Source organism: Lissotriton helveticus, chromosome 12 (genome assembly GCF_964261635.1).
Source record: "Lissotriton helveticus chromosome 12, aLisHel1.1, whole genome shotgun sequence".
NCBI classification, from domain to species: domain Eukaryota; kingdom Metazoa; phylum Chordata; class Amphibia; order Caudata; family Salamandridae; genus Lissotriton; species Lissotriton helveticus.
This window is the reverse complement of record NC_136073.1, coordinates 866,875,566-867,145,404: the sequence shown is the minus strand read 5'-3', so window position 1 is coordinate 867,145,404 and position 269,839 is coordinate 866,875,566. Positions and strand designations below refer to the sequence as shown.

The 269,839-nt window shown below is 44.2% G+C and overlaps 2 protein-coding genes across 11 annotated transcripts in view; one reads left to right on the top strand and one right to left on the bottom strand.

The window, feature by feature from the left end:
• The first annotated feature begins 26,254 nt into the window (after positions 1–26,254).
• RAB3A (RAB3A, member RAS oncogene family) lies at positions 26,255–186,953 on the top strand. 2 transcript variants are annotated; one of them, XM_078670576.1, is made up of 5 exons: positions 26,255–26,344; positions 105,345–105,572; positions 140,088–140,206; positions 174,837–174,961; positions 177,623–186,953. In XM_078670576.1, the coding sequence occupies exons 1-5, from the start codon at positions 26,264–26,266 to the stop codon at positions 177,811–177,813; spliced, it is 744 nt and encodes a 247-aa protein (XP_078526702.1). In that variant the 5' UTR covers positions 26,255–26,263; the 3' UTR covers positions 177,814–186,953. The 2 variants fall into 2 exon arrangements, with proteins under 2 accessions (XP_078526702.1, XP_078526703.1); XM_078670577.1 differs by lacking the exon at positions 26,255–26,344 and adding an exon at positions 50,410–50,489.
• Positions 186,954–209,769: 22,816 nt separating this feature from the next.
• The window catches only part of PDE4C (phosphodiesterase 4C), a 1,009,779-nt gene continuing 949,709 nt past the window's right edge, over positions 209,770–269,839 (bottom strand). For all 9 annotated transcript variants that reach the window (XM_078670885.1, XM_078670887.1, XM_078670886.1 and 6 more), the window contains 9 exons: positions 240,474–240,567; positions 224,443–224,612; positions 222,883–222,981; positions 221,024–221,188; positions 219,687–219,786; positions 217,765–217,919; positions 215,111–215,233; positions 213,169–213,351; positions 209,770–210,523 (listed from right to left, as the gene is read on the bottom strand). In XM_078670885.1, coding sequence (XP_078527011.1) covers positions 209,900–210,523; positions 213,169–213,351; positions 215,111–215,233; positions 217,765–217,919; positions 219,687–219,786; positions 221,024–221,188; positions 222,883–222,981; positions 224,443–224,612; positions 240,474–240,567 — 1,713 coding nt within the window. In that variant the 3' untranslated portion in view covers positions 209,770–209,899. The remainder of the gene's footprint in view (positions 210,524–213,168; positions 213,352–215,110; positions 215,234–217,764; positions 217,920–219,686; positions 219,787–221,023; positions 221,189–222,882; positions 222,982–224,442; positions 224,613–240,473; positions 240,568–269,839) is intronic.

Sequence of the window (269,839 nt, the reverse complement as noted above, 5' to 3'; positions counted from 1 at the left end):
CACCGCGGTGTGGGTCCAGCTGACCTAAGCTTTGTCCTGGACACCATGTTCTGCCACTTCCACCAAATGCATCACCTCCAGGACTACAACCATGTGTCAGTCCACCTTCCACCTCCTCTGCTGCTCTGTATGTACATCTTAGGTCAAGCTCTGTGCCTCACACAGATGTCTCTGCAGTCTTATTGGTCTGAAGCAAGGGTCTGGCACCTTTCACGCTTCTCTCTTCTGCCATCCATTGTCGAGGTACCTGTAATGAAGGTAGTGTTTCTATCCCCTGACAGATCTCTCCTCAGTGTCCTGATGCCAGTACCTCTGTGCCACGACATCTCTCCTCTGCTTTAGTGTCCTGATGCCTTGCACAAATCTCTCCTCTGCCATCCAGATGCCAGGGTCTTTGACCCCCTAACACATCTCTACTAAGTTTATTTGATGAGTTTTATATAGCGCGGGCTAGACCTGGAGGTATCAGTGCGCTTTACATAAGGTTCCACAAAATTACATCAGTTGCTAGAAAAAAATTGCAAGAAGATAAGATAAGGGTAGAGGGTAAGAGGGTATGGGTAAAGGGGTAGGAGGGAGATACGGCAGAGAGACGAAGGAAAGTCTGCCCAAAGTCTAGCTGGGTAGGTGACGGTCAAGGGGGAAGTCCAAAACCCATCTCCTCTAGAGCTATCAGGTAGCTCCCCCGGGCATCGGCCAAATAGCTAGGTCTCAACGGGAAAACATTTAAAGAACAAAGAGGACAAAATAAATGGAGTGTAGAGGCGTATGGGGTATCATATACCCTTGTACCAGGGCCTCTGCACCCTCACACCGCTTCTCAGCCTTCTTCTGCCTTGATGACTGTGGATCAACACCTTCTGACACACCTCTCCTCCACCATCATGATACGAGGGTTGCTGAAATGCTCGAAATGGGAAATTTCCCCTTAATCCTCTTGAAGTTTTACACTGGGTGCCTAAGGCATCATCCTCGCCCTGTACTTCTCAGTAGGCGATGCTCTTACAAAACAGGAAATCTGCGTTCTACGTTACGCAAATTATTCCCAACTATTTATTGGGACTGCTCAAACGGCCTCAAGGCCTTTACCTCCTCCGTTAAAGAATTTAATAACGGGATGACCAATAGGAAACCAAACAACACAATGCTACAAGCAGGAATAAAAATTAAACAAAAAAAATAATCAGATGACAAAATGGTGGTGTGTTGGACAGCCTTGTATATATGAAACTAAAACTGGATGCTCAGAAGGTATACTTCTCCTGTTCTCCCTTTAACAAATGTCAGGATCTAGCCACTGTCCTGCCACCTAAGATGATCACCGCGGTAAAATCCCTTGATTTTAAACTTGACGAACTCTCAAGCCTTAATTTTTCACATCAAAGAGATAGCCACAAGCACCAGATTCCAACTAAAACATCTCTACATCCCCCACTCCTTCCGGCTGAACAAGACCATAAGTACCGCAAATGTGGACAGACAATATTTTATTTCCAACTGTATTTTCTATCAATGTTACCATGGTTATAAAGTGCATTGCCACTCTGTCTTGTGTAAAACTGCCTTTACCATAAATCCCTTCAACTCGCTGCCAGTGGTGTTTCTTTATCTGGACTTTAGGCAGTGAAAGAGAAGAGAATGAGCTTTTTTTTGTCTGCGTTATCCAAGACCTTTAGCACACAACAGCTTCAGCATTCAACCATCGCACACAACGACCGCAGCAACGCCGCCCACCACCACCCTCCGCGCCTGGACTCCGATCAGCACCGATGACACCGTCCGCATGATGAACTCCATCCACTCCGGATCTCCGACCGACCCCTGCCCTCACCACGTCTTCAACAAGGCCGACGCTGTCATCGCACCCCACATGCGGGACATCGTCAACACCTCCTTCGACACCGCCACCTTCCCGGAGAGCTGGAAGCACGCCGAAATCAGCGCTCTACTAAAGAAACCGATAGCGGACCCCACCGAACTCAAGAACTACCGCCCCATCTCGCTCCTCCCGTTTCCAGCCAAAGTCATCGAGAAGACCGTCAACAAACAGCTGGCTGCCTTCCTCGAGACGAATGGATCCCTCGACCCCTCACAGTCTGGCTTCCGAGCCAACCACAGCACCGAGACCGCCCTCATCGCTGCCACCGATGACATCCGAGCCCTGATGGACAACGGAGAAACAGCGGCCCTCATCCTCCTAGACCTCTCCGCCGCATTCGACACTGTCTGCCACCGCACCCTAGTGCAGCGCCTCAGCAACGTCGGAATTCAGGAGAAGGCACTGGAATGGATCGTCTCCTTCCTCGACGGAAGAACACAGAGAGTCCGTCTACCACCGTACAAGTCAGAGGCCACCGAAGTCATCTACGGCGTCCCTCAAGGATCCTCGCTGAGCCCCACCCTCTTCAACGTCTACATGAGCCCCCTCGCGCCCATCGCACGCCAACACAACCTGAACATCATCTCCTACGCCGATGACACCCAGCTGATCCTCTCACTGACCAACGACCCCGCCGCTTCCAGAGCCAACCTTCACGAAGGGATGAAAGATGTAGCCGAGTGGATGACGACCAGCCGCCTGAAACTGAACTCAGACAAGACGGAAGTCCTCATCCTGGGCTCCTCGCCCTCCGCCTGGGACGACTCCTGGTGGCCCCCCGCCCTGGGCACCGCACCCACACCGACAGACCACGCACGCAACCTGGGCTTCATCCTGGACTCCTCCCTCTCCATGACCAGACAAGTCAACGCCGTCTCCTCGTCATGCTTCAACATCCTGCGCATGCTACGGAAGATCTTCCGGTGGATCCCCACCGAGACCAGGAAGACGGTCACACAGGCCCTCGTCACCAGCCGACTGGACTACGGCAACGCCCTCTACGCCGGAACCACCGCCAAGCTCCAGAAGAGACTCCAGCGGATCCAGAACGCCTCAGCCAGACTCATCCTCGACATCCCCCGACACAGCCACATCTCCGGACATCTGAGAGACCTGCACTGGCTCCCCGTCAACAAGAGAATCACCTTCCGTCTCCTCACCCACGCACACAAAGCCCTACACGATCAAGGCCCGAGCTACCTCAACAACCGCATCAACTTCTACGCTCCCAAACGCCTCCTCCGATCAGCCAGTCACGCCCTCGCCGCCGTCCCCCGCATCCGAAGAACGACAACAGGAGGAAGGTCCTTCTCCCACCTGGCCGCCAAGACCTGGAACTCCCTCCCGACCGACCTGCGCCTGACCCAAGACCACCTCTCCTTCAGGAAGAAGCTCAAGACCTGGCTGTTCGAGCAGTAGCAGCACCCCCCCCCCCCCCCCAAGCGCCTTGAGACCCTCCGGGTAAGTAGTGCGCTCTATAAATGTCCTTGATTGATTGATTGATTTAGATTTTACTCAAATGATATGTATAATGTATGTACTTATAAGGTTTCACCCTGCCCTCTTCATCCATTGGTCTGTTATTGTATCTTCACATTTTCATCAAACACTACAGCAGCGGTTCTTGACCTTTCAACTTCTGTGGACCCCCACTTAATTATTACTGTAACCCGGGGACCCCCCTGTTGAATCATTCCTAGAATCCAGGAAAGGCCCGCTGAGTCATTTTTGGAAGACGGGAGCTCCAGCTAAGCATTTTTGATGATTTGAACCACAAAAAATACACACAAATTACAGAAACAAGCATTCATCAAACAAAATACACAATTGATGAAATCCTTTATTTAATTCACAAACAAAAAAGAATCAACATTTTAATTTTAATGGGAAGGTTTGAGCATTTCTATATTCAATTGAGACCACTCATCACCCATACTATATTCTGTTTGAAGCATTTTCGCTGCTCCCACTAATCACTTTGAAATTGGAGGCTAAAAATGAAGTTAGTGTCCACAAATTCCTTCAAATTAACAAAACATGTAAAAAATGTTAATTTTACATTGTACTTCTTTATCTATATACTCTTTTTTTAATATTATTTAATTTTCTAAGCAATCACTGACCCTGTGACAAGGCTTCGCGACCTCCTGGACCACAGGTTAAGAACCACAGCACTACAGCATACGCCACGGGGTAGTGGGTCAGCCCACTTTAGCCATTGGCTAACATCACAGTGAATTACAGCATTCTGTCCTTTCACAGGGAGCACACCCACACGCAAAGTAGTTCCCTTATGTTCCGGGGATTACAATGGCAATGTGTGCTTTATGATACCCCCCAAAAATATTTTTGCTTAAAGTAGTGTTTTTGGGGATTGACGATGGCTTGGTAGCTCCCCTGACAATCAAATCTTGCAAAAAACAAGTCAAAACAAGTATTGACAATACAAATGGCTAGTGATCTATGCAAGAACTATCAGCTTTGCCAGTGTTTCTTAAACATGTACCTAGAAGTTGGGTAATTTCACTTTACATACTAATAATAATGTTATTGCTCTTGGTGGTGGCCCATTGCAATGCATGAATACACGTTGTTCAAGATAGGAATTTTACTAACTCATGCGCGTATGGCTCCAAAAGTCTTGGTCCGAACTTTTGTTGGATTACAGACTCGCCAATGCGTCTGCCTGCTCCAATACCATGCACGCAGAAGGCACTATATTAGTGCAGATACAGTCGCTTAATTGATTCCACCTAATTAGGAATTAGCGGAAAAGCCTTTCGTTTTTCCAATTAGGCGATGGAGTGTATAGTTATGTGTGTGTGGGGATGTATTGCAGCTGAGGTCAGCATCTCCACTGCAGCCATTGATTTCATGGTGCTTTGGGCTGTGGTGATTTATAGACCTGGCGGCAGAGCTTTACTTGTATACTCAGGGCTTCACTTGCCTCTGGTGCTGACGCGGTGAAGGGCGGTGGGGGTTCTGCAGTAGGCTATATGTCTTTGTTAATTTATTTTAATATTTTAAATCTAAATTTTTGAAAAAAATGTTATTTCACTGCACCATTATGTTCAACTTTTGGTGGGTTGATGAAAGGGTTCTTCCAATTTTCATTAACTTTTTTGCACAATGCTACCTTTTTATGTTACCAAAGAGGGTATAAAACCTTAAACCAGTAGTTCTTAACCTTTTGATTTCTGGGGAAGCCCAGCTTAAGCAAGTTCTAAGATTTGAACTTCGAAACGAAACACTAAAATACGTAAAAATGGAACAAATACACAAATTATGAAATATTTTATGTCCAAGCAATTTTTTATACAAAAATCGAAATTGTATTATTAATAGAAACGTTTTTTACTCCTATTAATGCTCTATTTTTGTCTCCACATACCAGTGCTTCAATTGAGGACACTAATTGTCAATACTAGATTCTGTTTACTGTACTTTCGCTGCTTCCACAAATTAAGCCCAAGGATACTAAATGTTTAGCTTCCAGTTTCAAATGCTTTTACCTTTACAGAGCTTTTTAAATTTTATATTTTGCTTTGAAAACAAAGAGCATGCAGGACACAGAACCGGGGGTCTCTCACAGCTGAGCAATATTTGACCTGAAAGCTTCAAATGCTAAAAATCAGGCATGTTGCACCAAAGATTACAGAAACTGTGTAATAACACAGACATGGCGGATGCTGCCATTGGAACCAAGATCAGGGACAATACACCGCCCTCGAGAAACAGAAGATCCATTAACCCTACTGGAAAGGCTCTGAATCTAGGGCAATTGATGGGCTTTAAAAATGGAGGACACATTCTTTGGGTTGTCCCAAGGTGGGACCTCTATTAAGGTTATGCCCTTCCATGTGTGTGGTTATTTGGAACACCTATTCCACTGGCCCTGGTGACAGGTGTCTGAACTTCTTGGGCCACAGCGAATATATGATAATACAACGCTAACGTTTTCCACGCATGGCATTACCACGCGACTTTTACTTCGCATGTGTCTTTACCACGCAGCATTTGAGCACGCACGATTATACACCGCCATATTTACGTTACGATACTTCTAACGTAACCAGCGTCAAAACCCGTCTTTCAAAATAGAGATAGGACTTCTATGTTGACGTACACGCCACGTCGTTGTTGAGGCTCTTTCCTTTCTCTCCTTTGGCACTGAATAGCGTTTTTTTTTTTTTAAGTTTTCTTCTTTTTTTTTTATTCCGCTTGTTTTTTAGGGGAGGAAACCCCCCCAGCCCCCCCTAGCCCCCTTTTTTTATTGTCCCTTTCTCCTAATGATATACACGCAGGACGAAGGAACGAAGACTGGAAGGAATGAAGCTTGCGTTGCGTGGTAAAGACGTTCGTGGAATGCACCCGCGGTGAAAAGACGTTTGCGTGGTAAGTGACCCGTTGTAAACGTAACGCGTGGTAATGCATTCGTAGTAAATGGTGTTTCCCGGCCACAGCAGGCTGGCGGCATCAACACAGGCTATAGCCAAGAAACTCGCAACATTCATGTGTTTGGTTGATGTTGGGTGCACCACAGAAGAATGTAGGGGTTGTGGGAATTCCTATAGTGTCATTTCACGTTTGGTAACACTATCTGTTCTCCCAAAAGAGAAGAACACCCACTCAATACGCTCAAATAAATGTTGACAGTCAATGTCTGGCTGCATTTGAAAGCTTCTCTGCGCTTTGTTCAGATTTGAACCCTGGAGAGTGATCAGGAAAAGTTGTGTGCGGATTTCAGTGACTGAGTGATGCAGAAGTAGGGCACTTGTTAAAGAGTGTGGGGTTGGGACGCAAGGCTTCCACTAACAGCGGGCCTGTGTTCGACCTCATTTATTTATTTTTATTTTAGGTTCTTGTAAAGCGCTAACAATCATCCCGGGTAGGATATCACGGCGCTATGCTAGCTAATGTGAAAGTAGCATGGATGGAAGCCTAGTAGGAATTTATTCGGGAAGAGGAAAGAGGAAAGTTTTTAGCTGTTTCCTAAATGTCAGGTAGTCTTCTGTGAGTCGGAGAGCTGTAGGTAGTTCATTCCATTTGGCGGCTGCAATATGGGAGAAAGCGCGCTCGCCCATCCTGGCTCTCTTTACCCTGCAGGTTTTTGCGCGAGCCAAGAATTGAGAGCGGAGGTTCCACGTGGGAGCATAGAACTGAATCCTATTTCTCAGGATGAGGGGACCAGTTTTGTGAAGTGCTCTATGAGTGATGCACATCATTTTAAAAGATGCTCTTTGCCTCATTGGTAGCCAGTGGAGGTGGCGCAGACAGCTCTTGGCCGAGTCGTATTTCCTTTTCATACAAATGGCCTTGGCTGCTGCGTTCTGTACCATTTGGAGCTTGTTAAAAAGGTACTCGGCCATGCCTACGAACAAAGAGTTGCCATAGTCCAGCCTACTCATCAAGAGTGACTGGACCAGGATCTTTCTGCACTCCAGTGGGATCCAGGGGAAGACTCTTAAGCATTTTTAGGATTCCGAAGCCTTTGCCACAAATGGCAGCTACATGAGTCTTCATGGATAGTGCAGTATCCACGGTTATTCCAAGGTTTTTCGCAGTTTGCGACGGGGTTGGTGGAGTGCCCAGCGCTTTTGGCCACCAGCTGTCATTCCACAGCTCGGTGTGGCTACCGAACAGAAGAATCTCGGATTTGTCTGCATTGAGTTTTAAGCAATGCTGATGCATCCATTCGGCCAGCTCAGTAAGACAGTTAAGGAGCCTTTCTTTGGGGTTGTTTTTTTCATCCAGGATGACCGTAAGCTGGGAAGAACGCCAAAATATTGAGATAGCGGTTGGCACCCTTCGGCACAGGACTCAGCGGTGATTAACTCCCGCCCTGACACCGCCACACGAGTTAACTGGACTACACATCGCGTAACGTTTCCCTCCATGGAAACAACGCCTGGCTTAAGGAAATAACACGGCCACGATGACCTTCTGGAGACGGAGACTTCACATGTAAACAGTATTAGTCTCTCCAATTTCTGACGTCTATTGTACAGACACCGTAAAGTGTGATTCATCATACCGGCAGAATTAATTTCTCCACCGCTTTTGAATTACTGTTGAGAAACTTCCTTAAGGAAGCTCACGTCCTGATGATGATCTAAAATACTCTAGATCGAAACGCCGTCGACAAACTCAAGGAAAACTCCCCTATTTTTCATTGTATATATTTTTTGTGGGAATAACCTTGTGGTGACATCTTTGTATATAAATGTATATAACTGTTTTTTAATATATTTGTTCACTAAAGTCACTTTGAGCACTTTTTGTCACATATGTGAGCACCTGGAAAAGGAAGTAATTATCGTTATTTTTGGTATAATACTGTAATAAAATTTACCTATATGGTACCTTGCCAAGACTATCTCCCTGAATTAATTTTATGAATTAATTTCATAATCAAAAGTATCCTCCTCAGGACCCCTTGGGGCCACTAAAAACCATTGTAATTTTTGCAAAGTCTTTCCCTGATCGACATGCATCCTGATGTTATCCAGCACTGCTAGGAGAGTAGTTTCTGTGCTGTTATTGGCCCTGAAGCCCGTCTGTGTGATGTCCAGCAGATTGTTTGCTTCGAGAAAACTGGCCAGTTGTCTGTTGACCAGTTTCTCTAGGACTTTCGATAGATAGGGAAGTTGGGATATGGGCCTATAGTTGGCCGGGTTGTTAATATCCAATCCAGCTTTTTTATCAGGGGGGTGACTGTGGCGATCTTCCAGCAGGATGGGAACTCTACAGCCTCTAGTGAATGATTTAGTACCTGAGTTACAGCGGGACAGATCAGGGGAATGAGCTGCCGGAAGATATGATGAGGGCAGGGGTCAAGGGGGGAGCCAGATTTGATTTCGAGCATAGCTTTGCCTACTTCCTCTTCGGAGTAAGGGCCAAAGCTAGCACAGCAGGTTTGGGGGGAGGAGAACTCGGGTTCCAGCAGGCTGATGGTGTTGAGATTAGGGAAGGATGAATAGATCTTGTCAATTTTTTCGCAAAAGAAGGTGTTCATTTTGTCGCAGCCTGTTTGAGAGGGAGTCAAGTTGGCCGACAGGTTGGGAGGACTGCAGAGCTCTTTTACAATTTTAAAAAGCTCTTTCGAGGAGTCCTTGTTATCTAAGATTCTACTTCAAAAGTAATCTTTTTTCGCCTTTCTGATGGCTTTGGTGTATTGTGATAGTTCGTTTTTGTAAGTAGCCCTCATCTCTTGAGTTTTTGTTAATCTCCACTTGTGTTCGAGCAAGGTACATTTCCTTTTTTGTGCCTTCAGATCTGGCCCGTACCAATTTTCGGACACAGTGCGCCTAGGTTTGACATTGCAACGGAGTTTTGAGCAGTACTCCAAGGCTGAAGCTATGTGGCTCTGAAGTCTGTCTGTTGCTTCCTCAACACCTGACTCGCCGCTTGGGGGGTGGACAAAGTGTTTCTGAAAGGTTTCAACTTTGAAGTTGGCATAACTTCTCCTATGGGTTGTTATTTGGTTGGAGGACCTGGTTTTTTTTGTGGGTAGGTGAAAGTTGAACTCGACCAGAGAATGGTCCGTCCACAATAGCGGTTTAATAGCAGAGATAGAAATGGAGTTGATATTGGAGAACAGCAGGTCAAGGGTGTGTCCTGCCCTGTGCGTTGGCTGATTAATTTTTTGGTACAGCTGCAGGATCTCCATATTCTCAGTCAGTTGTCTGGTGAGGGGGTTGTTACTATCGTCGTAGTGGATGTTGAAGTCTCCTATGAGCAGTATATTTTTGTTCTGAAGGCATATAGGCATGACTTGTGACAGGAGTTGGGTATTAAAATCAGAGGCGCAGCCTGGGGGATTATAGATAATAACACCGCCAAGTATGATGGTGGTGTTGATGGATACCGAGAAAGCCATCGCTTCATGGCTGCTGGCCTGAGTAATTACTTCCTGTCTGCAGGTAAGGGAGTCCTTGAACAATAAAGCAACTCCACCTCCCTTCTTTCTTTCCCTGTTCAGGTTGAGTATTTTATAGTTATCAGGCAGGGCCGTAGCGATGTCCGGGGTATTGTGGTTGTCCAGCCATGTCTCCGTAAAGAAGGCTAGATCTGGTTGGACACTTTCGAGGATGTCCCAGATTTCAATGGCATGTTTGGGGAGGGACCTTACATTTAGCAGAATACATTTTAAGGTCACGTTAGGGGTAGTGGGATTACTGGGACCGTGCCAGGGGTCACTCAGCCAGTGGCAATTCCGACAACTAACTGGTCCCATGGTGTTCAAAGGGCCCAGTTGTGCACACATGGCATAGTGTGGTGTGCCAGTGGTGTTTAGTTGCCTTAGTTCACTGCCTGAGTATGTCGTGACGCCAATCCTATGTGGGTCAGGATAACCAGAGGAAGGGCCAGGGGTTTTGGCCCCGTGCCCCAGACTGTCACGGACTGTCACGGACGGGCACAGACGGGCTTGCCTTTGGCGCGCCTTCGGCGCGCCCGCTGCGCCCGTCCGTTGCGCTTCCGGGGCAGTGGCTCCATTTGTAATGGAAATGGTGGGAGGGTGGGAGGGGCCGAGCAGTCGTCTGCTCGCCCTTCTCGTGCCCTCACCTAAGATGGCGGGGGCCCCAGCAGCGATTACTCGGCTGTGGGGGGGAGAGCGGGGGAGCCTCGAGACACCGGCACACCTGAGGTTCTGAGAGGCGGTGGCAGCGGGTCAAAACACAGGTAAATTATCACACTGTAAAATTTGCTAACTCTTAAAATCAGTCAGCAAAAATATACGGAGGTAAAAACATTAATAATACACAGTTTTAAAAATGCGCTCCAGAATAGCGTTTTTGATTAAAATAAAGTGGTCCCGGCTTTCCGCCTCAGGACGATTCTTACCACACCCAAACACACTAGTAGTCGCTCATGGTCACAGGTTCAAATCTTGTGGGGTCCACTCGGCCTTTCATCCTTCAGAGGTCGATAAAAGGAGTACCATTGAGTTGGGTAACAATAAACATCTTATTCAGCTCTAAAATATCCTTAGGTGAACGTGACCTTTACAAATACACATATTAAGTTATATTCTTGATATTAAATATTTGTACTGTGATGTTTTATGAACTTTGATGGCAGATTGCCTAACTAAGGTTGTTTCGAATCGATATTATGCTATTTAGCAGTCCCTTTTCATAGTCATTCGTGGCATTTAAGTAATGGTTGCCATTCGCCCTTAAAGCAGCTAATTAGCGCATTGTTTCTGGCTTCTGATTCACCAGCTGGTACAGAAGGCTGAGTTCTGTGCTTAATCACACACTGTCTTCATCTCTTCAAGCTGGGATGCTTAGCCAAGCACTGATGAAGGAGGCAACATTTGCTACAGATATTTCAGAGCTATTTTACTGAACAATTATCACTGTAGATTTCCAGTTGCAGTCATCATTTGTTTTTTAAGGTTATTGTATCTGAATGTTTCTTCAGGGCAGGTATGCTGGCTGTGCAAGGGGTTTACTTTCCGTTCTGTTTCAATTATGTGAAGGATGTGGCCTAACAGCTAGAGTGGTTGGCCTCGAACTGGGGAGACGGGTTGAGGTTCGCAGGGACGCTCATCATCCTGTGATTCTGGGCAAATCACTTATTCTCCCTGTGCCTAACAAAATGTATGTGTCCCTCTCTAATGTAACTGGTGCTCACGTAGAGCGCTCTGATTCCTTTGGGTCTCAATTTTGATTTAATAATGAATAAGTGTGGAAGCGGTCTAGTGTTCCGTCCCCGGAACAGGAAGTGCGGGGACGGGAAGCGGAAGGCGGCCATTTTGTATATCGGCGCCGACCGCTGGGTATGAAGGCAGCTCCCGGCGCTCCTGTAATAAATAACTAGTTTACATAATTGGTTCTCTTTACAATGGCGACGGAGGATGGGATTTAGACCCACAAGCACACACACGACGACGCCGAACTACGCATCTGGCGTGAGAAACGCTGAGATACACCGGAGCGCGGCAGAGGAGCCGTCTAGCAGCCGAGAAAAGAGCGCGAAAACGTGCCAGCGCCCCAGAAGGTACAAGACTGTGCCCCATCAAAGAATTAAGGCTGGGAACAACCTAGAGGCACCACCTGAGTAGCCACGACCTGGGGGAGCGCACACGAGCACTGTGCCACACGGGGCACATTAAAGGGGCAAGAAGGCACTGGGAGTAACTACCCATCCCTGGCCACCGTGCAGTGCCCGGCAACCTGGCGGAACAGCGGGTGTTGGCAGACGCACCTGGTTCGTCGCGCCAGTTAGAAGAGGACAGCCAACCATTGCAACCTGGTCCAGCAAGGACGTTACAAGGGGAAGAGGACGACGGGGAGCGCAGCGAAGAAGACACAGCGGAGCAGCACACGCCGGGGAGCCCGCCCAGTCGGACGAACCACACGGCAAGGAACAGGAGAGGTGCTCCCAAGATGGCGGCCCAATCATCATCCCTCACGCAATTGGTACCGTTCCTGACGAAATGCGGAGAACCAGATATGAAATGGGAAGACTGGAAAAGGTATTTCCTCAACTATCTAGAGGCCCTGGAAGAAGAAGGTGACGCACCGTTTTCGAGCAAGAGGAGAAAGAAAATCTTGTTACATAATTTGGGTCCGGAAGGGATCAGAGTGTACGACACCATAGTCAAAGGCGAGAGGGTCGCCACAGATACCGATGTTTTCAGTCACGCCATTGCGGACTTAGATGCACACTACAGGCCGGTTGTGTGCGTTGCAATTGACAGATACAACTTCTTTCAGAGGAAGCAGAAGAGTGGGGAGACAGTGGACGAGTACGTCGTGGCCTTGCGGAAATTGGCCCTCACATGCAAATTTGACGCGTTGCACGATGACCTAATCAGGGACCAGATTATCATGCACACGTCCAGCTCCCACATACAGGAGAAATTATGGGTGAATGGTGACGCCCCACTCAAAGAAATATGGGCGATGGTCAAGAAAGCAGAACTATCGCGACGTTGCGCCCAGGCAGCGAGAAAAGAAGCTGGGGAGTCGCAAACCGTGTGCAGGATAATGACGCCAAACGAGAGGTGATCGACCGAGGCAGAGAGACACGCAAAGAAACAGAGAAGGCGGCAAATCGAACAACTCTACTTACCATACGGACAACAGAACAACTAAAGGTGGTAGGCCCAGCTGCTACAGGTGTGGCAGTACTGCACATCTCGGAAATGACAAAGCATGCCCGCATTCAGGGCTCAATGTTCATATTGCAGTGTTTTCGGGCATTATGAAAAGGTGTGCCGCCGGAAGCCCAGAGGTGCCACTGTACGGTATGTGGACCAAGAACGTAGAGATGACGCAAGCGACCAAGAAGGAGCGGAGGACCAGGAGGAGTTCCTTTACATAGATGTCCAGGTGTTGGAAATGGATGGATCAGGGTCAGATAAGCCACGGCTAAGCATGCACATCGGCGGAATACCAATAGAAATTATTGCAGACAGCGGAGCACCCATATCAATCATACAAAGGCAGGTATGGGAGGACAAATTCACAACCAGGATCAAAGAGCAGTTGCTACCGATGGATTTGAGGCCAGTCACGTATACCGGACAAAGGATTCCCATGTTGGGATACTGCCCCCTCCTGTTCGAATTCAGGGGGCGCCACGCAAGTTGCAAGCTATACGTGGCGGAGAAGGGCCCCTCTGTCCTGAGCTGGAAGGACCAAGGAGCACTGGGGATTCAACTCAACCCGGGGGGCATCGAAAAGATCCTGCTAATGGACATGGATGAAAAGGAGGATGTGGAACTGTGGCAGAAAGCCTACCCCAAGGTGTTCAATGGTCAAATTGGGGAGCTGGGAAAGTACAAGCATCTCATTAAGCTGAAAGAGGGAGCAAAACCCGTGGTGCACAAAGTGAGGAACATCCCGCTCCGCAGTAGGGACGCTGTGCAGTCGGAACTGGAAAGACTTGAGAGAGAGGGAGTGATCAGAGCCATTGAGAGTGCGGAATGGCTTTCGCCTTTAGTGGTAGCCCAGAAGCCTAATGGCAAAGTAAGACTATGTGTCGATCTCAGGGAATTGAACAAAAATATAGTCATCGACAAATTCCCCCTGCCCAGGATCAGTGAGATGCTAGCGAAAACCAAGGATGTTACATGGTTCTCCACGGTGGATTTGTCATCTGCTTACCATCAAGTGAAACTTCATCCGACATGCAGCCATCTCACGCCCTTTATCACACCTTTTGGATGCTACGAATTTGTGAGGATGCCGTTCGGGTTGGCATCAGCTGCGGCGGTCTTCCAAAAGCTCATGCACAGATTACTTAAGGGCATAAAAGACGTACTGTTCTTTCAAGACGATATCCTGGTAATGGGTAGATCGAAACAGGACCACAATGAGAAACTCCACAAAGTGTTGCAAACGCTACAAGACAACGGCCTGACGGCAGAATGGTCGAAATGCAAGTTGGGAGTGCAATCTGTCACGTACTTGGGTCACGAAGTGAGCGGAAGTGGGATAACACCGAAAAGGACCAACATGAAAGCCATCCTGGAAGCCCCTACTCCCAGCAAGAAAGAAGATGTTCGGTCATTCCTGGGAATGGCCGAGCATTACAGTAAGTTTATTCCACACTTCGCCACGAAAACTCATTTCATTCGACAACTACTCAAGGAACGGAACAGATTTCAGTGGGGACGTGACGAGCAGACGGAATTTGACACCCTCAAACAGGAGATGAGTGTCGCCATTCCCCTCAAGGGATTTGACCCGAGGGCAGAGTCCATCCTCACCATGGATGCCAGTGACCGTGGCCTTGGGGCGATCCTCATGCAGAAATCGGAAAACGGAGACATCTCAACCATCAGCTTCGCCTCTAGATCGCTAGCTTCCAATGAGGAGAAGTTCAGCGTTATCGAGAAGGAAATGCTGGCGGTGGTCTGGGCGATGGAGAAATTTAGGCAGTACTTGTGGGGAGCCAAATTCCTAGTGAGAACGGACCACAAACCCTTGGTCCGAGTGTTGACTTCCAGTGGACATGACCACGCGACACCTAGGATTGCCAAGATGACGCTCAGGTTGTTGGATTTTGTGTACGAAGTAGAACACATTCCGGGACCGCAGAACAAAGTGGCGGACTTCCTGAGCAGGGCGGCAGCCATGGATGAAGCAGAGAGCGGTGGAAAACAGGACTGGGAAGGATATGTGGTAGCCACTATTCAAGACACGGAAGGAGTGATAAGCGCCCAAGAATGGGAAGAAGCTTACAGAGAGGACGTGGATATGGAAGCCGTAAAGGGGTATGTGGTCCATGGATGGCCAGAAAAGAGACACCTCAAAGAAGAACTGAGAAAGTACTGGGAGGTACGCGATGAGCTATCGCTGGCGGAGAACCCCATATTCCTACTCAGAGGCGATAAAGTGGTCCCACCACAAGGAATATTGAGTCATCTGATGAGTTTACTACATGAAGGACACCAGGGCATCACGAAGACCAAAGCCCTTGCCAGACAAGCGTACTGGTGGCCTGCAATTGATGCACAGGTTGAACGTCACGTACGACAGTGCGAGTCTTGTGCGAAGGTGGACAAATCACAAAGCATGCTAAGACCACCCCTGGGGAGATTCCCAGTACCCGAAGGGCCATGGGAAGCGATATCAGTGGACATCATGGGTCCCGTCCTCAACAAAACAGGAACGCAGAAGTACGCAGTAGTCATCACTGACAAGTATTCCAAATGGCCCGAGGTAGAGGTCATGGAGCACGCAGACACGGATGCAGTGGTGAGCTTCTTACGCGCCACGTTTGTCAGGGAAGGAATCCCAAAAGTGATCACGTGTGATAATGGGCCCCAATTCACTTCAACAAAGTGGATTGCCTTCACAGAAAGAAATGGCATTGAAGTGAAACATACACCCATCTATCATCCCGCGGGTAATGGTCAAGTAGAACGTTTCAATCGAGTGATCATGGGCACCATTCAAGCGGCGATAGATGATGGCCTGGACTGGGAAAAGGAATTGGAGAAAATGATATGGGCCTATCGGATCACCCCGGGGAGCACGGGATACAGCCCGTTTAAAGTGTTGAGAGGAAGGGAGGCCTTCACAAAAGACAACATGGCATGGAGGAAACTAGTGGTGCAGAGTAAGTGGTCACCAGCGGTGGTCAGAAGAAATCTGGAGAAAGCACAAGAGGTTTATACCACTCACTACAACAAGAGACGAAACACTCAAGAAACAGAATTGGAGAAAGGTGATTGGGTAAGAGTAAAACTGGCCATTTTGAAGAGAAAGGGAGAAAGTAAGTTTTCACCACCCTTGAAAGTGGTGGAACCCTATGCTCGATCAGCCCTACTCAGTGACGGGAAAGTATGGTCACTGGACAGAATGGCAAAATGCAGCAAGATCTTGAAGTGGGAAGAAGAGACTATGGAAGGAGCAGAGTACGTAGGCGATGAAGGCGGAAACGAAGGTAGTGGCAGGTACGAAGAGGAGGTAGAAGAAGGTGCGCAGCAAGTGGCAGACAGAGAAGGGGAAAAAGGAACCCGGGAAAGGGAGAGGAGCGTAAGCAAGGTAGAAGGAGAGATGGACAGCGACAGAGGCAACTCAGGAAAAGAGACGGCGGTGAAGGAACCGGAAGAAGAGGGAAACTGTGAGGTGGTGAGAACCAGAGTAGGAAGGAGAGTAAAGGTACCAGAGAAGTTCAAGGACTATGACATGAACTGGAAGTAAGGACTTAGTTATATGTTGTTGGTTGTTGCATAAAGGGGGGAGATATGTGGAAGCGGTCTAGTGTTCCGTCCCCGGAACAGGAAGTGCGGGGACGGGAAGCGGAAGGCGGCCATTTTGTATATCGGCGCCGACCGCTGGGTATGAAGGCAGCTCCCGGCGCTCCTGTAATAAATAACTAGTTTACATAATTGGTTCTCTTGTGTGGTGCTTCAGAACTTTACAATAAGCAAGTAAGAAAACTACCTCTACCCTGAGAGGGGCATAAATGAGCGTAATTGCTGAAATTTGAATTAATGCATAATGAACTGTGATTAATTATGCTTGAACTGTATGAAATTTTAATACTGGACTATACGTTTTTAATGTCCTATAAGCGCTCACAAAACTTGTTTCTTTAAAAAGTAATTTACAATATTCATTTGATTAAGTGCATACCTAACCATAAAATAGAAGGTAAAACTCGAAGTCAGTACACTTCAAAAGGGCGCTTACTTTGTAAATATTCATTTGGGTGATAGTCCTCTGTTTATGTCACTGATTCTAACGTGCAGGGAATACTGCTGGCGTTCATTTAAAATGGCGATGTTTTACATGCAATTTTGTCACCGCGGAAGAAGGTGTGCAACGCCGAAACACGTCCTGTGTTAACTTTGATGCAAGCAATAAATCTTTGATGAAAGATACTCTTCTGAGTGCGGCCCATTCTTTACCCGTCGCTGGGGATCGAATTTGGAGCAGTATATATATATATATATATATATATATATATATATATATATATATATATATATATATTACTATATACCATAGATCACACAGTGAAAGAACCGGTGTTAACCATTATTTGAGGTTCGGCCACCAAAAATGCGTCATCAGATTAATTGTTAGTACCGAACATCACTCGGCTGTCCACCGAAGAGGAGAACCGCCACAGGCCGCTGCCAACGAAAATGCCAATTTATTTTCCTTTTCCTAAGTTTCTACTGTACATCTAAACATCATTTGTGGGTCCATGTGGACAGGGATTAGGAGGGTGGACCACCCAGGGTTAACAATGTTCTCTTCCACAAGTCTACTATGTTAACTAGTACTCAATATACGCTCTAGCCCTTTTTGTCGACTAGCTCAGTGACCAACAGCATCTGGCCTTGTAATACCCACAAAGGAACCAAACCTGCTGCAGGGCTGGTCTTTAATCCATCCAATAGGGTCTGGCATCCTCAGTTTGCGTGAGAAGATATACCTGAAAGTAGTGATTCACTTCTAAATTAGCTGGATCTTTATACCGAGAAGTTCCTTGCAGACCTCCAATGACACCTTTTGTTCTCAGTTTCAGGACTTAGAACACTAGTCTCTATATGTCAAGTCTTGTATATTTATCACCCACTCTTCTGGACAACAATCTTGCATCTCCAGCTTTTTGATTTCCACCATAGTTGCACCTTCAGCCTCCGGCTACCATCTCTTGAGGACACCAGATTAAGTTGATATGTCTTGCTTAGTCTAATGTTTCTCAGGTCATTTGGTGCATTCTACGGCTGCGCAGATCCAAGGACTCCCACATGATTCGCTGGCTGAACATTCCCAAAGATCTTTAAATTTAATAGCATGTTTGGCTGAACATTCTCAAAGATCTTTAAATTTAATAGCATGTTTGGCTGAACATTCTCAAAGATCTTTAAACTGAATAGCATGTTTGGCTGAACATTCTCAAAGATCTTTAAATTTAATAGCATGTTTGCGACTCCTTGATGGAATGCATTCAGATCTTGTAAATCAATGTTAGGCCGCTGTAATCCTGTTCATTTTTGTATCCAGTGCTGCAACTTTAGCTTCTGTTCGTCTGACTTTGAGACATGTTTTCAGGTCATAGAGTGCAATCACTGACATTGCTTTTTCTACGTTCATCCGTTTCTTCGGACTGATATGCGATGAGACCCACTTCTCTTTTACCCCCTTTCCAAGCTATCCATGACCATATCCATTCTCTTATGTTCCCGGGCACTTTTTGTTATGTTGAGTTTGTGGTCTTCAAAACATTTTTGCTTCTCCGTTCTGCAATTTTTTGCCTCTATCTTTACCCGCAATCCCCAACACATCCCTTGTGTGGCTGCCTTGTGACAGTCACCAACCACACAACCTTCAATAGGTAGTAAGAGGTCTTCTAAAGGTCTAGTCTGCTCCTAATGATTCTCCACGTCTGCCAGAGATCCCGCTCAAACTTCTGCTCCTGATTCTCATGAACCTCAGGACGCTTTCCTCTCACAGTCAGCACCATGACAGCGGGCCTCCTCTACACACACCCCGGCATCTTGTTTCTTTGTCCTTTTATGTGAGAAACCAGGTGTACATTGTTGATTCTGCAAATTTTCTTACATCATTTGTTAATCTAGAAAAATCTGTTTATAGTTTTTACCCTCTAGACCTTTCTGAGGAAGGAATTAATGAACACAGCTTGTAGAGGGCCCGAAGACCTCAAAAAGGCATCTTGGCGCTAGAAAAATAGTTTTGCTAAGCGCTTGCATAATGAAGAGAGAAAGAGGGGGGCCTTGAGATCTTTACTAATAGATTTGGGAAGATTGGGACTACCCAACAGAAAAGGGAGCAAACGTCACATCTTTGCTGTGATGTAGGAGAAAGACCTGCCACGTAAGCATCCTCGTCTAATCCGAGGTACCACTGGGAAGGAAGTGGTGGAAGACCCCTAAGCGTGAGCGGGTACATAAGGAATATAATGGGAACATAAAAATCAGGTTATCTACCACAGGTACGGGAAGATCACCCAACGAAGCGCTTCTGGTCTCCTGGTATACATCAGTCCTTTGAATGTTAAATTAGAATTCACAACCACAGACTTTTCCTTATGTTCTATGGAGTAAAAGTTAGGCCCATATTTTGCCTCCAGGAAGTTAGATTTCAAGGTCATCCCGGCAGCAACCGATCCAGCTCTGAAGCGAGTAATTTTAAGACGCTATGAAGTCGGGGGAGATGTTAATGAAATGCATCCAATTTGCAATGTGTCCTCACTAAGTGTATTGCATTATGCATGTGCCAGGCTACATTTGACTATATTGAACAAGGGGGTTAATTTAACCTGCACGGTGACCTCTAAACCTGGAGAGCAGGTATGGCGGCCATCTTGTCCTGATGTCCGCTGCCTCTATGGGCCACTGACAAGAACCTCTGGTTATTCCCTTCATCTCCTCCATCTTACCCTTCAACCTCCTCCTTGGACCCCCCTCCAATACATATGTATGCAATGGCTGTGAAAATAAATGTGGTGCAATATTGCAGTATCACATTTATCACTACAGTGCAAGGGGAAAATTCATGTTTACCACAGTACAGCAAATTGTTTACTGACTCACAGTTTGCTAAGTGCAATGAATGTTATACAGGAAAACAACTCTCCTAATGGTCAAAAGGTCTCTTTAATGTGATTTTATGTTAATGTACATTTTATTCTATTTCCAATTAAATATCCTTTAAAAAAAAGATATATACATAAATATACCATGAATAAACCCTATATGCAGATGCGCAGAATGTAATAATAAACGTTACCGGCATGGTATTTTTATAATACATATTTATTTTGGGGTTGCTAGCTAGAAGTATTTTATTCAAAGTGCAGCTAACAACAGCATCTACCTCAAATTTTGTTCCATTATCAATAGAGAATGGTGCGGGCAATGTTTTTTTGCGAATCAGTGGCTTCAGTTTTTATTTTAATTACTTTGGATTTACTGCATCTGCCACATAGTTTGCAGATTTTACAAAAATGCTGTTACTAATGTAGATGGATAAAAATATTCTAGAATTGGGGAGGAGCCAAGCTCGCGACCGTGATGGCCGCGTTGTAGCTCGGCTCCGTCAAACCTTCCTGCCTGAACTGTCTATCCTGCACCTTATCCTGCCCCGAGAAGTCTTATTTGCTGGAATATGGACTTATGACGTTTTGCTGGCACTCACCGTCTGCTCCGGATGTTCTTAAGTGCCGCGGATCCTGAGCTGCGCCCTTGTTCGCTTCGTGGCCTCCGGGGCGGGCAGGCCTGGTGCTCGTCTGCGGCGCCCAGGCGGGGCGGAGCGCCGGGGCCGACCCCTTGGTGGAGGAGCGGGGTCGGCCGGAGCGGCCATTGTGCGGTTGGACCGGTGGCGACTGACCGGGCCTGGTCTGGCTGTCTGGGGACCTGGTGGTGGAGTGCTGCCTTCCACGGACGGGGGTTGACCGAATGGGCGACTCGTCTCCCCTTTGTTCTCCTGTCCGGCCATCTTGAAACCCTCCGCCCGGTCTCGGCGGGCGGCGCCTGTGGCGCCAGCTGCCTCAATATTCTGGTGGCCTGCCTTTTTGCCCTGAGGGTTCCATTGTTTGTCGCCGGCTGGTTCCCATCGAGCTCTGTTGGTGGCCGGATTGGGGTCGGAGATTGCCGCGGCCGCGCCGGGCTGCAAAGATGGTGGCCCGCACCCTGCATCTACGCCCATTTGGGGACGGCGACATTGGCTCGTTGCACGGCACGTTTGCTGAATACCGTAAAGGTGAGCCTACAGTTGGCGACGTTTTCGCCGCCTTGTGTTCCTGGCGTGCTTCCATGACTGTGCCTGTCGATGGGCTGGATGGTAGCCTTTGTTCCCGGCTCGTTGGGCCGTCCCCTGAGTGTATGGCTTCGCCGCTTCAGGGTGCTGCGGTGCCTTTCCTGGAAATTGAAAATACTAAGGCCACCGCTTGTTTGGACGTTCAGATGCCTGCTGCCTGGTATTGTCAAGAGTTCTTCCCTGTGGTGGATGCCTTGGAGAGCCTCCAGCCGAGATCCGTCCGGATCGGTCTCGCCGGGTCCCCCGGTGATTTTTTGCCTCGGCCTGCCGAGCGGAGATCCTGTAACTGTTTCACCGGGGCAATTTTTTCCCCTTGGTCTGCGGAGCTGTGCTTGAGTTGCCTGCTGCTGTTGCTGTCCTTCTTTACTCCTCCGGTCCGAAGCCGTTATAACTTGTGTAGTAGCTCGACGTTTGGAATCCCTGTTTTTCACCTCTGCCCCCTCATGTTCTGGTTCTTTGTGCACTCTGTGCCTATGGCACTGGACAGACGAGGACAGGGTTGAGATGACCTTGCACCGCCGGACTATTACTTTGTGGCGTGACCGGATGACCGCCTTGCGGCTCTACATGTATGATTGCTTCCTCTTCATATTCCTGGTACCTGTTTATTGTTTTGCAATGACTTTATCTTCTCGTGGGCTTTGAATGTGCTCGGACGGGGGAGTTGGGGGCTGATAGTTTTGATTATGTGTCTCCTCTCCCGATAGTTTTTTCCTTCCTTTCCCCTTCCTCTCTTTTTGCCTATATGGTTTCTTCCTTACTTTTTGACACTTCTATATTTCGGGTTTCCGGTTAGGGCGACAGGCACGCTGCTGGGGGGGTAGGCCGTAGCCTTCCGCAGGGGTGCAGGGTGGGGTGGGTGGGGGGGGGGGGTCTGTCTTTTTGTTTTTCTTTTTGTTCTTGGTTCTATGGCTCTTGTGTATTCTTTTTCTGGGCGCTGCGTCTGCATGTAGGCCTCCTGGGGTGTTTTTTGCTAGCGTGGGCACACGGCCTCCCTGCTACCGATGTTCATTGCGCGTCCATTACTCCTGTTTCCTTTGGCTCCGTGGGCTGCCCCTTTTTCGTGTGCTTTATTTGCCATGGGGCATATACTGTGGGGCCGCGTCCTCTTTTCCCTGTTTTTTCAACCCTTTTTTCTGATGCTCTTTTCCCCTTTTTCCCCTTCCTTCTCTCTTTCCCTGGGTCGATGTAGCGGATGGCTTCGTATTGCAATCCTGACTTCCTTTCTATGTATTGATGCGTATTCTTGTGGTAACGGGTGGGCGTTGGGCAGTGGATGGTATTGTTTGCTGATGTGGGACTCATGTTTTGCCCTTGCTATGATGTAGCTGTTCCTTTTTTTGAAACTCGCTGTGTTTTGTTCCACTGCCTGTTGACGACCCGCCACGGACTTTTGGACTTTAATAACTGCAATGTTCCTGCTCCTCACCCTATTATATTATAAAATTAACCTTCACTTTTCCTTCTCACTGTGGTTTCCTTGTGGCTATTTGCTTTGCTTTGTTGCATCTGTTATATCGGAGACCTGCTGGAGTTTCTTTCCTGGCCTATGTGCTAATACAGTGTGGTGGCCGGCCCGATGGGTTGTAGGCCCGTATTTGTCAGCTATATCTGCACAATAAAGGTTTAAAAAAAAAAAAAATATTCTAGAATTTAGTTTTTTGGGAGTGAATACTTTAGATAGCCATGCCACATAATTTGGGCATCTATGGCCCATAATTCCAGTACCCCTGACAATAGTAGTGTTGTTATGCAGATGCTAAAAGCCATAGTTCATAGATAACTATGGCATATTTTCTGTATTTCACGTTGTCCTGTGAAATGTGTTTTTTTTTAATACCATGGTATTATGTCCAATAAAAGCACCCAAAAGAATGTGTGTGCGCGCTTTTTTCAGTGTTTCGTTTTCCTTCCCTCTCTCCCTCTCGCTCCAGCGGGCAGTCACTTCCAGCCACAAGGTGACCGCCTGTAGTCAAGAATGAGGGATGTGTCTCTCCTCCTGAGAGGGCCCTGCCTCTGGTGTAGTGAAACTGAGGCCAGCAGCAGTCTGTATTTTATCGTATAATTGCCAGGGCGAGGAACAGTCATTTCCCACAATGTTCACACAATTACTCACCCTTTCGGTGGGTTTGAAGGACATCTCGGTATTGACAGGGGGTGATGTCGGGTGAACTCTTAATAAAACAGAAAATGAGTCACGCCGTTAAAAGCTTGCCATTATGGAAATGGAGTGGGCATTTTTCTCAAGAATATAAAATCCTCTTGCGAAAAAAAAAAGAAACGATTTTACATGATTTACAGACTATAGACAGAGAAGAGTTCCTAAGGATGCGATTAAGAAACAATTCACAATAGGCGCCCGTGTTCCACTCACCCAACTCAATAATGCTCGGTTTATCGACCCCAGAAGGATGGAGGGTCCAGTCGACCCCCCCCCCCAATAATGTCTTCAGTTACACCCAAGTGTCTGCAGCAGATGCTTTAACATATCTATCTAGTGACCTAATTTCATGACGGTGACTGTCAGGACAGAGTTTACAACCCATGCTTACGGCTGTAAAAGGAGGAATGCCTGAGAATAACGATTGAAGAGATGGGGGTCAGTTCATAGCTTTATGTTAACTCACTGAGATATCCTACGATAGCAAATATCTAATGTATTATATAGCTCCTGAGTTTCCAAGGTCCATGCGTGATGTGCTAGTCCACTTTCAATGTTTTCTTTGGATTGTGGGACTTGTAGTCCTGTTTCAGAGTAGAATACACAAGACTACAAGTTTCAGAATTTAAAAAAAACTTGGACTGGAGCCGCACATCACACATGGGTCTGGGAAACTTGGTAAGCAGAAGTCTCAGGCTACTCAGTGCACAGCTTGTATAGTAAAAGTCTTTTACTTTGCATTATGGGATTTGTATTCTGTTTATCAGGGCAACTCACAGAAAGCAAATAAAAAGCCTTTGAAATGCAATAGGTCTCGCATGTGTTAAAGTTAGAGCTGTTGGCGTTGAAAATAAAGTTTTTAATTTTTTTTATTTGCAGTTGAGTTATTATATTTGCATAGCACTATTGCCAATGGTATAAAAACGCAAAAGTAAAAAAAACATTGACCTATTGCATTGGAAAGGCAATCAGTCTTGCATTTGTTGGAGTTGGACTTATTGGCAGTATAAATGCCAATGCTTGTTTACCTAGCCATGTTGCAGGGTGCAGTACCATATGTGGCCAAAAGAGGTCCCATGGCGCTGCCTAGGCGAGACCTAAAAATAAGCCATGGATGTGCTGCTCACGTGGGCACAGTGAGTGCTCAGTAAAAGTGACCTCTGGTGCAGAGGGCATTATTTTAGCATTTTTGCCCGAACACTGCTTTCTGTTTGAAGAAAAGTTGTCCTGATTTCCACTGGGAATCTCGACGCTCGTCTCCGTTTTCGCCCTCATCAGGCCAGCGAGGATGTTTAGTGTGAGGCAAACTCGCTCATTAAAAAGCTCCCACGGTCGAGTAATGATCCGCAGCGCTATTTGTGGTTAATTGTGACACAGGGGAGCAGCGGTGTGCTTAGCAGGCGGCGGAAGGCCTGCTGCGCTTCACGATGTGGTTTCAGAAATGAGACTTGAAGGAAATTCTGAAATGAGACTGGCTGTAGGTCTGCAACACCAAGGAGACCTAAGTTTCCTAATATTAATATTGTGACCGGGTGTTGGGATGTGTCAGGGTTCATTAGGGATGTATGACATCACAACGCATGCTTTTACTGCGCATGCCATTACAACGCAGTTTTTAAAACGCATGTCGTTACAACGACTTGCGTTGGGGGGCGCTGGATAGTGGAATAGTTTAATTTTCTATTCCAACTCCAGTCCCCGTGGATAGTAGGGAAGGTGTTGGATAGAAAATTAAACTATTCTCTATCCTACAGCGCCCTCCAGCGCAAGTCGTTGTAACGACTTGCGTTGTAATAGCTGCGTCGTAATGGTAGTGCGGAGTGAAAGTTGCATTGTAAAGGATGTTCCCCTTCATTAGGGTTACCATCAGGCTGTTTTTTTTGTGTTTGTATTTTTTTACCACGATGCCAGTATTTTCATGTCAGGGCTGGCAAATACATTTAGGAAAATTCAAGTTTGCACCGACAGAAATGTGTAACTTAAAACAAAAGAGTTTACATAAAGTCTGATTTAAGTAACACGTGCCATGCTTACAGAATAATAAAATGTAAACAAAAGGCCAGTATTTAACCCTTTAAGTGCTCCCGTCGGCCATCGCGAGCATTACCTGGCTGGTGCTGCGAACGGCCAACGGCTAACGCGGCCCCGTCCATTTCTTCGAACGTTCCGCACTGGCACGGAACGTTCAAAGCAGCTATGGTGTTAATCTGAGAATGGTGGCAATCTTAGGGTACAGTCATGGCCTTCACAATCCGAGCTGGGGCTACGTGTGTGCTCACTCTGAAGTATTTATGCACTTATGCATTTTTATATAGCAGTGACATTACCTAAAGGTGTTGCAACACTTTACAATAGACAAAGATCATTACATAAGGTCAAAAATTACAAAGTAGTACTTAAATAAGAAACTGAATTACAAGTGTACGCTTTACAACTGTTCCCTTAACAATAAACAAAGATTATTTGAGGGTCCAAAATTAAAATGGCCGATCATTACATAAGAGACAGAATTGCTAATGTTCAAAGAAGTTGATACGTCAAGTTCCAGGCAGGGTCTAATGTGACGGAGCAGGGCAGAAAATCACATGGTCAGAGGCTCCGCCTAATAGGAGAAAGAGCAGTTGCCCTAGCAGGGGGAGGGGAGGATGTCCTAAGCTAAAATGTCTTTGACTGAGAAGGGCTTTCTTCTTTGTTATGAAGATCACGAGCACCGGCTCAAATTAAGCTCTGCAAGCAAGGTGGTGGCGCGTAGTTTAGTGGGGTAAGGAGTTCCATATTCTGGTCGCATAACCCGCGAAGGATTGTGCCATGATTCGTTGCTTTTTTTATCAAAGGTCAGGGATACAAACTTTAGCGCTTTGGCATTTCGCGATGATCCTACCTCGCTGCCAAGACCTGGAACACCCTGCCCTTGCACCTCAGGCAATCCCCGTTGCTGACCCAATTCAGGAAGGACCTCAAGACATGGCTCTTCGACTGAACGGTCCACGCCCAGACGGATCAGCAGCCCCCCTCCCACCCCTCAGTGCCTTGAGACCCTCACGGGTGAGTAGTCACGTTATACAAACTCCTGATGGATTGATCGATCAAGTGCTTCCGGAGAGTTTGTTTGTCTGCCAGGTAACGAGGAGTGGGTGTGTATAGCGCCTTGCGAGTGATACAAGCAGTCTTGTATATGGACCTGGCTTCAATGGGCAACCAGCGGAGCGCGACCAGCGTTGGTGAGATGTGGTTGTTCCTCAGCGGCCTCGATGCACCTCTTACTCAAAGCGAGTGTGAAGCTATCTCGGCAGGGGCGCGTGGCAGAAAGGGACGGGTTGGCATGGGTCCCTTGAACAGTTACGCGTCTCTTGCCAGCAGAAGCGGGCGTATTCTGTGAAATGTTATACTCATCCGCGTGAGTCACCCAGCTGGGCACACACTCTGCATGTGGTTGCTTAACGCAACACACGCCTCGTTTGTGAGCTGGTCACAGAGATGACTCGTTTGGAGAGTGGTGTATAAAAACTACGCAGAAATGGTGTTATAATGTGTACCCTGACGAGTTCACCAGATGCCCTCATTCCTCACTCCTGTGTCCCTATACTCCACCTATTTCTCTCACTTTCCTCCTGCTTCACCCGTGGTAGTCACCCCCAATTCTAAAGTCACATGATACATGTGAGGTACCACCTCATCCTTTCAGCGGTCAAACTATTAACCCCAGCTCTTTCTGCCAAAAGTACTTCTCTGCCCACCATCCCTTGTCAGTCTCTCTCTCCTACATGGCTTGGGATCTGTTGACAATTGTTTTCAGAATGGATCTTAGCACTTATTTACACTACTTCACCCCTTCACCCAGTACATAAAAAAATATATAAATATATATGGGAACAGTGATGCTGCGCTCAGTGGGGGTGGGGTAAGTGAGGGTGGGGTCAAAGGTGTGGCTAAAAACCTAAATATTCTGTTTCTTTTTTCAGTCTTTCACCTTCATTTAACTATGTATCAAATAGCGCTGAGCTTAAATGAATAAGAAATACAAGTTATGTGTATCAGTGGTAAATGCATTATTGTATATTATGAAACCTCTATTAGTTAATGCACTGCACCAGAGAGCTGCAGAATTGAATCCTGTTTGGTGCAGTGGAGAATAGTGGCTTGTGTACGTTTAGTGCTACATGGTCCCAGTCTGTGACCGAAAGCACTGTGAATATGTAAGTCATTATTTTAAACTTTCATTACACACAGTATAAGATAGATTGCTACAAAATGCCCAAAAAGGTTTAAGTTAAAAAGTGCTTCCAAAATATAGATTTTAGTGAATACCCAGATTGCACAAAATGCAAATGCTTTTTTATAACTGTCCTTTAACCCCTTGTGTGCTGGTGACTGAACCACTCTGTCACCAGCCACGGACGTGCTGTGCTGGTGACGGAGTGGTTCCGTCACGGCGCGCCGCCCCGCCCACGCTGCCGCGATTCTGCCCCTGCGCGGCGCGTTCTATTGAGCAGGTGGGGCCGTGACGGAACCACTCCGTCACAAGCACAGCGCGCCTGTGGCTCGTGATGGAGTGGTTCCGTCACGAGCATGGCAGCGCCGCACGGCCCCCCTCCCCCCCAGCGCCGCGGCGGAATTACTGCCATGGCCAAGGGGTTAAAAGAACACACTACTCAGCTCAGCTGGTAGCTCCCCTTGAAATAGGACTCAAAAAGAATAAATGTGTGTCATCAAGAAGCCTCAAGTGATTCCATCAATTAAAGCCAGTACCAGTGTCCAAGCACCCTTTACATTTGCAGGATGACCAGCTGCGCACATTTACATTTCTTTCAGGCTGCAGGCACCCTGGCAGGAAGGCTTGTCTAGCTGTCTGCGCCTGCCTCGGTTTCACCGCACAGGAGACTCCCTGCCTTACACTTCACCTGAACGCCTTAAACTGTTGGAATTAACTGTCCTGGCACAGTTGTCTTTTCACAAAAAAGTAGGGGAATTGTTTTTGGAAAATTAAAAAAGATCTCCCCTCCCCCCCACTCCAATCACTAGCTTCACCCACACTGTCACCAGCTTCAGGCCTACAGACGTTTGCGCTTAGCTGCCAAGTTTTCCAGGTCCATGCGTAATGTACTGCACCAGCACAGGTGTGTTTCTTTGAAATCTGGGACTTGTAGTCCTGTTTTATAATGGAATAACGACGACTACAAGTCCCAGAATCTAAAGAAAAAACCTGGAATGGAGCATTACATCAGGCACAGGCCAGAGACATGGCAGGGCTATCTGTGAATCGTAGGCCACAACCTAGTGGTCACACCAAACCACCCTTGGATGGCGTCAAGATTCTGACAGCAGCGTTTCCTATCCCTGAAACTCCCTGCCCCCATATCCGAGCCTGTCGACTAACAACAAGTTGTAAACCAGCTCGATTATAGCATGAGACTACAACTCCCAGAATGCTTTAATGATGGTTGAGAGGAGCCTGGTACTAGACATTTGGCGTCCTCACCGCCCCCTCTCCCGGAATAGAGGACATTACCACGCGGTCAGAGCGCATCATTCACTGTTCATTCATTTAAAAGGGAATGGTACCCGAATATCTGAGGGATGCGGTTGACAATGGCCAACCGCAGTGCCTCTTAATGGGCAGGTTTTGCGCGGGCGCGCATCCTGGTCGCCATGGTAACCCATCCTTTTGGCAGGCGACCCCTCGCTGAATGAGGCATCATTAAGCCGCAGCTGCGCCGCTGGAGACGCTCCCACGTGCCGTCCGGGGTAAGGGGGCCCCACATATGTGCAGATCACAGGAGACCCGGCAGCCGCGTGGAGAAGACAGGAAGCGAGTCGAGGGCGATGGGATAGACAGGAACAGGCTTTTGATGAGCGTTTTTCGGTCTCTGCCCCGCTGCTAAAGTTTTGTACAATCTCTGCAAGCAGAGAATGGACATAAAAGCCAACCCAGGGCTGAGTTTCCACGGCAGACTTCATTGATTTAAAAAAAAATATATATATATTCTGTTTATTTGACCCAGATACGGCATGTTTTTTAAAGTCTCCCAAGGTTCCAATAGCGTTCTAAAGGGCTTTATCGTGTGTTAATTGCCCTATGTTCTTGCTAGGTGCTGCGGCCCAGGAAACCTAATTTGGATGAAAGACACATTTCTCATAAAAAGGCCTTCTGCAATGCTCACCAGTGCTCAAAATCATAATATTTGGAGCTTGATTGAAGACAATGGCAGCGTGCCTAGTGGAGATAGGACAGGCCTCAAACATTTCACGGATTGTCCTCTCTGCTGGCTTTATTTAGAACACCCTGTCCTCAAAGGATCGCATGTGGCATTTGACATACCACTAAGAGTAGGGCCACTGGAATCAGGCCATTTTGCAGCTGCTGCATTTTCCACATAATTATGGATTTGCCACATATGCCATATAACACAAGTCACCATCTGCACAACCTGCAGATTTTAACAAAAAATATTTCTAGCTGAAACTGATCAGAAGTAGCTACTAAAAACATGGTGACGTGTCCCTGCACAGTGGAAGGCCCTTTGGAAAGGTTAACTGGTCATATTTCAGGTGCTTTATGCTCAGTCACCCATGCTCTGGTCACGAGCCGACTGGACTACGGAAACACCCTCTACGCAGGTACTACCGCTAAACTCCAGAAGAAACTCCAACGAATCCAAAACGCCTCAGTCAGGATCATATTAGACATCCCGCGCAACGAACACAACTCTGGTCACCTGAAAGACCTCCACTGGCTACCCGTCAATAAGAGAATCACTTTCCGACTGCTAACCCACGCACACAAATCACTCTACGACATCGGACCGGAATGCCTCAACTCACGATTGTCCTTCTACACCCCCTCCCGCCAACTACGTTCTTCCAACCAAGCCCTCGCCACTGTACCCCGCATCAACAAGACCACCATGGGAGGCAGATCCTTCTCATACCTGGCTGCTAAAACATGGAACTCACTCCCTACTCACCTTCGCCTTACCCAGAACCACCTAGCATTCAGAAAGCAACTTAAAACGTGGATATTTGACAAGTAATCCTCCTCCCCTTCCTAAGCGCCTTGAGACCCTCTGGGTATGTAGTGCGCTATATAAATTCTCTGACTTGACTTGACTTGACTTATGGCTGTGTTTGGTAGTTAAACGAGTACTAATGAGGTGAAATCTTTGCCCAGTGTTACCATGTGTAAACAATACAAAATAATGAAGTAATACTATCACAAAATCTGCTGCATTATCCACATAATTTGGCTTTACTTGCCGCATAATTTAGCCAATCCTGTCGTATAATTTGGTCCTCCCCTGCCTCATATTTCCAGTGGCCTTAGCTAAGAGGTATGTGGTTGGGTGTGAGATTAACGCCCACAGGATGAAACTGTGAGACTCACACAGGCCCGGACTGGCCGTTGCGGGCACCGGGCAACCCCCCGGTCGGCCGCATGGGTGGGGGCCGGTTTTGGGCCCCAGGGGGCCGATTTTGTTACAGGGCCGTTTTTTGCAGCATAGCTGCAAAAACGGGCCTGTAACAAAATCGGCCGAAAACCGGCCCTCGCAAAGAGTGCGGTCGCACCCCCAGGGGAGAGGGGGAGCCGGCTGAGCACTTTGCCAGGGCCGATTTCGGTCCCCAGTCCGGCCCTGGACTCACACCAAAGGAGTGAGGCCGTGCACCAACGCATAAAGCCTACAACCACTGAGTGTGGTTGTATTGCTGCTCCCTTGAACCCACAGTCCTGTGAGCTCTTCTCCTGTGCTTGCTGATTTCCAGGACTCGAGTCGGGGTACCACGGGGTGGGCGGCGTCCCCCCACTTATTTTACCGGGTTTTTACCCGGTGGACGCCGTCCCCCTGCCCAAAAGCAAATGGAGCCACACATTCACTCTTTGGCCTCTCTGGGGCGAGATCGGAGGTCATTAGTGGAGTAGTGTGGCTCACTGGTTAGAGGCGGCAGGCCTGAGAGCAGAAGTCAGCCTGGGACCAGGGTTCAATTCCCGACGCGGCAGCGTCATGAACCTTGGTCAGCGGACTTGATAATTCTCGCTTCGGTGCTTACTCTAATCAGGGGTTCCACTCGGCGACTCTGGGCATTAGCTTGCCTAATCTCCACAACGGCCCCACCAATTCCGGGGATGCCTGGCTCCACCTTGGGGACTCCCAGCAGGGACCATCCCACAGGGAAAGCCAGGACAGGTTCCCCAGAGTTATACAGCGCCGGGACGCCCCGTTGCTGGGGCAGCTGTGCGCTTTACAAGTATACTACATTTACATTTACATTCAGAACGCTGCTCACGCGCTGGCTTCTCTGATGCAATTGCATCTAAGGGGTGAGCGAGGGGAGGCAATGAGTATGATGGTGCAAGCCGCTTTTCGTGACGTCATTTCCTGTCGTGACGTCACTTTCGGTGACACCACCTAACTTGGAGAGTCCCCCCACTTCTTTATTTAGGATGGTGCCCTGCTGATTTCTCTCTCTCAGTTGAGATTTGCAGGTAATGGCCTTCTTTTATCACAGTTTACACAGGTGCTTGTGCGACACGACGCAGTTTGGAGCTGCGCACATGGCCTTTACAGTGGTAAGCAAACAGATACTATCATTTGCATCAGACGTCCCAGTATTTTTCTTCCTCACACTTCCTGCAGGGACCCTGCAAACACATCAATCCTGAGTTGTTGCAGGGTTCACAGTGCAGAAACACTTGATGCTACTCAACACACACAATACCAGTCCTCTATCTAACAATAGACACCCACTTTTAGCAGGACAGGACACAGTATTTTGATGTTTCAGCATGTCTGGTCAAGTAAAAAGGGCCTCATTTGGGGATGGCCTGTAATAGAACTTTCTCCGAAAAGGCACCACAACTCTTCCACCAAACCTTCAGTCCACCCACCTAATTTAAAAGCTGACCCCCCCCCCCCACCCTCTATGCCTTCGGAAACACCCTCTGTGCTGCTAGACTGGTGGTTCTATTTACAGGTGGACCTTCCTGTGCCTTACCAGCCCTTTTTCCGCCTGAGCATAAGGCAGAAAAAATGAACGATGTCCCCCCCATACACTGGGAAAAATGCGCAGTGCCCCAGGGACATTGCCTCTCCTATATTCCAAAAACAAAATCCCACTTTGAGGTCTTGTGTTTGTAAGACAAAGATTTTAAAAATGGCCGACCAGCCCGCAATTGTGAACGGCGGTCCTTGCTAAAATGGCTGCCCAAATAGCCTTTGAGCAGTTTCGGTGAAAAAAAGGCTGCTGACGTGGAGGACAGCTCTCGATCTGGTGCACAAAGTGCAAGGCAAGTGGGTCACTGGAGGAGAGCCGAAGCCTCTCCTGCTGCTAGGTGGCTGCCCACCAGTCTTTAAATAAAGTCCAAAGACTTGTTTGCATTTACTACTATGATCTTGTTATTTATTACTTGGCTCATTTTACTTGCATTAGTTGCAAAATGCTTACATTGTAGGGTGGCTTGGTACACAATTTTAAGGTTAAAAAAAATCCAGCTTAATTGTGACTAGGTTTTCCTCATGATTTTAAATGGTCTTCATCAAAGTTGTTTTGGCACCCAAGTCCCATGGACCTTGAAAACAGAGAGAACCTGGGTCAGGCTGTTGCTGAAATTCGTCTGGAGTTTGATCTCCATAGACAGTCTACGGTGGCGCAAGGGTCATTTTTTAAACGTATGTTTTCCCTGTTTCTATCTGATCCTGACTCTTTAGCAAACAAATGCTGGTGTGAAATAATTTGTTCTGTTCATACAGATGCCTGGAGATCTCATATTTCACCATCTTTTCAGAGTTTTGATCTGCAGTTAGGATTTCCAGAAATGACAGAGCTGAGCTTTAAACAGTTTGTTAAACCTGGCACCATTGGCATGGGTCTCCCTTCCATTTTTTGCTGTTGTCTCCTCTGTTTCTGCTGGTATTAGATGCTCTGGGCGCTGTGCCACTGCCATTCATTGCCACAGCGCAAATGCTCCCTGTGTAAATATGACTTGAATTGGTATATCCCTAATTGGTTTATTTGGGTTACCTGTTAGTCCCTAGTAGTGTGGCCTGTGTGTGCCCAGGGCTGGTAACCCATATACTGCCGGTGGGCTTGCAGCGCTGGTTTGTGCCACCCACAGAAACTGCTTGTAAAGTATACCTCAGACCTGCCACTGCAGTGTCTGTGTGCAGTCTAGGACTGCCAGCTTGGCTGTGAAGTGCCCACACTTCCCAGCCCCTGAACCTTCCCTTTGCATCATGTCAGTCACCCCTATGGTAGGTGCATTGTGTGTGTAAAGCAGGACATGGCTTGATATGTGTAGCATGTCCTGGTAGTGAATTACCCTCCATTTTGTTTTTCACTGCTGCAAGGCGATCTGTTCTCCATAGGCTAGAATGGGCAGACTGGCTATTACATCTTATAGTCCTAACTGTCCCAGGGAACATGGTAGAAATTCGAGTTTGGTATGCCTGAGCTCAGGATAATAAAATACATCTTTTAGAAAAGCTGATTTTAATATTCTGTGTTTGAAAATACCACTTTTAGAAAGTAGGTATCTTCTTGCCTAAGCCTTCCAGTGTGCTCTGCTGTTATGTGTATTGACTGTCTGGGTTTAGAGGGGCAAGGCAGGCTGAGTCAGACCTGGATTGAATAGAGAAATCTGCATTGAGTACAGGGAAGGGGTAGCTCCTTGACCTGAATAGGGCTGTGCCTGGCAAGGTGAATGCTGGCTCCACCTCCTACTGTGCGTGTGATGGCAGACCCCCTCTTTCTGAAAGGAAGGATGCAGCCTGGTAAACAAAGTGCTCCAGGCCTGAGCAGAACTGGTTCTGGCTGGGTTCAGTGACTAGAGACTTTTGAGAACAAAGACTTTTGGGGTGTAAATATCTGTGCCCAAACCCCTGATTTTTGTATTGCTTCTGGATGTCAAGAAGAACCTCTGTCCGTGTTACTGAAATAATCTGCAGGAGAGTACTGTCCTTGTGCTCTATTTCTTGGATTGGCCTGCAGTAATTCCCCTTGGACTTGGAAGAAGAGGGAAAAGGACTTTTGTTTTGCTAGAATCACCCAAGGGCTAGAAGAGAGCTAGACTCCTGCTGGAGTCACAGGCACATCTGACTCCCCCACCAGCATCCTGATTCCTCCCAGAGAGGATTTCTATCTGCAGGGGAGGTCCCTGTGAATTCCAGGGCCTCTAGTTATACTACAGAGAAAAGAGAGCTGAAAATCGCCGCTAATGCCGTTTGCGAGCCGCCGCAGCTGAAGAGCGTAAAAAAAATCCACGCGATGCTGCCGCCGAGCGCTCGCAAACCAAAAATCATTGTATCGCACGCTTGCGGGCCACAAAGTGCTCGCTATCCCCGAAGATCATTGCATCGCACGTTTGCGGGCTTTTCGAAGGCTCGCTAACCCCGGATCATCACATCGAGAATATCGCATCACGACATCGCAGAGCGGGCACCGTGCGTCCGCCATTTTCCTCGCATTGCAACCGGATCGACGCTCCCTCGCGGGGCACCATTTTCTTTCACCACAACATTATCGCACACGCAACAGACTCAGCGCATCATCTCCCCTTGTGGCAAGGAATCAACACATCACCGGCCTTGCGGGAGGAAAATCACCGCTACAGCTCCTTTGCGACATTTTGTTGTTTTTTCTACGAAATCCAGGTACTTTGTAAGTAAAAGGGTCGCAGAGACCACTGCTTTGAACTGAACCCCTATTTAAACTCTTTTTCCAGCTTTTCCAGAGTACCCCCCTTTTTCAGTATTGTGGCTTTTTACAGTTATTGGTCTTGTGTTAAGTCTATATATAAAGATACTTATTTTTTATAACTATTTGTGTGGTGTCCCTTTGTAGTGTTCTTCACTGTGTATGATCATAAATGCTTTACACACCGCCTCTGAGATAAGCCTAGCTGCTCGTGTTACGTTACCACAGGGTTGAGCAGGGGTTATTAAAGGGTGTAGCCCCCTTACTCAGACTTAGGAAGAAGGGTCCCTACCTGGACTGTGGCCAGTCACTGCCAACCAAAGACCCCCATTTCTAACATAGTTCTTAAATAAAAATATTAAAATTAATTCACTCATTGCGAATTAAGGGAAATGAAAAAGGTCCTGGTTAATTAACATATAATTTTTTTTTAGATGACTGAGGAACTGTTTTTTTATATGATACCAATGTTTTAAACTGTAATGATTTTTTTAAATCATACAATAAAGAACTATTTACCCTCTGTTGCATGACATGCAAAGAATCGCAGACGTGATCATGGTCACCTTTCTGCAATATGTGTAATGGATCACTTTCTGGAATAATTTGGATATGGGCAACGGTATGGATTTGATGGCCCCTAGAGCATTGAGTCCTAAGAGCAAGGTTGGTGTTTTACTAGAGCAACTGTACATGTGCAGGTGTCTGTAAGTGATCAGATCGAATTCAGCATTACTCGAGTGCATCAGAGTCCATTGTTATCAAGTAGTTGTTTATTAATCGACTCCATGGCCGCGAAAGGGAAGTCTGCACAACTCTTTCTCGTGTTAGCATCGGTAGCTTCCCTCTTAAACAGTTCCATGGCCTTTACTTTTTAGGTCTGGTTTCACAGCATAGGTGTCTACAAGACCTATTTTTACCAATTATTTCAAATATACATGGAATGGGCTTAGGCTCCACCCTGAGAACTTTTCTCTCTTACCTCTTGCTGTTGGATGTTTAAGATATTATTCCACCTTCTAGGAAGTGTTTCCATTGGAGTACATGATGGACTGTATTTACATCTGAAAAGTACTCTCCATTATCATCACACTGTTCTCCACATTCCATTCTTGATCACACATTTGCATAATATATTGTAAACAAATATTTTTTATAATCTCCTCTAGCACTAGCAAAGTCAATATCTCTGGATTTAGACACTAAGCAGCATTTGTTTATGCCGTCGTCTGCATGCATTATCACATTAAAGCGGGACCTATTGTCTTTGCTCGTTATGGACGTTTAAAAAAGGGGAGAAAAGGATCCAAGACGTTACAAGATTCTCATAAGCATCCATGACGTCTTGACTTTTCCAAGAAAAATACAGGGCTTGAAATAGGAGCAGGTATACCTAGACAAGATGAAGGCCCAGGGGTCCACCTTCGTACAAGGCTTTATCTTGGCCTAGCCCGATCATTCCCATGCCACACACATCTCCACAGGCTTCGGAAGATTCCAATTATATGATGGCGACAGAGGTATGCAATCTATGCGTTGAAAGTGTGGGAAAACATACAAGGTCTCTTATTAGTTCTTCTGCAGCACATCTCTCCTCTTCCTCCCTGACACTGGTTGTTAGCACTTACTAGCAGGAGGAGGCGAGTCCTGCAACAACAATCTCCAAACCATGCCGCAACTGGAGGCAAGACAGCCCAAACTTGGAGATGGTATCCCGCCATCATCTTCCTGTGTGAAAGGCGGCCCTTATGGATTCTTATCTTTACTACTCAAGTAAATTGATAGATGTTGGTCTGACTTTAGAGCACAGCTGTCCTGTTCGACCAATTTTTTTTTTTATATTTCTTTTTATTGAAAATGAAATAAAACAAACAAGGCAATAAACACGATACAGTAGGATATCTGTACGAATGAGGAGGGAAAAAGCAATACAGTAAAGTATACAAACAATATTAGGGGAGGGAGGCAGGGGAGAGACGAGGTCAAACAACAGATGCATAATATAATACAAGGAATGGCAGGTCAGGGGGAAAACGGACCTTCAGGAATATTCACAAAAGGAGGAGTGCAAATGTCGCCACGATAATTGTTCCAACGTCCCTGTTCCACCAATTTTGACTAATTATTTAAAATTTAGATGGAGTGGGCTTTTACTCAAGCCAGAGTAGATTCACTCGTTCAGCTCATGCTATTGGCTGTTTGGTGTATCATTCACCCCCCACCTTGGAGCCCTTGCATTGCTACACATGAGGGACTATTGTACATCTGAAAGGGAATCATCACACATCGAATTCTTTTTCTCAAAAAAAACATTGTATACAAAAAAAAAATGTTTTGGCCAGGACTCAAAATACAAACCAGCTCTATGAGATTATCTGATGCTTGTTTGAGAATTATAATATTTTTTGTGAACTTTCCATAGAAATAGCCAAATCTTTGGCTGGATTTCGACACTACCTTCCATGATTTGTTCCAGGTCATTGTGAAGCTGGTCTGTTCTGTTCCTATTCCCTCTTTTAATTGATTAAGTCATTCTAGGGCAGCCATCCAAGAGAGGCTATAGTTCTGCCGGGGGTGGCCCAAGGCCAGAGACTGCAGCTCGCCTGAGGCAGGCGCAAGCCCCTCATAAGTGGATCATTTGTCATGTTATATTTCTTAAATCATACAGAGAGTGCACCCCACCTCTGCATGGAATTCAATTATTGCATTGACTGTAAAGAAAACTGCAGCCTGGGCTTCCAGCCATGTTTCAATCTTGCAAACATTCCGGCAGGAGCCTGGGAATCAGTTTCTTGATATTTGCTCAGAGACATCTATACACTTGCATCTCTTGTTCATTCAATTTGATAGTGAACACCAGTGAAAGGGTCAGCTCTGTTTAAAGTAAACACAGCAAACTTTTTGCACTTATTATTTTGTCTTTAATATACAGCATTTGAGCAAATGAGTCTGCATCTTTGTTCCAAGGCATACGCTTTGTCGTTTTTAGGTCGAGCCCCCAGACAGCTCATGGGACGTCTGTTGCGAGGCATATTGTGGCTTACCATGTACATAGAAGATCTTAGAGCCCGCCCACTGCTTACCTTTGGTTGGGTTTTCTTGTTGCTCTGATTTGCCTGCTTGCTTCTTATTCATATCCCAGCTTTTCAGTATTGTGTTTCTCCTTCTATTGGAGCATGGCCTCTTTACCATACTGTGATTGGCTGGCATTGCTCTTCCAGTGCACGCCTTTCAGGCTCTACTTGTTTCTTTAACCGGAAGCACTCCATGAGAGTGCATCTGTTTTCGAATTGTCTTTTCCTGAGTGATTCTCCCCGTTGCCTGTCTGCACATGGGAGAATTCCCCTTGTAGGTTTCTGGCCCGTCCCGCGTGTTGCGTAGGCTTTTCAGTCCCTGCCCGTGTTGCTTAGGCTTTCCCAGCACCCCTGCTCTCCCCGTGTTACTTAGTGTCTCCCAACATCCTCCAGCCCTTCCCCGTGTAGCCTTGGTCTCCACCCTCCTAACTTCTGTTCTTATTCAACCACGCCCTGCCCGCTCACTTTAAAAAAACAACACACTTTGCGCATATTCTTTTCTTGATTCAACTAAAAAGAAATAACAGACACACCCAAGTCATTTTGTAGGCATGTGCAAGCGTGGTGCGCATGGCAAAAAGTGATGTGGCTTTTGTGTCAAAGGCTTTTTTTTTTACTTTAGCCATGCTGCACACACAGCAACAGGGATGATGTGCCGCGTGGCTATAACCCATTGACAAAGCAAATATACAACCTTTTGGATTTGCCAATGCTTGTTTGCAAAGTGATGTTGTGCTTGTCTTGCCTCTTGATATTTTTTCATAGAGCGGTTCCCTTACTCTCAAGTCTTCATCATACACTACGTAACAAGCTATATTGTTTTGATAACATCATGTTCGACTTGTTAATGTACGGCGCAGGGGTGGCGAGCTTCCATTTGGTATAGACACCTATTGTATGAAGGACTTCCTAATGCACCTTCATCCTGTAGGTTCCTGCTCAAACATCTGGATGCTAATTTCCCTAAAATCTGGACCCATCCGCAGAAGTCGCTGTTTCTCGCCGTGTTTTCTGCTCCACTCCGGCTGCTATCAATCTCAGAGTTCCCGCTGCCCTTCGCCGTCTCCTTGATTTGTGTCATGAAACCTATCCTGTGATTATTTTAGTCCCTGTCCATAAATTGCCTCCTCTGTAAGGTGAACCTGTGTTTCCAGAAGAGGCTGCTATAGATGTTTCAACGTAGGGGTCATGCAGCTTCCTGTAATCTCAAAATGTCACCGTACTGCTTGGCAAAGACGTATCAATTCCCTAAAGGAAAGCGGAAAGGGTAGCTGGATATATGGAAATTGCCCAAATAGCTGAAGGGCTTCCTGCCCTTCCTTGTCTTTGCGGCACTCGGTTTTTGCTAGTGATCTGGGAACCTTCAACCCTACTGGATGTGCCCCTTGTTTTCTTTATTGCTTTTCTAAGTTCCAAGGTGCCGAAAATATTTCCCCGTCCATAGTGGAGGGAGGCCACCACCTCTTCGCCGTGCCATGGGGGCGCAGATAGTTGTGGCTGTGTACTGTTGGATGTCCAAGAAAATGTATCCAGGCACCAGAACTGCAGTTCTTTTTTTTAACCTTGATTTTGTGCTGTGTTATGTGTGGTGCTATGTGTTTTTTTTATTTTACAGAGTTTTAAATAGCGCCAACTTGACCCGAATAGGGTATCTGAGCGCTTTACATAGCACCAGTTGCGTTACAAGAGGACTCATTCATTTTTGTTAGGCACGGGGAGATTAACTGATTTGCCCAGAATCACAGGATGTTCAGCGTCGTTGCCGAGACTCGAACCCGGTTCCCCAGAGTCGAGGTCGACCGCCCTAGCCGTTAGCCCAACTCCTCTCCCCTAGGTTCAAATGCTTTGTGAATGGTGTCCACCAGTGTAACACGATAACTGCAGCACAAGATGGTGGTTCTCTACATAAAGCAGAAAACACTTGTAGAGAAGTTAAGACAAACTAGAAGATCCAATGTTTATTGAATAAAAAAGATGGAAGTTTACACCCTCAGCAAACAGCCTGGCAGTTGAGCAGCATTTACAGCCCCAACGTTGGTTATGTCCGCTTGAAGTCAAACATGTCATATTCTTCCTGCCACAGCCTCTGTACGATTCAGAAGTCTGGCTTTGACCTCCACGGTCCACATCCCACTGTAGAGCCCCTGCTCCTTCTTTTAAGTTTAGGAATCCTGGGACGATGCCGAGAAGATGCTCCAAGCCCAGGTTGACTCCTTCCTAACGGGACATCACTCCTGCCAGCAGGCCTACTTTACGCAGCGGGACCGGTACTTTGTGTTTGTTTTGGACTTGGCTAAAGAGCTCTACAGCATCAGCGGAGAGAAGATGAAGGACCACAAACAGGACACTGTCGCTGGTTCCCTAATGGCTGTGACTGACCATGGACCACGGCATAGAGCGGAGGATACTCTGAAGACAAGGTTGAAACTTCTCTTAGGGGAAGGGAGAGAATAATACCAATGGGAAGCCTGATCCTGCCCAAAAACCATGGGCATCCGTGCTGTTCGGATGAGCGTATTACCTGGACGTTAAATCAAAATCCAAGTTATTATCCATACAACTAAATTCTTTACTAAATGAACGTGAATTATCAAGGAGCTGATGCTGAAATCACCAACAGAGAAATAAAGTGAGTATTAAAACATATAAGAAGGAAATCTAATAAATGTTTCTAACTTCTCTCGCTCCTCTTATAAATGGCAACGCTCTCTAAAAGAACATTTTTATAACAAGGTTTAGGCATTCCTGAACGATTTAAAGCAGGGGCTTCCAAGTCCTCTGCCACTGACTTTAAAAGGGCTTCCAATGAAGGATGTGACAGTAGGCCAGGAAACCCAAGCACAAATCATCAAAGGACTATTCCAAAATGCATATTGTTGGTGCTTGTTAGGGATGGAGAACTTGGTATAAAAAAAACACTCTACACAAGATGGCCTCTTTATAAAAGTTAGCAATACTTCACCGTCTAACCACCAAGAAAAACAGAGAAACTGAGGACAGAGACAACCATGTTTCTGTAAAAAGCAATCATAGGTGAAGTTCGGGATTAAATCATTAAGATGATCGGTGTTGCCATGGGTAAGATCTGATCTTACACTTGGAACTATGCAATAGAGAAGACCAGTGCTTAATTTGAGCCAGCGGTTTCCGGTGCTCAGTACCAGCACTCAATTATCAACACCATCCCTTTTCATGAGCACCAGTTAAGAACTCATTCATTTACAGGGAGATTAAGTGATTTGCCCAGAATCACAGGATGTTGAGCCGAGACTCAAATCTGGTTCTCCAGCTCCGAAGTCGGTAGCTATGGCCATTGTCGCTTCACACTCATGGCTGCACTAACAGGAGAAATGGGCTGGTGCTAGTTGCCTCCTGACGAGAGCCCTGGCACTTATGTTTTTTTTACAAATTAACCACTGGTGGGGACGACCTCTGAGAATTTACCAATCTTTTTCTTCAGCAGTGAATTTCGCTAGCTGGAATCTAAGATATTAACTAGATTCTTCAAAAGAGTCGAAAGTTCTGCAAACACCTGAATAAAGTTGGACGGTTCAGCTAGGAAGTGGTCCTATCAACTCGCCACTAGAACCCCACAGAGGTTCCACTAGATTATTTTATTTACAAAGTTGTATATAGCGCGAACATAACCCAAGAGGGTACCAGAGTGCTTTACAATACACAGTTTTTAAACATTAGATGCACCTGTGTGCTGATGAAATGATATGTGCAGAACACATGAACGAAATCTAGCCAATAAGAGGTCTTCAAGCAGTTGTGGCGCTCATAAGGGGGCCTCAAGGGCCATGCCTCCACCCAACCAGCTTGCTTTGTTGTTCCTGACGCACCCCTTTCCTGGTGCACGGTCATATCAGGATAATGATAGGTACTTGCATTTCACTTTTGAAATGCAAGCATTCCATTTGCTAAATCAGACACACAAGTTGTGACATGGGACATCAGGTGACTAATTTTGCGAATAAATTACTTGCGTTCGAAAAGCAGCTGCATCGCAATCTTGTTTAATCAGAAGTGTATTTATGAAGGGCAGAGAAAAACCTAAACATTCTAATTCCAATCAGTGGCCACTGTTAGCTATATTGTGGAAAAAAACATTTTCAAGCTAACATCCCTAAAACAGTCATGTAATATAAAAAAAATAGCCAATGACATATGTGATATGTCATTTTCTCCTTTATCGTCATCTTTAGGGTCTGATATTTGCAAACCATCACCAGAACCTCTCAGAGGGAGTATTGTACCATATTTAACTGTTACTCATTAATTCCATATATGTACACATGTCCTCAAGAGGACTCTTCCCTCGTTGGGCACCAAAACTCTCCTCCGCCATTGATTTCAAGATGGCGGAAATGGGCATAATGTATACAATGTTCTGTAAGATTATATGTTTTCACAGTTATGGGTAGGGAGGGACGTATCTATCCCCCACCTCCTTGAGTATGAAAATCTTTGTCTTTGAGTATGTTTCTAGCTATACGTCCATATATAAACTTCTGTCTGATGAGAACTCAGTTACAGTCATTACAAGCACTCAACACCATCTGGTCTTGTTCTTGCTCACATCCACAATAAGCATATATTCTCACGTTTGCATGACAGCCAGCAATCTTTAAGATGACAGAAGATGTACACACGTAGGAGGCAACTTCAAAGATATTTTGAAATGAAAACAACTACAACCTGACTGTTTAAATAAATCACATAATTAGGGGTATCTCTGCATATAAATCTACATTTATTGGCATCGAATTGCCACTTGTCTTTGTAAGTAGGCTTTTGAAAAATTGAGGAACAGTTTTAGATGTGATAGCGCAAGACACTGGGTAAAGCCGCCTAATTTATGCATCTTGCTAGAGAGAATAATCGCCCACTACGTTCGTGGGAGATTGGAGTAATATCAAGACACAGTGAGTCAATCGAGTAAACGAAGGCTGGTGGGGCCTTGTGAGAGCAAACGAATGGTTCTTCGCTTTTTAACCACAGGGGATATTGCATTTTTTTGGTTTCCAGCCCTTTTTGAATTATAAGGCCTGTCCTATTTGAATAATGACATTTTGTGGATCACCTTTGGTTGTTTCGCTTGCGTTCAATCTGAAATCCACCCCGATCTGGCCTTTTAGTAAAATACTTAAAACATGACTGAAACAACGTGAGGCAAAGGTAACAGATAATACCATTAAATAGTAGATTGTTCCTTGGCCCACCGCTCTAGCTTCGCTAGCTTGGCGGGTTTCTTGGCAGGGAATAAGGATCCCAAGTCAATGACAGTGGGGAGCCCCCGTTGAGGTGGAATGCCCGCAACCATCCTTGTCCCATACTCCACCCAGCTCTCAGAGGTGCGCATAACCAAAGTGACTGAGTGGCAAGCTCCAGTTCCCGATCTTGTGTTCTTTGCCCACACACTAACATGCCTCTGAGGGTCCCGAAAATGGGCTTTTGGGACATCTATAGTTTCTATGAACACCTGCAGCGCCTCATCTGAAAGATCCAGAGGTGGGCATTACTCTTTGTATTGGTGCTGGCTTTCGTTTGACAGGTGGAGAGGTGTGGTGCAGCGAGCAGGGCAGCTGCCTTCGGAGCACAGGGTTCACGGTTCGATCTCGGCTCCGGCGGCAGCTCAGCACCATGTGACTCTGGGCAATAGCTCACTTAATTTCCACGACGGCCCCCAGCAGCCTGGCGACCCATAAGGGTGAGTAGTTCGTGCTTTACAAATACGGATTTACATTTACTTGAATGCTGACCTGATGATGCAGACCACTCAACTGCTTGACCCGACCGCTCTGCAACCAAAAGGCGCCTCTTGTAAATGGCAGGGCTAGGCAACATGGACACTGCTGCCAGATGACCACACTCAATGGTTGCCTATCTCAAACTGGGATATTGCTGCATGCTCTCCATGTAAAACACTCCCACTAGAGACAAGCATGGCCTCTGTGACTGAACTACATGAACAGGACACTCTAGGGGCCGAACTGAAGCACACAAGACTCAGGAGCATTAGGCATTGTCTGGTGAACTGTTGGATTCTGTGTTTCTGATCGCATACAATCTCTCTGCGTAAGCCTTGGACTACTTTTCTCGGTACTCTGAGGCATGAGCTGCAGGGGCGTTCTTGTAGCTTAGTTTTCTGGGACTTCGGCAGTAAACAGACTAAGCCACCAAGACAGAGGCTCAGTAGCCATCTCATGCCTAGTACCCAAATCTGGGTCTGAAAATCCATATCTTGGCTGTTTCCAAATGTTGGCATATATGGGAATGGCACTCTTGCTGGGAGATCCCGCTTGCTGTTGTTATGACACAGAGACCACAGAAAACAGCCCAGTGGGGAGCAGCGGTACCAGGGAAAATGGGTAGTTACCGGAGTAGCATGAGTTTATGCTTTTCAGGTGAAGCTGCTCTGAGCTTCGAATTATGATATATTTTTTAATATATTTCTGTATTTATTCATATTTATTTTGTGTGCGTTTTTTTTCAGTGTTAATGCACATTTTATTGTGATTTTATGAAAAAATGAAGCTGCAACAATTATATTTTTCCACATTTGTTTAACTGAAATAAATAAATATACACACATACCAAGATGCCACATTGTTTCTTATCTGTAAGAATCAATAAAAATTGAAAACTGCGAGCCATAGCTGCAATACGTTTAAAAGGTTTCTCTCTCAAGCACGTCGTAGTGTGACACGATGAGCCTGGCAATTGCCATTAAAATGTTGCAGATCCCACACAGATCAGATACTTCTGATCAACAATTATGAAATTCTGCATGGGGTGACCCCATTAAACCCATGGTTCTCTTTCTATTCACTCGATGGGTATCATTGCTTGTACGGGGGAAATAGATGTTCCACCACCAATCTGTGTAGCTTCTTGACCTTATCTGTCTAACTTTGTTGCTTTTCTCGTTTGTACATTTCCTTGTAGTCCACCTGCTTCTGTGATTATTTGTCATTTCTCATCCCTGCCTATTTACCTGCTGTGTGTGCTGTGCTGTTTTTTTGTCAGCCGATCCTTATTGTGCCTCTTTTATACCAGTCCTAATATGTTGTGCCTGAGCATCAGACTGCAACAGAGGCCAAAATGGATACAGCTTTGTCAGACACAAAGGAATGATTGATGGATACATTCACCAGAAAGGACATTAACCCACCAACATGCCAGGGGCAGTATAAGTGACATCAGGAACCCTTTAAACATCCCCAGTGACATCTCAGGGTTAACACCATCTTCAACCCCTAACCCCACAACAGCATCTTCAATTTGGTGCATATGGGAAGGGCTTGAAGTGGAAAATGCAAGGAGGGCTTAGAGCCCAGTTTCCTTTCTACTCCTGCCATACTGTCATCAAATCAACAGCAGTTAGGGGAGTGGCAGCGATAAGAGGGGCAAGCCAGCCACTGCCTCTGGCTATTTCCAATTGATGACTATGTCGTCAGAGTGGTCAGCAGTTTTGTCACTTCAATTAGAACATAAGCAGTGTAAAAACAGATCAGGTTTTCTTAACCGCATGTGCGCTAGCGGTTTTCCCGCTGTGCGCTGCGTTTTTTTAAAAGCCGCGTTACATGACGAGCTCAGCTCGTCATGAGCGTAGTCACTCATGACGAGCTGAGCTCGTCATAAGCGCCGAAGTGGTTAAGAATGAAGTAACTTTTTATTATATAGCACCCCGCCAGTGCTTTAATTGAAAAATAATAATTGAATAAAAGCAGGAGCCAAAAGATTTTCTTAGAAGATTGCTACCAGCACCGCCAAATGCCAAGGCTGCTGAATACTAAGAGCGCGAAATCTTCCCTTCACATCATGCCCCTTTCTTCTACCACCCTACGTTCCCTGTGCCCTCACCTGACTGTTTTAGGTTTCATTACAGCCTCCTCCCTTTTTTCTGTTTTTAAATCCCTAATGCCCTTATTCTGATAACTAAAATAGAATTCCTAGTTCCCTAATATGTGCACCAGTGCCCACCACCTTCAACCATGGGCACAGCATAAGCAATGAAAACTAAACACACAGTGAACCTTTATTTTGCTACAATATATTTATCAATGTCACAAATCCATTTGGAGGCCCTGCTGAGAGAAAGCAAGGGTTGTTAGATGCCTGTTTAAGGATGACTGAATCATCTCGTGCACACAGGCGGAAAGGCTCCTTTGAAGGTCTACCAAAGTGAACTAATGACTGTAAAATTACAGAGTGACTGAAGGGTTCAAACGATAGTGAAACGAGCTCTTGTGCCCTAAGGTCAGTGTGCCAAAGTAGCCTAGTTCGGTTTTGACAAAGAAGCTCTCTGTTGTATCCAACAACACCTGCAGTTTATGTTGAAGTAGCACAAAAAAAGCCACGCTGCATTAAACCAACTGACTGGCACGGGTGAGTACCAAAGGGTTACCCCTCTCACATTTTGAATCTCCACAGAGCGATAATGATCAGTTTTAGAGGTGAACCCATTAAAATAAATGGAGATTATTTTATTTTTTATGGTGAACCATGTTTTCAGGAGGTGCAATTCCATCAAGGGAGTTGGTGCATTAGTTTAAAATGTGCTATAGAGTTCAAAAGGGTAATATCTTCTTCATAAGGCATGAGTTTACTTTACCAAAAAAAAGTTAACACATTACTTTAACCACTTGGCTGCTAAGGGGTGTGCGAGGGGTTCCATTGACTTTCCATTGAAATCAATGGAAAGTCCATGACGAGTTACCCTTGTCATTAGCGCTGAAGGGGTTAAATGGAACTGCTCAGGGCAGCTGAACAGGCTGACAAAATACTCATTTTTAAAATAAAAGCGAGTGACTGAACACATAAATACATATCTTTTTTATGTCCAAGGGTTTATTTATTTATTTTTTAAATACCACAATCTTTTTAGGGGTATTACTGCATAACTTTAGCCTTCTTCTCTCGTGTCATAGAAACGACTTTTGAACAGTTTCTTTTTCCCACAGCCCTGATGCATGCTAGAATTTGTAGTTTTAAAGTGTGATACAGATCTCAGCATCATTTCTGCACCCAGCTGCAAGCCTCACCCCTGAAACGACCTACTGTGCAAACTACCCCCCTGAGGGTATTATCATCAAGTCGATGGGAGTTATTGCATTCGAAAAGGTGCTGAAGAGTTCAAAAGGGTAACATCTTCACAAGGCATGAGTTTATTTCACCAAAGAAAGTTAACACATTTCTTTAAATTGAACTGCTCAGGGCAGCTGAACTATGACAAGGCTGAGAATGTACTCATTTTTAAAATAAAAGCTAGTGACTGAGACCGTCATCAGAGCCATATAGCTATGTTTAAACAAATTGTTAGGTCTCGCCTGTCGATGCGCATGCGCATCGAGCAAGCGAGACTATGGGGGCTTATCCACTCTTGATCCACTGCAAGGAATCGTGGCGATTCCTTGCAGTGCCCGTGACTTTTAAGCTCAATGCGCATGCGCATTGAGCTTAAAAGCGCGTGCACGTCCGTCTTGTTTTACCCGCTCCGCCCCCTCCCCTTCCCGCTGTGTACCATTTCTCCTCCCCCCTCCCCTCTCCTCCGTCCGTCTTGTTTGTTTAATTTAACCAGCTCCGCCCCCTCCCCTTCCCGCCGTGTCGCATTTCTCCTCCCCCCTCCCCTCTCTTCCCTCAGTCTCGTTTGTTTAATTTAACCCGCTCCGCCCCCTCCCCTTCCCGCCGTGTCGCATTTCTCCTCCCCCCTCCCCTCTCTTCCCTCCGTCTCGTTTGTTTATTTTACCCGCTCCGCCCCCTCCCGAGTTAGCCCACTGCTCTCTTCCCAGCTCTGAAGATCATCCTCGGCAAAAGAGCCGCCGACCCGCAGCCAGCATCAATGCGGTACAGACCTAGGACTATGCTGGTAAGTACTGGCCTCCGGTGCAAATGCTTGTTTCCTTTGTTGAAGGATGGGACATGTAATTTCCTGCCTGACTTTAACGTGGCCGCTGGATCAGTGAGCGAATTGTGTATTTTGTCTGCCTTTCTGGCCTCTTACCAAGCCCGGTCATGTGGTTCTAGAGCGCAGATGCGTGCGAGGGCTGCAAAGAAGTAAACAAACGAGTGGGCGCTGTGGTGTGTCACCGACGAGTTGAATAAACAATTTCCCACGGCAAAAATCGTGAAATAAAGCTCTTATCTTTGATTTATGGTAGTTGCGCTGTTGAAATGAGATATACTTCTATCAGCCCCACCTCTTGACAGAATGTACACACATCATGACACCGTCCCAACTTTATTTCTTGGCAAGCAAGCGCAAATAATACAGAAATCTACCTGTTTAGCATGTACTGCAGTGCATTTCCTTAATTAGGATCCACACCACAGGGTATCCGGGTGACCCGAATGTGTAGGGACTGTCCCGGGTTTCAACATCATTCTAGCCAGTACATTTAGCAAGTAGACAAACGAGTGAACAAAGGTGATTTGTCATGCGCTCCAGTGCAGAATGAGTTAGAAGCCCTCTACGGAAAATAATTAACTGAGAAGATCTGATGTGTAAAAGTTTGCATTTATTTACTCCTTATGTTTGTTTTCTACATTGGTGTTCTGTGGCCCTCAATTGATGCAAACTTGTGGTCTTGCTTCTGTGTTTCAGCAATGTCTCGGTGTTTGGTTTTCAAAGTCTGATCGCCATGCCTTAAAAATAATGCATTTTGCAAGCTGCATGTGAACTTACACTACAGCTCGTTACAAATAAATGCATCTCTGTTGACACCACTCATTCCTTTGGACGTACCTCTTAGGCAATTGTGGGGAAGAATGACTTGTGTATTTTTAGTGTTTTGAGGGCCCAGAATGTGACAGAAAGCATTGTGAAAATGAAGTTGTTTTAAACTCACATTATACCAGAATACGGTAGGCTGTCACAAAATGTGTAAAAAAAAAAATAGGTTTAAGAAAAAAGCGCTTTCAAATTATAGATTTTTTGTAATACACCATCAGACTGTAACTCGTGCAAACATTTTTATACGTGTCCATTACAATCACGCACTCCACAGCTCAGCAGCTGACACCCTTACAGTGCCTCTCAAGTAGCATAGATCTATGTCATCACAAGGTTTCAAAGGGCTCCATCAATTAAAGCCTCACCCTCACCAACCCTCACCCTCACTCACCCTCAACCCCTCACCCTCACTCACCCTCAACCCCTCACCCACCCTCACTCACCCTCAACCCCTCACCCTCACTCACCCTCAACCCCTCCCTCACCCTCACCCTCACTCACCCTCACTCAGCGCAACCACAGCATCTTCACTAAATATATTTAATAAACTTTAAGCTATTGGCAATATAAAATAAAATCCATTTTATTTACGTATTAATTATTAATTGTTTTTTTAAGCCATTGATTTTTTTTATATCAATACATATAAGTCACATATAAGTCCCGTTAATACAAAACATGTTGCTTTACAAATGCTAGAGGTGTCACATTTACAAAAATTATAACTATTGGCTTTGTAAAGAAGAAAGCTATTAATTTAGCTATTTAGAAAAAACAACACATAAATAAAAAAAAAAAATAAATAACACCTATAGCTCAAACTTTACTACTGCGAGACCTATTGCATTTCCAATGCTTGTTTTTATGGCAAACGTTTTTTTTCTCCATTCTTTTGGGGGGTATTACTGCAGAACTTCAGCCTTTTGACCAGTCTCTTTTTCCCACAGCCCTGATGCATGCTAGCATTTGTAGTTTTTTGTTTTTTAATTTGTAGTTTTAAAGTCTGATACATATCTCAACATCTTTTCTGCACTCAGCTGCAAGCCTCATCCCTGACACGTCCTACTGTGCAAACTACCCCTCTGAGCAACACTGACATTACTGAGACACAACTGGGGGCCCTGCTGAGGGCTCACTCTGGATGCTGCCACTGAAGAAAATGGCGCCCAGGGCCAGACAACAAGCGGCTCCCCCCTCGCCTGCCTCGGGCGCGCGGCCCCGCCGCCAGCAACCCGTTCCTGTCACCAGGCCGGAGTCGCATTACCGACTCCCATCATTCATTATTCACCCATTAACGACCATGGGCAGGAGGGTTCAATAATACATCAGGCTCCGCCATCAGCAACTGACTCTCTGAGGCGAAGGGAGGCAACAAGCCCTGCCTATAAAGGGGCGGAAGTGCCCGGCCACCAAGCGTCGCCTGCCCATTGGTCAGAGCCACGCCAATCACGCCGCGCGCTCGGCTCTGATTGAGGAAAAGCAGCAGAGGGGCGGGGTTAAAGGAACGCCGGCTTGATTGACAGCTACGGAGTAGAAGGCGTCCTCTCCGCTTGCTAGCGAGGAGGGCGTGGCCACGCCCTTCGCCTCGCAGCCGTCAATCAGGCTGACGTCAGAAGCGGTCACTGCAGGTGCAGGAGCATAGGCTGCGTTTGGTGCAATAGGAGCGGAGCAATAAAAAGCAAGGGCGAGAGAGGTAAGAGGCTTACGCCGTGTTTCTTCTGCAATGCACACAAATATTGTGTTATTATATATTTTATTAAAACAATACCTTTGTGCAGTAATGCAATACACGGAAAGAGAGGAGGTTGCTGCAGCATCCCAGGTCCTTGCTGGCTAAGAGGGGAAGATGCTGCATAACCTTCATTTGACACCGCAGGGATGCTGGAACCAAAGGATTTGCATTAAATGTGTCGGGGACGGAATGTGCCTCTCTGTAGTCGATGAGAAAGGAGGGCTGGCAGCGGATGCTCCATAATTTATAAGCATAGATAGCCCTGGTGCAGATGGCTCGAGCCTGCAGAGGGCTATGGGGGTTTCAGCATCCGTGTTTGTATTCAGATCTGCACATATTTAGTGGGGTTGTAAATTAAATGTGTATATTCAAAGGTGCGGATTATTTTTGTATAGCACAAAGTGAAAATTGGATCGCCTCTAAGCGCTTTAAATTGACGTTGTCCTGGGCATATACATTGTTCAGATAGGTACGAACTATTCCAGTGTTTGTGCACGCACGTATGACTATCATTGTGCATTAGGGCATGTGCATTCGCTTGATGAGGTGGTTTTCCCTTTGCTTCTACATTTTCTACAATTATTTATTTATTTCTGTGTATCAGCTGCATGGTTCATGGACTGGGAGCTCATCTTTTTAAAACACTACTATTTTATTTCATCTAAATCTTTGCATGAAATAATTATGTAATAATTTACAGAACATTTCCACTATTCTGGTTCTGAGCTAAAAAAAAATCCTTTTTTTTTTTACATTTTGTTGTACATTTTACATGCTGACTAAGCAGTCCTGTGAAAAAGAATGACCCAGGCTCTAAACCGCCTTGAAAAATGATCATATTTCGTGACAGCACAGCCATGTTTTTAATTCTTAAGTGGAAGAGACAGTGTTGGTGCTTGAGCAGAGTGGGGGAGGTGAGTGGGGTGCAAGGGAAGGGGGGAGGATGGGGGCTTTAGTCTGCCCCCTCCAGGGATGTTCATTTTTGCTTGCATGGTGGGGGAGGGGACACTGGGCATAAGGGTTGCTTCGCTGGCTCGCGCTGCATCCATTTCGGAGCCTTCCTCAAGGGAGATAAATATGATGTCCCCACCCCCCTGCAGATGGTGCAAGGGAGGCTTATGTTCCCAGCTCCAGCAAAATTCGGTCTTTCATTATTAATTCTGTTTGTTTGTTGACAGTATTGATTTCAACATGTATTATAGGCGTCCCCATCCGGTTTATAAGTGGAGTTGCTGAGTAAGCACATTTGAAAAGGAAAAAAACTGCAATATTTCTTGAGAAGTAACCATTCTGTGGATTAGTCTCTGTGTTTGCATTTGTCAGGTTTGTGAATTAACTTACGTTTAAAATGCATATGTTAATTCAACATCTGTGCGTACCCTATTTTTTTATTCTTAAACCCGCATAGCTTTTGCTATTTGACCCTGTGTTGCAAATTCTCTGTGGATTTAAGTACATTGAGAAGATCTTGTTTTATTAGTGGATTAAGACAGAAAAAAATGCAGAACATAGATCGATACATTGTTTAAGACTTACTTGTATTAGCTTTAAAGGAATGTTTTTCAAACCTGGGGGTTTAATTATAGAAACAGGCAGTACCTGTATTTTATTCTCCATACCCGTTTCTGAATAAAGTAGGGTGAATCAAGGAATCACTTTGTTTGACCTGTATATTGCCATGATGAAATGACCTCGAAGAGGGAGCAGGCGTGGACGGTCGTGTGATTGCCTGTTCTCAAAATATCTGTCTTGGAATTGACTGGCGGACACTGATATCTGTTTCTGGCACTCTTGGGACGACTTTATGGGCGCCACACACAAGCTGACCTCAAAATATTATTTCCCACTGTGTTTTTAAATGTAAAGCGAAGACCATTTAATTATGCCGAGAGGTAAAGCCTGTGCATTAAAAATTAGAATAAAAGACGGACAATCATTGTACTGCTTCCTACAACCAAAAACACAGATAGCGAAATAAGATATAAGAATAGATTCTTGCATGTTTGCCACCTATTCTTGATTTTTTCACCATGCATCGTTATTCGGCATACCAGACAGTCTGTAATGCAGACGGGTGAATGTCGTACATCGGTCTTATCCACTGGCCCGTAAGCTGCTGACATTGTCATTGCTAAACACGGCAAGTCAAGCATGCAGTTGAATGCTTCTCGGCTTTACGATACTGTCTTTGATATCTGGTTGTTACACTGCTTTTTTGAGATAGGGGTGTCATTATGTAATTCCTAAGCCAATCTCTAGGGACTTGTCCTGTGGTGACTTGTGTAATCCTGTGTGCTTGGTAAAGAACACAAAAAAACCTTAGGTGCCTCGTTAATTATATTAATCGTCTTACGAACATTTAGCCTTTTATCCTTGTACAAATAGTTTGCATTGGATAACTGCTGCCTGATGGGGGGTACATTTACCGCGTTATGAAATTTGATTCACAGGAACTATAAATGAACCCTACACATATGCAAGGTTATCACCATGAAACTGAGGTGAAAGCACATCCTTGATATAACAAGGCCGCAGCATCTTTCATGAGCATGCACAGGTATGTTGCTGCGCGAAATGAATATGCGTGTGTTAGTGTCCTTCAATCGATAAATCCCTGCATTTCATTTGAAGCGTCCATCCCATCCTTCTTGTGTGAAATCAATCATTGCAGACATTACTGGTTCAGTACTAAAGAAACCAGTGTCATTAAAAGTACATGTTGATATGGTCAGGTGCTTGCATCCTGCCTATCCTGTAGGACCCCACTTGACAATCCTCGGATAAGTGGGGGACCCTGGATCTTGTGAGGAGCACATACTTGATAAAATATACTAGATAAAAGGCTTACACTAACTAGTTGCTTGGATCAAGCAAGGAAAACCTCTTTACTGTCATAAAATCCAAGTTAGGGCACAGAAAATAGCAGTGGTGGGACTAGAGTTGTGAAAGGACTTCTAAGCTGGACTTTTTTGTTGGAACCATCTTTCAGAAAGTAGCACCTACCTGGCCCTACTTCACTCGGTCTTCCTGTCTGAATTTCCACATAGAACCAGCGTGCTGTGAGGAAGACACCTGGTTTCATGTAGTGCTCCATACAACATTCTTACTTACATTCATGTCATGCATACTTATATTCCTGTCCAGGGATGTAAAGTCAACCACCTGGTGTTCCCTGGGTATGAGTTTCCTCCTCTTCCATAGTCACGCCTGAATGTCGATGTAGCATCCGTTGTAACACAAAGCACATTTTGTGGGCCCTCTCATATGCCTTAAGATTGGATTGTCCTGAAGGGGGCGCATCTTTACCACCATTATTCTCAGAGGGATCCTTTTTTATGCACACTATAACCACCTGCCCTTTTCTGCTAGTCTGAATCAAGGGAAAGACACAAAGTGCATTTAACTTCTGTGTCCCTACTCAGACCATCTTGTCCATGTGCAGAGGGTCCAGATTCTACGTCTGACTCACAACTTGCAGGGAACTTTTTCTGACTCCTAGTATACTCACCTAGGGTGCCCAGCGTTTCTCTGTGTCCTCAGGTCCCTGTAATCCTGAGGATGGCATTGTTTGCTAAGTATAGAATCCACAAGAGGGAGCATCTCCTTTAAACCCAAATACCACTTCCTACCTTATTATCTTGAGTCTTTCTCCCAGCAAATAATCCATGTGGGACGGGAGGCTATTCTAGGTTTGCAATATGTAATGCTCCCGACTCTCCGTACCTGACACATTGTATGGAATGCTTTGGTAAAGTCCACTTTGGACAATTCTTGGGCACCGTAATTTTCAAATTGGTAAAACCAAAACATGATGCTGTGAATTCAAGACTTACAGTGTTTGATATCATTTTTTGTTATTTATCCTCCAAGTTTTACCTTTGTTTCCAGCACTTTTTTTGGTCTCAAACAGGAAGTGGACTCTCCCTAACATTCCTCCATGCTACTTTTCAGTGGCCAAAGATCTTTAATCCGAAAATGTTGGATCAATCTGCATCAACATTAACACACACATATTACAAACTTTCAGGCTCACAATGAATTTTATTAGACCAGATGATTTCCTATGTAATAAGATGTTATGCAGCCTCGTAAAGCGCACTATGACTCAGGAGGGTATCCTGGCGCTGGCCAGGTGTGAGCCTAGCCAAACCGACTACTTGAAAAGCCAGGTCCTCAGCTTCTTGCAGAATTCAAGAGGTGAGGAGGAGGCTCTCATGTGTAGCACCAGGTCGTTCCACACTTTAGGAGCGCTGTAGGAGAAGGCTCAACCTCTGAATCTGGTTTTTCGTATGTTTGGGATGTGTGCAAGTAGGAGTCCGGATGAGCGGAGGTGTTCTTTAGTGAAACCAATGGCAATGACCCATTCACACACCCTAATCATCTGGATAGCTGGTGCATCATACAATTTTTACAACTTCAGTTTAATTCATTTCATCATTGTTGCATGATTCTACTGCACCTTCCTAAAAAATGGCACATATTTGGTATAGACTCCAGTGTGACACACAAACTCTTCTCCCAGGAGCAGTTACCACAACACCAAATGTTATCTTCCTTACTCTGAGTGGCGTTCCAGAAGCCATTAAAGTGCAGCTGAATCTTGATTTCTCTCTTTTGTTAAGGGGTTGAGTGCGCTACTGGAGTGTAAACGCATCCCTGCGATGGGCACACTTGTGGGGAACTGTGTGTGGTGAGACAACACAGTGAAATTTCCAAAAGTTCATTCAAAATAAAGTTCAACTGGTAGAAGGTATCAACGTTTTTTAATTAAAGTCTTTCATTTTCATGTTTCATATTCGATTCATATGAATTGGCAAACCATCAGTTAAATCCATTTTTTAGTGAATGGCTCCGATGCATTTCGGACAAAAGTGTCCTTTCTCAAGGAGCACTAGACCAAAGAGAGTATATAATACCAATCAATATATGCAGTATGGAAAAACAGTAAAGTATGTACATCATTATATCAGTGATTTAATGTATGAAGCCTCATGCGCCCAGTAACGTGATGGTGAAAAATACGGAAAATTGGTGTCACTGATGGAATGTTCGGTGATCCATCAGCGGCGCACGTAAGCCTTACATCATGCTCGGTTGAGCCGATGTCTTCACTCCCCACCCGTTTCACTCACCAACTGACTACCTGTTTGATTCCGTCACCTTCCAAACTTTCTCACAATTACCTCGCATGTACTGTTTGCTCGCACAACCCGGTTTAAACCATGACGGTAATTTTCACTTTCCCTCACCTGTTCTTCCGATCTGATAGTGACACCAATTTTCCGTATTTTTCACCATCACGTTACTGGGCGCATGAGGCTTCATACATTAAATCACTGATATAATGATGTACATACTTTACTGTTTTTCCATACTGCATATATTGATTGGTATTATATACTCTCTTTGGTCTAGTGCTCCTTGAGAAAGGACACTTTTGTCCGAAATGCATCGGAGCCATTCACTAAAAAATGGATTTAACTGATGGTTTGCCAATTCATATGAATCGAATATGAAACATGAAAATGAAAGACTTTAATTAAAAAACGTTGATACCTTCTACCAGTTGAACTTTATTTTGAATGAACGTTTGGAAATTTCACTGTGTTGTCTCACCACACACAGTTCCCCACAAGTGTGCCCATCGCAGGGATGCGTTTACACTCCAGTAGCGCACTCAACCCCTTAATTCTCTAGGACGCACAACGAACAGTTGCGTCACCTGCAGGAGCACCTTAAACTGATACGTTGTTTACATTTTCACTTACGATTGAAAAACAACCACGTTGTGCGCCACGCCCAAGCACCACAATCTACATTTCTCTCTTTTGTTGCCATTCCAACACTGCTACCCCTAGGCTGGCTTCTTAAACCCTTCCATTCTCATTCTATTTTGAACACCGTGCATGTTTCTCCCTTGCAGAAGTTCCTACAACACTTGTAAACATGACCTTTTACCCCACAGGTTTTGCATAACATTGTTACCACCTAACTGTCCTTCAGATAGAAGTGTTGAGAACTTTCACAGTTATGATAACCTCTGATCGACACTCATCCTCATATCCCTGTCACGCTCCATTCTGTCTTGTTTTTAGCAGATCTTACAGTCAGCAACATCCTTGGAAATAACATCTTATCTTTACTCTTAGATTAATGTGCACAAACAGGCAGCCTTGTATCACCCACAGATGAATGGACAAGTTGAATGCTTAAAGTGGACCCACAAAGAATGGGTTCAGTATGTTCTGTTTTTATGTATATTGAAGTGGATGGAGATTGGAAAAAGGAAGTTGAGGAAAGATTGACTGCCGACTAAATGTCTGGCACCACATGGTATGGTGGTGCTGATTCCTGTTGATGTGCTAGAAGGAAGGAAATGCAATTGCAATGTGGATCTGTTTAGGTCCACAGCTGGCGTTTTGGCTCTCTACCTCACTCTCTTCTTCTCGTCTGTCTCTTAACCTATCCACTCTCCTTTTTGTTTTTCCCTCTTCTTTCCTTCTCACTCTTTCGATCTCACTCATACTCTTTCCATTTCTTATTCATTTTCTCTCTTTCTTATTCTCTTTATCAACCTGTGATTCCATTTATCACTCTCTCATTCCTTTGCTCTCTCTCCGTTTCTCCCTTCTATCTCCCCTCTCTTATTATCCATCCGTCTCTGTCTCTCTTTTTATTTTGTTCATTGAGGATGACAGGTGATACCGTTCTGGTGTGCTTTAATTAAAAAAACATAGATTCAGACATTTTAAAAAAAGATGGTTGAGTTCCACTAGATTAATTATTGCAATGAAAATAGATCTGTTAAGTTTTGGTTTACGAACGTATGTGCAGCCATAGAAGAAATACATTGAAATCATTTCCCAAGGGTCAAATAAGGAATATACTGTCAAGACACATTATTTTAATTGGTTGGCGCACTCTAAGGAGGGTAAATCTTTTAAACAGATGAGTGCCCCCATGGTTTGCCTGCCTGGCCTGTTTTTTGACACCGCGCTTCCATGGGCCTGTCACCGTTTGCTGTTCATTATTATTAAACAGCTTGGTCAGCACATTGGAAGGGCCACGTTTGTGCAAATGAAGGGAGACGCTATCCATGACATGTTTTCGGATTAAAGTAATAGGGGAATCTTGATTTGTAGAAACATTTTTTTTATAAATGTGATGTGCAGGAACCATTTGTTTGCACATTTTCTTTTTTTCATCTTCTGTTTCATTTATAGATGAGTGACGTTAGGGTGGATTCTTGTCACAAATTGGATTTTAGAATAATCTTCAAATCCCACAGCAGTTGTATTTTTTAAATCAAAATGCAAATTAACAAAAAGGTAAATTATACTAATCAATCAGTAGATCAATAAAAGCATCACTAACCTGATGGAGGAAAAGTGCATTGCAGAGAAGTCTCTCTGATAGATTCCTGCCATTGATCTGACAATACGGGTTTTCAAGGGCGGGGATGGGGAGAGAAGTGTGGATACTCGTATTATTTATAGCCATAATCCCAATGATTTATAGTACGTATACTCCCTATAGTTTATCCCTATAATTTATGGCCATATATATCTCCCAGTATTTTGGGTGCTGTGTACAGTATTTAAATTAAGCTTGACTTCACTTTAGATCTTTTCCCTACCATGCATTTACTGAACATGTGAGAAATGGAGTAGTACAGTTTAGGGTTCCTCTCCTTATGCAGTTAATGTTCCTCGGCTTATGCAGAGGGCTGTTCAGAGTCCAGGCAATTAGGAGGTAAAGATTGTCTTCTAGCTGCTGAATCTTGGGGTGCTTAATATCAGACTGCACAACTTTTGGTAATCACATCAAGAAGTAGCAATTTTACTCTTGCCAATAGGCGGGTATGAGCAATGTCCGGCCTTTTCTTCCCATGTTGTACATTATGGCTGCCCCGGAAGGTGTAAAAGAAGTTGTGCGTCAGCTCTGGTTAGACTTTTTTAGTACATACCTGCTTTGACTTCCTTGCACTTGTAGGCTAAGAACGCGTAGGTGATGTGGTGAGGTTTGATGGATAGGACTAGGAACAGCTGAACGAAGACTGCTCTGAGGGATTTGTGGGCAAAACCCTATGTCATAGACTACCTGGAAGCTTTAAAGTCCTAGCAAAGGCCTTTAGCGGGTGGTGGCAGCCCTCAGTAGGTCGTGGGCGTTTTGTGTCATATGGACATTCTTTGCCGTAGTTAGCCTAAGCTACCCTCCCTATAATATGCTTCAATCGCTCTCTATTTAGGGCCACTGGAATTATGTGGTGCTGCGGTGTTTTCTGCACAATTATAATTGTGCTAAATTTGCCGCATAATCCATCATCTACTGCACAATCGTCAGATCTGAACAAAAAATAGTTTCTAGCTCAAACGGATCAAAAGCTACTAAAAACGCAGCAACACGTGTTGTCTTGCTGAGGGAAGTCCTTCGCAAAGGTTCACCGGTCACCTTTCAGTTGCGTATTGCTATATTTGGGCGTTAAACTGATGCTAAAGAGGACACAAGTTTGCCCAGAAAGTGTTAACATGAACAAATAATGAAATAATATCAATTAAAAAGATGTGGTTCATTACGCCACATAAGTTGCCTTTCTTGACACATAATTTAGTAAACATAGCTGTATTATTTGGTCCCCTCCTGACGCATGATTCCAACATGACTGTGGTATTATTCCCAGGACACAGATTGTCTTTATATCTGATTCTTTAGGAGTAATTTCTCCTTGAGCCTATTTTAAATTTCCAATACATGTGGTTATTCCTAGCAAAGCAGCTAGCCCCAGAAAATATTGGGAGCATAAACAAGAGCATGCTTGAAAGAAACTGTTGACTCAGAGGTGCATTCTGGGATGGAAGCAGTTTACAGTTGAACAAGGATGGCCTATCACAGCCAAGATTAGAAACCACCCTTGCAGATTACCGCGTCTTCCAAAGTCGTTCATAAAGCAACAAGTGACCACAAGTGGAGGTGACACCGGCACTGACAAGGGAAATGTGAGCATTGGGGCAGATGGAGACAGACTCTGGAACAAGCGGACAGACACTGTGAAAGAGACACACATGAACACACAAACACTGAGGCTATGAGACCCAGACTATAAATCAAGAGGGGGGGAGAAGAAAGAGGCTGTGATCCATTCAGCTTCCTTGCCGTTATATCCAATATCAATGAGGAATGAATCACTTGACCTGAGTAACCAGGGCTAGCAACTTTGTAAGTAAAAACTCCTCCTTCACGTTAGAAAGGTCGTGGGGCGGTATATCTTGGTTCTCCACCAAGTTTTAAAACGTGTCGGCATCATCATTGGGCTTCTTTTTGTAGCATGCTTACCTCCACCCGGAGGAAAACCACTGGTTATTACAGTAGTGATCAAAGAATAAGTGAGAGTGCTCAAGTGAAGTGGGTTTAAAAAAGCTTGTATATCCAAGACAATATTTTAATTAGTCCGGAATCAAGAAGGAGTAAAAACAAAGTGGTGCGTATGTAGACGGGTTACTTGTCTAACGCACTGTAAGTGTCCAAAAAATAGGTCGACATGTTTCAACCCTGTATATACACCTTGTTAGGTCGTTGGGGCTTTCTTCAGGACCTCAAAAGAAAGTGATGGTAGCTTATGAATTTTCACAGGTACCTATATGAAAATATTAGTTCCGTTGTATGTGCAGAGAGCAAATTGGTCTCTAAGTCCGTTATTACGGGCTTCAACAGGGGGCCGGTGGGCACATTTTGACCTGCTGCTTGCATTGAGTTGGAGCGACTTGTGCTCGCTCTTCCTACGGCGCCCTAGGGCTTTTTAATTACGAAGTTGCTAGCCATGGTTACTCAAGTCAAGTGATTTATTCCTCATTGATATTAGATATGAGACCCAGACACCATGGAAGAGGCTTCGTTAGAGACGGACACTGAGACAGGGAGACCAAAGACGCAACAGTGGAACGGGCAGCCGCTGAGTAGGCAAGTGACTGTGATTGCGGCATGGTGTGAGAGAGGCATGGGGACAGGTAGATAATGGAGCAGGGAAATGTAAAAACTGTGACAAGGAGACACCACCAGTAGGACACAAAGACATGAAAGACGGTTCCAGTAGACTTGGATACTGAGAAGAGACAAGCAGAGCGGAGACAGGGGCACCGGAGCCGGCAGCCGTTGAGTAGTCAGTCGACTCTGATGGACCCATGGGTTCAGGGAGACACAGACATCAGGATAAGGATACATGGAAGATGTCTCCAGTAGACACGGATACTGACAAAAAATAAGCAGAGCACAGACATGGGCACCGGAGCAGGCAGCCGTTGAGTAGGCAAATGACTGTGATGGAGAAATGATGCCAGGGAGACACAGACGTCAAGATAAGGATTCATGGAAGATGGTTCCGGTAGACACGGGTACTGAAGAGGAGAGACCAGGGCGACATAGGAAACCGGAACATGCAGCCACTTAGAAAGCAAGCGACTGAAGGAGCCTTGGGGCCAGGGAGATACTGGGGAAGGAAAACAATCACTGACACAAGGAGACACAAACATCAGGGCCAGAAAACATGGAAGAATAATGGCACAAGACAAGTAGAAAAAGAGACATGCTCCTAAAACATGAGGCCAGAGGGTAAACCAGTGTCTGTGAATGTGAGACAAGGGGGCGGGGATATATTGGAAGAAGAAGATTCTTGGATAGAGAAAGACTAGAATAGGGAGTCACCGAGGTAGGTGACAGATACCGCGACCGGGAAATATGGATGCTGGGACATTGTGATCTGACAGCCTAGACTCAGAGTCACAGGCACTGGGACAGGGGGACAAAGGCACTGGACATGGTGATGTGGGCCACTGGGAAAGAGTGACACAATCCTTGAGACATGATGATGTTGGCTCTGGGGTGGGGTGACATAGCCACTGGAACAGAGCGTCATGAACTTTGAGACATGGTGAGATGGACACGGTGGTGGGGTGAAAGGCCCACTGGGACAGTGTGATATGGTCAGAAAGACACAGAGACACGTACACTGGGAAAAGGTGACCTGGACACTAGAACGAGGTGACGTGCACACTGAGATGGGGTGACATGCACACTGAGATGGGGTGACATGCACACTGCGATGGGGGGACATGGAGACCTGCACACTTGGAGGTTGCCACATGGACACATGGTTTCCTTTTTAGGGTTGGAAGTATTGCTTCCCATCCATTACAGTATAATTAACCTTCCATCTGTGCACATATTTTGGTTTTCCTGATTGTCAGCTAGAAAGCCTTCACATTTATGGTCCTTTAGATGATTCTGAAAAAAGACTTGAGTGTTTGCAGTATGCCGGGTGTACTAAGGGCTCAAACATTATTCAAGAAATCTTTAGACCAGCCAAGCTTTGCTGGTTCAACATTTTATACCTGTAATTTTCTGACCACCAGTCACAGAATCTGCTTTGCTATCCATACTTTAGTTTTTCAGTCATCTTTGTATTCATAAGACTAAACAGTTTTACTACTCCTGGGCTACTCCTGGGCTAGAGGGCAAGTATTTTTGTGTGTCTCTCTCACATTGTTTTTCAGAGGATGGGTTTGGAGATGTCAGTGTTTGAATGGTTATAAATAATTTATTAAAATCCCAGGGCCATCTATGTGGGTGGCAGGAATGGCTGCCCCGTCACAAGTCTCCTGCGTGACTCATGCATTGAGGAAGGGGGCACAGGTGAGCTTTCCATTTTGTTTCGAAACATCCCCTGTATGGCTTTGTGTAAGAACGCGTGGGCCTTTGAAACAAGCATGGATGTGGAAACTGGTGCCATCGGGACAATATTAGTTCCTAGTATTAATTGCTATTTACTACTAAAATTTTGAAAAGTAAAGCATGCCAAATTAAGACCATTATCAGGTGATGCCGTGTTTCACAGGTACTTGAAAAACTGGTTATTTTCGCCACACTGCTTCCTTAGCTCTTGTCGGTGATAGTGCTTTGATGCCTTTTTAGTTTATGCTTTTTTCAAATTCAAGTCTGAGCAGTCAGCTCCATGCTGAAATGTATCATGGAGGCTACACCTTTAAATATATGAATTTTCTAATAGTATATTTCCTGATCGAATAGAGCACTAGGCTACCAGATTGAAAACTAGATTGACGAATCCCGTTGAGCGCCTATTGATAACTATACTTATACACAGCTCCCTATACAGCACTGAAGTTCCAAAGCACTATGCCAACATACATTTCTTCAAGCCAACTCAGTTCTGCTCCTTTTATTCTCCGAAGAATCCATGGCTTAATGGACATCCCGGGGTTCAATTCTTCATGTTATGCTAATTTTTAGGGCTCGCTGGTACTGCATCCGAAGGATGCGTCCAGCTGGGAGCCTTTTAGTTACCTGATTCGGGGGAATGAGGGACAAAAGGGTGTTACGAGCTTGGATTTGGGTGCGCGAACGCGCACGCCCAGCCCGGCGCCGTGCACGTCCCCTGCCCAGATTCCCTGAACACAGACATACACACATGCACACGCAGGCAGGAAGGCACACACACACACACGCGCGCACCCCCCCACTTCCCCCGACTCACCGGCACCCCCCCCCCCTCCGCCGCACACACACAGGAGCGCACCTACACACACGCACGCACGCACACACACATACATACATACAGAGACCACCGCCATACAAGCCCCCCGCCCTCCCGCTCGCTCTCACCGCTCCCTGTTTCCTTCCCGCTCTGGCTCCACAACCGGACTCCAGAACCCAATCAGAGGCCGATTACCCTGTGCAAGATAGCGGCCGGGACAAAGGACAGACGAGAACGTTGCGAATCAGTGCGCGTGCGCAGCTAAAGGTCACGCCTACTAACATGCCGCCCTCCGGTTGCGTCCGCCACCGCCATACAAGCCCCCCGCCCTCCCGCTCGCTCTCACCGCTCCCGGTTTCCTTCCCGCTCTGGCTCCACAACCGGACTCCAGAACCCAATCAGAGGCCGATCACTCTGCGCAAGATAGCGCCCGGGACAAAGGACGACAGACGAGAACGTTGCGAAGCAGTGCGCGTGCTCAGCTTAAGGTCACGCCTACTAACATGCCGCCCTCCGGTTGCGTAAGCGCTATGTGACGGACTACGGTTTGTCACGATCGATTCCCCAATGAGTTCTTGTAATGGTCTTCCTACACGGAGCTAGTTCCAAACACTATGCTTATTTTGCAACAATTATTTGAGAATATCTGAAATGCAGCTTTTTTGGCTGCTCTAAAAGGAAAGTTTAGGCGGTACTAGGGAAGATAACTAACAACTCGCTTAGCCCCTACCAGCACAAACACTACGTACACATATTTTGTCACGGGACATTAAGCGCATGCATTCTACCAGCACCCTGCAACACTGGGGATTTACAGGAATCCAAACACCAGCGTAAAGTACTCGAACAACAATGACGTCTGTCTTATAAATGTCACAAACATTTTTTAATATTTCACTTCTGTTCTTGGATTTTCGTGAAAATACAACACATATTGCTTTACAAAAACTATAGGTGTCACATTTGTGAAAGCTAAAACTATTGGCATTGTAAATGACAAAGCTATTAATTTAGCTATTTTCAAAACCAACACATAAATAAAAAAAATTTCATTTACAATACCAATAGCTCAAACTTTCCTAATGCGAGACCTATTGCATTGCAAATGCTTGTTTAACTTGGTGCATCAGTCTTCACAGTATCTTACCCTCCCAGCAGTCCTCTGCAATTCAGCTATGTATTGTTTCCAAATTTGCATATTAAATTTAATACCCACTTATGTTAAAGTTAACAATATGCGCATAATGTGATAGAGCAGTGACACATTTTGGTGTGTTCCTCGGTTATCAAATGCATTTTGGTTTGGGTTTTGACAGAGCAGCGGTTAGACTTATTGAACAACAGTATTCAAAGAATTGACTTCAGATACTCCCCTTTGAACCATTGGCTTGCTTTGACCAGTCTCTGTCAGCCATTGGCTTGAGATTTTGTCAATCACCCCCTGGCTCGAGCCACTGGAGAATTTCTCTGTCTCTTCATGCTATTGGTTGATTGGGTGATTTCTTCCGCCACCACTCGAGTACTTGCATTGAACTACACGAGGGACTACTTTTGATTTAGACCACTCTACATCCTCTCCGCTCTCCCTTTTTGTCACACCCTGGAGTGCTACATCGGCATATATTAACGCTTTAAACCAAGAGCTAATTTTGAATTTGTTTACAGCCTATGATCTGACTTGTTAAGTCTGTGCTGTAGACACTTAATTAGAGCTTTATTTAAGACAACCATTTAGGGGAGCGGCGTGTGGACGATTGAGTGAAATGCCACTGGATCCCTCCTTCTTAATCAGAGCTGGCTTTAGCGATATGGCGCCGGGTGCGATATTCCTTTTCAACACCACCCCGCCGTGACCTCCTTTTTCACGGATTCCCTCACTACCACCCTCCAACAGTGCCCCTCCCCTCTCCATAAACCGCTCTCTCTCACATTTGTTTTGTAGTGCTACTCATACTAGTGTAGGGCGTCAGAGCGCTTCACATTGCACACGTACATTATACAGAGACAATGAACTATACGCGTGCAAATCATTGTATAGGAAATGTTACATAAGGCAATGAGGGTTCCAATGTGTAGGAATCACATGTCCACCATACTAGTAGGCAGTATATTTTAAGAGGGTTTGGTCTGGAGAAACACAAACTCGGGATATAAAATGTACCACAGTAGTTTGGGTTGACTTTACTAATAAGAATGTATTTCTACTCAAAAAAACTCTTAATGGCAACATTAGGATAAGGAAAGACTGGGGAAAAATGTATGGTTCCAACGCTAGGCCGCGTAGCTTACCTGCAGCTCATTGAGGACATTTCATAGGTCACGGTGCTGTATTAGGATTGTAACGTATGAACTGCAAGTATCAAAAGGATCTCTGTGACAAAAGCAGTAACCCACAGTTCTGTGATCAGCATGGTGCAGGCATATTAACTCTCTGCATTACTTTATTACGAGTCAGAACTGCCACTAGACAAAACCTTATCTCTTTCCAGCAGGTACATTAATCACTGGAGTTATGTACATTTTTATTGTTGCCTGAAAATGTTCAACACACAAGGAACTCTGCAATGGGTGCTTTTAAACCCATAAATAATTTCTTAACAAAGCGCCCTCCCCCTGCTAGATGTCAGCGCCAGGTGCAGTTGCACCAGTTGCACCGCCCTAGAGCCGTCCCTGTACTTAATACAGGCTCCAAACAACCATACCGCTGATTGAGTCTCAAAACATCCTTCCCCTTATGTTATCTTTATAGAACCATGAAAGTGCCATGGAAAGTGATAAATAAAACCATAGAAGTGCCATTTAAAGTAATAGGTAAAACCATGGAAAGTAATGTATAAAACCATAGAAGTGCTATGGAAAGTAATGTGTAAAACCATAGAAGTGCCATGGAAAGTAATGTGTAAAACCATAGAAGTGCCATGGAAAGTAATGTGTAAAACCATAGAAGTGCCATGGAAAGTAATGTATAAAACCATAGAAGTGCCATGTAAAGTAATAGGTAAAACCATGGAAAGTAATGTATAAAACCATAGAAGTGCTATGGAAAGTAATGTGTAAAACCATAGAAGTGCCATGGAAAGTAATGTGTAAAACCATAGAAGTGCCATGGAAAGTAATGTGTAAAACCATAGAAGTGCCATGGAAAGTAATGTATAAAACCATAGAAGTGCCATGTAAAGTAATAGGTAAAACCATGGAAAGTAATGTATAAAACCATAGAAGTGCTATGGAAAGTAATGTGTAAAACCATAGAAGTGCCATGGAAAGTAATGTGTAAAACCATAGAAGTGCCATGGAAAGTAATGTATAAAACCATAGAAGTGCCATGTAAAGTAATGTGTAAAACCATGGAAAGTAATGTATAAAACCATAGAAGTGCCATGGAAAGTAATGTGTAAAACCATAGAAGTGCCATGGAAAGTAATGTATAAAACCATAGAAGTGCCATGTAAAGTAATAGGTAAAACCATGGAAAGTAATGTATAAAACCATAGAAGTGCCATGGAAAGTAATGTGTAAAACCATAGAAGTGCCATGGAAAGAACCATAGTTATATATATATATATATATATATATATATATATATATATATATATATATATATATATATATATATATATATATATATATATATATATATATATATATATATATATATATATATATATATATATATATATGAAAGAAGCAGTCCCAATTCCATCAAGTACGGCGGAATATGAAAGGTCTGGACCTCGAAGTTCTCACAAAATGCAGCGAAAATATGGCCAGCCAAATAATCACAACTCGAGATGAGTTAGCAGGGAGACGGTTTAATCCATAAGAGATGACGCGTTTCGCTCCACAAGGGAGCTTGTTCACATAGCGCGCCCAAAACACAGAGAAACTTAAATAGTGAAAATAAAGATAGGACAATACAAAACAATGTGTAAACGCCTTCTCTGCATTACAGCATAAACATAGTGAAAAGACTACTTGATATAACAAGTGTCAAAAGAAATTCATTAAGTGCAGAACAAACTAGTATTTACAAGATCAATATATTACATGGTAGTGTAAGTGATGTGATCACAAAAAATCTATATATTGGCAGACACAAGATGTAAAAGTGCATTATTAGAAAATTAATGATAAATGCAATGTTGATCAAAATTCAAATCCTGTACATGAATATAATATCCCCAATAGACATATTGTACATCAAATATATGTCGGATAATAAGAATCCACAAAATAACGACATAGTGACGTAAAGTCAACCAAAGTCATGAGTGTTCACCAAAGCATAATGGAACCTGCAAGACTCATAAAAGACCCTTGTGTCAAAGATCAACTTATAAAAGTGACCACATTATATAATAACATAGAGTAATGATGACTGTACAACAGAATTATATAAGCTGGACAAAAAGAAAAAGCTAAAGATATTTTAAAAAGGAATACATAGTGAAAAAAAGTGCAAGAAAATAAAAGAACAGCCACAGCCAAAAGAACAACAAATAGACAGATCATTTCATAATATAAAGAAAACAGCAGTCAGGGAAAATCATTATCAGACTCATAAATACCAAATGGTATAAATTGAAGATAATCACCAGACAAAACTGAATCAACAGAATGGAGCCACCAAGCGGCCAACCAGGAAATGAAAGCGAAATGAAAAGAAACAAATAGTAAAAGGAAATCTTCAATACATATATATATATATATATATATATATATATATATATATATATATATATATATATATATATATATATAAAACCATAGTATACAACTATCCCGTTGTGCACCTAGTGATAACAATACGTATAGATGGTTACTTATATAGCACTTCAGCACTTAAGTTCCAAAGCACTATGCCAACGTACATTTCTTTTACCCAACTCAGTTCTGCTCCTTTTATTCTCTGAAGAATCCATGGCTTAATGGACATCCCGGGGTTCAATTCTTCATGTTACTCACATTTTTGCACTTTTCTCATCAGTCTTCAGAGTACCTTACCCTCCCAGCAGTCCTCTGCAATTCAGCCGTGTATTGTTTGCAAATGTGCGTATTAAATTTGATATCCACTTATGTGAAAGTTCACAATAGGCGCATAACATGGTAGAGCAAAGAAACATTTTTGGTAGGTTCCTCAGTTATCAAATGCGTTTTGGTTTGGGTTTTGACAGAGCAGCTGTTTGGCTTATTATATTGGCTTGAGATTTCGCCTACATGAGGAGAAAGTGGGCTAGCTGCATTCTGAACTTTGGTTAGGGTGCAAGCATGATTGTTCAGACTCTAGGGTGGTACACATAGACGGGTTCTGGAGAAACAATTCTACACATTTCATATGGTATGGGGGCCCACAGGATTAAAGTACGGATACTGAATTTTTGTACACATCCCTCTTGCAAAACCATCCTAGCACTACTCGATTTATTTCCTTGTGGAACATACTAAATTGAACGCGATGGAGGCTAGAGACCACCACCACAAGGCCTACACCCGTCTTTGTTCAGTCTTAGGCTTTCATACTCATTGAATGCAAAGCTTCTGTGTTTGATCAACAGGCTCAGTGAATCATAGTGGTTTGTGTGACACTCACATCTTCCTCACTGCGACTGCTAACTCGTTTCACAGAAGCCGCCCCACAGACCACAATTCCTAATATACTTTATTCACGACTAACCAGTTGTGGTTGTTCTTGTCCTCACAGTGAATCACCTATTTATTATTCATGGCTCAATATTCATCCTTATGCACTATGTTCAATCAATAAACAAATTCTACTGGATAAGAAATCTTTCAGAATCTCCAACATTTGTTTGCAAATGTTAACGTGTTGTTATTTAGGGTTCATGGCCTAATTAAAAATGCCAGCGAGGAGACGATGAAGGTACATGCCTTGTCAACTTGCAGTCAGGGGAGTTAGCTGTTTCACTGGTTAATAGCCCCCTTATGTCTCTTAAACCAGACATTAAAATAGTCTTAAAGAAGGGTATCTGACCACATGACTGTGACAATTTGATGCATGTGGGATCAGCATGTGGGCAAAAACCCAACACCGGCAAAAAATAGCCTTATTGGTGCATCAAATGGTGAAGATCTATAGTCTTTATCCTTAAGGCCAGAAACTATTGACCCCGCTCCAAACCTTTATACAGGTGCACAGTTTAAGGCTGCGGATTGATTCCGACTTGTTGCTGCACTTGCAGCTGTGGTATCTGTTCAGAGCTGGTTCTATCACCCGCAAGTACTCTGCAGAATGTCTCCAGTAATTTTCATTTATTCCGACAGCAAGACTAGACCCATATAGTTGTCTGTATTTGGGGCCGGCAACATCGAGCCTGTGTGGGCTACAAATGGCATGTTGTAGTTAACCTTCTAAAATGGAGGAGGTTTGAGCATTTCTGCTCCCTGATCTTTCTTTTAGTGCAGGCCATGAGGGTAGGAACTTAAAGATCAGGAAATTACATTTCCGCAGACAGACCCTTTTTTGCCATAACACTATGTGAACCTTTTTTGGTGTTCCTGTATTCTCAAGAAAGTAACATTGTATATGGCTGTCTGATATTACCAATATATGTACTACACACACATGTTTTCATGACTTTTGCTTGGTTATGGTATGCCACTGTAGTATTGCACACTTTTCACAGATTTTTTTCCAATTCTGTTTATTCAGTTTCATTTTTTGAATAAATAAATTCTATTCAAACTATTTGAAAATAATCCCTGCATGCTGCTTTATTTTAGATTCAATCATGACAGTTATTTCGCTGTCTCGTCGTAGACTGTGTGTATGATTTCAATGTGAACGCTTGTCTAAACTTTGTCTTAATACCCAAGTGCGCATAGACATTTGGGTTTTTCATGTCTTGAGAATATAAATTGCAGCTTACCCACTGGACGGTAGCAAAGAAAGGAAGGGATCTGACATTATTCTATCTTTCCATTGCTCGCTGGCAGAAATGTGATTAAAAAACCCCGTCATAGGAATTTGAACATGATAAACTACATTTCCCAGAAATCAATAGGAAACAATACTCTGGAGTAAGGTTCTGAGTGAATATTTAGATTAAATAAAATCTCATGAATTAATTGGCGTCCATAATCCTTATCATAGGGGTTTAGTAGAAGCACTGATAAGGACTTAAAAGCAATACATTTGGAGGTTGCAAAATGAAGGAATTTCATGAACGGTTTGCTGCTCGTTAATATAGGACAGAAAGTGATCGGTACATAGAAATGTTCTGTAAAGACTGTTTAAAATGTTAAGAGGAATGAACCGCAATGCCTGTAAACAAGACTTGCGGTCAAAACGTATTGGCAATTTTAATTGAATATTTTCCGATTATATAGAATTTTTGATATTTTTCCATCTTACTGAGTGCCGAGAACTGTCTTTAATGGGGTTTGGAGTCGTGAAATTTCTGATGGGCTCGCCGGTTAAAGTTTTGAATTGGTGTGGCATCTAAGTTAGTGCGTTTAGAGCCTGTTGGGTTTTTTGTGGTGATCTGGTTATAGCCTGTTCCTGGATACTGCTAGATGAGAAGAGTGGTTGGACCTGGTGGAAGAATTGAGCTGGAAATGGATTGGGTGCCCGCCTTCAATTGTTGGTGGAGGATATTGAGCTCAATGCAGCAGAGTATGCACATTTGATGGCTGATATGGGTTTGAGCAGAGTATGTGTGTACACAAGAGTTTAACATATCTGTTGTGTTATCTGTGGATAACACAACAAATAAAACAGAGTTGTAGATGAACAGCATGTAAGTGACTTCAAAAAGTGCATATAAGGAAACATCAATGCTGGACTTGACAATAAAATTTAGTGTTCATCTCTGTCTAGTCACCACCTTATTCAAAAACATGAACAATCAGAATACCTGCCCATGGATGTATGACATTACAACGCATGCTTTTACATCGCATGCTTTTACAACGAGGTTTTTACAACGCATACCATTACAACGCATAGTGCTTTTAGGCGCTGGATAGTGAATTGTTTAATTTACTATTCCAACTCCAGTCCCCGTGGATAGTAGGGAAGGTGTTGGATAGTACATTAAACCTATTCCCTATCCTAGAGCGCCCCCCAGCGCTATGCGTTGTAATGGTTTGCGTTGTAAAAGTTGCGTTGTAAAGGCACTGCGTGGTAAAAGTTGCGTTGTAAAGGTTGTTTACCCCTGCCCATCATGTATGTTTTAAAGAATGGTACCATTCTGATGCTTAGATATGAGTTCCTTCTCAGAGTTGAATACTGTCTCATCCCAGTGATAATTAGACTGTTTCCGATATTGCGGCCTTTTCAGTGCACGCCTAGGTCCATTATATTCAGATTGTGAGTATTGTGTGAAGACACACGGTATGTGGGTGGCGAAGAGCAAGTGATGGGTACCTAGAAAGTAACCAGATCCTCCTGTGTTCACGCAGCGTAGCATCTGAACCAGATGTATAGCCCCTTTATAATAAACACACCATCCAGAGACAACACCCACTGCTGGAAGCGAAGGATGACGTTGGACCGTTGGTAGCGTTTGGTCGGATGTGTCGGAAATCAGGTGTAGTGTCTTGGGCCTGTGGATGTGTTAGAGTAAAGATCAGGTGGAACACAGGCCCAGAATTGTAACCTGCCAGGAAGGATGCTTTCAGAATAAGATCAGCCTGGCTAGGTTTGTTTTGCTAGTGTTTTAGTAAAAATTTAATGTTAGAGAAGCTGTTGGTCCTTTATAAATCCAACCCCACAAAAAACACATTGGCAAACATTTATTTAAAGCAGACATTGCCATAGTAGTCACTAGCAGTGTAGGAAACTGCTCTATGGGCAAAACTAGTATTTGTGAAATGGCAGAACGCTGTCACTCACAGCGAAGGTAGCCAGTGGCTGAGGTGGGCGGTCCCAATGCCCCATGCTGCATACAGTGGTGTACATAAGAAAAATGTAAATCACACAATAACAGGCACATGGATGAAGAGGGTTAGTGATAGACCCTTTAAGTAAGTATATTATGCATATAATGTTAGTAGGTCTTGGCTAATGCGAGACCCGATATGTACCTCAAAAGCATTCTCAGAAAACGGTCTCGCTTCCCTAGGTCTCAAACACACCAGACGCAATATCTAATTGCATTCAATACCAAATAAGGTCAAACTTCTCTCTGCACAATAATCCCACATGCAGTGGGGTAAATGTTCACAGACTGGTAAAAGCTCAGCAGGCTCGGCTACTTCTGTGCGGCGATACAAAAGGTCAGTGCGGAAACATGCCTTTGAAGCCGTTAAAGGAGCCACTAATTGGCTCTCATGCCATATAATGGACAGTCGCATTGAGTCATTCTTAAGTTTTGAGAGACATCGTTGTGTTAGCTTGCTGGAGGACGTGCGTCCGCAGCATGACCGGTGTGAGTAAATGTGTTGTACGAGCGCGTCAATTATAGATAAATGGGGACAGTAGGATTTTAAATCTAACATAGATAGAGATGATAATGTTAACCCCTTCGATGCTCATGACGAGCTCAGCTCGTCATGAGTTACGCCTCTCGTACGCTCATGACGAGCTGAGCTCGTCATGAACCGCGGGTTTTTTAAAACTTCAGCGCACGGCGGGAAAATGTGCCGCACGCATGGAGTTAAGGTGAAATATATTATGTTCTGTCAATAAGTTATGTTACCTATTTGTATAGAGCTGTACACCATCAATGAAGAGAATTCAGATAAATACAAAGATTGGTGGACAGAGAGAGAGAGCGAGAGGGACAATCACTGGATACGAATAGAGGTAGATGATTGGATAGACACAGAGATATAAAGATTGATAGGTGATTTGATAGATTAGCTAGATATATCAGTTATATAGATGAGTTGTGTTGTATTATGTTATTGTGTTATGTCGCTAATTTTGGTTAAAATAATATTTAGTTGCCTCAAGAAGAGAGGTAGACATATAGGGGAGAGGAGTTGGCCTACGGCTAGGGCGGTCGAACTCGAATCTGGGGAACTGGGTTCGAGTCTCGGCAATGACGCTGAACATCCTGTGATTCTGGACAAATCACTTAATCTCCCCGTGCCTAACAAAAATGAATGTGTCCCCCTGTAGCGCAACTGGTGCTATGTAAACCACTCTGATACCCGGTACCGGGTCAAGTTAGCGCAACATAAAACTCTGTTAAAAATATTGAGAGGCGGATATAGATGGATCAACAGATTGTTGTTTAAATGTATCAATATACTCGAGACCATCAAATGTCAGAGCTATTGAAAGATAGATTTAGAAAGAGATTGGATAGATTTGTAGGGTCATGAATATAATGTAGAAGGATCAAGGTTTGGCCTTTGAGGTTCCGGTCCTGAAGACTGACGCAACTACTTTGTGGTTCTGGTGTTAAAGTTTTGCTCTTCGTCCTCTCGGACAGATGTGTACAGGTAATCCGAGACTTAATCCTGGTTTACTAGACTATATCAGTGTTGTCTATATGGCACTCCCGGGAAGCTAGACCAGGAAACTTCAGCACATTCTGGATATGGTAGTACCTGCCCATAACTGCGCTGCGCAAGTTTGACCACGTGTTAAGCACCCACCACCATGAGTAATACTTCCTGCCTGTTAAGCAGCGTATTAATTTAAAGATATTATTATCTTTGTTGCATAGGGCAATCCACCACCAATCCACCACCAGGGATCCAAGAGTCTCTCTGATCTGATTGTTTGAAAACACAATTTCCCCATATATCTCGACACGCACGCTCTTAGACCTAGTGCTCACAATCTTATAAAGGTTCCAGGTTTCAGGAATGTCTACAAGGTGGGAAAGCAATTAGAGTTCTCTTCCACAAGCTGTGGAGTTTGCAGCACCCCCTTTTTGTGTTTGGTGGATGAATCTGGTACCTTCTGAAACCTCTTAAAAGCACTTTGATTTGTTGAATAAGGATCTATTGATGTGAAGGACGTCTGCCACAGTATACAGCAGTAGAGTATAGGTCTCCCGAGGGGAAAAAGAAAAGCTTGACAACATTATATGCCGGTTTGGTTACATACAGCCTTTTGTGAACGCATGCGTGCTACATAAAAAAGAAAGCACAATTGTCGCATAAAATCTTTTATCTAAAGAAAACTACATGTTTGTACAATTGGCTTACATAGGATTTTTGTGAGTGGGGCTCACCATCCCCTTTAGCACCCACCATGAAAGGAGGCACTTTATTTCATTAAATGAGAAGCTTAGTAAGTTCATTATTTGAAGGGAGGGCGCGTTCTAGCCAGATCGAAGCATCTCATATCATAATCAATAATTGTTGGAAAGAGGCCAGACAGAGATTTGACTCAACTCTGACAAGCATGTGCCAACACCCTCTATCCTCAAGACTGAATTACAAAATGATAGCTATGTGTTCCTTCAGAAGGGATTTCATAATGCCTTTGTTTTATGATTGGCAAGAGAATATAGGGTTTGATATTGAGTCTAGACAGTCCTCTTGGAAATGTGCTCCCCTTCAAGGAGATTCACGTTGGACATTTTCACTCCAGCCTAGGAAAGGTATTCATTTTTCTGAATACTGACATTCTTTGAGCCTCCTTGCATGCTGGCTTACAATCTCTCTGGCTAACAGTCCTTACATGAAGTTTGAAGTAGTCCTTTAAGGACAGAATAACTTCACGTAGTACCTGGACATGCGTTATGCTTCAGTGTGAAACCTCCTGTAAATGGATAGTCGTGTATAATACTGTGTGTGTATGGCACTCAGGAAACAACATCAGCAATAGATACCCCAAAATTAGCATGAATTGCTACTTAGATTTCAACTTTAAATATTTTTCGTAAATGGTCAAATTTTGTCCTCAAACATTACCTTTTTCAGTTCTGTGAAAACACGTATTTTGCTATGAGATACAAATAATTACGTTTAGATAAATAACCCTAACCCTTCAATAAAAAAAGTAGGTTTCATGAAAAACAAATATGTTTGTTGTAAATTGCAAGATTGTAATTTTTAGTAAATTCATGGTTAATTCCCAATTATCAAATATTAATTTCCGTTAAATAGTTAAATGTACTATTATCACAAGTACCTTAAGCAATGGCTTATTCAGCCTACACGCCAGGGTATCGCCAACAAAACCATGGATGCCAGGAATTTTCCCTAACATGTCGCAGATAGGCCTGTTTATGAGATTGTGGCAACTAATATCCCCATCGTGCCTGATACACGCCTAGTGAGCTATGGAGGTTTGCCGTGTGTCTGGTCAGCTGGCTAATTTCTGGTGTGGCTATGCCTCAAATCCATCATGGGTAGGCTGTAGCTGTGTGTCTGAGTTGTGGAGGTAAAACACACCGTTGCTGTACTGTGTATTCGTCCACACCCATGGTATTGGAGATAGGTGCAAACATCTATTGAATCATTCTGCGTCATTGTTTTGTATTGCATTATGGTGTTTGTATAGCTCTTATGTGCGGAAATTGTCCATACGGGTAGCACAGTACACCATGTTGGAGTGTGTTGTCTCTGTTTTGAGCTTATGTTTTGCGTGATGGCCACTGAGGTGCGGTTATCGTGTAATGAGACAAAGTACTTAGCGGTGTGATGGATAAGGAAGTATGAGAGAACGACATTCATTTTTTGTAGTATGTGATATTCTGGCAGCTCCTGTAAGCCCTGCAGATGCCTTTAGTGGTAGTTTATCTTGTATGTTCTCAGGCAATGTTTTTAACGCTGGTTGCGGCACGTGGTCATCCATTCTGATCTCATTGACCTGTGTCGGTAAAGAGTGATGAGTTGGATCAGAGATCTGCCCGGATACACTGCGTTACAGTTCTCTTTACAATGATTGCCATTGGGGGATGTTGATGGAAGTGATTTGCCAAGATGGACTGCATTATTGTCATCCTTTTTGTCATAATAGGATGCTCAGCGTATGTCACATTTTGGGACCTTCAGGGTAGACTATGTTAGAGTCCTCTCGTGACTTACGATTTGTGGCAGATGTCTTTGTTTTCGGCCTGTATCTATATTATTGAGTGGTCAGTTAAGTAGGCTGTCACACTTGTGCCTTCTATTTGCCATCAATTTCACAGGCATAATATGCCTGTCTTGTTAAAGATGAGGGGCTAGGTATTGAATTGATTTATGACATGGATTATATCAAGTTGATGCTGAGAGGACCGTCATAAAGAGATGAGTAACCGCCCTCCATCTTGTAATTAGAGAAAGACGGTAGAATTTATATAATTTACTGTGGACCAGATGTTGTGCACCAACATTTTTGTGAATCCAGTGAGATTTAAAGAACCAACCTATGTACTGCTAGGTCGGTTCGCAAACTCACCATTTGCAGAGGGATGCAGTCCAACCTATTCATGAATATTAATGAGGTAGTTTGCAAATTGTGACTTACTGTGGTTGGATGCCACCACTTAGAGGAAAGATGTCCCACTGGGGTCAGCAGACCACCATGTCTGTGATTGCATTTAAGTAAGGTAAACTTTTTTTAAATGCAGCTCATTTACCTTAAAGGGAATAAAGCTGTGTTTAAAGAAAAAGTTTACTTTTATAACATTTTGAGTAGGTGTTCGCAATAGTCTCTGACAACATTGCCAACTCCACAACCAACTTTTGCTTGTTTGTGAATAGGTTACCACCAGGGGTCACGAAGACGCGGAATTGCTTGTTCGCGATGCTTTTTTCTTGTTCGCACTTGCTGTTTGCGTACTCGGGGGGAAAAATCTTGTGAACGCGCATTTTGAGAACGCGAACAAGCAAAAAATTTCGCGAAGTTGTGGAACGCAGAATTTTGGGTAATTTTGCGTTCTCTGATGAACGCAAAATTACCCAAATTACGCAAATGGAACAGAATTTACCGCCCGGGCCTAGTTACCACCTTTTTTTTACAAATCAGTAACTTTTTGTTGGTTTCCGAATTAAATTGTGTACGCAAACCACCGCAGGGCTTTGGGGAAGTGGCTATGATTAGAGTTCTATATGGTATTAGGTAGGCTGCGGGTCTTTAGATGTAGAGTTGGAATGGGTACTTCTAGTATAGATTGGAGAAGTGTTGTAAATATAGTTGATTGTAGATGCATTGTTATTGGATCGCATCCTTATGTCGCGGTCATTATGAGGTTATGCTGAGTGATACACTGCTGTGTAAGTCACACAGAAGTGAAAAGAAATACATTGTTCTGTACACGTATTTGTGTAATTGGACAATGGAGGGGCTTTCTATGTGGCTGTATAGAGCTGTGACAGTGAAGGGGTGAGAAGAGAGCTGGCTTTATTGACAATAGATTAGTCCAGCTAAGATTAATCCTAATATATAGATTTTTTTGATGTGGCGGCCGGCCGGCCGCCAGATTTTGAGCCGGTGTTTACCGGAGTAAATCCCAGCAGTGCGGATTAGAGCGGAGCTGGGAAAGAGTCTTAACTCCACAAAGCACTGTCTGGAAAGCACCTGCCCTGCATGCTTCAAAACTGAAATGTCATAACCTAAGTAAGACACTATTGATATTATGAGTGGTAGCGATTAGTGGATGCTTTATACAACATTACGCCTGAAACATAAGTACGGAATTGTTTCTAAATGCTGGTGGTGAACTATTGTGAAACACAATAAGAATGATTTGGAAGAGAACATATTCAAGTTTGTCCTTGAAAATGTGATAAAATAGGCAAGCAAAAACCTCTACGTTTGCGTGTAATTTACATTACTTAGGGCGGGATATACTAAGATTGAACTTCTGCTTACTCATGATACTTTCAGTATCCGTAAATCTCTCAACCTCGAGGCGCCACGTGCTTCGTACCCATAAAGGGAAAAAAACAAAATGGCCACCAGTCAAGCACAGTGACAGGTTGGGCCACTAAGCGCTGTATTCTTGTCAGTATTTTATAGGTATGTGAACTATTTTAGGTCTCTCCAGACTATTATTTTAACAAAATACTGCATAGATAGTGCACTTGCGTAGAGAGAATTTTGGTCAGGAAGCTTTGTCCGTTGTTCTGCTGTATTGTCATTATCTTTGTGATACCACACGACAGCATATTGCATGGGGCAGTGGGTACGCCCACTTTGTCCATTGGCTCACTTCAGTTTGAGTGATTGTACAAAGCCGCTCACATTATTTACATCCACCTAAAATAGTTATTTTTCTATCAATGACAAACCTGATTCAAACTTTGTTTCAGTCCAATGTTTTTCTATATGACGTTGAAATATTTGCTATTTATTTTGCCTGCCCATTTAGAGGGCGGATGTTTGTTTTCTGTCTCAGTTAATCAATAGGGGTGGGTGGAATTTGCGTAATCGCGTTACGCAAATCTCCGTGAAACGGTAACAAATCTCCGCGAACAAGCAAAAATTCCGCGAGCATGCGGAATTGCTTGTTTGCGATGCTTTTTTACTGTTCGCAATCACTGTTTGCATGCTCAGGGGGAAATATATCGCGAACACGCATTCCGAGAACGCGAACAAGCAATAATTTCGCAAAGTCGCGGAAAGCAGAATTTTGGGCAATTTTGCGTTCTCCGCGGAACGCGAAATTACCCAAATTCCACGAGCGGAACGAAGTTTACCACCCAGGCCTATTAATCAACATCACAGCTACCTGTGATTCGATTGGTTAGTTTGGTGATGGTTTATCTTTCGCTAATAATAATAATAAAATACATGCCACAACTATATAGTTTTTTATTTTTATTTTAAAATATCACTAGTAAAGCTGCAGCCTCAGTGTTTTTTTTAATTAAGAAAGGTGCATACTTTATTTGCACTTTTGTGCATATGCTTGTATTTTTTTTTTAAAAGCATACTTCGCTAAACTATCCAGTACACACATTAAAAAATATACAACCTCATAGCCTGAGGTAGAGAAATTAGTAAAACAGAACCCGCTGTATTGTCCTTTCCATCTGTCCTGTTCGAAATCTCAACATTTTCAGTTTTTACGTCAATAAGAATTGTATTTTCATGTAATATGCATTAAAACTAAAAAGGGTTGCTATAAATTTTCTAACTGCACCTGCCTGCTTGGAATCACACACTATTAAAATGATATGCGTTCGTTATTTTTTATTTAAAATTTCTATTGCAAACTTATGGCTAGCACATTTAAGCGGAGACATATTTTCTTTTATTTCTTCTTTTTGTGGCATATTTTTCCAATAAAAAACATAAAAAAATAGTAACCATCACAACAACTTGCCAAGGTTCACTGTGCTGAGTGATTCCTAACTAAAGGTTTGGTATATTCTAAAATGAGCTAAGATTTGGCTTTTCCTAATATTTATTGGAGCCCTCTGTATGTTGTATATATCTACTGTATCTAGATGTTATTTCAAGTGTTGAAATTCCATACTGTAAGTTGGTTATTAACTTGTAGCGTTGTTCTTTGTAACGCTCTGAGCAATTTATACTTGTGTTTCTTTGTGGCACATAAAACTATAAGAAACTATATAAATGTTAGAAACAACCCTACAAATCCCTTTATCCTTCCCTCAAGATAGCTCCACAGAAGTTGTGCAATAGCAGAAGGTTATCTGGTAAATTGACTGCTGTCTGCCAGATCTCACCCAGTTGTGCAGTGTTAGGAAGTCATTGCATTCTTTGACTATTGCATCCTGATGTATAATAAGATTTTGGGGTAACCATATTTTTAAAAGACATGCAGTAAAATGGCTACCTCCACCCTCTGTAGCAATGCTCTCTTGTTGCCATTGCTCCCAAAATGTACTTGCTTTGAATTACAGATACATTCTCAGGGCGCAGGTGGGGCTCTAAGTATATGACCTGCCCCGTCATGCAAACTCGATCAGTGTCTAGCCGCTAGCAGAGAGCATTAGAAAACCCAGTACTCACATTAATATTACATGTGTTATATTCTTGCAGATGAAAATGTAATGCACAAAACTCTCACAGGAGTCCGCCTGAAAAATTGTGTCTGGCGCAAATAGCTCGACGAGCTTTATGAATTAGTGAAATGAACAAATCTGCATTCATAGACCATCGAATGTAGATTTACGGATTTCTTTCCGAACGAGCCCCGCGTTCTCTGCTTCCGCCTCACACATGCTTCGTTTCCCAGCACTCCCCTGCCTGCGATTACCGCAAGCATTTAAAATTCAGACACAGAGAACAAAGTAGAACTCAATAACCTGACATGCGCTTGACGTTCATTTTGCACAATACAACATCTTTGGGTGGAAGTCGTTCTCTCAAATGGAGTCGGTGACATTTTTGATTCGCTGAGCCACCAGCGGAAGAACGTAAGTTTCTGTGGGGGTGTTTGTGGTGCCAACAGCAGCGATAGATTGACAAGGAATACGATGCAACGTACACAGTCGTGAGTGAGAATTTTCTTTGATGATCTGATTAGTCAAATCCTGTTTATGTAGAGTACGGCTGAGCACCATGGCAGACTGTTTAGGAAAATAGGAAGCTGTGTGATAGTATGTATCTAAAAGTTAAAGGTATTCTTGCAAGAACAAAAAACATCTAATGATAAATCTAAAAAAATGGTTACTATCGTGGGAATGACTGACGCATGGAAAAGCAAACAATAACCAGTAAGTCGTATGTCACGTCATCTGTGAAATCAGTAACGGGTGTTAATGTGATGCTACTATTGGTAAGTTATTGAAAACAGATTTAGGGGCTGATTTAGAGGCGGAAGTTAAAGGGGCAACACAATAAATATCCCTTCGTTAAGGGTAGTGGAAGACTTAGTTTCTGATTGGTGTTGCTAAGGTGGTGACTAAAGTACGCTGGAGGTTTGGCGGACAGACAGCCAAACTATAGACTGGGGCCTTACTTTTAACAATCCACTTAACTTTTTTGTAAAGTTATCCTTGAAAGAATTAATTTGAGAAATTGGTTAAATCTACAAATGGAGACTATGTAATGCATTAAAATGATATTTTATAAAAATCATAGTTATGTGTTTTAAAATATAATTTGAGATCAATAGCATATCATTTATAGCATTAGATATTGATCACGCTTCACACAAAGATGCAGAATGGCATATTTGGGAAAAGTGCAGTGGAAATTATAAGTGACATTTACCAAAGAAAATTTGAGAAATAAATTCTCTTGTACGGGTGTGAGAATATCGTTAGCATATTTTTTGTGATATGTCTTTCATCACTTAATCCACTGGATTAATTTCTCATTCAAAACTGTGGTCTCGCATCCTATACTATTTGACATTTCGGCCCAGTGCTGTATTTGAGATGATCATCTTCGGGATACATTTATTTTAAGAGAATTTTGGGTATATATTGTTCTCGATACACCATAAAAACTTTGGTAATTGAGTCAACTACAATTTTTGTGAATGGAAGAGAATTCCTCAGAGCCATCTGTTGGAAGCCATATTAGGGAAATACTAAAAGAAGGCTGTGGACAAAAAATGTATTCATCATTTGGCAACCAACTGATACACGGTGGATGAGGAATTAAATCTTAATGAATAGATATTGAAATCAAAGCCATTGTAGTAACATCATAACACAGATCTGTGAATGAGCTCAGAGAAATTAGATTTCCCAACATGGTAGTTACGGTTAGTGGAACTTCCCTAGTTGACAACCAAAGTCATAAATAAAGTTGTGCCTGTAATCCTAAATTTGATAAGAGTAAATCTGCCGTGTAACAAACGTGGTTGTATATTGGCAGACTATGAGCGCTGCTGGTGTGCGGGAATCAAGCATGCGAAGAGAAGGGTTACAATTGGAACTTTTATTTTGCTGCTACATTGCAAACCATGAGGTTTTATCATGCCACTATTCATCTTAGTGAATCTTCTTTTATCGCCACTTTTAGTAATGTCGTTTGGAGGGCCTGATATCAGCCAGAGGTTACTAACTTGTTAGCGACTTTAGTTTTAACAAAAAAAATGGATACAAAATATAAAGATCGGTTACTGAGGTCACTGTTATGTAGTGTTTCTTCCTCTGATGTCATCGTGGGTCACAGAGCCGGTGACGTCACTTCATTGGCCTCTTTAACAATTCTTGTTCTCATCAATCCTGTCCTTGAGAGGATACAAGTATGTGTATGCGTCTTTGCGCAAACCTAACTCAGAAGCAACGGAACGATGTGCGTTACTTGGAGGGCTGGGAGATAATCTGCACAATAGTGTGCATCAAAATTTGGATTACACAAATACATTTTACACATTAAATTTCACATTTTTAGGCACAGGGAGATTAAGTTGATTGCCCAGAATCACAAGATGTTGACTACAAGGCCGGGATTGAACCTTGGTCCCTAAGTACCAAAGTCATCAGCTCTATGTGCTAGGCCACATCTGGTAGGTTTCCGCACCCCCTACCTCATCGTTGAGCCCTCGCTCGTGTCTTTTAAATTCTATATCTCCCTTTGCTTAGGAAACCATCCAGATGATATCTCTTTCCCCTGGCTCCATGGTGTGTCCAGAACTCCTTTTTTTTCCCCTCTCCGACTTCTCCCCTAGGAACCTCTGCTCTACAGACATCATCCAGACGACATTCTTCCTCCTATTGCAAGATACCGCTCCTCTTCACCTAAGTCGAGTCGAGTTTTTTTATTGAGTGTATGACGGTAGCCAACTCGGGCATCACTCTAGGGAGGACCAGTGCCAGAGAAAGGATAAGAAAACAGCTAACCCCTCCGATGCCTCAGCACTAGTCAGAGCCGAGCACTGTGGGTCCATGCTCCGTGTCCAACACAGACGAGTGCTTCATCTAAATGGTGAGATGCCCCAGAGCTGTGAGTGATGTCCCAAGCCATGGAACTTCTTAGATTGGTGCCCACCCCCCCGCCAGCCTTGAGGTTCGGCTGGGAAAGTGCCCGAGTGCCGGACCAGGAGCTCACGCATGCACTGACACCAGGTATGGTATGCATACATGTGTACGGAGCCTTTCGTTGACTTAGCCAGTGACTCCTGGCACATCCATGCAGATTGGGGCTTCTATAGACAACATTTTAAAAACTTTCAGAATACAGCAGAACAGTTCTACCTCTTGTGTTTAGTACCAACAGTTTGGGTGTTACTTTGTATAGATGTGACTTAACGGATTCCACAAAGCACTACTCTCGCCACTTTTGTAGTATATCTTTGGTCCAAAGGACGTCATTTTGTTTTTCTGGTCCAATGTTCCAGGTGTTTGCAGTGACCCCCACATCTGTCTGACGCCGGCAGGGTGCAGAACCCTCTGGAACCTTTCATGCCCCCTTATTGCAATCTGTGGATAGACTCTTGGGTGGGAGTTGGCTAAAGTTGACCAAACACCAACATTTCAAGCCACGGGATTGGTCCGTGTCCATGGGGTGCTCTGTGGCCCACCCCTGTGGGCATGTGACCACCCTTGTGCGTGTCCTGCAAGGCGCGGCCTACCTACATAGCGCCTCGCCTCAGGGTTTGCACATCAGTGCGGGGGGAGTTTTTATCCACAAGAAAACACTACAGGATGTCCTGCTATTTCCAGTAATGCAGCTTTTCCCACCATTTTGCTGAACACTAAAATTATGATAATTGTTTATACTAGTTCGCCAGTGACATCACTTGCAGCGGCTCTAGAAAGGGGCCTCCTGCCGCTATCCTATGGCCATCCTATTACTAGTCACTGTGGCACATCGTTCATGTATAACATGCACAGGTCAAACCCAAGGTCACACGATTGGCTTTGAAAAGTTCAGGATTCATAGCAGTTGAAAGAGCCCACAAGCGCCTAGAAGTGCACACTGGATGCAAGCTGCAGCATGATATGATATGATATGATATGATATGATAAAGGGGATTTGTAGAGCGCACGTTCACCAGCGGTTTCTTGGCGCTAATATAGCTCCCAGAAGCCCCGGAGGACGGCCTAATGTAACCACGAGCGTGGCCTCTGAAGTGACACAGCTCATGACACACGATCATGGCATTTGTAAATATGGTGGGAGGCGTAAGTGAGGACCGGGAGCCTCTGCAGCCTTTGGAAGGCCTTGCAAGCAGGGAGGTGATGTCAGCAGGGCCCGTGGAGCGCTGCCGGGCCGGGGACGTCTCCCTTCTCTCTCCTCCGGAGCACATTTCTTAATTAGTATGTGCAGCTCATTTAGCGGCGCGGAAGGGAGAGGCAGATGGGGCGTCGTCATGGCAACAGAGGGTATTTTTAGACGACTTTATCCTGAAGTCATGGCGGACGGTCTCATCCTCCCCGCGACCCCCCCCCCCCCCCCCCCCCCCCCCGATGGCCATGTGATGTCTCGTGCTCTGGGTGGAACCCGTGGCCGCGAGCCTCGTGGAAGTTGACGAGGCAAATATCATATATGTGTACCCATGGTGGGCACCGACCAGCCGGCGCCTCAGCTACTGGCGGGAAATCTGCTCCCACGTGGCGGATTTGGACTTAACTCCTTGCTCCCCTTCTGGTAATGGCAATCTTAAGCAGGGTTTATTTTCTTAAGTTGAATAGATTCATCATAGGTCGGTGGCGAGTTAAAATGAGACAGAACTGTGGAAGGGGCTACCGAATTCATCACACCTGATTAAAATCCGATACCATTGGTTGGGAATTTGTAACCTGCAAGAAATGACACCTGTTGTGAGTGCTTTCACATGGGGTACAAAAGGGGGTGGTGATGGACGGAGCATCTGAACCAATCAAACACTCCCACCCAGTCAACAGATCTGAGTTTAGTCCATCACCGTTCTTTAGCCCACTCTGCCACCCCAGTTCAGACATGGCCATATGCAAATCAGTCTGACCCTGTGCCTCATGGGAACTGTCCAGCCCGAACTGACAGGCCATGCCTTTCCTGGACCCTGTTGTTTTTGCATTCACATGGGGTACAGCATTTGCAAACTTTATCGCACCAGGTGATTACCCGGTTGAAAATGTGTGTACAACTCTGAATCCCCGCCCACCATTTCTGTAATAGGGATTTGATATTGGTCGGAATTTTCCGACTAAGAGATTATGCGGCTTTATTGTTGTGTTCACTTCATCACAATGGGAACTGTAATCTTATGCAATGGGTTATGAACTTGTAAGGAATCACATTCTTGTTGGGGGAGGGGCTAACAGTCCGCGTCTTCCTTATTCATCAACTGGGTGCAACAGGACGGACATGCGTAGTGAGACATGAATAAGGCCGCGGTTTACCAGCATTAGAGAAGATCAGATCAATTTACAGATTTAAGGGACTCAACAATTGAGAGGGCGCTGGACTCACCATGTCGCGCCCGTGTTCTAGTAAGATCCACTGATGTCTGCACAAAGGTGGAAATGTCAACCACGTGCCTGTGTGCGGACTGGGCAGCGTAGACCACAGAGCAGTGAATTGAGGCCTAGTGTCTCCTGAAGCAGCCACTTCCTGAAGGAATGGTACCCATGGAAACACAGGGGACTTGCAAAGTTTATATCTCTAAGAAAAGGAGTTTCAATCTAATATTCTTATTTCAGCTGCCATAAAAGAACATGTTTAAAATACTACACAGAAAAATATTTAAAACAATAAATACATCAATGTGTGCTTAGTAAAAAAAAATCCCAGCAAGTAGAGCTCAAGGTATCCAAGATTAAAATGTTAAAAAACAATATAATTTTAAAAAACAGAATAAAAAGTGAGGCAGTTTGATGGTCCCAATCCCTCAGCTAGACAACAATTTCTGTCTAAGCCTCCATGGATCCAGCAGGAACCGGGAAACGGCAAAGACAATAAGCTGCCCAGTATCACTTTGCAACACTCTAAAAGCCTTCCTAAAAGTCAGAAACCCCAAATTGCGAGATACTGGTAAGACCCATCTCTGTCTAAAACCTTGAAAGATGCGGCAAAAAACACAAAACATGCTCTAAAGATTTTACCACCTGTGGACAAAATGGACAGAGCCGGTCCCGGCCATCAAGATGGCTTTTCCATTTGGCTGAAAATGGGCCAAGGGGCAGAGTTCTTATAAGAAATTTAAGATATAAATTCTTTGCTTGGGAAGGTTCAATCTCGTCCCTAAAACTCCTCTAGATGGTAGTTAATTTTAAACTCCAAAAAAGATGCAGCGAGGGAACGAACCCCAGAAGTGTGAAGATGTGACTTATCAATAAAACGCCAGTAAGCACCTTTTAGTTCCGACTTGGACGATAAGATGGTATCAGCGGGTGCAGACCAGGAGTTTCCTATTTACGAGGGGGCATAGCCCTTGCGCTGGTTGTTCTGAATATACTGGTCTCAGTTCACAGACAGCCTTTGAACCCACAATTTACAACCTTGCATGGTCACCGATATGTGACTTTGTGGAACGCGCCAAACATTTGCAGTTATGCCCAGGCGTCTGTGCCGGTCTCAGCTTTCCAATGTAGTCTTGGAAAATTTCTCTCAAAATATACACATATATATTTTTACTTCTCCATAGACATAATACTTGTCCCCATGTAAAAGTGTCTTCCACTACACCCTCACCAATTTTGGTTGTTTCCTTTTCCTTGCCACACTGAGTAAATCTCCTGGAATGCAAAACCCCGCTCTCCTTGTAGTAGATTTCCTCAATGAAAACCTCAGTGTAAGTAAATCATTTTACGAGTGTAACTTCTGTGGATTGTGAAGTCGTTTTGCATAAAAGAAGCTGTTTATAGAATGGATAAAGCAGTTTACAAATTGAAAGGACTTAAAAAGAAGACTTTTGGTCGGAAGTTATGGTCACCAGTTGATAATTGGATTTAAACTGTATAATGGTTGTTTTTTGTAAAGACTTATGTTGGATTCCTCATTTTGTCATATCCTTGTATGTTTTACCTCTGCCAGGAAAAAAAAAAAAAAAAAAAAAAGAAGCTGTTCGGGCAGACAAGGTAAACTTAGATGAACAAAGAACTTTGTAAGTTGGACCATTTCAGTGTGAATTTGGCAGATCTTAGCGTGTTCTTGCCGGCATGGTCAGCGGATGGAATGTTGACACGTTAGTTGAAACTTTATGTTATGTGATATTATTTGGCCTAATAGTTGAGCTAAAGTTCTTGATTACAGAGTAAGTCTGGAGTCACTGATATTTGTGGCACTCCAGGAAGCTGACTGTTCTTGTCTTGACCTTGCACTGGCCATGCTGGCCAGAAGGTTGGCAAGTTACCCGTACTTTGCTAATCACTCATCATCAGTTGGGATTTGCTCCGTAAGTGACCGAGACAGACATCCTGTGGATCACTGTAGATGATGGAGGAAATATTTTATCCTCAAATTGCCTACTGTTCGGCAATGAAGAGCAGACTAAGGCGTATTAGACCTGCGGTGGAGCAGGGAGACCCCTAGGCTGGACTTGCCATACCCGAAACAGCCAAGGCTCCCTGTAAGTTGGTGGAATGAGGCTGATTTCAGGAAAGAAATGGGTGAACGTAAGACCATAGGGCCACAGGAGTCAAGGCACCAGCTCACCTCCGGTGACTTGAGCCAGCCCAGTACTGTCCAACCATTGGATTCCCAAGGGTCCCGACTCACCAATCGGGAGACATATCTGAGATTGATGCTTGTCATGAGGATTCCATCCTCCTCCCTGTGAACCCGCCCCTTCCGATTGGACACCTTGAGCCCAGCATCACATGTGCACTACCTGCCAGCTCTTAACAGTCCAAATGTGCTACTTTAATTCAAGCTGAAACATTCTCACGTCAGGCACATGTTTCTGCAGCAGGTGTATAAACCCACCGAGCTATCTCATCAGAACCTCGAGCGATTAGTGCTTGTCCTTGCAACCTTAAAAGGTTGCACGGGTGAGAGTGTCCTGCCGGGATCCAAGCCTCATTCTCGCATGTTGTACATTGAATTTTGCAGCAGACGCGTTAACCTCTGGAGCTATCCTACTGGGAGCTGAAGTTATTGCTGTCTGACCTTGCGGTATGCAGGTGGGCACAGCACTCTGAAGGCACTCGGTGATGGTGGGTGTGAGGTTTCCATGAGCAGATTCAGAGGTCGGATAAAAATAACTCGCTGATGCTTTTTTTCAGCCGGTATCAATTATTAATCCGTTCCATTTTGTAAGCTGGTTTGACCTGTGCTGGATATAAAAGCTCGTTAAGCTTTATTCAGCACAAATGATAATTCTAAGGCAAGAAAGAGCACTGGAAAATGTGTTATCAAATTGGGGGGCGGTCTGCACCCCCTTATGTTTTGCTTGGAGAACAGACCTGGAGCTTTCATTCATGCTAAATGAATATTTTTAATCTTTGCAAAACATCTTTTAAAATATACATTTCGAGAGCACATACAGACATAGGGTGTCTTATATTGTTTTTATCATATAGAGACTTTGGGAAAGTATCCATAGGCGACACTAAAGTGAGAGCCAATGGGCTCTGATGCTTTAGCATAAATTATGCAAATGCTGAAATTTTTCCTCCTTAACCCACTGACATTGTGTTAGCTCCAGACATATGTAATGATTATGCTTTCATTTATGGTCCTTCTGCAGCTGTGCACAACTGTCCGCCATGCTTTTTTTATTTCCCTGTCCATATGAGGGATCGTGATATTTAGAGGCTGTATCTTGAGTGCTGGGTTTGTGGTACTTTAGAGGCTGTATCTGAGTTGAGGGGTTTGTGGTACTTTAGAGGCTGTATCTGAGTTGAGGGGTTTGTGGTACTTTAGAGGCGGTATCTGAGTTGAGAGGTTTGTGGTACTTTAGAGGCTGTATCTGAGTTGAGGGGTTTGTGGTACTTTAGAGGCTGTATCTGAGTTGAGGGGTTTGTGGTACTTTAGAGGCGGTATCTGAGTTGAGGGGTTTGTGGTACTTTAGAGGCTGTATCTGAGTTAAGGGGTTTGTGGTACTTTAGAGGCGGTATCTTAGTTGAGAGGTTTGTGGTACTTTAGAGGCTGTATCTGAGTTGAGGGGTTTGTGGTACTTTAGAGGCGGTATCTGAGTTGAGGGGTTTGTGGTACTTTAGATGTGGTATCTGTGTTGAGGGGTTTGTGGTAATTTAGACGCAGTATCTGAGTTGAGAGGTTTGTGGTACTTTAGAGGCTGTATCTGAGTTGAGGGGTTTGTGGTACTTTAGAGGCGGTATCTGAGTTGAGGGGTTTGTGGTACTTTAGAGGCGGTATCTGAGTTGAGAGGTTTGTGGTACTTTAGAGGCGGTATCTGAGTTGAGGGGTTTGTGGTACTTTAGAGGCGGTATCTGAGTTGAGAGGTTTGTGGTACTTTAGAGGCTGTATCTGAGTTGAGGGGTTTGTGGTACTTTAGAGGCGGTATCTGAGTTGAGGGGTTTGTGGTACTTTAGAGGCTGTATCTGAGTTGAGGGATTTGTGGTACTTTAGAGGCGGTATCTGAGTTGAGGGGTTTGTGGTACTTTAGAGGCTGTATCTGAGTTGAGGGGTTTGTGGTACTTTAGAGGCGGTATCTGAGTTGAGGGGTTTGTGGTACTTTAGAGGCGGTATCTGAGTTGAGAGGTTTGTAGTACTTTAGAGGCTGTATCTGAGTTGAGGGGTTTGTGGTACTTTAGAGGCAGTATCTGAGTTGAGGGGTTTGTGGTACTTTAGATGTGGTATCTGTGTTGAGGGGTTTGTGGTAATTTAGACGCAGTATCTGAGTTGAGAGGTTTGTGGTACTTTAGAGGCTGTATCTGAGTTGAGGGGTTTGTGGTACTTTAGAGGTGGTATCTGAGTTGAGGGGTTTGTGGTACTTTAGATGTGGTATCTGTGTTGAGGGGTTTGTGGTAATTTAGACGTAGTATCTGAGTTGAGAGGTTTGTGGTACTTTAGAGGCTGTATCTGAGTTGAGAGGTTTGTGGTACTTTAGAGGCGGTATCTGAGTTGAGGGGTTTGTGGTGCTTTAGAGGCTGTATCTGAGTTGAGGGGTTTGTGGTACTTTAGAGGGGGTATCTGAGTTGAGGGGTTTGTGGTACTTTAGAGGCGGTATCTGAGTTGAGGGGTTTGTGGTAATTTAGACGCAGTATTTGAGTTGAGAGGTTTGTGGTACTTTAGAGGCTGTATCTGAGTTGAGAGGTTTGTGGTACTTTAGAGGCGGTATCTGAGTTGAGGGGTTTGTGGTGCTTTAGAGGCTGTATCTGAGTTGAGGGGTTTGTGGTACTTTAGAGGGGGTATCTGAGTTGAGGGGTTTGTGGTACTTTAGAGGCGGTATCTGAGTTGAGGGGTTTGTGGTAATTTAGACGCAGTATTTGAGTTGAGAGGTTTGTGGTACTTTAGAGGCTGTATCTGAGTTGAGGGGTTTGTGGTACTTTAGAGGCGGTATCTGAGTTGAGGGGTTTGTGGTACTTTGGAGGCTGTACCTGAGTTGAGGGGTTTGTGGTACTTTAGAGGCGGTATCTGAGTTGAGGGGTTTGTGGTACTTTAGAGGCGGTATCTGAGTTGAGGGGTTTGTGGTAATTTAGACGCAGTATCTGAGTTGAGAGGTTTGTGGTACTTTAGAGGCTGTATCTGAGTTGAGGGGTTTGTGGTACTTTAGAGGCGGTATCTGAGTTGAGGGGTTTGTGGTACTTTAGAGGCTGTATCTGAGTTGAGGGGTTTGTGGTACTTTAGAGGCGGTATCTGAGTTGAGGGGTTTGTGGTACTTTAGAGGCGGTATCTGAGTTGAGAGGTTTGTGGTACTTTAGAGGCTGTATCTGAGTTGAGGGGTTTGTGGTACTTTAGAGGCGGTATCTGAGTTGAGGGGTTTGTGGTACTTTAGATGTGGTATCTGTGTTGAGGGGTTTGTGGTAATTTAGACGCAGTATCTGAGTTGAGAGGTTTGTGGTACTTTAGAGGCTGTATCTGAGTTGAGGGGTTTGTGGTACTTTAGAGGTGGTATCTGAGTTGAGGGTTTTGTGGTACTTTAGATGCGGTATCTGTGTTGAGGGGTTTGTGGTACTTTAGATGTGGTATCTGTGTTGAGGGGTTTGTGGCAATTTAGACGCAGTATCTGAGTTGAGAGGTTTGTGGTACTTTAGAGGCTGTATCTGAGTTGAGGGGTTTGTGGTACTTTAGAGGCGGTATCTGAGTGGAGAGGTTTGTGGTACTTTAGAGGCTGTATCTGAGTTGAGGGGTTTGTGGTACTTTAGAGGCGGTATCTGAGTTGAGGGGTTTGTGGTACTTTAGAGGCGGTATCTGAGTTGAGAGGTTTGTGGTACTTTAGAGGCTGTATCTGAGTTGAGGGGTTTGTGGTACTTTATTGGCGGTATCTGAGTTGAGGGGTTTGTGGTAATTTAGACGCAGTATCTGAGTTGAGAGGTTTGTGGTACTTTAGAGGCGGTATCTGAGTTGAGGGGTTTGTGGTAATTTAGACACAGTATCTGAGTTGAGAGGTTTGTGGTACTTTAGAGGCGGTATCTGAGTTGAGGGGTTTGTGGTAATTTAGACGCAGTATCTGAGTTGAGAGGTTTGTGGTACTTTAGAGGCTGTATCTGAGTTGAGGGGTTTGTGGTACTTTAGAGGCGGTATCTGAGTTGAGGGGTTTGTGGTACTTTAGAGGCGGTATCTGAGTTGAGGGGTTTGTGGTACTTTAGAGGCTGTATCTGAGTTAAGGGGTTTGTGGTACTTTAGAGGCGGTATCTGAGTTGAGAGGTTTGTGGTACTTTAGAGGCTGTATCTGAGTTGAGGGGTTTGTGGTACTTTAGAGGCGGTATCTGAGTTGAGGGGTTTGTGGTACTTTAGATGTGGTATCTGTGTTGAGGGGTTTGTGGTAATTTAGACGCAGTATCTGAGTTGAGAGGTTTGTGGTACTTTAGAGGCTGTATCTGAGTTGAGGGGTTTGTGGTACTTTAGAGGCTGTATCTGAGTTGAGGGGTTTGTGGTACTTTAGAGGCGGTATCTGAGTTGAGAGGTTTGTGGTACTGTAGAGGCTGTATCTGAGTTGAGGGGTTTGTGGTACTTTAGAGGCTGTATCTGAGTTGAGAGGTTTGTGGTACTTTAGAGGCTGTATCTGAGTTGAGGGGTTTGTGGTACTTTAGAGGCTGTATCTGAGTTGAGGGGTTTGTGGTACTTTAGAGGCGGTATCTGAGTTGAGGGGTTTGTGGTACTTTAGAGGCGGTATCTGAGTTGAGAGGTTTGTGGTACTTTAGAGGCGGTATCTGAGTTGAGGGGTTTGTGGTACTTTAGAGGCGGTATCTGAGTTGAGAGGTTTGTGGTACTTTAGAGGCTGTATCTGAGTTGAGGGGTTTGTGGTACTTTAGAGGCGGTATCTGAGTTGAGGGGTTTGTGGTACTTTAGATGTGGTATCTGTGTTGAGGGGTTTGTGGTAATTTAGACGCAGTATCTGAGTTGAGAGGTTTGTGGTACTTTAGAGGCTGTATCTGAGTTGAGGGGTTTGTGGTACTTTAGAGGTGGTATCTGAGTTGAGGGGTTTGTGGTACTTTAGATGTGGTATCTGTGTTGAGGGGTTTGTGGTAATTTAGACGCAGTATCTGAGTTGAGAGGTTTGTGGTACTTTAGAGGCTGTATCTGAGTTGAGGGGTTTGTGGTACTTTAGAGGTGGTATCTGAGTTGAGGGGTTTGTGGTACTTTAGATGTGGTATCTGTGTTGAGGGGTTTGTGGTAATTTAGACGCAGTATCTGAGTTGAGAGGTTTGTGGTACTTTAGAGGCGGTATCTGAGTTGAGGGGTTTGTGGTACTTTAGAGGCTGTATCTGAGTTGAGGGGTTTGTGGTACTTTAGAGGCGGTATCTGAGTTGAGGGGTTTGTGGTACTTTAGAGGCGGTATCTGAGTTGAGGGGTTTGTGGTACTTTAGAGGCGGTATCTGAGTTGAGGGGTTTGTGGTACTTTAGAGGCGGTATCTGAGTTGAGAGGTTTGTGGTACTTTAGAGGCTGTATCTGAGTTGAGGGGTTTGTGGTACTTTAGAGGCGGTATCTGAGTTGAGGGGTTTGTGGTACTTTAGAGGCTGTATCTGAGTTGAGGGGTTTGTGGTACTTTAGAGGCGGTATCTGAGTTGAGGGGTTTGTGGTACTTTAGAGGCGGTATCTGAGTTGAGGGGTTTGTGGTAATTTAGACGCAGTATCTGAGTTGAGAGGTTTGTGGTACTTTAGAGGCTGTATCTGAGTTGTGGGGTTTGTGGTACTTTAGAGGCGGTATCTGAGTTGAGGGGTTTGTGGTACTTTAGAGGCTGTATCTGAGTTGAGGGGTTTGTGGTACTTTAGAGGCAGTATCTGAGTTGAGGGGTTTGTGGTACTTTAGATGTGGTATCTGTGTTGAGGGGTTTGTGGTAATTTAGACGCAGTATCTGAGTTGAGAGGTTTGTGGTACTTTAGAGGCAGTATCTGAGTTGAGGGGTTTGTGGTACTTTAGAGGTGGTATCTGAGTTGAGGGGTTAGTGGTACTTTAGATGTGGTATCTGTGTTGAGGGGTTTGTGGTAATTTAGACGCAGTATCTGAGTTGAGAGGTTTGTGGTACTTTAGAGGCTGTATCTGAGTTGAGGGGTTTGTGGTACTTTAGAGGCGGTATCTGAGTTGAGGGGTTTGTGGTAATTTAGACGCAGTATCTGAGTTGAGAGGTTTGTGGTACTTTAGAGGCTGTATCTGAGTTGAGGGATTTGTGGTACTTTAGAGGCGGTATCTGAGTTGAGGGGTTTGTGGTACTTTAGAGGCTGTATCTGAGTCGAGGGGTTTGTGGCACTTTAGAGGCGGTATCTGAGTTGAGGGGTTTGTGGTACTTTAGAGGCGGTATCTGAGTTGAGAGGTTTGTAGTACTTTAGAGGCTGTATCTGAGTTGAGGGGTTTGTGGTACTTTAGAGGCAGTATCTGAGTTGAGGGGTTTGTGGTACTTTAGATGTGGTATCTGTGTTGAGGGGTTTGTGGTAATTTAGACGCAGTATCTGAGTTGAGAGGTTTGTGGTACTTTAGAGGCTGTATCTGAGTTGAGGGGTTTGTGGTACTTTAGAGGTGGTATCTGAGTTGAGGGGTTTGTGGTACTTTAGATGTGGTATCTGTGTTGAGGGGTTTGTGGTAATTTAGACGCAGTATCTGAGTTGAGAGGTTTGTGGTACTTTAGAGGCTGTATCTGAGTTGAGAGGTTTGTGGTACTTTAGAGGCGGTATCTGAGTTGAGGGGTTTGTGGTACTTTAGAGGCTGTATCTGAGTTGAGGGGTTTGTGGTACTTTAGAGGCGGTATCTGAGTTGAGGGGTTTGTGGTACTTTAGAGGCGGTATCTGAGTTGAGGGGTTTGTGGTAATTTAGACGCAGTATTTGAGTTGAGAGGTTTGTGTTACTTTAGAGGCTGTATCTGAGTTGAGGGGTTTGTGGTACTTTAGAGGCGGTATCTGAGTTGAGGGGTTTGTGGTACTTTAGAGGCTGTACCTGAGTTGAGGGGTTTGTGGTACTTTTGAGGCGGTATCTGAGTTGAGGGGTTTGTGGTACTTTAGAGGCGGTATCTGAGTTGAGGGGTTTGTGGTAATTTAGACGCAGTATCTGAGTTGAGAGGTTTGTGGTACTTTAGAGGCTGTATCTGAGTTGAGGGGTTTGTGGTACTTTAGAGGCGGTATCTGAGTTGAGGGGTTTGTGGTACTTTAGAGGCTGTATCTGAGTTGAGGGGTTTGTGGTACTTTAGAGGTGGTATATGAGTTGAGGGGTTTGTGGTACTTTAGATGTGGTATCTGTGTTGAGGGGTTTGTGGTAATTTAGACGCAGTATCTGAGTTGAGAGGTTTGTGGTACTTTAGAGGCTGTATCTGAGTTGAGAGGTTTGTGGTACTTTAGAGGCGGTATCTGAGTTGAGGGGTTTGTGGTACTTTAGAGGCTGTATCTGAGTTGAGGGGTTTGTGGTACTTTAGAGGCGGTATCTGAGTTGAGGGGTTTGTGGTACTTTAGAGGCGGTATCTGAGTTGAGGGGTTTGTGGTAATTTAGACGCAGTATTTGAGTTGAGAGGTTTGTGGTACTTTAGAGGCTGTATCTGAGTTGAGGGGTTTGTGGTACTTTAGAGGCGGTATCTGAGTTGAGGGGTTTGTGGTACTTTAGAGGCTGTACCTGAGTTGAGGGGTTTGTGGTACTTTTGAGGCGGTATCTGAGTTGAGGGGTTTGTGGTACTTTAGAGGCGGTATCTGAGTTGAGGGGTTTGTGGTAATTGAGACGCAGTATCTGAGTTGAGAGGTTTGTGGTACTTTAGAGGCTGTATCTGAGTTGAGGGGTTTGTGGTACTTTAGAGGCGGTATCTGAGTTGAGGGGTTTGTGGTACTTTAGAGGCTGTATCTGAGTTGAGGGGTTTGTGGTACTTTAGAGGCGGTATCTGAGTTGAGGGGTTTGTGGTACTTTAGAGGCGGTATCTGAGTTGAGAGGTTTGTGGTACTTTAGAGGCTGTATCTGAGTTGAGGGGTTTGTGGTACTTTAGAGGCGGTATCTGAGTTGAGGGGTTTGTGGTACTTTAGATGTGGTATCTGTGTTGAGGGGTTTGTGGTAATTTAGACGCAGTATCTGAGTTGAGAGGTTTGTGGTACTTTAGAGGCTGTATCTGAGTTGAGGGGTTTGTGGTACTTTAGAGGTGGTATCTGAGTTGAGGGTTTTGTGGTACTTTAGATGTGGTATCTGTGTTGAGGGGTTTGTGGTACTTTAGATGTGGTATCTGTGTTGAGGGGTTTGTGGTAATTTAGACGCAGTATCTGAGTTGAGAGGTTTGTGGTACTTTAGAGGCTGTATCTGAGTTGAGGGGTTTGTGGTACTTTAGAGGTGGTATCTGAGTTGAGGGGTTTGTGGTACTTTAGAGGCGGTATCTGAGTTGAGAGGTTTGTGGTACTTTAGAGGCTGTATCTGAGTTGAGGGGTTTGTGGTACTTTAGAGGCGGTATCTGAGTTGAGGGGTTTGTGGTAATTTAGACGCAGTATCTGAGTTGAGAGGTTTGTGGTACTTTAGAGGCGGTATCTGAGTTGAGGGGTTTGTGGTAATTTAGACGCAGTATCTGAGTTGAGAGGTTCGTGGTACTTTAGAGGCGGTATCTGAGTTGAGGGGTTTGTTGTAATTTAGACGCAGTATCTGAGTTGAGAGGTTTGTGGTACTTTAGAGGCGGTATCTGAGTTGAGGGGTTTGTGGTAATTTAGACGCAGTATCTGAGTTGAGAGGTTTGTGGTACTTTAGAGGCTGTATCTGAGTTGAGGGGTTTGTGGTACTTTAGAGGCGGTATCTGAGTTGAGGGGTTTGTGGTACTTTAGAGGCTGTATCTGAGTTGAGGGGTTTGTGGTACTTTAGAGGCGGTATCTGAGTTGAGGGGTTTGTGGTACTTTAGAGGCGGTATCTGAGTTGAGAGGTTTGTGGTAATTTAGACGCAGTATCTGAGTTGAGAGGTTTGTGGTACTTTAGAGGCGGTATCTGAGTTGAGGGGTTTGTGGTACTTTAGATGTGGTATCTGTGTTGAGGGGTTTGTGGTAATTTAGACGCAGTATCTGAGTTGAGAGGTATGTGGTACTTTAGAGGCGGTATCTGAGTTGAGGGGTTTGTGGTACTTTAGAGGCGGTATCTGAGTTGAGGGGTTTGTGGTACTTTAGAGGCTGTATCTGAGTTGAGGGGTTTGTGGTACTTTAGAGGCGGTATCTGAGTTGAGGGGTTTGTGGTACTTTAGAGGCGGTATCTGAGTTGAGAGGTTTGTGGTAATTTAGACGCAGTATCTGAGTTGAGAGGTTTGTGGTACTTTAGAGGCTGTATCTGAGTTGAGGGGTTTGTGGTACTTTAGAGGCGGTATCTGAGTTGAGGGGTTTGTGGTACTTTCGAGGCTGTATCTGAGTTGAGGGGTTTGTGGTACTTTAGAGGCGGTATCTGAGTTGAGGGATTTGTGGTACTTTAGAGGCGGTATCTGAGTTGAGAGGTTTGTGGTACTTTAGAGGCTGTATCTGAGTTGAGGGGGTTGTGGTACTTTAGAGGCAGTATCTGAGTTGAGGGGTTTGTGGTACTTTAGATGTGGTATCTGTGTTGAGGGGTTTGTGGTAATTTAGACGCAGTATCTGAGTTGAGAGGTTTGTGGTACTTTAGAGGCTGTATCTGAGTTGAGGGGTTTGTGGTACTTTAGAGGTGGTATCTGAGTTGAGGGGTTTGTGGTACTTTAGATGTGGTATCTGTGTTGAGGGGTTTGTGGTAATTTAGACGCAGTATCTGAGTTGAGAGGTTTGTGGTACTTTAGAGGCTGTATCTGAGTTGAGGGGTTTGTGGTACTTTAGAGGCGGTATCTGAGTTGAGGGGTTTGTGGTAATTTAGACGCAGTATCTGAGTTGAGAGGTTTGTGGTACTTTAGAGGCTGTATCTGAGTTGAGGGATTTGTGGTACTTTGGAGGCGGTATCTGAGTTGAGGGGTTTGTGGTACTTTAGAGGCTGTATCTGAGTTGAGGGGTTTGTGGTACTTTAGAGGCGGTATCTGAGTTGAGGGGTTTGTGGTACTTTAGAGGCGGTATCTGAGTTGAGAGGTTTGTAGTACTTTAGAGGCTGTATCTGAGTTGAGGGGTTTGTGGTACTTTAGAGGCAGTATCTGAGTTGAGGGGTTTGTGGTACTTTAGATGTGGTATCTGTGTTGAGGGGTTTGTGGTAATTTAGACGCAGTATCTGAGTTGAGAGGTTTGTGGTACTTTAGAGGCTGTATCTGAGTTGAGGGGTTTGTGGTACTTTAGAGGTGGTATCTGAGTTGAGGGGTTTGTGGTACTTTAGATGTGGTATCTGTGTTGAGGGGTGTGTGGTAATTTAGACGCAGTATCTGAGTTGAGAGGTTTGTGGTACTTTAGAGGCTGTATCTGAGTTGAGAGGTTTGTGGTACTTTAGAGGCGGTATCTGAGTTGAGGGGTTTGTGGTACTTTAGAGGCTGTATCTGAGTTGAGGGGTTTGTGGTACTTTAGACGCGGTATCTGAGTTGAGGGGTTTGTGGTACTTTAGAGGCGGTATCTGAGTTGAGGGGTTTGTGGTAATTTAGACGCAGTATCTGAGTTGAGAGGTTTGTGGTACTTTAGAGGCTGTATCTGAGTTGAGGGGTTTGTGGTACTTTAGAGGCGGTATCTGAGTTGAGGGGTTTGTGGTACTTTAGAGGCTGTACCTGAGTTGAGGGGTTTGTGGTACTTTAGAGGCGGTATCTGAGTTGAGGGGTTTGTGGTACTTTAGAGGCGGTATCTGAGTTGAGGGGTTTGTGGTAATTTAGACGCAGTATCTGAGTTGAGAGGTTTGTGGTACTTTAGAGGCTGTATCTGAGTTGAGGGGTTTGTGGTACTTTAGAGGCGGTATCTGAGTTGAGGGGTTTGTGGTACTTTAGAGGCTGTATCTGAGTTGAGGGGTTTGTGGTACTTTAGAGGCGGTATCTGAGTTGAGGGGTTTGTGGTACTTTAGAGGCGGTATCTGAGTTGAGAGGTTTGTGGTACTTTAGAGGCTGTATCTGAGTTGAGGGGTTTGTGGTACTTTAGAGGCGGTATCTGAGTTGAGGGGTTTGTGGTACTTTAGATGTGGTATCTGTGTTGAGGGGTTTGTGGTAATTTAGACGCAGTATCTGAGTTGAGAGGTTTGTGGTACTTTAGAGGCTGTATCTGAGTTGAGGGGTTTGTGGTACTTTAGAGGTGGTATCTGAGTTGAGGGGTTTGTGGTACTTTAGATGTGGTATCTGTGTTGAGGGGTTTGTGGTAATTTAGACGCAGTATCTGAGTTGAGAGGTTTGTGGTACTTTAGAGGCGGTATCTGAGTTGAGGGGTGTGTGGTACTTTAGAGGCTGTATCTGAGTTGAGGGGTTTGTGGTACTTTAGAGGCTGTATCTGAGTTGAGGGGTTTGTGGTACTTTAGAGGCTGTATCTGAGTTGAGGGGTTTGTGGTACTTTAGAGGCGGTATCTGAGTTGAGAGGTTTGTGGTAATTTAGACGCAGTATCTGAGTTGAGAGGTTTGTGGTACTTTAGAGGCGGTATCTGAGTTGAGAGGTTTGTGGTAATTTAGACGCAGTATCTGAGTTGAGAGGTTTGTGGTACTTTAGAGGCGGTATCTGAGTTGAGGGGTTTGTGGTACTTTAGATGTGGTATCTGTGTTGAGGGGTTTGTGGTAATTTAGGCGCAGTATCTGAGTTGAGAGGTTTGTGGTACTTTAGAGGCTGTATCTGAGTTGAGGGGTTTGTGGTACTTTAGAGGCGGTATCTGAGTTGAGGGGTTTGTGGTACTTTAGATGTGGTATCTGTGTTGAGGGGTTTGTGGTAATTTAGACGCAGTATCTGAGTTGAGAGGTTTGTGGTACTTTAGAGGCTGTATCTGAGTTGAGAGGTTTGTGGTACTTTAGAGGCGGTATCTGAGTTGAGAGGTTTGTGGTACTTTAGAGGCTGTATCTGAGTTGAGGGGTTTGTGGTACTTTAGAGGCGGTATCTGAGTTGAGGGGTTTGTGGTACTTTAGAGGCGGTATCTGTGTTGAGGGGTTTGTGGTAATTTAGACGCAGTATCTGAGTTGAGAGGTTTGTGGTACTTTAGAGGCGGTATCTGAGTTGAGGGGTTTGTGGTACTTTAGATGTGGTATCTGTGTTGAGGGGTTTGTGGTACTTTAGATGTGGTATCTGTGTTGAGAGGTTTGTGGTACTTTAGAGGCGGTATCTGAGTTGAGGGGTTTGTGGTAATTTAGACGCAGTATCTGAGTTGAGAGGTTTGTGGTACTTTAGAGGCGGTTTCTGAGTTGAGGGGTTTGTGGTAATTTAGACGCAGTATCTGAGTTGAGAGGTTTGTGGTACTTTAGAGGCTGCATCTGAGTTGAGGGGTTTGTGGTACTTTAGAGGCGGTATCTGAGTTGAGGGGTTTGTGGTACTTTAGAGGTGGTATCTGAGTTGAGGGGTTTGTGGTACTTTAGATGTGGTATCTGTGTTGAGGGGTTTGTGGTAATTTAGACGCAGTATCTGAGTTGAGAGGTTTGTGGTACTTTAGAGGCGGTATCTGAGTTGAGGGGTGTGTGGTACTTTAGAGGCTGTATCTGAGTTGAGGGGTTTGTGGTACTTTAGAGGCTGTATCTGAGTTGAGGGGTTTGTGGTACTTTAGAGGCTGTATCTGAGTTGAGGGGTTTGTGGTACTTTAGAGGCGGTATCTGAGTTGAGAGGTTTGTGGTAATTTAGACGCAGTATCTGAGTTGAGAGGTTTGTGGTACTTTAGAGGCGGTATCTGAGTTGAGGGGTTTGTGGTACTTTAGAGGCGGTATCTGAGTTGAGAGGTTTGTGGTAATTTAGACGCAGTATCTGAGTTGAGAGGTTTGTGGTACTTTAGAGGCGGTATCTGAGTTGAGGGGTTTGTGGTACTTTAGATGTGGTATCTGTGTTGAGGGGTTTGTGGTAATTTAGGCGCAGTATCTGAGTTGAGAGGTTTGTGGTACTTTAGAGGCTGTATCTGAGTTGAGGGGTTTGTGGTACTTTAGAGGCGGTATCTGAGTTGAGGGGTTTGTGGTACTTTAGATGTGGTATCTGTGTTGAGGGGTTTGTGGTAATTTAGACGCAGTATCTGAGTTGAGAGGTTTGTGGTACTTTAGAGGCTGTATCTGAGTTGAGAGGTTTGTGGTACTTTAGAGGCGGTATCTGAGTTGAGAGGTTTGTGGTACTTTAGAGGCTGTATCTGAGTTGAGAGGTTTGTGGTACTTTAGAGGCTGTATCTGAGTTGAGGGGTTTGTGGTACTTTAGAGGCGGTATCTGAGTTGAGGGGTTTGTGGTACTTTAGAGGCGGTATCTGTGTTGAGGGGTTTGTGGTAATTTAGACGCAGTATCTGAGTTGAGAGGTTTGTGGTACTTTAGAGGCGGTATCTGAGTTGAGGGGTTTGTGGTACTTTAGATGTGGTATCTGTGTTGAGGGGTTTGTGGTAATTTAGACGCAGTATCTGAGTTGAGAGGTTTGTGGTACTTTAGAGGCGGTATCTGAGTTGAGGGGTTTGTGGTACTTTAGATGTGGTATCTGTGTTGAGGGGTTTGTGGTAATTTAGACGCAGTATCTGAGTTGAGAGGTTTGTGATAGTTTTCAGGCTGTGTGTGTCTTAGTTGGGGGCTTGTGGTTCTTTGGAGGTGGTATCTTGCTTGCAGAGCTTGTGATGTTTAGAGGCGGTATCTTAGCCCCAGGGTTTGTGATGCTCTGTAGGCGGTACCTCAGTTGCAGAGTTTACCTTACCATTGAGGCGGTACCTTCTTCCTGGTCGAAATGTCACATTTAGTATATCAACCTCCTCGCTAAATCCTGAGGCCATGCGTAGTGAAGAATTGCAGGTCCTTTCTTACCTTGACGATGAAGTGAATGAAAGTTTTCTTGTTGGTCAATGGTTCGACCACAATAAGTGATATAACACCATCTGCAGAATGTCTGATGACCATCCTCAGTAGTACATGGGAGTCCTCCTCAGCCCTCCTCAGCCCTCCTGAGCCCTGATGTCAGGCCACAGACTCCATATCTTGGTGGTTTTGAAGATCCATGTGTCCCCTGCCTCTTTTGTTGTGTACCACAGCAGGAAAATAGCTTTACTGCTACTAGTTATAATTCCCTGACATTCTCTCTTGGGACAATAAGTACCAGTTTTGTACATCACTAGAACCGATTATAGTCCACGAAAGAGCGCCTCTGCTCTACCTCGTGATGGGGAACCCGCAACATCACAGATCGGTTGTGAATAAAAGTTGTCTTCTGTATAGTCATAGTGTGCTTGAGTTCTGCACTAGGCTTTTTGTTGAGAATATTGTGAGGGTGGTTTCAGGGTTGCTTTAATGGTTGTTATTTTACTTGCAGCAATTCCTAGTGTAGTGAACATTATGGTGTTTTTGCATTTGCATCTGAAAGTTGTCTGTATTTCTGGCCTGTGGTGTCCTGGCTTTCCTTTTGCAGCGAGGACTTCAGAACATGAGCTGCTGCACATGCAATGCTCAGAGACGTGCTTGGAAGCGAGTGGCTGCATGGGTCGACCATGGTTCGACTATGTCACCGTGATGCATCTGTGAGCACGCGGAGTGCGTTGTAGGTCCAGGCGTGCCTGGTCCTCGCCAGAGGTTTACGTCCATGCCAAAAATCCAAGTCAAACTCTTTTACCAAGTCAATGGTTATCCAGAACATTTTAAATAGATTCAACACTCTATGGTCCCACCCCGCTCTAGGTCAACAACATGAAACCGACACAAGTGGCAGTGGGTTGTCATTGCGGCTTGAAGCTTACATGTGACTTTGTTTAGTTAAGATTGGGGTAGGATTGGTAGACCGCCGCCACACGTGCAGACTAGGCCGACTCTAGGTTGCACGTATTTTGGGTTATCACAGATGAGCGAACAGGAGTGCGATTGTGTGCATGTCTGTGAGTGTATGGTGCACTGTTCTCGTTCTTTCTTCTGGCCATGGGTTTATGGCATCTGCCATGCCAGCTCTCCGTGCTCCGTGTGATTGATTTGTGCCTGTATGCTAATACTTTCCTGACATACCTCCTAGATACCCTTAAATTTACTCAGAAATTTCCCTTTGATATCAATCAATTTTCACTGTATTTTGTTTGTAAAGTTCCTATATTGAAGAAAACATCCCTTCCAGTGGTGTGTCTCCTGTTGCACCGCCTTAATACTCCTCAAAGCAGTGGTCAAATAATCATTCCTTATTGTGATAACAGACGAGTACTCCAGCATTTATTATTCCAATCTTCCATTCAAAAGCCCATTATAACATAGTGCTTAAAACTATTGTCCTGTTGCCCTTTGTTTGTGAAATAAATGCATTTTATGCTGGTCTCCCAAGGCCTTATCTGTGGGCTTTACCAGGGTAGGTGGTTTAATAAAAAGGACCTTGATATATGATACAGGAGTACGTTGGCCGGACAGATCATATAAGATTTGTTTAACCCCTTGCGTGCTCCCGTCGGCTGTTGGCCGACGGGAGCAGTACCTCGCTTGTGCTGCCGTCAGCCAACGGCCGATGGAGCCCCACCCACCTAATAGAACGCCCGCACCGCGGCGGAAAAACCGCCGCGGTTAAGGCGTTAAAGCAGGCCATGAGGCCTAGTTTTGGAGGTCTCTCCGTCGTGAGGTGCTTACAGTGCGCATGCCTAGGCCCAAATCAATTGTCTCACCAAAGACCGGTGTGCTGTTGGTGGATATGTTAGTGACGCCAAATGTAATGGTTCTCATTAACCCCGTGGATGCAAGGATAATGGCACGTGGACATCCGCAGGCCCTTCGCTTCTACTAACAAGGATGAAATGGTGCTGTGTAGAGCTTACAGCTTTAAGGGCTCTTTCTCTGCTTTGCTTAGTTCCCTTTTCCGGCTCCTAAAACGAGGAAGCAGAAGGGCCTATAAGTCCATGCCGTGCACGACCATAGTCATATACGGCTTGGAGAGGGGGCAGTGCTTGGATACGAGCCCTGCCTGGATTGCGGATATACTGAGCCTGCACCGCTCACACCAGGTTTAGGGGATTGGCACGTAGCAGCAGGCTCCTCTGTGAGCACATTCCATGGTGAACGAGTGACGCACTCACACGCGGCTCACAAACCGCGTCACCCAGCCCCTCTATGCACAAATGTTCTAGTGTTGCATTTGCTATCCTTAATCAGGAGGGGGTTCAATTAGAAAGTAAGTCTGAATAGTTCAGTCTTTAAAAGTTTCCTGGACTGGTGGTAGTCAGGTTTGACCTTATGCAAGAGCTGAGAGCATTGCATAGTGTAGGGCCCTGTGCCCCCTGGGATCTGCCTCAATGCTTCAATCTATCGTAGAATCAGGATCGATCAGGATGGTCGATGCAGGTCTGAGGTTCCTTCCTGGGGTGTAGAGGGGGCCCAGTTTGTACACGTATTCTGTGCTCCTGTTCTGATAGGCCTTGTGAGCAGTGCATAAAACCTTGAATTTAATCCTAGTGTCTACCTACTGAAAGTCAGCAGAAGACCTCCAGGGTGGGCTTAATGTAGTCCTGTTTGCAGCAATTTGGGCACAGCCTGGCCTGGAGCCTCAGCAGACTCTTGTCTTCGCTTGCGGGGCCTGTAATGGCGGAAAGATGAGTGAGAGGAAAACGAATGCACGTAACAAGAATTAGTCACACATTTTTTATTACATATGATTTGAAATCACCGTACAATAATACAACTATAAGCATATCAACATTAAATCATTTAATTTTGCGTTTGATTGAGTCGGTCTCTGCAGAATCTGTTCAAAGTGAGTTAGAATAAAAGCTCTAAAAGGGTTCACCCGGGGAGATGGAGGCTTTGGATACAAGCAGGACTCGTAAATGCTGTAAAGAGTCACCTGTAGGCGTGCAGATGAAAAACAAACCATTACACGCGCACTTTAGATAGAATCCGCGAGTGACTGAGGAGCAATCTGCTGGCATTTTACAGTCATCCAGAATACATGCTCCATGGGGGGGCGTCCAGGAGTGACAGAAGTGCTCCACATGGTACATCATGGCACCAGGTACCGCACAATCCCCATAAACACTAAAGACAGACTAGCCGAACGATGCCCCATAGAAAATGTACAGGTTAAAACTCCATGCTTGGAGGGGACATCTTTGAATTTACTCAGCGTTACACTCATTGTGGAAAAATTAGCACCAAAATATGGTTAATTAATCCGTTAATGCCTAAAGATAAATGATATTTGAAAAGCCAGTTTTCTTTACAAATTAATTAAATCTGAATCGTTGTGACCTCATTGTAGAATTTTTATATGTTTTTTTTAATCCAGTAGAGGTTTGAAAACACTTTGATTTGGTGCTGTGCTGCTGCTGAGACTATCTCTCTCAATCCCAGAACGCCGTTTGAGTCCTCCATCTAGGGGACCACTTACGCTGGGTATCCCCCTAACTGAGGCGTGTGTGGGTTGACATTCTTTTTGAGTAGGACTCAGCACCCATTTTAGGAAGTAAGATGGTCAGGCATGGAACTACTACCAAAGAAAACTCAATGTTTTTTTCTAAACTTCACCAAGGATAAAATGTTTCTTCATAAATATTGTACTTTTAGTGAAGTTGCTCAGGTACAGAGCTTGTTAAAAAATAAAATCAGTTTTTAGTTCACTTTAAAAGCTTTTTGGACAGCATTTGAATATTTTCCAGGTGACCTTGCAGATCTTGGAGAGTAGAACTGTGCAACATGCTTAGATAGATCATTTTAATTTTTTGGAAGTAAAAAACCAAACCAGCTATTTTTTTTAAATGACTGTTCACGTAGTGAGGAAAATACTTGCATGTTTTATACAAATGAGTTCAATATCAGTTATCCATGGATCGACCATCCCGTGTGCCGTAACACATTAATTTCATAATCATTATTATTAAGAAATATTTGCAATATTAGCTTTTTGGGGATGTAAAAGTCTTTTCATTCTTGTACTGAGGTATTTATATTTAGTCTGTAATACAGAAACTCTTGAATGTGTAGGGGTTTTCTGACATCAGAGAATTAACTTTTTTTAATAGACCCTAATTCATCTGTGTTTTCCCTCTTCCCCCGCAGATGGCCTCAGCTACAGACTCCCGCTACGGACAGAAGGAATCTTCTGATCAGAACTTTGACTATATGTTCAAGATTTTAATTATTGGAAATAGCAGCGTGGGAAAAACCTCTTTCCTCTTCCGATACGCAGACGACTCCTTCACCCCGGCCTTCGTCAGCACCGTGGGGATCGACTTCAAAGTGAAAACCATTTACAGGAATGACAAGAGGATCAAACTGCAGATTTGGGTGAGTCCTTCAAACCTTCCAGTTGTTTGAAATGGTCATAATGTTTCCAAAGATGGCGGCTGGTTGTCTTCTCGCTTAAGCTGAAACGAAACGAGAAGATCCAGGATCAGCTGCCCGTACATCCTAATGAGGAACGTCACGGCTAAACTCCCACGCAAAGTCGATACAAGATAATTGTTAGCTCCCTCCTTCGAATATCAGAGAAGAAAATAATGGGTATTGAATGCCGCTGGGAGGCTGACTCCTCTGGAACTCAGCGTTCATAGTAGGACGTCTTAGAAACAGCATTTTCTGAATATGTAACAGGATAAACTTTAAACTCTTCGACTTGCAAGAGCGTTCGGTGCGTGGTCTGAAAATCATACAAGTATTATGGGAGTGACTTGCAACCAACGGGAGTGCTAGAACTTCATAACAGGGAGAATTCTGCCAAACTTTTTTTTTTTAAATTCTATTGTAGGTCTTCTCTCCAGACATTCTGGTGGGCTGTTCAAGTTTTTGTTGACCTAGAGTAGATAGGTGGAGTGTAATAAGCACCATTCTAAGAGGTGCATACTTTGTCCCTGAATGTCTCAGGTGATACCTCCAGTATGGCTTGAAGGGGCTAACAGACTCTGCACCTGCCAGCCATGTGCCGGTTGAAGCCCAGCCAATGGTTTGCGAAATGTGCGAGAGTGTGGTTATACCCTTTTATGTGTTTATCGAAGAAACCAGGACTGTGTGCATCATTGATCGTACAGCTTTTTTTTTTTGCCACTGACCACAAAGAGCTAAGATCTGCAATTTATGTTATTTTATTTCCTACCTAGTCACTCACTCCACAAACGCCATTTCATCCCGGTGTTTCTATTTCCTTGTGGAGGAAGCAGCTGAGACCTCCAAGAAGAAGAGTGTTTTGAGGGTCTATTTCTCACTTCCAGCTCTTTATGGTCCGAGTCTTTGATCTTTAGAAAATTCTCCTTTTTCTAAAAACATGCAATTTCGGAGAGGGGCAAATAAAATGGTTTCTGATTGCTGTTTAGAAAGTACACTGAAAAGGTACTTTTTGCTAGAAGTAGGCTTTGTTTGCTACCAAAGAATATTGCCTTTGCTGAGACGCGGTATCTGGTACCTGGGCCGGACCTTAGTCGGCTTTACCTTGTAGGTTGCATCTCATGGGCTTTGTGTTTGTTCTACAATAGGTTCGGCCCTCGCAAGTGCCCTGGATCTGGCAGAATTTTATGATAGAGCTGAAAACAGTAGGGATTGTAGGGCCATTATCTAATGTTTTCACTGACATCTTCTGTACCAAGGATTTGTTTTTTTGCTCCGGAGCTATCCTAAGATTTTCCACTCTAACCCTCTAATGGCGTTGTTCTTCTTCATTAGGTTCTCAAACTGACTTGTAATAGACGTCATGGCTTATTCTTTTTGGAGACAGATTAACTCAGTTGGTATTTGGAAAATGGACTAGCCGTACTTTCAGCGGCCGGAAGTGCTGTGAGCGTAGGAGTGGAACCTTGCGGGGCTCTGTCCGCACTGGACAGCACTAGGGCAGTTAAGCGGTTCAGTACAACTTCAAGCAGAGTTTGGGTGTACAGTCGGGGTTTACTGTACAAAGCCCTGGACGCCTTCTTGGCGATGCAAGTTAAAAGTTAAGGGCTTGTAGTAGGAGCTAAGGAATCTTGCAGATTCTTGGCACCCACTAGCTGAATTGACAGCAATGCGAGATGGAATTAGAAGTTTTAGTGGTAGTAGGATAAGTTTTATCTGTTGGTTGGTGGGGGGGGGGGGGGGGGGGGGAGAGAAAAGTTTGTTTATTATTTCCAAAGATTCAGACCAAATTCACATAATACAACATATATGGCTAAAAATCTCCAGTGATGACGTTTAACCCCAGAAAGGAAGTGTGAGCTTGATAGTTATGTTTCTACTTTTGTTCTAACAAAAAAAGAACAAGCATTTACAATGCAACGGTCTCGCCTTTGCAAAAGTTAGCGCTTTTGGCATTGTAAATGACAAATGTTTTATTTATGTGTTGGTTTTGGAAACAGATAAATAAATGGCATTGTCATGAGCAGTAGAGAGTGAGTAGTAGAGAGTGAGTAGTAGAGAGAGTAGTAGAGAGTAATAGTGAGTAGTAGAGAGAGTAGTAGTGAGTAGTAGAGAGTGAGTAGAGAGTAGTAAGTGAGTAGTAGAGTGTGTAGTAGAGAGTAGTGAGTGTGTAGTAGAGAGTAGTGAGTGTGTAGTAGAGACTAGTGAGTGTGTAGTAGAGAGTGTGTAGTAGAGAGTGTGTAGTAGAGAGTGTGTAGTAGAGAGTGTGTAGTAGAGAGTGAGCAGTAGAGACTAGTGAGTGTGTAGTAGAGTGGTGAGTGTGTAGTAGAGTGGTGAGTGTGTAGTAGAGTGTGTAGTAGAGTGTGTAGGAGAATGTGTAGTAGGGAGTGTAGTAGAGTGTGTAGTAGAGAGTGTGTAGTAGAGAGTAGTGAGTGTGTAGTAGAGAGTGTGTAATACAGAATGTGAAGTAGAGAGATTGAAGTAGAGAGATTGAAGTAGAGAGATTGAAGTAGAGAGATTGAAGTAGAGAGATTGAGGTAGAGAGATTGAATTAGAGAGATTGAGGTAGAGAGATTGAAGTAGAGAGTGTGGAGTAGAGAGTGTGGAGTAGAGAGTGGAGAGTCTGTAGTAGAGTGTAGTAGAAAGTAGTGAGTGTGTAGTAGAGTAGTAGAGAATGTGTAGTAGAGTAGTAGAGAGTAGTAGAGGGTGTGTAGTAGAGTGTGTAGTAGAGCGTGTGTGTAGCAGAGTGTGTAGTAGAGTGTAGTAGAGTGTGTAGTGTAGAGTGTGTAGTAGAGAGTGTGTAGTAGAGAGTGTGTAATGTAGAGTATGTAATGTAGAGTGTGTAATGTAGAGTGTGTAATGTAGAGTGTGTAATGTAGAGTGTGTAGTAGAGTGTGTAGTAGAGTGTGTAGTAGAGTGTGTAGTAGAGTGTGTAGTAGAGTGTGTAGTAGAGAGTGTAGTAAGTAGTGACTGTAGTAGATAGTGTGTAGTAGAGAGTGTCTAGTATAGAGTGTGTCGAAGAGAGTAGTGGCTGTAGTAGTGAGTGTGTAGTGAGTGTGTAGTAGAGTGTGTAGTAGAGAGTAGTGACTGTAGTAGAGAGTGTGTAGTAGTGTGTAGTAGAGAGTAGTGACTGTAGTAGAGTGTGTAGTACAGTGTGTAGTAGAGAGTTGTGACTGTAGTAGATAGTGTGTAGTAGAGAGTGTCTAGTATAGAGTGTGTCGAAGAGAGTAGTGGCTGTAGTAGTGAGTGTGTAGTAGAGAGTAGTGACTGTAGTAGAGAGTGGGTAGTAGTGTGTAGTAGAGAGTAGTGACTGTAGTAGAGTGTGTAGTACAGTGTGTAGTAGAGAGTAGCGACTGTAGTAGAGAGTGTGTAGTAGAGTGTGTAGTAGAGAGTGTGTAGTAGAGTGTGTAGTAGAGAGTAGAGTGCGTAGCAGAGAGTAGTGACTGTAGTAGAGAGTGTGTAGTAGAGTGTGTAGTAGAGAGTGTGTAGTAGAGTGTAGTAGAGAGTAGAGTGCGTAGCAGAGAGTAGTGACTGTAGTAGAGAGTGTGTAGCAGAATGTGTAGTAGAGAGTAGTGACTGTAGTAGGGAGTGTGTAGTAGAGAGTAGTGACTGTAGTAGAGAGTGTGTAGTAGAGAGTGTGTAGTAGAGAGTGTGCAGTGATTTGAGTTTTACATCAAATTAAAAACGGGAACGGAACAAACTCATCCTATACATTATTGTGGTAGGTGCCCACGCATATAGGGTTAAATGATGCGTTAGATGCCACAGGTCCCACCAACACGCTTCCTTTATGATAGGAGAATGCCCAACATCGCGGAGATTTGCTCTCTGCTCTTCCCGGATATTTGTATTTTCAAATGTATAATGTTATCCTGCTAAACGAAGACGATGCTCAAACTATAAAAGAAGAGGGTTTCACAGATATGTTAGTCCTTCCGGGCAAACGAAATGACCCAAAGAAAGATCAAGTGACAGTTTAGAGCTCCAAGTGAGTCTTAATAAAATCAGTGTCTGGAACGCATAGCATCAAAAAACGAGCGGGGCATCAAACTGCAGTGTCATTCAATCAAAGCTTCAAGGCTTCTGAGCGCTAGCCGAGAATTATTTTTTGTGAAGCACTAATCACTGTGGAAGGTGCCCCTGCTATCCCAGATGTGAGAAGTCAGTCTGATATGAAAATAAGCAGTATTTGGAATGAATGTATTTGGCAGGGGGAAGGTGGGGCGGCGCAAGACCGTACTGACGAGTGAACAGGAGCCATTTTGTACCGAGTGATTCTGCCTGTGTGCAGGTAGACAAACCAGGCAGCAGCATGAGCATGTGATTCGGTAAAATAACAAGCATTTACAATGCAATGGTTTTGCCTTTGTTAAAGTTAGAGCTATTGGCATTGCTCTTGACACTCTGAAGCTCCACTCTGCACTCTGAAGCTCCACTCTGCACTCTGAAGCTCCACTCTGAAGCTCCACTCTGAAGCTCCACTCTGAAGCTCCACTCTGAAGCTCCACTCTGAAGCTCCACTCTCCACTCTGAATCTCCACTCTGAATCTCCACTCTCCACTCTGAAGCTCCACTCTGAAGCTCCACTCCGAATCTGCACTCTGAATCTGCACTCTGCACTCCGAAGCTCCACTCCGAAGCTCCACTCCGAAGCTCCACTCTGAAGCTCCACTCTGAAGCTCCACTCTGAAGCTCCACTCTGAAGCTCCACTCTGAAGCTCCACTCTGCACTCTGAAGCTCCACTCTGAAGCTCCACTCTGCACTCTGAAGCTCCACTCTGCACTCTGAAGCTCCACTCTGAATCTCCACTCTCCACTCTGAAGCTCCACTCTGAAGCTCCACTCCGAATCTGCACTCTGAATCTGCACTCTGCACTCCGAAGCTCCACTCCGAAGCTCCACTCCGAAGCTCCACTCTGAAGCTCCACTCTGAAGCTCCACTCTGAAGCTCCACTCTGAAGCTCCACTCTGAAGCTCCACTCTGCACTCTGAAGCTCCACTCTGAAGCTCCACTCTGCACTCTGAAGCTCCACTCTGCACTCTGAAGCTCCACTCTGAAGCTCCACTCTGCACTCTGAAGCTCCACTCCGAAGCTCCACTCCGAAGCTCCACTCTGAAGCTCCACTCTGAAGCTCCACTCTGAAGCTCCACTCTGAAGCTCCACTCTGAAGCTGCACTCTGAAGCTCCACTCTGAAGCTCCACTCTGCACTCTGAAGCTCCACTCTGCACTCTGAAGCTCCACTCTGAAGCTCCACTCCACTCTGAAGCTCCACTCCGAAGCTCCACTCCGAAGCTCCACTCCGAAGCTCCACTCTGAAGCTCCACTCTGAAGCTCCACTCTGAAGCTCCACTCTGAAGCTCCACTCCGAAGCTCCACTCTGAAGCTCCACTCTGAAGCTCCACTCTGAAGCTCCACTCTGAAGCTCCACTCTGAAGCTGCACTCTGAAGCTCCACTCTGAAGCTCCACTCTGAAGCTCCACTCTGAAGCTCCACTCTGAAGCTGCACTCTGAAGCTCCACTCTGCACTCTGAAGCTCCACTCTGAAGCTCCGCTCTGAAGCTCCGCTCTGAAGCTCCGCTCTGAAGCTCCGCTCTGCACTCTGAAGCTCCACTCTGAAGCTCCACTCTGAAGCTCCACTCTGAAGCTCCACTCCGAAGCTCCACTCTGAAGCTCCACTCTGAAGCTCCACTCTGAAGCTCCACTCTGAAGCTCCACTCTGAAGCTGCACTCTGAAGCTCCACTCTGCACTCTGAAGCTCCACTCTGAAGCTCCGCTCTGAAGCTCCGCTCTGAAGCTCCGCTCTGAAGCTCCACTCTGCACTCTGAAGCTCCACTCTGAAGCTCCACTCTGAAGCTCCACTCTGCACTCTGAAGCTCCACTCTGCACTCTGAAGCTCCACTCTGAAGCTCCACTCTGAAGCTCCACTCTGAAGCTCCACTCTGAAGCTCCACTCTGCACTCTGAAGCTCCACTCTGAAGCTCCACTCTGAAGCTCCACTCTGAAGCTCCACTCTGCACTCTGAAGCTCCACTCTGCACTCTGAAGCTCCACTCTGCACTCTGAAGCTCCACTCTGAAGCTCCACTCTGAAGCTCCACTCTGAAGCTCCACTCTGAAGCTTCACTCTGCACTCTGAAGCTCCACTCTGAAGCTCCACTCTGAAGCTCCACTCTGAAGCTCCACTCTGAAGCTCCACTCTGCACTCTGAAGCTCCACTCTGAAGCTCCACTCTGAAGCTCCACTCTGAAGCTCCACTCTGAAGCTCCACTCTGCACTCTGAAGCTCCACTCTGAAGCTCCACTCTGAAGCTCCACTCTGCACTCTGAAGCTCCACTCTGAAGCTCCACTCTGAAGCTCCACTCTGCACTCTGAAGCTCCACTCTGAAGCTCCACTCTGAAGCTCCACTCTGCACTCTGAAGCTCCACTCTGCACTCTGAAGCTCCACTCTGAAGCTCCACTCTGAAGCTCCACTCTGAAGCTCCACTCTGAAGCTCCACTCCTCCACTCTGCACTCTGAAGCTCCACTCTGCACTCTGAAGCTCCACTCTGAAGCTCCACTCTGAAGCTCCACTCTGAAGCTCCACTCTGAAGCTCCACTCTGCACTCTGAAGCTCCACTCTGAAGCTCCACTCTGAAGCTCCACTCTGAAGCTCCACTCTGCACTCTGAAGCTCCACTCTGCACTCTGAAGCTCCACTCTGCACTCTGAAGCTCCACTCTGCACTCTGAAGCTCCACTCTGAAGCTCCACTCTGAAGCTCCACTCTGAAGCTCCACTCTGAAGCTCCACTCTGAAGCTCCACTCTGAAGCTTCACTCTGCACTCTGAAGCTCCACTCTGAAGCTCCACTCTGAAGCTCCACTCTGAAGCTCCACTCTGAAGCTCCACTCTGCACTCTGAAGCTCCACTCTGAAGCTCCACTCTGAAGCTCCACTCTGCACTCTGAAGCTCCACTCTGAAGCTCCACTCTGAAGCTCCACTCTGAAGCTCCACTCTGCACTCTGAAGCTCCACTCTGAAGCTCCACTCTGAAGCTCCACTCTGCACTCTGAAGCTCCACTCTGAAGCTCCACTCTGAAGCTCCACTCTGCACTCTGAAGCTCCACTCTGAAGCTCCACTCTGAAGCTCCACTCTGAAGCTCCACTCTGAAGCTCCACTCTGAAGCTCCACTCTGCACTCTGAAGCTCCACTCTGAAGCTCCACTCTGAAGCTCCACTCTGCACTCTGAAGCTCCACTCGGAAGCTCCACTCTGAAGCTCCACTCGGAAGCTCCACTCGGAAGCTCCACTCGGAAGCTCCACTCGGAAGGGGCAAAGATCGGAGCATCACGGAACTAAAACAAATATAAACAAGGCAGTGAGTGCAGCACCGCCTTAGCAGTGGGATAGCAGCCTTGATAACATCGGAGCAGCCCCTGCGCCCGGCCTCAAAACAATAAAGGCAACTCTAGAATGCAGATTTACCTGTATCCCGCAAGTGATGTACGCAGATGGGAAAGAAACAAATAGCAACCTTGGAGAGCTGGCGGGGCAGGCAAACACAGCATCGGGAGACGCAATATAAATAAAATAACAGCTAGTATCAAATTATACAAAAGCCCAACGTAACGAATTGCTCAGAAAAGTCAAACATCATGTGTACATGAAGACGCAATATAAATAAAAAAAAAAAAACAGCCACCAACAGATTAAAGAAAAGCCCCTCCATAGCGGATCGGTAAATAAACTCCAAACGCATCTGTTTATGCAGCATCACACAACCCACATGCCCGTAATATTAAACAAACAAGTGATAGCCGCAAACCTTATCATTTAAATTAGTTAAAAAGCCGTTGTCCGAGCACCCGTGAATTGCCTGAGAGCTGGGGTACAAGCCTTCGCCAATGCAGAACGGGCACAGAGAGGCAGCCTGCTGTGGCGGAGCGCAAAATGATGCCCCCCCTGTAGAATGCGAAGAGGCCCCGAGGCTCTTGAGTATAAAGCATGCCTCGCAGATATGTAATGAGCTTGGGCTGAATAGGATCCCCCCGAAAGGCTGCAGGGTTTCTGCATGTTAGCCCCTAAAGAGCGGTAACATTATTAAAGCCGGTTTATGAGGTAATGGACAAAGTAAATGACTTCAACTAAAAAGGGTGTAAAAAAGGGCCGTGTCTTGATTTCGAGTGCTCGATCGGTTTATGAATTATGTGATGACTCGGTTCAGATATGGGGTCCAGGATCAGTACATATCCAAACGCCTTACGCTATCGGCTTGGATAGAAAGTATTGTAACCAAACTCGAGGGGACTTCAGAAGTACAGTGCCATAAAATTCAGCCATCAATGTTTAAAACTAAATAAAAAGGTAGCGTCCCAAAAAAATAAATAAATAAATAGCGCCTTCGGGTAAAGTCCGCGCTATATAAAAATGCATAAATAACTAACTAAATACATACCGCAAATCACTGCCGTCACTCTGCCGGCCTGCGACCAGGAAGTCAGGCAGGCCGGCGCGTCAACAGGAAACAGGAAGTAGGAGGGCGGGAGCCTACCCCGCCTCCCACGGAAGAGCCGCGATTGGACGGAGCCGCCGTGTTTGGAGCACCGGAGCAGGCAGGAGCCTACCCTGCGCCCCGGTGCAGAAGGAGGTAAGAAGAGTCCTGCTGCCGGGCCCTGCAGCTGAGGAGAGCCGCCGCACGAAGGAAGCCGGTGAGTGCGTTGCTGAGCGGGGAAGGGGGAGGCGGGGGGCGCGGGGAAGGGGGAGGCGGGGGGCGCGGGGAAGGGGGGGGCGCGGGGAAAGCATGTGCGGGCGGGCGGGCTTTGTATGTATGTGTGCGTGCGTGTGACTGTGGGGGAGGGGGGTGTGTGTGTGTGAGCGAGTGTCTGTGTGCCTGTATGTGTGTGCCTGCGTGTGCATGCGCTCGCCTGTGTGTGCGTGCGTGCGTGCATGCAGAGGGGTGGGGGCTGCCTGCCTGCGTCTGTAAAAGCAAGGGCTGTGAGTTACTCTGCGCATGCGCGGGGGCAAGCCTGTTCATTCCAAGCCAGCCTCAGCCAGCCTCGGGAAAAACGAAAGTAATAAAAAAGCGAAACTGACACTGCCACTGCAGACAATGCTGCGCGCTCCCGAGGTGAAATCCGGCACTGAAAACGCTCGTAACACTTTGGTGTCCACTCTCCTAAAAACGGATCACATTAGTTGTCGAGCTGACAGCATTCATGCTTCGCATGAATGCTAACGTCAGCTCGACCTAAAAAGAGAGGACATTTCCCACTTCAAACGATTCACACGAGTCACCCGCTGACCGACCTACCACAATGCTAACGCATGCTTCTCCTACTCAATAGCTAAGTGCCTTTTACACCTTGCTTCCTGGGTCAGCCTGTGTTATGGATTTATATTAGAAGTATACTTGAATCTATGTTTTTAATTAACTTAAACTTTCTCCCTTTTATATGTATACATCCGTAAATCCATCAATTCATATTCACTCTATCCTTCTGCCTGACATTCCTGCATGCCTTATTCCATTCATCCAGACTTATTGTCTGGGGAGCATTTGTTTGGTATTTGGGCACATTTTTGGCAGTCTTTATGGGCCAACTAGAGTAAATGTCCACAATAGCCTAAAACGAAGAATACTCTCTTTTTACTCTAAACAGAGGGGTGGTACAGTTTGCCCATGCTGCTCTATGTTAGTGGATGTTGTAATGCATCCAGTTAGGAGGGGTTTTTTCAGGTTCTCGGCCAAAACCTAGTTGTGTGAATACAGACTTGTTGCCCTTTTTACAACCTGGCTGCAATGGCCAATAGTCAACAGTTGACCTCCCCTAAGGTGGCATTTGTTTTTTATCCCACAACTTACATTACAATTGTGACGATTGCAAGAAGTAACTCCTGATTGCTAAGGTCTCGTGGGCTGTATTTCATTCATCGAGGCATCTGCAGTCCTTCCCACTCCATCACAATCCACATCATGATTCAGGTCCTATGGGCAAGTCTTATTCTCACATGTGGATGTTTGTTTTCCTGACCTCAACCCTCCACTTCTGTGTCCAGAATGCACAAAGATACAGCTCACTGCACCCCTGCCCCAGTCCCTCCTTATCAGTCACAGACAAAATTATCTTGCAATTCATCCTGGATGACTTGTTCTTCAGCTCTCTTCACACCAAAACAATCTTTTCTAAAACTCGTGTGTTTAGCCGGTTTGCCAGAAGTTTGAGCTACTGCTTTACCAAGGGTTTTGTGGTTTTCTCTGACTCTTTTCCTTATTTCAGCATTGCAAAAAGAAAAAAAGATATTAATCACACATCTCCAGGGGTTTCCGGTCAAGGGTTTAAATGCAGTGTTTGGGGGTTGACCACTCCATTCCATATCACTGCTCTTGGGAATCTTTCCTGGAGGCTTGAGGAAGCGAGAAGAGAAGGCACACAAATCTCTGTAGTCTGAAGACCTATCTCCATAGGGTGGGGAACCAGCTGGGAGATATTGATTGGATGAGGTCATCTACCAGTCTTGGGCAAATTCCTTCAATACTGGAGGAATACCATGAAGCTCTTAAATGCTGTTGAAGACCTCCCTTGCTTCCACCACCACGTTTGAAGTTGGCCTTCATCCTTTAAACCAAAAAAGTTGCGTCCCAACCCCTGTTTGAAGCTATTGTTTTCGCCCAGAAGACGACTTCTGTTGAAAGCACAACCTGTAGCCCGCTCCTATGGCCAAGCAACTTCAAGTAAGTCGTGGACCTGTGAGGCAACGTTGCCGTTGAGGCTTGGAGTTCCTGGGCAGCTGAATGAGTTTATATTTGTAAACTGAATCGAGGGATGTATGAAATTGCATACATTTTTCCCTACAAAATATCATCAATTTATGATTTGTTAGTGATATGTGGTTTGCCAGTGTGTCGTGTAGCTGTTTAACCTGAACGCGACTCTCCCATAAAAAAAAAAGTCTCACAAGATACTGGCAGGAGACTGGTTTGATCAGAGAGACACTGGAGAGACATTTTCTGTGTGAACCAGTCTTCTGACTGTGTCTCACAAGACTTGTATGTGAGGCGGGTAAAACCAGATATGCGAAATAACGAAATTTCATGAATTTGATTGCCTTAGAAATATTTCACCCAGTCTTAATGTAAAGAATGTTCCAGAACACATTTTTCAAACATAACAGGAACACTCAGAATCCTGTCCACCCTACTACATGTACATGTGTTACACGGAGAGGGGTTTGTTACTGTCATTACATCCCAACATAGGAGGAGTCTGAGTCTTAAATTTGTCTTTTCATGGATGCCCCGTCTGTGGGGCCGCAGAGCACTGTCAGCGAGAGAGCTTAAAGGCAATTCACCTTTAGTAATACAAGTCTAAATATCGACTGTCCCCAACTTTGTCCCACTGCTTTGTTCTAAATGACCTTATATGTCATGTTCAGGAAGTGGGAGGAGTCAAGCGAACTAGAGGTGAAAATGGCTAAGTGGGAGGGCCAGTGGTCTTCACCTGCCATCAAACGCAGTGTTTCTAAATTTTGAAAGCATGTGCCTAAGGTTGATAGTGTATCGCTAACTCAGACGGTACTAAAAATGAAAGCGCGGGCTGTCGGCACTCCGCTGCATAATTCCCTCAGCGGGACAAAGGAGGCGCATCTTATGTACACGACAGTCTTAATCACAGGCATCAAGTAGACCTTCTGGAGACAAAAGGAACAACAGCAGATGTTGGAAGCCTCGATCCATGGGGAGCAGGTACCAATTAATTCAGATCTGAAAACCCAAAGCGAGACACGGTCATAGAAGAAAGAGCCGTGGAGCTGGAAGAGAAGATAAAACAGTTTAAGGCTTCGCTTCCTTTTTGTACTTTTTGTGTAAAGGATATCCAAAAACGTCTGAGAAGAAATTTGGAATACTGAATTTTTTGTCACTGCCTAAAGAGAGCCCAAAGCCATTGCATTCCTGCAGCCACAGAAGGACAAGTGCCCGTAAATGTGTGTAGTAACTCCTGGTCCAGTAGATACTGTTATCGGTCGAAACGATATATCCGGGGGATGAGGGAGGGCCGAGGGTGCCAGAAATCCTCCCACTCTTTGTTGGACTGGCAGTGTCCACTTAGGAATGGTGAATAACCGGGGAATCAGGTTTAATGCATCTAATTCTGCTGGTTATTGCTACTTTTTTACCTACTTTTCGCACATTGATTTTTGGCTGCTTTGAGTAACTGGAACTACTGATGGTAAATTAACAGGCCTGTTGTATTCCAGGGTTATTCATATCCTGATGGTTCCAGTAACTTCTGTTACTGGCCCTGTTGAAAGTAGGAGTTACTCTTAACGAGACCCTTTGTAGGATATGGATCATGTCTACACCATTGTAGTGCCCAGGCAAAGCATAGTAGACATTTGTAGGGCAAAGTTTACCTCCTTGTAGAGGGTGTAGATTAGGTGCATCCTGCTGTAGGGTACAGTAAAAAATGCGCATGACACCAGCTGAGTGTACCCTTGAGTAAGGCAAAGGCCAAGTGTACTTCTTTGTTGGGAATTGTGATTCAAGAGTTAAAGAAGTATGGAACAAGTGTGGGTGCTAGGCGCTTTAGGTTATGGTTCATTTCCTTATTCAAGCAAAATGCAAGTTAAAAAAAATTGCCACAAACAAATTGTACTTTCCATGTGAAAGAGCAATTTTGATCCATTGCATTCAGATCAATTTGTATCAATATTTAAGGGCCTGGTTTAGAGTTTGTCGGAGAGGGTGCACTAAAGTGGTGTATTATCCTATGATTTAGAGTTTGGAGGAGAGGGTACATTAAAGTGGTGTATTATCCTATGGTTTAGAGTTTGGCGGAGAGGGTACACTAAAGTGGTGTATTATCCTATGGTTTAGAGTTTGGCGGAGAGGTTACACTAAAGTGGTGTATTATCCTATGGTTTAGAGTTTGGCGGAGAGGGTACACTAAAGTGGTGTATTATCCTATGGTTTAGAGTTTGGAGGAGAGGGTACTCTAAAGTGGTGTATTATCCTATGGTTTAGAGTTTGGAGGAGAGGGTACACTAAAGTGGTGTATTATCCTATGGTTTAGAGTTTGGCGGAGAGGGTACACTAAAGTGGTGTATTATCCTATGGTTTAGAGTTTGGCGGAGAGGTTACACTAAAGTGGTGTATTATCCTATGGTTTAGAGTTTGGTGGAGAGGATACACAAATGTGGTGTATTATCCTATCAGCTAAATCAGTCCACCCGCTCTCTTTAAACTCGGACAGACCATCATCTTTCTGAGGGGCGGTGCCTCCACTGTCGGTATGATTACTCCGATGCCCTCACAGACTAGAGCCATCAAGGTAAGGACAGCAGATCACTGCCCAATTTAGAGCAGACAATCTGATGTATTTTCTTCTGTCCATCATCGCCAGAAATATCCTGGCGGTCTCCACCATGCTGTGGCAGCCATTAGTATTTTGTTTTACGATAACACATCAAACCTGCAGTCCCTCAGAGAAACCAGCATGATGGTGGTTCCCCTGAAGGCACAGAAATCACTTCTAGGTGGCGAGGGCTTCTAAATAGGTAGGCCTTCTTCCCACCAGGCTGGTGGTCACAGTGTCTCTGCAGAGTAAAAACCATCAAGGTCTAAATCAGACCCCAAGTTAATTCAAAGATTTCTAGAAATTCATTCCTGTGGCATAGGAATGAAAGAGTCAAGTATATTATATGAAATTGTTTCTACTAATGAATTTGTAAATAAACAGTTTAAGTTCATACATTGTTTAGTTATTTCCTGAATGGCTGATGTTCAAGAACCACCCAGGGATCTTAGATGGGCCTTTCAGTGTATTGGCCTCATAACTAAGGCCCAGAAGTCTTCTTCACTGAAACAAGTGAGTCAATTTTTGCCAATTTCAATTGTGATTGAGGTCCATGACTTCGGGATTCGAGCATCAATCATATGCTCCGTGGATACCGGCCAGAAAAATCCCGTCATCGGTCAACTGTGTGCTATTGTTGCTTCTTAAAGAATACAGACTCCAAAAAGGCCTTTATATCAAGTGATTTGACCGGTTCCAGACTGCTTTAATCACGTACACTCACCACGGTTTACATCACCACCGATGGATCTGCTCTAAGATCTTGAAGTTTGCCATATAATTATCAGACTTCTTTCTTATTTCCTTGCAACTCCCTGTAAAAAACACATTACTTATGGAAACTGTATATGCATGTCAATGACACAGCTTAAACTTTGTTTTTATTTTCTACTACATACGGAGGAGATGGCACCTAAAGAAACCAGTGGTACAAATAATTTTCCTCTGTCACCCCGAGTGGGTCGGGTATGCTCAGACGTGGGTCCCGTGCTCTCCATGCCACTGGAGTCAAGCTATCCTGGCTGATGAGGGCTGAAAGCCCGAAACCGGTCCTAGGATGCCTGTTTCCAGTCCAGGGAGGACTTGGCTTGGCAGTTCGGGCTGGACTGTTCCCATGGGGCACAGGGTCAGACTGATTTGCATATGGCTGGGTTCAAACTGGAATGTCATGATGAGCAAAAAAAACGACGGATTTAGGCCCAGATCTCTGTACTGGGGTGAATGTATGACATTGTTCTGCATTCTGTCCATCAACTGTTGTTTTTGCATTTGATGACAAACTGAGACATGATGCCATCTAGCCGTGCTCTCAGCCCTTTCTTGAAAGTAATGGCCAAATCCAGGGCATCTCCTTTGGATACATAGAATAATCTATTTTACTCAAAGAACTCATTAAAAAAATGTTTAGATATTTATCTAAATCTTTTTTCATGAAAATAAAAATTCTTTCATTTTTAAGTCTCCTGACATAATTACATCTGTCCAGTTTCCTATCCCTAAAGAATGTCTCATATATGGAAGAGCAGCAAGGTCTATAGGATTGTGTTATAGTATTTCCAATCCATATTCATTCATATCTCAAAGTGAGTCCCAGATGAGGAGAGACACAATGCTATCCACGGAGATCTGAGGAGATAATAGAGCCGTTATTGATCGGTCTCATATGGGAGAACAACACTTGTCCCTCTCGGGAGGACAGTGTCAACTCCTGCGGGCTTCATAACTAGTTAGGAGCGTGGAGTCGGAATTGTGGGAGCTATCAGAGAAATCGTTCTACCAACTAAGACTGATCGTGCACCATCACAGGCAGAATCGAGAAAGACCTATCAATCTCTTAATCGTTTCCCTGTTGGTCCTTAAGCATGATATGCAGGTGGTACAGATGCTGGCTTGTTCTACCGTGCTGCTCTCATTACAGGCCAGACCCTGCAATGTTCCATTGCATCTGTAAATATGTGTGTGCTGAGCATCCTTGCATCACCAGAGCCACAAAGCATGTCTCTTGGTGCACATTCTGGGAATTTATCAATAAGATATAAGGTTCCGAAACCTGACAGTGTCGTATGACTTGCACAAATTACTAACATACGACTTAGGACCGGGCAAGTGTGTTAAACACACAAGGATTATATCTGCAGGGTGTCTTTGCTCTGAAAACTCTAGATGCTGCCTTCTCAGCACGGGGAAGCTGCCCAGATTGGCATAGATGGGAACTGTTCTGGTGCTTGAAGAGGGACGATGTGATAGTATCCACTGGAGCAACGCCAACGAGAAGCAAAGGATGCGGGAAGTCAGGTTACAGTGTTTTTACTTTCAATGGCAGTGTCTTGGGCTTCCTGTTATTAGCAAATGGCAGAGCTTTTGTAACTTGGCAATTGTAGGAAAGTACAGGTGTTGCTACATTCCATGACTCTAAAGATAACTCCTTCCTGGGCCCCAAAAAGGACATTGAGTGGTGCTTTTCAAGTTAATGTATGGTGCCTAGATTGTGTCCTGTGCACCTCCACAAGAGATTGAAGTGGACGAGACAGCCATAACTATTGCTACATTTCGCACACAGACATGCCGATGTTTGAACCCGGGCGCTCCACATATTCCACCACACTTGCGTCAATCCTCGATGAGAATTACTCAGGAACTCACCCTCGGAGGGAGTTGGATAGACTCCTGCCGTGCAGCACAGGACACCCATGTGACCCTGCATTTCATTATCAACTGCTGGGATTACTTACTGAATGGAGGTTACACTAACCACAATGATAACAGATCTTGGAATTTGTTAGGGGGTACTTAGAAAATTGAGAATGTTTTATTCACAAATTTATGGAGCCAGACCTGAACCGAACGTGTAATTGCATGAGCGCATCTTTGTGATTCCAGGAAGTGTGTGACACTGATGTGTTTTGTAGGTGTGTTGCTATGCAGATGACACAATATCATACATTATTAAATCCTCCTTCTATGCCGCTTTATGATAGTGTTAGGAGTATCGTAGGTGGGCTTTTCAAGGTTTTACAGTTCGCAGTGATTACATCCATGTGTAATCATTATATTGAAGTGCTAATGCTAACATAGATTATGCAGTGTGGTATTTAAGGGTGCAATATTATGTATTCATTGTTGATGTAGTTAATGATTAAATTATCCAAGCCCAGGGTGGGGCTTATTGTACATGAGGGAGGTGCTGTCTTTTTAGCTTTTGTGCTGAACCCACATATGTCTTCCCCATCAAACATAGCGTACCCAGGATTTCCTTGCTTTCGATATGTTTACCTGCGTTATAATGTTGAAGAGTTAGGTGGTTGCACGAGAGTTAATGCAACGTTGTATGCACACACCACCTTGGCCAATGCCGCTGCGGTGTTTACACTCCGCGTTTCTCAAGGTGAAAGGGTGGTTAATTGTTTGCACTTCTCCCCATGTCATGCCTAAGTGCAACTTTGCACCCATTCTTCCCAGAGAAGTAAGTGGGAAAGATCAACCTCCATGCCAGAGGCAAGAGGAAACTAAGGGCACAGGCCTGCTGTATCTTGTTCAATGCAAGAGGGTTATACGGTTGACCCCTCTCTTGCTCAAGACCATGGGTTATTAGTTTAATATTCCCTGTCCGGCAATACAGCGGGGGACGAGGTCTTTGGTTGTTCTCCTCCAGTGTTCCTCAATGTTTGGATTCTGTGCCCTTTTCCCTTCCATACTCAAGAGCGGGATGGGGGTTCTTGCTTGGGGCAGCATTGCCCAACCATCATCAAGCAGCAAGCATTGCCCTGATATCATGGGAGGGCAGCTATCAATTGTCACTTTCCACAGGGCAGCAGAAATCATTGGCCTCTTATCGGTGGATAACTTTTAAAGGGACCATCCAGTGATGAGAAAAAAAACTTGTCCTCTTACCCAATCGTACGTCAACATAAAGCAACAACAATAGGATTGCGGAATGTACATTTGTTTGTTGATGTCTGGTTGGGTTATCAAACCTATTGTGACATCATTCACCACATGCCCCCTCAAATGGTCTGGTCTGTGGCCTATAAGTGCCTGGTTGAGACTGAAGAAGCAAGTAAGACATGGTAAACATTACTGGTAAAGGGTCCGTCTACATATCCTTCAGCCCGTACCCTCATCCCTAATGTCTCTAAAGGATGGTTTAAGCTGGGTTGCATTTAGGATATTTTGAAAGAGTGGTCCAGGGACCATGAATGTCCAGTGCTCCGTTCAATGTCCAGCGGAGGGTTCGGCTGGGACAAAACCTCAGTCATACCCCTCGTACAGAACTTCAGGCTGTTGGCGGTCCATCCACCGGGCAGTGACTCCCACAGATTGCGGGGTTCTCATTAGAAGTCTTCAGAATTTATTCCTCGCTGCCTGATACTCTCAAAAGGCTGATGCTCCAGAACCTCAAAGATGCCTACTTTTCCAAAAAGCCCTCTTCCAAGCAGTGGATTTAAAAGTTAGAAATGACCATGATGGAAGCATATCTCTTCTCTGTGTGAGTGGTACATCATGTACAGCATTTCAAATCAATAATTATGGTCGAAAACAAGCAAAAGCAACATCTTGTTCGTGGGAGGCACAGCAAATGCGCGCCAATTTAAAATGGATCAATTAAACGCAATGCAGCGAAGGACGCTCTGGGCTTCTTGGCAGTCAGAGCTGAGCGATCAAGCGACGCTCCTGGTGGGTCCACCTGGTGCTTCATACATCCTAATTGCTTTTGTGTCTCTGTAGATTTTGATTGCAGTTCTCGCCTTTTACTTACAACCTGACAGCACAAGTCACGCAAAACAACCGTTACCAGACAGTCTTGTATTCTAATTGTAATTGTATTTATATATCGCTTACTACCCCTGACGAGGCGTCAAAGCGCTTATCTGCGAGTAGCACGCTATTCCAGAACCCAAAAGACGATTAGTGGTGAATTAGTAAAGGGAGATGTTAAATTAATTTGAGTGGTGGGCATGTTAGTTTCTTATATGGGTTGAAATAGGATAGCGGAGGGATAGAAGAGGGAAGGGTTTGCATTTATATAGCGCCTGCTACCCCTGATGAGGTGTCAAAGTGAATTTTTGTAGGTAGCACACTACTCCGGAACCCAAACAGGATTACTGGGGCATTAGTATAGGGAAATTAATTTCAGTGGGCACATGTGAGTCTGTTAGTGGACTGAAAAGGATACTGGAGGGATAGAAAATGGAAGGGTTTAGAATATGTTTTTGGGGGGGTCATAGCAGTAGGAGGAGGTTTGGGATGAGTTAAGGTGTGGTGGAGGGGGATAATCTGAGGGAAGGGTTTAGAAAGGTTTGTTTGGAGTATCTGAATTGTAAAGGATGTTTGAGATGATGCAAGGAGGGGTAGAGGTGGAAAGAGTCTAGAAAGGGTGGAAGAGGTGTGGCGCCGTGGCTACGGCGACTGACGCCGGACGCTGGGGATCACGGTTCGATCCCCGGCTCTGGCAGCAGGGGTCTGCCCAGCACCATGCGACTCTGGGCAATAGCTCGCTTAATCTTCCCGACGACCCCCAGTGCCGGGAAACCTACGGGTATCTGTGCGCTTTACAAATACTAGGATTAAAGGGTCATTTTGGAGATCATAGTAGGAGAATGGGGTTTGGGATGAGTCAGAGAGTGGTATAGGGTGAAATATAGGGTAGCACATTGGAGATGCTGAATTAGAAGTAAAGTAATGAATATAAAGATACATCAGTACATGGAAGGTATATATGCATTAGGAAGATAATATATGTAGATTTAAGTTGTATTTAATAAATTCAGACTTTCAAGTGTTGCTGTACTTCAAGCCAATTTACATATGTTTTAACATGCAGGTGAGATTGGTCACAACATGCATACTGTACGTATAGCGACATATATCATGGATGCTGTGCTATGAGGTGGCAGTGCTAGAGAGTGACAAACAAAGAGCTATAGATGAGATAAAGAGGCTGAATTAGATTGTGGCGAGCAGCCCTCCCATCTGACCACTGCCTGCCATACTTCGAGATCACCGCCCATCCAGCATCGGTCTCTGAGCCTTCAGATAAACCACTGTCGTAAGTTCCTCCGAAGGCACTCAAAGCTTGGTGTGTGGCCACCATCTTTCACTAAACGTTTTTGTTTTTCAAAACCTCAAAACTAATGTCCCTCACACCCTAGGAATTTCCTCCCCGGGTGAGGCCATAATTTGTCTGTTCTGCTGTCTGGTACTGCCAGGTTTGACCCAGTAGTGACGGACAGCAAAAAAAACTTCAGAGCACCCACTGTAAACGAGGAAGGCGGCTTCATGTCCTTTGTCCGACAGGCCTTACTCCCTTGGATCATTGGAGTAAACTTTCTGACAGCAGAACCAAATGGGGCACCACCTTGTTGTTCCCTAGACTCTAAATAGAGAGGACTGAAGGTTTGGCAGACAGGGTAACCCATCACACTTGTGAAGGAGTACCTCGCCTGTCAAGCTCTGAAACGAGCCCAAAGCTTTACTATGTGAGCGGTTTAGGTTATTACATGTCACAGACCATAATGAGTTTTGAGGCCTGAGCAGCCGGGGCCCGTGCAGGTAATAGTGGTGGGGCAGTAAGGCCGAGTGGGGTGGGGGGAGGGTATTTCGACAGATGACGAGGGATAATTAATTATTTATTCATTTTCCCTCATGGTCGTCTGTCGAAAGAGAAGAAAGAGGCGTGAGGTGGAATCAAGACGAGGCAGCCTCGGTATTCATGAGATAAAGAGACAGGAAGTGTAGGGGGTGGAAGAAAGAGGCATGAGGTGGAATCAAGACCAGGCAGCCTCGGTATTCATGAGATAAAGAGACAGGAAGTGTAGGGTGGTGGAAGAAAGAGGCGTGAGGTGGAATCAAGACCAGGCAGCCTCGGTATTCATGAGATAAAGAGACAGGAAGTGCAGGGGGTGGAAGAAAGAGGCATGAGGTGGAATCAAGACCAGGCAGCCTCGGTATTCATGAGATAAAGAGACAGGAAGTGCAGGGGGTGGAAGAAAGAGGCGTGAGGTGGAATCAAGACCAGGCAGCCTCAGAGTTCATGAGATAAAGAGACAGGAAGTGTAGGGGGTGGAAGAAAGAGGCGTGAGGTGGAATCAAGACCAGGCAGCCTCGGTATTCATGAGATAAAGAGACAGGAAGTATAGGTGATGGAAGAAAGAGGCATGAGGTGGAATCAAGACCAGGCAGCCTCAGTATTCATGAGATAAAGAGACAGGAAGTGTAGGGGGGAAGAAAGAGGCGTGAGGTGGAATCAAGACCAGGCAGCCTCGGTATTTATGAGATAAAGAGACAGGAAGTGTAGGGGTGGAAGAAAGAGGCGTGAGGTGGAATCAAGACCAGGCAGCCTCAGTATTCATGAGATAAAGAGACAGGAAGTGTAGGGGGGAAGAAAGAGGCGTGAGGTGGAATCAAGACCAGGCAGCCTCGGTATTTATGAGATAAAGAGACAGGAAGTGTAGGGGTGGAAGAAAGAGGCGTGAGGTGGAATCAAGACCAGGCAGCCTCAGTATTCATGAGATAAAGAGACAGGAAGTGTAGGGGGGGAAGAAAGAGGCGTGAGGTGGAATCAAGACCAGGCAGCCTCAGTATTCATGAGATAAAGAGACAGGAAGTGTAGGGGTGGAAGAAAGAGGCGTGAGGTGGAATCAAGACCAGGCAGCCTCAGTATTCATGAGATAAAGAGACAGGAAGTGTAGGGGTGGAAGAAAGAGGCGTGAGGTGGAATCAAGACCAGGCAGCCTCAGTATTCATGAGATAAAGAGACAGGAAGTGTAGGGGGGGAAGAAAGAGGCGTGAGGTGGAATCAAGACCAGGCAGCCTCAGTATTCATGAGATAAAGAGACAGGAAGTGTAGGGGTGGAAGAAAGAGGCGTGAGGTGGAATCAAGACCAGGCAGCCTCAGTATTCATGAGATAAAGAGACAGGAAGTGTAGGGGGGAAGAAAGAGGCGTGAGGTGGAATCAAGACCAGGCAGCCTCGGTATTTATGAGATAAAGAGACAGGAAGTGTAGGGGTGGAAGAAAGAGGCGTGAGGTGGAATCAAGACCAGGCAGCCTCAGTATTCATGAGATAAAGAGACAGGAAGTGTAGGGGGAAGAAAGAGGCGTGAGGTGGAATCAAGACCAGGCAGCCTCAGTATTCATGAGATAAAGAGACAGGAAGTGTAGGGGGGGAAGAAAGAGGCGTGAGGTGGAATCAAGACCAGGCAGCCTCGGTATTCATGAGATAAAGAGACAGAAAGTGTAGGGGATGGAAGAAAGACGGTTGGGATGTGTGTTCTGTGTTTTTTGCTTCTTCTTTGTGCTTGCATATTCCTTATTGTTTTAATGCGTGGTGGTGGGGAAGGTTGGAGGCTCTACTGTCATATCACCGTACACACGGGCCTTTTAGATCTTGGGGAAATGGCGATACCATGTGAGATATGTATTAGCGCTATGAGGGTAGGACCTATTGATGTCGCATGGTACAATTAATACTCCGTTAGGGGTATGCAATGTGGACAAAATGAAGATATTATCCTTTAATGTTAAAGGGCTGAATCAACCGGTTAAGAGACAAAAGATTTTAGATTATGTACGGAGATTGAGAGGTGACATTGTTTTACTTCAGGAGACGAAATTGGACACTAAGCAATTCTACCACCTGAGAAATAAGTTCTATAATGAGGTTGTGGGGGCAGAGGCTGTGAACAAAAAGAATGGCGTCTTGATACTGGTGGCAAAGAAATCTAAGGTAGAACTTCTGTCCTTCGAAGCGAGTGATGATGGGAGATGGGTCACGGCCAAACTGAGTAGGGATAATACAGAGTTTTATATCACGAACGTATATGCTCCTAATACTAGCGACCTTAAATTTTGGGAGACTCTGAATAAACATATTGAAAATATCCCGGACAATGCTGTTCATATACTGGCCGGGGACTTCAATCTTCCAATGGATGTAATGTTGGACAGAGATTCCCACTGTCCCTTCAAAACAAACAAGGCACATAAAGCCTTTCTTAATTTATGTCGACGCTTTCACTTAGTAGATGCGTGGAGGCTTCAAAATCCCACAGGGAGAGATTACACTTTTTACTCCGCACCACATGACTCATACTCTAGAATAGATTACATCCTCATAACGCAGAACGGAGTCCCCAGAGTAGAGTCTACTACCATAGAACCCCGAGTATTGTCTGACCATTCTTGCATCTCCTTATCCATAGCTAACGCTAAACCCTCCTCTCGTCAAACGTCTTGGCGCCTAAATGATGAAGTTTTGGACAATGACCAACATAGGGCCACAATACAAGCTGCGATCTCCTCCTATCTGCAGGACAACAAGATGGGGGACACATCTGACCTCACTAGATGGGAGGCATTGAAAAGTACTATAAGGAGGCTGTGCATTAAAATCAGGTCAACGATGAACAAAAATTATAATGCGAATCTGGAGTCCTTAGAGAGTGAAATAGCAAGCCTAGAGAGTAAACATCTGACAGATAGAGATGATATGTCTTTACATGCCTTGGCAAATAAAAAATACGAATACAATAAGCTAGTCAGTGAGAGGGCGGGAGTTTGGCTTGACAAAGCAAGGAGATTTAAGATTTGTGAGTCTAATAAAGCTGGCAAGAGTCTAGCCTCGTACTTGAAATTTAAAGTCCAAAAGAATTCGATCAATGTCATTAAAGACGCCTTAGGATCCTCGCACTCGGATCCAGACAAAATAACGGAGGTGTTCAAAGATTTCTATGAAGATCTTTATGCAAAGAACAAAACGGTGGAGGAAGACAGGATTAAGAGTTACTTAGACGAATGTGATCTTCCACGACTCTCTGCTGAAGACCAAGTAAGTCTTAATGATCCGATTAGTGCTCTAGAAATAGGGAATGCAATTAAAAGTCTGAAATCAGGAAAGGCACCAGGCCCGGATGGCTTCATGGCTAAATTTTACAAAACCTTCCCCTCCCTACTAGTGGAGCCCCTTCTACATCTATTTCATGCAATAAATAACTCAGGCGAGGTCAGAGGCACATTGGCAGAAGCGATAATTGCAGTACTCCCCAAAGATGGGAAGGACCCGTCGCTCCCAAAAAATTATAGGCCAATTTCACTGATTAATATAGACTGCAAGATCCTGGCTATGATACTGTCCGCCCGCCTCCAGAAGGTCCTTCCTCAGTTAGTCCATCCCTCTCAAGCAGGCTTCCTTAAAAACAGGTTGTCCAGTGACAACACGAGGATTCTGGCACATGTTCTAGAAAAAGCAAAATTGCTAGGCACATACACAGCGGCAATAACACTGGATGCTGAGAAAGCCTTTGACAAGGTTGATTGGTCCTTCCTTGAAGCAGTACTTCATAAGTTTAACTTAGGGGACACTTTCACAAGACTAGTAATGTCCCTATACTGTTGCCCCTCAGCGAGAGTTAGAGCTGGCGGTTCTTTCTCTTCTGCCTTCTGTCTAAAGCAGGGCACAAGGCAGGGATGTCCCCTGTCTCCCTCACTTTTCTTACTGGCAATCGAACCATTTTTATATCATATAAGGGAAGATCCCAAAATCGTGGGCATTCCATTTGGGGATTGCACGGTTAAATTAACTGCGTACGCAGATGATGTACTGGTTCTGTCTGAGAGAGCTGAAGAGGCTATACCTGCGGTCATGACTGACATTGAGGAGTTTTCCAGAGTATCTGGGTACAAACTCAATAAGGACAAAACAGAGGTCAAACTCCTGAACAATATTGGTGATAAAGGAATCATTGGAGACTCCGGCCTTACATGGCAACCTAAGTGTTTTAAATATCTGGGTCTAGACTTTGCTAAAGATTTGATCTCCACCCTGAAAATAAATGAGGATCTGATTCTTAAAAAGATATCCACACTGCTCGAAGGGTGGTCACCAAAATTCCTCTCCTGGTGGGGCAGAGCGGAGACGCTCAAAATGATGTCTACTCCGTTGGTTAACTATCTGGCCAGCATGCTCCCAATGACGTTCTCGAACAACTTTGTTACTAAGGTAGATCAACTGTTTGGTACTTTCCTATGGAGAGGGAAGAAAGCCAGAATTTCATTAAAAAAAACTGCAATTAGCCAAAGGTAAAGGAGGCTTGGGTCTGCCTTCATTCAGGAACTATCAGACAGCCTTTCTTTGTAAACAAGGAGCTCAATGGTTGATGAAATCACCACTCTACACACCAGTTTGGATTAATATAGAAGAATCTCTAGTGAACCATGTCCCTCTTGAAACCCTTCTCACCATGGACCTATCGCACTTACCACATTCCAAATACATAATGTTAAATACTAGGCGGGCTCTGCTTAGGCTTGATCTGACACATAAAACTAAGTTGATCTTCGCTAAGTCATCTTTCATGTCCCTATGGAGAAATCCATATCTCAAGCATATGGGCAGTACACTCTCCTGGGACTCATGGTCCAAGAAGGGTATTAATTTGGTGGGGGATCTATACGAAGGGAAGGCACCACTACCGTTCTCGACCTTGCAGCGGAAGCATGATCTTACTCCGATGGACTTCCATGATTTCCTGAAAATTAAAGCGATACTAACTGCACGTAATTTCTCTCCCTACACACCATGGCTAATGACTCATATCCCGCGTCTCATGTATGCGGGCCACTTCGTTTCTAGGGTGTATAAACTATTATTGCCCTTACCCAGGAAAACTCATAGAAAGGTGGAACGGAAGTGGGAAGCTGAACCGAATTTAACAGGCATAGATTTTGACTGGGATTTGATTCATAAGACGGCTCTTGCCCACAAAGTCTCACCCATTCTATTCCAAACAAAGTACATGCTAATAAATAGGGCATTTTGGACTACGGATAGGCTCTTCAAATGTAAGTTAAGGGATTCGCCTACATGCTGGATCTGCCACTCAGGGTCGGGGGATCTTGCACACATGCTATTCAACTGTCCTTCCTTAAGTTTATACTGGGGGAAAATATTTGAATGCACTCACCACGTATTCAAGATAAGACCTGTACAGGACTTTGCATATGTTATTCTGGGGGCATTGGATCCACAGCTGTCAAATGACCAGGACCGCCTGCTTTTGGACTTAATGTTAACATTGGCATGTAAGGTGGTACTATGCAAGTGGAAAAGCGCGAAGGAGGTAAACTTCAAAATTTGGCAGGAGTGGCCGTCATTCCTGAGAGGTGCCAATAACCCGGCGCTGCAGGCAGCTATATGGAAACCGTCTAATAGAAAGCTATGTAAATCGCTAGATGCATCCTCATTTGACTATGAGCCACCTTGATGAGTCATATGTAATTCTGTTAATTGTCCTGTGTTACTGAAGAGCACATCTGCTGTAATCTACCAGAGCCCACACCGCTACCTCTACCTACTGAGTGTTATGTATGTATCTGTACCACGAACATGCAAGTCGATTTATTTTCTAGTACTGTCATTTTATTTTCCTCTCTGTGATTGTCCATCAATAAATGACTTGATAATGTCTGTAACGGAAGAATTATTGTAATGTCTTTTCTTTGTTTTACTACTTCAATAAAAATGACTTGAAATAAAAAAAAAAAAAATAAAAGACCAGGCAGCCTCGGTATTCATGAGATAAAGAGACAGGAAGTGCAGGGTGGTGGAAGAAAGAGGCATGAGGTGGAATCAAGACCAGGCAGCCTCGGTATTCATGAGATAAAGAGACAGGAAGTGTAGGGGGTGGAAGAAAGAGGCGTGAGATGGAATCAAGACCAGGCAGCCTCGGTATTCATGAGATAAAGAGACAGGAAGTGCAGGGTGGGAGAAGAAAGAGGCATGGGGTGGAATCAAGACCAGGCAGCCTCGGTATTCATGAGATAAAGAGACAGGAAGTGCAGGACGGTGGAAGAAAGAGGCATGAGGTGGAATCAAGAACAGGCAGCCTCGGTATTCATGAGATAAAGAGACAGGAAGTGTAGGGTGGTGGAAGAAAGAGGCATGAGGTGGAATCAAGACCAGGCAGCCTCGGTATTCATGAGATAAAGAGACAAGAAGTGTAGGGGAGAAGAAAGAGGCATGGGGTGGAATCAAGAACAGGCAGCCTCGGTATTCATGAGATAAAGAGACAGGAAGTGTAGGGTGGTGGAAGAAAGAGGCATGAGGTGGAATCAAGACCAGGCAGCCTCGGTATTCATGAGATAAAGAGACAAGAAGTGTAGGGGGTGGAAGAAAGAGACATGAGTGGAATCAAGACCAGGCAGCCTCGGTGTTCATGAGATAAAGAGACAGGAAGTGTAGGGGTGGAAGAAAGAGGCGTGAGGTGGAATCAAGACCAGGCAGCCTCGGTATTCATGAGATAAAGAGACACGAAGTGTAGGGGTGGAAGAAAGAGGCATGAGGTGGAATCAAGACCAGGCAGCCTCGGTATTCATGAGATAAAGAGACAGGAAGTGTAGGTGGTGGAAGAAAGAGGCATGAGGTGGGAATCAAGACCTGGCAGCCTCGGTATTCATGAGATAAAGAGACAGGAAGTGTAGGGTGGTGGAAGAAAGAGGCATGAGGTGGAATCAAGACCAGGCAGCCTCGGTGTTCATGAGATAAAGAGACAGGAAGTGTGGGGGGTGGAAGAAAGAGGCATGAGGTGGAATCAAGACCAGGCAGCCTCGGTGTTCATGAGATAAAGAGACAGGAAGTGTAGGTGGTGGATTAAAGAGGCATGAGGTGGAATCGAGGAGCTAGCCTTTGTATTCTGTAGTCCCTGCATTTGGCAATACCAGCTACTGGGTCTTAACACAAAGTTTAGGCCCATGCACTTCCTTTTTCTGATTAAACACTTGTTTCAACCTTACTTTTAAAAGCAATTTAAGATTTGTCTCCGGCCCTATCTACATCCAGACAATTTAATTATTGTAAACTGCAGTCACACTTGTCACACATTGTTCTATATTTACAGTATATTTTTCTGATTGAAGCTCATAACTTTGCTTTTAGCGGTATTTATGGTCAGGAGGCTTAATGTCTCGAATATAAACCTATAACTTACCTAAAGAAATTGAAAACTAGTCTTGTTAGATGCTGACAGAACTTGTTCATCAACGTACTCTACGTGACTCGATTTTCTCCCTGCGGACTGTTTCAATTTTCATGTTCGATTGGTTGTTCCGTCTTCCTTTGGCCAGGGTGGATCAGGTTTGCGTTCATTTTCTTTATAGGATTTTTTATATTTCAGAATTCTTTGTCTTTTGTCATTTGGTCTGTCTTCTATGACCTGTTTTTCTGTCTTAAAATCTCAGTAGCACACTTTCCGTTATTTCAATTGTTAACCTGTTTTACACTCATTCTGTAGTTGAATTTTTATCTGTCAAGTACTTTGGCATACGTGCTGTATGAATACTTTGATATATATTAGAACATTGGAATGTTGGCAGCTCCATTGAAGACAATTTAGTTGTTCAGGGCTAATAATGGCTGGTATAGACCTAATACCCCAACATTTCAATGCCTATCTTTCTGTTTCTCCCTTTTTAATTCAGAACATACCACCATCCAGATTGGTATATTCTAATTGCCTTATATACCTTCTACAAAAGGCTGTAACGGTTGTTAAAGGCCCTCTTCCTCGTTATAGCCTGCTCTTTAGGCTTCTAACTCAGTGCAGGGCGTTTAACAACTGATATAGCCCTCAGCAGCGGGCTATAAGGCTGCATTAGAACTATGGAATGCTGGGAGCATCCCTGAAGACAAAGGAGTGGTTGCTGACCAATAATGGCTGGGACAGGCCTTCTACTTTGAGATTCCAATACTTGTCTTTCTGTGTCTCCCTACTTAATTTGGAGCATTTTACCCTTAGTGGTGGGATTTTGTAATAGTATCATCCCTTATGCTTCTGGCTATACAGTGTTTTAAAGGCCCCCTGCCTCATTGTAGGCCCTCCCCTGCTACTCGGGTTTATAACTCAGGCTGAGTTGAGCGCCTTTAACAACCGCTACATCCCTCCGCAGCAGTCCATAATGCTATATTAGAACACTGCAATGTTGAGAGCTTCATTGGAAGCAGTAGAGTGCAGAGGGCCAATAATATCTGGCAGGCATAGACCTTCTGCTCCACATTCCAATGCCTTCCTTCCTGTTCATTCCTGTATTATTCAGACCTCTCCATACTCAGGGGGTGGGATCTTCTAATAGCATTAAATTCCTTCTTCCAAAGCTTACACAGTTATCAAATGCATTCTTCCTCTTTTATAGATGGCAGACTCCAGTCGTGAACTTGAGAGGGCCTTTACCAAGTGTTATAGCCCTCCAAACTGGCTATTACACTACAATACACGCAAAGAAATATTTTTTTACTCGAATTGTGCACAATTTTTCCGGGGGAGAGTTTAGCAGGAAAAAACAAGCATGTGTTCTCTACACCCTTGCTGTTCGAGCTGGCACCTCTTGGTATCGCGAGGATCACGTGACGGCGTCTCGTGCAGGGTGGCAGCTATAAGCAGGCACCGTGTCGCGTTATTCAGCACGAAAGTTAACACCTGCGATGGCAAGGCCGGGGAATCGAATTAACACACCGTAATTATTTTCTGACAGCTGGAGCCTCGCTGCTAAAATTACAGTCACACCTTGAGCGCCACTCAATCTATAGGCCCGGTAGGCAGCACTTTCCTGCAGGGTGTTCACAATTAAAAGATGGTTTATTTCTCCTCGTCTTGTCGCCTCTTTTTCTTGCACACCGCCACCCCGGGTCTCCTGCTCACAGGAGCATCACACAGTCAATAAAGATCCCCAGCAGCATACAGGCAGATGACTTCTCTCTATCAGCAGTAAATATTACATTTTAAGTGCCAAGTGCCCCTGCAGTGCCAGTGTAGTATTGACTATCTTTCACCAGTGCTTAATATGATCCGGTGGTGTCCGGTACTCGGCACCGGCACTTAATTCTCAACAGCGTCACTAATGACAGCCCACCACATGGTGGCGCTGTCTGTCTAATTTTGAGATGAGCACACACACAGTTTAATAATTGAATAAACATTCTTATAGCTTTGGGTGGCCTGGAATAGACTAAATTGTCACAGTTGTAGCAGTGCGATGGGTACTAATTGTTTTGGTACTGCCATTGACAGCGCAGGCATGGGTGATAGGTGGAGCAGCTTTCAGTAGCCTCTAAGAGAAGGGCCCTGACACCTAATTCTTTTTTACAAATTAAGCACTTCCTGTCACTACACTTTAGGTACCAGTAATCTTCGTGGAGGCCAGAGCCGGTAACGTTTGGACAATAAACAGGAAATTGGAAATTGGAAAACAGAATCCTGTGCAGCCTCTTGAAGGCCACTAGGGCGGCAATGGGAAACGTCGTTTACAACGCGGTCGTTACATCGCGATGCCATTACATCGTGGTTTTTAGAACGCAAGTCGTTACAACAACTTGCGCTGGATGGCGCTCCAGGACAAGGAATAGTATAATTTACTATCCAACACCTTCCCTACTGTATGTAGACTGGAGTTGGAATAGTAAATTATACTACTCCTAAGTCCAGCGCCCTCCAACGCAAGTCGGTGTAACGACTTGCGTTGTAAAAACCGCGATGTAATGGCATGCGATGTATTAGCATGCGTTGTTATGTCATACAACCGGCGGCAATAGGGAAAGGATGAAGCCTTACGGCGAGAGTGGTCGACTTTGAACCTGGGGAACCGGGTTCGAGTCTCGGCAACAACGCTCAACATCATGTGATTTCAGGCAAATCACTTAATCTCCCTGTGCCTAACAAAAAGGAATGTGTCCATCTGTAACGAAACTGGTGCTCATGTAAAGCGCTCCGATACACGATTTCTCGGGTCTAGTTCGTGCTAAATGAAACCCTATAAAAAAAAATGGACTCACATGGTGATAAAGACCCTGGCGGGTTGGCCTCCTGGTTACCCTGCTACAAGAGCCCATGGGCACCGCTCCCCTGACATTGGAATGCCTGCAGTATTATTGGATGCCCACTTGTCTGGCGGGGATCTCACTGCCCTCTGAGCAGCTCGGTGCTCTGGCAGGCGCACGGAAAACACATCGGTACGCCAAGCTGGCAATGCGTTTTTTTCGCCCCGCCCAGCATATTTTTATTTGTTTTAATGACACAAACTTCCAAGGAAGGAGATTATTTTCCTAAAATAAAAAATAAAAAAGTGCCCCGACAACCAGGGAGTGCCATTGTGAGTTTTCCCTGTTGGGTCACCATGGCTTGTCTGGGCAACAAAACTGAGTTACTGTTGCCCTGCTGTAAATAAGGCGAGGTGACATCTCTGTAACCTGGCGATCCAGTGGCCGCTAATGGTCTTGAAGCCTCCTGCCCCAGGCCTGTTACAGATGGCAGACTGAGGGTGGCCGGGGCGATAGGCCGGGATAGAAAGTCTGTCAGCCCTAGGTAGATGAGGCTGGGAAGAAAGTAAAAAAAATCCAAAAATTGCCCTAGGTCAGAACATCAGTTTGGCATTTTCTGGGGTCATGGTACCCCCTGAGGGTGATCTACATGCATTGGAGAAGTAAAGATGGCGTTTTGCTGAAAAAGGTTCCTGGTTTGGTGAGCCGGGGAAGGACAGAATCTAGATATCCTGGCTGATGGCTTGCAGTGGGCCTTGCAATGCAATCCTTCACAGGTCCACCTTCCCCAAGCTTCCTGTCGGTCTTCTTGACAGGTGATCTCAGATAAGTATCCAGGTCGAGAGAGGGAAAGGATAGCAGCACAGCAAACCCTCCTTCCTCTCTAGAGCGAGAGTGAGTGAGAAAGAGTGAGAAAGAGATAAACATATATTAAAGGCTCTGCATAACCTCAACTTTTTCACAAGATGACTGACACCATTACAACCAGTCCCAGTAAAGACAGGTGTCCTGCCCAGTAAGGTTTATGTCCACCTCTGGGTACCTCCTTCCCTGGGTCAAATGTTTTTGATTATTCTAGTGGTGTCCAGGGACCACCACTCACCAGGAGGCAATCCGGGCCCGTTCCCTTGTCTCTCTGTCTCTAGGCCTCTCCCACACTTTGGATGGCTTCTGAAACCGAATGAGTGCCCACTGCAGAGAGCTATGTTGAAGCTTGAGGTCAGACATTTGTCCCATCAGTGACAGCTCATGTTTTGATCATTTGAGGTCAATAAACTGCTAACATTTCTTTGGGATTTAGACTACCTAGTTACGAGTCAAATTGTAGTTTGCCGTGCGCATGATGGAAGAGGCATGCATAGTAGTATTGGACATTTTACCATAATCCTTAAAGATCTGAACTAACTGCAACTAGACAGGTTTTGAGCTGTGTAACACTCATTAATATATAACTATATAAGAGTAACTTTATCTTTGCCACCTATCGATAGATCAGACATCCGATTCGACGGAAGACTTACGTGTATCACTCAGTAAGTGTTGAAACCTCTCACAAGAGAGATAGTGAAGTCTGGTTTGGCCTGTCTCCAAGGAAGGTGGCTTCTCCTTGTAAATATGAGAAGGTGGCTGAAGGTCGGTGAATGGGACGAGCAGATTGGCACATTTTCAAGAACCGGATACCCGTACATCTGCTGTAAATGTAAAGGCCTCGTGTCATCTACTTCCGCTTGAACGAGTTAGGCGCTTTTTGAAGGTGAATGCAATTGCAGCCCTTTGCCCATCTCTAGTGAGTATGGTTGTCTTTAATAAAAAAAAGGTTTTAAGAAAGTGTAAGATAGGAGACCACCCAGAGCTAGTTTAGGTTTGCTTATCAGCTTGAAAGTAGGTGTTTCCAATGTAGGTCATGGAGGGCTGGATTTTTAGGATATCCATGTAAAATACAATTACATGAAATTAATATAAATGGGGCACATTTACATGGTTGCCATCCTAAATATTTAGAGCGTGCTCACCTGGACCCATGTTGGGTTTATTTGCCTTTATCGTAATTAGGGTAGAACGTTCCTTGATCCCAGGAAGATAGCTGAGCAGGCAACAATGATCCCAGCGGGTATTTATGCAACACCTATTAAGCTAGTAGTAATTAAGTGAGACTTGGACCTGGTTGAATGGCCATTGGTGCTTTGCTCACTTTCTTTCCTGCATGTGTCCTCAATTAAAGTCATATTCTTGAACCCAAGATTGAGTTCTGCCCTAAGCGCGGCACCGTACGGAGTGGTAAAAAATTGGGCAAGATGAGCTGGACCGAATGAACTGTTATGCTTAAATGCGTTTTATTTCCAATATTGCCTGTGGTACATCTTTCAATAAATATTTATATTTTATTTTGGGTTTCACATAAGCATTATGCCATTTTTATTTTTGCCCTTTTCTTTTTGTCCTCTGTCATACTCTTGTATTTTGCTAAGACCCTTGCATCCATCCACGTCGCCATCTCTTTTCTGACATTGGACAGTCACCATTGCTTCAAGCATTTAGACAGCTTGTGTGCTGGGCCTCACATCTTTATCCATAGTCTGTCCATCCAAAACCAAATGGAAATTGGCTCCTATGCCTAATATTCCTTCTACAGTATTCAATGGATGCAGTCTCTTTGGACTTGTGAGCTCTCAAAATCCTTCTGTGGCTAACTAAGCAAGTGTGACCCTTACACTCTTAGTTAAATAAGGTCTTAACAGAGCTCAGTTGAATGTGAAAAGCTTGCTAGCCATTTATGTAAAATTCTATACAGGAATTAAACGTGACTCTATGGTGTATTAACTTCAAAGTTTTTGTTAAGGGATGCAATGGTCCTAAGATCAACAACTAGACATCGCCCTAAAGTTGGCTTATTAGTGTTAGCAATACAATCACATAAGCTGCAAACGATTGCAGTTCGATAACTTTATTTCGGCCTCAGAGGACCATAAAAGCACATAAAATGGTACAATACAAATATTAAGACAATAAATATAGCATACTTTTAAAATACAAATGATTGCGTTTGTCGAACATGGTTACCGACGGAATACATGTAGCTTTGAAGGTATATGTACTCTCCTGAAGAACCTGTAGATATTGACACTGGTGCTACAGCCTTCCAACTGCATGTAAAGGAGAGGTGTAGCTCAAACTTCTTGAAGAAGAAGACAGAGGCTCACATCTGGACACATGCACTTCCCTTAGATGCAACTTAGAACATAGAGTAACCGTGACAACATCCCTAAACCTGTGCGACTATCTCAGGGAATTATGTCACGTCATTTTAGTTCATCTGTTCTATTACAAAAGGAGGCAGGTCCTATGTAAATCATTACAACCCAGCATAAGGCTCAAACTGCTAGGACTGGTCCTGGCTACCAAAGGTAAATACAAGGTCCAGATTTGTTTAGTCCTCGTCTGGTCACAACCAATCATTACAAGACCCTCAAGCTCACAACCTCCTGACAAATATTTGTTCTCTGAAAGTAACTTGTGTTGTTGAGTTCCCTTAAGAGGGTTTGCCTGGCACGTACCGCGGCACACGTCTTCATGTTGTCTTTATTCAGTAGCACAATTCAGCTTGGAAACAATTTCCCAAGAAAGATTGAAAACATGAAAAGCAACCTCTAATTAATCATAAACATGGTCAACACAACCTAAAACTGATCGATTGTAAGTGGATTTTAACTTGTGTGCGAATTTCCTTCTATGATGATGATGATTATACTTCAATTCTAAGCACTGCAGATGTTTTGAAGCTTTAAGTACTGCAAAGGCAGTTGGAGGCGAAGCTGTTGAATGTCTGTCTACAACTAAAACTGAATGGACGGATGACAATTGGACGAGGAGCTGTGTGATCCACTACCAATGTCACTTAATTCCCCAAGGGGAGCTCTGGCGGTTTCTCCAAAAATAGTTTTTTAACAATTTGAAAGTCAAAGGATTCTCAATCCCAAAATAAGTTAGTGCACTTAAGATCAACTTAAGGACATTAGAAGTACCATAGGATATCTTAAACTTGTAATAAGACAGACAACTTATACATTACATTTGTGAAGGAGTAAACCATGCCAAAATCTAAATCAGGTCCTAGGTTATCAAATTTCCGCCTGGTACTAACTTTGATAACGAGTCTTATAAATCGCATATTCAACCAAGATTCACCTTTTTCTTTTGTTCAGCAGTGTCTGCAAACTAGCTGAGATTTTTTTCCTCAAGTTAGCTTGCTCCTAGAGATATCATTATTACTTTCATGTTTGTTAATTCATTTATTTTGGGAGTAGACAGACATCACAAATCCCGCTTACTTGGATTTTGTTTTGTTTTCAGGATACGGCAGGTCAAGAGAGGTACAGGACGATCACTACCGCCTACTACCGAGGAGCCATGGGCTTCATTCTGATGTACGACATCACCAATGAAGAATCTTTCAATGCTGTGCAGGACTGGTATGTAGTAAAGCTTCCTTGTTTTTTTTTAAGTCTGACATTGCACCAGTAATATGAACTATGTCTGTATTGATTTATTGCTGCCCCCCCCTTAGAAGTGCTCAGTTACAACCAGTCTCCCGCGTCCTTCTTTTTCTCTCCCACCTCCCCGACCTTTGCAGTCCTTTGCCTGTCTCTATACGCCTTGTGCTTTGGCTCCGCCCCCACCCCGTTTTATCGATGTGAGTCGTCATGTGCCGGAGGATTGCAGGAACTCCATTGGATGCAATCCATACTCACCACTTGTCTCAGAGTAGAGTCACTCCTCTGCCCAGGTCCTACACTACCCCCCATACACACACCTGAGGACTGGGATATCACGCACTAGCTACTAGAGCTGTACTGAAGTTTAGGTGTTTTTAGAAAATGTCCAATAGCACCAGACGGGATCGTTGGTAGAAGCGACTGAAGAATTATGTAAATGTAAATGTAAATGTATTTGACTTATATAGCGCACGTATCACCCGAAGGTCTCAAGGCGCTTGCTTAGGGAACCCGTCCTGGTATTCCCCTGTGAGATACCCCGGCAGAGTATCCACAAGGTGAAAGCCAGGCATCCCGCCGCGAGGGGCCGTAGTGGAGATTAAGCAAGCTATTGCCCAGAGTCGCAGAGTGTGACCCCGTGAGTCGAGTAGGCACCGGAGCGAGAATTGTCGAGTCCGTGGAATTTTTTGAGCCCAAGACCCGCCGAGGCGGGGAATCAAACCCTGGTCCACGGCCGATCTCAGCTTCCGGGTCTGCCGCCTCTAACCACTGAGCCACGCTTCTCCAATTAGGAATGACTATGGCATGATACCCATTTTATAGAAAACAGTAATCTCTCTTCAGCTCTAACACCTTCCTTTGCTCAATGATTGACAGATTCAGGTATTGCCGAAATCAGAGATGTTTTTCTGCCTGCTCCATTTTTAAAGACTTCACAAGTTAATTGGAAACAAAGTTGCCTGGTTTCATTTAACATACTTGGAAATGCAACATAAACTGTTGAGGATATTGGCCAATAAGAAGAATTTGTGAGTGAATTATAAACCTCGTACAGACGGATTTTGTGGTGGGGATGTGTTAAATGAACATACAAAAGTCAAACGTAAATGTGAAGATCTGATGCACATTAAGTACAGCAACAAACAGTGGCACAATATTAGTAAATTAATATATACAACACTCATTGAAAGGAGCAAACTTTTAATGTATGATAATTTAGTTGGTATGCAATATCACATCCGCCAGTTAAAATAAAAAAATTCATATATATTGGCCACTTGTTATGTGCTTTTTAAAGACATTTTAGGTATATTTTACTAGTTGTTAGTTTTTTTTGTAATAATTATTTTTATTAACAATCGTCAACATAAAACATACAGTACAAAGGATTAAGCATGTGTTCATACAGCGGAGTCAAATAATGAGTACAAAAACAGCACTGCTTTACATTGCTACGGAGTAGGGCTCTCATCATCATTACCACCCCGAGGCGGGTTACATAAATTTCCCCGGTACGAATTCCAGGGGTTCCGGATTTTGGGGGCACCCTAGTGCTATGAAGACTGTCTTTTCCCTGTACATGCACCAGTCGAGATCCTTTCCCACTCAACAATCTTGGGTGCACGTGCCACTCCCCAGAGCTGCGCGATATTCCTCTTGGCTACCATCAGCCCAAGTGTGACCCATTGCGTTAGGTAATTGTTGAGATCCGTCGGTTCCCAGATATTCAGGAGACACCTACGAGCTTCTGGGCAGAGAGTGACTGTCAGCACTTTGTTAAGTATATCATGTATCTGTCGCCAGTAGGCTTGAATGAGCTTGCATTCCCAAATTATGTGGATGAATGTGCCCAACTGTGCATAGCCCCTTCTACAATATCCCCCCCGGGTACTCCCATGTGTAGCAGCCGCTGTCCTGTTACATAGACTCTATGGAGAATCTGAGACGCTCTGGAATTGCGACCACCCTTGGGGAGGACACCGCTTCCTGCCATTCCTCATCATCCACCTTGATACCATGCCCGACCCATTTAACTCGCAGTGCTTGTAAGGGATTTTCCATGTTATTAATCAGCTTTTTATAGATTAGTGATATTGTTTTTTCGGGTAAATGCCCATTGAGAATCCAGTCCGTGACGAGCCCAAGTGTATCTAAAGTGTTCAGAGTTAGCCAGTTCGTGTTGTTGTTAAAGTGCCGTAAAGGGCTTCACCTCTCCCTTATCCCATGGGTCTTTGATACGCGAGATCCCAATAAATTCCCATTTGTCAAATCCCTTTGATTTCCATAAGTCACCCAGCATTTGGGAATCCCATAATGGTGTAGCTAGTGTGGGTTTCTGTCCCCATCCAAGTGATCTGTTGGCCTCATACCAGACAGTAACTGAGTGTTTGGTAGGGCCTGTAAGTGGGTATCTACCCGGATTTGAGTAGAGCACTCGATGGTAATTCCCCCCTGGGAGGAGCCACCTGTCCATGTTGTAACCAGGGTCGTCAGGACGACCATAGATGCGATGGTTAATAGCCGCCAAATCTGCTGCCCAATAATATTTCATGATATCAGGTAAGCGGATACCCCCATCATACCAGTTAAGAGTGAGTTTATGCAGTGCGAAACGTGGTTTCCCATCCCACAATAGAACTCTCTGGAGCCCTTCTATTTTTTTAAAGTATGAGTTTGGGACTGGGTCGAACGAGTTTTGCAAGACATATAAAAATCGGGGTAGCGACAAGAGCTGCTTTGCCCAGAAGTGATAAAGGCAGTGTCTTCCAACAGGCTATATCTCGCTTGAGTCTCTGCAGTGGTGGAACAAGATTACGATTATATTGGAGTGTCAGATCTAAGGAGACAAAGATTCCCATATATTTAAAACCATCTGTTGCAAGTGGTATTGGGCAATTCCGCGGCAGCCGGGGCGAATCTCCCCCGAGGACATAAAGGAGAGACTTCTGCCAGTTAACACTGAAACCGGAGTATCTGCCGAAAATAGTCAGGATGTCAAGTACCGCAATCAGGGATTTCGAGGGGGAGGCAAGAATTAGTTGTTAGTCTTGAGGAGTATTACACCGCTTATGTGGGCTAGGCTGGTTATGAATACATTTAATAAACGTACTGACATAATAAAATTAAGTATTTTATGTGTAATGGTAGATATTTTTCAATATTAAGTGAGATTTGGACGGAAAACTTGATTTCTCAATCTTTAATTGATATGCAAAAAAAGTCAATCTTGAGAGTATTTTTTTTATTTGGGTCACAATAAATCGATCATTATCATTGCTTACATGTCAAGTGCTAGAAAGTGGCCTCCTGCAGGGCTAATATAGCCATTCGTCTTCATCAGCCTCAGTAGCTATACCTTGCTTTACTTTTTTATAAAATAGCCAAAACCATGGTAGTTAGTTGTATGTGAAACCAGTACTTTGTTAGAATCTGATTTCTGGTCTGCTGACTCATTTATTCAGTTCTGCAAACCCACAGATCTCTGCCAATGCACAACTATCCTGGCCAGCATCACCGGCTGCTGTTTAAGTACTGGGAACTAGTATTTAAGTAATCTATACTAGGATCTGTGTGCAACTAGCAGGCACAAGGTTTGAGTCTTAGCAGGGTCAACTCTGTTGTTTGTGTCCAAAACTGATAAAATATGTAACAGTGAATATTCAAAAACATTTTAAGATTATTACTGTGCAGTTAGTGATTATTTATGGTAGAGCCACTAAACAAATTCCGCACAACACAATAGGGCATGCCAATATTCCCCAAGAGATTAAGTATGAACATTAACAATACAGAAAGTCTCACGAGGGGGTGGGTTGACATTTTTAAACTAAATTATTTGTTCCAGGGATATGGTAACCACGTAACCACTCCCTTACATATAATGCACATAGAGTAGTAAAAGCTATACATTCAACAACAGTAACTATGGAAAGGCGTACTTCCTTCGACATCAACATGAATTTTATTTATTACATATACAATGCAATATGGGTCACAACAAAACGCACCATCCGCTGTCAACATCCAATCACCCAGATATTGTTTCTCTTAATTTCGGTGGCGAGGCAGACAGATCGGGAACCCACCCAACTGTATTGTCTCCCTTTGGATCAAGGCATATATCTCCAAGAAGAGAGGCGTGTTAATCCTAAAAGCATTTTGAAGATTGCGGTGGCCACTTCATCGACGTTTCGGTTTCCAATTATCGAATAAGTAGATGAGACCTTCCGCAGGACCAAGTGTCACGTTGTACAATTCTGGAGACCCTCAATATATATTGAAACATAAAGCCATCAGAATTAACACATTAGATATTCGCAATAAGATCAATTCAAAACAAATGAGAAATTTAAAAAGAAAAGGTTACGCCCGAGTGAATCAGAGTTGTGAATCCTATACATCCGCAAAGTAATGCACCTGAGAAACACAATGAAACCAAACATCACCATATGTGTCAAACAGATACCATCACCTGCACAATGACCTCCAAAAACCTACTTGCAATCCAAATTGAAGATACTCCAGTGCTCCAAAATCGAGCATAATCTCAGAGTTAATTCCAGAGTCTCAAAAATCTATGAATAAATGCTAAATAGATACTATCCAAATCAAACTGAACAGTTCCAAAAACAAGGGGCTCATATAAGGGAAGTAAAACCCATGCTTAAGCATATAGTATACTTACTTACAATGTGGGAGAAAACATCATATTATTTCGGTAATTCAAACAGATCGTATTCAGTGTGATTGTATAAAAGAACATCATCGCTAACTCTATTCAGGGGTCTTTGTTACTCACTGTTAGGTTTCTGTCCAGAATCAGCATCCAAGCCAACATGCGCACAGTTAACGCTGCACTCTATAGTGAAACCAGGGCATTGTGGTGGAGTTACCAGTCTAAATACGCACGAGCACCCACGGTGCCCTGACAGCTTCAAATCCTCTGTATTATTGAGCTCACTGTGCCGCCATATTGGAATAGACAAAAATAAAACAAGATAGTATCCAAAACGGTTGTACAGCATTACAACGCGGGCTTTTATCCCGCATGCCATTACAACGCAAGTCGTTACAACGACTTGCGTTGGGGGGGCGCTGGATAGTGGAATAGTTTAATTTTCTATTCCAACTCCAGCCCACATTGACAGTAGGGAAGGTGTTGGATAGAAAATTAAACTATTCCCTATCCTCCAGCGCCCTCCAGCGCAAGTCGTTGTAACGACTTTCGTTGTAATAGCAGCGTTGTAATAGCAGTGCGGGGTAATGCCCGCGTTGTTATGGATGTTTCCCTCCAAAACCAGGAAATGGAGTCTAGAATATTATGATCTCTAAATAGATCAAACCAAAACTTAAACCATATTCATAAAACCACAAGTATTTAAAGCAATACGGAGAACAAATGTCAAGGAGAAACATCCAATAAACTCAATAAATTGTCAAATCCATACCCAATTAGCGGCACTAATTAAATTCGAACTGCAGGCAATATAATACACAGTAATTCAAATGTTAGAGAAGATAGCGTCAGGTGTAATCCAGAGCATAGTGCTCTTCTGTTAGGAAAAAACTATCCCATTCATTTTTGTTGTACATTGCCTTATAGAAGGAGCTATTCAACTAAGTTTAAAAAGTAGCTTGGTAACAACACGTATAGATAACTAAGTACGTAGTTAACCAAGTGTGCAAAGCCAGAGATGACCAACATCTCTTACTGTCGGATGCATAAATGTCCTTAATAAATACCTCCATATTGTGCCACTCGATCTGTCGACTGAGGCCTCTTGAAACAGGATCAAAACACCAATTCCATCTCTTTTAATTTTGCGCGAGTAGTCGAGCCACATCATGGTTCGTAGTCATTCCTGACACCATCTCTAGGACTAGCCATTGCATATTCCATAACATTGTGATACATAGTTTGATAATGTTCAACCAAAGGGGCATTTTGCAAATTACAGTGAATCCTTGATGTTGGAGTATTCGGCGTCTAACGTGTTGTTATTCCAATGTACTTTAAATGGATGTATGACAGTACAACGCGATAATTTTGATCGTGGTACTTTACATCGCAGTTTTTACAACGGAAGTCGTTACAACGACTTGCGTTGGAGGGCGCTGGATTGAGAATTAATATGATTTTCTATTCCAACTCCAGCCCACGTAACAGTAGGGAAGGTGTTGGAATAGAAAATCACACTATTCCTTAACCAAGAGCACCATCCAACGCAAGTCGTAGTAATGACTTGCGTTGTAATGGCTGCGTGGTAATGGTCGTGCGGTGTAAACATCGCGTTGTACACAATGTTTCCCACTTTAAATCACATGGGCATATAATACAGTAAACAACATTTTTAGAAGCACCGTTCGTTAAACTCTTTGCCATCGACAAGACAACTCTTTGTGGTACTGGTATAATGACCTGCAGGGCAGGTACCAAACGAATAATGACCTATAATAGGGTGAAGTCTCCATAACTGTGTGATTGATGTTTTCTAGGTTCTTAGTTTGCCTTCACTGGAGTATCTCTCATTTTATGTCCTCTCTTGAAGGCAAATGGCATTTTTTCTAATGTGAAATTCATTGATTCTAGTAAATGCCAGGTTTTTTTTGTATATATTTTTTTAAATGTTGTTGGATTCAGTCCCATATGTGCTTACACATGTGATACGTTTGGTGTCTGTGTTTTTCACTTTTTCTTTCAAAAAATCATCTCTGTTATTGAACCATTTTCAGGGATTTCTTTACCAATCTTGGAGGGTAACCTCGTGCAAGCAGTTTACGGTACAATATTTCTCTTCCTTGAAATTAGTCTATTTTATTAGTGCATTTCCGTCTAATTTTTAAAAATTGGCCAAAATGCAAATTATCCATCAAATTCCTTGGATGGCAGCTGTAATAAAGTGCTCTGTGTATGGGGAATTGTTATCACTCTAAATTGACCAATTAAGAACATTAATTTGAGATTTACTTTGCTGAGCCTTCTTTCTGGCTGGATAGAGGGAGCTCTGCCAACGTTGAGCCCTCCGTACGACTGAGCTTCAGGTAGAGGAACACAGTGCTTGATTTGTGCCAGTGCGTCCCGGTGGTGGGTGCCAGCACTCATATTCGAGGACAAGGACATCTTTTTCACCATCAGAGTTTAATCAAGTGTAAGACAGAGGAAGAAAAGAGAGAAAGAAGAAGAAAGATAAGAGAACAGCAGCAAAAGGAGAAAGCAGAGATGAAAAGGAACCCTCAAGAAGGAGGTAAAGAACAGGAAGGGCTGGGTGGTGGAAGGACATGCATGGAGTGGAACCAGGACTTGCAATTTGGAAACCCTGGTATTCGGTATCACCATAGGTGCTCCGAAGCCAACATTTTGGGCCGTTCACTTATTTATTTATTAATAAAGCACTAGAGTTCCTGAACTGAGCAGGTGTACAAAGAAAGCTGACTCTCAGTTTATGCTTCTGAATCTGATTACCTCTCATTTAGATGGGGATGATTGGGTGGAGCAAAGGCGGCTTGTGCCCCACCATTGCCCTTCCCTTCCCCCCCACTGGCTCCCCTTTCAGACTGACACACTTTTTAAGGTGGGTCGCTTTCCTTCTAGAGTGCATTGGCAGCTTATATGAGCGAAACAAAATCCATTCAGGTCGATTGACACTTCAGTGACTCAAATCGTAAAATCCCTCTTCTGTCTGCTTTCGTCTCACGCCTCCGCACATCTTCCAACACAACACATGAGACAGAAAGTACCCCTTATTTCCAAGATGTTCAGTTTAGGCACCGATCTTGAGTCTACCACCAGAGCTTACTTAGAGCTTACTCACTGCTCTAGATAGATGTATTGTCAGCCCAGCTCAGCAGAGTCTTGGACAGAATTTCTTAATATATCACGTTGACAACACAACATTCAAGGAGTACATCTGACAAAGCTATGCCACCTCAACAGCTCACTGCCTACATACGCGGCCTTTCCTTGCTTTCTCTCGGTTCTCCTTCTTTGGAATTCTCTATCCCTCTTTTCAGTGTTGGCTCCCACTTTACATACTTTCTGGCATGAACTTAAAACATTCTTTTTTTTTTGAAAACTTTATTTTTGTTGCAGGTAAAAAACACATATGTCCTCAGCCCGCGGGCTGCATCTCTAAACCATCAATTGTATGCTGATCCAGGGTATAGTTGTGGACACGGCCCATCAGCCCACATCCCGGAGGCCGGGCGGCGCAACTGTAGTCAATCACACAAACATCAAAGAATCAGCTGCAGTGTGTGTCATACCTGTCGAGTCGGCATCCTGCATTTTAACCTAGAGGAACCCCCCCCCCCCCAACTGCGTACGTTATGTCCGCATAAACATATCCCAACAAGCTCATTGCCACATCATTTCCTTTGCCCCATAAAATTTGGTATATCTCCCTTATGGGCACAATTTCACCCCCCGCCGCCCCTTCCCATCCCAGCACTTCCCCACAGCACCGCATCTTTCCAGTCTTTTCCTTTTCAAATGTCTCTTCGATGTCACACCCCCCCCACACATGTCCTTGTGGTTTCCAGTTATACCCCACTCCTGTTATGGGCCTTCCCTATCTGAGCCAACACACCTCACTGCCCCCCCTCTAGACCATGATATTGTCTCCATTTCGTCCAGATTCTCTGAAACTTTTTACGGCACCCCCTCGCCTTATATGTTACCCTCTCCGCCGCCATGTCGAGGTCCAAGCCCCTTCTCCATTCCTCTACGTCTGGCGTCTCCGTGGCCCCCCAATGTTTCGCGATGTCCCTCTTGGCCACCACTAGCGCCAGCACCAAAAATATGAGTTGGTAGCGCGGCAGGTCTACTTCGTTTGTCATGCCCAACAACGCCAATTTCGGGTCTCGCTCTAATTCTATCCCCAGGGCTTACCCAGCTCCATAAAAATGTGTGTCCAGTATCTGCGTATTTTGTCGCACGACCATATAGTGTGGTAGAAATCCCCTGGGTGTTGTTGGCATCTGAGGCACCGGGGGTCTGTTATTTTCCCAGTTTTGAGGAGGCGTACTCTATCAAAGTATGTCCTGTGTAGCACATTTAGCTGAATGAGCCTCAGCCGTGACTTAATCGCTACCTCGCGTGGGTGCATCAGGACAATCTCCCAGTCCAAATCCTCCATCTCGCCTACGTCCGCCTCCCACACTCGTCTAAGTTTTGTTAAGTCCCCCAGTATATTGTTAGTTAGAGTCTTGTAAGTGAGCGAGACCGCCTGATGTGTCATCTGTTCCTGTAAAAGTCTACCTTCCAGTGGAGCGTGGTCAGGCAGCTCTGTGAGTGTGATGTTTTGTGCCCTCCATGCATGTGCCAATTGTGTATGTTTGAAGTGTTGCGAGCGGTGTAGTCCGTATTCCATTTGTAGCCTGTCGAACGACTTCAGTTCCCCCCTATATATAACATCGCCTATCTGCGAAATACCTATGTCGTCCCATCTCTGGAAACCTTCCAGTTTTTTTAGCTCCGTCAGCCAACGGCAGTGCCATAATGGAGTTTGTCTGGTCGATCTCCCATCCCACCCCATGCGTTTTGTCGCTCGCGTCCACGCCCGTAGTGTGAGCAGCGTCGCCGGTAGAAGCGACCTCCGTATCGTTCCCCCATAAAGATAGTGGTATACGTTGTGTGGTGACAGCTTCTGTCGTTCCAGAGCGTACGTCGGGTGGTCGACCGGGGCATGGATCCAGTCGTTGATTGGCGTCAAGTGTTCCGCCCAGTAATACGCTTCTAGATTAGGCAGGGAGATTCCTCCATTGTATTGGTGCCTTTGGAGTGTTTGGAGTGCAATACGCGGTTGTTTCCCCAGCCACAGAAAGGAGCGTAGATCTGCATGAATTTTGGGTAGCGTGGCGGCCGGGAGCGGATAGTATTCGTTCTGGAGGGCATAGAGGAACTTGGGGAGGGTAATAATTTTGTACATTGCCGCCCGTCCCAACAGGGTGAGAGGTAGTTGCCTCCATCTATTCATGTCCTCTACCGCTTTGGTCATGACTCGCTCTACATTTCTGCTGAACGAGCGCGCCTTGTCTAGTGTAACGTAGACCCCCAAGTACTGAAATCCCTCTACAGTAGTGAGTAGTCGGTCAGGTAGGGTCCCCCACCTAGCAGCTCCTCGTGGGTCATAGAGTATCGATTTGTTCCAGTTGATGGTATGACCCGCTTTAGCGCCAAAGCCCTCTAGTTCCCTGAATAGCTCCGGTACCGAAACCTCCGGTTCCGTTATGTATAACAGTACATTGTCTGCATACAACGATATTTTTTCCTGCGGTTCCCTAGACGCCTTCCCCGAGAAGCCATGGATCTCGGGGTTTTTTCTAATCCTGGCGGCCAGGACTTCAATTGTGAGCGTGAATAGTAAGGGGGACAGTGGGCATCCCTGTCTCGTGCCTCTGGACACCCGGAATTCTCTGGACAGTCTGCCGTTAACTCGGACACGTGCTGTTGGAGCTGTATATAGTAGCTCTATCCACCCCTGAAATTTCGGGCCAAGGCCGAACCGTTGCAGTGTCGCCATGAGGAACGGCCAGTGGACCGCGTCAAACGCTTTTTCTGCGTCCAGAGATAGAAACCAGTGGGGTTCCTCTCTGTCTTTGACTTCCTGTAGCCAATTGTGTGTTCGTCTCAAATTTAGTTTAGTTGCTCTGTCTGGCAGGAAGCCTGATTGGCCTGCGTGGATGAGATCTGGAATCACCGACCTCAGGCGCGTCGCCAACACCGTGGCCAGGATCTTCACCTCAATGTTAAGGAGCGATATGGGGCGATACGAAGCACAGTCGTCAGTGGGTTTGCCCTGTTTGTGTATCGGTACTATAGTGGCCAAAGTGAGGTCGGGAGGGAGGCGTCCCTCCTGACAGGAGTCAGTGTAGAGGACTTTCAGGTGGCGTGTCAGCAGATCTGCTGTACGTTCAAAGAATTCCGCCGGGAATCCATTGGGTCCCGGAGTTTTCCATGTTTTGAGTTTATTGATGGCCTCGGAAATCTCATCTAGCGAGATATCTGTTTCCAGAGCCGAGCTGGAGTCAGTGTCTAGGGCCGGTAGATCTACACCCTCCATATATTGTAGTGCGTCCTCAACCGTCCCGAGGTCCCTCGCCGCATAAAAGCCTTCATAGTGTGCCGCAAAGGTATCTGCTATCTCTTGTTCGGTGTACACCAGGTCGTCATCCGTCCGTCTGATCTTTTCCACCCACCTGGCTGCACTCTCCTTCCTACTCAACCACGCTAGGAGCTTGCCTGATTTGTCGCCCACGTCGTACAGCCGATGCAGGGTGGCCAGTGATTGCGTCCGCGCTTCGTTTGAGGCTATCTCTCTGTATTCCGCTGTTTGTCCAGTAACTGCCGTAGAGTGTCGTCATCCCTGCGTGTCTGGTATTCTCCCTCTAAATGTATTATTTGGGCCTCCAGTTCCACTATCGCTGCCTGTTGTTGCCTACAGTCTTCCCGCAGCCTACTCTGTGCCCTGTCCCTCAGAACCGTTTTCATAGCCTCCCAAAAGGTCACTCCAGATTCAACCGTGCCTTCATTGTCTGCTATGTAGACTTTGACGTCCGCCCTGAGTCCTCTTATTATTTCTGGCTTCCGGAGATCCCAAGCTGCCAAGCGCCATTCTGAGCCTGCCCTTCCTCTATCCGCCCCCACCTTAGCGTACAACGGAGAGTGGTCCGAAACACCCCTTGCCTTATACTCAGTCTTGTCCCCAGCGGTGAGATATTGCCTAGCCATGAAGATATAGTCCAGTCTCGAGAATACCCTATGAGCCCCGGAGTAAAAAGAGTAGTCCCTGTGTGTGGGGTGTCGCTATCTCCATATGTCTGTGAGACCCAGGGTGGCCATGTGTTGTGATAGTGTCGTCTCCGCCCCTCCCCTACGTGTTGGCCCCGTGCGGTCTAACTCCTCCGACATCACATCGTTAAAGTCTCCCCCCACTATTTGTATTGTGTCGGCCGTGTCCATGAGGATCTTCGCTATCGCTTTGTATGTGCGCGCCTGCAGTTTCGGCGGGGCATAGACTGAGAGGACTGTGTATCTTTGCCTCCTCCACTCTCCCTGGACCCCTGCATATGTCCCTTGTGGGTCGTTCCAAGTACGTGTTGTTTTGAACGGGAACGCTTTGTTTACCAATATAGCAGTACCCCTGGAATCTTGAGTGTACCCCGCGTGTGCTAGGACCGCAAACCTCCCTCTGGCTATGAAGTTACATTTGTCGCCCCTGAGGTGTGTCTCTTGCAAAAGGACAAAGTCCGGGACCACCCTCTTAATATAGTCGTTCACTAGCCCCCTTTTGATTCTAGAGCCCAGGGCATTCACATTCCATGTGAGGATCGACACCCCCCTGCCGTCTCGTGACGGTGCCGTCAGTGTACCTGCCATGATGTGGGTTGGTGTTCGTGTGCTGTTCGTGGCAGTGCTGGACGCCAGCGGTTGTATTGCGGTTTCTTTGATTGTGACTGTCTCCCTCCCCCCCTCCCCTCCCAACCCCAACTGGTGCAACTGTTCCCCCCCTGTGATTCCCCCCCCCCCCCCCCCTCCCCACCTCCCTCCCCATCCAGACTCATCCCCTCCGGGGACCGAGCTTTCAGTAGGAGTCGGTCTGTCGCCCGCCCACACCCGCCCACTATTCAATTATTCTGTAACTTGAAGATAGTTCAAACCATAAACAACTTCCCATAAAAGAGTAGGAATACAGTAGTTAAGGAAAACAAAAACAAGGGGTAGTGACAACTTGCGTGCCATCGTGTGCTCCGGCCGACGTTCGATCTGGTCCACTTCAGCAATGTTCAAGAGTGGGAGTCTTGTGTGGCTGGTTCTGACCCACTACATTTGTCGGAGTTGTCTTGTTCCATGTCTCGTATCACAGTCACCAAGGGGTGGATGGAACTCCGATGAGCGTCTCTTACATCATCCTCCTCTGCCGATTCTCTAGTTTCAGCCTCATCCTCCCCATCCCCTTCCGAACAGACCTGTTTGTGTGCCCCCTGAAGTAGCGGGTCTGCCGAACCGGAGGCTCCTGGTGATTCCGACCTCCCCCTCCTACTTCCCGTCGCTGTATGTGCTCGATAGGGGGTCCCTGAGGCACGAGAGTACATCCTCCTGGAAGTCCGCCTTTGCGGTTTTGGGAGATTCCATTGTGTCTTTTCTCGTACAGTTCTTTCCAATTCCTCTCGCCGCGCTGTTTCCCTGCCGTTGAGCATCGGTCTCTCTTCGAGCCATTGCCATGCCTCCTCCGGGTGGGTAAAGAAAATAGCCTTTTCCTTATATATGACTTTAAGTTTAGCCGGGAAGAGTAGCATGTAGGTAATGTTCATTGATCTGAGCTTGGTTTTCACTGAATCGAAGGACCGCCTCTGTTTTTGTACTTCTTGGCTGTAGTCCGGGAAGATCATGATGTGTGAGTTCTCTAGTCTTATGACTCCGAGCTTTCGCGCTTCCTGTAGAATCAAGTCCCTGTCTGCGAAGTTGAGGAAACGTGCTATCACGGGCCTTGGTCTCGCGCCCTCCGGAGGTTTCGCCAGCAGCGCTCTTTGGGCTCTTTCAATTACAAAGCATGCCGAGAATTGTGCCTCCGGGAAAGTCTCTTTGAGCCACGTGTGCAGGAACGCCGCCATGTTGTTCCCTTCGATTCCTTCCCGAAATCCTACGAAGCGTAGGTTGTTGCGGCACGCTCTATTTTCGGCATCATCAACCTTCCATAGCAGCTGCCTGTGTGATGCTTGGAGTTCCGCCATGTCTTTCCGCATCGTTACAATCGAGTCTTCGGCTTCCCCTATCCGCGATTCCGTCTCCGTTACTCTGGCCGAGAGATTCCTGAAATCCTGGCGCAGGAGGGTGACCTCAGATCCCACCTCTCCGATTTTCACTTCTAGCGCCGCCCGTGATTCTTGAATATCTGATCTTGACGCCTGAATTGCCTCAAGCAGTGTTCCCGTGTCTATGTGCCCATCCGCCGATGGGTCCTGGTTCCCCCTGGCCTGTCGAGGTGCCGCAAAATTGTCCATGGGTCCTTTTTGCGATGGTTTGGTCGGCGGATCCCTTTTCCCCATTGTGGCCAACGTGGGTCTAAGACCGATCTTGACTGTGTGAATCCTGCCCTGGTTGCGCGGTTGCGGCGGACCTCCGCCCGGTTTCACACAACTTTGGGTATGTCTCTTTTGTCTCCCGGGTTCTAGCTCCTCCGTTCACCTTTCGCTCGCCCTTTCAATGTTGCAGCTGCGGAGGGCTGGCGCCGCGGTATCCCAACTCCGCCTGCTACGGAGCGTGTGGCTTTTCGTCTAGTCAGGGTCCCCCTCCAGGCGCCGTTGGTATTCAGCGGAGGACTGCCGCCATTCGTTATGTGTGGATGTTATCCGCGTGTCAGTACGTTGAAAGTGCGGAGGCCTAGTGCGTCTGGGCTCCGTCGCTCCGTAGGGTGCCCACCTGCTTACCCCCGTCGGTAGAACTCCACTGCCGGGTTCACTCACCACACAGCCTTAACTGCCGCCTGTGCGTCCGCCTGCCGTGGTTTGCCTCAAGTCCAGCCGCCCGTGTCGTCAGGAGGGGGGGGGGTGAGTCCTTTCCCACGCGTGTTGCAGTGCCTGGGGCTCACTCCGGTGTTTCCCGTCACCCGGTCGGGGGCCGTGTCCTCCTTTTCACCCGTGGGGATTTCCCCGTCGATGATCACCCCTTCCAGGTCTGACCGCTCCTCCTCTGTGGCTGACAGGGCTGTGTGCGCCGCTAACTCGCTGCCACTAGGTCGCGCCTTGTTCTGCCCAGTCGGCGGGCCGTTGCGATGGCCCAAGGGGGATGGGCCGGTGGTGTGGCACCTCTACTCTGGCCTTGGCCGGTCACCTGGGGTGTGCTGTTATCAGGCCGGCCAGCCCTCCCTCCATGCACTGCCTTGCCAGTCGCGGGGCTCCGCTGCCGCCCTCTTGGTAGGGTCCGCCGTCGGGGGTAGTGTGACGGCTGCTGAGGTGGGGGGCTAGCGCCGGCGTCTCCCCCCCCCAATAGCGGAGTCTCCGTACCTTGTAGAAGTTTATTGCCGGGCCTCCCCGCCAGTTGTCACCGCGCCGCCATCTTGGTGCAGTCTTCCACTCTGCTGGTACCGATGCCTGCTGTTGGGGTCAGCGTGGTCCGGGACTCGCACAGTTTGCCCCCGGTGAGCACCCTAGGCACCTCGCCTATCTCTGTTGCGGCTCCGCGGGTACCGTTGCCCACCTCTATCACCTTCGGGATCGCCTGGACCGGGTGTCCTGTCCATCCGCCATATTGGTGTAGTCCTGACCGGGTTCCCGCGCCTCACTCCCCGGCAGGTCTCCGGTCTTCCGAGTCGTCCCAGGTCGCGCCGATCACACTGTAGCGCCGATCGGCTCCCGTCCAGGCTCAGGGGTCAGCGCAGGAGTCCGCCGGGTACCGCTCCTCGGACACCCTGTTTACAGTGCGACCGCCATTTTACCTCCTCGGGGCTCCCTACAGCCGTCAGGTAAACTCCCGTTTCTCCGTCACTGAGGTCGTCAGAGCCGCCGTCTGCCGCCCACGGCAATCTCGAGGTCGTTCGCCACCCGTTGCTTTCGTTTCAGTGTTCCGTGGCTTGGTTTCATGTCGGATTTAATGTTGGCCGGCCGGGAGCACTCGAGCAACACGTCTAGCTCGGCATGCCGTTGGCCACGCCCCCCGAACTTAAAACATTCTTGAACCCTAAAGAACCCTGGGCGGTCTTTGGCTGTATAGTTATATTTTTTATGGGATTGGTGTCTTGGTGTTCAAGATGTTGAGTAGAATGCTCTTCGGGGGTGGTGGTAGATTATTGCTGGCTTTACTCAGAGTTTTCCTATGTCGATTTGCACTGTCTCCGGGCTGGTTTAATTCGGCGAGTAGCTGGGTTTTGAGTTTTAAGTTAATTTCGATCAGTGATGGTGGGTTGGAGAGGGGTTTATTCTAGTTGTGATTGTGTGTGCTCAGTCTCGTATGCATTTTTGGAAATGCGATACATGATATTCCAAGTTAACGTTTAGCACAGTCCTGCATAAGTCGTTTACCATTTGTTGTGCAGTGTGATGTACGCCGCTGACAGCGGTCCTTGCGCGTCTTCCGTTCACCCTGTTGCCCGGAGGCAGATCTCACTTTTCGATTTTTAATTGTATTGAGTACTGATGAGAAATTAATACGGCAGCCCATCCTAGAGTTATTGTTGTGCCGAAGGGCTCATGTTAACAAGGACAATGGATCACGCAAGGTGAGAGCCCATGGCAGGGGACTTGCCGCGTCAGCCATCTTGGCAGCGTATCTCTGTTTCAGGAGATTACGGCCTGCTCGTTTGTTCACAGCTACATTTTCACTGAGTGGTCTTTTATTACAGTGAGCATATGCAAATGTGTACCATTTACAAACCAAAAAAGAAACTCCATGGACTGGTTTTCGGAATTTGCAACAAGTGCTCATTGCAGTGCGGATGAAAACATCCAGACCCCGCGTGGCATTCAGCAGTTCCTGGTATCCTGACTGTGTGATAGTCAGCAGAGCTATCAAGCAGATACATGCAGGAACCGATGGAGTACAGTTGCTCGTCTTGTGCCCCATACAATGACAATACAAGCTCATGAGAGTTTTGGCATGTACCATTGCTCTCAGAATGCTGCTTCATACCCAAAAACTGATCTAACCACTAAGGTCCCAACTAGATGTTTTCTAGACAATCCAGAATGTAGGAAGTGAAGATCCATGAATCTCCATAAAAACCTCCAGCCGCTGACCTTTATTCTGTTTGTGTTATGTCTAACACGTCATGAGTGGTCCTTGGTCAATCCGAGAAAGACGGGGCACACCGACCACGCGTGACACATGAACTGTCATGGCTTCCTCCCCGACCCCCTCTGGAGACCTGGTTTTTTATAGAACAAGTGCCTTATGCCACCTTTTTCATCTGTTTATTTGTCCACTCTGTATGAACTTTCCTTTTTGAACATCCTGGCATTGGGCTCTTCGCACACCCTGAAAATAAGGGAAAGTATTACCCCAGTCCAATCTCCTGAATTGATTTTATCTCCTTCATTTGCAGCCTTTTGGCATCTCTGACTTTACCTTTTCCAGTTCCAGATATCTGCCCCTGAGGCAAGCATTTACATAGCCCTTTATACCCTCTTAAGTATCCCAGTTCTAAGTTTGTGAACTATCCTTCCACTGTGGGCCCAAGGGCTTCCCCCAGCTTGGAGCCTACGACCCATGCCCTAAACCAAAAACTGAGACGTGTGGCTGTTCCCATCCTGTCCAGGCTGTCAGGGGTCGTGAGCCATCCATTCCCACCCATTACTGATCCAACGAGCTATCTCCCAACGTCTGCTTTGTACATCTTAGTCCTTGCTGGAAATTGTCTTCCAGTCTGTCTAAGTGTATCTTGTTCCAGCTTGATGTTATTTGAGTATTTTTGTGTCCCTTTTAAGCTGCTAGCTGAACACATGTTCCCAGTGGCGTTTGATGACTTTTTGTAACTTTGTCTTTCGGTGCAAAAAAAGCTCTGCAAACCAAAAATTCTTAATAAATCAAATCTCTCACTGTCTGGATCCATCTGTGTGTTTATCTAATTACATCATTCTCCCTTTGATGGGTTAGGGAGGAAGAGAGCAACATCTTCTGAGCCCTAAAAGTGGCCATAGAACAAATACTAGCCCCTCTAGGGGCTGTGGGGGAACGCTAAGGGGCTGTCCCAGCTAGTGTCCCCCTACGGGGGACGTGGCCATCCACCTAGCGTTCCCACCTCCTAGCCCTCTGTTATCTCACATGTCGATATAAGCATCCTCTCTTGTGACAACACACAGGTATACAGTTGCAGATGAACTGGTTAGATGGTCACATCAGCCTCTATGCCCTTTGAAAGTTTACACTCTATAGTAGCGAACAGAATTACTGATCTTCCCTCTTCGCAGCCATTGTTCCACATCAGGATTTCTGTCCCATCTTCTTGGCATAAACATTTGATCTTTGAATAGTTTCAAGAAGAGCTAAAACACTGACAAACAGTTCTGGGCAGACTGTTTTGAACTGTGCGGCCCGCCTCTTAATGAATGTTCCAAAATGTAATTCTGCTAAGTTAGCGCTTAGCCGGTTGCATTGGCTTCCTGTTCAGGAAAGAATCAGATTTAAGGCAATGTGTATTGTTCATAAGTCCATCGCTGGTAATGGCCCCCTTATGATTCAGTCCAGGGCCGGACTGGGAACCGAAATCGGCCCTGGCAAAGTGCTCAGCCGGCCCCCCCTCTACCCTGGGGGTGCGACCGCACTCTTTGCCAGGACCGGTTTTCGGCCGATTTTGTTACAGGGTGGTTTTTGCAGCTATGCTGCAAAAAACGGCCCTGTAACAAAAACGGCCCCCTGGGGCCCAAAACCGGCCCCCACCCATGCGGCCGACCGGGGGATTGCCCGGTGCCTACAACGGCCAGTCCGGGCCTGATTCAGTCCATGGTGCAATTATATCGCACCAATAGGACTCTCAGATCTAATAATAAACAACTTCTTGCAGTCCCTAGGTTCAAACGATCACGGACGGGAGGTTCCCATACAGCGCGGCCAAGTTCTGGAACCAGCTTCCAGACTATATTCCTCTTGGACATGACTATCTCAGGTTCAGGAAGCAGTTGAAGACCTTTCTCTTTCCACGATCAGTGGTGAATGATAAGGTGCCACAGGAAGCGCTGGGATGCCCTTGGGTAGCCGTGCGCTGTGCAAGTGCGTATTCATTCATTCATTATTAGTAGAAGCTAGAACAGTTTAAGAAACAACTCTAAAGAATGTTGATATTCTGGCACAGAGCTGTAGTAATTTATGAAAGGAAACAATAGCAAAATGTCTTATGTTAGAATACAAAGTTATGTTAGTTTAAACTTTTTTGTTAGTTTTGGAACATTAAATTGAAATCCATTATCTTTGCTAAGGATCATGGGACTGAAATAGGTGGCTTCGAGGCCGGCCAAGCACAGATTTAGATTCTTACTTGAGAGGTTTCACACTTTAGAGTTATTCCTGTCACAGTGACATTTGACTTGACCAACTTAAGGTCCAGGGATTTCAGTCTAGGTGACACATCAACCATGCACTTGTCCATCCTCCCATGTAGTCCAACAATGGCTTCCTGATACTGACGTAGTCCACCCCGTGCTGAATCAACTCGCACCTTAGCTTTTCTATATCCCTCGAGTCCTAAAGTCTTGTCGATACTTCTGGAGTAAGACACTGCTTCGGTACTTTTCAAAATTGCTGCAGTTGTAGCCCAAGCAGCATTTCCCAAAGGACCCACAATATCCCATGAGCCTTTGCTTTATTTTGGACTCTACTGTCATGCCAAGTACTATCTTCCGGGCACCAAAGTTACCGGGTAAGCCCTGCTCTCATTGATCGCTCCTAAAAATTTGCAGACCGAGGCATATCCTCCAAAACTCACATAACATACTTTGTTTATCCCTGCAGTTTCATGACATACAAGTTGTTGTTTCTGGGGTGTGAGGCACTTGTCATGCATTCATTTTTACTGAGTTTCCTTGTGATGTAAACATCTGAATTACAGTGGTTATGTGCCTTCACCTGTTTTTGTATTTCATTTGTTCTTTCTCCACGCCAAGCTGCTCTCCCAGTGAGAATTGTACATTTTTTCTGCCCCCGTCCCTGTCTTAAAGTAACTCGCATGGCTTCGATATGAATGCATTGGATATAGAACATTCATGACCAACATTTTCAGATGCCATTGCCTGATGGCTTCCATTTTGTTAGCAGGATGTACAGCAAAAAGGTGTCAATGCAAATATCAGTCTGTTTCCTCCAATCTACCCTTTTTGATTTGCATTGATTAAACCTTTTACTTTTGCAAGCTGTAAATAGTTAGTAAACTAGAATAAGACAATCTCCCTCCCTACTTTTTGTAGTCACGCATCGCTGGTGAATGGTAAGATTTGAAATGAATGAATCCGTTCTAAGTATCAGTGTACAGTCTTATCAATTGTAGCACAGCTTGTGCCCGGGGCCGCGTCATGACACTATGTCCTTGTACCTTTATTTAGAGAATATTAAACATTCTTCTTCCCGAAAAAAAAAGATGATCTGAAACAGTCTACCCATCTTGACTGATATAATCTCTATTTAAAATAAACATTACAATTTGCCTTGATTGGATCTGGAAAGCCTTCAGTTTCTTGCAATGTTCCAACGAGGAGAGAAACCAGTGCATTGAAAGAGAAAGTTGGTTCCAGAGCGGTGGAGCAGCGGTGAGGAGGCCCGACTACGCGTCACGGCCCTAATGGCTTGTGGGCTTTGGAGGTGACTGATCCCCCTATTATAGGTAGTCCAAACAGGTTATTTGTCAGATAAGATTATATTTTAGGATTACTTATTACTTCTTTCTAGCAGTGGCATGTAACAGTAGAACGTTTGCAATATAAAGATATGCTAATCAGATTACGCGGAGTTTGCAAATGACCAAAGACCTACAAGTTCAATGCCCCCGTACAAGCGCATATCTCATTAGTAGAAACTATTACACCAATTGCTTTAATATTTTACACTTTGGTACCTGAGAATCTGCATTGCATACATTTGGTGGCTGTGACATGACGGATTCGATGGGTGTTGCCGTGGAGACCACGTCAAACGATAGACCAAGGTCATAGGAAGCGTACTGGGGACGGTGGGAAGGACCTGGTTTGCCCATCTGTACTCTAAGCACAGGCCTTATAGTCTCAGCCTGCATCAAGAAGATCCTTCCCTCAGGCCTTCTTGAAGGCGCAAGCAACGCGCATGTTCTGAAAGTGACAGCTTGAGAGGTATGACTGCGTCGCGGGCAGGCTGGCGTTCTAATAAAAGCCCAGGACGATTCAGAATGCAGGTAAATCAATACGCGGCACGCGCGCTGCCCAAGGAGCGGAAAACCTATCTGGGTCATTGTGTGGCTGTGAATACCAATGAGACGTCACTGACAGTCACTGCCAACTAGCGTTTTACACATACCCTATTTCACAAGTAGCCTTTTTTGGAATGTGCTGGGACTTGCAAGCCTGAATGAAGGTATTAAGACATATCCATCTTTAAACATAAGGCATGAATTACACCTGCTTACTTCTGCACGGAGAAGCACAGAGGGTCGGAGAGAGAGTAATGATTCTGACTTGTGTGAGATTTTCTTCTCTTAATGTCCACTCCACAGTGTTTGCTAAATTGTTTTTAACAGAAGGTCAGGAATAGCTTATTTCTAGGTGTCTCTAATGCTGTTCAGATAGTAAAAGAAATCAAATTAAAATTGAGATTATAACAAATTGCAGGTCAGTTTGTTTAGGGAACTGTTCAGAGAACGTGTTAGCCCTTGTTCGCTCACTGCACTCAGCTGAGCCCTGATCTTTCTACCTTATGTTTAATTTATGTGGTTACATTTGTTTTTAGTGTTTTGTTTTTGATTTATGTTTCAGTGCTGGTAACTTATGTGCCAGTTGCATTACTTTCTTCACTTGATAGCTGTTGGTTGATGTGTTAGTTTTGTGTTTTTTTTCCTATTCTATTTGTGGCGACTTGAGGATGGGTTCCTAAAATTGTTGCGCGTTATGAATAGTAAATTGAAGTAAAGTTCCCAAATTCAAAGCCTCTGGCTTCGGGCATATTGAGTACGGTCTAAGACTGGTCAGTGGTTTTGCACCATGTGGTATAAAGTGCACTCATTCTCACTCTTTGTGTTTCGTGTGTCTAGGCCTAGCTGTGAGTTGTATGTTTAGTAGGGTAGCAGCGCCACTGGTACATTACAGGCATTAGCAGCGATGTGTTTACACCCTGACGTGTATGGCTTGTGAGTTCACTGCTCCTTAGCGCTGGCTGTGGAGTGCAACAGTGAGTGACCGAGAAGCTTCTCGTCTTTCATGTACGTACCAAATTCCCTGTGTTCTCCCACCCACTTCTGTGGACCGCGTGCATAGGTCGTAGTTGTCAAGGCACCCCGCCGCCTTTGGCTCGGGCACCCTATCACGAAGTCTCACACAGTATCCTTACTGGATGCTGCTCTCTCTACAGGCATAGATGATTGGACGATAGAGAGGGGAGCCCATAGTGACGTCACAGTGTTTAGGGTGCATGTATGTTGTCTATTGGCTAAGCTGCGACTTTGAAGCATCAGGACATGAGGTTGTAATCTACTTTTCTGGCACTGGACTAAACAAAGTGTGATCCTGGTCAAATCAATACATTTTCTTGTGCCTAAAATAATAGGCACACTTATAAAGTGTGTGAAGTGCATTGTATTTGGAAATATGTAAAATTGTTTGTCCTTGCCCACCATTCAAAGGACTGAATAGGATAAACTCCTCTTTCTTGGACGGGGCCAAATATATGGATTCAAACTTTAATGAGGGGATGATAGCTGCTTTAGATGAAAATGGTCACCTGAAAAATGTAGTGTAACGCGGCAGGGTGTCGACCACACCAAGGTGCGACACAGAACGAAGCGAGTCTAAGCAAGCCTGCAAACCCTTGAAAGAGTTTGATGAAAAAAATCTATTTAGTTGAAGATAGATTGAAATACAAGGAGGTTCTTAAAAGTTATAGGGTACAATTTAAGCAACTACATTTAGAACACTACTCCGCTCGCTCGCTGATGAGTAACAACTTGTCGAGCGAAGGGTTCACAATTCTTCATACATTTTCCATCCAGTCTACTGCTCCCAGTGCATTTATGCCGTCATCTGAATTTTGTGAGTCATCGGCAGAGTATTTTATCGACAAAATCTAGGCCATTTACCTCTCCCTTCTGTCCTCTGCAGAATGGCCGTCTCTTTTGAAGTCTGCTAAACCATCTGTTAGTTCCAGGTTTTTGGAGTTTCTAGGCCCTGATCCAGAATCAATGAATAAATTGATCAGCTCCTGTACATCAGGATATCCAGATGACCCTTGCCCAGAACATGTTTTCAGTTTGGTGACTTCTAAAGTTAGTTCACTGGTGTCTACTGATTGATGCTTCACTTGAGTCAGGCAAAGTGCTCACTGGATGGAAGAAGCATTGGCAAAACCAAAAGGTCTTGCCTCTGCGAGATCTATTGGGTTTGTCAGTGTTTTTTTAGCCATGGTGTATAGCAGCATGGCTGAAAGTAAAACAGCATCATAGCACTTTCTTATTGTGTGTGTATATATATATACATATATATATATATATATATATATATATATACATATATATATATATATATATATATATATATATATATATATATATATTAATTAGCTTTCAAGCATGCTGCAAATCAGCTGTGGTGATGTACAGAATGGCTAAAAAACACATTTAATTATTTATTTTATTTATTTATTGTAAAGTTTTGTATAGCGCGAACAAGACCCGTGGGTATCAGAGCGCTTTACATCAGAATAGTTAACCAACACCAGTGTTGACATTACAAGAAACAAACGGATATGAGATATAAAATAAAATGAATATGATTATAAGACAATATATGTGCAAACAAAAAAAACACCTGTGCAAATCGCATCAATATGTGGGTAAGGCTAGGCTTATATCATATGTCCATATTCCCCGCCAAGGTGAGGTAGGCGATGGTACGCGTTTGGCATAGCAAAGTGTTAACTTTCCTATGGACAAAGCCGTTATGAGGTAGATAATAGTAAGGCTATGATTGTGTGAAACAATATATATGAGAAACAGATACCATGCCATTCGTATTCAGATGTGGGGTAAGGCTAAATTTATCTCCTATGCCCTATACCCTGTCAAGAGTGAGGTAGGAGAGGGGCAGGTATAGGTTGTGCGAAAAAGATATATTAATACATTGTCCTTCAGTACATTAGGTAAGAGTACTTCTGAGTCTCTATCAATCGCCAGTCTTGCGACAATAATTAGTTTCCATATTATTCGGGTGGAGTTTCTCCTTCTGAGAGCCGCATTAGATCAGGGCGGCGTATCTATGCAAGGTATTTGCTCATCATGAGACTCTTCACTTCCCGCTTAAATGATGCAATGTTGCGAATCTTCCTAATGCGTGGAGGAAGAGAATTCCAGATTCTAGGGGCAGCTCCAGAAAATGCTCTGTCGTAAGTCTTTTTCTTTTGGAATCTGGCTGGCCGCAATAGCAGTTCGGCGGCACTCCGAGCTGGTCTGTCACCGCCCGATATCTTAATTTTCTTTGCTAGATATCTAGGAGTGTTGAAGTGAAGCGCTTTATGGGTGATACATGCTAACTTCATTTGGATTCTGGCTTCATAAGGTAGCCAGTTTAATGCTTTCAAGTGAGGGGATATGTGGTCAAATTTCCTTGATCCTGTGATCAGTCTTGCCGCTGCATTGAGGCAGGCTTTTAGCGGAGCCGTTGACATTTTTGGTAAACCTGCTAAGGTTGAGCAGCCGTATTCAATCCTAAAGATAACAAGAGATTGGATAGATAACTTTAGATCAGCTTCAGAGATGTAGGGTTTCATTTTCCTTAAGTAGTTAAGGTGGAAGCGGGCACTTTTAGCCATTGCATTAATGTGAGCTTTCATGTCGAGGTTCTCGTCTAGGGTGATTCCAAGCGATTTAGCTGATTCGACAAATGTTGGGGTGCAGTTTAGTGCAGTCACTAGTTTGGTCCATTCCCTTATTTCCAACTGGCACCTTGGTGGCAAAATTAGTAAGAACTCTGTTTTGTTAGCATTTAGCTTCAAGTGATTGGTGGATAACCATTGCAGTGCCCTTCCTAAGGACTCGTTCATCCGATCAATGTCTTCAACGGAGGCGACCTTTATGTAAATTTGCGTATCATCTGCATACATGTGGTAGGATATCTGTGCTTCTCGGAGAATTTCTGTGAGTGGTTCAACATACAAGTTAAACAGGTCTGGAGAAAGAGTCGAACCTTGTGGGACTCCTATTGTGTTAGGACATGGAGTTGAGGTGGAATGATTGACCAGGAATCTTTGTGTCCTGTTCTTTAAAAAAGAGTCGAACCATTTCAGCACATTTCCAGTTAAACCCATCCTATCTCGAAGTCTGGACAGTAAGGCTTCGTGATTTACCATGTCAAATGCAGATGACAGGTCCAGGAGAATCAGTAGGCACGCTTGATTTTGGTCTAGGGCTTGTAGCGCGTCATCCACAATATGTAGTATAGCCGTTTCCGTGCTATGTCCTGCTCTGAATCCTGATTGGCAGTCGTCAAGTAAGGAAAATTTGGTGATGTGTTGGCTTAATTGACCCTGTACACATTTCTCGATTAGTTTGGCTAGAAGAGGGATGTTAGTCACTGGGCGAAAGTTATTCGGATCTGTTGCATCCGCTGTAGGCTTTTTGATTATGGGAACCACTTGACCTGTTTTCAGGCAGTCAGGAAGGATCCCTTGTGATAGTGATGCATTTATTATATTAGTCCATATTGGAACCAGCATGTGGCTAATCTCTCTTACGCATTTTCCGGGAAGAGGGTCTTGGTAGTGGTTATTAGGTTTAATTTCTGACAGCGTTTTGGCGATTTTATACTGGTCGTATAGTTTGAATGTGTCCCAATTTGCCTCGTTTTTTGTCTTGGTACAATCTAAAGACTGGATGTCATCGTTCGGGGGCAAAGGATGTATAGTGATTGCCGCATTTGTGAGCTCTTCTTCTAGCGCTTTAGCCTTCTCTGCAAAAAATGTGGAGAATTCTTCACAGCCTAACGGAGTAATTGTGTTCTCCTGGGAGGATTTAGCTAGTTTGTTTGATTGCTGTTTAAGGACTTCAAAGAGTTTTCGTGGTCTGTTTTTGGCATTGTCCAGTTCTGAACGGATAAATTCCTTTTTGGAAGTGATGATCTTTTTGTTATACTGGCTTCTGATTTTTCTGAGAGCTTTCAGCTCCGGGGATGAGGGGTGTTGTCTCCATTTCCTTTCAGCCATTCTCAGTTTCCTTCTGTCTTCATTCAGTGATCCACTAAACCAAGGATTTTTTGTCTTCTCTGTGACTCTTTTCAGTTTTAGTGGCATGGTGTTGTTGACGATATTTTCGATTGACGTAATGTAGTGATCTGTAAGCTCATTTACATCCTGTAGATGGTTAGGTGGCTTTAAGTCTCTCTCACATCTTTCGACCAGTAGCTCAATATTAGCCTCTTTCGTGTCGCGAGTCCATTTTTTGAACTTGGAGGGTTGCACAGTCGTTCCCTTCCTCACTGTGGGTATCACAAATGATATTGCAAGATGATCAGACCAATCGCAGGGGTCTATAGAACGGATCGATGCATTTTTGTCTCTTGCAATAATCCAATCTAAGGTCGATCCTTTCAGGTGTGTAGGAAGCGAGCATGCTTGAATTAGGTTTAACTCGTCAAGGAAATCTTTAAGCTTATTAACCAGCTTATCATTGTGGTCGTTCCAATGTAGATTGAAATCGCCTAGGAATATGTTATTGACATCAGTACTGTGGTAGGCAGTTATGATCTCCATTACCTGCTCTGTGAACTTTGCGTTGTCACCTGGTGGATGGTAAAACGCATGCAAGTTGTATGTTTGATTGCTTGCCGCTTTTATATTGAGCCCTAGGTATTCACATGATTCTAAGGGGTCAGCTTGAATTTCTTTGATCTCAATTTCCGATCGGTGAATGCAGGCTATACCTCCTCCTGTTTTTATTGGTCTGTCTCGTCTCACAATATTATATTGAGGTGGTACTAACATATCCATGATTGGAGCAGATGATTCCGATAACCAAGTTTCCGTTAGGATTGCCAGATCAATTTCCTTATTGATGATGAGGGCTGCTATATCTGATGCATGATTAGTTGCTGATCGACAATTGAGTAGAAGGCATGACAGGGGTTTCTCTGAGTTACTGAGGTCCTTATCAGTAGATTCAGTTGTTGTTAACTGGATTTGTTGTAGATTGAGGAGGTTGGGTTTTCTGTTGTTCTTTCTGGATGTTCTGTTGGAATCGATTGCTACTGTTTTGATTATCTCCTCATTCCCGGGGTCGGAATGTTCGTATGTTTGGAGTAAACCAAGTATTTCCTCTTGTGTCAAGGATTTCGTCCTATGTGGTTGATTCAATCTGTTAGCTAGTGCCAAGGCCCTCCCATTAAACATTATATTTGAGGAGTGTAAGACATTCTGGATATTCGCGATCTTAGAGTGGGTGTTGGCCGTTATCTCGAGGATTCTTCTAATTGCTTGGGAGGTGTTACTAGTTTCTAGTGCTAGGTTGCTAACCAGATTCTGAAGCTCTTTAATATCTTTCTGATTTCGTGCCGATTTCTTCGGTATGTTTGTCCTGGATATCCGGGGTATGCATTCAGTTCTTCTCTGTTTTAGATCAGTACTCCTAACCACAGTCCTTTTCTTTCTCTCCCTTGATATATTGTTAGTTTCAAGATTATGTGGATTGACAAGAGTGGTATCAAGTTTCTGTGAAGCCCGTTGCGGTGTTTTTGTTGGGGAGCGTCTACGACCTTCCATTATTGTGCTTGGTGTATGTGGCAGAGTGATGGTGTCTTCTATTTCCTTCAGTTTCCGGTTCACATAGAGTGCATCCCTCTGGGTCAATGGATACTCTAGCCGTGATGTCTCATCCTTTGGTGGTGAATCCAGCGGTGATGTTTTTGTTGAATCGAATCTACAAACCTCAAGTATTGTGCTTGAGGTATGTGGCAGAGTGTTGGTTTCTTCTGTTTTCTTCAATTCCCGGTTCACATGGCGTGAATCACTCTGGGTCAGTGGATGCTCTAGACGTGATGTTTCATCTTTTGGTGGTGGCGTTTGTTCTTCCCTTCGGTGTTGGTCTAGCTCAACAATTGCATGATTAATGGTTTCTTCTGTCCCTTCAGCCTCATTCTCAGATAATCTCGAGTCACATTCGATAATATCTCTGTGGCTATTGGTTTGTTCGTGGAGGCCTATATAACTATTGGCGTCCTCGATCGTATTAAAGGCATTATTGTCCAGGGTGTCACCTACTGGAGACAGGTGTTGTGGGTATCCTGACCCCTCCAGGGATTCTTTAACCATTTGAAATATCTTTTCAAACTTCTTTAGTTCGTTGTTCCCAGCTTGTATTAGCACAATTCCAGTTTTGTAGATGGTTATGCATAAGTCTGCTCTGCATCTTAATGACGATGTGGTCATTATTTTTGTGCCATGTGGGATGTTTTTCGTAGATTTTATGATGAGTATTTTTGTAATGGCCTTACGCCATTGGGCCGATTTCTTAGTGTAGAATATCAGGTCGTTCAATATTATGCCTTTGGCTATATTAAAATAATGGTCGTAAAACAGTTTGTCCGGATTTTTTCTTAGGGTGTTGTGTTTGAATTTTTTTGCAGCACCTTTAGACATTTTAGAGGGCTATTCTATGTTCAAGGCATTGGAGCCAGCATCAGCTAGGTGCCTTTCCTCCATCTTAATTCCGAGTTAAATGGTCTTAATTGCTCCAGTATAGGTAGAGATAGTTATCCTCCTTTTTGTAGTTATATCCTTCAGTTATTCTTTCAATGATAATGGTGATTCCTACTAACAGTCGTTAAATTAATTCTCTAGATAAGCTGTGTCTTAGGTATTCTTATATAACGTTAGTTATTTCAATATGACCACTGATAAAGCCATATAGCTTTCGTGTATGCTATAGCTATTTGACGGGAGGGACAAGCAACACGGGATGGCTACCGCATTGTTGGTTGCCCCCTTTAAAACCCCAACCCATTGTGTTGATGAATGTGCTAACATAGCCGCCAAACGCCTCTGTGTAAAGTGAGACAGACTCACTAGTCCTGGCTTTGTAATCCACAGCGTTTAACATGCATTGAATTACATGTCTATACTCGTATTTCTAAATTCAAAATACAAGTCCCAGAATGCAAAGAGCTCTTGGCTCAACAGCCAGCACTAGCTGTTGGTGTCTCATATCAAAACTCTAGAACAAGCCAAATTACTTTTTGCAAATTGAACGGATTAAATGTATATTTTTTGCAGACACTGGGTATTTCTGAAATGTAGTTTGGCAAATGCCAATGCATGTTTTATTTATAGAGTAAGTAGAAATTTCTGCAGGAGGCCAGGCCGAACTTTTCTTTCAACAGTTTAATCTCCTGATCTTAGCTATTGCACTTATTACAATGTAGGTTTTTCATGCGCAATGATCCTTACCTTGGAGTCCTGTCGTGTTGTGTAAGTGCTGGGAATCCACAGCACTTCGCTTCAGAGGCAGTTGCGTGTCAGTACCGTGCTTCCACGTTCTCTTCGGTACATGCCTGAAGGTGAATCTATGTTTTTGGGAGGTCAACATTCCAATGCAAAACCATAATGACATTATGATCTGGTGACATATAGGTGATGCAACATGGCAAGTATCACTCTAGTTTTCTTTAAAAAACAAAACAATAACCCTTGTCAAGTAAAGCTTATCATTCCAGATGAACGTGAAGTAATGGGAGGAATAAGAGTAAAATTTGAGTCTCAGCGTCGACATCAACATCCTGTGATTCTGGACAAATCACTTAATTACCCTTTGCCAGAAAATAACCTTGCGAAGTGAAACTGGTGCTCACGTAAAGCGCTCCAATGCCACTTTGAAGTCAGCCGAAAACAAAATAAAGACGAGACTCCTTCGAAGACACAGCCTGACATTTGACCTCTGTCTTTGAATGCACAGCAAGATAAGAACAATATTTAAAGTCCTGTTGACAGAAAGAGTTTGTGGAAGAATGCAGTAATCACGGTTTAGGCAACGGGAGGGACAAACTGAACCTGGAGAGCCTAAAGCAAATAAAGCCAGCAAATGGAAAGCCAGAAAGTGTGAGTTACAACCCACAAATTCAGTGATATTCAGTGGGCAGAATGCATTCCTAGGTCAACTTTCTGGAAGTCCCAAGATGTCTTTAGCAAACCACACAGCTGTGCTGTCTGGTAGGCTGCGACCGAAAAAGGCTAGTATCATTCCCTTATTGAAAGAAACACCAGACCATTCAATTTCAAGTGACTATCATCATATCTCTCTGCTCCCGTTTTGTGCGTAGATTTCTGAGAGGATTGTAAACACCGAGTTGATGGACCATACTGCTTTAAATGTTACCCTGATAGTAATAGTAATGTTACGTGAAATGGTTGAATAACCGTCAAGACGACACACCTGCGATGGTTAAATTATCATGTTGTTTTAACAAAATAGAATACAAAATGCGTGGGATATTGGGAAATGAGTTCCATAGCTCTTAACCTTAGCCCATCATTCAAGTGCGAGCTCTTTCACCTATATTGTCCATCCAGGGCTTTGCGTTTGCCTCGGGCTTGTAATCTCCAAGTCCCATACCATTTTAGCCTTTTCCATGCCCATGACGAGCTGAGCTCGTCATGAGGCACGGTGCTCTGGTGCTCATGACGAGCTCAGCTCGTCATGGCCCGTGGAACGCTCAGGTGCGGGGAGAATTCCCCTGCTGTGCTGAGCATTCCACGGGAGCCGGTGCACCTGTTACGAGCTCAGCTCGTCATGGCCCATGGAACGCTCAGGTGCGGGGAGAATTCCACTGCTGTGCTGAGCATTCCACGGGAGCCGGTGCACCTGTTACGAGCTCAACTTGTCATGAGCGCCGTGCCTCATGACGAGCTCAGCTCGTCATGAGCATGCGGGCGCTGTGCACGCCCCCCCTCCCCCCAGCACAGCGGGGTAATTACCCCCGCAGCGAAGGGGTTAAGATGCAGCGGGACGGTCAATGCTTTGCTTACTTAATTCCCAAAATCTAGAATGAGTTCTTGCTCTCTGTGAGTGGAATCAAATTTGTACAAAGGCAGGAAAAAGGGAAATTCCTGCATTCATGTTTATTATACTAGGGCCTCTGATCGTCTTATTTTTTTTTTTGCACCAGGGCACCTTTTGGCAATTATACATTCTACAAAACAATTAAAAAAAATATAACTAAACCCTCCACCGACCAACACACACTCGTTGTGTATTCCAGCACCACATTAATGTAGAACTGCAACTTTCTTGGCCCGGATTGTGAGTATGCTTTTCAGTATTGCTTTGTTTATCTCCTTCAACTATATTAGTTTTGTTGGAAGAACACGTTCAAACTTTACAAGCTCTCAAAGGGTGATTACTGTTCTTTTACTTGTTTCACACTTTTGACGCACCACTCTAACTTTGAGATGTCCGTGCATTATAAAGAGAAAAAACTGTGGCGACCGGAGTCCCAGGTTACATTCATACAAACTAAACGGCTACATATCTCAGAATTAACAGTTAGAAAAAGATTGAAAATATTTGTAATAATGCAAGTTTGACAAGAACTGTGTAGGCAGTACTTCTGTAGTTCCCAATTCTAGTTGTTCATCTGAAAATAAGCTTCTAAGATTTGGGGCTGCTTCTGAGAAATGTTGGAAGATGCCTACATGTTCTTATGGAAGGTACCCTCAGCTTCACCCATCAGGAGGCGTTTTAGGATTGGCTTCTAAACCCTAGTCTTGCCAGTGCTTGACAATCAAGGGTTGTTTTTTTTTATAACACTGATACTGTTGTGTTTTCAACAGAGCTTGCCTACAGTGGGACATGTTCCTTCTCGTGTCAGCTCCCCGCAGATTGAACCCGGCGTTGAACTTCCTTTCTCCGTGTTGGATCTGCGATGCTCTCCTGTAGCTTGATCTTAATTACTAGCTCTCCGTCATCTTCACCGTTGGTGCTGCCGCAGCTGGTTTTGAACACTAGCGTCCCTGGTGAATGAACAATGGGAAGAAGATTCGGCCATCGCCCCTGTGAGGAAGATTGGCAGCAAATCCAGGAACACTCGTCATCTGGACAAGAAATCCAAAGTTGGGTACGTGCTCTCGCTCTAACAACAGTGCCTCAGCGGCTGTGACCCGAGGGCTTGGAGCCGTAGCTCCCCATAGAGGGCTGGCAGGAACTTCACTGTCTACTTAGTCTACCACCTTTGCAGGGACAACTGCTTCTACAGAAATATGTCATCGAATGTGAAAATAAGCTCAAGTTGAGGCTGTTTTTTCTGTAAACAAAATGGAGGAAAGGCAAACTTTTAGCACAGTCACCAAAGGGGTCATGGAACCAGCCGTTGAACAGTTACTCCATCCTGTTGAGGGTTCTGATAAGCATGTTACTCATCTCTCTTAATCCTCAAAGGGCCTCTGTTGGGACTTGGTGGCTTAACGCATTGATTTCAGTCCCTTTCCCGATAATGAGGCCCATTTTAATTCATCGTTCTGGAAGAAGCTACTCTGCATTAAGGATATCTAGAGCAGCTATTAATCTATAGGCTGACATCCTTCTTAAAAGCCTGAGCTCAGCCAAGATGAGATAATTCAATTCTGTGCGATACTGCAGAGGATGAATCCTTGTCGACTCTATTTCTGCGCCTTGTTTCTCTCTTTACAACACTCGGCCACTTAATACAAAATGTCAGGATCAGTTCAACATCAACCATCAAAACAAGGAGACCAGAAGGGAACAGACCACTGCCTCTCAAAGGCGAGGGAATCAGTACACGCTTCTGCCGAGCCCTTCAAACCTTTGAAGACTTCTTATCCAGCACATCTGTAGAGTCAGATCTTCATAGACGACTGCCATCCCTCTTGCATTTCTTTACTATGCCCAACATTCCGTATCGTATGCAAACAAAAATTATCCAGTTTATTGATAAAATGCTAATTAATTAGGGATGCAGGTACGTTTTTAAACTGGGCATGGGCAATTTAGGCATGTCTGCAATAAAGAGCAGAACCTGTAGGACGGGTAACAGAGCTCTTACAGATATTAGGGAGCACCCTGGGAGGTGGAGTGGTGTGAATATTCTGAGGTTTCTAGCTGAGTTGGTTAGCCTGGTGGGTGGTCATAAGAGGGTGAAGTGTGCCAGGATTAATGAGGGTTAAAGCTGTCCAGTTGTTTGGGGAAGCAACATGACTATGACCAGAATTTCTAGGGCAGGAAGTAAAAATACTGATGTGCAAAGAGTATGGATTCAGCAGTTTTGGTAATAATACAAATTGTTTTTGTTGCGTAAACTTGGGTTATGTGTTATGCATTTGCAGATTGTGAGCTGGGTTGTCAGGGCTTTAAATGCTTTGATATTTTTTAATAGAGTCCAGGTACTCTCCCGTGAGCAAGCACTGGTACTCCCCACTAGGAATGTCTGTCCCTTTAAACAGTTTAAAGCAGAGATCCTCCTGATAATGGTTCTAATAATTGATAATGATATTGATAATTGATAATTAGCGCTGATGATGTTTAATCCCACCATTACCGTCTCTAGGATTGCCACAAGTAATCATTGCCACTGGATGATATTGAAGAGTAAATTTAAACACCCCCACTCCATCTCTGGTTCACCAAGGTTACCGATGCAGAGGCCAAAATAGGAGCAATCAATAGAACACTCAGCCTTTGGGGGACTGCTTGTTGAGGGCGGGTATTTTAATGTAACCCTGAACTTTTATATATGACTGTCCCTGAATTTTATGTAGAGTGTCATTTGGACTCCAATATATCTGGATATTGTATGTATTTTTAATTATTGCCTCATTTATGTTTTCCCTCCTTGCCCGCCAAATAACCATAGAGTCTGCAAACTACATTGAATGTTGTTTCCTATATAAAGTGTTTTAGTCACATTCCTATATATCTTCTCCTTTATTAACATCCTTGTTCCTAATGTAAAGCGTCCCAGGTCATGTCCCAGCTGAGCAAAACCACAAATAATGACGTAACAAAATCAATAAGGTGTTATTTCCTCAATAACATCTTTGCATCTTGGATCTAGAAAGAATTTATTTGACCCAGAGGGTAAAAGTACTTTAAGGAGAATTGTTGAGTAACCATCAAAATTAAACCCCTGAGATACTTGCATTAGCATTGAAAAAATATGAATCTAAACTCTACATGGGATATTGTAAAATTATTAATTAATTAGGAAACCTCTTAATTTAGACACAGAACATTTAATCGGAAATGCTTCAGTCCACCAATGGTAATCAATTCTATTCCTCTTTAATGCCTTTTTTCTCACAAGGTATTTAAGTCGTGGCTTAGCGAAATGCCATCCACATTGAACTAGAAAATGAAATATGACATTACAATACTTGGACAAGTATTACCGCTTTTGAATTTGTAGACGTTCACTTGGAATAGAGTAAAAGCCACTCCAATCGTGCGCCTCGAGACCCTCACAAGGGATTTGCAGTGCTCTATAAATGTCTGATTGATTGATTTTTTTCACTTTCATTAGATTTTATAAGAGTGGTATTGGTTTTCCATTAATAGTTAGGCCCCACCCCAGGAACCTTCAGCTTAAGAGCCCTGTACGCCTACACTTCACATGAACCGAAAATATTTACTTAAACCCAAGTAAGCCATGATTCTGAGGGGGAAAACCAGAATTTATCCTCTTCGATAACCACCAACCAAACTGAGGTCCCGCAGAGTCATAACCGATTAAATTGAGTGTTTGTAAAAACCAATTTCGGTGAAATGAATAATATCGTATTTAAACCCGACAAATCGACACAGTTTTTGTTTGTGGTGGCACGAACTACATACTTTTTTGATGAGTTCTTTATTTTGTTGTGTGAACATTTGGTCAAAGCAAATTTCGTGTGTGTTTTGGACATCTAGTGACATGACTATTAAATTTTTAATTATTATTTTCATTCTTTCATCACTAGGTCCACCCAGATCAAAACCTACTCTTGGGACAACGCACAAGTGTTACTCGTTGGCAACAAGTGCGACATGGAAGACGAGCGGGTTGTGTCGTGTGAGAGGGGGCGGCAGCTTGCAGATCATCTTGGTGAGTGGACATTAAATTCCAGAAGTATGGATATTTTACAGCCATGAATGAATATAAGTTGTTAAAAGACGTGCATTAGCTGCCTTTTATCTATACAAATGTGATTATTTGTGTTATCCTAGCCACACTCTAATGCTTTGTATCCGTAACAGTCTGTGCCCAACCAGAAGTGCGAGATTTTACAAACTTGCTCTTTGCTGGAATTTCAATGCAGGGGTTTAAAATGAAATAAGCTATTTTTAATTCCCTGTTGCTTGAGTCAGCGATTGAAAAACCATCCCAACAGGTCTACACTTACTTCCTTGACTCTTCCATCTTCTTGAGGTGGGACTTGCACCTGTGGTAACTTGATGCAGAGCTAGGCAATCCTTTCCTTACATTTTCCTGTGTGTTTCAGTGTGGTCTCTAAAACTGCTCTACACCTTCATCGAGACTGTCACATCTCCCGAATATGGTACTGGCAAGGAAGAGTGATCTTTCACATTAGTGTGCGTTAATGGTTCCGCGGGGACAAGAAAGGTAGCTCCCCTTATGAAATCAGCCTTCTTCAGGGTGCATTTGATTGAAAGACATTTACACACGCTTCCCTTCAAATATTCTAGTGTACTGAACTGTAAATAAGATCTCAAACTTTAACGCATGTATTGGGCTTATATTGGACAAGGTATTCTTGAAGTCCCTGCTGCAAGCTTCGTTTTCACAGACTTTGAAAACAGTCAAGAGTCAACTTTTTGATTTAAAGCATTTCGTCAAAACATGTCCTCTCTAAAATACCTCTGACTATAAAGGACAACATCATGTTGACTATCCAGAGACCTTTTTCTATTCCCCCAGCATTTGCTTGTATGGTTAATAAGAAATTGCTTAAATTCCCTCTGCCCATAGCTTGTCTCGAGAACAACAATTGTCTTCCTTGTTTTATTGTCTACTGAACAACCTCTTCCATCCTTTGTCCTTAAGGACTATTAACCGCTTTGCAAAAAAGCACAACAACAACAACAAAAAACTAACTGGTAATGGCGTTGCCCCAACTGCCTGTGACATGATATGTCTTTCCACTATTGTGATACCTCAGCTCCTCTGCACTAATTGCATGACTTGGGAACTCTGACAGGTCTTTCTTGCATTTTTATGGTTTCTAGATACTCTTTGAAAAACACCAAAGCAGGTTCTTTAAATTTGGAGCTAAGTATTTGCTACCTTTTTTGAATTGTTGTCCAGGTTAAGTCCAGTGATTAGAATATGGCTTTGGAAAGATGTATTTATGTCCAGCTCACTCAATATTTAGTTGCTGTTGGTTACACAAACAGTCTACCAAAAGGATGGCTCAGAAGAATGTATGGTCCATTAGATAGAAGTTTCGGTGGCCATTCTTAAAGACTTGTGATAGGTATACGTGCCCCGTTATTGTAACTTAAATTCTGTAAAACTGTCAGTGGCCTCGAAGGATGTCATGATGAAACACAATATAGTGTGAATTGAGCCAGTGTTTCAGCTCTTCGTAGAGCCTTATTCACTGTTGTAGTTCATTCCAGCCAGAAGGAACTGAGAATCAGAGGGCACCAATGGCCCAGTGTCTTCCGTTAAAGTTTGCGATTTCTCAGGCTTCCGACCCCTTCGCTTTAAATGGCAAACTCTTCTCCGTGTTTTTTAAACAATGAATGTGTAAATTGCTCATCACCACCTCAGGATATTTTATTTTCTGTTTGCCAAAAACAATATAATAATCTTTATCTTTTCAGGCAAATACACAAGTGTTGTCCACACTTACCTATAAGATATTGGTCTTCACTCATTCCTACTGAAGTTTCACAACGGGCTAGGGATTCACAGATTTTGCAAGTAGTTTTCGAGATACAGGCGGTAAACAGCAAGTGTAACTTCTGTTATGTGGCATTTATTTCACATATTTATCTGATGGCTGGCATCATAGATCTGGTAGGCACAGGCATTGACTCAAAAACTAAATATGGCGTGACACTGATTCCTTGCTCTCTGAATCTTTTATTGTTCTACCTTTTAAGCCCATCATCATTGATATGCAGTGAACGAGCACCTCTGTAAAGGGTGGAAGCTTGGCCACTGAATAATCACACACATCCCAACAGCTGTTTTCATTCTAGGAAACTCAGCTAGTGAATAGATGCTAGTTTTTTGCCATCACTAGACCTAATTTGGATTTGTTACTGAAGACCTGGAGCTGAAGGTCAAACTACTAGCAGGCTAAACCATTGCAGTCGCCCAAGCTCGCTCTCGGCAAATCCTGCTTTGCATACGGCCAAAAGAGGGACATTACAATATATTCCTTTAACCACAAGAGGTTCTCACAAACTTTAATGTGTGGCTTTTCAGGTGTCATTTCTCACTCCTTTGTGTCCCATTGTTATGCTTGGGGTTGGACATGCACAAATATGCTTTTGAAAACAGAGTCATCCCCGCCTCACAGAAAGCATGCATGCCTGAATGGTTGGAAATGCTTCACACATGAAATAACTGCTCATCATGTAATAAAATTACTTAGTTGACTTTGTCAAACGCAAGAACTGCTATTAAGTTGGCTTGTGTGAATAATGCGCACTTTCTGCTCATCACCATCTCTTGTCACCTGCTGCTGCCTCTCAAGCAAAGTTGTTAAATTCCCTCTCTTCCTTCTCACCGTAGGTTTTGAGTTTTTTGAAGCCAGTGCTAAGGACAATATTAATGTGAAGCAGACTTTTGAACGGCTGGTTGACATCATCTGTGAGAAAATGTCAGAAAGCCTGGACACGGCCGATCCCGCAGTTACCGGCGCCAAGCAAGGACCTCAGTTGACCGACCAGCAGGCGCCCCCACATCAGGATTGTGCTTGCTAAGGACTCCCTCCCCCACTTCATATTGTCTCTCAGGCCTTCCCATCCAGAAATGTTTCGTCTACTGTCCCCAAATAGCATTATATTTTACCATGAAAATTGTCCTTGTAATTTGACCGAGTTGCCCATTCCTTTGGTTGACGCGTGTGAGAGTGCATGTGGATGCTTGGAGGCCATTTGTTGACTCTGATTGAGCCCTGTTTACGAGGTGATGCAAAATATGTACTTTCTACACAAAGTGGGTGACTTTAAAAGGTTCCACCACTTGGTATATATTTACAGCAGCTCTGCATGTGTGGACAACTGCCTGTTGCATCCCCATCAGGCGCGAAAGGGTGAATGCTAGGGGTGCTCTGATAAGGGAGCACTAGGATTCTTCCACAGGAAAACAAAATAATTCCCTGTGGCGAAATGATGGTCGTACTGGCTCGTTTTTTTTTGCTGGGGAGCGGCGGTAAGGTAATCCTGCCAGGAAGAGCAAAGGGGGGAGATGTTCTTCAAAGGTAACCAAAGATAATCCTATAAGTAATAATTAAAGGGTATGTGTTTTTGTTTCATGCCTTGAGTCCAGTGGCACTTTATGCTCCATGAATTTTATTGATACGTTTGTAAGAGCCTATGGTCGTTGATGGACAAGCTGGCAAACTATGTTTGAGGAAAATCTATTTGAGCAAGAAAATTATATGCCTGTTTCAATTGAGTGGATGTGAGGAGTGGGGTGTAAAGGATACTTTAGGTCATAACTCAATAGGCCAAGGCAAATTAAAGTTTTGTGCCATATATGGCCTAGAGACTGCAGCAGTCATTCGTGTCCCGCATTATCTCCAACACGAAAAGGCGGAACACTCATTCGCTTCCGCAGGGAATTACACAGCGCTCATGGTGCGTGGGTTAATGAGAACCCTAGAACAGATATATAAATTATACAATACACCCCACCCACAAACCAACCCCCCCAACATACACACACTCTTTGACAAACACGCTGTTTGATGGGTTTTATGCAATTTTCCCCAAAAGTACGAAAGACTGGAACAATTTTATTCTTGTGATTATCGGTGTATCTCTTCAGAGTAATATAAAATAACATTATTTTTCATCAATTATAAAGCATAGAAATACAAAGCAAAGCAAAATGTATTGCGGCCAGAAATAATAGCTTCTGTTGGATTTGGTACACTGCATTCCACCAGCCTACGACCTTGTGGTTTATCTTGTTGCCACAACCTGTTGATGACCTTTTAAGACTATGATCGAATGGTAGCATTATTTATTACACATATATGTATATATAAACATTTATTATATATCGATCGCAGCGCTGGAACCTACTCATATCTAGTAAGAAAAGAGAAATTTAAAAAATCTAGTTTCCATTTGTAGAGGCAGCAACTTTAATGGCATACACGTCATGTTTTTAGAAAAAGAAACGTATCAGTGTTGTCGAACACTATATGGGATGATGCATAAATATTGCTGATCTTCTTGGGGAAGAGGATGTATTGGTTCCCCATGCAATGTAGTGTAACATTCAGAACGCCCTCTAGTGGAAATCACCCACATTGAAGGCTCGCGGAGCACCCTTAACATTAACCTGTTGAAGAGCGAGACCTGCCCACACCATGTGTCTAGGGGCTCAGAGAAACGCAACATTTTGGAAATATATTCCATGACTTGCTGCTACCCCCTTCATAGTACCATAACATTATTTGTAAAAAAAAAACACAGTAACTTTAAATAAGACATCTTGTTCCACTGTTACTCCCTCTGTCTGCTAACGTGAGCATCCCTAGTAACAATGTTTGCAAAATTGCAAGAATTCTTGTCTTTCTGGGTAAAATGGGGGATTCCATTTATGGCCTGCTTTTAAAAAAGTTGTATAAGGATTGTCTGTGTCTTCTCTCTCCTGCTCTTAAAATATTTATTATTGTGACTTCTTTTTATTTGAATAGACTATTTAGATGAAAAAAATGTGAAACCTGTCTTATTTATTCAGTATGTATAAATGCAGAGACTACTTGAGAAGAGCAGGAAATATGTTCCGCAAAGGCTGGTAGTTGGAATAAACCCTGTTCTAGTTTCCTTCCCAGCCTCAAGGTGTAAATAATAAACAAGAGTCTGTTGTAAAACATGACAAGGGGGTAGATGATAGTTATTTATAATATTTAAGTAAAACACTCTAAAAATATTAAGGAAAATAAAAATATATGTATTATGTGAATTTTTGAACTGGGTGCACTTAAGGGGTCTGTAGTTTGCAAGGCAGTTGTTAGATTGAAAACGGATTGTTGATCAAGCAATGTTTTTCAATTGAATTTTTTGTCCTTCTTTGCAGTGAACGAATGCTTCCCTCACTTGTTCTTTTAGCAAAACAAAATGGATTAGGCTTTGTCTTACTAGCGTCTGCTTGGCGGTGTATGATCAGCAAACACAGGGGACGGGTGCCGTGGCAAGACTGTTGAGCAGATTTGCTTCTTGTTGCACCCCATTGGACCATCCAGGTGACATTGGCCCAATATTCCACTACCTTGAATAAATATATATATCTATATAAATATATATACACACACACATCTATATATTTTAGCATATTAGCCTTTGGAAAATTCAGACAACCTCCACCTAGGTCTCTAAGTTTGCTACTCATTACAAAGAAAAGGTATGGAAATAAACATCGGTATTTAGGTTGTTGAGTCTTATTCTTAATAAGCAGTTTATGAGTTCTGAACACTTGTTTTTCATTCATTCTTCGATCTCTGCTTTGTATAACAATACAAATCACCTAGTTAAAAACCATACAACCAATAGAATTAAGAGTATCTCCATCAATGCTATTAGTTGTAAAGAATAAAACACTTCTATCCAGTGTCGACTAAAACCAAGAGGTTTTCTTTTACTTTTGGTAAAAACAGAATCTGACATTATCTTAGCTGTACGTCTTAGATTTTTGCCTGTACAATACAAATCTCTGAATCTAAGGTGCAATACCAGTAAGCTCCAGAGTTACTAAATTAAAAGATACTAATACTGTGTAAGGCGCAGCATTATTGTCTCCTAATATTCCCAAAAGCCAAATTTCTTCTTTCACTTCCAGATAAAATGCATGCATTTCTTCTACCTCTGTTGCAAACACAAACATTTTCTATTTTCATTAAACCTAAAGTCCTCTTACATTTAAAACCATGAAGAGTGTCTTAAATAACAGATTTGTCATTTGTGAATCACTATGTAAATGAAATGCTCAATAGCCATTCCCAAAATTCAAATCTCTGCTATACTTATCTTTGTAGAATTGACTTAGATACTGAAAAATCCAGATTAATGATTTTAGTCTTCGTAGCCGTAGACTTCCGACTTTAGGACCCTTTTAAATATTGTCATCTTCATTGATAAGCAGGTGGTGATGGACAGGACTCTCTCTTCCTATGAAAAAGCTCAAAATTACCCACATACTTGGTTCACACGCAATGTAGTTCCACATAAATGCTTTCTCTTAAGTACCCATGTGAAAGAAAAACTTTAAAGAAAATAATAAAACATTCTATTTGATGATTAGGTAAAATTGTATAAGTCTACTCAATGAACAAACCTTCAAGTAGTTGAAGTTCTTTGTAACTTACCACAATATCTAATATTTCAAACACTGTCTGATGAACAGTTGTTTCTTTCAAAAACAGATGTGTTCCTGTAGGTCTGACTTGTGTTGCTAGTTAGCTTTGGCCGTGGAGCATTTGTTTTCGACAGCAAAGGTTTTCTATAAATGTTCTTGATTGCAGCGTGTCATCTTGATTTGATCCCGCGACAGCAGAGCGGATGGTAAATAGAAAAGTTTAGGAGTGTCGAAAGTAAGTTCATTCCATTTTCAGTGAGGAAGTTTACACACTACTTGGGGTGGAAAGTTTTAAAAATTTTACATAAATGTGTGCTCTTAGGGACTAATAACATGAACAGGTATGCGTGAATAGTCTGTTTATGAGGTCGATAAACTCATCCAGAGCTCAAACAGCAGCTTCCCTCCCTCTGGGAAATGAGCATTTGTGTTTATTAAGGGTTTTGAGTAGTTCAACTGAAAAGAGTAAAAGGATATCTGGGGAAATACAAATACCTTGAGCCTATGCAAAGGAGAATCGGGCTCACCTGGTTGTATGCCCACCCTCCCGAAATTAGTTCTTTTAATTTTGAAGACCAGGTTATCATGCCACGTTATTGCTCGGTTCCATTGGATAGATATGTTTAACTGTTAGCCTCTGAAATAAAAACCAGAAATTAAATGAAAAATCTTCCAGATGCATTATGGACCTTTCAGACATGGCCGCCGGCCAACTTGTAATATTCCTTCTCGATCGATCGATCATGAACTCTACATTGAAAATTAGAATAATTCAAAAGAGCTTAATTTGACAAATTAATTGTTTTGCAACATGGCTTTTTTTGTCTCCTTCAGCAGATGTTACACATGGGCTCTTAAAGCTTTTCTGTTGGATTTTCTCTTGTTTACTGATGTTACACTTGGAGCAGGATGTAATGTCTTCTCTATCGGCAGCCCAACCCTTCTTATCCCCTTTCAAACGCATATCAAACTTGAAAATGTAACCCTTGTGATCAGTTATGTGGATGGAAGAAGATTGCGCCTTTATCCGGTTAAATACAGCCATTCATATATGGGATTTGCACTACCACCCATTTATATGTGACACTATAACATGCCTGCAAAATACCTTTTCCTTTCAAACCAAATATTTGGGGGACCGTTGCTCAACCCCATCTTGAGATAACCATTAGTGCATTGTGGGTAATCTGTGATGTCAGCTTGTTTTGAATGCTGGGTCCTTCCAGGCGTCTCTGCTTTTGTGCATCAGAATGTCGCTGCGCAGTCTGTACGTGGTCTGCAGTTACTGTCTCTTACCAATACAACATGATTGCATTCCTGCCTTGACCTTGTTACTTGATCACTCTTACGAAACAGAAGAAAAACCTCGGTTGCCATTTTTGCATAAACTAGGGCCGTAGGCAACCCGCCACCGTTCAATAAACACCATTCGCTTGGATTTTAAAATCTGGCAGGACCAAAGCTGCATACAATTTAAAGGGTGTGTCTCACTTGCTTTTTTCCAAACCACACATTTCAAAACCTCATAGTACGGCCTATATAATAGCCTAATATAATTGAAGTTTGTGGCACGTTGCCTACTAGGTTCTAAGAATGGTTCACTATCTTCTCAACTTACTGCTTTGCCCTCACTCCTCTTTCATAAAAGCTGTGTGAGCAAGGAAGAGGAACACAGCAATTACCACCCTTTCCTACTATGCCGTCTTCTAATTTTACAAGCAGGAGGCCTTCAGGATTCAAAATAGCCCTGAACATATCAACAAACACTGAAAAAAAGGAAGGGCAAAGTAGGTAACAAGTTTCTGTAAGTGCAAAATTGACATAGCATGGAACTAAACAAGCCCTTCTACCCAGTATATAGTTATGTATAAAAAGGAGTATACAAGATTGACCGCAGAAGGGAGCAGTAAAGTAATCAGTACGCTGAGGTGTGTATGATAAAATAAAGTTGTGCGTCAGCAAAACAGCATCAAGTCCTTGAATTACAAAGTTCTATGTTCATGTTTAAGAGATGTTCAGAAAGAGGCACTCGGAATATTACCCTCCCACATTGGAAACCTTGTTGGTGAACGGTGGTTGACGTGAGACCTTTTGAGGCTACTACAGGTTAGATCTCGGGAGGCCCCTATTGGTCGTTTCTCCTGGTATGAAGGCCTTCTAAACAAAGGTCGGGGAATAACTAATGAGCGTGACAGACAGCAGGATCTTTGTGACTGGGGTTTCCCTGTAGCAGATTGGAGATAGGTTTCATGATCCGTTATTGTGTTGCCGAACGTTTAGCGTGCGGGAGTTAAGCCAAGCCTACATCTGCTCCAAACTGCTCCGGATGTCACGCGCGCCTCTCTGTTTCCTGTTGTGATTGCTCCTCCTTGGTAAGCTGCACCTGTGGTGAATTTTCTTTAGCCTACAAATGAATCCCACCCCATCCAGCCATCGCTGTCTTCCTTCTTGTAAATATAAACGTGTAAATATTCATAGCAAGTGTGTGTTTTTAGTGTGTTGTATATTTGTTAACATGCAGTGTTGCTGTGGTCGTGTTGATATATTTAGGTTATTAACTTGTTGTGAACTTGCTTGCAAAGATTTTTTTTTAATTAATTCAACCAAATGATTTTTTTTTTATATAATCAAGAGAAACAAAGGCAACTTCTGTAGCAAATTGGCACATTCTGTTGACTCCGATCAATGTGATTTAGCATTTGTCTACTAGCAACCTCCGCAAACCATTTGCAATTAAGGAAGTGAATGCTACTTGTTAATCATCTTGAAAAGTAGATGCACTTAATGTGTCTAATGGAGAGGAGCCAGTTGCTTGGAAGCGAGGCATTGAAAAAACAGTGACCGAAAGGAGGCGGCCAGGGGAATGATCGCAAGCAATTGAATGAAAGCGGTTCGTTTGTTGAAAAAGATATGCCCGTTGCACAAAGAAAAAGACCCTCGGCTAAAAGAGAGAGGCTAGTGGGGTGAAAAGAGAGTAGAGGGACTAGTTAGCTGAAAGACAGAAGTCAAATTGGCTGCAAGTGAGAAACAAGTTGGTTGTGAAATGGCAGCCTGTTCACTGAAAGATCCGTGCACTTCTGACTTTATCGGGCAAATTCGCTACAGCTTTCATGGGTAGATGCGAAAAGTGCAAACTGCAATTTGATACTAACCAAATGAATTCTGTGTTATTGCAACATCTTCTTAATCCGCTCTGACACCAGTCACAATCTGATGCTTTCACAGAGTTGGGACTTTTCTAGGGACTTCAATCTTCTCTTCACTTTGTAACAGGTTCCTTGATGGTTATATCTGCTGTGCTTCAAAATAGCGACTTCAGGAGGCCAATTCATCTTTCTGACTAGTAGCGCAGACATATCCCTTTTGAAACTCTGAAGATGGCTACAGCCAAGGGGCTGAGGAACCATGTCCTCTAGGCATAATAGAGTACAGAGAAAAAATTTAAAGTGTGCCCCCACAATCTGTGAATTTTCAGAATGGACTAATATCCAACCTATAAATGGCTGACTCTGAGTAAACAAACTTCCTCCCTAAAAATTAAATTATATTAGGGTTCGGGTCTGCTGTCTAGAGCCCAAGCACAGACTGGTTGCCTCCCGGAGATGTGTTTGACCCTTAGCGGCATGGATTATGACCTTGTGTGAGAACCTGCTCTGCAAGAAAAACACAGAGATGGTAGGAAGAGGTCACGAAGGATGATGAGTTCATCAAAAAGAGTGTGATTGGCTCGTCTGGGATTTTGCGAGCTCCTTGGTCCATTTAAAAATGGTGGGTGAGTAGGACGGGGGAACACTGGGGATGCCATGGGCCTGCCGGGGATGGGGAAAAGAAGCTAAGTGCCAGAGAGAAGCCCATGAGTTCTAGAAAAAATGCTTTTATGATTGTTAAATTTGTATCATAAAAGGAGAGACTAGTATTTATAAATGAAATAACTTTTAATTGTGGTAAACAAGAATTCTCTTACACCTGTATTCTGTTTATACAAGTGAATAATATTCTCACGTTTGGTGATAATGGTTTGATTAGACGACAATATATTATTGATTGCAGTGAATTTGCTAGTTTGCACGGCCTCGATCTGGCGACTGCACCAGCTGTCCAGCTATGTGATGAAAGGTGGGATGTGTCCCACCTTGAAGCTTGATTTGCTCCCTAAGCCTTGCATAAAGGCCAGGCATTAATTAGAACTGGATGCTACCCAGACCTTCCCGGCATCAGACCTGATGTTTTAATGTTCGCCTGCTCGAATTTCAAGTCGAACGCACATTCCGAAGTTTTTCTTTGTAATAGCAACATTTCTGTACCCAGCTCAGTTTTTGACTCTTCTCAATTGTATCAATAACCATTTGGCAAGAAGCACCAACAGTTTGATTCCTACATCTCTCTTCCCCTGTTCCCTCTAGAAACCATATTGACGAAAAGCATTTCTATAGAATCTGGTTAAGTCTTCCTGAACATTAAAGCTATCGATTAAATTGAAGCCTTATATTTTTAGGTCAAAAATACTTAAGTTTCCAATGTGTGTTTGAATTACGATATTTGAAAAGGATTAAGGAAAATGTGTATGCTGTGATTTTGATGGTGAAATGTGATGTAATTATTACTGGTTGAAAAATATAATAAAAAGTTGAAACAAAAAAAACACTAAATAAGATATCTCTTTATAGGCATTCTAGAGGAATCTGAATCTATTTTCTTTGCATTCTCTTTCTATAACCTGATTAAATCATATTAGTTAAAGAAAATATTAGATTTTGTTAAAACATTTTGGAACGTCTTCACATATTAATGTCTCTAGTGACCTGCTTTCTGGACCTTAACACCTTGAAACATTTTTATTTTACTTGGACCAACTTTCTAACCAGCTGATTAGCATATTTACTGGTAGAAAAGGAGAATAAAAGTGGGTCACCACCCATTCAATAGTCGGGTAAAGAACATATCACATACGGTGGTGGGTTTGGGAAAAATCAATAGGATCTTTATCCGAAGTGTAGCACCAACAACTGAGCACGCAAGCCTATGTGGTCAGGTGGAAAGATCAAAATCATTTTTTTTATATGACATAGATCTGTAAATAGCCCATATAAGAAGTATTTTAGTTTCAAGTGTAATGGCAGTGTGATCACCACACCACCTGATACCATACACATTTTCACTTTTATTTCCAAGTCACGAAAGAGTGTTGTTGCTACTTTGCTACAGGCGGTGAACCTTGTCTATTTCTATTAGTAATGTGCTTTATGTGCGGACTGTGAGTCAGTGAAATATATCCCAACAACAAAACCCCAAAGTAGAGCTTATCAATTCCCTTGATTTTTGGAAGCATTGTGTTTTTATTTACAGATACCCTTCCTATACACTAAAATAAAAAGTTGAAACATCTTATTTTTGTGAAGTTTACTGATATATGGAAAATTTATGCTGTACTGTAAAAATGTCAAAAGTGTCAAAGCAAGTACAAATTTCCTAAATCACTGTATTAAAGATATGTTGTGGAAAAAAATAATAAATTATTCCCTATCACACGTTATTTTTTTGAGAGTCTTTGACCGGCTGTTGAAAGTATTTGAATGTGAGCATTTGTTACAATTGTAATCTAATAACATAGAGGGAAGTTCTATTTGTGAAACTGCAGTTGAGTTATGGACTTGTTTTTAAAGGCGGGATATTGAGCAATTATTTTTCAGTGGATAAGAGTTTCTCACTACTGACCGTGAGTGCTGCAACCGAACAAAGTATATGAATGATAGACTGCGTAAATGATTCTTATCTCGATTCACTGATTAACATCTATTTCATGTGGATATCCCAAATGGAAAGAATAAAGACCTTTAGAAACACTGCTGTTATTACATCCAATACTTTGTTTTTTCAGTATATTTTTTATTAAATCACCAGTTGCTTAATGATATGGGAGTGAAAATAGGTGAATAACAATGTGAGAACCAGTGCTCATATCATGCCAGTGCCAGAAAAGACTAATATGCACAATAGTTTTGAAATAAGACTACACTTGAAGATACCTTGAGATACCTTGGGAACCACCATCTAAGAAAGTGAAGATAAGTGGGGCGCAACTCCAACTGTCACTGATGTTCAACTGGAAAACATTGTTGAGCCGAAACAGGTACAGTTCAAAGCACAAAACGTTTGCACGTGCCGCTGGACTTCGAGTCGGATGTACGAATTACTAGGACAAACAAATAGTCACAATTTGCAAATCGTTTTTTTTTATCAGTTAAGAATTTTTTGAACAAATGTACTAATAGGACGGTTCATAAAATTCTGATTCAGAGTGGGTCGTAGTCTAACCAATCTCATGAATATTAATCAGGTTGCTTGCAAATTTTGATTCACTTTGATTGTTGGTCATCACGATGATGGTGGCCTGTTAGGGTCAGCAGTGCACCATGTCAGTGATTGCATTTTATTAAACATGCACCGAATTTTACTTTAAGAAAACGGCGCTATGTTTAAAAAAAAGTTATTTTAAGTTTGAGAGTTGGCAATGGTCACCTACTTCACAACAAACTTGCTCTCAAATCAAAAAGGGAATGGGTCCCAAAGAGACCCGTTTCTTTTTTGCAAATGGCTTTTCACCCCAAACTCAGAAGTCGGTATTATTCCAATGTTTTGCAACCATATTTTTGTTCCAAAGCATTCATTCATGCCTTGCCAATTGGGATGCCTACAACACGTCTCTTTCAAATACCACCACGTCTGTTTTGGGTTGGAAGCCATTTTAGGAGTTCGTAAACATTTAAGGCTACTAAAATTGGATTAGTGTGTTAAAAATATGTTGTTAATAGTTGCAGAATCTGAATTTGAGTGTTTGTGATGATAACATATTTCTTCAACGCATGGGTATGGCTCAGTAAGCGTACTCAGCGTGGCTATCATGGTAGCGCCTTAACGGGAGGACTTCAATAAATTCAGTGCCTCTCATGGCGGCATTGCTGAACTGCTGGAACTAAAATGTTTGGATCTTTAAAAAGAAAGCCCACTTTCACTCCCGTGGACTGTTCTTCCTTACGTTGAACGCTATAAACTAGGGGTGTCCACCATATGTCTGAGAAGGACAGACATGCAACATTTTGAAGTTAGCCACTGTCTATGTAAATGAGTTCTTTTTAGTATCATTGTGAGTAAATTTATGTTAATTAGATAGCTTGAAAGTGTTGCTTGGGTCAGACCCTCGACCTGCGCTGCACATCCCTGCTCTTAACTCTACTTACAGCTGGATTCGTGGCATCTGGTAGTATCTCTTCTTAGTGGAACACTAGGTAACAACATTTGCAGTGTGCTATGGGGAAGGGCAGTCTGATGCCATCGATTGCAAATGATGTTCGACAGTTCAATGTTTGGATCTGACGGGGATCGTATAAAACTCGAAGACTCAATTCTTTAAAAAAAAACATTACATCACAATGCATTAAACATCCACAACCCGGCCACCCCTCCCTTCACTCCTTGACTTTGTGCTTGTTTTTGACCGTATATAGTTAGGCCTGCGCTATAAAAATATTCTCTTAGTCCAAGTTTTATTCGATCTCCTAAGAATACCAAATACCTCGCTTCTTCCCAAAGAAATAAATAACTATTATGATCCCCAAAGCAGCTTAACTCAAACATTGTAACAAAATATACAAATTGGTAATAAACTTTTCATGTGTGTGTGTGTGTGTGTGTGTGTGTGTGTATATATATATTTATTTCAATCTTTTTGCACCAAGTAACAAAATTCAGGAAGCTTCCAATTTTGCCAAAATTAAGTCCTTTATTCTTTTTAATCTTTAAAAAGCCTCAGCCAATGCGTTTTGAGTTCTCCGAGGCACTGCTGGTTGGATCAACACGGAGGACGGACGGCCGTCATTTATAATTTTGACAGGGGGTTATATATGCCCTAATGATAAGAAGGACTAAGGGCCTAACTATATTTATTATTAATCTTTGGACTACCTGAGGTCGAACTCGAAACATACTGCTTTTTTTGAGTGCATAATCGAACGTGGGGGTACGTGTGCCATTACTTTGGGCCATGAGTCTGGGCCACTAGGACTTTCTCTGATCCTTGAGGGATAAGTCTGCCAGTCTATTCATATTAAGACTGCTTAAGAGGTACATGAGCCAGGATTCTGGGCCACTAGAACCGCAACTGATCTCTTAGAACCAAATTTGCATCACATCTTTACATATAAGAAATTTTAGGAGAACGTGGACTGAAAACGTTTGGAGTACCATATTTGTGACCTCTTTTCTGGAACCACAAGAGATTACCGAGCCCTGACGAAGTTCCAATGGAACGAATCGCGTTGGCTGAGGCTTTTTAAAGATTGAAAAGAATAAAGGACTTAGGGGCCGATTAGGATGGCGGACGGATTGCCCTCGCCGGGCTGGCGGTAGCCACCGCCGGCCCGGCGGGGGCAATCCGTCCGCCATCCTGACATAAATGACCCCCGCCACATTAGGATGGCCGGGGAGTCCTCTGCGGACAGCAAGACCGTACCTACATATGGTGGCGGTGTCTGCGAGTCCCTACCACCATTATTTTCTATGTCAGTGTGTTGAAGTACGTGTGGTTGGCCATGTGTTATGCTGAAATGTCTACACCGTTTGTGAAGTAACTTACACTCATATTTTCTGAATAATCAAAAAAGTTGTAACATTTCTTAAAAGTGTCCATTTCCTTTGTGGATCAAGCCAATAATGTCTACTTATGTTCCTGTGCCCAATAACAGACTGTCAAAACTGGAATTCAAGAACCCTGACACAACACCCTGCATGGATTTTCAACCATCTTCAGAATTGTTTGGGTGGTTGTCCATCTCAGAACAATGTAAAAACAGTATTTAGAAATTATGCACAATTCCCAAATCTATTAACTAAACACCATGGCCCAGATGCATCAAGTTAAAATCCGCTCGCAGAGGGGCAGATTCTCAGAATCTGCCACTTTGCGACCGGCATTTTTGCATTTGGGATGCATCATCCCAAATGCAAAAATCGCAAATTAAGAATTCGCTAAATTGCGAATACTTGCATTTAAGGAATCTCAAATTGAGATTCCTTAAATGCAAGGCATTAAAGTAAAAAAATTAGTGATTTCGCTAATAGGAGTAGCAAATTACCATGAAGTTCAACTTCATGGTAATTTGCAAAAACTTTGCAAAAATGCACTCCTTTGGACACCCCTGCACCCTTGAAATTGCATTCTCAATTTGCAATTCGCTAATTGCGATTCGCAAATTGAGAATGTCTTCCCATTCATTCCTTAATTGCCACTCGCAATTTGCGAGTCGCAATTAAGGAATTTTAAGAAATCGCTATTTTTTTGAGCGAGTTCTTCTTGCATAGCATTTTGCTATTCCTTATTAGCGATTCCTTATTTTTCGCTAATAAGGAATTGCAAAATGGATGCTTGATGCATCTGGGGGAAAGTTTTTAAAAATTGAAACTCTGATGAGAAACTCATGAAATGTTCCAGCTTTGAGCTAGTGGGTGGCATTGGCTCATGGGCACGCCTAACCAATGAAGTTAAGGTTTCTAGGTCCAACCCGACCCACATTTGGAATTTTGAAGATGGTGGAAGTCTTCGACAACACTACACCTGGGTACTGAGGGCTGGGAGCGTGTGGGGAATGTGCTATGGTAACCCTACTGTCCTCACATCTAACACTAAAATACAGTTCAGGGCAGTCACTGTAACCCTGCAAAACTCCGAACGAAAAGTCTGGTAGAGCAAAAGTAGGGGTTTTCCAGCAATTTATTAATATATACACAAGAATTGTTTGGCCCCAGTGTTATAAGTAAACCCCGGCAGACCGGTCAAGCACGATTTGACACTCCAGCCGGATTTGACATTGCAATGTCAAAAAGAGGCCCACTGTGATTGCACCCTGCCCGGCTGGGAGTGGAACAGGACAAAGGTATGCCCTACCCAGGTGTCAGTTCCTCGGCCCAACCCTGCTAGTGATACTGTCAAAGGAGCAACACCCCCTCCACACACCCAGGACTTTGTTCTCTGCTCTGGGAGTAGTTTTCACACCTCTCCAAATGCGAATTACTGGCTGGCAGAAGTAGGAGAGCAAATTCAAAGTATCTTCCCGGAACTTCCAGCAGGAAAAAAAAGTGACTTTCCAGAAGAGTCATTAAAAATCCGACTTCACCATTGAATTGGGATTTTTAAGAAATAGTTATTTAATTATTTTTTTCTAATCAAGTCCAAATTCACGAGACACAGTATTGAGGTTTCAAACTGCACTCTAGTTTTCTGCATAATACAGCTAGGCCTGCAACAGTGAAACATATCTTGAGTGCCAGTCACAGTAAGGACATAAAAAACGTTACATTTCTGCTTTTCTTACTTTTAAATACTATGCACTCTGCTTGGTGGGAGACAAGGCCTACATAGGGGTAACTTGTTAATTTTAAGAAGGGATACTGAAATGCAGTGTTTAATGGTAGCCCTGAATTCATGTTCGCAGTGCCACTGAAATATATTGTACTGTGTTGCAAGATTTATATAGCGCTTACTACCCATATGTGGGGCGCTGAATAGCTTGCCTGCATGGATAATACACTACACCGTGTAGGGTGTGTGGTTAGAAGGATGTTGTTTTTGTTTTGATCCTATGTGGGAATTGTTTCCATGCCATGCGATATGCCACTGAAGTATAATAATCATGGTATGGGATGTAGCGCTTAGCAGTGAGATGGATGAAGACGTGTGATAGACAGGCACAGTTTGTGGTTTGCAGTAAGCTGGCAGCTTTGAGCAGTGGATGGCACAATCAGTGCGACAGTGCATGGATGCCATTTAACTTCCAAGCCGTTGGTACCCTGCAGAATTTTCTAGGGACGTATACCTTTGCTTGCCAATTAGGTAGGTGCATTATAATTTCATGTTGTTGAAATGAGAAGCAAAGGCATTTATCACTGGTTAATATGGGTAAAATGCACATAATTCTACAGGCAGATAAATCGTTAAAGCAAAAATCTGGTTGTACACCACACAAAAGATGGTCATTACCTACAAATGGGAATGCTTTTCCATCTAAGATGGAAGCCACAATATCTTCACCCATCCATGGTATGGGGTACTTGAAAAGTACCCCAAAGGACAATCCAAGAATCTAGAGAGGGTTGGGTAGGTATGCTTTCAGTTCCTGTGGGGGACCCTCAGACATTCCTGCCAGTTCCAACCACTTGCACCACTTTTATAGCTCAAGCAGTTTTCAAATGAACCCAGAAAACCATCGCTCTGATAAACGCTTGCAGAACAACGTATTGCATGCCCATTGGCCCTGGAGGGGTTTTGGCAAAACAAGAAAATGCCCTAAAACAAGGTCTTCACCGTTCCTCACAACAAGCTACACGGAAAAGATCCGGAAGGGCAACCACAGATCGGGGGCAGCTTTAGTCAAAATTCAGTGGACAATGTGTGCTAGGCATGTCCAGGGCAACTTGCTGTGCAGGCTTGACATCTACCACAGGTACTATCACCTACCCTGGAAGCTTCCTGCCATCCAGCCTCAGGCCCACACTTTACCCCCACCCAAAGGACTCTAATAGAGGAAGCCACTTCACTGGCTCTCCAACAAAGCTACTCTGCCGGCAGGTGTAAAAGGGCTCCTTTCCGCAGAGGTATGAGTAATAACGCTAGGCAGCCTGGTTTGTACGCCAGCGTAGGGGACGCGAGCAGCTGCAGGCCATATTTAGTAAACTGGTTACTGCACTGTGCTACTTTGCCCTGTAGTTAACATATCACCCCCAAGATGTAGCTGCAACTATTGAGGAAAAAATAACTGTGGTAGTCTGTGAACACTACTTTAAGGCAACTTCCCAACACTCTCCGTCTATGAACACTAACCATAAATATAGCAGGGGAGAACATTTGTATAGTGAAAACTCTCTTCGGTTACCTTGCCTCATCTGTGACAATATGTGGCATTTAATTGAACATGGGTCAATTCATTGTATGAATCAAGCTCTCAAACGTAATTCTCTGCTGTGAGCACGAGGTGGCACTGTTATATTAGAATAAGGTTAACACCTCTTCTTGTTTCGTGTGATATATTTAAGTGGCGCAAATGTAACAGTATGTAGCTGTTAAGAGGGCCACAACTTGAAAAGCATCAGTTGTCGAGAACCGTGGTGTCCTTTGTAGCAAACGGGCTCAATCTGTTACATTATTTCACAAAACTGTGACTGCGGAAGGATTATTGCACAATGTAACAAGCCCACATTAATTCCTTTATTCGCAACATGTGTTTCTACTGCGGGAAGTTTATTTAGAGGGTTGAGGTCCATTTCAATTTTAGCCTTAAGTTTGTGTTTTTTTCTTTGTGCATAGCGCTCATTAGTCAGCTTAGATGTTTCTAGGTGCTTTGTAAGAAAGAGCAATCAAACATGTTTCTAAAGTGTCACATCAGAGAATTTGCATAGAGTCATCATATGTTTCCAGTTCACATGTACTCCCTGCAGGATGTATATATTTCGTGTGCATGTTATGTTTCGGTTGCTTTCACATATAGCAAATGTCTCATTGTGTATTTTATTTTATTTATTTTATTTTATTTATTTATTTATTCTTATTTATTTTATTTATTTTATTTATTTTATTTATTTTATTTATTTTATTTATTTTATTTATTTTTATTTATTTATTTATGTATTTATTGTGTATTATATTTAATCTATTTTATTTTATTTATTGTGTATTTTATTTTATTTATTTACATTATTCAAGGGTGGGGGATATATATATATATATATATATATATATATATATAGGATGTATATATTTCTTGTGCATGTTATGTTTCGGTTGCTTTCACATATAGCAAATGTCTCATTGTGTATTTAATTTAATTTATTTTATTTTATTTATTTGTGTATTTAATTTAATTTATTTTATTTTATTTATTTATCTATTTATTTTTATTTATTTTATTTATTTTTATTTATTTATTTATTGTGTATTTTATTTAATTTATTTTATTTTATTTATTGTGTATTTTATTTTATTTATTTACATTATTCAAGGGGGGGAGGGTTAGAAGCCATGGTACCCACCCTGTGCCAAAGGGGCAGTAAGTGGGTCTCAGCTCAGCCCAGGAGCCCAAGGGGGGCCGCAAATGTTACAGTAGAGTTTATTCCAGAGACGGAGACCAGCCCCTCAGAAGCCCCCGCTCTGCATTTGGGGTGCGCAGAGCTCGCGCTTGGACTTGGCGAAGAGCAGGTCAGTTGGCACTATTTGATTTTTCCAAGTAGGCACCCGGTGCCCAATCATCGAAGCTTTTGAAGGTGAAGCAAAGAGTTTTACATTTGATCCTGCCCGGCCGGTACACTTCACATCGGATGTATGTCGTTACAACGCATGCTTTTTCCACGCATGCCTTTACAACGCAGGTTTTACAACGCAAGTCGTTACAACGACTTGCGTTGGGGGGCGCTGGATAGTGAATAGTTTAATTTACTATTCCAACTCCAGTCCCCGTGGATAGTAGGGAAGGTTTTGGATAGTAAATAAAACTATTTCCTATCCTACAGCACCCTCCAGCGCAAGTCGTTGTAACGACTTGCGTTGGAATTCCTGCGTTGTAAAGGTACTGCGTGGAAAAAGTTTTGTTGTAAAGGATGTTTCCCCTTCACATCAGTATATTGTGGTAGTCTCTATATTTGGCAGGACGATATATTTGTCCTCGAAATTCATGTATTTATCGACAGGAACTCACATTATCACAATCGTTTGATGGGTTTGAGATAGCTCAGTGCGTTCACCCGTCCAATAATGTGTATAACATGTTATGAATGCGAGCAAGGCTTCTTACCCATTTATCTTTCTGAGGTTGATAAAAATGAGCTCCACTGCATTGAGTAAACTTAACAGTAGTTACATTAATGTGCTTGTTTATTTACCTCGTTTTAACCCCTTGGCTGCGGCGGCAATTCCGCCACAGCACTAGGGGGGAGTGGGGCCGCGCGGCGCTACCGTACTCGTGACGGAAACGCTCCGTCACGAGCCTCGGGTGGGCTGTGCTTGTGACAGAGCGGTCCCGTCATGGCCCCGCCCGCTCAATAGAACACGCCGCGCAAGCCCGAAATCAGCGCCGCGCAGGCGGGCCGTGACGGAACCGCTCCGTCACCAGCACAGCCCACCCGAGGCTCGTGACGGAGCGGTTCCGTTACGAGCATGGGAGGGGTTAAAATGTTTAAGGAGCACATTATTTTAGTATATGACACTTTAGTACAGACTCGCAGGGCATGGTTTCTAAGTCACAAATAAACATAGACTTAACCCCCCCACCTGCTGGCAGACAGCAGGGGCTTTGTGATGAGATAAGAAACTGACGTGTATATATCTCCCCTGAAATCTTTTCATAACAGTTTGGGGCAAACCATGTTCGGGAGGCACTGCTGTGGCACCAGCGTAAGCAAATGAGAGCGGGCGAGACCAAACAAAACGAGGGGTGGGGGTTCTCACTTGAGGGTGAGTTGGAGGGACACACACACACCCAGACTATATGGTGTACAAAATATACCACCAACCTTGGCAAGGGTAACTTTGAAGTTCATCTTTGCAAAACGTTGTCCCTAGGTTGACTTTTTTGCAACCATTTTCTTTCCTGAAGTAGTTCTTGCAAAAGTGATTTGATTAGAAAATAATCTTTCTGCGGGGGTGTCTTCCCTCTAACTTAACTTTGTTTTTCTCCTTTTTGTAAGATTTGACTGGTAATGGGGCTTGCTCCATTCATAGAGCCCATATTATAATTGAGGGGGGAAGGGGGTGTAAGAAAGGTGTGGGTCTCATATTTCGAGACAATCAACAGAGAAATGTTTGGGGTTAGAAATTGGGGTAGAGGCTGATTAAATCTAATGTGTTAAAAAAAGGTGGTTTATATATAAATTGGAATATGATCACAGGAGTTTTTGATGCTGGGTAAAATTCGTATGTGCACAATACATGTATGTGATTTGAATGACAGATGTAAAAGAGATTGAATGGCAACGGGTCTCAAGGCTATGAGCCCTGATGTTACCATGTCCCATGGGAGAAAAGGAAAGTATTAAAGGAACTGGGATATACATTACTAAGTTGTACGATGCAGGGGGCTGCCTCAAGAAGGGTTGCTACAATAGAAAATCGGGCTGTGGGGTCAATAATTAATACCAAAGTGGGGAGATGGGTTATCGCAGATATGTGCATTGGGAATGTATGACGTTACAACGAATTCCGTTGCAACGCATGCCTTTACCACGCATGCGTTACAACGGAATTCGTTTACCACGCATAAACTTTACCTCGACTACTTGCGTGGTGACGTCATACGTCGTTAAGAGGAAACCGAATATTTTTTCCGATTTCTCTTAAACGACGCTGATTATGTGCAGATCCCGACGTGACTTCTGGTGAGTTTTTTTATTTGGGGGGGAGACCCCCACAAGCCCCCCCCGTTTTACTTTTTACCTTTACCACATATGCCTTTACTACAAACCTCGTAGTAAAGGTATGCGTGGTAAAGGCTTTAGTGGTGACCACGCATGCGTTGTACTGCATGCGTGGTTAAAGATTTCGTGGAAACGGCTTAGTTGTAAAGGCCGTTTCCCCTGCATTGGTACGGGGAGGGTAACAATATGTTCTTTATATGGTTCTAATCTGGATGATGCATTTATACGCCACACACTTAATCTGGAACTATCAACTTGGCCAACCCCTCTTATTCTCTGTGGGGATTTTAACCTACATTTAGAAGGGGGGAAATTCTGGGAGAGGTTACCCGAATTCGGGCAGGAAACCATTAGCAACTGGTCAAAGATCATGGTCTAATTGATGTATAGGGGAGATGAAATATCCGGACCCTGGTTATACTTATTTTTCTCATCCCCATAACAAACTGGTCGGTCTTGACTACTTCATTGTGTCGGCCGCCCTAGGTGTACAGATCGGGATTGAATCACTCCCCAGGGTAATTTCAGACCACAACCCACTTGTATTAGAATGTGAAATGGTGGGCTTGGAAAGGCAACCCAGCCCCTGGACGTCTGAAAGGAAGGTACTTAACCCGTTCGCTTCGCCCATCGGCCAACGGCCGTCGCGAGCACTACCTCGGTAGTGCTGCGCATGTCCGTTGGCAGACGTGGCCCCGCCTGCGCAATAAATCACCCGCACCGTGGAGGAAATTATGCCGCAGTGAACAGGTTAAGGATGATGACTATATGGTACAAATGCGCCGGTGACTGAAGGAGTTTCTTTCAACCAATCAGGGTACTGTTGCCCTGAGGATGGTATGGGACCCTCTAAAAGCAGGAGTCTGTCTAAACAACAACGAAATCAGATACAGTTACAGGAAATGTATGATGTACTTACGAACGAGTCCGATTTGGCTAGGTTAATCAGGTCAGGGACGGACAGAGGGGACGGTATAAAGAAACTAGGGATAATCAAGGTTAGAATGTATGAATATTATAGTAAGGAGGGGCTGCTAAATATCAAAAGCACAGAGCAGAGTGTTCGGAATATGGAGAGAGCCCGGGTAGACTGTTGGCACATCGCTTAAGGCAAAAGGAGGCAGCAATAGTGGCAGTGGTGGCTGGTGACATTTGAAAGTGGTGAGGCGTAATTACTGTACTGTGGCGAGCGTAGCGAGCGAGCCCGATCCACCTACAAGGTAGTGCACCATTTTGTTATGGGTCTGTTGTACCTATAACTCTAGAAAAAGGAGAAAAGACCATAATGACAGTGTACACATGTATTAAACGTTAATCTAATTGTGAACATCTACTGCCATATTGATGCAGATTGTGCTCCTTGAGAATCTGGATGAATTGAAAACCACACACTTAGGTAGGTGATAAAGTAAATCAAAGGCGGCTGAGAGCATGTGGTTTTGTTCATAAGAAGATATAAGCCTAAAGTTATTTCTGAGGTTAATGAATTTGTTAATAAAATGACATGATGTTGCTAATCCATGGGTGCAGGGTGCTCCATGTTAGGAAGATTTCATTTCTCTTGCGCTATAATTGTGCGCTCAATTGAAGGTACTTTTGTAGGTTGGGAGTGCACTGATGTGTAAAGCCTATGGTGTGGGTTTGAGAATGATTTACGTGCATAATAAATCTGGGGGCTTATTCCGGCTGTCCGGTATGTTTTTTTTAAATGAAGGTTATGCCTTCAGCGTGTTAAAAGGCTAGAGAACTGGTAATGCTTTACGTGCTTAGAAAACTGAGGCATATTCAGGCTGTCTGTAAGAGAAAGTTAGGCCGTCTAGTCAATCCAGTGGCCAACTCTACCAGTGCACCTCGGCCCTGAACTGGTGCTGAGCAACACCACCCAAATGCTGCTCGGCCAAAGCGCCTCAAATCTGAACTTCTGCAGCACATCCTGCGCTGTCATTTACAAGCATCTCTGCCAATGCACCTCAGCCCTGCCCTGCTACAAGCACTCGGTCCTGACCTGCCACAGCGCTCCCTGCTAATCCCTACCGAGACCCCCGGAAGCTACGCCAATGCACCTCATACGTATTGAAAGGCTAATTGTGTGAGGGTTAAAGGCCTGCTGATGGTGTGTAGATATGTGTCAAGATTCAATACGTAGTTTAGGGGACTTTGCAAAATTACACGCTTGGTAAATCTAAAGGAACAGCCTAATAAGGCTGTCTGTGACGTGTTCAAAATATGAAATCATGCCGTTCGTGTGGGGGGGGGGGGGGGTGATGTCGCGCGGGGGGGGGAGTTATAAAACCAAACCCAAACTTACCTCAGTCACCTCTGGTCCGGGTCCGCGCCACCTAGTCTGCTCCCCTTGGCGCCGCCGCCATCATGTCACGAATGGTGGCACTGGACTGGCAGCCCCTCTCAGACAATCCTGATGCTGCTGCAGCACCAGGATTGGCTTGGGGCACACGTTACTCTTCGCCAGCAGCACGCCCATTAGGAGTCCGAAGGGCTCCTAATGGGCATGCTCAAAAAAGCGCAAACACAAGTGCGCATGAGTGGGCACGGGTAAAAAATGCACCCTTCGTCCCCACTCATGCGCACTTGTGTTTCTGCCTGTTGCCCTGTGACAATCATGTCGATCAACATGACGCCAGACCGCCCACCCCCTTCAGACTCTGAAGGGGGTGGGCGGTCTGACGTCATGTTGATTGACATGATTATCAGTTCACCCGCCTTGGCTCGCATCTTTGAACTTAAGTAAACTCAGTTTACTTAAGTACAGATAAACGCCGAGGGAGCTGTGGGTGGCTGCGGGCGGAGGGGCTACGCCCTCACGCCCTAATGGACGCACTGCGCCTGAAGAGTGGTAGAGGCGATCTGCGACAAACAGAGGAGGAGGACAAAAGTGCCTATAGAGAGTTTTTCGTACTTACTATTCTGATCTTTATTCAGAAGATATACCGCCTCAGCCAAATTGCTTTAATAACTTTCTCTGTGCTAAAAATGGGGAGACAGGTCCCGGGACACAGGGTCGGCTGGACCATAGACTAATTTTTAGAAAAAGAGATGCCGGCCCTGCAATTTATTTCATATAGCTACTTAATTAATGCAACAAACCAAACTTATTTTTTGATTTGTATGGTCTGATTTATTTAAACCATTCACTTTTCTTTTCATTAGCTTAAAGCATAAATTTCATGAGAGAAACACACTACATTTACACTATATTTACACAATACTACATATACATATTTTTTACCACAAAAAACAGAAAAACATTGCTTCATTCAATGTACATATAAAAGTTCGTGAATACGAGAAGCATTAATATTTAGGTGAAAATAAATATTGAAAGTGAAGCTAATCACAGGAAGGAAAAAGGGGAAACAAATTGACTGCAACAAATACAGATTTCTCAATAGTCTGATTGATTCAATATTTATTTTCACCTAAATATTAATGCTTCTCGTATTCACGAACTTTTATATGTACATTGAATGAAGCAATGTTTTTCTGTTTTTTGTGGTAAAAAATATGTATATGTAGTATTGTGTAAATATAGTGTAAATGTAGTGTGTTTCTCTCATGAAATTTATGCTTTAAGCTAATGAAAAGAAAAGTGAATGGTTTAAATAAATCAGACCATACAAATCAAAAAATAAGTTTGGTTTGTTGCATTAACTAAGTAGCTATATGAAATAAATTGCAGGGCCGGCATCTCTTTTTCTAAAAATTAATAACTTTCTCAGCACAGTTAAGGGGAGCTCACTAGAAAAAGAGGAAATAGCTGCTCTAGAACTACCCATATCTGTGGAAGAGCTAGTGACTGCGATAAAAGCCATGGCAAGGGGGAAAGCTACTGGGCCAGACAAAATCCCTTTGGAATTCTATGCAGCATTTCTTCCTGAGCGTATCGAGACTATGTCTATTATTCTGTTAACAGCACAACTAGAAGGGGCATTACCGCATTATCGCCATCATGAGACGATACCAATATTGCATTTAAAAGAAAGGTCAAGCCCCCTCTGAACATTGGGTCATACAGAGAAATATCCCTCATAAATGCAGATGCCAAAATATATGCAGAAATACCAGCAACGACACTGTCATAACATGTCCCCCATCAGCATGGCTTCATCCCAGGGAGGGGCACGATGACCGTGTACGCAGAGTAATTACGGTATTGGATATAGTAGAGGTTGCTAAATCATCATTAGGGCTGGTGTTCCAGGCGCAGAGAAAGCCTTCGATCGAGTCTCTTGCGGCTGTCTCTGGGAGGTCTTGAAGTGGAAGGGACTCGGTCGGGGCTTCATTAAATCTATACCAGGCTTTGTACCAGGCTCATAAGGCCAGGCCACAGATAATGGGTGGGGGGTCGAATTAAATCTATAATACGCTTGGAACAAGGCAGGGGTATCCTTGCTCACCCCGATTATTTGCCTTACACATTGACCCGTTTTGAATCCGACTGGAACGCTACAGTAGGATTCAGCCAGTAATCAAGACTCAAGCACAAATATTGGCTTATGCTAATGATGTAGTCGTCATAACACCAGATCCCCGTAATGCCTTAAATGATATTGAAGAGGAATCGTGCGGGTTTGGGGCTATATCAGGATAGCATCTTAATGAGGGTAAGACCCAAGTGATAAGTACGGAAGGTATAAACTCTAGTGATCAGCTCTGGGTGGAGGAGGCGACCTATCTCAGAGCGGTCATTACATCTGACTTTGGGCAGATAGTGGAACTAAAATTAGGCTGGATCTGCATAGAATCTGTAATCTGCATCTGATGCTGGATGGGAGGTGTAATGTATTGAAAATGGCCGCCCTCCCGAAACTTTTGTATCTATTTAGAACTATTCCTTTTGAGATACATAAGAGCTGGTTGACTAAGTTGGACAGCTTGTGTAATAGCATAATATGGCAGTGTAAGAAACCAAGGCGGGCCTCAAAATTAATGACTTTACCCAAAAAAATTGGGGAGGACGAGGGTTCCTAGTATTGTACTATATTATTGCGCCTGCATGATACAACACTTTGCAGTATTGATAACAGGCAATACTCAAGATGTGAATTTGTCCGTAGTACCGTCCATATGTCTACTTAGGTTAGGCCGATGAGAAAGGCCGCTTTTTAAGGAACCTAGAGAAGAGCTATTATTAGAAGACTTAAGTTTAAGAGAGTGGATGGGGGACTTCAAGGCGCAGGGTCAGTTCAAAAAGAGACTTTGTATTACTAAAATAAATCAGTATACCCCGCTGTGGGACCCTCGTACTTACCAGGTATATTTCAAGATGGCACGTGCAATCGATATAAGGCGAGTAGAATTTTGAAGTTGGGGGATTTCTTTAATAATGGACAATTGTGTTCGTTCACGCAGCTGCAGGAAAAGTTTGGGTTAACTAAGGGACAGTTCTATAAATACTTCAAGATACAGGACTACCTTGGTAAGCTGGATGAAAAACAACTGTCCGCCATCAAGTACCCAATAATAGACATAGTGGACGGACTGGTCATATTTATAGGTTCCTGATAGAGGATCTCCCAGATGATATGCAAACGTCAGAATCGGACGTGGGAGTCAAGGGTGGGGATAAAGGGAACCCTGCTTGAGACCTCTCTGGACCTCTGTAACGAGAGACTTTTGACTGCTATCCTTTAGAGCCAACATTTTAAACCAGTTTTCGACGTATATTACTCACCTAAGAAGTTATTTAAATGGGTTAAGAGGTCCGATTCAAAATGTCAAAGATGCGGCACAGAAAATGTCGATCTAGTATATATGTTTAGCATGTGCCCGCGTGTGGCTAATTTTTTTACAAGAGGTGGCACGCTTGATCGGGCTGATTTTAAATCAACATGTGAATATTACGGCACAAGTAATTCTCCTAGGGGACAGTGAAGATGAAGAACCTCCTGGGGGGGGGTCTATCTGATCTTTGCCGTTGGCTACGGCACAAATGTATGGATTAGTCCGGATGGATTAGTCTGGATCTCCCAATGTTTATATAGTGGAGATCACGTTTTTCGGTCATGTATAATATGAAGAAAAGCCTCTACGAGCAAAAGCGGAGGAGGACGCTGAAGAAGGCAGCTTGATCTGGGCTCCAGAGGATGAAGGGATGGAAGGTATGAACCAGGATGAGGCGACCAACCCTGGAATAACAGGAGGGATCGGGATTAATTAAGTGGTATAGAGGGGGTCCCTGGGGTAATGAGGTCTACATCTATGCACATGACACTTTAAGGCTCTGTTGAGTTGTGAAGTGATCTGAAGGTTTGGCATCATTCAATATTTGCACTTTAGTGTCTTCCAAGCACTTTATCCTGGGAGAGTTCAATTCTGTGGGGCTACTTTGCTGCTGCTATTACACTGTTTTGTTATCATTGTGCAGTACTTTTTTTTACCTCAACTTCTCTTGCTGTATGTTCTGATTTTAAGCTGTTTTTTTAACATGGATCGTGTTATATCCAATCTTTAAGGTGTTCTGTATCGAAATTGTGATGAAATTTGATAATTGATTGATTGCCTCTGTATATTTCTGTGAATAATATTGTGAATGAATTGTTACCCATACCTTGGAAATTATAAAAATAAAAAAGAGACCATATTATAACCTATAGATAATCTAAGCAGTTTAAGTTCAGCCTCTTCCAGCCATTGGCTTTTTCAGCTCAGAAGTCTTCAGCCATTGGTTGGAGGCATTGTCAATCACATCTTGGATCAGCTCACAGGAGCAGTTTAGTTTCTGCTTTTTTCTACTGCCTGTCTGCGTGTAGTTTGCCTCCTCCATTGGAATGCATGAGAGACTATTTTACATCTGGAAAGTACGCACTGTCATCACATTTTTACTTCCTCGTCTCCGCATGCACTGTACACACCAAGCAATCATTTTCTTGAAAGGGTTTGCACTGCTGCAGGCATTTTTTTTAATGGTTGACAGTATGACATAAAATTTGGAAGACAGCTTCTCTGTCCCAAACAAGGTGGATATTCTGTCCGCCTATTACAAGTGCATTATATTCTGCTCACGAGTTCCATCATCAAACCTATTGGCTTTGCCAATGCTTGTTTTATAATTCCCAAAATGTGAAAAAAAGTGGGCAGAGGAAAATGTCAGCAATTTCACAAACTTGCAAAAGTAAGGACGCTATTAACGTACAGACCGGGGTGGCGTGTGGCATCTCCGCCGTAATGATTAATTTTCGGTTCATGTGTCCAGGACAGAAATTAAGTTACCTTGGCTCTAATCAGGCACCCTCGCTTCGAAGAGCATTATGGGGCTAAGAGTGAATGTGTCACTGTTGGGTGACTGCAAATGGCAATAGGGCGACAGGAGGACCCACAACGGGTGCAAAACATTTATTTTCAATTTTCATGGGAATAGTGACATTTTCAAATGTCATGATGACTGGGTCAAAAATATCTTGGTTTGTCTGGAAAATGACTAAAGGGGTCATTTAGGGTTTGACAGGTCAGGAATAGTTGGGACCGCCATGTTTCTGCCAATGGAGAATGAGCAGTCCTCCTGGGAAGGGAAGGCCAGGCCTGAAACTACACCCTCCTCTGGCAGGCTGGTAGGGTGTTACAACACTTTTTCCTTTAGGAGGAGGCCAGGGTTGAAACTACACCCTCCTCCAGGCTTGTAGGATGTTACAACACTTTTTCCTTTAGGAGGAGGCCAGGGCTGAAACTACACCCTCCTCCGGCAGGCTTGCAGGATGGGGTACAACACCCTCTCCTTTTGGAGGAGGCCATGTCAAAATCTACACCCTCCTCTGGTGGGATGGAGCAAACTATCCTCTCTTATGCGCAGAGGCAGTAATAATGCCTGCACTACTCTCCCCCTGGAGAGGCTGCGCCATGGCTTACATTACCCTGACCTGTCGGGTGGAATAGCTTACACTACTATCTACTCTGAGTGTCTGCATCCCGTTGTGTTCGATAGATATCAGAGAGACAAATTCAACTCAATTTTCTGATTATATTGAACTATAGAAGGAAATGTTCGAGTTGAATAACGAGTGATGGATGACGTTGTGCCACTTGGCAACCGTAATCCTGCTACACTGCTTTGTGCACTCTGTCGCACATTGATGACATCACTGCACTGGTTGCAAGCTTCCCCATCATGCCACAGTCTAGAATAAATCTTTAAGGAGGAGTGTCATAAAATGTAGAAGATATTTTAGCTTTGGGGTGACATACCTTCTGTGATGTTGCCTAGCCACTTCCCACAGCATATTACACCTAGGCTTGAGCTGTAAATTCCGTTCCGCTTGCGGAATTTGGGTAATTTCGCGTTCCACAAAGAACGCGGAATTGCCAAAAATTCCGCGATCCACGGCTTCGCGGAATTTTTTTGCTTGTTCGCGCTTTCAAAATGCGTGTTTGTGAGATATTTCTCCCCGAGCACGCAAACAACGTTCACGAACAGGAAAAAAGCATTGTGAATGGGCAGAACTTTTGCGCGATTGCGGAGATTTTTTAATATTTCGCAGATTAAGAAAATTCATAACTACGCAAATTCCGCCCAAGCCTAATAACACCCCACTCAAATAGGTTTCCGCCCAGGCTGCAGTACAGAAACAGCACTGCTGATGGCTACCGAGGACCAAAAAAATGTCCTGGAACAGGGCGGTTTAGCTGCGCGTATCCTTCTCGACCTAAGCACAGCCTTTGATACGGTCTCCTATCCCACTCTTCTCGGGAGACTGGAAGAAGCCGGCAGAAAACTAAAATGAATATCCTTGTTCCTAAGCAATAGGAGCTTCCAAGACAGCGAAGGGCCTTTTCTCTCTATGATCTATCGGTTAAAATGCGGAGTGCCACAGGGCTCCTCCCTCAGTCCCACGCTCTTTAACCTGTACGTCCTCCCTTTATCTGAATTACATGGTCTCTAAGCTTCACTATCGCATCGCGTGCTGACGATACGCATTTTATCATCTCTTTCGCACCCAATGCTCGCTCCACATCTGAAACACTAAACGTATGTCTCAAGCAGGTCACTAACTGGATGGTAACGAGCTGCCTCAAAGTTAAACAGTGATGAAACAGAGGTCCTGGTAGTCGGCAATAATCCATCACTGTGTCTATAGTCAAACAAATGTCAAGGTCACTGCCTCACCTGGATACTGCCTCCCCGCGGCTCACTCCTTCCTACCCTGTTCAGAGGCTCATGGGGTATTTTCCCTTTGAAGAAAAAATTTACATTTAATAGCATACATATTGGGGTACTGTATACAGTGCATGCTTACTTTGTGACATGTACACCACATAGTATTATCTACTTGTATATACACTTCTTGTACTTCTCTTTGGAACATAATTTCGAGTGTAGAAGAGATCCTTTTGGTCCTGACGAAGAAGCCAGGGGAGTGCTGCGAAACATGTTGACGACATAGGTGAAACGGCTCATTATAGCACTATATCTCCAACTCATTCCCCACTTCTAATAATACTAGCCCAACGGAATATTTAAAAAAATTCTTCCCGAAGGGCCAGGTGTTTTTTTTAACTTATACTCACTTCTTCACTCACTTGACCCTTCCACTCACATTCCTACACTACACATAGTTTTGTTCTAAAATCAGTGCTCCCGCGTAGTCGTAGGTTGTAGCATGCCCCGTCCCGCAGCGGGCGGGAAGACCCCTATGATGAAGCCTGACACCAAGGGCCCTTTTGGTGTTTGAGGGGTATTTAAACAAAGCTGTGTGCTTCCCACCGTTGTAGGAAACACACTTGATCTCGAAGAACACAGGTTATATGTCCATTCTGGGGTGGATCCCTTTTTGTTTCTCATATTCTCCTGTTTACCTCCGTAATGTTGCTTTTTCCCTTTTTCAGCTCCACACCGTCAAATATGAGGCTGGGGTGAGGGTGGGTATAGGGTCAACGTGTGGTTTTATCAGTAGTCAAAGTTTGTGTGATGTCATTTCCTCTGCCCCAGGCATTTTGGTGAATTGATGTACATAATGACTGGTTAAACCTTGCTGCCGCCCTGCGTTCAATCTCTTTTTCACAGTTTTCTTTTCTCACTGGGCGGCTCCATCCCACTGTCCATCCCCTAGGCCCCACCTTCTGTTATTTTTTTTTGTTTTTTAAAGGAACTTTTCCTTTATTTCCACCCCACACGAGCGCCTGGCTTCAAATCACCTTTACCAAAACGGCTGCAAACACTATTCCCTCTCCTACACTACTCACCCATTGCCCCCACGTCCACCTCCCCAACCTGAGGCAGAAGCAGACATTTTAAAACTTCTCGGAGCCGGTGGTAAAAGTATGCATTCAACTCCAAGGAATTGTGAATTATTTTGGGATGACCGGTAAATCCAGTTCCAAATGGTAATTCCCCATTCCGTTGAGCGCAACTTGTAATAGCACAGTCCGGGAGGGGGTTTACCACAAGGAAAATGGTAAATTTGACACATTTTTTTTGCAATGCTTTACTATGCAGCACATAATCAGAGCCTAAATGTTTTGAATCTCTCTGCACAATAGCACAACTTAGATATTAAGATTCTTTGGATAATCTCGTATGCAAAGTATCAAAAACAAAGGTATTCAAAAAATCACTCATTTTTAGAACTGAGGTCCTACCTCGGACTTAACGTCTAATACATGAAAATAGAAGATGCCAACATCAGGGTGAAACCAAGTGTGATTAAAACACAGGGGAGCATTGCATTGCAAGAAAATGTTTTCACAACTTCGACATAAAGCGTAAAGTGCTTGCTATCCGTCGAGAGTCAGGCCCATATACGAATGGTTTATTTGTATATATCTCTATATAATAACAAATATATACGTCAAGGAGGTAGCGCCAAGAGGCTACGAAAGATTGAAAGTAGTGCTTTAGAATTGTCCCCAAATAAATAAATTAATAAATAAGCAAGCATTTTATGATAGTCCTGCAAAAGTAAATGAGATTAAATCCTCCACTTTTATTATTAAATTGGCCTTAGGCAAGAAGGAAGAGGTTTTTATTAAAAACTCCCCCATTTTTCTATTTTATATAAATACATATGAATGAATAAACACCCGCAATGGAGCAGTTGTGTAAAACCTCAAACTTTCACTTATTAAACAAAAAAAATGAAGTCCGTCCCGAATTTATCCATCTGAAAGGAGTAGATAGAAGAGTAAAGGAGGGAGAAAATGGGAGTACCAACATATCTCGCCATCCCCTAAACAGATAAAACAATTTCTTGCAAACCTGGGACAACAAATTCAGAGAAATTTAGGGTAAATATAAAAACCTAGCAAATCTATGCAAAGCTTTTCTCCTCACTATAGGCAGGGGCACTGGAATTATGCAATTCTACGGGTGCAGCCATTTTTTTTTACATAATTATGGATTTTCCGCATTTGCCACATAATCCATCATCTGCTGCATAATCTGCTGATTGTAACAAAAACAAATTCCAGTTTAAATGGATCAAAAGTTACTAACAACGTTGAAAAGTATTTGCATGCAGTGCAAGGCCCTTCGCAAAGGATAACTGGTCATCTTTCTCTATTCAGTGGTTAAACTGGTACTAATGATGTAAAATCTTTGCTTAAACAGTATTACCATGTGCAAATATTACAAAATAATGAAGTAATACTATCAAAAAATCTGCTCCGTTATGCCGCATAATTTGGCTTTTCTTGCCACATCATTTAGCAAACTCTACTGCATAATTTGGAGCACCCCTGTCGCATAATTCCATTGGCCCTGACTATGGGTTAGAAAACAGGTATGTTTCTCCCTCTCAAACCTAACGGGTTTCTCAATTTTTTAATCTTTGAAATATCATTTCATGCCAGAAACCATAGTGAATATTTCTGAGAGGTTACAGAGTCGCACAACTCCATTTGCATAAGTCAAGGAGAGGGCGTCTGGGAGTCCAAGGAATTTATGAGGTATGTATAGACATGAAAAAAGGTACTTGAGTGGATGATAGATTGGTCAGTGTCATGTATAGAAATGAAAGAAGGAGTTAAGCGGATGATCGGCTGTTAAGAGTCAGGTATAGAAATGAAAGTAGGACTTGAGCGGATGATAGGCTGTTCAGAGTCATGTATAGAAATGAAAGAAGGACTTGAGCCGATAATAGGCTGTTAAGAGTCATGTATAGAAATGAAAGAAGGACTTGAGTGGATGACAGGATGATCAGTCATGTATAGAAATGAAAGAAGGACTTAAGAGGATGATCGGCTATTCAGAGTCATGTATAGAAGTGAAAGTAGGACTTGAGCGGATGATAGGCTGTTCAGAGTCATGTATAGAAATGAAAGAAGGACTTGAGCGGATAATAGGCTGTTAAGAGTCATGTATAGAAATGAAAGAAGGACTTGAGCGGATGACAGGATGTTCAGTCATGTATAGAAATGAAAGAAGGACTTAAGCGGATGATAGGATGGTCAGAGTCAGATGTGAACAGTCTTGTTTACCAAGTACCTTGTCATGTGATAATTACTACCCAGATATAGCATACTGCCTGGTTAAAGCTCCCTTACTAGAGGTGTTCTGTCCTAATGAGCCGGGGTTAGAAAGCGAGGGAGTTAAGGCACACATAAAGGTTGAAACCCAACACTGGTCAGGGACTGCTTCTAACGGGTAGAAGATGTTCTGTTGATGTCATCATCTGGATTACTGTATAAAACTATATTCTGACATTTTGGAATAAACATTCACTTCTCAATTGACACTGATGCTTGCTCTATGCTGTAGAAATACTTTAAATAAAAATAAATAATACATACAATTTTTTCCCATTTTGGGACGCTCTATTTAGATTCCTTTCAGGGATTTTGTATAATCCTGAATGAAAACATTTTTTTGCAGAAAAAAATGGAAATGACGCAAATTAAAATAAAAAGACCAATATTAAATATTAAAACACATTTCTTGGTGACAGTGGTGGTTTTAAATAGATACAATCCTTCTCTTTTTCTTTATTTGTGTTTTTTTTTATAAAAGATTCTAAAGCAATCAGCCAAGTGCGTGGTTAAAAGTGACAAAGTCGTTGTGAGGTTTTGTTTTGATTGATGTTACGTTCCGAGTGGAAGAAATGTGACGTTGCCCTCCTGGTCGAGGCTGAGTGACTTCTCCCCTGAGTTCTCCTTTCGGGAGAGGTCTGTCTGTACCCGGGAGGTACTCGTGTCCGTTTGCGATAGCGTCCTCTCAACAGATTTTCTGTTGGTAAAGTTTAAAGCTTGTTTTTGCTTCACCATCGATAGCTTAGGAGGGCTATTCTGCCCCTCTGCTACATAGTCCAGTAAAGATTTCTGAGACACACTCAGACACAACCCAATGGGCGAGAGCTGGTCAACTCCTTCGTTGCTGCCATGGATCTCAGCCGATTCAGAGTCATCCGTGGCCAGCGTCTTGGACTCACTCCCGCTAGTGTCCTCTTCCAGTGGGCTCTCGATCTCTTCATGCTCGGTGTCAGACTCGCCTTCCTCTTCCAGCGTGAGCTCAAACTGAAACTTGTCCCCACCGGAGGCCCTCTCCGGATCCCGATCCTCGGGGGGCGGCGATGGGCTCTGTTGGATCATGTTCTGATACCATTCGCGATTATCTTCCAAAGTGTCCAAAATGTCCTGGGCATCGGGGTGCACCAGATCCGCCCACGTCTCCCACAGAGGGTGTACGATGTAGTCGATGAATCCCACCTGGAGAAAAAAAAACACAGAATGTTGGTGGTTACACACAAGGTGATATTGAGATCGGGGTGGCTGAAGTGTCTACGGCTAAATATCAGAGGTGGGAGCGGGAGACATCAAAGAACACATCTACTCATCCACACAAAGTTTGGGCGGCTCCTACACCGTCTCAAAGTATCGTTCTCCTTTCTTAGAACCCTCTCATGGACAAGATATGGATTTCTATCCATACATTGCAGACGAGAGATGTGGCTGAAACTCTGAATCCTAGCTTACAGACATCTATAATTGTGTACTCCCTGTGCATCCAAATTACTGTCATACATTTGAAAGACATCTAATGCGATTCCTGCAAATACCTGTAGTGTTTCACTATGCTCAGTTGTATCTTTTCTTTGTGCGGTCAATTTCTATTTAAGCCAGGATCCCGTTTGAAACCTGCATGCAGTTTTAGTGATTGCTCCTCCCTCATTGCTAGGTTCATGGTCACTCATGCGTGTGGTCTAAGAATCCCCCAGTAGGAAGCTGCGTCAGTACACGCATACGCATTACTGAAGCCACTTTACTCGAACCCTAGTATGGAGAGACCCCAGTCAACAACTTACAGGAGTTATCAATAATTTCTGCTTCTTTCATAAAACATCACAAGACAAAGGAAAACACCTTTTTGTGCAGAACCTTTGCAGGCTCTGCAGATGAAGGATCGCTGTCTGCATAGCGCCACCCTAGTGCGTGCATAGTTACACGCCTTGACTGCCTGCTCTTTCCCACGTAAACAGTCCATCCAACTATATATATGGCCAATATTTGTGCCTGAGAAGGACTATCGTCAGTTCTTATGTATGAACAGTATCTGTGCATCCGCTGCAAAAAATCTCTTATGACTGACCTTGAGTAGACAGCAAACCCGCTGCATAGGAGTACCGTGTACCCATGATGCACAGTTACACTACGGTCTACCTTAGCAAGATGTTTGTCGTAAAAATATAATTCTGCCATAACATCTTATGAAGTATATCGAATGCCGCAATATAGAGAAGGGGAGTATATACAGTTTTCCATAAATAAATCCACATCAACGTACCTTGATGATATGAATATCATGAAGTGAAGTCTGTATTGATTACCATACATTTATTATTCTTCATTCCACGCCTGATGTGATGCGCAACTAAGAATAGTAGATGTTGGATTAAGAATAGTAGATGTTGAATTAGGAATAGTAGATGTTGAATTAAGAATAGTAGATGTTGAATTAGGAATAGTAGATGTTGGATTAAGAATAGTAGATGTTGAATTAGGAATAGTAGATGTTGGATTAAGAATAGTAGATGTTGAATTAGGAACAGTAGATGTTGAATTAAGAATAGTAGATGTTGAATTAGGAATAGTAGATGTTGGATTAAGAATAGTAACTTTACACTTAACTGCACAGACTTAACTTCATGATTTTGTGGTAGTCTAAATTCCGGCTACAATATTTTGATGGCTGATATTTAAAACTCAATACTGTGGTTGAACCCCGAGTGGCGTGACCAATGACATTTCCACAGACCATTTCTGATCAACTCATCTTTTGAAAATGTGCACCTATCACATGCACAAACTCCTATTATTCCAAACCTAGGTCTGACACCATTGTGATGTTTATCTGTATATAGCTTTAACTGTCTCTATAACTTGAGAGTATGTTCCTGCAACATTCGAGAAGCTCCGTCAGCTTCTGCCTGGGTACGGAGTTTGTCTGCACTATCTGCAGCCTTACGTTTTATTGCATAACTTAATGTTGAACAGTTGGATGAAATGTTCTCAATCTCGCTCCAGACATTAATTGTTTTTCTCCACACAAGAAGGCCTGCAAACTTTATCTAGGTACAATATGTGACAACTGGCTTCTTTATGGCACCTAACCATGCATGTTCAATTTGAAAGTTTATCTAGGTACAGCAGTTTACACATTCAAGGTCTACACCTCGGAGCCTTATCAACGAACTGCGCATCCCATTTATAAAAAATCATAAAATGTTTACATGCATATTGTGCCTAGAAGTCTATAGGTCTTTTGTGAATCAGGTGAATAATCTTTTGGTAAGGGGGCTAGATGTAGTTACAGTCTATACATTTTAAATTGTATTGGGAATGCAGGATTACACCTACGTGTATAATTTTTCAAATTCGCAGTTCAGAAAAGATTCCAGAACTCCTAGGAAAGTGCATGAGTTTCAGATTCCTATGAGTAGTTAAGTGTAATTTAAAGTGCATTTACAAGGCAAAAACTGCTTACAAACGTTTGTGAGTACTCATTAACTTGCGAGTTTGTGGGCATTAACTTACTCTGACAGGTGTCCTCTGAGTAGAGATTTAGGATGCTGGTTAAAACTACACAGAAGTAAATTGATTTTTGAGTGTAAATTATTGGTTTTTAAACTATGAAACTAGAATTTACACTTGTAAATCATGCCATTTGCACATCTGAATTGACGTTAAGTGCACATTACCTTTATGAATTGAGCCTAAGGTGTAGCTGCCATTTTAAGCGGAAGTGCTGTCATTGTGGGGTCATGGCGCTGCATGACTTATAAGGTGCATAGTACACCCTGAAATGTTCTGCGCTCTATTTGTCATTCATACTGAGGATAGTTCCCTCGACATACCTGAGACTTTTCCACCGAAGCGTTGTGCTTATCACACATGGGGCTGATCTCCATGCCCTTCTCCCGCTCGCAGTCTCCCTGGTGAAAGAACTCAACCATGATGCGATCCGTCCACTGTCGATATAACTCTAAGGGCTTCGTGGGATTGCTGAGATCTGCGCAGTGCACCATATTCTGCAACACCTGGGGTAAAACAGGAGACTGGGTGTCAAAGGTCAGAGGCATATAAGAAAACTGTACTTGACAATACTGGATCAAACCATTAGAAGGTTTCATTCGGAAGTGTGAAATGACCACTGCGCTTCCAAGCTATTAATTTTATCGGTTGTTGTTGCACAACGCTGTGCAAAGTGTAATCCTCTGCTTTCTCACAAATCCGACCATGATATCTGACCAGAGATGGTATCGTAGAAAGTTATGGCTGTATGATCGTTTATCAGTAATCCCTTCATGCACCTCTGAAAAGTTAGGGTTTAATCCTGAGAGTTTAGACTTTGAGTGTGGCAAGCTAAAGGAGAGAATACAATTCAACACACTTTAACCTTCTAAACTGTGAGTATTGACAGTTATGTCAATGTTTTTTCATACACTTGCACCAATTTTCTAGCCTTTGGTACAAATCGTCTGACTGCAACTAGCTTTCAGTCATATGACGAAATAACAAAGTTAAAAAATAATCATTTAAAGCGGAAACAAATGCCTGATTGGAACTATGGGCGGAGCTGGGAAACTTTCTGCAAAGGCCTCAAAACTGCCCCTGCCACCCCATGGCAGTATCAGTAGATGCAAACAGTGCCAGCTGGTCTACCTAGCTGTTGCAGCCTGGTCTCACTTTTGTTTTCTAAAAATAAATCCCCAAATAGTTTTTTGTTTTTTTAAATCAAATACCATGGATTGATCGCCTCTGGAGTTTTCTTCCAGCTTGCAGACAACTATATTTAGTTTTATTGTTAAGCAATGCCAGTGCATGCCTGGCAGTCGCGGACAGGAAAATAAGATAGTTAGAAGGCTGACCCTAATTGGGGTGACCCCTTTGGGCCATCACACCTGTGTTTAGGTATCAAAGAGGGCGTTTCAGTCAGTGGAGCAGCCCTTGGCTCTGATGTTCGAAACACAGTCCTTCCGTGGGCTCCAATGAGGTAGAGACATCTGGATGGATGGGGCTTACACCAATTTGTGGCAGCTGTCTAGGGTTGGGCGGAGTTTGCGTAGTCGCGCTACGCAAAGCTCTGCGAAATGGTAAAAAATCTCTGCACGCACCCAGAGTTCCGCCAACACGCGCAATTGCTTATTCCGCCCGTTCGCGATGCTTTTTTCCTGTGCTCGGGGGGGAAATATCTCACGAACACGCATTTTGAAAGCACAACCAAGCATAAAATTCCGCAAAGCCGCGGATCGTAGAATTTTGGGCAATTCCGCGTTCTCCGGGGAACACAAAATTACCCAAATCCCGCAAGCGTAGCGGAATTTACTGCCCAGGCCTACAGCTGTCCTCTTACACCCAGCCCCATATGACCATATCATAGGCGTGATCATATATATCACAGATACTATGGCTCCTTGGACTTGTGAGGGCATGAACCTGGATGCAGAAATGGGACAGTGACTGACAGTTCAGAGTTAAGAACCATTGGTTAATAAGCCTGAAATTTCTTATTACCGAGCAATGACGGGGGAAGGAGCACTGTTTCGATTTAAAACCAAGGGAAGGGGTACGTCATGGTGGTGAGGATGGTGGAATAGACGAGGACTCCTCTGTGGAGCTCACTTTTAACACTGGTTTGCCACCACTGCCCCTATTCAGGCTCTGTTGTCGTGACGGTAACATTCACCCCGGTCCTACTGGTCTTTCAAGTGAAAATCTCTGATTATTCTCCCCCATTTCATGCTCAACAGTTTAACAGCAGATCACGATACATACTGCGCGTCTTTCATTACACACCTGTATGCGATCGGAATAATTATCTAGCAGCAGGACTCCTAAACTTGTGACTTTCTTGGTTTCGACCATGGTCTTCAGATCTGCCAGCAGGTTCATATGTTTGGACATGTCCGTCGCCAGCACCTACGGGGGGGAGAAGAATAGCGAATCAGCACTAACGCAAATAATCTGTGACAGAAAGGGCCTCTGCTCATCCGACCAATCAGGAAAAGGCACTTATCATCTGCGACATCCTAATAAAGACATGGTACGGTCATCATCACTCCAGAAAGAGTGCCGTAGAGTAGATTGGAGTGCAGAACAGTATAGTGGCAAAGAGTAGAGTGGTGTAGAGTAGAATGGTGTAGAGTAGAGTGGCTTTGCATAAAGTAGAGCGGGGTAGAGTGGAGTGGCATAGTGTGGAGTAGACTGGTGTGGCATAGAGTGGAGTGGCACAGAATAGAGTGGGGTACATTAGAATGGCATGGTGTAGTGTAGTGGCATAGAGAGCTGTGCAGTATCAGAGTGGCATGGAGTGGGGTAGAGTGGCGTGAAGCGCCGTATAGTGGAGTACAGTGGTGTAGAGTGGCATGGAATGGATTGGCACAGAGTAGAGTGGCGTACAGTGAAGTGACACAGGGTGGCAGAGTGGGCTGGCGCATACTGGTGTGGCGTGGCATAGAGTGGAGAGGAATGGCATGAAATAGAGTGGCATAGAGAGAAGTGGTATAGAGCAAAGCGGTGTATAATTGCATTGTGTAGAGGGGAGTGGCATAGAGTGCAGCAGAATGGCATTGTGTGGAATGGATTGGCATGGTGGTATTTGAAAACAGAACAAATGGAGAAAGCATAAGAACCCAAAGCAGAAGTGTCCTGAAATGCATAACTCAAACACAGTGCGATCAGTGGACGGACAATAATTAAGTTGGTCCATGCTCCACAAAAAGAAAAGGAAGTGACACCCGACATGCACTGGCCAATTAGAAGGCATCAAAGAAGAGTGACAAAGAAGCCAACGAATGGTAAGCAATGGGCGGTCTCCAAGCACTTTATTATGAATAATAGCCCTCGCAAGCGAGAGTGCATGCAGCATATGCGCTGTCGCAGGCAAGACCTAAAAATAACTCTAAATAGTTCTCATCTGGAAACTGCAATGAAATGTATCTCATATGGGTAACTTGAAAATCTAAACCATAGTTGGACACTTCAGTCCACACTTGTTTACAAATGTTATTGTATTTTCTCTTAGGTAACTATCTTCACCAGAGTTGAATATATGGTAATACATATTTAATACATTTGGGAACATTAGTAGAACTCTCTCTTAATGAGTGATCAAGTTTGCCCCTTTTCAATGCCATAGTACGCTGGAGAGATTATTTTATTCCCATCGTCGCTTTCACTTTCTCCTTCTTGTTTGTTGTATGTGGTGCACGTTTAATGTACTTTCTTGTTCAATGAAGTTTTGTCTTGTAATTTTTCCTCCTAGAATGTGTTGATGTTTGTGTATTTTTCTATTGTCTTTTTTCACTTGTCTATAAGGTGGTCAATTGTAGAGCTATATAGTCCTTGTTCTGTTTCATTTTACTCAGGGCTCGCTCTCATTTTTGCTCAATTGTATATATCGTTCTGTGATTATTTATTATATGTATAAGTGAGTGTGTTGTAATTTATTGCTTGTTGATAATAATGTACCAAAATATATATACAAACAATATGAATTTCTATATTGTGATGAATAAATAATTGAAAAATGAGTTCTTCTGTGGGTGACATATATTTGGAGTTATTACCTACTTACATAAATTTTGAGTGGGGGATTTCTCTCATGTTCTTTATTAAAAACCCTCGACTTGACCAATGCAGTTGTCCTGTTACATGATCCAAGTCTGAGTAGCATGTTGACTCCTGCAAATATATTGTATCTCAACTATGAAAAGAAATGTGGCTTTCCCAAAATCTCATGATAACTGATCAAATTCAATCAAGCAATCGTGAGACTTATATCGCAATAAACCACATAAAATTAGCAACAGAGCCTATTTACGTCGGGCACTTAATACAATAAGGTCTTAAGGGATTTCTGACAATATTTTATGCACACAATGATGCAGAGAATATAAGAGGACGGAGAAATTATAAAAGGCAAATCTGCCTGTAAATTGTACAATTGATTTTCGATTCTTCGGTTAGAAAGTAACAAATATAGTTTTAGGTTGGATAATAATCATCGTTAGTAAATGCCAATTTGATGATAGGTTTTAGAAAGAAGAGATATGCAGCGGACTTGGAAATAACTTAACCCAAAGCAGTGAAGAACACAATCATACTCCGAAAAAGCGCTGCTGGGCTCTGCACTACCTGCAGCATTTAAATGTCATCCAAGGGTGGGTGTAAATTACAGCCATTACATCTTGTCTTCTGCACAATGTAACAATGTGCACATTTTGCCTCTATGTAGACGTGAGAGGTAAGTATACCACAATCAAGGCCTGAAAGATAAATGTCGAGTCCTAGATACCAAAGTCACATGACGTGGTGCGAACATGTAAACATTACTGTAAACAGAAGATGTAAAAAAAGAACAATTGGTCTTGGCATTAAATGGACACCCTAAAGGGTGGATCATTTAATAATCTCTTAATACCAGACTTTTCCAAATGACCAATCCTCACCATGTCAATCACCATCTTTCGTAGAGACTGCCGCTGCTTTTTGGTCAGGTTCTGGAAGATGTCGCAGTTCTCTTCCTGCAGAAGCTTAAAGCCGACAGCCAGGTGGTGGTTTTCCAAGACGGAGGCGTCATTGTACATAAGTGCTAACTCAGAGTCTACGATGGAAACAGAAAGAGTACGTGTGACTTTTAGAAACATGAGGTACATTAAAAATGCATGTCCATCATTGCTTTGTCACTGTAATAGTTCATGGAACTTTGTCTTAACCCAGTGGATAGAAGACAATGCTGACCAAAATGACACAATATTTTCCTTTTCATTTTTTTTATCTTCTTTTAAAGTCATTCACTTATAGCAGAAAGATTCTCTAAAAAAAGATAGTCCTTTTGTGCACAAAAATGCTCATGTAAGTGAAGTTGGGAACGCGTAAACTTATCAAACAAGGAATATTAAGCTTGGCAACATGCCCCACCACCGTCAGAAGTCATAAATGTAGGTGGGCTGAGTTAATGTATTAAGTTTGGGAAACAGCACATAGTCCAATCCCTATTGCCACGCCTGAGAAATTTCCAAATAAGTAACGATGTACAGATTGAACAAATGTTGATCTTTGTGTAATAACGATTATAATCTATGCTGTTTGAAAAAAAACTTTAAAAGATCATTGTGATTTGCAAGAATCAAACTGTTTTTCCTCTTCCCTTTCCATAACTTCCTAGCGCTGGTAGAGTAAGGCCAATTCCCTTTAGAAACAGATTTCTTCTGCAACTATTCTGCATTATGCTGTAGACTAAAACCGCTTTTTATGGGTTTTGGGTATGTATTCCCCATGCAATGACTCACTGAATAGATGACTCAGCGAGTTTCCTCTTAAAGGGAATGACCTACTTAGGTGTGAACTAGCTGAGTCAGACCTTGGGTAAAAAAGGCAGAATTCCAAGAAACGAGGGATATGGAAACCACGCTGAGACGACTAAAATAAACATCTTAACAAGAAAGGATTCTAAGGGAGTGATACACAGGTCTCAGGCATGAAAAACTGAAATCATTCATCCATTTAACTGACCACATACATATTCATCTGTTTAACTCTTCAGAATTGTTGTCAACATATGCCTACTTAATTACAGCTTGGTGGCTGTGTGAGGGGACATTGCTTAATTTGTGAACAAATCCGTGCTAGAGCCCTTCTCAGGGGGCCACTACAGCATGCACCACCCATTGTCCCTGCCATGACAGTTCCAACACAGCTACTAAACATCACACTCCTCCAAGTGTGACAATTCAGAGTATTCCAGGTCGCTAAAGGTATAAGAATGGCTTTGGGGGCAGGTATTAGCCATTTTAAAGACATTAACAAACAATTGTTGTGATGCTTGTGTCTAAATTAGATAAACAGCACCACCATGTGGCAGACTATCATTAGGGCAGCTGTTGATAATTAAGTGTCGGTGCCAAGACCCGGAAACCACTGGCTCAAATTAAACACTGGTGGGGGGGAGAGAGTGGAAAAAGATGGTAAGCGCAGCAACCGAACTGGCTAAGGTGGGGACAGCTATGATGTTTTTTTCTTAAACTCATGAAAATGCTGCAACTTGAGTCATAAGACTATTGCATGAGAAAACAATAAATACAGCAGACCCACAGGCAAACAAACAAAAAAAAACATTTTTGGATTTACTACCAAAATGTAGTCACAGTGAAAATCAGTTTCTAAAGGAAATTGCCCTCACCATACCATGCTAAGGTGACACGCTCTGCCTCAGGAGAGAACATTACTTTGTTCAACCACTAGGTGGTGGCATTCAAACTGTTTGCACCTAGTTGTTTATCCAGATTACAGATCAACAAAATAAAATAGATCACTGAAATTAAATACCTAAAGGTAATGATTTTGAATTGAGGAGAGGATTCCTACTTACTTGTGTTGATCAGAAATTGATTAGACACCCCTGGATGATCAACGTCATGGATTGCGCTGGCAAAAATTGCAGACAGAATTTCTAGATCCGTAAAAACAGCCTAGGATAAAGTTAAAAAAAAGAATTGTGAAACTGGAAAGTAGAAACCTTTTCTGGGTTGCATTTTATATTTAAGTGGTCAATCTTGCACAAAAAGAAAAATGAGTCTAAATGTTTGCATTATTAAGGATATGTGTATTTATAAAGCAGAAATAAAACATTTAATACTCCATATATCTTGAAAAAAGAATTACATTTGTAACCATCTTGGAAACAGAAGAGCTAATTTAAGTTTTTACTTGTTGGTTGACCTCTTCCCTTTTATGTTAGCAGTTAGAGAAACTGATTTCTTGCAGTCTTCAGACTGAAAATTAAAATACCCGGCCTCTGTCAAGACTCGAATTCCCATTACAGTTAAAAAGTTTGGTCCAGATAGACAAAGGGCTTGTGTCGCGCTTGTGTTACGCAGCGTGACGCGTGGCACTGCGAGCCCTTCAGTCAGATTTACTAAGTCATGCAGAGCCACCATGCGCGGCTAAGTACATCTGGAGCAACGCAGGGCAGCGCAAGTTGCAGCCTTACGTTACTCTGCGTTGGGAAGGCGTACCATGGGGGGAGCGTGAGCATTCCCACACATCGACCTATGATTTTTGGTGCATTCTCACAAATACTAAGACTAGTAGAGCTGGGAATGCTTCAAAATTATATGACTTCCCAATAGAGGCGCGACGAGGAGAAATGTGCTTATTTCTCCTTGTTATTTCCTCTTTCTACGTGTGATGCATTCCGCAGAACACGTAGAAAGAGGAAACTGCCTCTGAGTAATGTTTTTGTGGAGAAAGGTGTCCCTTCCTACACAAAGCCAATCCTGGCTGTAACCAAGCAACCTTGTGTAACAGGGCACAAGGATGCCTGCGTTAGCACTCACGAGTGCGCCAGCGCAGAGAGACAGCAGGAATGCGCCATACGTCAGTAAATATGGCGCATTCCTGCCCTTTGCATTTGATGCCGCACTGTAAGTTGTCTTGCTGCGTTGCACCAAATGTTGCTGAATCTGCCCTAGGTTTCGAAACTGAAAGTATTTTTTCCCAAAATGTATAGTTTTTAAAAAGTACAGAGAATCACACCTTTGGCTGCAGCATGTAGCTATACAGGCATCCCAAAAGCTGGAAGTCAGTTTTGCCTCTGAGTGACTTCAGAAAATGGAAGAAGCCTGGGTTTCTCTATGAAACCAGGTTTAGGGGAGATGATACCCTAAAAAGCACAGGGTCACTGGTGGACTTCTGGCTGATGCTCACCTCTAAAGCAGGAGTAGAGAGCAGCACGTGCGTTGACTGGACCACATCAGCCGCGTGGATGTTATTGTGGTAGGCCACGTCAGCACGGTAGTGATCCTCCAACGTCATCATGTAGGTGATGAACGTGTCGACTGGAATCCGGAAGGTCTTCAGCAGGTCTCGCTCCTGTAAATGCAGAATAACAAACAGCTCATTACTTGTAATGTTGTGCTTTTGCAGAGTACAATGTGCAGTTAGCTGAACAAGGAGGCCTGCTCGGACCGGAGACGTGGTAAATATTTGAACAACCACTGAGCAGGGCCACCAGGAGCAGTCATACAGGAGTTTCATGATTAGAAGTGGAGAAGTAATAAGTTGTCTTTTTTCACACAATAATGAAGTTTCAAAATAACTCTAAATTGATAGTTTCTATGACTTGGAGTTTGATCGCAGTCAAGCTTTTGCAGTCATACCCCGAAAAGTCCTCATGGAACTGTAATAATTTTCTATTTCCATGAGCTGCGTTCGGCAAGGTTCGAAGAGCTCCTAGATACCTTTCTGTTCAGGTTTGAAAGAGCCTTGCCGAATCACCACCTCGACCCAAGTGAAGAAACCATAGCCTGCTCAACCAAACTCATCCCGGTTATTTATCCCGACTACGGCGACCAGATGGATCCCAATTCAGAGGTACGGTCTGCTGTAATGTGGATGTCACATTTTTTTCCAGTTCCGTCTCCAATCACAGTAAATGCTACCATCATGTAGCTAGGTGGTTATGTGCCCCTTCTCTGCTAAACCTATCTATGCCATTTCTAGAGGAATTGCTGCCGAACACAAATAAATAGACAAATACAAAGGTTGGCATCTGTGAATAGGAAACTTTCCAAATTGTATAACAGGTTTCGGTTCTTAAATTAGTGGTGAGTGCATAAGCAAAAAATGTGGTTCGTTAAACAATATTCCTGGAAATGTATTACTACATTAGCTTTTCAGTTGGACTCTTGAGTTTTTTTTATGAATCCCCTAAAATTCAGAAACCTACTCCAAATTAACATGGAAACCCAAAGCAGCAGATTTCCTACAATTTGCAACCAGTAATGAGTTATGTAAACCGATCTATGCACTAATAGGACGGTTTGTAAAATTGCAAATCGGAGTGGGTCGTAAACCAACTTATCAAATTAATACTCCTTAGGTAGGTTGCAAATAGCGACTCACTCTGATTGGATACTATCAGCGGAATGGTGGTTTGTCAGAAGAGCATCAGGCCTATAATTGCAGATTTTCTTATTAAACTTGCCCAATTAACTCAAAAGAAACAAGACTCCTTTAAAAAAATATATTTTTAAAAGTTTTTTTGAGAGTTGGCTGCGGTTCGCTGTAACACTGCCTACTACAACAGAAACATTTTCCACAATTCACAGTGCGGGAGGGCTCCAAGGGGCACTCCTTCGCTTTTGCGAATCAATTAGCACCCAAACTGGGGACTGATACATTTTTAATATCTTGCAACCTGACTTATGGTTGCAAACCATTTGCAATTTGGAAAGGACACCCTAAAAAGCCCCTTACAAATGATGTTTCAGTGTCCATTTTCTAAGTCCATTTAGTGATTCAAAAAAACTTTTACAAACTACTAAATAGGCTGAGTACATTATTGAAAGGGTTTTATTGTTTCTAAACCCACTGTTTTACCAATTTGGAAAGTTCGTGAACATACATCTTGCGCCATAGTCCTGTGTCCGGAGGAATGCCTAGAGTTCTGTATTTTTCCACTAGGTGCCCAATCAGCAGACACCTGTGGTTCATCGCACAGAGCACAGAGCTCACTCTTAACACTGTCGAAGAGTTCCTTCCGCCACTTTGAGGCAGTCTCTTACCTGGAATATGGTGTACATGATGACCGTCAGAGGCCGGTTTCCTGAAAACTCTGCTACTTTGAACATATCCAAGCCCCATTTGTTGGAATCTTCAATTTCCTACACATGGGAGAAGCACATGGATTACATATACGTATTAAGCAAGAAGGGAGTTTCCTACGGTACCTTCCATATTACTATATCTGTTCGGATCTGGAGGTAAATCAGTGTCTTCCTAATCGATGTTTAGGTCTGAACATAACAGTACGGGAAAGACCAGAAATTTTAACCTGGTCTACTGAGGTCACTTGGCAAGCAACCTACAGCAATTTCAGGACAACAGCCAAAACACTTAGGCCAACGTTTACTAAAGTTCGATGCAATGCAAGGTAGCAATGGAAGTTGCTGTACTGCGTCAAATGGAGAAAGCAGCAATTCACCATATCTACTAAGATATGGTGCATTCCTGCTCTTTCGTAGTAGTTGCGCACTTCTGGGTTCCTAGTGCCATAGCACATGGATGTCTGCATTAAGGGCAAGATAGTTTATGTGCAGGAAGTGGCACCTTTGAGCCGTATTCCTCTTTGTATGTGTGCTGCAGAATGCCTTGCAAGGCTCATAAGATCGAGCCGAAACGCGTTGGATTTGTATCCCTGAAGTAAATTGCACTTTTTGAATCACCAACACCCATCTTCAGGTGCTTTTCTGATCATGTGGCACGGAGTGAATGAAATGTATGTATATATGAATGTCCTGGCTGACTGTCGAAGTCTAATAGGTCAGGTAGCAGCAGAGAGGTCACAGGTCACAGCTGGACTCTATCTGCACTTTACCCAGTGCGGGAGAAGCATTGGGCATCATTGTAAAAGGAAGTGTCAGTCCACTGGGCAACAAATGCATCATCACAGGTTAGAAAATGGACTGTGTTAATATTGAGAACAAAACTATTTGCACAACAGAGGCTAAAAAGAAAAGAAAGAAAAGACTTCTCTAGTTCTCACACGAGACTGGACACCACCCAACAATCACATGACACTGCATACTACCTAACTCTAGGTCTCACACAAGAATGCATACCAGCTCAATCCTCACGAGACTTCCTATAAGCTTTTCTTCCAGCTCTTGCAGAAGACTTCAGACACCCGGTCTCACAACAGAGTACATAAAACTCACACACCAGGCAATCCAAGGGGCATGATTTAAAGTTGGGTATTAAGAGAAACAGCTCCAGTATTTGCAGCAAATGATAAATTAGAGGAGAAATCACTAGTCACATCTCGTCCGCCATTCTCTGCCTGCATCAGTGGAAATCCTACTAGTGGGTTCTCCGTCACATTTCGCATTTTCTCCAAGAATTGCACATTAGCACACAACTCTAAATTTGGTCCTTAACTTAATATCGCGAAGAACTGCAATCCAGCAGGACTTTACCCATCGAACACAACCAGTTCAACATTTGATTTCTTCATTCAATACAGACACCAAACCCAAGGCGAGATTGACCAGGAAATGACTGGTTGCCAATGGCATCACCCACCGAAGCCCACACTAAACACTAGCCCGAAACCCGTCAATGCTCACCGACGCTAAAGATCCCTCCTGCTCGGTCTTGACCCCGAAGCGGGGAATACTGCAGGTGGTGAAGCTGGAGCTGTGGGTCAGCTTCTTCACCCCACTGATCTGACACATCGGCCTCTTCTTCTTCTCCTCTTTCGATGTCGGCGACGGGATTTCCACTTCATGCTGCTTATCTAAGGACGACAAGGAGACGGAAGCCAAGATATGAGACGCGGGCCAGCTGGGCTCCAAGCCCGATTAAAGCACACCTGATCGGATCTACATTCATCGTTAACGTCCATCACATTCACTGTACCGAAGCCAGCATCATTGAGTGTTGTTTACAAATACCTAACTTTTCGTACGTTTTATTCAGTTTTACTCTATTTTAATTTTACAATATTATGATTTAACTTCCGTTGTATTTCATTTTTTGTGACCCCTATGTTTTTCCCATTTTTTCCCATTTTTAGTTATCCAGCAGGTATCACTGGAAGCCAACATGCTGGCATCGGAGTAAGGTTGGACTACTGGTGTGATGTACCCGTGTAAGATGAACAAACACCATCACATTGGCACCCCTCTTACTACAACTACTCTGATGAGGCTTCAGTGGTACTACATGGAGAAGTACAATTTATTTTTAAAAAAAATGTTATGGAGACACAAGAACATGCCATGCCTATGAAAACGGACCAAAACTGAACAACAAAACATGAAAACTGTAAAGAATTCTCAGCCTGGAGCAAAGGATAAGGCAAGATTGGGGGAAATACATTTACAGGAGCACTTAAGTACTGGCCAGAATGAAGCCCACCTCCGGTTGGGTTCGGAGGCAGTTTCAAGCTTGTCGCCCACCTCCCATCCCAACCACCGGCCGAGCACTGACCAATCAGAAGTCTTTACTCCTCTGCCCTCTGGACAGGGCCCTTTGAAGGAACTTAAGACTCTGAGTCCAGATACCAGTGAGCTAACGTGCACCCAGCCAGTATCACCGCTCACGTGCTCGCCACACTAGGGTGTGACTTTATGGAGTCCACGGGTTGGCACTAAAGCCTGTCCTGCCCTCCCAGCCAGGGGGCACAGTTCTTCTGGTGCACAGGGGAAGGTAGTGTGGCTGGATTGGCAGAGGAGGCGTAATCGGCTAAATGTTTTATAGCACATTAAAAAAGGCAATAATCGAAAATATTGCACATGTTGCATTTTGGGGAGAGTACAGCAACTGTTACAGGCTAACAAAATAATGAGGCCCTAAAAAAGTTAATGTACACATCTGTGGCAGAGGTGCTATTGTAAATAGGGCCAGATGTGTCGAGGCACCGTTCTTGGGGAGCGATGGGGGCGGCGGAGGGGCACACCACACATCGGGAACCCCTGCCAAGTCTCACACTGCCTCGTCTCCATCACATTCGGGGAAGCCCCAGCCTCCCCCCCCCCCCCCCTCGTGGCCTCGCGCACCCACCTAGGACCAGCCCCCGGAGCTCCCCCGGCTGCAGGTGCATCTCCCCTCGGGGGGCTCAGCTCCTCGGGAGGACCCCCGCAGCAGGCATCGTGCCCTCCGCCTGGCAGCTTCCCTTCGGCTCCAGCCCCGAGCCCTCGCTAATATTATTTAAACACTGCCAATTGACGCAAGTTGGGGTCTAATAATATTACCGCTGCCATGGCAACGGGAGACAATGTGTGGAGGAATGTCGGTGCTTCCCTGAAACCCGTGTAGTACCGACCCCCCTCGCGGGCCTTTCTTCCCGGATGGCAGGGGACCAAATACTGCCAACTCCTCAAGGTCGTGGAGTGGCTGGGTCACAACATGCTAATTTGTGTGCCCTCGAGAGCTAAACTCGGTCTTGAAATATTACTGCACAGAAAAAAATATAACGACATATTCATAGCCCGGGCTGCCTATTTAACATGCAGTCATAGGATATTTAAATTCCTATTATCTATTGTGTCTGAGCATCATGCAGGATATGACGACACAGCACAGGATAGAGTGAGATCACACAAAAGATAAGGAGATGTCACAGAGAACGGGACTTTAAAACAAAAGAGTATTATGATGTTGTCCCCCTGTGCCTGCGTGCGTTGTTGAAATAGCCTTTGTGTATTATTTTCACTGTTGTCCCCCTGTGCCTTGCCCACCCCGCTCCCCGCCGCCGTTCAAGCGGCCACGCCCCCTTTTCGTTTTGTGTCCTCCCCGCTCCCGCCTCCCAGCTGCTCCTCCCTCCCACTTAGCCATAAATGGCGACCGCGCGTACGCGCAGCAGTCAAGCACAGCGGGCGCGCCGATTGTGCGCCGAAGGGGCGCCAAAGGCAAACCCGTCTGCGCCCGTCCGCGCCTGGCCCGCGCCTGGCCCGTGCCCAGCGCCAGGACCCCTGGCCCCCACCGACGGAAGACGACCCGACAAACCTACGACGCCCCGGCCCTCAACGCACTCAATACCGGCAGGAAGCCCACCTGCTGCCGGGCTGCCCCGAAACGCTTCCACGGACCCTTCACCTGCACTACCTGCAAGTTCACCTGCCTCCGAACTTGCACCGCGTCCGCCAAGCCAAACTCCAGCAGCGACCTCAAGTGCATCCTACTCAACACCCGCTCCGTCCACAGACACGCCGTCGAACTCTGGAACCTCCTCGACACAACCTCACCAGACATCGCCTTCCTCACTGAAACATGGATGAACGCCTCCTCAGCCCCCGACATCGCCATCGCCATCCCGGACAGGTACAAGATCATCAGGAGGGACCGTGTTAACCAGACGGGAGGAGGTTTCGCCATCGTCCACAAGAACACCATCCGCATCACGACCGACGCCGACGACACCTACGACACCGCCGAACACCTCCACTTCCAGATTCACACCGACCCACAGACGACCCTCAGAGGCACCCTCATCTACAGACCCCCGGGACAACGCACACAATTCAGCGAAGACATCACGGACTTCATCAGCCCACACGCCCTCCCCTCCGCCAACTACATCCTCCTTGGAGACCTCAACTTCCACCTGGAGAACAACAAGGACCGCAACACCGTCACCCTGCTGGACAACCTCGCCAACCTCGGACTCAAGCAACTGGTCAACACTCCCACCCACTACGCCGGCCACACGCTTGATCCCGTCTTCTCATCCAGCAAGCACACCACCCTCAGCCACTCCACCGGACTTCACTGGACCGACCACAGCTGCGTCCACTTCAGCTTCAGAAAAACCACTACCCACCACCACTCGCAACAGGTTCCTCACAGAAACTGGAGCAAGATCACCGCCGACCTGCTCACCACCTCCCTCAGCCAGAACCCACCTGCCAGCACACCGGACCCCAACGAAGCAGCCCGCAACTTCACGCAGTGGCTGACCGCCTGCGCCGACGACCTCGCACCACTGAAGAACCCTCCCAGCAAACCCAGAAGCAAGAAGGCACCCTGGTTCACCGACGAACTCAGGGACTCCAAGAAGACCTGCCGCACCCTCGAGAAAGCCTGGCTCCTCGACCAGACCACTGACAACATGACAGCCCTCAAACACGCCACCCGTAAGCACCACCAGCTCATCCGCACCACCAAGAAGAAATCACTAAAGGATCGACTGGACAACAACGCCCACGACAGCAAGGAACTCTTCAGCATCGTCAAGGAGTTCTCCAACCCCAGCACCGGCAACAACGACATCACCCCTTCACAAGATCTCTGCGACTCCCTCGCCTCGTTCTTCCACCGCAAGATTGCCGACATCCACAACAGCTTCGGCACACCATCCTTGCACCCGACCGGCGAACCAACGCACCCCACCGCCACCCTCCGCACCTGGACCACGGTGACCACCGAAGACACAGCCCGCACGATGAACACCATCCACTCCGGATCTCCGACTGCCCCCTGCCCCCACCACATCTGCAACAAGGCCGACTCCACCATCGCACCCCAACTCCGAGACGTCATCAACACCTCCTTCGACACCGCCACCTTCCCGGAGAGCTGGAAGCATGCCGAGCTCAGCGCCCTACTGAAGAAACCGACAGCGAACCCCACCGACCTCAAAAACTTCCGCCCCATCTCGCTCCTCCCTTTTCCTGCCAAAGTCATCGAGAAGATCGCCAACAGACAGCTTGCCGCCTTCCTCGAGACGAACGGACCCCTCGACCCCTCGCAGTCCGGTTTCAGAGCCAACCACAGCACCGAGACTGCCCTCATCGCAGCCACCGACGACATCCGAGCCCTGCTCGACAATGGGGAAACAGCGGCGCTCATCCTCCTAGACCTCTCCGTAGCGTTCGACACCGTCTGCCACCGCACCCTAGTCCAACGCCTCAGCAACACCGGCATCCAAGAGAAGGCACTGAAGTGGATCATCTCGTTCCTCGTCGGAAGAACACAGAGAGTCCGCCTCCCCCCGTTTCGTTCCGAGGCCACCGAAGTCATCTGCGGCGTCCCGCAAGGATCATCACTCAGCCCCACCCTCTTCAACGTCTACATGAGACCTCTCGCTACCATCGTACGCCAACACAACCTCAACATCATCTCCTACGCCGACGACACCCAGCTGATCCTCTCCCTCACCAGAGACCCCGACACCGCCAGAACCAGCCTCAACGAAGGGATGAAAGACGTCGCGAGTGGATGAAGAACAGCCGCCTGAAACTGAACTCCGACAAGACGGAAGTCCTCATCCTGGGTCCATCACCCTCCGCCTGGGACGACTCCTGGTGGCCCCCAGCCCTGGGCACCGCCCTCAAGCCAACAGACCACGCACGCAACCTGGGCTTCATCCTGAACTCCTCTCTCTCGATGACCAGACAAGTCAACGCCGTCTCCTCTTCAAGCTTTCACACCCTCCGCATGCTCCGCTAGATCTTCCGATGGATCCCGACCGAAACCAGGAAGACGGTCACCCAGGCCCTCGTCACCAGCCGACTGGACTACGGAAACACCCTCTACGCCGGAACCACAGCCAAGCTACAGAAAAGACTCCAACGCATCCAGAACGCCTCAGCCCGACTCATCTTGGACATCCCCCGACGCAGCCACATCTCCGGCCACCCGAGGGACCTGCACTGGCTCCCCGTCAACAAGAGGATCACGTTCAGGCTCCTCACCCACGCACACAAGTCTCTCCACGACCTGGGCCCTAAGTACCTCAACGACCGCCTGACCTTCCACACGCCCACCCGCCAGCTGCGGTCTGCCAGCCTCGCCGCCGTACCACGCATCCGAAGAGCCACCGCCGGAGGCAGATCCTTCTCTTACCTGGCGGCCAAGACATGGAACTCCCTCCCCATCCACCTTCGGCTGACCCAGGACCACCTCGCCTTCAGGAGACAACTCAAGACCTGGCTGTTCGAGCAGTAGCGAACCCCTTCCCCCAAGCGCCTTGAGACCCTTCCGGGTGAGTAGTGTGCTATACAAGTGTCTTGATTGATTGATTGATTGATTGATATGACATCACAAAGGATGTGACTAACATAAATGAACATAGAGACGTCATAAAGGTGACACCACAAAGGATGGGATTGTAAAACAAGAGAGAATGGTGACATCACAAAGGGTAATGGGAGATCACAGGAATGGTGATGTCACATAGGATGTGACTATAACACAAAAAGGACATGGAGACGTCATAACGCTGACATTATAAAGGATGCTAATGCAAAACAAAGGGACATGCGGACGTCATAAAGCTGATATCATAACGGATGCTAATGCAAAACAAAGGGACATGCGGACGTCATAAAGTGACATTATAAAGGATGCTAATGTAAAACAAAGGGACATGGAGACGTCATAAAGCTGACATCAAAACAAAGGGACATGGAGACGTCATAAAGCTGACATCATAAAGGATGCTAATGCAAAACAAAGGGACATGGAGACATCATAAAGCTGACATCAAAACAAAGGGACATGGAGACGTCATAAAGCTGACATCATAAAGGATGCTAATGCAAAACAAAGGGACATGGAGACGTCATAAAGCTGACATCATAAAGGATGCTAATGCAAAACAAAGGGACATGGAGGCGACATAAAGTGACATTAAAAAAGATGCAAATGTAAAACAAAGGGACATGGAGACGTCATAAATTGACATTAAAAAGGATGCGAATGTTAAACAAAGGGACAAGGAGATGTCATAAAACCGACATTATAAAGGATGCTAAGGTAAAACAAAGGGACATGGAGACGTCATAAAGTGACATTAAAAAGGATGCTAATGTAAAACAAAGGGACATGGAGACGTCATAAAGTGACATTATAAAGGATGCTAATGTAAAACAAAGGGACATGGACACGTCATAAAGTGACATTATAAAGGATGCTAATGTAAAACAAAGGGACATGGAGACGTCATAAAGTGACATTATAAAGGATGCTAATGTAAAACAAAGGGACATGGAGACGTCATAAAGTGACATTATAAAGGATGCTAATGTAAAACAAAGGGACATGGAGACGTCATAAAGTGACATTATAAAGGATGCTAATGTAAAACAAAGGGACATGGAGACGTCATAAAGTGACATTATAAAGGATGCTAATGTAAAACAAAGGGACATGGAGACGTCATAAAGTGACATTAAAAAGGATGCGAATGTTAAACAAAGGGACATGGAGACGTCATAAAGTGACATTATAAAGGATGCAAATGTTAAACAAAGGGACATGGAGACGTCATAAAGTTAGATTATAAAGGATGCTAATGTAAAACAAAGGGACATGGAGACGTCATAAAGTGACATTAAAAAGGATGCGAATGTTAAACAAAGGGACATGGAGACATCATAAAGTGACATTATAAAGGATGCTAATGTAAAACAAAGGGACATGGAGACATCATAAAGTGACATTATAAAGGATGCTAATGTAAAACAAAGGGACATGGAGACGTCATAAAGTGACATTACATTTAGGATGCTAATGCAAAACAAAGGGACATGGAGACGTCATTAAAGGGACATCACAAAGAAGAGGATTGTAAAACAAGAGAGAATGGTGACAACACATCGGGTGCCGGGGGGGGTCACAGAAAGGGTGACATCACAAACGATGTGAATCTAACACAAAAGGACATGTAGACGCCATAATGGTGACATCACAAGGGCCAGTGATGAACCACAAAGAGTATGGAGGCATAAAAGGGACCCAGTGACAACACAACAACAGCAATGGTGAGATTATAGGAAGATGACATCATAAATTAATTAGACATCACAATAGTTTTCACAGGTGCAGGATGTTCCTCTGACTGGATGTCGTATTTTATATATTTTTTTTAACTCTCTTTTTAGCATTTTTGCAAAGAATATCAACCCAAACTATGCTCCACATATGGCATCTACAGGTGTAAAATGAATAAAGTGAAGGGTATAAAGAAAGACCAGGTCAGGTACAAAGGAGAAGGGAACCAGGGGAGGGAGAGACAGGATGGAGCGAACAGAGTCAAGAGACAGGAGGGAGGCGGAGAAGGAAAGAAGAGAGGGGTGCCTTGTGATGCATTTGTGATGTGTGCCAGGGCTCGTGTGCCAGTGTTCACAGCTTCGCCCTCCACCCTCTCTTCAGACCATGAGACTAACAACCTCAGCCATATGTTGGCATTGCCAGACGACTCCTCTGACCAGCTGCTTGATGCCAGCACGCCTAGTTCTTGCTCTGGGGGGCATGCGGCGGGGCACCCCGCTTGAACTGTGCCCTCGGCTGGGAACAGACTGTAATTATAGCCCTGGGTGCTGCTTGCTGTGAAAGTTCCTGAGGATGGCAAGGTAAGCAAACACAAACCACGTGCCACAGCTGCAAACTAGAGGCTACAGTAGAAAGCTCTCTGACCACCCGTGCAAGGACAGAAGGACGGCGAGCCCGGATTGGTCAGGCGGACTGAACCAATGTCTTTCATGGAAGCAGGGTCACCTCCCCAAAGAACTGAAGTCTAGTGCCACACACAGCTAACAGTTTACTTACAGGTCTTAACGTCCTTAATACTACCTGGGGTGCTATCTTTAGCTAGGAAGGTTGTAGGGATGTCAGCTTTTCTTTCCTGATCTTTGTTTTATGTGCTGAGATTTATTCTTAAGTGTCTTAGTTTCCTTTTATACAGTAAATGGGGGACTGAACATTCAGTTATTAAGTGCACATCGTGCCCCTTCGACCCCACCCACTTCTGCCACAGTATGTGTGTATATCTATCTATCTATCTATCTATCTATCTATCTTTTTTTTAAAAAAACTAAAATTAAAGAGGCGTTAAGACTGATGCCTCAACAGAAAACCTTAAAAAAAAAAATTCCAAGCTTAAGGTCAGGGCTGGACTGGGACAGAAAACATGCCAGGTTAACAAAATAAAAGTGGCGCTATTAGTGAATCAGAGAGCTAAAAAGTGACTCTCATTTGCAAACTGGGGCAGTGTTGAACTTGTAAGGAAACGCTGTACATGCGTTTTACAAGGTATGGGAGGCAGAATACGTTTGTTCTAGCTGCAGGAAATGTTTGTATTAATTACAGGGACACCACTGTTAAAACACAGCCAAACACTCCAAAAAACGGCCCACACACTGCCCTGTCAGACCAGGTCTTCTGGCGCTGCCTGGTTGTGCTGTAGACAGAGACGGTTTAATGCATAGGCAAAGTGGGCTCTGGTCCAGGGCCCCAGCCTTTAAGGGGGCCCCTGATAGAGCCAGCTCTGTTCTTTCACCGATGAGCTTGAATAATTCTTAACAATTTTTAACTCCTTAACGGCGGCGCAAATTCCACCGCGGTGCAGGGGTTTAATTTAGTGGACGGAACTGCGTCGGCAAACGGACGTGCGAAGCACTACCGAGGTAGTGCTTGCGCCGGCCGTTGGCCGACACGCGCATGCAAGGGGTTAAAAATTTATTTTTCTTTAATGTATTTTTAATATGGGTGATGTATTGGAGTCTATTACAAACATTTGGTAGAGAAATGTTTGTTTTTGAATACCGTGCAACATCCATAAAAAGAGTTTTGGTTTTTTTTGGATCAAGGAAGGCCTTCACATATGAGAAACGGGAGAATGTTACATAGATTATTAGCAATAATATTGGTGAGCTACTGCTGAATTACAATATTGAAAACACACGTCACTATTCCTAAATATTAGAAGTAAATACAGTTAGAATTTGGACGAGTGTGCCTGTGCACTGTCAGGGACCTCACCCAACAGGGCATGAAAGAGCTGAAATGGAATCATAAATTTAAAGCTGTTACGAACAGGGGCCCACAAAATAAGTGTGGTCCAGGGCCCCCAAAATCCTTAAGATGTCCCTGGCAGTAGACTTGTCCGACACGGCTTGAAGTCGCCCTTCTTCCGTAGCTCCCACCCCTAAGATACCAGGGTGGTGGGAATCTGATGTCTTTTTAGGTTTTGTGGGGTCGCAACTATGGGTGGGCAGAATTTGCGTAGTCACGCTACGCAAAGCTCCGTGAAACGGTAAAAAATCTCTGCAAGCACACAGAGTTCCGTGAACACAAGGAATTGCTTGTTCCGCCCGCTAGCGATGCTTTTTTCCTGTTTGCGAACGCTGTTTGCATGCTCGGGGGGAAATATCTTGTGAACATGCATTTTGAAAGTGCGAACAAGCAAAAAATTCCGCGAAGCCGTGGAATTTGTGGCAATACCACGTTCTCCGCAGATCGCAAAATTACCCAAAACTGTAAATTCTGCAAGCGGAACGGAATTTACCGCACATGCCTAGTCGCAACCCAAGTTACTGCCTGCAGAGTCCAGAGTCTGTTGTCTATCTCTAAACAGGCTCCTCATCACAGGAACTCGTTGCCTCCTGAGGTCACATCCCCACCCCACACTGAGCTGGTTCAAAGCTTTCCCTGACATCTCGCCTCAAGGGAAAAAGGAATGACGCACACTGGACCGAAGCTGCAAACACTTCTACCGTGTTTTGATGCATCGAATAATGCTACTATAGCTGTTATGTCCTTAAATCGGTCTTTCATTTTCACAAAAACAGACTATTTGTTCAAAATCTCTCATCTTTCCAGCCTCTGCAATCCATCAGCCCTGCTTAACTACAGCCGACATGGGTGCTATGCGAGACCGTTCTGGAAGTAATGCCAAACGCTGGTACATAGATAAATAAATTATACACTAAGTGTACAATTTTGATAGCCATAAAATGCCACAGAAGTGCTAGGAGTTGGCGAGATTGCTAGAAAACATGCATGGCGCCCATCGAAGTAACTCCAAGTATGGTTTGTTAAAAAGTATACATTTATTTTTTATTTTTTTAAATGTTTGTTGAAATTTTCAACTTTATATGCCCACCCTCGCACATGCACAAATACCAATCTTCGTAAATTAAACATAAATTAAACATTTCTTGAAGAATTTTCAGCGGTTGCACGTCATACCTGATAGTAAGCACTTTCCAGCTAGCTCCGCCCCGCAGCTTTACTTCCACGGGCACACACTGCACCTTTCCAAATCTCTGAACAATAATCCTTCACTCTTGCCTGATGTCACTCCTGAGTTTTGCTGACTTGCACGTACTAGCTGGAGCTAGCCAGCCTGCAGCTAACCGAGCATTGCTTTTTTAATGGGTCATTAGGTCGAGCATTCGAGACCTCTTGTATATACTTTTGTGTATATACTTTAGTATCTACTTATATGTCTATGTACTTTGTGGGCTCTGGAGATCAGCCCTAGGACTTGTCTGCTTCCACTTAGGGACATTTTTTCTGTTCAACTGCCTCTATTTAACTGTCTTTATAGAAAACGACCAGCAGAGGTCAGTAAAATACCAGAATCACTTTAGCATTCCCTAGATTCCTTCTGTCCTGATGCAGGAGAGTAGTACAAGACATCCATCGCTCCTTGCACGAGACAAGGGGGAAGTTAGTGCACAATATCCTTCTGTCCCAATGAGGGAGAGTACTACAAGACATCCATCGCTCCTTGCACGAGACACGGGGGAAGTTAGTGCACAATATCCTTCTATCCCAATGAGGGAGAGTACTACACGACATCCATCGCTCCTTGCACGAGACACGGGGGAAGTTAGTGCACAATATCCTTCTGTCCCAATGAGGGAGAGTACTACAAGACATCCATCGCTCCTTGCACGAGACAAGGGGGAAGTTAGTGCACAATATCCTTCTGTCCCAATGAGGGAGAGTACTACAAGACATCCATCGCTCCTTGCACGAGACACGGGGGAAGTTAGTGCACAATATCCTTCTATCCCAATGAGGGAGAGTACTACAAGACATCCATCGCTCCTTGCACGAGACACGGGGAAGTTAGTGCACAATATCCTTCTGTCCCAATGAGGGAGAGTACTACAAGACATCCATCGCTCCTTGCACGAGACACGGGGGAAGTTAGTGCACAATATCCTTCTGTCCCAATGAGGGAGAGTAGTACAAGACATCCATCGCTCCTTGCACGAGACACGGGGGAAGTTAGTGTATAATATCCTTCTGTCCCAATGAGGGAGAGTAGTACAAGACATCCATCGCTCCCTGCACGAGACACGGGGGAAGTTAGTGCACAATATCCTTCTGTCCCAATGAGCGAGAGTAGTACAAGACATCCATCACTCCTTGCACGAGACACGGGGGAAGTTAGTGCACAATATCCTTCTGTCCCAATGAGGGAGAGTAGTACAAGACATCCATCGCTCCTTGCACGAGACAGGGGGGGAAGTTAGTGCACAATATCCTTCTGTCCCAATGAGGGAGAGTACTACAAGACATCCATCGCTCCTTGCACGAGACACGGGGGAAGTTAGTGCACAATATCCTTCTGTCCCAATGAGGGAGAGTAGTACAAGACATCCATCGATCCTTGCACGAGACACGGGCGAAGTTAGTGTATAATATCCTTCTGTCCCAATGAAGGAGAGTAGTGCACAACATCCATCTCTCCCCACCAGACACAGGAGAGGTAAGTGCATAAGATCCTTCTGTCCCAATGCAGGAGAATAGTGCAAGACATCCGTCTCTTACGGCACAAGACAGAGGAGGGGATAGTGCATAATATCCTCCTGTATCAAACGAGGACAGTAGTGCAAGACATCCATCACTCCTTGCACAAGACAGAGGAGGGACTAGCGTGAGATACCCTCTCTCAATGTGCAGGAGAGTAGTGAAAGACATCCACCTCTCTCTAGACAAGATGAACTACTGTTACACTAAGCTGTCATCGCTGCCCCCTTGCTTGTGCCGCCTAGGCAGAAAAGTCATCGCCCAGTAGGTAGGTTACTTTATGGGCAGGGGTCAGCAGGGTGAGACAATGGGCAGTGCAGGGCGGACTCTGCGCACTGATGGCATGGCGCGGCCTTCTCCTTAGTAACTGGGAACTAATCCTGGCCAGTAAAGTTGCCACTATTTTTCTACCGGACAAGTCTGGTCCAGGGGTCTCCAACCTTTTCTGTACTGAGAGCTACTGAAGCTCAATGAAACGCGTTGAGAGCTTTTAATATTATTAGTGCTGTATAATCTCAACTTTTTTATATGTAAATTAACCCCTTCCCTGCGCGCGTCGGCCATCGCAAGTACTACTTGGCTAGTGCTGCACACGTCCCTTGGCCGACACAGCCCCTCCACTCTTCAGAACTCCCGCACCGCGGCGGAATTTGCGCCACGGTTAAGGAGTTAATTCAACCAAACAAAAGCTTTCTAATTTAATAAGCTGGGCTGCACACGTGAGCTACTCGTAGGTAGCTCACGAGCTACTGGTTTATGACCCCCAGCCTAGTCTCGTCTTCGACCAAGAGGCTTCATTCTGACTATGAGAGGTGGCAGAAGGCATTCCGGGAGAAACCACCTGAAGCCACCCTGCTCTTGCCACCCAGGGAAGACAGACACTCAGGAAAGCGTGCCACCCAGGGAAGCGTGGGATGTTCCTACTCTCCACACTCAGTAGATTGTAGTTCTGTCTCTGGCGCGAGAAGTGCCCAAACGTTACACGTCTGGGTCCTATACAAGCCTGGGGGGCACTGCACTGAGCGTGCTCTACACCAAGTGACGTCAGCTGCAGCTCTTTGAACGTGGTGCCCTCAGACTCAACACCTGGCAGCTCTGGTGCCCATGATGGTGCCATGGGCTCGTCTGGACCCAATGCAAGCAAGAAGTAATGGCCACCAGTGTTTAATTTGAGCCGGAGCTTTCCAGTGCTGAGCACCGGAACTTAATCGGTTCCCGGTGCTTGGCACCAGCACCTAATTGTCAACACCACACTTAGAGCAGTCTGCCACAAGGTGGCGCTGCTCATGTAATTTAGAGATGAGCTGTATAACAGTTGCTTTGGAAAACAATATACATTAAAAAAAATTGCTAATGCCTGCCTCCCCTGCCATTCCTTTAGCTTTGGGAACCTGGAATAATCGGAACTATCGTATTTACATGCGAGAGAGATGGTTAGTAGTTGTTTTGGCGGCGATGACGGGGCGATGGGTGGTGTAAGCTGCAGTGGCCTCCTGGCCAGAGCCCCGGCACTTCATGTTTTACAAATTAAGCACGGAAGGGCCCTGGTCTGCTGGCTGCAGTTGGAGTTCTGTAGCACCCCCACACAGCTGCCAAGCCCACCGCCCTCTAACCACATACATGTCTGCCAGCACGTGGTGGGGGGTGGGGGGGGGGTCAGGGGCGCCGGGTGCCACTGAGAACACATCTGCACCATCTTGCAAACCTCAGAGCGGATTTCCTGTTGTCACTTCCGCGGCCCCCGGAAGTCCCTGGCGACTGTGGTACGTGATCAACGTGAGAGTGACGGAAGCGAGCGGGGTGAAGCGGACAAAAGGTCATGACCTCGTTCTCACAGGGACATCTGCTTCTCTGGAGAGATGCGCGCTGATGGAATTTGGGTCAAGTTCAGGGGCTTGGCTGTGGGAACAACTGGGAGCAGAAGCCGCCGGCCCTGGGGGGCGAAGGGATGCTCTCTGTGTGGGGGCTACCACACGAGCAAGCGCCATCACGGACTAAATGTGGCTGTCCATTGACCTGATGCATTGTGGGATCTAAAGTTTTTCATGACTCTCTTTTCTTTACCCACACTACATATTGTTTATTTTGTCCACAACCATAAAGTAAGTCCTAAACCATGTGACATATGTGTGACCATATCTTGAGAACCAAAAACCGGGACATTTTGGGAAAATAGAAGAAGGACTACCATCTTTCGTAATGGCGTAGAATGACAGTTCTCATCAACATAAGATCACAGAAAAGGCATTAAGAAAATAAATAAAATGGAATTTCTACAACCAACATCATGCATATTCATTAAATTGCTTACTTATAACAGCTGCTCAATAGAACAGCTTTATAACACCCAAAAAAAGCCTCTTGATGTTTTCAGTCGACCCCCTCTAAAAACAGGGACATGAGCCAAAATTACCGAAATCTGCCAGGACAGCTGGTGTAAAACCGGGACTGTTCGCGGAAATCCGGAACATCTGGTCACCCTATATATGTGACCAGCCCTATGGGGCATAGAACAAGCCCTACACCCATGCCACGTACCACTGCATAAAGGGCCCGCTGGGCGCCAGGCATGGACCTGCACCCCAGGCCTCCATGTCCAGCAAGTACTGGCCTTGACCAATGCCCCGCCCCAGTCACTGTGTCCATCTCCCCTACTCCATGTGTGCCCCTGGGACCGTGCACACGGCCACATTGTCTGCTCAACACCTCCTGCTCCAATACCAAGACCACTGGAATGACGTGATTCTGACGTTGCAACATTTTCCACACAATTATTGGTTTGACGCATTTACCATATAATCCATCATCTGCTGGTAAACATGCAGATTTCACCCAAAAATATATTTATAGCTGAAAGGATCAAAAGTTACTAAAAACACGACAAAACCTATTCCTACATAGGGGAAGGCCCTTCACAAAGGGTGACTGGTCATCTTTCAGCTGCTTATTGATTTATTTGGGTGCCAAATGGGTACCAATAAAGTGACATCTTTTCCCAGACAGTGTTACTGTGTGTAAAAATTAGATAAATAATGAAGTAAGCGATAACAAAATGTGCCGCATTGTGCAGCTAATTTGGTTTTTCGTGCTGCATAATTTAGTCAACCGTTCTGCATAATTTTGTTCCCCCCTGCCGCATAATTCCAGTGGCCCAGCCCAACGCCCACTGACTATGCTGTACGGGCAGTATATAGTGCATTCTTTCTTTTTAATGAAATATATAAGGAGAGTAAAAGGGAAGTGCAACTTTCGGGTTCCCCGAACTTCCCCGGTACAAATATTACCATTCTCAATGGAGATGAAAGTGCGGAGAACTTATGATGCCCCTGGAAGGCTTTCGGCAGTATCATAACTGCCATAATTACGAGCAATCTAAAAGATGCCCCGTAATGTGCTGTAGGTGAAGTGACAGGTGGTACTATGTTCAGAGCCTGATCATCGAGCCAAATCCATGATGTGATTGACAGTTTCTCCAGCCAATGGTGGAAGGTTTCTGAGCTACAGATAGCAGGTGTCACAGGTAATATCAATTATTGCATACTTATGGTTGAATATTAGCATTTAATAATAATGATAGTTACATCTTATCAGTAGTTATAACAAATAAGGTAAACAACATTAGAAACAATACTTATATTCACAACTGATTGCTTAATCAATTGAGCTACAGTCAATAGGTATGCAAAAGAAACCGACAACTCAACCAACTACGCTACAAACAAGGATTAAGAGAAAGAGTTCCTTCCAGACTTATTTGCTATTTTATGAAAAGTTCACTTGCTCTGGCCATCGGACACATTTGGGACACAGATCCAAAAAATCAGGGTTATTCAATTCTTTTGTTTTGTCTGCAAGTCAAATTCCCAGCATCAAAAAGTTTTATGCTGGGGATATTCCCGGTGACGTTATTTCTGTAAAAGGTATGATTTGTTTTAACCTCTGAAAAACAAACTTAATACAGGATTTTATCTCCTTTATTAAAACATAGTAAAGATTTGAGAAAGCAAAATCACTCAATTGTCGAAGTTTGATTTTGCCAAATTTGTGAATCTAAGTATGTGGTACAATAGGGATGCAGTGTGCTTGCCTTTATACTTAAATAACTCACCTAAAAAAGTGCTGGAGATGTATTCGGAGACTTGGTTTCCAGAGCGACTCGTTTCTGACAAGTGTGTTAATTCTCTATTCAGCATCCTTTTAAACTGTGGAGAAGTAAACAGGAGTAAAAATAAAGTAAGAGACAATACGACAGAAGAATTTGATATGATCATAACATACGTGACAATTTATGGTGAGGTACATCCAAGCTGCACATATAATTCACAAATGTATTTTCAAGATAGAGGAATAGTTGTCATTTACCAAAGTAACTTGTATTTTATTACCATGTCCAATGTTTTTTTTTCTTTTTTTTGTATAACTTTTAATTTTATCTATATTCGTTTTTTCTCTCTTGTTCCTTGTGCTCAAATCTTCCCTGCCCTTGTTTTTCTTATATCTTTTTAACACTGCTAATTCTTTTAATTCTCACCCTCTGCTTGTTATTTTCCACTAAGTCTTCTCACTCCATGACTGACTAATCAACGTCACATTCAATTCCCAAAATGTAATATTAGCATTGTGTAACAACTCTTTCTTTAGGCGTTAACTTACTGCCCTGTAGCAATTATACAGACACCCCTCTGATGCATATTGGTTTACACATTAAACATAGTTGCTATGGCCTAATTGTATACATTGAAATTTATAAAATACACTTTAGATTTTCCTGAAAGTAATGGCTCTTGATCCACTTCTTCTGTGGTAGTGTAACTAATTTTCCAAGTCTTTGTAAAAAAAAGTCTTCCGCCCTTTCTCAGTACAGTTGGTAGTTTAAGCCGTCCACCCATTTATAAAAAGAGCGGATTAAGCTAAACTGCTGAAATAGGTTAACTCATCTGCCCATTTGTAGTACAATAGATTCTCATACACTCATTCACGATACAATAGTTTAAGTCTTTCGCCCATTCATAATATAGCTGATTAATCCATACACCCATTCATAGAACAAGAGATTGTGTACTGCCCTTTAAAAAAAACAATAGATTGACCTACAACCATTCATGCCACAATTGGCAAGCCCTCTGTCCATTCACAGAACAACAGGTTGTCATACTCCCATTCATACTACTATAGATTAAGTTTCCCCCCATTCATAGTTCAATAAATTAGTCCATACACCCATTCATAATAGAGGAGGCTAAGTCTTCTGCCCAATCATAGTACAACAGATTCTCATAGACCAATTCATACTACAATAGGTTAAGTATTTCACCCATTCATAACATACTTGATTAATCCGTAGACTTCTTCATAAACCAGGAGATTGTGTTCCGCTCTTTCATAGTACAACAGATTGTTATACACCCATTCATACTACAATAGATTGTTATGTACCCATTCATACTACAATAGATTGTTATAGACCCATTCATACTACATTAGATTATTATACACCCATTCATACTACAATAGATTGTTATACACCCTTTCATAGTACAATAGATTGTTATACACCCTTTCATACTACAATAGATTGTTATACACCCTTTCATACTACAATAGATTGTTATACACCCTTTCATAGTACAATAGATTGTTATACACCCTTTCATACTACAATAGATTGTTATACACCCTTTCATACTACAATAGATTGTTATACACCCTTTCAAAGTACAATAGATTGTTATACACCCTTTCATACTACAATAGATTGTTATACACCCTTTCATACTAAAATAGATTTTTATACACCCATTCATAGTACAATAGATTGTTATACACCCTTTCATACTACAATAAATTGTTATACACCCTTTCATACTACAATAGTATGTTATACACCCTTTCATAGTACAATAGATTGTTATACACCCTTTCAAAGTACAATAGATTGTTATACACCCTTTCATACTACAATAGATTGTTATACACCCTTTCATACTACAATAGATTTATATACACCAATTCATAGTACAATAGATTGTTATACACCCTTTCATACTACAATAGATTGGTATACGCCCTTTCATAGTACAATAGATTATACACCCTTTCATACTACAATAGATTGTTATACACCCTTTCATAGTACAATAGATTGTTATACATCCTTTCATACTACAATAGATTGTTATACACCCTTTCATACAACAATAGATTGTTATACACCCTTTCATATTACAGTAGATTGTTATACACCCATTCATACTACAGTTAGTGGTATCCTGCACCTATTCGTAGTATCGTAGATTAGACTAAACACCCACTTTATACCAAATAAGTTAAACCAGATGCCCATTCATAGTACAATACATTAATTCATAATCCCATTCAGGCTACAATAGGTTGAGTCCTCCATCCATTTAGTAGAGTAGATTTGGTTCTACACCTATTTATACTACAATAAATTAAGCCATGTGTCAATGTAAAAAAAATGATGTAGACCAACTCAAACTAAAGTACCTTAAATTCTCCACTAAGTAATAGTTTCATTGGTTACATTTTCCTTTAATGTGATCCAGTCGCTCCAATCTTCGACTGATGTAGGTTCCTGCAGATAATACTTCATAGTAGTAAATAGCTTATTCTTGAAAACACACACCATGCTTTTACTTCATTCGAATGTGGAGGGTTTTAGCCTTTTGAAGTAGTATAAGTAGATTGTATGTGTGTGGAAAGTTTTGTGACATGTCATGCAAAAGCTTTGAGAAATATGTGCTTTAAGGTGGCCAACTGAACAGAGCTACAAAATCTCTCAAAATCACCCTTCAAAGAGTGACATTCTTGATCTGACCAGTCTTGTCCAAACTGTTTAGTGTAACCACAGGTTAATCTTTGGAGACTTTCCGAATTTTTGTGAACTGCAGCAAAATGTTTAAAACTTTAGCCAAAAATGGATTTTGAATTCCCCCTAAGTAAGGTGTTATTTACACCTCCCTGACTGGACCAATGGTTGATTCTGAACTAGTGTTTCTAGTTGAATATGTAAATTACACCCCCAGTACCTTGTAGAGTGCGTACTTCTTAGGACACTGGCTTAATTCCTGAGTTGCAAATTAAATTAAACCACCAATTCTCAGTAGATTAGGGTACTTAATGGGTCACTGGGTTGATTTGTTAAAGAGTTCCACGAATAGCACGTAAATTACGCCACCCGTTCCTATTAGAGAAGAACATTTCCTAGGTCATTGTGTTAATTCCTGAGCGAGTTGCTAGTAAATTACTCATCCGGCTCCTAGTACAGTAAGGTGTTTTAGGAGTCACTGGGTTCATTCCTGAATAAGTTCCTAGAAGAGTGAATAAATTACATCACCAGTTTCTAGTAAAGTAAGGTATTTGCTAGGTCACTAATTTGAGTCCCGAATGAGTACCTAGTGGAGTAAGTAAATTACACCACCTTTTCCTAGTAGGGAAGGGCACTTCGGGGGTCATTGCGTTGTCTCAGACTGGACACTGGCACCTTGAGTCATATGTAATGGCCGACCCAAGTGCGACTTGCGGCCCACCGGACCAGTCCCAAACCTGTCACCAAGGCTCGAGTCGGGGTACCACGTGGGTGGACGGCGTCCCCCCACTTATTTTACCGGGAGCTCGATAACTATAAACTGCAACTGAGTGCAAGCCACCCTTCGTGACGTCACTTCCTGTCGTGACGACAGCGTCCCCCCACTTCTTTTTTTAGGACTTGTGCCCTGCCTGTCACCTTGACATGTAAAGCCTGCTACTACAACCTGCCTGACAGAGCAATGCCAACTGTAAAATCTGGTGGCGGCCCCGTAAATTCCACTTAGGTTGGCTGCATCACAGACATACAAACACCTTACGGAGAGGTGAGCCGTGAGGGATATGCCCTTCGCCCAGCTCAGGATCCTATAACACTTCCATTAATCTGGCTCACCCCGCTTAGAATATTCCTCATCTACTCAGATTTTTAACTCTCTTGAATAAAATACTTTTAAATGAAATGCCCACTTTTAAAAACGTGTAAGTGACCCCTCTGAGATGTGTCTCACTTTCCATTCCTGGCATTTTAGCAAACAGTACTTTCCTTCTTACATCTTTCGTTTTACTCCTCCCATTTTTTATTTTTTTTATTTTCCTGGTTTTAAATGTATATGAACAAAGATGTCGAAAGGGCATTAGGGCGCTTTACCTTTAACAATGAGTACTAAATAACAAATCTTATGTGTGATAAAAATAGAAAAATGTACACCGTGTACATCATTTACGACGTTTATAATCACAGATAAATAGACTGAGCGGCAGGTAAAATTTTTAATAAAAACAAAAAGTCTAGGTTTAATGTGCTAACAGCATAATTTCATAAAAGCTAGACAAGGAACAAAAGGTGGACAGTATTGAAGTCTCCCTGGCCTTTGATACAATCCTGTACAAAAGTCCCTCGTTCAGACCAATGCAAACACTTGAGCGAAGGCTGGAGCACGCAGCCAATAGCATTTAACGAGAAATAGACACTCCACTGGGCTGAGCAAAGACATGATTGACAAGTCTGAAGCCAATGGCTGAAGAGGCTGGTCGATGAAAGCCAATGGTTATACTCCACTGGGCTGAGCAAAGACATGATTGACAAGTCTGAAGCCAATGGCTGAAGAGGCTGGTCGATGAAAGCCAATGGTTATACTCCACTGGGCTGGGCTGAGCAAAGACGTGATTGACAAGTCTGAAGCCAATGGCTGAAGAGGCTGGTCGATGAAAGCCAATGGTTAACAGGGGTGTACCAAAACCTATTCTTTGTAGAGTGTGAGTAGTAGATCCAAATGATAACTCCGCTGTCAAGACCCAGACCTACCACTAGAAGTACCAGCACGCAACGTGTTGACGAAAATATCTCTTCTTCCTGAAGCTGATCAAAGTGAGACACGCGGCGACTTTAGAAGTGATTTGCCCAAGATCACACAATCTAATAAAGTAAAGCTAATTGAGTCGCTTGCATCCATAATCAATAACTATACCAGAAATCCCTTTTCACTCCCTTCTGTTATATGATGAGAAGCTATATGAGCTTAGTACGTATTTCCTGGCATGTTAGCAGGGCACCCCACATGTAAATAATAAAAAAAAAACGCCCTAGAATAAACCCTCTGAGCCAATAAACCTGCCACCTATCGATTGGACGTACGAAACTCTCTGGGCCTGAAGGAATGCTGCTTATTGTTGCTAGGGGCGACAGGTATCCCCCCACTGGCTGGCTGCCAATCACATCAACAAATGGCAAGGTCTTATTTCACGCTGGCGACCCTTCACCCACTAAACCTATGGGCATGGTGACAGCATGATGATGCCGAGGTGTGCAGTGCCCCCAGGCCTAGGTAGCCCCACTTGGCCGGCTTCCTACTCTGGGAAAAGTGAAACTGCAGGTACCTGGGTGCAAAGAGAAATAAACAAACAGGCCTGGATAGCAGAATCAAACACAGGAGGTGAGGGAGGTGATGAATTTGAGCTCCCTGTTGAGGGCGGGCGCCCATTCCTGAAAACAACGGCATCCCGCGTTGTCATGACAACCTTATTTCTCATTCACAATACGAACGGTCCCTTATACAGCAGGCATAACAAACTGAAACGCCTTCTTGGCGCTTGATCGCCCAGTTGTTGTTAGTACACAACTCAATGGCAGTGCAGGAAATGAGTGTGATCACCCAGACGCTGGATTTGGCAACAACAACCTACAGTAGAACGCCCCCAGCTGCTCCAAAACAAAAGCCTCACTTACACAGCCATCAACAACCAACCTTTCTATCCAAGTCTTATCCTAGCCTAGCTAGATAAAGCTTCACACTTTGAGGCCCATGCTGTGGAGGGAAGCAAGGACACACAGCTGGGTGTCACTTGAGAACTGGTTAAGAGACAAACTATGAGGTGGAAAGAGTTTTCGACCTTTTCCAACCCTGCATGTCAGACATTTCAGCCTACATGAGTAATTACATTAGTAACCATTAAGATAACACTTAATAATGTATTTATAATTATTCAATGTATTTTAAAGCGCTACTCATCACAATGTAGGTTGTCAGAGAGCTTTACATCACGCACACATCATGCAGAGACAACGAATCACACAAGTGCAAAGGTCAATAGACAGGAAATGTTACTTAAGACATTGAGGGTTCGAGTGCAGGAGTCACACGTCACCCATCCTGGTGGGGGTAACATATTTGGGGTCTACAGAACGCAGTAGTTGGGGCTGTCTCTACTAACACGTCTTGGTATTGGTAACTACCCATTGAACTCTTTCTAGCAAACTTAGAATAACAAAAGATTAGGTAAAAACACACAAGGATGAAATGTGTGCCCTGCAGCGTGCACGCCGCTGATTGGTGCTGGTTCACAACTCACTGTTGCGGTGCTGGTTCACAACTCACTGTTGCGTACTACAAGGATCTTAACTCGTGCCCTGGAGGTAGTGCAAGGGTCTCTGCGACAGCAGCAGGAACCCACTGAGGTAGCTGCATCAAATACAAATCATTGAACTGCGTGTACAGGTTGTGCTCTGCAGCAGGCACATTAACCCTCTGTGCTGTTTCATCATGAGGCAAGCCTGTGAGTGGACTTCTGAGAGGTCTCTGCAGCACGTGCATTGACACCAGAGTTACTTTACCAGGGAGTCTTTATTCCACAGAACTTGCTGGAAACACACAGGTCTCTGCAGCAGGCGCCTTTACCCTGTGAAGCATCTTGAAATTCAGTCTGCTTGAGACAAGTTTGGCCAGGACAGATTTACTGTCACATTTGTCCTTATTGGCAATTACTTCTGGGAAGAGTTTTTAAAAATTAATATGTAGTAGATGACTATCAGATTTCTCTCCTTATGATTAAACCCGTCATAACTCCGCCCCCTTTCTGCTGCTTCACTTGACCCCCAATACCAGGCACCCCAATGTATGTTTATTTCATCCACAGCCCTGTCGCTGGCATTTGTTTTATTGACCTCAAGGGGAATAACCAGCCATCTCGGCACTCCTGCGCCTGCAGGGGCCTCCTGCTGTTGTGCAGCAGCCGCTCAACCCACCGAGCTACCAAAGGGGCACACTTACCTTTTTGCAGCCCCAGGAGGCGGGGAGCAGGGGGGCCTCTTCGGGCATCGGATGAAATGTGTGCCCTGCAGCGTGCACGCCGCTGATTGGTGCTGGTTCACAACTCACTGTTGCGGTGCTGGTTCACAACTCACTGTTGCGTACTACAAGGATCTTAACTCGTGCCCTGGAGGTAGTGCAAGGGTCTCTGCGACAGCAGCAGGAACCCACTGAGGTAGCTGCATCAAATACAAATCATTGAACTGCGTGTACAGGTTGTGCTCTGCAGCAGGCACATTAACCCTCTGTGCTGTTTCATCATGAGGCAAGCCTGTGAGTGGACTTCTGAGAGGTCTCTGCAGCACGTGCATTGACACCAGAGTTACTTTACCAGGGAGTCTTTATTCCACAGAACTTGCTGGAAACACACAGGTCTCTGCAGCAGGCGCCTTTACCCTGTGAAGCATCTTGAAATTCAGTCTGCTTGAGACAAGTTTGGCCAGGACAGATTTACTGTCACATTTGTCCTTATTGGCAATTACTTCTGGGAAGAGTTTTTAAAAATTAATATGTAGTAGATGACTATCAGATTTCTCTCCTTATGATTAAACCCGTCATAACTCCGCCCCCTTTCTGCTGCTTCACTTGACCCCCAATACCAGGCACCCCAATGTATGTTTATTTCATCCACAGCCCTGTCGCTGGCATTTGTTTTATTGACCTCAAGGGGAATAACCAGCCATCTCGGCACTCCTGCGCCTGCAGGGGCCTCCTGCTGTTGTGCAGCAGCCGCTCAACCCACCGAGCTACCAAAGGGGCACACTTACCTTTTTGCAGCCCCAGGAGGCGGGGAGCAGGGGGGCCTCTTCGGGCATCTCCGCGTTGAGTGGACCCGGGCTCGGGGCCCAGGCAGGCCAGGCTCGGCTCCTCTCTGGCAGGGGCAGGGGGCGGCGGCACCTGTGGTGGGCGTGTGGGCACGGGCTGGAAAGATGCAGGATGCCCCCTCTAGGTGGCGTCAGGCCGCAGCACCGACAGAAGAACCATCGGGTAAGGTAGGCGCTATATAAAATAGCATAAACACAGACATAAGCATTCCGGGGGGGCATGCTCAAAAGAAGGAACCTGAACATGCTCGCGCGCGAGAAGAGGCGCGATGGATGAATCTTTGAATGCGGGCTCTGCGGGTGAGCTCCGCCGCCTCCAGGGATGCTGAGCGCGCTCATCCAATGAGAGAGCGGGAGGATGCGGTGGGTACCAAGGATGCTGCGCTCCCGGTCTCAGGGGCCCCGGGCTCTCGCTCCCTGGCACGGGAGGTTTCCCCCCTCCACCGCCGCGCGCCCTCGATGCCAGGGCACGCGCGGCAACAGAAGGCAAGACGGCTCCGGAGCCGCTGATTGGCTGCTCAGCGGAGAGGAGCCCTAGAGATAGAGCATCCTCGTAACCCCTTCCGCGCCGGCGGCGTCTCCCTTCCAGAAGAGCCCAGCATCCGCGGGAGCGCGCCTGCAGCTGCGCGGCATCCCCGGCCCGGGCGGGAGCGCGCAGGGACGGGCAATCCCCGCAGAGTCCATCCACCCGGCAGAGGCGCGCTCCCGAGGGTCTCCCTCAAACCCGGAGCGAGAGAGAGAGAGAGAGAGAGAGAGTGCTTAATTTGATTTATTACTGATGCAACCTTACAGGGTCTCCCCGCAGTCTGGCAAAGTCTGCTTCAACCTTAGAGGGTCTCAATGCACTCTGGAGAGACTGCTGCAATCCTAGAGGGTTTCCTGCACTTCTTAACACAAGTACAATGCGTGAGTGATCAGTTACGTGGGTATGTTAATGTGACACAAGAATGGGGCTCTTTCGCTAGTCTGTTCACCAATCGTGACACAAGGACAATGCACGAGTGATAGGTTATGTGGGTACGTCAATGTGACCCAAGAATGGGGCTCTTTCAGCAGTATCTTTTCCAATAGTGACAAGAGGACAATGCACAAGTGATCCGTGCCGTGGGTATATTAATGTGTGCCAAGAATGAGGCTCTTTCATGAGTCTGTTCACCAATAGATACTTGAACTCAATATGGCAGCAATCACTTGAACTCAATATGGCAGCAATCACTTGAACTCAATATGGCAGCAATCACTTGAACTCAATATGGCAGCAATCAACTTAGCCACCCCAAAGATCAGTCAAGCCACTAACCTGGTACAACATAAGCGAACCCTGCCCAAAAAATAACTCTCACTGGTCTACCTTCAAACGTTACGATATCAATGACATCACCAAAATTCCAGCAACTACAAAACTCAACAAGCACTTCAATAACCCCGTCCCAGCAAAGTGCCAACCTCACATTTATCATAACATCTCCCCTCTCTGAACCAAAATCATTAATGCCTCCCTATCACAAGGTCACATCCCGGACTGCCTAAAAACTGGTAAAGTCACCCCTATCCTAAAACAAGCATTGGAAATGCAATAGGTCTCGCAGCATTAGAGTTAGTGCTTTTAGAATTGTTTATGGGTTTTTTTTGTAAATCTTTAGCATTTTTGTTTCCTGTAGCCAATGCTAAAGAATTACAAATAAAAAAAGCCATAAACAATTCTAAAAGCTCTAACTCAAATGCTCCGAGACCTATTGCACTGTGTGAGGGTGAGGGGTTGAGGGTGAGTGAGGGTGAGGGTGAGGGTGGGTGAGGGTGAGTGAGGGGTTGAGGGTGAGTGAGGGGTTGAGGGTGAGTGAGGGGTTGAGGGTGAGTGAGGGGTTGAGGGTGAGTGAGGGGTTGAGGGTGAGTGGGGTTGAGGGTGAGTGAGGGTGAGGGTGAGTGAGTGTGAGTTAGGGTGAGGGGTTGAGGGTGGGTGAGGGTGAGGGGTTGAGGGTGAGTGAGGATGAGTGAGGGTGAGTGAGGGGTTGAGGGTGAGTGAGGGTGAGTGAGGGTGAGTGAGGGTGAGTGAGGGTGAGTGAGGGTGGGTGAGGGTGGGTGAGTGAGGGGTTGAGGGTGAGGGGTTGAGGGTGAGGGGTTGAGGGTGAGTGAGGGTGAGGGGTTGAGGGTGAGTGAGGGTGAGGGGTTGAGGGTGAGTGAGTGAGGGTGAGGGGTTGAGGGTGAGTGAGGGGTTGAGGGTGAGGGGTTGAGGGTGAGGGGTTGAGGGTGAGGGCGAGTGAGGGTGAGGGGGTGAGGGGGTGAGGGGTTGAGGGTGAGTGAGGGTGAGTGAGGGTGAGTGAGGGTGAGGGTGGTGGCCCGATGGGAGAGAGCAGCCAGGATGGGAGAGAGTGTGAGAGAAATGGCAGGATGGGAGAGAGAGATGTCAGGATGGGAGAGAGAGATGTCAGGAAGGGAGAGAGATGTCAGGAAGGGAGAGAGATGGCAGGATGGGAGAGAGAGATGGCCGGATGGGAGAGAGTGTGAGAGAAATGTCAGGATGTGAGAGAGATGTGAGAGAGATGGCAGGATAGGAGGATAGGCGAGAGGGCGTCAGGCAGACAGAGAGAGAGAGTGGGAGGAGCAGTGACTCTGTTACAGACAGATCGAGGGAAGTAGGGAGAGAGGTGAGGGGAGGGAGAAACGGCGGCCGCGATTACTGACACTTCAGGAGAGAGGGCGCGTGAGGAGAGCTGAGAGTGACAATGTCAACAAAGGACGGGAGGGCATGAAGAAAGGAGACCCCCTTGCAGAGGTGACGGGCAGAGAAGAAGAGACAGCGACTGGTGAAGGGTCATAGACAGAGGGCAATGGGAGAGAAAGGCGACATTGGCAGGGAGAGAGAGCAGTGATGGAAACACAGTTCATTAGACAGGAAGCGTAAAGGGTGTGAGGCTGGAGGGGGTACCAGGTGCGGCCCCCGCTCGGGGAAACGAGGTGGAAACAGAGAGAAGCGCTCCACAGCCAGAGGCAAAAGACGGGGTCCGGGCACAGGCGAGGAACGAGGGCACATTGGGTACAGGCAGCATTCATAACAGGGCGCGCTGGTGAGCGCCAAGCCTTCCTGCCCCCCAGGCCTGGAGAACAGACAGCAAGGCCCAGCTGCAGCCGCCCTGGCCTCCCGCCAGCCCCAGGAGATCAGCCGCCTGCAGGAGGAGTGATTCACCGCGGCGGCACAACGGAGCCTGTGTGCAGCGGCAGCGGCGGGCCGAGGGCCTGCTTGTTTTGGAACAGACGTATTGCATTGAAAAAATAAAGTTTACGAGGGCTTGAACCGGAGCTCAGCGACCGCTGCTCTATTTTAAGAAGCGTCTCGCGCTGTCACATAGACGCAGGCAGCGCGAGGCGCGTCTTTGCTCGCTGAAGTGGTTTGTGAGATGTTTGTCACGAGCAAATGTAGCGCCTTGAAATAATAACGGGACACTGCGCAGAAATATTGTGTAAATCCGTGTGCATAAAAAAGGTGGCGTTCTGAATTGAAAATGTACATACTGGCTGGTTTGTCACTCCTTGATTCTGGTGGTGAAAACCCTAACAAGACGAAGAGAGCGAGAGTGAGCTGGCCCTGGAAACGCCTCCCCTCCCTGCTGTTTGTTTCAACAGAAAGAGGAGAGGAAGCAGCGCTGCTTGCCAGCACAGCCGCCCATAGGCAACAAGACGGAGGGAAGAGAGGGGAGGGGGGAGGAGAAATGCGACACGGCGGGAAGGGGAGGGGGCGGAGCGGGTAAAATAAACAAGACGGAGGGAAGAGAGGGGAGGGGGGAGGAGAAATGCGAGGGGGCGGAGCGGGTAAAATAAACAAGACGGAGGGAAGAGAGGGGAGGGGGGAGGAGAAATGCGACACGGCGGGAAGGGGAGGGGGCGGAGCGGGTAAACAAAGACGGACGTGCACGCGCTTTTAAGCTCAATGCGCATGCGCATTGAGCTTAAAAGTCACGGGCACTGCAAGGAATCGCCACGATTCCTTGCAGTGTGGATAAAGAGTGGATAAGTCCCAATACTCTCGCCTTGCTCGATGCGCATGCGCATCGACAGGCGAGACCTAAAAAACGACAGCTAGCACCTCCGACCCCAACAACGTCCGACCAATAACCAACATTCCCATGCTAGCAAAGGTCTTGGAAAAATGTGTTCAGCAACAACTGAATCTACACATCACAAACTTCAATTTTTTGAACATTCACCAATCGGGTTTCAGACCTGGCCATAGCACAGAAACAGCCATCCTACAGATAGTATCCAACGACGATTTCTTAGCTCTTGACCGCAATGAAACATGCTTTCTAGTCCTGCTCGACCTCTCATTAGCCTTCGATACGGTCAACCACGACAAACTTCTAAGAAGACTAGTGATGGGCTTTTCTGGCACAGTCCTTCTATGGTTCAAATCCTTTCTGGAAAATAGAACGCAATCATTCATGACCAACAAGATTTTTACTCTATCCTCACCTAACTTACTAGGAGTACCACAAGGTTCTACCCTATCACCCACACTATTCAACTTATATGTCGAACCACTCACTGATCTACTACAGCAGGCGAACATCTGTTGCCACATGTACGCGGACAACACCAAACTTTACATTAAAATCACCTCCATTGAAGAGATAAAGTTAATGAATCTAGCTCCCGAAAAAACTGTCCAATGGCTAACGACCAACTTCCTCAAGCTAAACTCACAAAAAACGGAATTTCTTCTAATCTCCCCCCTAATAACTCACAGGAAATAAAGGAATGGACCAAAATGATCACTGCTCTGAATTGCACACCAACATTGGTGGACTCCACAATATCACTTGGAATCACACTGGATAAGATCCTTAACATGCAAGCTCACATTAATCCCTTCCGTGCTCCCGTCGGCCAATGCTGCCGTCGGCCAACGACCGACGAAGCCCCACCCACCGTTTAGAACGCCCGCACCGGGGCAGAAAAACCACCGCGGTTAAGGCGCTAATTTGATGGCTAAAATTGCCCGCTTTCACCTCAGCTATCTCAGAAAAATGAAGTAATTCATCGAGATCCCTGACCTCAAAACGGCAGTTCAGTCCTTAGTCATTTCAAGGCTGGAGTATGGATGCTCCACCCTTTCAGGGCTTCCCAAAATCTCTACCGCACCTCTAAAAGCTTGTCTCAACGCCGCAGCTAGACTCATAACAGGATTGAGGAAATTTGACCACATATCGTCACACCTGAAAGCACTCAACTGGCTACCCTATGAAGCTCGTATTCACCTAAAGATCGCTTGCATTACTGAGAAGGCGCTACACCACAGCACCCCGCAGTTCCTAGCCTAAAAACGTACACTATCTGGAGGAAATAGACATTCTAGGAGCACAGATAATCTACTCCTGAAACCCTCACCGTTCAACAAGACTAAAACCTCCAACAGAGCATTTTCTGGATCGGTGCCAAGAATTTGGAACTCGCTTCCGCCATAAATCAGAAAAATCGCCTCAACGTCCCTCTTCAAAAAGGAAGCAAAATCATTCTTGCTGAGCAAATTCCTCCCTTAAAATTCGCACAAACACCACGCCAGCTTCAACTTCAAACTCATCTATACTCTTTGTCCTTTGATATTTCGAAGCTGAGACTTGCACAATCTCGAATTAACTCCTTTTGCTCACACCAATTCTCTACTCTGCCTTTATTCCCCAAACTCTATTATGTTTTTTTTTTTTTGTATGCATTGTTTTTGTATGCTATGTTGGTACCAAATGTGCTATTCATACCTTGCTCACCATGTAAAGCGCTCTGTTACCCTACCTTGGGTCTGGTTCGCGCTATAGAAAACTTAAAAAATAAAAAAATAAAAATAAAACTGTGACAGTAGAACAAAGCACAAGTGATTAGCTGATTAGTGATGTGTTCATTTGCGCCAAGAATTGGGCTCTTTCGCTGTTCTTTTCCCCAATAGTGACACAAGGACAATGCACGAGTGCTCGGTTATGTGGGTATTTTAATGTACGCCAAGAATAGGGCTCTTTCACTAGTCTATTCACCAATAGTGACACAAGGACAATGCAGGGGTGATCAGTTACATGGGTATGTTCATGTGCGACAAGAATGGGGTTCTGTCACTGGTCTATTCACCAGAAGTGACGCGAGGATAACACGAGTGATCAGTTACATGGATATGTTCATGTGCGCCACAAATTAGGCTCTTTCACTAGTCTATTGACCAATAGTGACACGAGGATGGTGTCAGGGTGGTGTGTGATGGTGGTGTGTGATACCGGTATGTTAAATGTGTGTCAAGAATGGGGCCATTTCATAAGCTCCTGCACTAACAGGGATACTAGGATGGTGTACGGGGTGATTTGTGACAAATCTAGAGTATATTAATGTGAGCCAAGAATGGGGCCATTAATCAGGCCAAGATAGAGTCCCCGTCACTTGCAGAGGGCCATCGACGGGTCCTGGAGTGAGGCTCTGTTATAGTCTATGGTGTCGTGTAAGCCGTCCAGGAGTCAGTGCATGGCCGTCAACAAAGTCACGTAGGTTGGGCAGGAGAGAGTTTCCACCAACGTGTAAGTTGTTTAAGAAATCGGAGGCTGGGAGGTGTGTGGAGAAACGGTGGACTGCGTGACGGGGTCTGTGACTGACAAGTGTGTGGTGAGCGTTTGGACTGTGCGACGGTGTCTGTGGTTGGTAGGTGTGTGAACTGCATTACAAGGTCTGTGGCTTACAGGTGTGTGGAGAGGGTGTGGTCTGTGTGATGGGATCTGTGGCTCGCAGGTGTGGGGAAAGGGTGTGACGTGTGTGAAGGGGTCCGTCTGCCAGTTATGAGAAGAGTGCAAAAAAAAAAAACAATTGATGGACCGAATGCTGGACAATGCAAACATTCACCCCCAGTCACAAGGATCTGGATTTAATCCATCATTCTTTTGCTCACCAGTCACCACACCACCCCAGTTTGGACCCAGCCATATTCAAATCAGTCTTGACCCTGTTCCTTGTGGGAACAGTCCAGCCCGAACTGCCAAGCCAGGTCCTCCTTGGATCGGAAACAAGCATCCTGGGACCGGTCTCAGGGCATCACCCTTCATCAGCCAGGCTAGCTTGAATCCAGTGGTGTAGTGAGCACTGGACCTACGTCTGGGCATACCCTTCCCACATAGGGTGACATATGCAAAAAAAACAATTGATGGACGGAATGCTGGACTATGCAAACATTCACCCCCAGTCACAAGGATCTGGGTTTAATCCATCAATCTTTTGCTCACCACACCACCCCAGTTTGGACTCAGCCATATGCAAATCAGTCTTGACCCTGTTCCTTGTGGTAACAGTCCAGCCCGAACTGCCAAGCCAGGTCCTCCTTGGATCGGAAACAAGCATCCTGGGACCTGCATTCCGTCCATCAATTGTGTGTCTTTTGAGTTATGAGAAGAAGGCATGGACCGCGTGATGGGGTCTGTGGCCGTCAGGCGTGTGGAGAGGGTGTAGAAGGTCTGTGGCTGGTCGGTGAGGGAGAGGATGTGGTGCCTTCATGCCAGACTCCAGGACTCTGTATGTGGGAAGGCCAAGAAGACACCCGGGTGGGCCATGAAGATACAGGGGGGAAGGGGGCAAAAACCAACAAATATTTTTAGGGATCTGCTGTTTAAACTGACAAAATCTGACCAATTCGGACATGTCAAGAAACAAAATCACCACATATTTAGTAATGTCGGATCTAATGATCGCTCTGTGGTACTGCCCAGAACACATTTTTTCATCTTAGACTTTAAACTACTTAATACTGGGACCTTGCATTCCCTTTCTTTAGTTAAAGTAGAGTGCAGAGATATACTTGGATATTAATTTACGTAGAGGTGATAGATGCAATAACATCCGCTTTCCTTGGCACTAAATTCACAACTGTCAACGTAGCAAACTAGCTTCAGAGGGGTGTATGGGTTCTTACACCCCCCCAAAAATTTATTCTGTAATGAATAGTTGGGTACTGGCGCTTTCAGTCGGGGAGAGTGAGGTGTTTGTTGGGTTTCACCCGGATTTTTTTAAATACACACATGCAAAAACACACAAACACTCTTGTTAGTTAAAAAAAAAAAGTGTGTTTTAAGTACTCCTAACATTACGCACTCCTCTCCTTTCCTACTGCCCCTTAAGCCCCCATCATGCCCTGCTTCTTATATAATGTATTTTAAGAAGATATGTTAGCGTGACTGTCTGGAAAACTGAAGCTAACACCCCCCCCCCCTACATTTTACCGGCCATACGCCCCTGCTAGTCAGTAGGATTTGCGAGGGCCTGGTGAAAGCCTTCTTGCAGGACCCCATCTTGGCCCGCTGCCAAAATGTTTTCGACAATCCATTACGCATGTTTCACTTTTACAGATACTGCAGTGTCACTAGTCAAAGGTTGAGAGTATTTAAATATGTTTTTAAGCACGGTTAGTCACTAGTCAAAAGTTGAGAGTATTTAAATATGTTTTTACGCAGGGTTAGTCACTAGTCGAAAGTTGAGAGTATTTAAATATGTTTTTACACAGGGTAAGTCACTTGTCAAAAGTTGAGAGTATTTAAATATGTTTTTAAGCAGGGTTAGTCACTAGTCAAAAGTTGAGAGTATTTAAATATGTTTTTATGCAGGGTTAGTCACTAGTCGAAAGTTGAGAGTATTTAAATATGTTTTTACACAGGGTAAGTCACTAGTCAAAAGTTGAGAGTATTTAAATATGTTTTACACAGGGTAAGTCACTAGTCAAAAGTTGAGAGTATTTAAATATGTTTTAAGCAGGGTTAGTCACTAGTCGAAAGTTGAGAGTATTTAAATATGTTTTTACACAGGGTAAGTCAGTAGTCAAAAGTTGAGAGTATTTAAATATGTTTTTACACAGGGTAAGTCACTACTCAAAAGTTGAGAGTATTTAAATATGTTTTTAAGCAGGGTTAGTCACTAGTCAAAATTTGAGAGTATTTAAATATGTTTTTACACAGGGTAAGTCACTAGTCAAAAGTTGAGAGTATTTAAATATGTTTTTAAGCAGGGTTAGTCACTAGTCAAAAGTTGAGAGTATTTAAATATGTTTTTATGCAGGGTTAGTCACTAATCGAAAGTTGAGAGTATTTAAATATGTTTTTACACAGGGTAAGTCACTAGTCAAAAGTTGAGAGTATTTAAATATGTTTTTACACAGGGTAAGTCACTAGTCAAAAGTTGAGAGTATTTAAATATGTTTTTAAGCAGGGTTAGTCACTAGTCAAAAGTTGAGAGTATTTAAATATGTTATACACAGGGTTAGTCACTAGTCAAAAGTTGAGAGTATTTAAATATGTTTTTATGCAGGGTTAGTCACTAGTCGAAAGTTGAGAGTATTTAAATATGTTTTTACACAGGGTAAGTCACTAGTCGAAAGTTGAGAGTATTTAAATATGTTTTTACACAGGGTTAGTCACTAGTCGAAAGTTGAGAGTATTTAAATATGTTTTTACACAGGGTAAGTCACTAGTCAAAAGTTGAGAGTATTTAAATATGTTTTTACACAGGGTAAGTCACTAGTCAAAAGTTGAGAGTATTTAAATATGTTTTACACAGGGTTAGTCACTAGTCAAAAGTTGAGAGTATTTAAATATGTTTTACACAGGGTTAGTCACTAGTCAAAAGTTGAGAGTATTTAAATATGTTTTTACACAGGGTAAGTCACTAGTCAAAATTTGAGAGTATTTAAATATGTTTTACACAGGGTTAGTCACTAGTCAAAAGTTGAAAGTATTTAAATATGTTTTACACAGGGTTAGTCACTAGTCAAAAGTTGAGAGTATTTAAATATGTTTTACACAGGGTTAGTCACTAGTCAAAAGTTGAGAGTATTTAAATATGTTTTACACAGGGTTAGTCACTAGTCAAAAGTTGAGAGTATTTAAATATGTTTTACACAGGGTTAGTCACTAGTCAAAAGTTGAGAGTATTTAAATATGTATTTACACAGGGTTAGTCACTGGTCAAAAGCTGAGAGTATTTAAATATGTTTTTACACCGGGTTAGGCACTAGTCACAAGTTGAGAGTATTTAAATATGTTTTACACAGGGTTAGTCACTGGTCAAAAGTTGAGAGTATTTAAATATGTTTTTACACAGGGAAAGTCACTAGTCAAAAGTTGAGAGTATTTAAATATGTATTTACACAGGGAAAGTCACTAGTCAAAAGTTGAGAGTATTTAAATATGTATTTACACAGGGAAAGTCACTAGTCAAAAGTTGAGAGTATTTAAATATGTATTTACACAGGGAAAGTCACTAGTCAAAAGTTGAGAGTATTTAAATATGTATTTACACAGGGTAAGTCACTAGTCAAAAGTTGAGAGTATTTAAATATGTATTTACACAGGGAAAGTCACTAGTCAAAAGTTGAGAGTATTTAAATATGTATTTACACAGGGTAAGTCACTAGTCGAAAGTTGAGAGTATTTAAATATGTTTTTACACAGGGTTAGTCACTAGTCGAAAGTTGAGAGTATTTAAATATGTTTTTACACAGGGTAAGTCACTAGTCAAAAGTTGAGAGTATTTAAATATGTTTTTACACAGGGTAAGTCACTAGTCAAAAGTTGAGAGTATTTAAATATGTTTTACACAGGGTTAGTCACTAGTCAAAAGTTGAGAGTATTTAAATATGTTTTTACACAGGGTAAGTCACTAGTCAAAATTTGAGAGTATTTAAATATGTTTTACACAGGGTTAGTCACTAGTCAAAAGTTGAAAGTATTTAAATATGTTTTACACAGGTTAGTCACTAGTCAAAAGTTGAGAGTATTTAAATATGTTTTACACAGGGTTAGTCACTAGTCAAAAGTTGAGAGTATTTAAATATGTTTTACACAGGGTTAGTCACTAGTCAAAAGTTGAGAGTATTTAAATATGTATTTACACAGGGTTAGTCACTGGTCAAAAGCTGAGAGTATTTAAATATGTTTTTACACCGGGTTAGGCACTAGTCACAAGTTGAGAGTATTTAAATATGTTTTACACAGGGTTAGTCACTGGTCAAAAGTTGAGAGTATTTAAATATGTTTTTACACAGGGAAAGTCACTAGTCAAAAGTTGAGAGTATTTAAATATGTATTTACACAGGGAAAGTCACTAGTCAAAAGTTGAGAGTATTTAAATATGTATTTACACAGGGAAAGTCACTAGTCAAAAGTTGAGAGTATTTAAATATGTATTTACACAGGGAAAGTCACTAGTCAAAAGTTGAGAGTATTTAAATATGTATTTACACAGGGTAAGTCACTAGTCAAAAGTTGAGAGTATTTAAATATGTATTTACACAGGGAAAGTCACTAGTCAAAAGTTGAGAGTATTTAAATGTGTATTTACACAGGGAAAGTCACTAGTCAAAAGTTGAGAGTATTTAAATATGTATTTACACAGGGAAAGTCACTAGTCAAAAGTTGAGAGTATTTAAATATGTATTTACACAGGGTAAGTCACTAGTCAAAAGTTGAGAGTATTTAAATATGTATTTACACAGGGTAAGTCACTAGTCAAAAGTTGAGAGTATTTAAATATGTATTTACACAGGGAAAGTCACTAGTCAAAAGTTGAGAGTATTTAAATATGTATTTACACAGGGAAAGTCACTAGTCAAAAGTTGAGAGTATTTAAATATGTATTTACACAGGGAAAGTCACTAGTCAAAAGTTGAGAGTATTTAAATATGTTTTACACAGGGAAAGTCACTAGTCAAAAGTTGAGAGTATTTAAATATGTATTTACACAGGGTAAGTCACTAGTCAAAAGTTGAGAGTATTTAAATATGTTTTACACAGGGTTAGTCACTAGTCAAAAGTTGAGAGTATTTAAATATGTATTTACACAGGGTAAGTCACTAGTCAAAAGTTGAGAGTATTTAAATATGTTTTACACAGGGTAAGTCACTAGTCAAAAGTTGAGAGTATTTAAATATGTTTTACACAGGGTTAGGAGTTCCCTTTGGAATGTTTGGAAACAAAAATGTTTAATGGAGCTTTTTAAAACACTGTGGGCTAGTAACATTGATCAAATGATCAAAACAAAATATGTTTTGTCGTTGTGAGTAGATGAATCCACCCCCCCCCCCAAGGAATTTTGGGGGAAACTGTAAATGGAACATTTTAATACATATTGGTCAGTAAATTTGCTTAAAATATACAAGATTTTTATTTTTTACATGGGGCTCCTTGCTGTTCTCTTATATTTATTTCAAAGAGAAGGCAGGGTGTTTTTAATGCACTTGGTGCAGTGTGCATCACTTGGTAGGGTGTGAGGAAAAAACTCACACAATAATTATTTTAAAATGCACTTAGAAATAGGGTCATTATATAAGCAGTGAGTTTCAAAGTGGGGATAAGCCGGGACTGATTCAGCCACAAGGTGAGTGACATTATCATTGAAGTATTCCCAGGCATGTGACTGACTCTGACACAGCCCTCTCAGCCTTTCAGAAGCACCTTCTCTAATGAATTCTTACTCCTAATCATCAATTGGTATTTCAGCATTTCTATAGTGCTTGCTGCACCTCTTGTTGAGTCCTCAAGGCGCACTCCTAGTGGACTGGTAGGTAGGACCATGTCTTACATTGCACACGCAGATGGGGGCTTGCTTTGGTGTCATCTAACGTGAAGAGTTTTCGTGTCATGTGTGAGTGCCCTGAGGGTGCAGTCACACTTGTCACAGCAGCGTGTAAACACACCCACCAATGCGGTATACAAAAGTGAGTGCGAGCTTCACTCAAATTCATTTGTGTTGGTGTTAAGGAGAGCCCTTGTCTTTGTTGTGGATCTGAATACCAGCGGCTTTGATGATGATTGTTCTTTACGGACAAGAGATCTGAGGTTCGCGTGGTAGGATAAGAGAAGTTACCCCTGAAGAGGGTATGGTTGAGTCAGTTCTCGCACAAAAACAGCTGAGGCACTGTTAGGCCACGGGTGCATCAATTTATTGAGTCCACCGAAGAGCAAAAGCAACCAACCACTGGAGACGCTTTTACACCACCAGTAAATCGCTTTATGGAGTCCACCTAGGCATAGGTGTGAGCAGAGAACTTCGTTCCATTCACTGAGATTTCTGCACTTCGCACTCCGCAGAGTTCGCGGAGTGCAGAAAACCCCGCTTCGCGATTTGCAGCAGAGTTTTTCCCCAACTCGCGATCACGAACGATAAGTTTGCGAGCGGTAAATTCGCTATCGCGAGCTGCCACTCGGGTAGAATTTCTCTTTGAACGGCAGGAATACCAGCACAAACTGCAGTTCGCACTACACTCTGCCACTCATGGAGCTTTGCTGAGTTTTTTTGTAACTTTGTGGAGTTTCAAATAGCAAAACTCCGCGAACTACGCCCAGGGCTGCCTATGAGTAGCAGAAAGCTCAAAGCCATGGAGACACATTTAGGCCGGGGTACGATAATTACTACATATCGTGGTGAAACCAGCTCAAGTGTGTGCAATCCATTATGGCAGCCAAACACCTCACAACAATGGATCCATGCCTAAACCAGCCCAAATCTTTTATGTTGCCAATGCCTCTTAGCTGTATCAGATAAATGAGTAACACAGAAAATGCTGCAAAGAATTAAAATTGAAAATGTTTCAATTCTGATAATAAGAAACCATGAATGAACTTTTAATAAAGTCTGTCTAGTGGTCTCCAGCGTGTCTCAGTCAGTCCCTTTAACATCACATTCCTGTGAAATCTCTTGCTCTGGTAGGTACTTACAACCTATCCTCTCTGTATCTTTCTGAAATAACCCATCTGAATGTCTCACACGTCTCCTTACTCTTCAGGTCTGTCTTTTCAGACTGTCATTCTGCATGACCTCTCTTGTGCTACCCCCCATTCACCGTGCCCTCTCACTTTCTCTCTCTCTCTCCGCACTTGTAAACTCAGCAATTCCTTTTCTTTTGGCACAGTCAATATTTCACAATTTCGTATACTCCCTTAAACCACTTTCTCATAAAATAGAAAGCAAAATTGGCCCAGATATGGCCACTGCTGTGGGCACGCTGCAGATAAACTAATGGTTTCATAGGCATTAAATCTGAACATCTTTATTGTAATTGTATTTATAGAGCCCTTACTACCCCTGACAAGGCGTCAAAGTGCTTTTTCAGCGAGTAGCATGCTACTCTGGAACCCATAAAGGATTACTGGTGAATTAGCATAGTAATATATGAAGTAATGTGAGTTGTGGGTATGTCAGTTAGTTATTTGGATTGAAAAGGATAGTGGAGGGATAGAAGAGGGAAAATGTTTGCAGTTATATAGCACTTGCTTACCTCTGATGAGGTGTTGAAGTGCTTTTTTGACCCATTGGCATGCAGTGTGAGACACTTGCACTTCCTTCACCTCTCAAGCTCACAATTGTGTCCCATAATGAACAGTTTTACACAACCTGACCTCAGCCAGACATGACTCGGTTCACAGTAGACATTACACAAGACTCATGTTTCATTAAAACACTATAGAAACACAACATCTGCAAAAAACAAATATGCACAGGAAAGGCAAGATGACGTAAAATGTGAAATGTAAACCGCGTCACTGACATGTAAAAGGTTTTTACAATTGTTGAGAAATCGATCAGTGCTTTGGTTTGTTAAGATGTGAACATAGGGCCTTGTAGGGACCTGTTTCAAAGTGCGTTTTTAGTTATTGCCGGGTCTGAGAAATGGCAGGTCCCGGCAAGCCCTGACTGTATCCTGCAAGGGTCACATCAGCTGCTGTTCACTGCCCGACAGCAAACCAATGCTTGTTTTTTTCCTTAGAATGGCAGAGGAACGCCTTGGGCATAGGCCTTGGAATAACAGACACAGCTCTACCCCCACTGCGACTGCCCTTTGGCACGGACATGAAGTATTGCAAGGCATGGCTCATTTCGCAAGTGAGTCGTTGAAACAGAAAGCACGGGATGCAGGACACGTGAAACATTAAAAATAACGCGAATGGACACCCTTCTATTTGTAGACTGACCATGGGTGGAGCAGAGAGTTCCCTTGGGAGAGCCTTGCCCACGTGGCCACCCCCCTGGAACCAGGCCAGAGCGCACGGCAGGGTCTTTCGTTGGTTGTAGAGAGGCGAGGTTGAGGAATGTGTGACGGGTTAGGGGGCCGAAACGTGTCGGGAGAGGGTGTGGAGTGTATGACTTGGTCTGTGGCTAATTGGTGTTGGGGGGACAGTGTGGTGGGGTCTGAGGCTGGCAGCTGCAAGGAGATGGTGTTGAGCGTGTGACGGGTCAGAGGCGGACAGTTGTGTGGAAAGGGAGCAGAGTGTATGGTGGGGTCAGTGGTTGGCAGGTGTGGGTATACTGTGTTGAGTTTGTGGCTGGGTCTGTAGTTGGTAGATGTCAGGAGAGGGCGTGGAGAGTGTGACGGGGTCAGTGGCTGGCAGGTATGATGAGAAGATGTGGAAGGTGAGATACACCCCATGATTCTACAAACGGGGTAACCATCTCTGCAAATGCCAACCACTGAATTATAAATATGTACAAAATTACAGTTGGGGACATAAATAGCAACCCCTCTTATGAGATGGGTGCAGTGCTTTAAATGGGCAGGTACTGTCCAGTACTGAGTACCTACACTTCTTTATTTTGAAAGGGAGAGTTCCAGTACTTCTCAGCAGAGCTGCAATACATTTAATGGTGGAGTACCGGCACTTCTCAGAAGCAAGCAGCTACTCTAAATAGTGAGTACCTGCACATCTATAGTCCCATTGGAAACACTGATGGGTGTCTAATAAGGATTCTAACAATGTAACGATTCTATCTCCAGCGTTCGTCAGAGAGGGTAACACACACCAAAACTCTTGCCTACTAATGTAAATGGGCAGATTCCAGAATATTTGTCTACAATCTTTAGAAGAGCGTAATAACAACACATCCATAAATGCTCATTTGCTTTAACCCCTTTAGTGCTGCCGTCGGCCGTTGGACGTTGCGAGCACTACCTCCGTAGTGCTGCGCACGTCCAACGGCCGACGCGGCCCCACCCGTTTCTTATAACGTTCAGCACTGGCGCTAAACGTTCGAAGCAAGAAACGGGTTAACGTATGTTCTGACATAAATATGTCTGCAACCCATCTCATAACGTTTCATAATAAACAGGATAGACTTAAGTCATCTGACATAACTTTTCACAATAAAGCCATCAGGCCTATAACCTTTATCGTTAGCTTGCCACCATAACAAACTCAGGCCTACCTAACACGCTTAAGGTTACCGAACCACGCTTGAGGTTACCCACAAGGCCACCATCCATTACACCATTTTAAAATTGGAAAAGCTTCAGAAGTAGAGCTGACAAAACATTATACAACCTCACCTAAGAGGAGATGAGAAAGATTATCGAAGTACAAATCTTCAACCCTAAGGGTTTTCCAGAAGTAGTAATTACTACAAAAACCCTTGCATACTTCAAAAAACTCTGAAAGTCCAAGTAATTTCATGTTTGTTTACAGACTTTAACACAGTGTAATGACAATCCACTCCTAAACACCTATTTTTAAACTTTTCCAAATAAATAGGCGAGGCCAGCAGCTTTTGTAATAATGTTTCAAAATAAACAGATGAGACTTCTGGCATATGAAAGAACATTTCCAAATGAACCAATCATACCCATAGAGTAATCTTTGACTTGTCATCAAAACAACTTAGACTTTCTGACCGAACCTAAGCTTTCTCACAAGGCAACCACCAGTCGTACAGTCATAAATTGCAATTTTACTAAATTAAATGTAGTTGAGCAATATATAACTCCTTATAAGAGGGTTTAACAAAGGATTATCTCACTGCAAATCTCCTATCCTCGCGATTTGTCAGACGAGATGAGCAAACCACTTGCTCACTATAGTAATCTGCGTCATTCATTGTGACTAAATACTTATCTAGAAGCTGTAACACCATATACAGACAACCCACCCTCAAAAACCTATTGGCTTTACCATAGGTGCTTCACAATCAATATGTCAGGCCTACTGCCTTTGTCGTAACTTTCCATGATGAACAGATTAACCAATCCGGCATGAAGCTTTGATCATTGGGTTGCCACCATAACCAACCCAGGCCTACTGTATTGCACTTAGGTTTTCCCACAAGGCACCCGTCAGTCACCCAGTCAACAAATTGCACATATGTACAAAAATGACAATTGGCAAGATAATGTCCGGCCTTGCCATAGAGGGGTTAAAACGGTTAGTTAAAGTGCTAATCTTTTTCCAGGAGTTGTCAATAGGGGTGTTTATCACCAAGGCTATTGTCCACTACACTCATCTGTCAGATTCCGTCCGACACAATACCTGTCCACAGGCTTTGACATTTGCAATAACACTTCATCCTTAAATGCCCACTGACGTTAACATCTGCATTTCAGCAATAAATATGTCAGGCCTACTGTCTTTGCCATTACTTTACATATAAATAGATCAGACCCACAGTGCTGATGTAAATGTGTTGTATTTGTAAAGCGCACGGCTGCCCACGCGACGGGGCGTCCCGGCGCTGCACTCATACCGCTGTGAAACCCTTCCTGGCTTTTTCATGTGAAATGTCCACTCCGGGGCACCCCCAAGGTGGAGGCCAGGCATCCAAGCGCTGCTGGGGCCGTTGTGGAGATTAAGCAAGGTATTGCCCAGAGTCACAGAGTGGGACCCATGATTAGACTAGGCACCGAGGCGAGAATTATCAGGTCCAGGGAGATTGAGTCCAAGAGCCGCCGAGGGAGGAATTGAACCCTGGTCCCGGGCCAGACCTCTGCATCAGGGTCTGCCGCTCTAACCATTGAGCCACACTTCTCCACAGATCATTGCTTTGCTACCATATACGTCTCAGTCCTGTTGTCTTGAGCATAGGCTGCTCAGAAATATAAAAATTGCAATACAACCACTCTTTGTCAGTGCTGTCCTCAAAGTGATCAAATGTGGGTGGAGCCAATGCCCTTCTCTCAGTAGTGCTGCTTAAAGCTACTTTTCTGTTGAGCCTAAAAGTCCAGTAACAGCTTTGCGATCAAGGCAGACCGAATACATTTGGCGGCATAAATATGGGGCACTGAAAAAGCTCAGGCTCTGGGAAAAATGCCCCCTGACCCCCACAGCACATCCCCCTTCTGCCAGCACTGTAAAAAGGCTTAGGTTTGAGGTTAGGGGGAGTAAGGGTTATGGTTGGGTGAAAAACTTAAGGTGTTACATCAAGGCTTCGGGGTACACTTAGGGTTAGCCAGACCTTCAGTTAACATTCTAGGCATGGAAGTCATAACATTCAGTGCCTAGAATTTTGGAAGTCATTTTACGTTTGTCTTAGTGAAGATACTGCCATGCATACAATTCTCAAATAAGCAAAGTTCTACAAAAATAATACAGAAGTCAATTGTTGTTAGGTGAGATGCCAGGTTCCAGTCTCGTGTATTTTGTACTAAAGTTCTTAAGAGAAAAGAAAAGGCAAAGCAGCTGATGGACATTTAACATTCAGACTAATAATCCCTTGGTTCATACTAGGCATAGGTGTTGAACTCCGCTCCATTCGCTGAGTTTTCTGCACTCCGCGGAGCTCGTGGAGTGCAGAAAACTCCGCTTTGCGTAGTGCAGAAGGGTTTTCCCCTGCTTGCGAATGCTAATTCGCGAGCCACCGCTCGGGTAGAATTTCTACCAGAATTTCTACCAGAGCGGCAGGAAGACCAGCGCTAACAGCAGTTTGCACTACACTCCGCCACTTGCGGAACTTTGCTGAGTTTTTTTGTAACTTCTCGGAGTTCCGCATAGCAAAACTCAGCGAACTACGCCAAGGCTTAGTTCATACCTGAGGTCAACGTTTAGGAACAAAGCCAAAATTCAAGCGCGAGACCTCGGTTCAGATGCAAGGACCCAACTTTACCTCCCAGAGCTGGTTTTAGGCTAATGGCCTGACTTCGGACACGGATTCTTGATTCAGATCTGAGCCTAAGGTTCAGACATCACGCCGCAACGAGACACAACTTAGATGCCTTAAGATTCGTTCCATCGCACGTCATGGAGGTTGCCACATTTCTTAGAAAAAATACCACCTATTTATTTACGTTTCGCTATTCTGGAAAAGCCATGAGCTGGTAATTGAAAAACAAAATTGGATGAAATTGTCAGGATTCTATTGAAAGGGGTAAATGATCCCTCTGTCTGTCTTAACAAACATTCTAGAAGGATTAAGACAGCTCTCAAGTACTACATAACTGATCTCTTTATGTGTTTGCTCTTTTAGGTTTGTGTGTCAAAGAGGAAAGCTCTTAATAATATTTGTAACGTCCTGGACTTAAAAATACAGACCAGGCTGGTAAATAAAAAAAACAAAAAAAAACAAGAAAAACAAAAAAAAAACAGCCAGAGGGCAACCCTACACGTCACCGGTTTACCTGCACATCTGAACTAAACCACACTTTAAATATATTAGGTTTGTCGTTGAATGTTATGGCCATGCAGTTATAAGCTGCAGGTTCCCAGGAGCCTGTTACGCCATGATAGACATGCTGAGGTGTCCTCTGCTCTGTTGTGCAGCAAGGACAATGCTTTACTTGGGCAGGTGCTGTCCGGTACTGAGTACCTGCACTTCTTTAAGTTGAAAGGGAGAGTACCTACACTTCTAAGCATGGCTGCAATTGCTTTAATGGGAGAGTACCAGACAGTGAGTACCTGCATTACTATTTATCCATTAAGAGTACTGAGAAATGGTGATAGTGCAATGTCCTAATGCTGAGAAGAAAAATTACGCCGCCCACAGGTTACCGAAAGAACTGCCACTAAAGAATTGGAAACACCGCCAATCCCATATTGGAACTTCAATAAAAGTGTTACTGCCAACTACACTGACTCAAGAAGGGACAGGGCTGAAAGTGAAAGCAAATTTAAGATAAAGTTGCAAATACAGTCAACAAAACCACACACTGCTACAAACTTCCCTACCTGCCCCTCAGAATGGGACTCTTGAATCCAAAATCCAAAACAAATCACACAACTGCAGCCGAGCGCCTGAACAGAATCCCACAGATAGTCAAAAATGATTTGTTCTAAGCGCAACTTTTAGAACATTTGAGAAATTAAAAAAAAGAACACTTATTAACAAGAACAAACCACTTTCCTATGTCTGTATATTGCTAAAAAGAAAACAAGTAAGTAAAATCTACACAACAAATTTTACAGCACACTAAACCAAAATCAGACCATGGCCATTTTGCAGTGCATTTTGAATTATGGGTCGGTAAATAAGCATGAGATAAGTGTTTTGCCAGCCATGCCTTAATTGCAATATGTGTGTTAACTTTTGTTACAGCACACATTACACTTACTAGCTAGTTGAACGACAAGCACCACACCCGCCGCAATTTTATCCGGGCGAATGTCGCCACGTCAAACCTGCCGAATTTTACTAAGGGAAAAAATCCATGATAAAAGAAAGGGCATGCATATATTGAAGTGATAAGCACAAAACCTGCATGTTATTCCCCATTCTGAGAGCAGTCATCTTAAAAAGGCGCTACTTGTAGTTCCTGATAAACTCAAATCTCTGTGGCGTCGGTATACGTCATATCGCAACCTTTTCCAGGCCGGCCACAGTAAGGCCCATGTGTTTGGGGATACATGAGGGTGTCCACCGTTCAAACCTTTTTTTTAAATTTCAATTAAAGAAGTTTTTTGTTTTTTTTGTTCCAACACAGTATATCTGACCGAATAATACGTTCAGTTAAATTGTATCACCTTTGGACTTTTTTTGGCATAAAGTGTTTTCAGCAAAATATTTTTTATCGCAAACAGAACAAAACAATCCAATCAAAGGTCATATAACCTTGGAAGAAGTGTGACCTTTTCAAGATGGCAGCCGTGGGGGGGACTGACATTCTTGCTCGTTGAATCATGGGAGGAACTCATAAAAACAACACTTTGCATCGACAACAAACAAACCACTTTTCCACTGAAGCCAAGGATGTAAATAAACACTTCCACCAACACAAAATTCATTCCACACCAAAGTGCTTGTTTACCTATAGAGTCGAATGATATACATGCAATGACTAATGCATTGCATGAGATTTTCTGCTACGTGGAATAGTGCTGTGAAAGCAAAAGAGGTCAATAAAGTGAAATCGTGATTAACATTCAATCATGTTATATCATCCCAAGAGCCAAACAAACATTGGAGCGGATTCTATTTTGAGTTCAAGGATAAAGTGTGAATTTATTTCAACCTTGAATTCATAATGTTGTTTGGACACAGCATCTTCTAAGATAGCCGCTCTCACTCGTGACTTGGTAGTGGGTGGTAGGTACTCACTCATGTCCAGGGACATCTTAAGGATTTTTGGGGCCCGGGGCCAAACATATTTTGGGGGCCCCTGTTAGGAACAGCTTTGAATATATGATCAGTTTCAGCTCTTTCATGCCCTCTCTGGCCGGGTCACCGACAGTGCACAGGCACACTGGTCCAAATTCTAAATGTGTTTACATCTATTATTCAGGGATAGTGAAGTGTGTTTTCAATATTGTAAAACAGCAGCAGCT

Bases quoted from the DNA above. Each gene is read 5' to 3' on its own strand.
- RAB3A (XM_078670576.1), top strand. From the start codon at position 26,264: ATGGCTCTTCGACTGAACGGTCCACGCCCAGACGGATCAGCAGCCCCC. The intron at 105,573-140,087 runs GTGAGTCCTTCA...TTTTGTTTTCAG, and splicing joins GGATCAAACTGCAGATTTGG to GATACGGCAGGTCAAGAGAG. The intron at 140,207-174,836 runs GTATGTAGTAAA...TTTCATCACTAG, and splicing joins TTCAATGCTGTGCAGGACTG to GTCCACCCAGATCAAAACCT.